Here is a 226,185-nt window from a genome sequence, read left to right as displayed (position 1 = left end):
AGAAAGCCTTGCTGCTCCCCCTCTTCCTTTTTTATTTTCTAAAGTATTTTCCAGTACAGTAGTACCTCTGGATACGAACGGGATCTGTTCCGGAGCCCCATTCACACCCTGAAGTAAACGTAAGATGTGTGTGCATGGGTTGCGTTTCGCCGCTTCCGTCATGTGTGTGACGTCATTTTGAGCGTCTGCGCATGCGGCGAAACCTGAAAGTAACGCGCTCCGTTACTTCCGGGTCGCCACGGAGCGCAACCCGAAAATATTCACCCCGAAGCTACTTCAACCCGAGGTATAACTGTATTCAATACACACAGCATACTTTTCCATCATGCAATATTTACATACTTCCCAACCCAAGACTCCCAAAAGGCATTCTAGAATTAACTTGTTTTGCTGCATATCAAATAATTTATCCACCCTATTTTTTCCTCTTTCATGTCTTCGCTCACTGTTGCTCATAATTCCGGTTACAGATAGGTAGCCGTGTTGGTCTGCCATAGTCAAAACAAAAAAAAATTCCTTCCGGTAGCACCTTAAAGACCAACTAAGTTAGTTCTTGGTATGAGCTTTCGTGTGCATGCACACTTCTTCAGATACCAAAAGCTCATACCAAGAACTAAGTTGGTCTTTAAGGTGCTACTGGAAGGAATTTTTTTTGTGTTGCTCATACAGTAGCCCTAACTTGAAATTTTGGTGTAGTATCCCCTCACCACCTGGCAAATAGAAGGGGAAGAAATGGAGGCAGTGAGAGATTTTACTTTCTTGGGCTCCATGATCACTGCAGATGGTGACAGCAGTCACGAAATTAAAAGACGCCTGTTTCTTGGGAGAAAAGCGATGACAAACCTAGACAACATCTTAAAAAGCAGAGACATCACCTTGCCAACAAAGGTCCGTATAGTTAAAGCCCTGAGTGCTCACTGGACGGACAGATCCTGAAGCTGAGGCGCCAATACTTTGGCCACCGCAGGAGAAGAGAAGACTCCCTGGAAAAGACCCTGATGTTGGGAAAGATGGAGGGCACAAGGAGAAGGGGATGACAGAGGAGGAGATGGTGGGACTGTTCTTGAAGCTACCAGGATGAGTTTGACCAAACTGCGGGAGGCAGTGGAAGACAGGAGTGCCTGGCATGCTTCCGTCCAGGGGGTCACAAAGAGTCGGACACAACTAAACGACTAAACAACAAATCTTTTTAAATGCCCCCCTGAAGCTTTCCCACTTGCCCCTTATCTGCCTGCCGCCTTGGTTCCTTATTTTGGGCTGTCGTTTGCTAGTTCTGCAAATTCTATCAGCTCATGCAGCCATTGTTCATTTCCTGCAATTCCTCTTTCTTCCCAGTTCTAGCATCAACCAGCTGCTCCTCTTCTCCCATAGAGCGAAAAGGGCTGTAGCAAAAGAGCCTAACTCCTTTGCATGCAAGTGTTCCCAAGGCTTCATCTCCAAAGGCGTCTCCCACCAAGAAGGGGCCAGGCACTGGGATCCTTTGCCCAAGTCCCTGAGAGACCAGCTGGACAAACATCACACCTGAGAGAAGTCTTAGGTCCCTGTATCTTTAATGGTTTTGAATTCTGGTGCTGGAGGAGACTCTTGAGAGTCCCATGGACTGCAAGAAGATCCAACCTCTCCATTCTTAAGGAAATCAGCCCTGAGTGCTCACTGGAAGGACAGATCCTGAAGCTGAGGCTCCAAGACTTTGGCCACCTCATGAGAAGAGAAGACTCCCTGGAAAAGACCCTGATGTTGGGAAAGATGGAGGGCACAAGGAGAAGGGGACAACAGAGGACGAGATGGTGGGACAGTGTTCTCGAAACTGCTAACATGAGTTTGACCAAACTGCGGGAGGCAGTGGAAGACAGGAGTGCCTGGCATGCTCTGGTCCAGGGGGTCACGAAGAGTTGGGCATGACTAAATGACTAAAGAACAAAAATCTTTAAGGGGGGGGGGTCAGGCCGAATTTGGGCCATGACACCTTCCCCCTTGGCCCTCTGCAGATTTATTATTAAATTTATTAGGTTTCACCTGTCAAGCTCAGGGAAGTTCACAGCATAAAAAGACAGCATTCCTGGCAGGAAATTTTGCCTGTTCGAGAGAGAGAGAGAGAGAGACAGCCTGTCTGTGATAATGGCACCAACCTCACAGGTGTCCTTCTGACCGCGCCAACCTGCAGAAACCGGCAATGCTACAGGTGCCTGTTCCACACTGGGAAGAAATCAACATTTTAATGTGACGGCTCCCATACACTTTGGAACTCCCTGCTCATTGATACCGTCCTATTTTCGGTGCCTGCCCAAACCATTCTTATTTATAGACAAGCCTGTCCGGACAGGTGGAACGTCAATGCATGTTTCAGTTTATTACATGCTTTCTCTTTCAAAATATCAAAGATTCTTTTACTGGTAATTTTATCGCTTTGTTCTCTTTGTAAACGACTTTCAGGTTTGTTTGTTTGTTTGTTTGTTTGTTTGTTTGAACAATCAAGCTGTATATATTTTATGGAATTATTAAGATAACAAATGCATAGTCCTTGCTTACTGAAATCACATTGTGTGAAGAAAGAGACCCCTCACCCTGCCTGGCGATGGAAACATGAGTGGCAGGTTTTGCTCTCCAGTCCAGATTGGCTTCTCGGAGCCGAATGTAGCAAATCACGGCATTCGAAGACAAGGCAGTAACTCCCGGGAGCTGCAGCCGCCCCAAAGCACAACCTTTTCAGGGGCTGGAATCGAAGCAACTTCACCAAACATCTTTTGCACGTTCCCTTCCAGCTCTGCGATTCTATGAAGCTAAAGCGTCTAGAACATGCAATACGGGTTTGGAAGGGAGAATTCTCCAATTCTGCAAAACCGGACTGCTGCCTTTGTTCACCCCTCATCTCAATTCCATCCACTTGTGCATCTTTTTCTATCTTGTTCCATTTATCTAGAGATGATGGGGAATGCCGATAAACTCCCTCACTGAGTCGTAGCCCCTCCTTGGACCTGGGACAGCTCAGTGGGTGGAGCATGAGACTCGAACTCAGGGCCCCACATTGGGTAAAAGATTCCTGCATTGCAGGGGGTTGGACTAGATGACCCACAGGGTCCCTTCCAACTCTACAATTCTAATATTCTAAGCAATCTCAAAAAGGCCCTTGGGGCAAGAGATGGAAAACCTGGGAAGACAGTACAGCACTCGACTGGATCCGACCCAAAGACCACGGCAGCCAGCTCTAGGCGTGCCGCCTCCTGGCTTAACAGCCGACAGGCCTCCAAAATCGCCTTGGGAACTGTCAGGGCGAGAGGCGCCCATTGCCGCATCTTGTGGCAGGGGGTTCCGCAGGTGAACGGAGCGAGGTGCGAAGCAGCAGGGCCTGGAGCCAGTGGGGTGGGGACACTGCGATGGAGCCCCCAGCAGAAAGCAGAGCACAGTTACCAAGCAAGGCCGCTGCTCCTTCCTGGGCAAACGGCGACAACGACAGAAAACACGCACACACAGGCCCCCCTCCAGCGTGGCTCACAGGGGGGTGGGCATTCGCCCTTCCTTGGAGGCCGCCAGAAAAATCTGTGGCTCGCAGAGCGGGTGGGAAAAGAACCCAAGGCTCTCGCAAGCTCCCCGACTCACCCCACAGGTTCCTGGTCAGTGTTTTAGAAAACAAAGGAACTCGACCCCCACCCCAAACCCGGAAAAAAGAAAGAAACCTTTATACAAAATATAAGAAGCCTAGTGCTCAGGTGTCAGGACTTATGAAACGGAGAGAGAGACCCACGGGGAGGAGATCCAGTTTATCTGTCGTTCAGCTGCGGGGAGCTCATCCCGTCGTCGTCCTCCTCCTTCTCGTCTTTCACCCCCTTCAGCCTCTGGCGGGCAAAGTCCTCAAAAACGATGTCGTCGTCACTAGCGGAAGAGAAAAAGTGAGAGGGAAAATGGGCCAAGAGCCGCAAAAAGATGGGACCTGGGGCTAGGAGTAGGCAGGTACCTCTGGGGCAGTTGCAGAAGCGCAGAAATGTAGAGGTGGAAGCGATACCCCCAGTGATATCACTAGGCAAGAAGTGAAAATGGGCAGAGGGGCAATTGGTTCTTCCACTGTGCTCAGAAGAGGGGAGAAGGGCAGCCCGGGAGAGGGCCTTCTCTGGGGTGGCCCCTAATATTAATTTATTTTCTCCGTTGCATTCTCTTTCATTCCGTGCTTTTGGCTTTCAACGGTTCACAAGTTGCCGGGCACTTGTTGACATTTGTACACCGGGTTAGAGACATATTTTGTAGAAATCTACGTAAACGTGCAGTAAAAACAACGATAATCATAATGAATTGCAAGCAAGTTGTGGGCAACAACAGATTTCCTCCAAAAAAAAGCTAAATCCAGAGGAAATGAGGGGAAATATGGGCGTTTTGATGACAACAATATATTGGGGGCCCTGCAGACCCCTGAGTGCAGGAGAGTCCCCATCCCATAATAACCCTCATCTGGAGGCACCCAGAGAGAGACTGGGAAATGTGATATTAAATTGTGGTCTTCCTCTCCTCCTTTCCCATTGAGAAACTTTCTTTGTTTCCTTATGAAACTTTCGGCAAACTTTTGTGCATCCCGATAAGAATTTGGCTGGGCTGTTCTATGATGTCTCCTGAATTGGGGGCGGGGGGAGATTATTTGCCCCAACCCCCAAATTTCTGTCCTACCAGAAACCTGAGCAAGTAAAGTCAAGCTGCAAGATCTAACCGATGCTTCGCCTCTGCTCAAGCAGGTGCTGCATGTTTTCGGTTTGTTTCCGAAACCTGCAAAGCCTGTTGGATCAAAGGTGAAAAATCAGGGGCGAAAGCGACAATGGCGCGTGTCCCCAGGCGCAGAGCTTCTCTCAGGCCACTTTCTGCTCAGAAGCAGCAAGCCTGGGCACTGCCCAAGGATCGTAGCGGTGGAAGGGACCTCCCCAGGTCATCTAGCCCAACCCGATTGCAGTGCAGGAATCGCCCTGCCCAAGGGAACACAGAAGCAACCGCTGAGCAAAGGCAGAGATTAGGAGAGCTCTTACTGTGTTTTTCCTGCTCCGTGGGACATGCAGAAGAGGCGATGGTTGGGAACATGCAAAGGAAGGGAGGGGGGAAAGAGAAGAAAAAAAATGCAGATTTCGTGTTACATGCAAAAGCGTTAGAAGGAAGCTGCCACAGACCTTTCCATGGAGGATGGCAAGTTAGTCGGTTAGCGAGTGGCATGCGGAGGAAGTGAGGTGACTCCCTATCGAGCTAGATGCAGATGATGGAGAGACATGCAAAGGATGCAGGATTCCTCATGTGGACGTCCGTCCCCCCCCCATTGTCCTCCCCCCACAGTGAGTCCAGCTTACTTCGTATCAAGCTCTATGAGATTTGTGTCAATCGGAGCTTCATTTTCTGGAACTGAACAAACGGAATCGGGGCAAACGGTTAGTTTTATCGAGCGCCAGAAGTCAGCCATTATTTCCTCATTATTATTATTATTAAGAATTTATATACCGCCCTATACCCGAAAGTCTCAGGGCGGTTCACATAAAAGGATCACAGTACAGTCATACCTCGAGTTACAGACGCTTCAGATTGCGGTTTTTTTGGGTTACGGACTCGCCAAAACCCCAAGTACCGGAACGGGTTACCTCTGGGTTTCGGCAGCCTCGCATGCACAGAAGTGCTAAATTGCGCTTTGCACATGCGCAGAATTGCCAAATTGCAACCCACACGTGCACAGACGCGGCGCTGCGGGTTGTGAACATTGCGGGTTGCGAATGTGCCTCCGGCACAGATCACATTCACAACCCAAGTGTCCACTGTTTGCCATATTTTCCTGTGTATAGCACCCCCTCATGTATTTTTGGGGACCACAACAAATAAATTTTTAGAGGAGAAATTACCCAGAGTTATTTTGGGGGGGGGAGAGTACCAGCCCCCATCATTCCTAACCACTGGTCCTGCTAGCTAGGAATGATGGGAGTTGTAGTCCAACAATAGATGGAGTCCCAAGCCTGTGAAACTGGCTCATTCTACCGTTTGGAAGAACTCAGTCCTTTGGTATGGCAGGACCTAAACATTGGAACTCCCTGCCAGTTGACATTGGGAAGGCTGCTCTGGGGCACAGGTCCCGTCGATGCACAAGCTCCGTTCTAACAACCGCGCTGCCGTGGAACAAGTTCGGGCTTCCAGCCTCAGGGCTGAAACTGGGTCCTTCCAAAGCGAGATGCTCCCAACTGTGGGATGTAATCCGCTGGGAGCAGTCAAGTACAACATTCCTTGTTTTCCTAGAGTGGACATGCAAGGGGATGTTGGTCCAGCCAGTCCGAACTTCCTGTTCCTCTTGGGCTTCCCCTTCCCCTGCATGTGACTAGAGGTGGGCGTGACCTTACCTGTCCAGGTAACAAAAGGACGAGTCACCCAGCACTCTCTCCCTTTTTCACTTCAATCTTCGTTGGACCAGCTTCTAGCTAGGACTGCTCTGCCAGATCTCAGCTAGCAGAAACACTGGGATTCTTCCCCCATATGGGGTAGATCCACATGTACATATTTGTAACTAAGCCTGCCTTCAGGAATCCAACTGTGAACTGATGTGAGTACACTTCTTTTATTGACTTTGAATAAGATTGTGGCATTTTTATTCGTTTGAGAGGGATTAAAGGGAAAGCCACTCCGCCCTTCAGAGAGGTGGAGTTTTGGGCTTCACGGCCCCAGCCCCCGCACGATTGAGGGGATTCCTGGCCACATCACCTCCTGGCCAGCCAATCAGCTGGCTGTGGGGGTGTGGCCTGCCTTGTTTAAAGCAGGATGCGGCCGGGGATCTCCCTCTTTGCCACCTACCAGCTGTTCCTGTTTTCCCACCCTCCCGCCCTCTAAGGTTCTCGTTCCTTGACCTTGCTATGGACTTCGGTTGGTCGGCGTTGAGGGGCCTGGTGGGAATTTTTTCCACTTGGCAAATTGGCACCAGCCACTTGGTTTTTGCCTACCTCATAGCAAATCATCACTTTCTTGGTACTGGCGGCTAATCATTGGTATAGTTCTATAGATGGAAGAGGGGAGGTAGCGCCATCACCTGCCCCACATATTGAGGGGTAGTCCATTAAAGGATTCTGGGGGGGGGGCGTGGCCCTGTCCGAAGCATAGGGAGGTGAGGGCCTAAGGCATGCCCCCTATCGGTGACCCTGGGGGAGTTCCTAGTTGATGTGCATCAGCAGGACTCCCCCTACTGGTGGTTAACCCTTCCCAGATTTAAAGTGGATGGGCTGAGGTTGGATATAGTCGGTTAGGACCAGTGCCTAAGCCAATACCTGTAACCAATAAAGTTGTGGCCTTTTTTAGCCCATTAACCTTAATAATTGTGTCATATGTCAGTATTTCCACGGGGGGTAGGGGGGTGGGAACTTGCCACGCAACTTACCAGGAATGCAAAATTCAATCTGAGACAGACTGAATTGTATAATAGCGAGAGGCCACACGAGCCTGCAACCAGCTATCTGCTGTGGGAAATGCAAGGGGGGGGGGGGGAATGCAAAACACTGCTGAGTTATAGAACTTGCTAGCGCCAGTTAGGAAGGATATTAATAAACAATCTATCCTCTCCTGCCACCCTGAACATTCCCACACCAACGAGACCCCCACCCCTTGCAGAGTGGGGTGGGGGCAGACACTCAACTCACCGTCCCGTTGCAGAGGTTCTTCCTTGGGTTTGGGGTGCATGAGGGTGAATGGCAGCTCCACAGCCACGTCGCTGGAAAGACAGACAAGAGAGTGAGCAGCCCCAAGGAGCGCCCCAAAAGAGTCCGAGTTAGTTTGCTCAGGCTCTAGTGAAGCCTTCTGCAGCCTGAAGCACCCTCCAGATGTTTGGGACCACAACTGAATGGCTGTGAGGGGCTTGAACAAGGAGGAGGGGGACTGCTTTGTGGGATTGGGGGGGGGTTGCAGTTCCAAAAGTCAATACAGTGGTACCCTGGTTCTCAAACGCCTTGGTACTCAAACAAATTGGAACCCAAACACTACAAAACCCAGAAGTTTAGTGTTCCGGTTTGCAAACCTTTTTTGGAATCCGAACGTGCTCCGTTTTGAGTGTTACGCTGAGGTCTGCCTGTTTTTGCTATTTATTTTGCGTTTTTGCGGCTTTTTTTGTTTCGTCTTTGTGAATGTGTAACCCAGTTCAGCTACTGATTGATTGATTGTGTGACTGCAGTACATGGTTGATTGCTTTCATTTTATGGATCCATGGTCTCGTTAGGTAGTAAAATCCATGTTATATTGCTGTTTCAGGGGCTGTTTTTAAAAGTCTGGAACGGATTAATCCGTTTTGCATTACTTTCTATGGGAAAGCCATAGGTTTTGGAACACTTTGGTTTTGGAACGGATTAAGTTTGAGAACCAAGGTACCACTGTAACTTGATTGTTTGGTATGGCGCCACCTGCACATTGGAATTCCCTGCCTATTGACGTTAGAAAGGCACCTTCGTGGTGCCCTTTTCAGCTTTTGTTCGGGCAACCCTACCCAGATGTCCAGAACATAGAGTTTGAATGCATTGCTATTGCTAAATTTTTGGAAGTCTTAAACTATTGCTGTCAATTTTTTCTTTTAGATGACTTTTCTCGTTGCGTTGCGTGAAGAAGTACTTTCTTTTATCCACCCTGAACCACAGAATCATAGAATTGTAGAGTTGTAAGGGGTCCCCAATGGTCATCTAGTCCAACCCCCTGCAACGCAGGAATATGCAGCTGTCCCATGCGGGGATCGAACCTGCAACCTAGGCAATATCAGCACCACGCTCTATCATCCGAGCTAAGCCTGTCCAGACACATGGACATCACAGGCTTTTTATTTCTTTTTAGCTAGAGTTGATTTTTGAAATCGCCTTCCGAATGCTTTTAAACACCGGTGTGTAACTGTGTGCGGGGTTGTAATCCACGATTTAAATGTTTTACTCTGTGCTTTTGCCTTGAAATCTTCTTACGGTCAAGGGATATATAAAAGTAGTTAATAAATAAATGGCGCCCATCATGCAACTGGTCCCGTCCAACTCTACAACTTCCATGATTCTGCGAATTCGGTTCCAATGGAGTACAAGTGTAAAGTTATTGCCCAGGACAGGAAAATAATGGGCTGGCTCTTCTCTGCCAGCAGAAGGCGGCATTGAGCTAAATCTTTCTTTCTGCATGGATCTGAGATCAAGATGCACCCAGCTGATCAGAGGGAGCTGTTTTTGGGGATGCATCTTCTTGGGACTTGAGCCCTTAACTCGCTGCAGCGTCTCAGTTTTATGCTGCCTGCTGTCATCAGTGAATCAGGGTGGCTGAGAGAGGATGCTGAGCCCCTGGAATGGGAGGAACCTCTCAAAAGCGAAATCTGCCGGAGACAGCGAGGAAAAGCAAGAGGTTTGGAGCGTTTGCACCCGGAGCACCTCTGGGTGGGAGGACAAGACGTGGAAACTCCTGGGCGTCCAATGAAGCTGAAGGCTGGAAGATTCAGGACGGATAAATGAAAGCACTTCTGCACACAGGTGATCTGCGGAACTCCCTGCCACAGGAAGCACAGTGGTGGCCGCCAACCTAGATGGCTTTAAAAGAGGACTAGACCATTTCATGGAGGGGGGGGGCTATCGATGGCTACTAACTAGGAGGGCCAGGCTCTTCTTCACAGCTGGAGGAAGCAATGCTTCTGAATACCATTTGCTGGAAACTGCAGGAGGGGAGTTTGATCCTGGGTTTGAATCTCGCTTACGGGTTTCCCTATGGAGCCTCTGGCTGGCCCCCGGGAGAGCAGGACGGGCCACAGGTGAGTCCTTTTTGTGTCCTTCTGTTCTTCATTTGGCCATCCAGAAACAGCTCCATGAATTTGCCTGTTCCCCTTTATGTATCTAGAGAGAGTTGTGCTGGATCAGACCCAGACCCCATCTTGTTGCCAATGGTGGATAACATTATTATTATTATTATTATTATTATTATTATTATTATTATTATTATGTATCTGAAGAAGTGTGCATGCACACGAAAGCTCATAGCAAGAACTAACTTAGTTGGTCTTTAAGGTGCTACTGGTAGGAATTTTTTTTTTGTTATTATTATTATTATTAGCCCGTCCATCTGGCCGGGTTGCCCCAGCCACTCTAGGTGGCTTCCAACAAATAAATCCTTCTGGCAAGGCCACAAGAGGCCTTGGTTGGGAATGGAAGGGAATTGTAAGCCAAATGCAAGAAAGGAGATTCTCACTGAACCTTAGGAATAACTTTCTGGTGGGGAGGGCTGTTCGACCACGGAATGGACTCCCTTGGAAGACAGTGGAGGGTTTTTTTTTTCCAGAGCCCTGGATGCTTTAGTTGTGATTCCTCAACTGCAAGGGGTGGACTACATGGCCGCTGGGGGTCCCTTCCAACTCTATAATTCCAAGAGTTACAGGATTGCATTACAAGCTAGCACACGGTGACGGCGCAGCTGCAGAATCTGTGGAAGTGCCTCCAGCAGAGCCATGGGGTGGGAGGTTTTTCCGACGGAGCAACCGGCTCCCCTGAGAGGTGGTGAATTCCCCTTCCGTGGAGCTTTCTAAGTGGCTCAGGTGGCCCCCTGCCATGTAGGGGCTCCCAGATTCCTCCACTGAAGGGGGCTGCACTAGAGCAGGGATCGGCAAACTAAGGCCCGGGGGCTGGATCAGGCCCAACGGCCTTCAGGATCCACCCTGCGGACTGTCTGTTCTGCAGAGTTCAGAGTTGGGACATCAGAATTGGACATTTGCTGATTATACAAAGCTTCACAGCTTGCTCTCCGCCGGGTCAAGTCTGGCCCCGTGATTCATTTTAGGACTTCCAGAGACTTCGGTTTGTTAGTTTTGATGTTTTGAATTATTCCATTAAGTTTTTCACATTGTTACTATTTCTGGCCATTGTGTTGCTTCCGATATTTCTGACTCATATTTTGCAACATGGAGGAGGAAGGAGGCTGGGCTGAGCTGGCTGAGCGCCATTTTAAGCAGCCCCTCTCCAGAACCAGCCCTTTCGCGCCGCTCAACTTCCCTCTGCCGCCCTAGTGCACCTGTGGGCCAGAGAGCAGAGCGGACGAGAAGCAGCAGAGGCAGTGGCGGTGGCAGCCCCTGGGAAGGTAAGCACAGTGCCTGGGGCTGACTACTTGCCGCTGTCGCCTCTTCTTCCAGCTCCCCACCCGCCCACCACAAGGTCTGAGGCATAGTGGACTGGCCTGCGGTTAAAAAAATTTGCCGACCCCTGGACTAGAGAGCCAGGATCTCGAGGGGTACCGGGTGGGGTGTTGAGGCTGGTCCGATGTGGGAGCTTGGAGGGGTCCAAGTGCAAAACGAAAACTTCCGATGGAGGAAGAGAAATGACGGAGATGGCAAAATAAAAAGGAGGAAAAGATGGCGAGCGGAAGATGAGAAAAGTGGGAGGGGTGTTCCCCCCAAGCATGCTGGGTTGGGGTGGGGGCCACGTTCAGCCGCAGCAGGCGGAGTCTGAGGGCGTTACCTGGAGGCAAGGTCTCCCAGCAGGCTGGTGTTACCAAAGGAGATGGAGAGAATTGGTTAGAGGTTGCAACAATCACAGCGGCACAGTCAGGGGGACTGGGATTTGCGTGCAAGCTCAACAACCCCACACCGTTCCGGAGCCTCCGGTTTGCGGAGCCTCGGCGCACAGATCTCCTGGTGCCGCCACCAAGACCGAGGGGATCACTGGGGTGGCGTGGGGCATGGCGCAAGGGGGCGGGGTTATCCAACTGGCTTGGCGGCTCATCGGCACATGGGAACATGCAGAATTGCCAGGTTGGAATTCCCTGGTCCACCACGTAGCCGTTATTTAGATGCAAGCCCCTCAAGTTCAGTGGGGCAACCCTAGGTGGCTGTCTCTAGGATTGTGGACTCCAGGGAAGAGGGCCCTGGAGCAGCGATTCAGAGCGCTCCCCAAATCCCTCTAAGTGAAAAGAAGGCATTATGGCACTTTGCAGAGCTGAGCAGCACTCACCCGCCGCGAGAGACCACCAGCTTCACTTTCACTTTGTAGGAGACAATGATGCCCAAGACCTCCTTGTTGGCGCCGTCTCTCAACCTGGAGGAGTGAGAGTGTGCAAATAAGCATGGAGCCAAAGCGATCGTTTGCAGCTTAGGGCCCTCATATTTATGGGACCGCCTCTCCTGGTATGCCCTGCAGAGGACCTTAAGGTCCATGAATAACCATAGTTTAAAGGTTCCGGGCCCTAAGGAAGTCAGACTATCCTCCCCCAGGGCCAGGGCCTTCTCAGTGATGGCTCCGACCTGGTGGAATACTCTGTCCCATGAGACTAGGGCCCTGCAGGATTTAACTTCCTTCCGCCGGGCCTGTAAGACAGAGCTATTCCGCCTGGTCTTTAATTTGAATTCAGCCTGATCTTTTATTTCCCTTCCCTTCCCTCCCCCTTCCCTTTTATGAAGATCACCCACTCTGAGACCCCACAACTATTTCTCCCCTGGCCTCCTCACTGGCCCAAGCAGGAACCAATTCAGCCAGCTAGCCCTGGTGACTATCTTAATGCTTATTAGATGGATTTCCCCCAAATTGATTTCCGAAATTTGAATTTTATTGTTATTCATGTTTTTATACTGTATTTTACGCTGCTTTTACAATTAAGTGTTTTAATTTGTTGTTAACTGCCCTGAGCCCGGTTTTCTGAACCGGGAAGGGCGGGGTATAAATAAAAATGTATTTATTTATTTTTTATTATTGCCGCGTTCGAAACCCCCGTGTGAGCTTTGTACAACGTTCCTCCGGGGCGGTCTTTTCTAACGAGGGTTTCCCAGTGCCAGATTAGCAAATAGGCAGAGCAGGCAAGCGACCCGAGGGCCCCGCAGCTTTTAGGGGCCCCATGACGATGGGTCGAAAACATATTGGATGTGATCTTGAAAGAAAATTGCAATCAAGATGTGATGGCCTAGGATTCGGACTCAGATGCTGAACCTGAGGGATCCCAGCCTGCGCAGGATTCCCCGCCTCCAGAACCAGCTGAGCCAGGGCTGGGGCTGGAGCCTGAAGGGTCCTCACCTGTGCTGGACCCTCAGGTGCAGGCATCAGCTGAGTCTGCTCTGGCTCCTGAGGTGATGGAGGACCCATTGCCTGCAGGTGCTCCACTCTCAGCCCCGTCAGAAGAAGCTGAGGTTGCCTCTGGGTCCGGTAACCCTCCAGCCTCTGCTGGGCTGCAGAGGCTCGGGGCAGATAGGCGGAGGGAACGACCGTATTTTTCGCACCATAGGATGCACCGGACAATAGGGCGCACCTTGTTTTAGAGGGGGGAGAACAAGAAAAAAATTCTCCCCCTCTCTGCCCAGCTCCCCTTCAGCAAAGCGGCAGGAGGCGCTGCGCAGAGAGGGGGAGAATTTCCCCCCTCTTGTTTTCCTGCTCTAAAACAAGGTGCCGTTCAGGCGGCTACCTTGGAAGCCTGGAGAGCGAGAGGGGTCTGTGTGCACCGACCCCTCTCACTCTCCAGGCTTCAGGTTCCTTTCGACCTACTCTTTGGGGCTGGTGGGGGAAGCCCACCACCAGCCCCAAAGAGCAGGTCAGGGAGCAGCGGAAAGGGGCTGCTGCCATAGTTGCGCGTCACCTCTCCAGCTGGGAGAGGGTCGCGGGGCTATGGCTTCTTTAGCCCCTCACACGCTCTCCCAGCTGGAGAGGTGGCGCACGGCTAAAGAGGATCCTGCCATAGCCGCGCGTCACCTCTCCAGCTGGGATAGGGTCATGGGGCTATGGCTTCTTTTGCCCCGCGCGCGCTCTCCCGGCTGGAGAGTGATGCGCGGCTATAGAGGCTCCAGCCATAGCTGCGCGTCACCTCTCCAGCCGGGAGAGGATTGCAGGGCTATGGCGTCTTCGCTCCATAGGACGCACACACATTTCCCCTTCATTTTTGAAGGGGGGAAAGTGCGTCCTATACAGTGAACAAAAGTGCGTCCTATAGAGCAGGAGGAGTTCTCGCCTCCAGGCCAGAAGAGGTGAGTGACCTGTGGACCGGGGCCGCCCTATGCCTCGGGGCAGATAAAGGCCGTCCAGCCCCAGTCCCAAGTTGTGGGAGCAACATTGTTGGTTGCTAGTTCCTGCCTGAACCCTGTCCTGCTTTCCTGCCTGAGCTCCTGACCCGCCCTGGCTCCCTGCTTGCAAGCCTGTTCCTGACTTCACCCGAATCCGTTCTGCGAGTCTCTTCGTCTAGCGGTTTTTTCGTCTTGCGAAGCAAGCCCATTGACGGATTAGCGCTATTAGTGCTATTAGCGGCTTTTAGCGGCTTAGCGGATAAGCGGCTTAGAAAAGGGGGGGAGGGGGAAAAAACCCGTAGGAACTCGCAAGACATTTTCGTCTTGCAAAGCAAGCCCAAAGGAAATTCGTTTTGCGAAGCACCTCCAAAACAGAAAACTCTTTCGTCTAGCGAGTTTTCCGCCTTGCGAGGCATTCGTCTTGCGGGGCACCACTGTACTACGGACTGCCTCCATGTTGCACCTTTGACCATGGACCGGACATGGACCTCGCCTCTCGGGTATAGCTTGGCCACTGGCCTGATCCTGCAGCCTCTCCTTCTTAACTGCTTAGCTCTGGGTGCTACACGAAAACAGAAAACATCAAACTCCACCCCCAGTTTGCTCAGCTAGCGAACCCGGCTGCCTCCTCCTTCCCCAACTGCCCGTAGGTAGGTAGGAAGGAAAAAACCTCACAGTGTGCTAGAGGCCAGGTTGGTGTCTTCGTGCTTGAGTTTCCCGTCCAGGGCGAGGCCGCGCTTCTCCCGGTTGTTGGCGAGGAACGGGGTCAACGTGTAGACTTTGCAGAAGGTGGAGCTGGGAGCCACCACGTCGCTGGAGACGGGGATAAAACCACAGATCGGTGAAAGGCAGCAAGGCGCAAAGCAAAATGTATAAAGAGATTAATATAACTAACAGTAGTTGTAAATGAATACAGACGGACAACAAGAATTGTATAAACAGGAGAATTTATTTGTTTGTGAATATACAGTCATACCTCGAGTTGAATGTGCTTCAGGTTGAGCACTTTTGGGTTGCGCTTCGCGACAACCTGGAAGTAATGGAGTGCATTACTTCTGGCTTTTGCCGCTCGCGCATGCGCAGATGCTCAAAATGACATCACACGCATGCGCGGAAGCAACGAAACCATCTTACGTTCCATTCAGGATGCGAACGGGGTTTGGAACAGATCCCGTTCGCATCCCAAGGTACCACTGTACTATGGACAAATATGGAAAATGAATAACAATATACAAAACGGATGAAAATAATGCCATAAAATTATATGTGATATAAAAAACCAGAAGAAGGAAGGAGGGAAGTCATCACTTAGGAGGAAGTATAAATGTAACACATTGTGTGTATGTGGAGTATGTAACCGGAAAACTAATAAAGATTATTTGGGGGGGGGGGAGAGAGAGAACAAGGTGCAGCGGGCTCAAACCTCGACTGCACATCGCTGCAGCTGCCTGGCAGCCATGTTTCCCAGCAGGAAGCCTGGTTGCAGTAGGAGGGAACTGCAACAAGATGTTGCAGCGTGCAGTGCTATCTCCCAAGTATTCCACTCTCTTCCCCTTCCCCTTCCTCAACCGTGAAGTATTCTGTTTGTCCCCCAAATGGCCGACCGGCATTCTGCTACCACGGTGTGTGGTTAATTCCCCACTGGGCTGTGTTTTGGGGGGGCAGGAAGGGGGTCTTACTTCAAGGCTTTTTCCTAAGGTGTTTTTTTTTTGGGGGGGTGTTCTTTGGTATTTCTGCAAATCTCAGAGTCCTGAAATCTTGTACCTGGATGTTGTTGTTTTGCCTACATTAGTCCTGAGCTGAAATTTTATCAGTTTATACTAGCGCTGCAACAAAGTGTTGCAGTGTGAAGTGCTTCCTTTCAGGTCGGTTCTGCACTCAATCCTTCTTCCCAGGGGATTCTGGGAATTGTGGCTCTGTGAGGAGAACAGATGCCCTCCAACAACTCCCTGCGCCCCTGGCCAGCTATAGCCCTCGGGATTCATTGTGGGAAGACATGACGATTTAAAACAGTACAGTTATGCTTTCAATGCATGATGCAGATTCAGTCATGTTGCACGTGAACTTTTCCCAAATTCCCAAGATGGCATTACAAGATGGTAACCCCCAACAGCCGAGCACCCAAGTCCTCACCTCAATTCATAACAAAATCAAAGCAAGCTTGGCTTCCTCACAGTCAACCCTCTGGTGACTTTTGCCTCTCAGGCTCCAGGCCAACCTTCCCCAACCTGGTGCCCTCGAGACGCTGCTAAATCACAGCCCCTATCCTTCCTGGACATGTTGGCTGGGGCGTTTTCAGACTGTAAGCCCTTTGTGGGCAGTGTCCTGCCTGCTACACGGTGCCCACGTGGATGGAGAAAGCCAAACGACAATACTCACTCTGCTTCCTCCACTGCGACGGGGCATTTGTACTGGGCTGTGTTGAAGAGGCAGATGTCTGCGTATTGGCGAACTGCAAACGAAAGGAAGGAAAGAAAGAGAGAGAGAGAGAGAGAGAGGACATTAGATCAGTGGTTTTGAATTTTATTGTGTTATTATCTTCCTTAGTGGGGTGTGCAAACCACTGTTCAGAATAATGCTTTATTATTATTATTATTATTATTATTATTATTACAGTGATACCTTTAGTTTGGAACTTAATTCGTTCCAGAGGTCCGTTCTTAACCTGAAACAGTTCTTAACTAGAGGCGTGCTTTCGCCGGCACACAATTTCCGTTCTCATCCTGGGGCAAAGTTCACAACTAGAGGTAACTCTTTCAGGTTGGCAGAGTTTGTAACCTGAAGCATTTGTAACCTGAGTCATTTGTAACTCAAGGTACCACTGTATTATTATTATTATTATTATTATTATTATTATTATTAATACCCCGCCCATCTGGCTGGGTTTCCCCAGCCACTCTGGGCGGCTTCCAACAGAATATTAAAATGCAATAGACTATTAAACATTAAAAGCTTCCCTAAACAGATAGTTTATTTCCTTGACATCTGATGGGAGGGCGTTCCACAGGGCAGGTGCCACCACCGAGAAGGCCCTCTGCCTGGTTCCCTGTAACTTCACTTCTTGCAGTGAGGGAACCGCCAGAAGGCCCTTGGAGCTGGATCTCCATGTCTGGGCTGAATGATGGGGGTGGAGACGCTCCTTCAGGTATACTGGGGCTGGAACCAAGTCACGGGGGGCAGCCCCAAAAACTCAAGCCACCTCTCCTTTGCCTGGTTGCTCCTTTGTCCCACCAACAAGTAAGTGATGCCCGAGAGGCATCCAGGCTAACCTGAGATTTTAATCTTCTTCACCGTCTTGTTGGTGTTGTTCGTCACGTGAACGTTGACGCTGATCGGCTCCCCGTGATAGTAAATCTACAGAGAACACAAGCGACAAGTCCTCAGGGAGGAGATTTTAGGAAAGGGCGCCCACAATCTGACAATTCCGGCAGATGCACCTTGCAATTCACTCTTGGAAATAATAGCCTAGGGAGTTTATTCATTTATAAACCGCCTCACAGCCAGAAGTTAATGAAGTTTGTTTTACTCATTTGTTTCATTTCATAAAATTTATATACCGTTTGATAGCAAAAAAAAGGCGTAGACAGACAGCCATCCAACCTCCTGATTAAAAACCTCTCTCATTTTATAAATTTATAAAAATTTGTATTCTGCTGTGTCATAAAAAATAGATCAAAGCAGGTTACAGCAATTAAACATAAAACCACACAATAAAAACAATTACAAAGTTATAGAAATTCATCAGTTAACCCCTGTGAAGTATGTATTCTTTTTTTAAAGAAAAATCTCTTTTTAACATTTTTTTATTTTTGCATTTTCTAAGCGAAATAAAAACATAAAATCCCCTTTGAATTCCCTACCCCTCCCCATATTGTGGATCCTAATATAATGATTTTCCCCTTTGCATCTGTTTCATAGTCCTATTCTTATAAATCCTTTATCATTCCATACATCAAATTTTTACTACAAGTTTTCTGTCAATCCTACCAATGTATGTAATTGTTTACAATAGTTTTTTTCTCCAAATAGATTGCAAACTTCCCCTATTCTTTATTTGGTGGATGACTTCTTCATTGCCTGCATAAGGCGGGTGGAACAGAAAAGTTTTCAGCGGGGATTTAAAAGCTGGCACAGAAGTCACCTGCTGGATCTCCAGTGGCACAGAGTTCCACAGGGCTAGGCCAAAGACACTAAAGGCTCACAAACTCGGGGAATGACCAAAAAGGCTGCTGCAGATGATCTCTGTGAACTAGCTGGAATATAAGGCTTCAGGCGATCTCTGCGGTGCCCTGGACCTAAGTTGTTCAGGGCTTTCTAAATGAACACTGTTCCAGAGGGCTGAAGGAGCAACACTAAAAGTCCCGTTTTGTGTACGAACTAAGCACAGCTCCGGGGCACGCAGTTCTCCATCAGCAGCGCCCCGCCTGAGAAGCGCAATTGCGGGGCCAAGGTCTGCGGGGCGAGACCGTCCCCAAGCAGGCATCGCAGTGCCGGATTTACCTATAAGCTAAACAAGATATAGCTTAGGGGGCCCCCAAAAAATTAAAGGAAAAAAACTCGATGTACTTTTCCAGAATATAAGATAAAAAAAAAAAAACCTACATACAGCAACAGTGTTTTGTGTTGTGTAGGCTCCTATGGTGTAAGTCATGAGCCCCGCTTGCTCCCTAAAATATCACTGCTTTTCTCCTTTCTATATACAGGGTGCCTACATTCTGCTATTTATCATTATTCGTAGTTTGCATCATATATTTACTCCTATTATTATTTCATGTTATAGCAAGTTTCTAGAGACTAGGTTATGAATCTTTGTAAACTGTGTTTCTAAGGGAACTTTTGTTATTGCCAAATTCCAATGTGTTTCCGTTATTAAGTTTGTTATGAATCAGAAATCATTTTAAGTTAGAACCTAATAATGATTTCACTACTCATATACTTCTTAATTGTATTTCACTATTAATACACTTCTTCTTAATTGTATTTCACTATTAATATACCGTATTTTTCGCTCTATAAGACGCACCAGACCAAAAGCGCACCTAGTTTTTGGAGGAGGAAAACAAGAAAAAAAATATTCTGGATCCCAGAAGCCAGAACAGCAAGAGGGATCTGGCTTCTGGGATAGCCTCTTGCTGTCCCGGCTTCTGGGATAGCCGCACAAAGCCTCTCGTGGGCAGCGGGATGAAGGCTTGGGTCTTCAGCTGTTTTTGGACTACAACTTTCATTATCCCTAGCTATCAGGACCAGTGATGGGATTTGTAGTCCAAAACAGCTGGATGCTCAAGTTTGGGAAACCATTCTTTGGTAGCTTAGGGCCTCATCAAACCTAAATAAGGCCCTGGGCGAGGCTGTCTCTAGGAGTCCGCCCGAAACAAGCAGGCAGCCTCCGAGTGGAGTCAGGATTTGGCCCAAACTACAAGCCAATCCCGGAAGGGAAGACAGCAAGAGCCGCCCAGCGGATTCTAGAAAACGGACACAAAATGAGGGCCTGCAAGATACCTCTTTGTCCAAGGAAGCTTCCAAGTGCAGGGGCTTGTCCGACATGAGGAACTGCCGGGTGGTCTCGGCCATCGGCTGCGGCCCCGGCCGCTCTGGCGCATACTGGACTTTGCGGATCACCAAGCGCACCGAGTTCCTGCAGGGGTGCGGGAGAGCGGACATTGAGGGGTGCTGTAGGAATTTATTTATAGGTTGGGGGGGTTGCCCCTCCAGCAGATATCATGCACATGCAGCCCACTACCAAAACCAGCACAATCACATTTGTGACTTTTGTGATTTGTCCCCAAAAAACACTTCATCATAGTTTCTTCCTATCTATTCAAAGGGCCTCTGCTGCAGAATATCAAATGTAAGAATTCACTGATCAATGTATCTGTGTGCTGTGGGTTAAATCACAAAGCCTAGGACTTGCCGATCAGAAGGTTGGCGGTTCGAATCCCCGCGATAGGGTGAGCTCCCATTGCTCTGTCCCAGCTCCTGCCAACCTAGCAGTTCGAAAGCACGTCAAAGTGCAAGTAGATAAATAGGTACCATTCCGGCAGGAAGGTAAACGGCGTTTCCGTGCGCTGCTCTGTTTCGCCAGAAGCGGCTTAGTCATGCTGGCCACATGACATGGAAGCTGTATGCCGGCTCCCTCGGCCAGTAAAGCGAGATGAGCACCACAACCCCAGAGTTGGCCACGACTGGACCTAATGGTCAGGGGTCCCTTTACCTTTGCAAAACCCGGAGAGTCGCTGCACCCACCTTTTATGGATCTTCTCCTCCAGACTCTCTGCACAGAAAGCTTTCACTTCATAGTCAACACCGCAGGCCTAGGAGGGAAGAGAAGGAAGCAGAAGCAGCGTCAAGAACGATGGCAGATAGAAGCAAGAACAGATTAAGCCAATGTATCAGTGAGATATAGTGTTGGAAGTGAACCCAAAGGACATCTAGTCCAACCCCCTCACCCCATAATGCAGAAAGAGCAACTAAAGCAACCTTGGCAGATTGCGAGGAGTCAGGCCACACAAAATAAAAGGGCAGAAGCTTCGCAAGGAAGGTGCCAGGCGAGCCTCAGTGGAGAGGGTGTTCCACAATTTGGGGGCCACCACAGAGGAAGCCCTCTCCCAGGCCGCCTTTTGCCACACTTCTGAGGGCAGCGGAGAAACCAAGAGGAGCACCTCTGCTCATCTTCACTTTGGAACTCCCTGTTTATTGATGTACAGTCATACCTCGGGTTACAGACGTTTCAGGCTGCACGTTTTCGAGTTGTGCACCGCGCAGAAGGTGGAACTACCGGAACGGGTTTCAGCACTCACACATGCGCAGAAGCGCTAAATCGCACTTTGCGCATGCGCAGAATCGCGACCTGCACATGCGTGCAGACGCAGCACTGTGGCTTGTGAATGTACCTCCCGCATGGATCACGTTCGCAAGCCGTGCGTCCACTGTACTCTTTTCGATGTCTGCTCAAAAAATTCTTTTTTACACACGCCTACCCAGATGCCTTTGAATTTTGGTGCTGGAGGAGACTCTGGAGAGTCCCATGGACTGCAAGAAGATCAAACCTATCCATTGTGAAGGAAATCAGCCCTGAGTGCTCACTGGAAGGACAGATCCTGAAGCTGAGGCTCCAATACTTTGGCCACCTCATGAGAAGAGAAGACTCCCTGGAAAAGACCCTGATGTTGGGAAAGATGGAGGGCACAAGGAGAAGGGGACGACAGAGGACGAGATGGTGGGATAGTGTTCTTGAAGCTGCCAGCATGAGTTTGACCAAACTGCGGGAGACAGTGGAAGACAGGAGTGCCTGGCGTGCTCTGGTCCATGGATTCAAGAAGAGTTGGACACGACTAAACAACTAAACAACAACAACCACCCAGATGCTGAGACTCTTGATGTGAATTTCAATCTGCTTCGGCATTTTAAATTGGTGTACTTTTTAAAAACATATGGTTTTAAATTCTTCTCGGTTTTACCGCTTCATCTTTTCGTAAACCGCTTTGAGGTTTGTTCCTACAACCAAGCGGTGTATAAGTACAGTGGTACCTCGGGTTAAGAACTTAATTCGTTCTGGAGATCTGTTCTTAACCTGAAACTGTTCTTAAGCTGAGGTACCACTTTAGCTAATGGGGCCTCCCGCTGCCGCTGTGCCGCTGGAGCACGATTTCTGTTCTCATCCTGAAGCAAAGTTCTTAACCCGAGGTACTATTTCTGGGTTAGCGGAGTCTGTAACCTGAAGTGTCTGTAACCCGAGGTACCACTGTAGTATGAAAAAAATAAATAAAAAATCCTAAACCAGTTGTAAGTTCTGCTTCCCCTTATCTTGACCTGTTGGCCTTAGGAAAAGGCCTCAAAAAGGAAAACTGCCTTGATGATCCTTGGAACCAACACACTATTATTCTAATTATCACTATTATTCTAATAATTATTATTATTCTACCTTTTGACCAAAGTTCACAGGGCAGTGTACAACATTAAAGACATACACAGCATAATAAAATCATAATAACATGCCCCCCTACATTTAATAGGTCATAGATTATTTTTAATGGCCGAAAGCCTGGGTAAAGAGGAATATTTTCACCTGGCACAGAAAGACATGTAATGATGTACAACCCTTAAGTGGACTGAAGTACATTGCATGGCATTGAAATTAATGGCCAGCGGATGGCGCTGTTGTCAACTGTGGTCTCTTAAAGGAACACACCGAAAGAAAAAAAAGCCTGCTGAGAGAGCTCCCAAAATATCGCATTAAGGCAGCTTCCCCAAACTGGTTCATTGGACTACAACTCCCATGATCCCTGTTTGTCAAGCAAGTTTGCAGATGCTGGTGGGAGCTGAAGCCCAACACACCCGGAGGGCACCAGGTTGGGGAAAGGCAGCATGAAGAAAGGAAGGGACCTGTGCCTTCCGTGAAGGAGCATTACGAGGTCTTGAAACTGCCCCAATTCACCAGGGCTGTCATCAGCACCCTTTCCCCACTCCTCTCTTTATTTCATTTCCTTTCTTTTTTTACCTTTCCTGTGTCTTCGGGTCCCGGCTGCAACGTCACGGAGCAGGGAAGGTTGGGAAGGATCTGGAACGGGGAAAATGTCCCGCGTAAGGGACAGCGTCACCAGGCTGACCAACAATGCCAAAGTCTGTGTATGTATTAACATTTCATTAAGGGTCCATCTAGGGACGCGGGTGACGCTGTGGGTTAAACCACAGAACCTAGGACTTGCTGATCAGAAGGTCGGTGGTTCAAATCCCCGCGACGGGTTGAGCTCCCATTGCTCGGTCCCTGCTCCTGCCCACCTAGCAGTTCGAAAGCACGTCAAAGTGCAAGTAGATAAATAGGTACCGCTCCGGCAGGAGGGTAAACGGCGTTTCCGTGCGCTGCTCTGGTTCACCAGAAGCGGCTTAGTCCTGCTGGTCACATGACCTGGAAGCTGTACGCCGGCTCCCTCGGCCAGTAAAGCAAGATGAGCGCTGCAACCCCAGAGTCGTCCGCGACTGGACCTAATGATTAGGGGTCCCTTTACCTTTTTAAGGGTCCATCTAGTCGAGTAGCCCGCTCTCACAGCAGCCAACCAGGTGGCTCAAAGCAAAACCCACAAGCAGGATTCGAACTCAAGAGCATAAGTAGTCAAAAGCAAGAAATGGCACAGCTCCGAAACGTGAGAAACTCTGGATCAGGGCTAAACTCCGGGGGGGGGGGTCCCTTGGCTTTCCTGCCAGCCACCTGCCACCATGCTTTTCACTGCCTCCAGTGGCAGAGAGTTCCACAGGCTAACGATGCACCACATACAGAAGGCTGCCCTTTTCACAGAATCCTAGAACTGTCTAGTTGGAAGGGGTTCCCGAGGGTCATCTAGCCCAACCCCCTTTTACCTGTCCCGCCCAGCAGAAAGTGTGGCCCTTGGGTGGCCAGAAATTTTCTCACGTGGGCAATTTCGGGGCGAGGAAGGGGAGCAACTGGATCACCTGCTGTGAAGCTGGAGCAGCTGCCCAATCGTGAGAATTTTTTGTCGGCGAGGTGCAAACGCCGCCTGGGGTGGGGCGACTGGCGAAGGAGGGCTGGGGGGAGAGGAGAGCTAAAGGTAGGGGGGAGAAAGAAGGATCCGTACCTCGAAGGTAAAAGGGTAGGCCTGCTCACCGAGCTTCTTAATCAGTCGTTCCTGGAGCCGCGTCAGAGGCTTCTTCTCCTCGGTGACCGGAGGGAAGGCCTGGATGTTGGCGACAAAGAGGTCCTTGCGGAAGGTCAGCCCCAGGACGTCCAGGTCCTCGCGGCCGTAGCGGAAGGCGCACGTGAGGGTCACGAAAACTGCAAGCGGGGCAGAGAGGAAGGCATGTGGCGCAGAGGACAATAGGGAGGGCCGGATGTGGCCCCCGTTGCCCACCTGCGCCCAGGGCTTGTGTCGGACTCGTCGTGTTTCCGCACTGATCTCCGAACCCCAAGGCGGCTTTCGAGCGACGCAGAATGAGAAATGGGGCAGCCACCAACAGCCGAGCTCATGGAGTCATCGGACATTGCCAAGAGGCAGTGTGGTGTAATAATAATAAAATAATAATAATGATGATGATGATGATGATGATGATAACGATAATGATATCTTTATTGTCACTGTCCCTTGTGGAACAATGAAATTGAAAAACTACATAAAACTACCACAAAACTACATAAAACTACATAAAACATTAAAAAACCCCTAAAAAAACTCTAAAACCCCATTTTAAAATACACTGTAATAATAATAATAATAATAATAATATTTTATTTATATCTCGCCCTTCCCAGTTCAAAAAACCGGGCTCAGAGCAGCTAACAAATTTAAAACACTTAATTGATGCAACAACAAAAAAAACAGCATAAAGCATGAATAACAACAAATTCAGAATTCAAAAATCAATTTAGGGGGGAAATCCCCCCTAAACATTAGATGATCACCAGGGCTATTTGGGCCCGTGAGGAGACCAGGGGAGAATTAGCTGTGGGATCCCAGAGCGGGGAATCTTCATAAGAAGAAGAGGGGGAGGGAAGGAAGGGGAATAAAAGATCAGGCTAAGTTCAAATTGAAAGCCAGGCGGAATAGCTCTGTCTTACAGGCCCTGCGGAAGGAAGTGAAATCCTGTAGGGCCCTGGTCTCCTGGGGCAGAGCATTCCACCGGGTCGGAGCCATCACTGAGAAGGCCCTGGCCCTGGTGTAGTACTTAGAGTGCCAGGGTTTGAATTCCCGTTTGGAATTCCACGGAGCACGCTGGGTGTGACCTTGTGCGCTGCCTCTCAGGATGCCCTACATCGCAAGGTTGTTGTGAGGATGGGAGGAGGACCATGTACACAAGAAATGAAGAAGAAAGCCTTTGCAAGTACAAGACAGCAGAGGGAAGCTTTCCGGGGGCGGCTTTGCCAGGTGTGAGCAAAGCCAGAGGCAAAAGTCAAGGTAGTGTAGTGGTTAAAGGTCTGGACTAGGACCTGGGAGAGCAGGGCTCAACTCCCAGCTTGGCCATGATGCTCACGAGGTGATCTTGGGCCAGTCACTCGGCCTAACCTACCTCACAGGGCTGTTGTGAGGAGCAGGAGAACCACGTACACCACACTGAGCTCCTTGGAGGAAAATTGGGCAATAAGTAAATAATTTAATAATAAAGCGGGCAACTGGCACAAAACTCCCCTTTGCAGAATAGGCTCCATTCCAGGTGCAGGTCAGAGTTTTCTACCCCTCCCATCGCCCACCTTTCCATCCAGACAAGCAAGGAGGCACTCTCACCATTCAAGGGCCCATTCCAGCCAGTCAAAAGCCTTTTCGGAGGGTGTGGGGCAAGGACTGTGAGGGGTGCATGGCCTGGGAAGGGGTCCTGACCTGGGGAGGTTCCCAAGAGCCAGACAGAGAGGTCTGGAGGGCCTCACCCCGCCCCAAAGCCAGAGGTACACACACACAAACACTGGAGTTACCTTTCCTTTCTTTTAAGTATTCTGGATCGACCAACACGACACCATCTGCAAAAGGAACGAGAGGCAGGTATGAGGGCAATGCAACACTGGTACTTCTACTCTGCATGGGTTAGTATAGCTTACCAGCTCTGTCCAAGGAAACATGGCAGGCGACACGTCTTGGCTCGATGCAGAAGAACAGTGGGGATATTGAGCTGGGGAACCCCCAAGGGACGAAGGCTCAGAACCCGGGATGTGGGGATGCAAAGGGCTGGGCGATATCTGGTTTCAAGTGCATACAAACAGTATATACCCAGAACAAACTTAGTTGGTCTCTAAGGTGCTACTGGACAATTTATTATTATTATTATTTTGATCATGTTTTGGGCTGGGGGTAGGGTCAGTCTGGATGATGCCTGGAGTCCCTTCCAATGTTTTGGGTCCTGTGCCCAGGGAAGGTTGGAATGTAACAGAGGATGTTGCTGTGCTGCTCAGACATGTTTATCTGCAGGACAATGGCCTTCGCTGTCCTCAACAGCATTCCCAAAGAATAAGCTGGGATGCAAGAGCTGCTACTAAGCAAGAGTGCCCTTCAGGCGAATGGCTGGACCTTTCCCCCAGCCCCCTCACCTATCTGCTGGGTAGGAGAAGCCAGAGTGTTGTGTTTGAGCTGAGCTGAAAGCTGGCTGGGAGATGGGGACACCCAGATCTGCTTGATCTGGGCTGGATCCACAGTTGAGACTAATGGAGAAGCAAGATCTCTTTGGGTGTCAATGCTGTGAGCCCCTGAGCCTTATGCTCAGGTTTAATGTAAAGGTAAAGGGACCCCTGACCATTAGGTCCAGTCGTGGCCGACTCTGGGATTGCGGTGCTCATCTCGCTTTATTGGCCGAGGGAGCCGGCGTACAGCTTCTGGGTCATGTGGCCAGCATGACTAAGCCGCTTCTGGTGAACCAAAGGAGCATGGAAACACCATTTACCTTCCCACCGGAGCGGTACCTATTTATCTACATGCACTTGGATGTGCTTTTGAACTGCTAGGTAGGCAGGAGCAGGGACCGAGCAACGGGAGCTCACCCCACTGCAGGGATTTGAACTGCTGACCTTCTGATCGGCAAGCCCTAGGCTCTGTGGTTTAACCCACAGTGCCACCCATGTCCCTATCATGCTCAAGTTTATATATGTGCAAATAAATCCAGATATCCTAAAGGTGCCAGAGTCTCTGCTGACCTTCCAAGGAACCCAGGTGAGTGCCTGGAACCTTTCGCCACGCATAGATTGGGTGGTTTGTGGCAGTCACTAAAGCTGCCCATATGCAACTGTATCAGGATTTGCCCCTGATATGGAAACCTCAAAGTTCTGAAGCACAGATGAGATGGAGAAGTTTGAGGCTTTCCCCCCTTCTAAATGCTGAAGCCAATTAATTTCTTAAATGGGGAGAATAGCTCAGTTGGTTAGAGCGTGGTGGTTCAATCCCCGTATGGGACAGCTGCTAATTCCTGGGGGTTGGACTAGATGATCCTAAGGGTCCCTTTCCAACTCTACGGTTCTGTGAAGACAGGACAGAACTGAGAGCTGCCGGGGAACATCAAATTGGCAGGATCAGCTCCCGTTGGAGCAAAGGTTGCTGCAGAGATGAGTCAGGCTTTGCAGATTTCCAGGGTGGAGAAATTAGCAGACAGGAAAAAGCCTTTGCTGCTGGTTCAATGTGCCACCAGAGGAAGGGCGGTAATTAAATAGTGGGTGGTGGCGTGGGGGGCAGAGAACAAAGCAAAACACCCGACATCCGCAACAGGAATCCTCCGGATCAGAGGTGATGGAGGCTCCATGCAGACCGCTGGCCTTAATAAATAACCGGAGGAAGCAGAAAGCACCACACACACAAAGCCGCAGAGTGAGGAACTGTTGGCACTGTTGCAGCACGTGCAACAGGGCTACGGACTTCAGTACAGGCTGTGGCACTTTGGGAGCTAATTGGTGCCAATCAGCTTTAAAACCTGGATCTGTCTGAATTGGCACGGCAGGGAAAAATGAACATTTGGGGGGTCTGCCCGTGGAATCATCTTGCCTCCTACCTAGAGGTTTATATTTGGATGATAAACAAGGCAAGCTAAAATTTCCTGCAAGGAATTCTCCACTGAGACACACAAACACAAGGATCCGATTCAGCTAAACGTGTTCCGTCAGGTTGCGTAGGAGAGGCGAGAACCCAGAACAATGGATTCAAATGAGGAGAAAGGAGATTTTGACTAAACACCAGGAGGAACTTTCTGGCAGTAAGAGCTGTTCAACAGTGAAACAGTCTCCCTCCAGAGGTTGTGGACTCCCCTTCCTTGGAGGTTTTTAAGCAGAGGTTGGAATTCTTCACCTGCGATTCCTGGACTAGATACCTTCCAATTCAACAATCTGATGATTTCTATGAGAGTGGGAGAGAGGGGGCTGGAGGGCCTCTCCACCTGCTCTGGGCTTAAGCCCAGTGATGTTTAGCTCCTCATCTCTCCCTCTATCTTTCCATCCCAAGAACTCTGTAACTAAGAAGCAGCGTGATAGATAGAGCTGTGCCTGAATACAACCAGACTGCATTTTGTGTGAATTATTTCATTCACCCCTTTGGCCAGAGGGGGTTTCTCATCTGCAGCCTAAGCATGACTCACAGCAGAAGCTGGAATGCCCCAGACCATGAGTAAGATTTGTGATCTTCCCAGAAACCGAGAGATGAGTGCCACCATCGACACGTGCTTCCTCGGATGACATGAACTGTTTTCACCCCAGCTGGTCCCAGGTCCCAGCCCCACAGGGGCAGCCTGGGAAGCCCCACTGCCTTGCTGAGCTAATAATAATAATAATAATAATAATAATAATAATAATAATAATTTATTTATACCCCACCCATCTGGCTGGGTTTCCCCAGCCACTCTGGGCAGCTTCCAACAGAATATTAAAATAGAATAATGCATCAAAAATTAAAAGCTTCCCTAAACAGGGCTGCCTTCAGATATCTTCTAAAAGTCTGGTAGTTGTTTTTCTCTTTGACATCTGCTAGGAGGGTGTTCCACAGGGCGGGCGCCACTACCAAGAAGGCCCTCTACCTGGTTCTCTGTAACCTGACTTCTCGCAGTGAGGGAACCGCCAGAAGGCCCTCGGTGCTGGACCTCAGTGTCCGGGCAGAACGATGGGGGGGGGGGAGAGACGCTTCTTCAGGTATACCGGGCTGGGGCCATTTAGGGCTTTAAAGGTCAGCACCAACACTTTGAATTGTGCTCGGAAACGTACTGGGAGCCAGTGTAGGTCTTTCAAGACCGGTGTTATATGGTCTTGACGGTCGCTCCCAGTCACCAGTCTAGCTGCCGCATTTTGGATTAGTTGCAGTTTCCAGGTCACCTTCAAAGGTAGCCCCACATAGAGCGCATTGCAGTAGTCCAAGCGGGAGATAACCAGAGCATGCACCACTCTGGCGAGACAATTCGCGGGCAGCGAGGGTCTCATCCTGCGTACCAGGTGAAGCTGGTAGACAGCTGCCCTGGACCCAGAATTGACCTGTGCCTCCATGGACAGTGGTGAGTCCAGAATGATTCCCAGGCTGTGCACCTGGTCCTTCGGGGGCACAGTCACCCCATTCAGGACCAGGGAGTCCTCCACACCCGCCCGCCCCCTGTCCCCCAAGAACAGTACTTCTGTCTTGTCAGTATTCAACCTCAATCTGTTAGCCGCCATCCATTCTCCAACCTCATCCAGGCACTCACACAGGACCTTCACCGCCTTCACTGTGATGCTGCGAAATGACATCACATATGAATGTAAAGAAGAACGGTGACTTTTTAAAGAAGCAGTGCCTGAGGTTGTTGTTGCTTTCCCCTCCTCCCAGGTACCGTATTTTTCGCCCTATAGGACGCACCGTCCCATAAGGTGCACCTAGTTTTTTTTGGGGGGGAAATAAAGGGGGGGAATTATTTTCCCCCCAGACGCAGGGCTGGGGAGGGGGAAGCCCGAGCTTCCCCTGACCCCTGACCCCAGCCCCCAGAACAGGCAACTCTCCGCAAACTGTGGGAGCTCAGCGCGCCCAGGCTTCAGCATGCAGGCAATTCTCCGCAAGCTGTGGGAGCCCAGCGCAGGGCTCCGGCACCTTGCAGAGAGCCGCACGAAGTCTGAGCGCGCTGAGCTCAGTCGCCCAGCCTTCGGCATGCAGGCAACTCTCCGCAAGCCGTGGGAGCCCAGTGCAGGGCTCCCACGCCTTGCAGAGAACTGTGCGAAGCCTGGAGAGCAAGAGGGGTCGGTGCGCACCGACCCCTCTCGCTCTCCAGGCTTCAGCAAAAGCCTGCATTCGCCCCATAGGACGCACAGACATTTCCCCTTCATTTTTGGAGGGGAAAAAGTGCGCCCTATGGGGTGAAAAATACGGTAATCTCCCATCTGAGCATTCACAGCATAGAACAATAGCATCACAGAATTGCAGAGCTGGAAGGGACCACGAGGGTCATCTGGCCGAACCCCCTGCAATGAAGGAATCCTTTTTTGCTTCGGCAAGGCAGCTGCATCGCAGGACCATCTCCTGGGGCCACGAGACAGATGTCTCAAGAGAGCAGTGTCGGAGGGCATGCCTCTCTGTGGCACTTCAGCGGGCGCTGGACCCAGCCCAGAGCTCACTTACCCACTGGATCGACGACATCTATGTGGTCGACGAAGTCCCTCTTGCCCAGGTAGACGGTGAGCTGCAGAGAGGAGACACAAAGGCACAAGGCAGCTGTCAGCTGATTCAACAGTAAGGTTTCTCACTATGTTACCAACCAATGTGTGCATGCACACACAGCCGTGCAAGCGCCATCAGCTACTTAAAATGTGAGCAGAGCAGATGGGCTGTGAGAGGCATGAAGGCAGGATCTCATCTAGTGAAAACACGAGGCGGGGCCTTTTCTGAAGTGGCCTCCCGCTCATAGAATGCTCTCCCCCGGGAGACTCACCTGGCACCTTCACTATATATTTTCAGATGCCAGGAGAAAACATTCCCCTTCAACCAGGCCTTCAGCCTTCAATAGATTAAGATTAAGATTAAGATTAAGATTAAGATCACATAGGGCCTTTTATAGTGGTGTGTGTGTGTGTGATTTTTAATATTATTTGTTTTTATGTTGTAAACTGCTTTGTGGTCTCATGATGAAAGGCGGTATATAGTGGTGGACTTGTATGGTTATAAGCGAGTTTTGGAATAACATATATGACGAATTAAAAAAATTATTTAAACTTAACATCAAAAAAAGGACTGGAGATTTTCCTTCTAGGAATATTACCAACAGAAATAGAGCAAAACACAAGAGCACTGTTTATGTATTCAATCATAATACATAATTATGATTGCAAGAATATTCGTAGCCAGAAGTTGGAAATGTGAAACAATACCAACAATAATAGACTGGCAAACACTCATGGTAGAGTATATTCACTTAGCAAAGCTGACTGGAAAAGTTAGGGGAGTCCTAAATCAAAAAGTATATAGAGAATGGATATTATTCAAGGAGTATATAAGATCACACTGTAAAAATGAAACTATCCTGGCAGAATTGAATGATACTTGTGTATAATATATAAACGGGGAAAAATATCTTAGAAGAATATGTAGGAAAAGCTATAAAATAAACTGTGCGATAAAATCAAAATATTAGAAAATGTACGATGAGAATGATTAGACGTTTTTGTTCCAGAAGACTTTATTGGCCATGATATGATAATACAACCGATATTCTTTTATTTTAATGTTAACTCTTTTTTTGCTCTTTATTTTTATTCTTGTTATTCTTTTTTTCATTTTCGTGTGAAACTCTGTTGTAACCATTTGTAATGTATTTGTATAAATCAACAAAGATGTTTATTAAAATTTCTAAAAAAAGGTGGTACAGTGGTACCTCGGGATGTGAACGGGATCCGTTCCGGAGACCCGTTCGCATCCTAAACAGAACATAAGACGCGACTGCGCGGGTCGCGTTTCACCACCTCTGCGCATTACGTCATTTGACTGTGCATGCGCGAGCGGTGAAACCCGGAAGTAACGCACTCCGTTACTTCTGGGTCGCCGCGGAACGCAACCTGAAAATACTTATCCTGAAGCGTATTTATCCCGAGGTATGACTGTATATAACTTTAATGAATAAATACATAATCTAAACAAGTAAATAATAAATAATCCCACAGTCAGAGGCAGCGAGGCTTCTCTGTGTCAGTTGCTGGAAAGGAGAATTGCTCTTGCGCTCGAATCCTGCTTTGTATGTTTCCCATAGTGGGCATCCGGTTAGCCACTGTGAGAAGAGGATTCTTGACTCAATGGGCCACTGGCCTGATCCAACAGGCTCTTACTTTCTTGTAAAACACCACACGCAGCAATTGCACATAACAGCAACCACTGCTGCCACTTCAATGGAGCACAGAAATCTGTCCCATCCCAACCACTGAGCCAGCGTCATCCCTGGCTGGCAGAAACTCTCCAGAATTTTTAGACAGCGGTTTGTAGGAGCATAGGAAGCGGCTGAGTCAGACCACAGGTCTATCTGCCTCAGTACTGCCTACACTGGCAGGCAGCAATGGGTTGCGGTCTCCACAATCCCTACCTGAAGATGCCACTGAGGGTTAAGGCTAGGCGATATCTGCTTTTCAGCTTTGTGATCTATCACCATCTAAACACTGTGACGTAACTGATATAGGATTTGCATCATCAGTTCTGTGTCCAGGGCAGCTGTCTCCCAGCTCCATCTGGTACGCAGGATGAGACCCCACCTGCCCGCAGACTGTCTCGCCAGAGTGGTGCATGCTCTAGTTATCTCCCACTTGGACTACTGCAATGCGCTCTATGGGGGGCTGAAGGTGACCTGGAAACTACAAGTAATCCAGAATGCGGCAGCTAGACTGGGGACTGGGAACGGCCTTCAAGACCACATAACACCAGTCCTGAAAGATCTACATTGGCTCCCAGTACATTTCCAAGCAAAATTCAAGGTGTTGGTGCTGACCTTGAAAGCCCTAAACAGCCTCGGTCCAGTAGACCTGAAGGAGCATCTCCACCCCCATCATTCTGCCTGGACACTGAGCTCCAGCTCCGAGGGCCTTCTTGCGGTTCCCTCATTGCAAGAAGTTACAGGGAACCAGGCAGAGGGCCTTCTCGGTGGTGGCGCCCTCCCTGTGGAACGCCCTCTGGTCAGATGTCAAGGAAATAAACAACTACCTGACTTTTAGAAGACATCTGAAGGCAGCCCTGTTTAGGGAAAGTTTTTAATGTTTGATGTTTTATTGTATTTTTAATATTTTGTTGGAAGCCGCCCAGAGTGGCTGGGGAAACCCAGCCAGATGGGCAGAGTATAAGTAATATATTATTATTATTATTATTATTATTATTATTATTATTATTATTATTACCTCGGGATGCGAACGGGATCCATTCCGGTGCCCTGTTTGCAACCTGAATGGAACGCAAGACGCGACGGCGCATCGCGTTTTGCCGCTTCCGCGCATGCGCGTGACGTCATTTTGAGCGTCTGCGCATGCGCGAGCGGCAAAACCCAGCAGTAACACGCTCCGTTACTTCTGGGTTGCTGCGGAGCGCAACTCGAACGCTCTCAACCCGAAGCACATTCAACTTGAGGTATGACTATTATTATTATTATTATTATTATTATTATTATTATTATTATTATTATTCGAGACATATTGACAGGTCAAAAATTATGAAACCGATATCACAATATGGACTTCAAACCTGTTTCTGGCGATATATTGATATATCACCCAGTCCTACTGGGGTCTGAACCTGCATGCAGAGAAACTGTTCCACTGTTTACCCAAACCTCCAGTTCTCTGCTGGAGATTCCGAGGGTCGGATGTGGGTTCTCTTATATGCCCAGCCTGCGCTCTGCCGCTGACATTTGCTGCCAAGTTACTCCCAGAGTAAGGAGGGCTTTGCTAATACAAATTGGGCAGGGGTGAGCTCTGCTCTCTCTAAACTCTTCCTTGATCAACTTCAAATCAAAACGACAAAAACAACAGCTTTGAAGAAAGGAGGGCAGACTAACAAAGGCAACCTAAGCCGAGCACTTCTTTGGCCGACAGATGGCTCCGAGAGGAGCTTAAGGGAGAATTTGGATGATCTTCCCTACTGCTGTGCCGGACCATGTCTAGTTTTCAGAGGCTCATCCATCTTACGCAGCATTTAGAAAGAAGGATTTACAAGGCTTGTGGCGGAAAACCAGGCAGGCCTTGTTCAATTCCCGCTTTATAGCCGCCGTCCGGCCCTAATCGCTCAGTTACCCGCCAGCAGCCAAAAGGGGCCTGCGTGCTCTTAGTTCCATAAAACTGTAGAGCTGGAAGGGACCCTAAGGGTCATCCATCTCAACCCCATGGGATCACAGGAATCGGCAATGGAGGGGAAAGGTTTCTTGTAAACTTGGCAAAGATCAGCCTTCCTCCAGGGCTCCAAAGCAGCTTTATCTGGGTTTTGCAAGTCTTTATGGCCACCAAGAGACTTAAGCTCCAAGCCTGGAAGGATAAACACTGTTTATTACTCAACGGTCAGAAGACTTTCAATGCCTACAGTTCAACACACTTTCTAGAAACCTCAATTTTGCTCAGAGCCAGGGGACTGGTGGTCATGAGGGGTCAGAGGGAGAAGACAGGAAGGAGGAGGTGTCGGAAGCTGAAGAGGCAACAGGGTTTAGTGAGCTGGGAGAGTCTCTGACAGAGAGCAGTCCAGAATCAGAGGCAGAAGGGGAGGCTGGAGAAGAGGGGGGCAGAGAGGCAGAAAGGAATCTGGCTGGTGAGGAAGTCAGGCTTTCCCCCACTCTTGCTGCAACCAGCTCCCATCCCTGCTGGTTTCCCAGAACCAGAAGAGGTATGAAGAGGGAGGAGCAGAGAGAGAAAGGATGGCTGAAATATACATGGAGTCGAGTGTGGATTCCATGCTCTTTATTCAGTTCATAGTAGTGAGGAATGCAAGTTCCCCCAAAGTGTCTGCTTTATATACATAATTTACACAATGGGCCCCACGTGATTGGCTAATTCTGGGATTCACCTGTAGGCCAATCAGGTTGTGGATTCCCTTCCACCTGGAGCTGCATTGGGTGGCTCCTGCGGACCAATCAGACTGCTGCATTCTGAATCCTAAAGTCCTAGGACCAATCAGACTGCTGCATTTTGGAGCCTATTCAACTCAGTACATAAGAATGGCAGAGTCCTCACTGCCTCCTGCAGGGGAGAGTTACGCAGTTCCAACTATGTGCCGCGTGTAGAAGTCTTCTTCCCCAGTGGCATCAGCTGCCAACAGAAGCATCAACCTCACCAAGGCTGGGCGATAGGCGGTTTCCAGCATCGTGATATATAGCCAGCTAAGCATTGTGATATATTGACCTATCGCAACGTCTGAAATAAGGATGGAGCTATGTAGAGGCATTCGCTGGCCAGTGGCGTAGCGAGGGGGGTGCAGGAGGGGCCGGCCGCACCGGGCGCAACATCTGGGGGTTAGGGTGCACAAATCCACAGGTTAGGGGGCGCAAATCCACGGGTTAGGGGGTGCAAATTACTTGCCTTGCCCCGGGTGCTGACAACCCATGCTACGCCACTGCCGCTGGCTGCACGGTTCCACCCACATTGTGATTTTCACCGGCGCCTGCTCTTGCAATTCTCTGCCCCGCTGCAGGACGTATGGAGAGCTGAGCCGGCTGAGCTAGCGGGGGCTGCCGGAATAGAGAGACACATTTTCTTTTTTTCTAAACGATTTTTATTGGATTTAGGTATTATCACATTACGTAACCTCGTAACCCTCTTGTTTTCTCTCTTTGGCTCGACTGAGCCCAACGACTTCCCTCCCTCCAACTGATGGTTTACAAAATTAAACTTTACATCTTTACATTTCGCTTCGTTTCCTATCCTTGTTATATCATTACCTAAAATATTATATTACTCAACCTGAATAGGTAGCAATTTCACCTTACAGATCTGCAGATAACGCTGCTAATGATGTTAATTGCTTACAGTTGTCTTTCAAATATAATATAAATGTGTTCCAGTCCTTTTGGAATGCTTGGTCTCGCTGGTTGAGGATTCTTCCTGCCAGTTCGCCAGTTCTGCAAAGTCCATCATTTTCAACTGCCACTCTTCCTTTGTTTGTAGCTCCTGTTGTTTCCATCTTTGGGCTAACAAAATTCTTGCTGCACTTGTTGCATAGAAGAATAATTTTTTATCTTGTCTCAGTATCTCTCTACCCACTAAACCCAATAAAAAAGCTGCTGGTTTTTTTAAACAAAGGTGTTTTTAAGTTTTTCTTTAACTCATTATATATCATTTTGAACTATGGTGCTGGAGGAGACTCTTGAGAGTCCCATGGACTGCAAGAAGATCAAACCTCTCCATACTGAAGGAAATCAACCCTGAGTGCTCACTGGAAGGACAGATTGTGAAGCTGAGGCTCCAGTACCTTGGCCACCTCATGAGAAGAGAAGACTCCCTGGAGAAGACCCTGATGTTGGGAAAGATGGAGGGCACAAGGAGAAGGGGACGGCAGAGGATGAGATGGTTGGATAGTGTTTTCGAGGTTACCAGCATGAGTTTGACCAAACTGCGGGAGGCAGTGGAGGACAGAGGTGCCTGGCATTCTCTGGTCCATGGGGTCACGAAGAGTCGGACACGACTAAACGACTAAACAACAACAACAAACAACATATCATTTCCCAGAATGCTTTTACCTCTTTACATGTCCACCACATATGATAAAAAGTACCTTCCTTCTCCTTACATTTCCAACATTCATTTTTTGTTCTATATATTTTGGCACATCGTGATTTTTTCATAGCAGACAAACATGCCACGAACCGCAATACATTGGCAGGTCCAAAATTATGAGGTGGGTTATCATGATATACACTTCAAACCGATTTTGGATGATATATTGATATATTGTTGTTGTTGTTGTTTAGTTGTGTCCGACTCTTCGTGACCCCATGGACCAGAGCATGCCAGGCACTCCTGTCTTCCACTGCCTCCCGCAGTTTGGTTCAACTCATGCTGGTAGCTTTGAGAACACTGTCTAACCATCTCGTACTCTGTCGTCCCCTTCTCCTTGTGCCCTCCATCTTTCCCAACATCAGGGTCTTTTCCAGGGAGTCTTCTCTTCTCGTGAGGTGGCCAAAGTATTGGAGCCTCAGCTTCAGGATCTGTCCTTCCAGTGAGCACTCAGGGCTGATTTCCTTCAGAATGGATAAGTTTGATCTTGCAGTCCATGGGACTCTCAAGAGTCTCCTCCAGCACCAGAATTCAAAAGCATCCATTCTTCGGCGACCAGCCTTCTTTATGGTCCAGCTCTCCCTTCCATACATCACTACTGGGAAAACCAGAGCTTTAACTAGACGGACCTTTGTTGGCAAGGTGATGTCTCTGCTTTTTAAGATGCTGTCTAGGTTTGTCATTGCTTTTCTCCCAAGAAGCAGGCGTCTTAATTTCATGACTGCTGTCACCATCTGCAGTGATCATGGAGCCCAAGAAAGTAAAATCTCTCACTGCTCTCACTCATTGATAGATTGCCCAGGCCTAAACCTCCCTAACATTAGGACCAGAGCTGATGCAGACCATCTTCCTGCTTAACCGGTAAGTGAAACCCTCAGTTGTGGGGGTGTCTGCTGAGCGCAGAGTGCCCATGAGACTGCCATAAGAAGCCGCCCCAGTGGAGAGGGAGGCAGTGCAGGATAGGGCCCTTCGGAAACAGGGACAGGCACTCCAGGAATCGCTGGTGCTCCTGGGGCAGAGGCAGTGAGTCATCCACTCGATTCAAATTCAAATGCAGACCTTCCCTTCTTCCCTTCCAGCCTCCAGGAAGGCCAGAGATAAGCAGTTCATGGAAGGTCAGAGAGCTCCTCTCAAACCTTTATGCGCTGCCTGAACAGGACCACATTAAAGTGGTTTAATCACAGGGGTGGCTACATCAGGCGCATCATTAAAAACAATTACGAGCCCAGCTCTCAAGTGGGAAGGGAGAGAGAAGCGGGTGTGGAAAAAGAAAACATCAGCAGGTACCCTCCACTCTCTTTTTTCAAAATATACTTTTCAAGTTTATACATTTCACTAATTTCACAATCATTTTGACATTTCAAAACTTGGCTTCCTCCCCCCTCTTTCTGCGGTCCCTTAAATTTATTTTTAATATCTTCTGCACGTCCAAACTGACTTAATTTGCTCATTTACTCGTCTTCTTTAAATATAAACTCTTATGAAACGGCAGGTTATTACAATAGTCCTGCCAATGTTCTTATCTGCTCACAGTTTATCTGTGAGTATTCAATAAACCATTTCCATTCTTTTATTAAAAAAAAGGTTTTTATCTTGAATTTCTTATCCTTCCGGTAAGTTTTGCCGTTTCTGCATATTCCATAAATTTTTGTATCTGTTCTTCCTTTGCTGGGGCTTTAGCTTCTTTCCATTTTTGGGTGAGTAACATTCTTGCCATTGTAGTAGCATATATGAATAAGTTTCTATACAGGTTAAGTAGTTGTGGCCCTGTAATTCCCAAAAGCTTCTGGGTTTTGGAGGGGGGTTAACAAAGGTTATTTTCAACATCCTTTTTGTTTCATTATATATCATTTCCCAGTAAGCTTTTACCGAATTCAAAGTGTTGGTGCTGACCTTGAAAGCCCTAAACGGCCTCTGTCCAGTATACCTGGAGGAGCGTCTCCACCCCCATCATTCTGCCCGTACACTGAGGTCCAGCTCCGAGGGCCTTCTGGCGGTTCCCTCATTGCGAGAAGCAAAGCTACAGGGAACCAGGCAGAGGGCCTTCTCGGTAGTGGCGCCCGCCCTGTGGAGCGCCCTCCCATCAGATGTCAAAGCGATAAACAACTACCTGACATTCAGAAGACATCTTAAGGCAGCCCTGTTCAGGGAAGTTTTTAACGTGTGATATTTTACTGTATTTTTGGTTTCTATGGAAGCCGCCCAGAGTGGCTGGGGAGGCCCAGCCAGATGGGCGGGGTATAAATAATAAATTATTATTATTATTAGCACAAGAACCACATATGAATACTCTTGACTCTTAAGCCCAGCTGCGGGAAGCTGTCCTAGGATGAGTCCGGCCACTGGGCTGCCCAGCCCAGGACTGGCAAGAATGGAAAGGGACCCCCAAGGATCATCCAGTCCACTGCTCTTGCAACGCAGGAACCGGAATAATAATAATAATAATAATAATAATAATAATAATAATAATAATTTTATTATTTTCACCCTGCCCATCTGGCTGGGTTTCCCCAGCAACTAAAGCATCCAAGCTCTTGTGAGATCTCATGTTTGACCTCTGGGGGACTCTTCCAACTTGACGATTCTACAATCAGCCATCTAGCAGGGCTCTCTGCATTGCGCCTGCTCCTCTTATTCCCCCAGACTCTGCCTCCATCTCCCCCTTCTCCCAACCCCCCCCCCGGGCTTCGGCATCAGCCGTACGAAGCGCGTTAGTCTTGCTTTTGCAAAGCCCCAGGAATTCCAGGCGCAGCTGATTAGCTCCCTGACCCTGCAGTTCATCCAATTAGGTTATTGAATAAGCCTCCATCTCAATCACATTTCGAGGGCTTGGGCTCGGGAGGCGGCTGCATGACTCACCGTCGCCGGCAGCCGACATCTGGGAAGAAAACAACTCCAGTTATCAAAAGAGTCGCCTGCTGACGAATCTGCCTCGGTGGCAGATAGGTCCTTGCGAAGGATACCGGGGTGGCTCAAAATCTCTTTGAAAGCTGAGCTCCAGCTGTGAATGCAGCTCAACGGCAACCTTGGAATGACCTCCGCCAGGAAGGTCTGTCTGCCCCTGGAGAGGCCTGGGTCACCGGCGGTCAGCCCAGGTGGACAGACACCTGCTTCTCTGTTCAGGAGAGGCGCCCATGAGGGAATGGAAAAGTCATCGTCTCTCAGCCGAGCCTACCTCGCAGGGTGGTTGTGAAGGTGTCATTATCATGCAAGAAGGAATCGAGTGCATACCAAAACATCATGTTTTCGGTTGGGGGTGGGTTCAGTCTGGATGATGTCTGGAGTCCCTTCCAATGTTTTGGGTCCTGTGCCCAAGGAAGGTTGGAATCTAACAGAGGATGTTGCTGTGCTGCTCAGACATGTTTATTTGTAGGTCTTCTTCTTTGGCGATCCCTTGTAGCCAAATAAGATTATCTTCCATAAACATGGTTTTAACAGTGAGTCCGTAAGTGACTGTGGAGGCCAATTCTGGACCCACACGTCCTTCCACAGTGGGGACATTGGTTTCTGCGCAGGAGTTGATCACGGTGAGGATTTGCCAAGCGTGCCTTCCTCTTAGCACGCTTCTCCCTTGCGTCCTGAGTTCAAGCGTCTCCAAAGCCCATGACACCTTTGGTAAAGGCTGTTCTCCCACTGGAGCGCTCGCAGGCCAGTATCTCCCAATTCTCAGTGTTTATACTACATTTTTAAAGATTTGCCTTGAGAGCATCTTTGAACCTCTTTTGTTGACCACTGGTATTATGCTTTCCATTTATCTGAAGAAATGTGCGTGCATATGAAAGCTTATACCCAGAACAAACTTAGTTGGTCTCTAGGGTGCTACTGGACAATTTTTTAATTTTTTTATTTATCCCATTTTAAAGTTCAGAACAGAGTAGTTGTTTTGGAAGACGATAATCAGGCATCTGCACAATATTTGCAGGACAATGGCCTTTGCTGGCCACTTCAGTGTCCTCAACAGCATTCCCAAAGAATAAGCTGGGTTGCAAGAGCTGCACTAAGCGAGAGTACCCTTTAGGCGAATTGCTTGGCCCCCTCACCTATCTGATGGGTAGGAGAAGCCAGAGTGTTGTGTTTGAGCTGAGCTGAAAGCCGGCTGGGGGATGGAGACACAGAGACCTGCTTGCTCTGGGCTGGATCCACAACGGTGGCAAATGGAGAAGCAAGATCTGTTGGGGTATCGATGCTCTGAGCCACTCCATCTTATACTCAGGTTATATACATGTGTGGAAATACAGTCATACCTCGGGTTACAGATGCTTCAGGTTGCGTTTTTTCGGTTTATGGACCTGCCGAAACCCGGAAGTACCAGAACGGGTTACTTCTGGGTTTCAGCAGTCGCGCATGCGCAGAAGCGCTAAATTGTGCTTTGCACATGAGCGCCGAATCGCAACCCGTGTGTGCGCAGGCACGGCACTGCGGGTTGTGAACGTGCCTCCCGCACGGATAATGTTCACAACCTGAGCGTCTACTGTATAACCAGATACAGTGGTACCTCGGTTTAAGAACAAACGATTCGGTTTATGGACTCTGCAAAACCGGAAGTAGTATCCAGGTTTGCGAACTTTACTTTGGTCTAAGAATGGAAGCCGAACAGTGGAAGGGCACTGGAAGTGGGAGGCCTCATTAGGGACAGTGCGCCACGGTTTAAGAACGGTTCCGGTTTAAGAACGGACTTCTGGAACGGATTAATTTCGTAAACTGAGGTACCACTGCATTCTAAAGACACCGCAGTCTCATCTGACCTTCATTCCAAGGAAAGTGAAGCCTTGGACTCCCTCTCAGACATTGTGGTGTCGTGCAACAGCTAGTTTAACACAACTGAAGTGGATCGAAGTGCTCTGACACACGGCAAAACAAATCTGCTTCAAAAAGCAAAACAGCTGGACGTTTTGTGGTTTGGAAAAGCGAGACGCCAACCAATGACTCATGGGGAGATGTGTAAACATGCCACAAGCAAATCAAGATGGAGGGCAGGAGGCGCGCTCAGAGTTGTATAAGCACCCCACAAACAAAATCGCAACAAATGTCAACACCAGATGTAACACAACATCCTGGAAAGCTTAGTGCAGGCAAATGAGGATGAAAGCTCACTAAATAGGTCATCTGGAGAGCCCATTGGAAACTGCCTTTTCCTTGCCTGAAAAGGAGTTGGGGACCCAGGCATCCTGACACCTTCCCACTGCTGTTGCACCCCTTTACCACCCCCTGAGGCTGGCTGCCCCAATTCCAGCCTGTCCCTCTTTGTTCCATGCAGACCTATTGTTTATCAAAGGGAAATGTCCACAGAGCCAAAGCTCTCTGAAACAATGTCCTCCACCCACCACCACGTCACCCTTGTGACCTCCAGAACTGAACCCGGGACCCTCTGAACACTGCTCCACCACTGAACCACGGTCCCGTCCAATACTCAGAATGCCTTTTGAGAAAGCTCTGGGTGTTTGCCTGTTTTATTCCTCTTGTTCTGAATTTGCAGAAACAGTGTTTCCTAGTTCGCAAAAGGTGTTGGGTTCAGCCCCGCTATCCACCCACCCACAGCAAGTAAGAGTCCTGCTTTGGAGAAACTCATGTCCCATGGGAAAAGGGGAGGGGGGGAATAGTATTTGAAATGCAACGAAGCAATTTTGGAGTCAGCTCAGAGGCAAGCCCCGCAGCCGAGTCAGAAAGAGTCTTCAGCGACCCAGCCGAGTCTTTCGTTTTCATTGCCCAAAATGAATAATGAAAATGTTAATAATAATAATAATAATTTCATTATACCCTGCCCATCTGGCTGCGTTTCCCCAGCCACTCTGGGCGGCTTCCAACAGAATATTAAAATATAACAGTCTATTAAACCTTAAAAGCTTCCCTAAAGAGGGCTGCCTTCAGATGTCTTCTAAAAGTCTGGTAGTTGTTTTCCTCTTTGACATCTGGTGGGAGGGTGTTCCACAGGGAGGGTGCCACCACCGAGAAGGCCCTCTGCCTGGTTCCCTGTAACTTGGCTTCTTGCAGCAAGGGAACCGCCAGAAGGCCCTCGGCGCTAGACCTCAGTGTCTGGGCAGAACGATGGGGGTGGAGACACTCCTTCAGGTATACTGGGCCAAGGCCGTTTAGGGCTTTCAAGGTCAGCACCAACACTTTGAATTGTGCTCAGAAATGTACTGGGAGCCAGTGTAGGTCTTTCAGGACTGGTGTTATGTGGTCTCAGCGGCCGCCCCCAGTCACTAGTCTGGCTGCCACATTCTGGATTAGCTGCAGTTTCTGGGTCACCTTCCAAGGTAGCCCCACGTAGAGTGCATTGCAGTAGTCCAAGCGGGAGATAACCAGAGCATGCACCACTCTGAAGAGACAGTCTGTGGGCAGGGAGGGTCTCAGCCTGAGTACCAGGTGGAGCTGATAAACAGCTGCCCTGGACACAGAATTGACCTTTGCCTCCATGGACAGCTGTGAGTCCAAAATGACTCCCAGGCTGCACACCTGGTCCTTCAGGGACGCAGTTACCCCATTCAGGACCAGGGAGTCCTCCACACCCTCCAGCCTCCTGTCCCCCCAAAACAGTACTTCTGTCTTGTCAGGATTCAACCTCAATCTGTTAGCCGCCGTCCATCCTCCAACCGCCTCCAGACACTCACGCAGTTAAAAGCCATCTCTCCCAGCCTTGCACAGTCAGGGTAATGCAAGCCCTCCAGGCCTGGGGACTGTCTCTCTGCCTTCAGCCAATCCGATTCAGCATCCTCCTTCCCCTCTTATAAGAGCACTGAGTGATGTGTATCAGGGTCAGGCTGAGGCAGCTCAGGTGAGCTCGCCTAGCAACAAGATGCTGGTATGTAAGGAGGCTTTTGTTGCCTTGGAAGAAAAGCACTTAGCCTGCTGGCAAGATGAAGGACGGCCCAAATGGTGGATGCTGGCATGCTGAACAAGCTTGCCAGTATGCTCACTATTATAATTATTTATTAAAGCCATTAGTTGCTTTTTTTTCTTGCCACAGCGATGCAAAGAGTCTTAGAATCACAGAACTGTAGAGCTACAAGGGTTCCCCAAAGGTCATCCAGACCAACCCCCTGCAATGCAGAGATCGCAGCTAAAGAACCCTTGACAGGTGGCCGCCCAACCTCTGCTTTAAAATCCCCCAAGGAAAGAGAGCCCACAACCTCCGGAGGGAGTCGAAGCCCTTGCACCCAGGGAGTTATTCCTAACGTTTAGTCGGGGTCTCCTTTTTTGACATTCATGCATTTATTAAATTTATGGACCGTCACAAGATCTCAGGGTGGTTCGCAGAATAATCAAAGCTACACATAACTCTTATTTATTGAGTCCAGACAGCGACTCAAGGAAGCTTACAGTCAAAAACAAACAACTAGAAAGATATATTTATGTGAAGGGGCAGAAGCAATTACTACAGCTTGTCTTGTCTTGTCTTGTCTTGTCTTGTCTTGTCTTGTCTTGTCTTGTCTTGTCTTGTCTTGTCTTCTATTCTATTCTATTCTATTCTATTCTATTCTATTCTATTCTATTCTATTCCATTCCATTCCATTCTATTCTGTTCTGGTTTTCCCAGTAGTGATGTATGGAAGTGAGAGCTGGACAGTAAAGAAGGCTGATCGCCGAAGAATGGATGCTTTTGAATTCTGGTGCTGGAGGAGACTCTTGAGAGTCCCATGGACTGCAAGAAGATCAAACCTCTCCATTCTGAAGGAAATCAGCCCTGAGTGCTCACTGGAAGGACAGATCCTGAAGCTGAGGCTCCAAGACTTTGGCCACCTCATGAGAAGAGAAGTCTCCCTGGAAAAGACCCTGATGTTGGGAAAGATGGAGGGCACAAGGAGAAGGGGACGACGGAGGACAAGATGGTGGGACAGTGTTCTCGAAGCTACCAGCATGAGTTTGACCAAACTGCGGGAGGCAGTGGAAGACAGGAGTGCCTGGCGTGCTCTGGTCCAGGGGGGGTCGGACATGACTAAACGACTAAACAAATACACAAGGCAGCTTGTAAGAAGGAGACACAGCAAAATATTCTTCCTGCATTGCGGGGGGTTGAACCAGACGGGCAACTCCATGATTCTCTGATTCTATGAAATATACAACAAAGATTGCACACCCCATAAGAATCCAATCCAATGCAAATAAGTCATAATAAAACTTTTATCAAATAATGGAATATTCAACAATCCATCTAGAATATGCAAAGCTTGTGTAGCCATGCCTGACACCTGCTGTGCCCTGCCTTGATGACGTGCCGCACTCATTGATGCCTTAAAGCTTTTAGCAGAAGGCTTTATTCTGAGTCTAAGTCCTGTATCCAGAGGGAGGGAGGATGCAAGTTCCCCATTCCCAGAAATAAATAATGAGAACAAAATCCCATTTCCCCCCTCCGTCTTCTTCTCCTCTCCCACTTCCCCAAACGAAAGAAACCCAAAGAACTGGCGAAGAAGTTCAGCTTACCTTCCCATTGGGACTGGCTTTCTTGAACACCCTGAAAAATAAAAGAGGGGAAGGGAAAGGTGAGCGAGAGGGAATGAGAGAGACCTTCAGCACACAGGAACTAATGTGCAAAGCATAGAATCGTAGACTTGGAAGGGACCCCGAGGGTCATCTAGTCCAACCCCCTACAATGCAGGAATCTCAACTAAAGCAGCCATGGCAGATGGCCATCCAACCTCTGCTTAAAAACCTCCAAGGAAAGAGAGTCCACCCCTTTCCACTGTCGAACAGCTCTCACCATTCATCTTGTTTAATTGGAATCTCTTTTCCTGTAACTTGAAGCCATGGGTTCGAGTCCTACCCTCCGGACCAGGAGAAAACAAACTGGTTCCCTCTTCCATGTGACAACTCTTGAGATATTAGAAGATGGCTATCCTATCTCCTCTCAGTCTATTCTTTCTCAGGGTAAACATATCAAGCTCCTTCAACCGTTCCTCATAAGGTTTGGATCCCAGTCCCTTGATAATCTTAGTTGCACTCCTCTGCACATCTTCCAGCTTGTCAACATCCTTCCTAAACTGTGGTGTCCCAAATTGGACACAGTATTCCAGGTGTGGTCTGACCAAGGCAGAATAGAATTGCTCTATGACTTCCCTTGACCTGGACGCACTATACTACTGCCCATGCAGCCCATAATAGCATTAGCCTTTCTTTTGCTGCTGCATCACATTGTTGAGTCATGTTAAGCTTGCGCACCACCAAGAACTCTATATTCTGTTCACAAATCCCAACAATCCACAGAGAATTCCCTGACTGGGTAATGTGTCTGAATTTTTACCCCATCACTTGCTTGTTTGCCCAGTTGATGGGGACTTAAGAACAGCTTTCTTCAAAGATTTAAAACTCACAGCTGACAACATATCCTGGATAATTAGATGTTTAGGAAGTTGAGGTAGTTCTCACCTCTTTTAGTATTTCAACTTTTCTAAGTTTTAAAGTATGGCTGCAAAAAAATTCCTGGTGTTATTGTTGAAACTTCATGTGAACTGCTTTGACACACACACACACACACACACACACACAGATCAAGAGTCGTATAAAGTTTCTGAAATAAATAACTGATCAACTTTCTATTAGGTCCGCTTAACATTTCTGAGCAGGCAGCCCATTTTGCCATTACAGTGGCAATTCTGAGAAAGGTTTGAATGGACTATATGTAGAGCTCATTTTTATTGGACAGAACGCCTGGTTTGAATAATTATCTCATACCTAGAGGACCGCCTCTGGTCTGCCCCATGGAGGACCTTAAGGTCCACAAATAACAGTTTGGAGGTCCCAAGCCGCAAGGTGGTTACATTGGTCTCAGCTAGGGCCAGGGCCTTTTCAGTACTGGCCCCGACTTGGTGGAATGCTCTGTCACAAGAGACCAGGGCCCTTCAGGACTTGACATCTTTCCGCAGGGCCTACAAGACAGAACTGTTCCACCTGGCCTTTGGTTTGGACTCAGTCTGACCCTTATGCTGCCCTTCCCTTATGGTTTTGGTTTATGGGCTACTACAAAAATGAGGCTGCATTTTAAACTGTATTTTAACCCGTATTTTAATTAACTGTTTTTTTCTTTTTCTTTCACGTTTTATTGTAATTTTATTGGTGTTAGCCGCCCTGAGCCTGGTTCTGGCCGGGGAGGGCGGGGTATAAATAAAAACGTATTACTAATATTATCATTATTATCATTATTATCTCAACTTTTGCAGTGTACAGTGGTATCTCGGGATGCGAACGGAACGTAAGATGCGACCGCGCATCTGCACATTTCGCCACTTCCGCGCATGCATGTGACATCATTTTGAACGTCTGCGCATGTGCGAGCGGTGAAACCCAGAAGTAACACGCTCCGTTACTTCTGGGTCGCCGCGGAGCACAACCCAAAAATACCCATCCTGAAGCATATTTATCCCAAGGTATGACTGTATTTTATCTTGTTTTTATGTATCTTGCTTTGCAGCTGTTTCGGCTACACAAATAAAGAAAAATGAATAATAGGAGGAGTCAGGCGCACAGAATCCCCTGACCTGCCGCAGCCTCTTCATTCAGCTCAATGGAGGGACCCAATCCACCCCTCGCTTTGCGAGAAGTCAATCAGGGCTGCGGCAGGCACACCGTCCCTCAGAGACCCCGGAGAGCTACAACTGGAGCAACTGATTTCTCAAGTTGCACCTTTTTAAAAACAACAACACCAGACCCCAGTTTGACTCCAATACAGATACAGACATGGTGTGATTTCTGCACTGCAGGGGGCTGGAATAGATGACCGCTGGGATCCCCTCCCAACTCTTCGATTCTTCGATTCTACGACATCCCTGACTGCAGTAATGAGAGAGTCAAACTGAGATTTCCATCGTTAAGTGACAAGCTTTGCCGAGCAGGCAAATGAACAAGCTGGTGGCAATCTAGTTTGTCCTCGTTATTGGTAAATGACAGCCGGGGATATCCCTCTGGGGTTTTCCATTCCTCCGTTGCCATCAGAAAATCTAAACATCCGGCGCAAGCCAGACGCCGCCGCTGCCACCAACCCCAAACTGACGACTCAGGACTGAGAAAAGGAAGAAGCGCCCTTCTTTGTGCAGCACACAGTCTAATAATAATAATAATAATAATAATAATAATAATAATAATAATAATAATTTATTATTTATACCCCGCCCATCTGGCTGGGTTTCCCCAGCCACTCTGGGCAGCTCCCAATCAAGTGTTAAAAGCAATACAGCATTAAATATTAAAAACTTCCCTAAACAGGGCAGCCTTCAGGATTTAAAGGATTTCACTTCTTTCCGCAGGGCCTGTAAAACAGAGCTATTCCGCCTGGCTTTCAATCTGAACTTAGCCTGATCTGTTATTCCCCTTCCTTCCCTCCCCTTCCCCTTTTTATGAAGATTCCCCGCTCTGGGATCCCACACCTAATTCTCCCCTGGTCTCCTCCACTGGCCCAAATAGGACTAATTTAGCCAGCTAGCCCTGGTGATCATCGAATGCTTATTGGATGGATTTCCCCCTCTAAATTGATTTTTGAATTCTGAATTTATTGTTATCCATGTTTTATACTGTATTTTATGCTGTTGTGTTTTTTGTTGTTGCATCAATTAAGTGTTTTAAATTTGTTGTTAGCCGCCCTGAGCCCGGTTTTCTGAACCGGGAAGGGCGAGGTGTAAATAAAACATTTATTTATTAAACTATGGAACTCCCTGCCACAGGACAGGAGGCAGCGACGGCCAGCAACATGGATGTTTTTGACAGAAGAGGAGACAAATCCATGGAGGAGGAGAGGGCTTTCAGTGGCTACTAGCCAGGAGGGCCACGCTCCGTCTCCACGGTAATAGGGAGAGGCGCTTCTAAATACCAGTTGCTGTAAATGGCAGGAGGGAAATGTTGCTCTCGCGCTAAGATCCTGTTTGTGGGCATCTGGGCGGCCACTGTGAGGATGTCAGTCTAGATTGGCCATGGGCCTGATCCAGCATTCCTCTTGGAACTGCGTTTCCTTTCGGCCCAGGTCTGCCTCTGGAACAGGGTTCAAAATTAGCCAGGCGCCAGGCACATATTTCAACTGGCTTTCGGCCACTTGCAACCGAGTGAAGATGCTCGAGCGCCAGGCTGTCGCCTTATATCCCCACCTGCGGATCCCTGGATCTTGTTTTCACACACTAGGATCCCATCTTGTAGAATTCTATCCGTTCTATTTTATCCGCACTATCGGAATGAATTTCAGGAAGCAAATTGCTTTTTGTGTGCAGCCTGAGCAGGGGCAGTGAACAAAGTTGTAGTTACCGTATTTTTTGCCCTATAGGGCACGCCGGCCTATAGGGCGCACCTAGGTTTTTTTTTGGGGGGGGGAATAAAGAAAAAAAATTATCCCCCCCCCCAGGTGCGGGACTGGGCCGAGGGAAGCCTGAGCTTCCCCCGACCCCAGCCCCCAGAACAGGGTGCTATCCGCAAGCCTGGGGAGACCAGCGGGAACTCCCGCGCACTCCCCAGGCTTGTGGATAGCTTCCTGAAGCCTGCATTCACCCCATAGGACGCGCACACATTTCCCCTTCATTTTCGGAGGGGGAAAAGTGCGTCCTATAGGGCGAAAAATACGGTAATTGTTGTAGCTTTTCTTTTTTCTTTTTATTGGTTTTCATATATTACATTACAATATAGATGTACCAAAGCCAAACCATTTCCTCCCCACCCCCATACATTTACATTTATATTTCCTCAATCCATCATGTTATTCTTTTCTCCTTCCTCCCACTTCCCTTCGCCCCCACTCGATTTCCTCCACATTAAACAATTTACAATAATCTTTGCATTCTACAATCTTCTCAAATCATCTATATATTCTTATTATCTTCCCTTACTAATTTTTCTTCCATTCAGTACTTCACATTTTAATCTAGGCATATTAGCGTTTCATTTTTTGAGCAGCATTTTGCCATATATTCATCAAAACATTTCCACTCCTTTTTTAAATTTTTGATTCGACTAATTTCTTCTTATAGCAATTAATTTTGCCAAAATTAAATATTCGGTTTACAAATCCATTCCTCCTTTGTGGGTATAGTTTGTGACTTCCACCTAGCAGAAATCACTATTCTAGCAGCTGTACTTGCATATAGAAAAATTCTTTCTTTCCCCCATGGTATCTCTTCATCTATCAATCCAAGGAGATATGTCTCTGGTTTCTTTGTTATTGATATCTTCAACATCTTCTTTAGTTCTTCGTGTACTACTATCCAAAATTTCTTAATTTCCTCACACCTCCAGCACACATGTATTGTTGTTCCTATTACTCCACCACATCTCCAACAGAGGTTGGATTTCAATTTATATATCTTTGCCAATTTAACTGTTGTAGCTTTTCTTGACTTACCCCACTCCGCTGTCCTGCTCACTGTTGCGAAGAATATTGCTTTATGAATGGTCATTAATAAAAAGAAGTGGGAATAGGCCAATATATATGTGGGCTGTTCCTGGATCAAGAGACTTTTCTTTTTAATTTTTCAAAGCTCTTAACTGGTTATCTGAACCAGCCAGATATTTAACTGAGAATCTATCACAATCAGTCCATCATTTTAAAAAATAAGACTTGCCCCATAATGGTAACTAGGTACAGTGGTACCTCGGGTTACATACACTTCAGGTTACATAAGCTTCAGGTTACAGACTCCACTAACCCAGAAATATTACCTCGGGTTAAGAACTTTGCTTCAGGATGAGAACAGAAATCGTGCTCCGGCATCACGGCAGCAGCGGGAGGCCCCATTGGCTAAAGTGGTGCTTCAGGTTAAGAACAGTTTCAGGTTAAGTACAGACCTCCAGAACGAATTAAGTACTTAACCTGAGGTACCACTGTATTCCGTTTTGCTGACCACAAGCTTGGCTTAAGAAGCCATTTGCCACCTGGCTTATGTAGCTGAGTTTCTGACACTGCCCTGGAAGTTCTGAACTATAATTCCCATCAGTTCTAGGGCACTGTGCTGACTACTCTTTAGGTCAGCAGCCCCTGGCAACTGGATGCCAGTCCAAAACATCTGGATGTAGTCCAAAACATCTGGAGGATGCCAGGATGGAAAAGAAAGCGAAGACACAGCAAGAGACTGAAGAAACTGACCACACCAGAAAATATTGATCTCCCCCCCAACCCACCATTATTCATTGATCATTTTAATCTGCAGCTTGCCTTATCCCGAAGATGCATTTTATATTTTTATTGCTATTTATTTATTTAGCACATGCATAAACAGCATTTCCGCCCGTGCCCCGCGGGGTGATTTGCAATTTAAAATAATGGCACAAACCACCTTGTTCTCTCCCTCTTGTTTACCCCCCAAGCTTCCCTTTCCTCTACCGTCCGGCCTGCGCCCAAACATTTAGAAATAACCATTTCACATTTTAAAAGAGAGCCAGTGTGGAGAAGAGCCAGTGTGGTGCAGTGGTTAAGAGCTGTAGACTCGTAATCTGGTGAACCGGGTTCGCTTCCCTGCTCCTCCACATGCAGCTGCTGGGTGACCTTGGGCCAGTCACACTTCTCTGAAGTCTCTCAGCCCCACTCACCTCACAGAGTGTTTGTTGTGGGGGAGGAAGGGAAAGGAGAATTTTAGCCGCTTTGAGACTCCGCAGGGTAGTGATAAAGAGGGATATCAAGTCCAAACCCTAAAACACGAACTTAAGTGCAACTTTTGGGGAAACGGTTTGCAAGCTGATGCAAAAGCAGGACAGCGAGGGCTTCAGGCCAACGCCTCATCCCAAGGGATCGAGAGGGTGGAGAAGCTTGCAAAATTATGCATTGTGTGAAGAAAAGCGGATAGAGAAAGGTTCCCAACCCCCAACCCCACCCCATTATGCTGGAACTCACAAGCATCTAAATGAAGCTGAATGTTGGAAGATTCGGGACGGAGAAAAGGAAGGAGTTCCTTTACGTAGTGCATAGTTAAACTGCAAGGAGCTTGGGTGGGACACGGGTGGCACTGTGGTCTAAACCACAGAGCCTAGGGAATCTGCAGCCTTCTGCTGGTTGAAAGATTGGTTTTTGTTGGAAAACACTGATGTCCTGGATCTGGAAGGGTTCGATAATGCTTTTGGTTGGCATGCATATTTGTGGTACGACAAGGTAAAAGTCCACAAATTGTTTAAAAATCATATTGTCCGAAGAGCAATATTTATGGTCTGGATAAAATATAAAGACTTATTAGAGAGTAAGACCCCGAGGTGGCTATCACCGGTGGAGGCCAAGGCTCGAAAAAGACTTAACATGGAGGCCCACTGGCCAAAATACTGGGAAATACAGTGGTGCCCCGCAAGACGAATGCCTCGCAAGACGAAAAACCCGCAAGACGAAAGGGTTTTTCGGTTTTTGCGACGCTTCGCTAGACGATTTTCCCTATGGGCTTGCTTCGCAAGACGAAAGCCCATAGGGAAATCTCGGGGACCTTTTTTTAAATGCTGGTGGTGGGGAGCAAAGCCTTTTTCCCCCCTCCGGACTTCAGAAGAGGTCCAGGAAGGCCGGCGGGGGCGAAAGCCTTTGCTCCCCACCGCCAGCATTTTAAAAGCGGTCCGGGATAGCAGGGAAGCGCTTCCCGCTATCCCGGACGGCTTTTGAAGGCAGGCAGGGGGGGCAAAGACTTTTGCCCCCCCCGCCCGCCTTGGGAAGAGGTCCTGGACCTCTTCCCAAGGCGGGCGGGGGGCAAAAGTCTTTGCCCCCCCTGCCTGCCTAACCGGGGGCTTTTAAATCGCCCCGGGACTGTCCGGGGCGATTTAAAAGCCCCCGGACGGCTTTTGAAGCCTCCCCCCGCCGCCCGGCTTCGGGGCATCGTCCCGATGCCGGGCGGCGGGGCGGGAAAGCCTCCCCCCGCCGCCCGGCTTCGGGGCATCGTCCCGATGCCGGGCGACGGGGCGAGAAAGCCTCCCCCCGCCGCCTGGCATCGGAACCATGTCCCGATGCCGGGCGGCGGGGCGGGAAAGCCTCCCCCCGCCGCCTGGCATCGGAACCATGTCCCGATGCCGGGCGGCGGGGCGGGAAAGCCTCCCCCCGCCGCCTGGCATCGGAACCATGTCCCGAAGCCGGGCGGCGGGGCGGGAAAGCCTCCCCCCGCCGCCCGGCTTCGGGGCATCGTCCCGATGCCGGGCGGCCGGGCGGGAACGCCTCCCCCCGCCGCCCGGCTTCGGGGCATCGTCCCGATGCCGGGCGACGGGGCGGGAAAGCCTCCCCCCGCCGCCCGGCTTCGGGGCATCGTCCTGATGCCGGGCGACGGGGCGGGAAAGCCTCCCCCCGCCGCCCGGCTTCGGGGCATCGTCCCGATGCCGGGCGACGGGGCGAGAAAGCCTCCCCCCGCCGCCCGGCTTCGGGGCATCGTCCCGATGCCGGGCAACGGGGCGAGAAAGCCTCCCCCCGCCGCCTGGCATCGGAACCATGTCCCGATGCCGGGCGACGGGGCGAGAAAGCCTCCCCCCGCCGCCTGGCATCGGAACCATGTCCCGATGCCGGGCGACGGGGCGAGAAAGCCTCCCCCCGCCGCCCGGCTTCGGGGCATCGTCCCGATGCCGGGCGACGGGGCGAGAAAGCCTCCCCCCGCCGCCTGGCATCGGAACCATGTCCCGATGCCGGGCGACGGGGCGAGAAAGCCTCCCCCCGCCGCCCGGCTTCGGGGCATCGTCCCGATGCCGGGCGACGGGGCGAGAAAGCCTCCCCCCGCCGCCCGGCATCGGAACGATGTCCCGAAGCCCGGCGGCGGGGCGGGAAAGCCTGGGCGCGCTTGCAACTCTCCGCAAGGAGCGCGCTGCTTGCGGAGAGGTCCGCGCCTGTCCTGGACCTTTTCTGAAGGCAGGCGGGGGGGGGGGCAAAAGTCTTTGTCCCCCCCTGCCTGCCTTCCCAGGGGCTTTTAAATCGCCCCGGACAGCGGAGAAGTCCTCCGCTGTCCCGGGCGATTTTAAAATGCCGCCCGCCAGAAGAGGTCGGGGGAAGGCGGTTTCCATAGGAACGCATTAATTGATTTTCAATGCATTCCTATGGAAAACCGTGCATCGCAAGACGAAAAACTCGCAAGACGAAGAGACTTGCGGAACGAATTAATTTCGTCTTGCGAGGCACCACTGTAATCGAAAAAACTGAAGACAATTGGAGGCTGCAGAGTTTGGAAAAACTAAGAAATAAGGTGCAAGATTGGTTACACTATGCTCAAATTCAAGAGGTCTTTAAAATAGACAAAAAGGTTGGGTTCCAGGTGGAAAAAATCGAAACTAGAGATGGAATTGTTAGAACCAAAAACTAAGACACTTTCGAGAATGTATAACCTGCTGCTTAAATGGAACACACAGGATGAGATAGTTAAATCAGCCATGATAAAATGGGCACAGGATATTGGGCATAACATTATGTTTGAAGACTGGGAAAGGTTATGGAACACCGGAATGAAATTTACAGCATGTAATGCCTTGAAGGAAAACATTATGAAAATGATATACCGGTGGTACATGACCCCAGTCAAGCTTGCTAAGATATATCACCTGTCTGACAATAAATGTTGGAAATGTAAGGAGGCTGAAGGGACATTCTTCCACCTCTGGTGGACCTGCCCAAAAGTGAAGGCCTTCTGGGAAGTGATTTACAATGAGCTAAAAAAGGTATTTAAGTATACCTTTCCTAAGAAACCAGAGGCCATTCTTCTGGGTATGGTGGACCAGAAAGTGTTAAAAAAGGACAGAACTTTCTTTATGTACGCTACCACAGCAGCAAGAATCCTTATTGCAAAGTATTGGAAGTCACAAGATTTACCCACGCTGGAGGAATGGCAGACGCAGTTGATGGACTATATGGAACTGGCCGAAATGACTGGCAGAATTCGGGACTTGGGAGAGGAAACACTGGAAGAGGACTGGAAGAAATTTAAGGACTATTTGCAAAAATACCATAAGTTGTATGAATGCTAAGAAAAATGCATGACTAAGAAAATCTAGCTTCAGTAACGTGATGATGTGAATTCAGAATTAAGGTATAAGAAAGAAAAGGCGGAATCATGAGACAAGCTTATCATGTTTATTTTAACCATATAAGAATTGGGATACAATCATGAACTTAGAAACATGATAAACTGAAAGATATAACAAGTAATGAAATAAGGTAACAAATTGCTGATGTTTTTATTGCAGGGAACGCAGGATTTGGAGGATGTGGGGAAGTCCAATTGGATTGTGAAAAATATTATGGAAAGCTGGATCTTATCTATATATTTCTTTCTTTATCTATTCTTATCTCTTCTTATTTCTATGCTCTATATCTGTGTTTGTAAGAAAAGAAACTTAATAAAATATTATATATATATATATATATAAAATAAACCACAGAGCCTAGGGCTTGCCGATCAGAAGGTTGGCGGTTCGAATCCCCGCGACGGGGTGAGCTCCCGTTGCTCGGTCCCTGCTCCTGTCAACCTAGCAGTTCAAAAGCATGTCAAAGTGCAAGTAGATAAATAGGTACCGCTCTGGCGGGAAGGTAAATGGCGTTTCCATGCGCTGCTCTGGTTTCGCCAGAAGCGGTTTAGTCATGCTGGCCACATGAACCGGAAGCTGTACGCCGGTTCCCTCGGCCAATAAAGCGAGATGAGCGCCGCAACCCCAGAGTCGGCCACGTCTGGACCTAACGGTCAGGGGTACCTTTACCTTTAAGCAAGGAGCTTACATCAGCAGAGAAGAGATGAAATTGCGAGCAACTCCTGGACCAAGAATGGCAGGTGCATTTCTAGAGAATGCTTTTATCGACTGATTTAAAACCCTTCTGCCCTGGAGGATAAGACGATTGGTGGCTCCTGGCCACGACGGCTACACTCTCCTTTCGCTTTCGGAGGCTGCAATGTTTTTGAATAACCATTGCTGAAATGGCAGGAGGGGGAGAGGGGTCTACGTTTGGATCCTTGGCTTCCCATATTATTGGGAATTTGGCTGTCCACTGTGAGAACAGGATGCTGGACTAGAAGGGACCACTGGCCTGATTCAGCTGCAGGTCTCTGCTTACGACTGTATCCAGCCTTTCAATCAATCAATCAATCAATCAATCAAAATCCACCAAGGAGACAAACACCTCCACGTGTCAAAAGTTCAAACCAATCCATTTGCAACGCACACAATTTGAAATGCACTCACAAACAAAACAGAAAAGGAGACCAACAGTAACATTATACAGTGGTCCCTTGGTTCTCAAACGCCTTGGTACTCAAACAACTTGGAACCCAAACACTGCAAACCCGGAAGTAAGTGTTCTGGTTTGCAAACTTTTTTCAGAAGCCGAATGTGCTCCGTTTTGAGTGTTACGTTTCTGATTTGAGAGCCACACTTCCGTTTTGAGTGTTACGCTGAGGTCTGTCTGTTTTTGCTATTTATTTTGCGTTTTTTGTTCTGTTTTTGCGACTGTGTGGAACCCAGTTCAGCCACCGACTGATTGTGTGACCACAATACAGTGGTACCTCGGGTTACATACGCTTCAGGTTACACACTCCGCTAACCCATAAATAGTACCTTGGATTAAGAACTTTGCTTCAGGATGAGAACAGAAATTGCGGGGCGGCAGCGGGAGGTCGCATTAGCTAAAGTGGTGCTTCAGGTTAAGAACAGTTTCAGGTTAAGAACGGACCTCCGGAACGAATTAAGTACTTAACCCGAGGTACCACTGTACATTGTTGATTGCTTTCATTTTATGGATCAATGGTCTCGTTAGACAGTAAAACCCACGTTAAATTGCTGTTTTAGGGGTTGTTTTTAAAAGTCTGGAACAGATTAATCCGATCTGCATTACTTTCTATGGGAAAGCGTGTCTTGGTTTTGGAATGCTTTGGTTTCGGAATGGACTTCCAGAACGGATTAAGTTTGAGAATCAAGGTACCACTGTATATACAATACCAAACAAATGATATTCACCCAATATAGCTCAGTTGGTACAGCATGAGACTCTTAATCTCAGGGTTGTGGGTTTGAGTCCCCAATCTGGCAAAAGATTCCTGCATTGAAAGGGGTTGGACTAGATGACCCTTGTGGTCCTTTCCAACTCTACACTTCTATGATTCTATTATTTGAAACACCACAAGAGATTCAAATCAGCTTCACCTTTCACCTTAGCCCCAGTAAAGTAGGTGGCAAGCAAGCCTCCCTGGGGAAAGCGCTCCTTAATTTGGGGGCCACCACCAAGAAGGCCATGCTCCCTCAGTTGCTACCAGTCTGAGCCTGAAGATGGAGGTGCCTGCGGTGGGTCTGCGATGGGGGTCTTGATGAACAGTCCCACTCATGTGATATTTCTTAAGCATTACCTCACAGGTGTGCATTTCCTAGTGCCTGTGCAATCCCAGAGATGAACACAGGCAAATTGCATTTCTGCTCTAAGGCAGCCTTTCCCAACCCAGTGCCCTCCAGATGTTGCCAGACTGTAACTCGCCCCCCCCCCGCCAGCACAGGTGCTGGAAGTTAAAGTCCAGCAAAGATCTGGGTGGGTGCACCATGTTGGGAAAGGCTGGCCTAGGAAAAAACACACAGTTTGTTCTTTTCTTACGGAGGACATGTTTTCTGTCCAATAAATTCTCCCTCCCCCCTCTCTCCTTCTCCCCCACTCTCCCCTTCTTTCTCTCTCTTGCACTCTAGTTCACAAAACTGGAGTGAAAATGCATTAATAAAAAGCAAAAAAGGCTTTCTTTCTTTCTTTCTTTCTTTCTTTCTTTCTTTCTTTCTTTCTTTCTTTCAAAAAGACTCTCATGGCGGAAGGGTGTTGTTTATGAAGCACTCCCCTCCCGCATTTGAAGAGCTTGTTGGATAGCTCACCCACCCAAGTGAACAAGGATTTTACCAAAACAGAAACCTACTGCTTTTTTAAAAAAAAGGAAAAGAAACCTCTTTTCTAAGTTTCCAGAAATGCACAGCACGAGAGAGGGTGAGGACCACCCTGAGCGCCAGCCAGCAGTGATGTCACAGGCACTGTCCAATAGCACCCTCACCCCCCCAATGAGGTAGTAGCTCAATGACATCGTTAGGTACTTAAGACTTTGGGTGCTTCTCCAGGTGATACTACCCTCCCCTACAAAAAAACAACAGCCCACTTCATTCCCCGGGGGACAACTGCGGGAGACAGAAAGCAAACTGCAATTGAAGCATCTCCGCGAGTAAGAAAAAGAAACCGCTGCTCTGGAAAAATGAATCTGCTGTACCGGCGCTGTGGCTCCCTTCTTGGGGAATGATTTTCTGTGACTGGGCTCTGGCTGCGGCATCCTCTGATCTCGTCCCCGCGCAATCCCTTACCGCTTCGTCAAGTCTTCTGTAACCGCGTTCCTGAAGACTCCATCCCTGCCTTTGAAGCCAAGAGGGGGCTTGTTAGCCGAATCTCCCTGCGCCCCCTTCATCTGGGCTCTCCGGCTCGCCAAGCAAGCAGCCGGCAGCAGTCACGACCGAGGGAGGGAGGGAGAGAAAGCTGTTCCTTGACTGGGTCTCAAGGGGGCCTCCACGGATCCACGGAAAGCTCTCAGCTGGAACGCCAGGGCGAGGTATTCGGGAAGAAGGCCGGGAAGCAAGCAAGCAAGCAGCCGCTTCCCAGCCTGCGGGCCTTCAAAGGTTTTTCTTGAGGAGGTGGTGCAAAGGAAATCCCGCTATTATTCGTCACAACCCAGCTGCTTCCAGAGAAACACGAAAACAAACCAGCCCAAGAAGCAGCCGGATGTTTCAAAAGCAAGAGGGCATTCCACGTCTCTGCAGCTTGAGAGGGAAGCAGGGAGGGAATCTGCCTCCCTCAGAATCAGGTCACTGGTCCATCGAGATCCATATTGTCCACCCTGACTGGCAGCCGCTCTGGGTTTCCTGCCAGCGCTATCTGGGACCTCTTGCATCTGAAACAGAGGCTTTGCCACTGAACCACAGCCCTTTCCTCTGCCAGTTCTCTGCCTCAGATGAACCCCTCCTCCTCCCGGCCTGCCATCTTCTTAGCACCTTCTGTACTGGGCTCATAGAATCACAGAATTGTAGAGTTGGAAGGGACCCCGAGGGTCATCTAGTCCAACCCCCCTGCAATACAGGAATCTCAGCCAAAGCATCCCTGACAGATGGCCATCCAAGCTTTGTCTAAACACTTCCAAGGAAGGAGAGTCCGCAATCTCTGGAGGGAGATTCCACCACTGAACAGCTCTTACTGTCAGAAAGCTCTTCCTGATGTTTATTCAGAAACTCCTTTCTTGTAACTTGAGACATCACCTTGCCAACAAAGGTCCGTATAGTTAAAGCCATGGGTTTCCCAGTAGTGATTTATGGAAGTGAGAGCTGGACCATAAAGAAGGCTGATCGCCAAAGAACGGATGCTTTTGAATTCTGGTGCTGGAGGAGACTCTTGAGAGTCCCATGGACTGCAAGAAGATCAAACCTCTCCATTCTGAAGGAAATCAGCCCTGAGTGCTCACTGGAAGGACAGATCCTGAAGCTGAGGCTCCAAGACTTTGGCCACCTCATGAGAAGAGAAGACTCCCTGGAAAAGACCCTGATGTTGGGAAAGATGGAGGGCACAGGGAGAAGGGGACGACAGAGGACGAAATGGTTGGACAGTGTTCTCGAAGCTACCAGCATGAGTTTGACCAAACTGCGGGAGGCAGTGGAAGACAGGCGTGCCTGGCATGCTCTGGTCCAGGGGGTCACAAAGAGTTGGACACAACTAAACGACTAAACAACAACAAATTATTTGCAATAAAGCATTGCTTCCCCTCCCCCCATTGACATCACACGTCCCCGGCAAATCTGTAGACACCTTGCGGGCTGTCATGTTTTAATTATGGTCCCATGAATTTTTCATTGCCGTGCTCCCTCTCTCTCTTGCGCGGCGCTCTCCTCTCCCCAAATTTGAATCAGAGCGACTTGAGTAAATCATTAGCGCGACCTCCCGAGGAAATAAAAGACGCTAATGAGCTTGGGTGCCCAGCAAGGCAAGGGGACTCTCTCTTCCCATCTGGAACCCCCCCCCCCCAACAGAGACAGCCACACACACCCCATACCTGGCCGAAAAGGGGAGATGGATGAATTGGGGGAAGAGCAGAGGCAGGGAGGGGGGGATCTCCCCCAAAACACCTGCTGAGACTCCTCCCAGGGAGGGATGTCAAAGCCTGGCAGTTGCTATGACAGCCGCAGCTGTTTCCCTACCAGGGAGCTCATTAAGGGAAGCTCTTCGCCATGCAAATTAGCATCGAGACAGAGGCATCTGAGGGCAAGGATGGGGAACAGGGGAGAGACCCAGTACCATTTTGGCAGGGGGGCCAATTTGGGGAAGGGGTGCGGATCCAGTGCGTGGCATTCTCATAGAATTGTAGAGTCGGAATGGTTATCTGGTCCAAACCCTTGCAAGGCAGGAAACTTTTGCCCAATGCGAGGATCGAACCCACGACCCTGACGGGAGCTCAGAACATCCAAACTTAAGAAAGGCCAGCTGGATCAGGCCCAGGGAGGCCCATCTTGTCCAGCGTCCTGTTCTCACAGTGGCCAACCAGGTGCCCATTACAGGGAACCCCTGCAAGCGGGATTCGAACCCAGCAACCCTCTCCCACTGTCAAACAGCTCTTACGGCCAGAAAGTTCTTCCTAGCGTTTAATCAGAATCTCCTTTCTCGCCACTAGAATCCTCCAGAACAGGAGAAAAACCAGCTTGCTCCATCTATGTGGCAACCCTTTAGATATTAGGAGGTGGCCATCATATCTCCTCTCAGTCTCCTCTTTCCCAGTTCCTTGAACTACTCCTCACAAGGCTTGGTTTCCAGATACTGGATCATCTTGCTCACCCTCCTCTGCCCACCACCTTCCAGCTTGTCAATATCCTTGTGTGGCGAGTCCCCCCCACCCCCGCCAGTGGAAATAATGACACATGACACAATTATTAAGGTTAATGGGCTAAATAAGGCCACAACTTTATTGGTTACAGGTGATGAGCGGTTTTGGCTTAGGCACTATATCCGGCTTCAACCTGTCCGCTTCAAGTCCAGGAAGGGTTAACCACCAGTAGGGGGAGTCCTGCTGATGCACATCAACTAGGAACTCCCCCAGGGTCACCGATGGGGGGCATGCCTTTGGCCCTCACCTCCCTATGCTTCGGACAGGGCCACGCCCCCCAGAATCCTTTAATGGACTACCCTTCAATATGTGGGGCAGGTGACGGCGCTACCTCCCCTCTTCCATCTACAGAACTATACCAATGCCTAACCGCCAATACCCAGAAAGTTGTGACGGTTTGCTACGAGGCAGGCGAAAACCAAGTGGCTGGTGCCAATTTGCCAAGCAGAAAAATTCCTATCAGGCCCCTCAACGGTGACCAACCAAAGTCCATAGCAAGGTCAAGCAACAAGAACCTTATAGGGTGGGAGGGTGGGAAAACAGGAACAGCTGGTAGGCGGCAAAAGAAGGAGATTCCCAGCTGCGCCTGCCTTAAATAGGGCAGGCCATGCCCCCAGAGCCAGCCGATTGGCTGGCCAGGGGGTGACACAGCCGAGAGTGGCTTTCTTAAACTGTGGTACCCAGAACTGGACACAGGACTCCAGGTGTGGTCTGACCAAGGCAGAATAGAACAGGACTATCACTTCCCTCGATTAGGACTCCAGATTTCTGTGGACGCAGCCGAGAATAGCATTAGCTTTTATTGCTGCTGCATCGCCCTGTTAAGACGGCCAATAAGCCAGGCAATACTACTGGAAACAAAGCCTTATTCTTGCGATGTGCAGGCATTGCCCCTCTGCGCTCCTCTCTCTCCCCCTCTTCTTGCAGAAACTCATCTTTTAACACGTTGTCCATTTTCCAAGAGCAGGACTTCAAAGCCTTCGCAGCCTGTGTGGCAACTGGTCTCTGCATCCTTATCTATGTACCTTAAATCCTTTCTCCACCTTCGCTAAAGCCTTCTTAATATCCACCAGCAGCTATCGTCTTAAGCAGCTCGTTACAAACCAGAAATCTATAAAAGGAGGTTGCAGATGCTTCACAGAGCCCCTTATCGCAGAACTAACAGCCAGACACTCATCCTCGCTGAAGCACCAGACTTTATAAGATAAGAGGCACCAGGGCAGAAGGGCTGGTAGTCCTTTACTTTCAATCCAACAGGTGGGGAGGGGGTCTGGCTCCCAGGTGAAGGGGGTGGGAACCCTGTTCGTGCTTTGAAGTCCTGCTAACCCTATTAAGATTTCCCGATGGAAAGTATTCCTCTGAAATCTCGGGAGGAAACGCTCCCAAATGTTTAGTTTGTCCCCGAGAGTGCTGTTTTTGCAGGAAAAAGCATGGTGATATGGCATCTGGCAGGGCATCACTTAGAATCTTGGCATTGTAGAGCTGGAAGGGACCCTAAGGGTCATCTAGTCCAACCCCCCTGCCATGTAGGAATAGCGACTAGCCAACTCCCTGCAACGCAAATTGACACAAGGCGTATCAGGACTTGGCCTGGGGGTGAGATTTCAGGGGAAAACTCTGGAGAATATGAAGTAAGTTCTCTCCCTCCTCTTTTGCAGCCAGATGTGATCAGAGACAGAATCATAGAAGTGCAGCGTCATATAAGGAGATGAAAAAGATGTTGAAATATACGTTTTTTTAAAAACCAGAAGCATTTTTACTTGGTATTATAGGTGAGGACATTAATAGACGAGATGTTAAATTGTTTTTATACGCAACAACAGCGGCAAGAGTATTGTTAGCCCAGAAATGGAAGCAAGAAGAAATTCTGACGAAAGAAGAACGGCAGACGGAATTAAGGGAGTATGCAGAATTGAACAAAATGACAGGAAGGATTTGAAACCTGCGGGACCAGAGATTCACAGAAGATTGGAAGAAATATATGAACTATTTGAAGAGCAATTGTAAGGAGGAATATATGAAACATTGCAAAGTAGAGAAAGAATAGAGATATTACTTATGAGATTTAAATGTAATAGTGAAAGTAAGAAACGTAAATTCAGTGAATAGGTTGGGAAATTTTAGATGTGGTTGATGGATGTCAAAAAAATTGTATAAGAAACAAAAGTATGTTTAATTATTGTTGAAAACGATATGTTAAAAAACTAATAAAATTTAATTTTTAAAACTAAGAAAGAAAGAAAGAACCTCAGCTAAAGAATACCCAACAGCTGGCCATCAAATCTCTTCTTAAAAACCCCCAAGGAAGGAGAGTCCAGCACCTTCCAAGAGAGTCAACAGATGCACAGAGAAATTTTGGTAGGCTTGTCTCAGAGTTTGTGTGGGGGGGCTGCAGCAGGGAGAGTCCTCCAAAAATGCAAGTGAGGGGTGAGGGACGACGAGGACGGGACGGAGGCGGCCCTGCCTGGCTACCCGGCACTGGAACAAAGTGGCTTCTTGAGGCTCGCCAGCGATGCCGTCCTCCCCTGCCAGCTCCCGTGTGACACGCCCTGCCTGGCACCTCCCATTGGCCCTGGCCAGAGGGTGTGTAAAGCCTTAGTCTCGCAGCAGCAGGAGGAGGAAGGTGGCTGCTCGGAACTCTCGGTGGCCCACCAAGGCAGCAGTGTGCCTCTGAGTGCGTGTAGAGCGCTGCACCCTCCCCCACACAGTGGAGGCTCCCCAAGGAAAAATGCACGCCCTGGGGGTTGTGGCTCTGTTTTGCACACACACCCCGACGCCCCATCCAAGGTGCTTCTACTCTGTCACAAGTTGAGCTGAGGACTTGATGAGCTGCCCTCGCCTTCTGCCGGCTTTGTGCTGGGGCGACGGCGCGTGTGCACAGAGAGAGGGCTCTAAGCGCCTCTTCTGGCATGCGCACCATAGGTTCTCCACCATTGGGCTAGACAATGTGAGGATCAGCACCTTGGAGAGGGGCCATGGTGTAGGTTTCAGGACCATGGTTAGCACCCCTACTGCTGAGGCAGAAGATGCGAGTTGTCTCAGCGATGTCCTGGGCCAAGTGGCAGATCTTTAGAGCCTACAGATTCATTGACAAGAGGCTCCACCCCCTGAATATTGCATGTGGCCCATTAAAAGGCCAACAACATCCTCTGTAGCCCTGGGCTCCATCTGGGCTCCAAGGGTTCAAGCTGATCCTTCAAGGAGTCCAGGGTCTGGTCATAAGAATCATAGAACATAAGGCCAATGGTCCATCTAGGCAATCCATCCTGTTTTCCCAGTGGCCAACCGGGTGCCCCCATGGCAAACCTTCAAGCAGGATTCAAGCACAAGAGTAACTCTCCCCTCCTGTGGCTTCCAGCAACTGTGATTCAGAAGCATGGCTGCCTCCAAAATATGCGCCGCATGCAGATGGCAAGCCAAGAACGTAAAGAATGGCTTTAAAAGAGGACTAGACAAATTCATGGAGAGGTCTATCAATGGCTACTAGCTAGGATGGCAATGTTCTTCATCGAATCATAGAGTTGGAAGAGACCACAAGGGCCATCGAGTCCAACCCCCTGCCAAGCAGGAAACACCATCAGAGCACTCCTGACATATGGTTGTCAAGCCTCTGCTTAAAGACCTCCAAAGAAGGAGACTCCACCACACTCCTTGGCAGCAAATTCCACTGTCAAACAGCTCTTACTGTCAGGAAGTTCTTCCTAATGTTTAGGTGGAATCTTCTTTCTTGTAGTTTGGATCCATTGCTCCGTGTCCGCTTCTCTGGAGCAGCAGAAAACAACCTTTCTCCCTCCTCTATGTGACATCCTTTTATATATTTGAACATGGCTATCATATCACCCCTTAACCTCCTCTTCTCCAGGCTAAACATGCCCAGCTCCCTTAGCCGTTCCTCATAAGGCATCGTTTCCAGGCCTTGGACCATTTCTTCGCTCTGCAGGAAATCAGAGGAGGGGAGAGGGCTCTTGAGCTTGTGGGCTGTCCACAACGGGCATCTGGGTAGCTGCTGTGAGAATAGGATGCTGGGCTGGAGAGGCCACTGGTCCAATCCATCAGGCTTTCCTTATGTTGTTATTTCCTTGTCCATTTTATCTTTTGCATCTGAGCCTCTGTGACTGTGCTGGTCCCGGGAGGTTACCGTGCAGCGTGGTCCGAGTCCAGTCTGAGGTCAAGGGTGTAGTATGGAGGCTGTCCGTCAAGGCTGAAGATGGGTCCAAGGCAGGGAGTCGGGTGTGGTCAGGAACTCTGGCAGAAGAGCAGGACAGGGTGTAGGCAGGATCAGGTTACTAACAATGTTGCTCCCGCAACCTGGGACTGGGGCCGACTGGCTTTTATCTGCCCCAAGGCACAGGGCGGCCCCGGTCCACAGGTGACTCACCTTCCTGGCCTGGAGGTGAGCACACCTCCTGCGGGAACTTAGTTCCCTCCACCTCTCTGCCCTGAGCCTCTGCAGCTCAGGAGAGGCTGGAGGGTCACTGGACCCAGAGGCAACCTCCTCTTCCTCTGATGGGGCTGAGAGTGGAGCACCTGCAGGCAATGGGTCCTCCATCACCTCAGGAGCCCGAGCAGACTCAGCTGGTGCCTGCACCTGAGGATCCAGCACAGGTGAGGACCCTTCGGGCTCATGCCCCAGCCCCAGCTCAGCTGGTCCTGGAGGCGGGGAATCCTGTGCAGGCTGGGATTCCTCAGGTTCAGCCTCTGAATCCGATTCCCAGGCCATCACAGTGACCTTGGTCCATCATCCTTCCGGTTCTGCTGAGCCAAAGGAGAAACATTCCGGAAGGTCTACAGACGCCATCTTGGCAGTCAAGATAACCCCAAACTAATTGGCCGTTGTTGCACAAGTTAGCTCATACGTGCTTATGCATTCACTTGCTTTGATGTATGCTAATTGGCTGGCTTTGATGCGGCGCTTCTCGGTAGGCCTTGGGATGCTGGGCTCGAGGCCCAGAGAGGGGAGAAGTTCTGGACAGCTGCCACCTATGGCCTCACCGGCCAGTTGGGAGGGGAGGGCCTGGGCAAACAGACGTACGCTGCTTTGTGCATAAATGCATGCTAGCTTGGTTGCGGACAAGCCATCTCCTTGCTGCGGTGTCCGTCCCGTGTCTGCAAAGGCTGGGAGACCCGGCAGGCTGATTTGCTGGAAGTCTACACCTTCTTTTAATAAAGCTCTGCAACTGATCATTCTAGAGTTATTGAGATTCTTCTTTGGTATTCCTGAACCCAGCCCTCCCATGAGGTGGATCTAGGATTGAGCAATGTCTGGTTTTCACCAGCTAAACATTGTGATGTACTGAGATAACACGATGCCTGAAATAAGGATGGAACTATGTAGAGGCGAATGGGTTAATTTACTGGCAACTTCTAGTATTTAGTAGTTTAAAGCTGATACATTTTACTTACATTTAACATATAATAATAATAATTTTGGCAGGGATGCAGGTGGCGCTGTGGGTTAAAGCCTCAGTGCCTAGGGCTTGCCGATCGAAAGGTCGGTGGTTCGAATCCCCGCGGCGGGGTGCGCTCCCGTCGTTCGGTTCCAGCGCCTGCCAACCTAGCAGTTCGAAAGCACCCCCAGGTGCAAGTAGATAAATAGGGACCGCTTACTAGCGGGAAGGTAAACGGCATTTCCGTGTGCTGCACTGGCTCACCAGATGCAGCTTTGTCACGCTGGCCACGTGACCCGGAAGTGTCTCTGGACAGCGCTGGCCCCTGGCCTCTTAAGTGAGATGGGCGCACAACCCCAGAGTCTGTCAAGACTGGCCCGTACAGGAAGGGTACCTTTACCTTACTAATAATAATTTATTTGTACCCCACCCATCTGGCTGGGTTTCCCCAGCCACTCTGGGCAGCTTCCAACAAAAATTAAAAATACATCAAAATATTACAACTGTTATTTTATAGTACAGAGCAACAGAGGCAGAAGAAATCATGAGAGAAGCAGTGGAGCGGTCTCCCTCGGAAGATTGTGGACTCTCCTTCCTTGGAGGTTTTTAAGCAGAGGTTGGACGGCCATCGGTCTTGGATGCTTTAACTGAAATTCCAGCATCACAGGGGGTTGGACTAGATGACCCTTGGGGTCCCTTCCAACTCTGCAATTCTATGTTGCTAAGCGATGACCGGTTTGACAGGTTTGGCAATTTTTTAAATCACAAACACATACTAATTGTGATTCGGGTTCTGTCGTGGGCCCGCTGTTGTTCAACGTCTTTATAAATGACTTGGATGAAGGAATTGAGGGGATGCTCATTAAATCTGCAGGCGACACCAAGCTGGGAGGGGTATCTAAGCTCGAAGAAGACAGAATAAGAATTCGAAATGACCTTAACAGATTGGAGAACCAGGCGCAAGCTAACCAAATGAATTTCAAGAGGGACAAGGTTAAAATTCTGCACCTGGGCAGAAAGAACCAGCTGCACAAATATAGGATGGGGGACACCTGGCAGTACATGTGAAAAGGATCTAGGGGTCTTGGTGGACCACAAGCTCAACATGAGCCAACAGTGTGATGCAGCAGCAAAAAAGTGAATGCTATTCTAGGCTGCATCCACAGAAGTATAGTGTGTCCGGGTCAAGGGAAGTAATATTTCCAGTCTATTCTGCCTTTGCCAGACCACACCTGGAATACTGTGTCCAATTCTGGGCAGCACAATTTAAGAAGGATGTTGACAAGCTGGAAAGTGTACAGAGGATGGCAACCAAGATGACTGAAGGTCTGGAAACCAAGGCTGGTGAGGGATGGTTGAAGGAGCTGGCTATGTTTAGCCTTAGAAAAAGGAGACTGAGAGGATAGCCACCTTCAAATATCTGAAGGGCTGTCCCATGGGAGAGGGAGCAAGCTTGTTTTTCTGCTGCTCCGGGGGATAGGACTCGAACCCATGGCTTCAAGTTACAAGAAAGGAGATTCCGACTAAACATTCATGATTCTATGATATATCACCATGCCAGATATTATGAAACCGTTATCATGATGTGGACTTCAGACCAATTTTGGATAATGTATCTACACATTATCTGACCCTATAGGACAACCGCTTGCTGCTTTGTGATTTTAATAATGATTCACAACTGTGACATTTTCTTGCTCAGTGACTCGTGGCTCCAGGGCGAGGCAAAGGCTGCCAACTCTCGAAGTTACAAGTCTCCAAAATCTGATGAGGTCAGCTCAAAAGCCGCAAGATTCATTCAAACATCCCCCCACGGGACCCTGCTTTCAGAAAACGCCCCACCCCAACTTCGGAAAACAGGACCTAATATTGATGTATCAGGCTGAAAACAAATCGCCAGAGAAAACCCCCTTCGAAATAAACATTGTGGGGGCAATTTGGGTCTTGCTGACAGATGCCGGCTAAGCGTGCTGCAGACACGGTTGTTTGAAACGCACCATAAACTGCGGAACAGCAAATAAGATTCTCCACGCGGCTTGTCCTGAGCTTCCGCATCTCTCGCCTGAATTTTTTTTTGGGGGGGAAGGGAACCTGTGCAAACAGACCAAAGTAGTTTATGGTCTCCTGCGGCAGGTCGAGCTTAGCTGCGGCTGAGAGCCCTGGGTTTCCCTCTGTTTGTTTGGCGCTCAGGAGGAAATTAGCAAGGCTGCTTTCCAGGCAGGCTGACAACGGAGCCTTAACTAATTAGACAAATTGAGGTGTCAAGAGAGGACAGGAAAGAAGGAGGCAGCGGCTCACCTTTGGAGCACCTGGGGAGACTTCTCTGCCCAAAGGCCTCCCGGGGGGGGGAGGGAATCGGCTGAGGCTCAGGTATGGCCGTTCTGCACATGAATCGCAACCAACCACAGGTCTGGGCCCCTGGGATGTACTTGCAGTGACAGTGTGGAGCCTGTCAGAAACTCAGATACAGTGGTACCTTGGTTTTCAAGCAGAATGCGCTCTGGGAACCCGTTCGACTCCCGGAATGGTTCGAAAACCAAAGTGCAGCTTCCGATTGGCTGCAGGAGCGTCCTGAAACACTCACTTCTGGGTTTCAATCATTTGGGAGTCGACTCGTTCGGGAGCCAAGCCGTCCGGCTTCCAAGGTACGACTGGTGAGTGCCACCCGGCATTTTTTCACCCCCCTCAGTGGTGACACCCGGGGCGATCCGCCCCCACTGCACCCCCTTCCTCCATGCCTGTGCCCAGCCTGTCCCTAGCAGGTATGCATCTCGTAGCTGTGGTAGTGGCTCATAGCATTGGCCCATGTGGCTGACACCATATCCTGGCTGGCAAGGAGCCTCTGGAGGGCTTTGGCACATACGGGGTTCCTGTGGCTTCTCTGACAGCCTGCTTTCCTTATCTGTGAGTGTTTCTCTTCCCTCCTTTCTTGCTGGGGGCTGTGATGTAAGCCTTCAGCGGATGATAATGAGCTGTCTGGACTGATGCTCCTGCAGGCCTCTCAATGTGCCCCCTCCTCCCTCCTCCTGCTGTCGTCCCTCCCACCTTATGCAAATGAGGCACATCAAGCAGAGCACCCGAACCTCTGGCAGCCGAAATCTCTTTAAAGCCAGCAAATATGATAAGGAAGTTTCAAGCATCAGATTATTGCATTACAGGGAGAGCGAGAGTGAAGCAAGCTGGGGCATGTTAATGAGCGCAGGGAGAGATGAAAGCATTCAGTGCCTGGTGGCAGAAGCTCTCCCAGCGCAAACCGCTCAGCCTGACGCGTGGAACGTGCTACATGCGTCCGCGCGCACACATGGGGGAAACCGCTGCCCAGTTCTGAAGTGCCAACGCTGCCGAACAGAGCAGGTGAACTCAGGTCGGCCGGCTTGCTTTGTATACCAGGTGAATCGGTCCCAATTCACAGCAGCTGTGCTATCTTTTTCTGCTCTGCTCATTGAGCACTTAGGTAAACTCATGGGAAAGAGTGTTTGCTCAGTGAACAGATATTGATAGCGCGAACAAACGCTCTTTTCTGCCGCAGCAAATTCTCTCCTCACCCTCCTGAGCGGAAGGCGTTCCTTTCAGTCTCCTTCCCCAACTTTCTTTATTTTGGGAACTGCCCTGAGATCTTCTGATGAAGGGCAGTATTGTTAACATTAATGGTATATAAATCTAATAAATAAAAATTAAAAAATAGAAAAACTTGGGGCGCTCTGTCTGTTTTTGTACTACAGCTCTCATCCTGCTGGGATTGGCTGAGCCCGATCAGAGTCATGGTCAGTGTTTTTAAAAAAATTATCAAGGGGACATTGTACCTGCACCGTTTTTTCGAGAAGAAAAGCACCGGTCGTAGTGCGAAACATCTGGAGGGAAACCAGGTTGGGGAGGTCCGAAATGCAGTTTGGCAAATTCATGTGAACGGACATGTGTTTCATCAGAAATGGCCTTCAGATCTTTGCTCCATTTAGCTGTCCAAGGGCCCAGGAAATTTAGTTGAGAGCCTTTCAGGGTTTATGTATAACAGAAGGCCCAAGTTAGAGTTACACATTTTTCCAAATCTGTTTGCACAAGAACGAGGCACCTGGGGGGGGGGTGTTGTCTTTAGTCATTTAGTCAAGCACAACTCTTTGTGACCCCCTGGACCAGAGCATGCCAGGCCATCCTGTCTTCCACTGCCTCCCTCAGTTTGGTCAGACTCATGTTTGTAGCTTCGAGAACACTGTCCCACCATCTGGTCCTCTGTCGTCCCCTTCTCCTTGTGCCCTCCATCTTTCCCAACATCAGGGTCTTTTCCAGGGAGTCTTCTCTTCTCATGAGGTGGCCAAAGTCTTGGAGCCTCAGCTTCAGGATCTGCCCTTCCAGTGAGCTCTCAGGGCTGATTTCCTTCAGAACAGATCATTTTGATCTTCTTGCAGTCCATGGGACTCTCAAGAGTCTCCTCCAGCACCAGAATTCAAAATTGGGGGGCTTTAGAAACCTAAAAAGAGCCTACTGGATCAGGCCATTGGCCCATCTAGTCCAGCATCCTGTTCTCACAGGGGATAACCAGATTAAAGGGAAAGGTAAAGGAACCCTGGACGGTTAAATCCAGTCAAAGGCGACTATGGGGTTGCGGCTCTCATCTTGCTTTCAGGCCAAGGGAGCTGGCGTTTGTTCACAGACAGCTTTCTGGGTCATGTGGCCAGCATTACTAAACCGCTTCTGGCGCAACGGAACACTGTGACAAAAACCAGAGCGCATGGAAACACCATTTACCTTCCTGCCACAGAGATACCTATTTATCTACTTGCACTGGTGTGCTTTCGAACTGCAAAGTTGGCAGGAGCTGACACACAGCAACAGGAGCTCACTCCGTTGTGGGGATTCGAACCACTGACCTTCCAATCAGCAAGCCCAAGAGTCTCAGTGGTTTAGACCACAGCGGCAGCCACGTCCCAAGATACCCATTATGGGAAACCCAAAAACAGGATTTGACTTCCTTGTGCATCTGCACAAACTCTGCACGGATATGTGATTATATGTTGCATATGAATTTAAGAAGCATTACACCGAGTCAGACGACGGGTCCATCTGGCTCAGGACGTTCTATATTAAGTGGGACCAATTCTTCAGCATTTCAGGCAGACAAGTGTAAATGCCCTCCCACCTGGTTTTACCGTCTCTCCTGCTTCGCAGAGAAAGAACATATTATACCAGGGCTTCCCACTGCTCCTGCTAGCTAGGGATGATGGGAGTTGTAGTCCAAAAACAGCTGGAGCCCCAACTTTGGAAAACCCTGTATAATACCAAGGACCCAGATGTCAGTTGCACAACCCATTTTTTTTCTGGGCACCGAATTGTATTCCGAATAATCGCCATCCACACTCAGGCATTGAGTATATTAAGGGAAACGCTAAATAGCCAGGCTGTGACCCAACACCACTTTTTCCCTTGGCCCACCAACTGAGGCCGGCAGTATATCAAATCCAATTCAGGGCAGATGGCCGCTTACGCAGAGAGGAAGGAAACAGCCCCACGTTCAATCCATTATTGATTAGCCATTATTCTTCCCCAGGCTTTTTATTTTATTGATTCAATAAGCCGAGAAGTTTGGCACTGCAGCAGCTTTTGGCTTCCATCTGTAGCCACTGGAAGTCAGGGATGGAAACCGGCCAAAAGAGATTAAAAAAAAAAACCTTGCGCTTTTTTTTGCTCAAATCCAGGAGTGACATTAATCGGAAGGAAGGAGGCACTTGCAAACCGCAGGATCAGAGCTCTTTCTGGCTCTTTCCCTTCCCTGACTGTGACACTTTCAGATACATAGAGTTGAAAGGGACACCGAGGGTCATCTAGTCTAACCCCCCTGCAATGCAGGAATCACAGCCATTGGCCTGATCCATGCTGCCTCTCAAGTTCGCAAGACCATCCCTTGCAGAGCAGAACCGCTTGCAGAGGGATGGAGACAATGTTTTTAAGCCCTGGGGCCACTCTGTCTCCTGAGCAATCTTCCGGGGACCACATGTCATGGGGTGAATGCGGCCAAAGTCAAAAGTGGGTGGGCCATAAATTCTACCTTTTTATAGTAGGTGTCATGGACTGGGAAGACGACTCAGAGCCCAGGGAGTGCTGGTGGGACAGTGATGAGTGGTAAGAGGGAGAAGGAGGAGAAGACTGGGAGGCAGTGGCGTCAGAGGCTGAAGAAGCAACAGGGCTTAGTGAGCGGGGAGAGTCTGGGGCAGAGGGCAATGCAGACTCAGAAATGGAGGTTGGTGAGGAGTGGGGCCAAGAGGCAGAGATGCGGCAGGCTGGTGAAGAAGCCATGATGTCTCCCTCTCTTGCAACCAGCTCCCCTCTCCCTTGATTTCCCAGAACCAGAAAAGGTATGAAAGAGGGAGGAGCAGAGAAAGAGAGAGGGGATGGCAGAGTCTCAGATTGCTTGGGAAGGATCCAGGGGAGGAGGAGACAAGAGATCTGTCAGAAGGCAGGGACCTTCAGTCCCCCAAACTGCCTCATAGGGGCAGGTTCTACCAGGAAGAGTAGCTGCGCTCACTAGGCCTGGCCTCCTGAGTTGACTTCGTTTCCTTGAATAAAGAGCCAACTTCACTGACGCCGTGTGATTTGTTGCTGACCCACTCCTGACACCAGGCAAGTGAGAGGCATTGTCAAGAGTCCACAAATTTATCCGGGGGTGAAGCTGGGTAAGAGAGGGGTGCAGCCTGAGGTCCCTCACCCCAGCGCTAGACAACAGCAGAGCAAACCTCAGGGCAGCACAGGGCTATTTCTCCCTCCCTCCCTCCTCTCTCCATCCTTCCTTAATTTTCTCCTCCACAGCCTAAAACAAAAGAGGAAAAGCAGGCAGCGATGAAAGGGAAAGCAACAGCAAAACAGATTAATTCCCTAATAGGCAGAGGAGCTATTCGGCAGAAACATTTAGCGCATACTTTCGTGGGGGGCCCAGTAATTGCCGGCACAATGCCTGCTTCCTCAAAGAGATTGAGGACATTGCAAAGAGTGGCAGCGCCACCGGTGCCATCGAGGGGCACGCTCCAGTCGCTCTGGCGGCGCCAAATTGTCTGGGAGCAGCTCTGCTTTGTAGGAGGCCTCAGAGCTTTCATGCGCAGGAAGGTGGAAGGAGGGAGGGAGGGAGGCAGATGAGGAGAGGGAAATCGAGTGTGGGAGAAATTCACCAGCAGGCTCTAACACCGAGGGCAAAAACTGAGGCCCTCTAGATGTTACGAAGCTAAGAATCATAGAATCATAGAGTTGGAAGAGACCCCAAGGGCCATGGAGTCCAACCCCCTGCCAAGCAGGAAACACCATCAGAGCACTCCTGACATATGGTTGTCAAGCCTCTGCTTAAAGACCTCCAAAGAAGGAGACTCCACCACACTCCTTGGCAGCAAATTCCACTGTCGAACAGCTCTTACTGTCAGGAAGTTCTTCCTAATGTTTAGGTGGAATCTTCTTTCTTGTAGTTTGGATCCATTGCTCCGTGTCCACATCTCTGGAGCAGCAGAAAACAACCTTTCTCCCTCCTCTATGTGACATCCTTTTATATATTTGAACATGGCTATCATATCACCCCCTTAACCTCCTCTTCTCCAGGCTAAACATGCCCAGCTCCCTTAGCCGTTCCTCATAAGGCATCGTTTCCAGGCCTTTGACCACTATTATTTCCCTTGATCTAGATGCTATACTCCTATTGATGCAGCCCAGAATTGCATTGGCTTTTTTAGCTGCCGCGTCACACTGTTGGCTCATGTCAAGTTTGTCATGTCAACCACAAACCACAAAGGACTCCTAGATCCTTTTCACATGTACTGCTCTCAAGCCAGGTGTCACCCATCTTGTATTTATGCCTCTCATTTTTTTTGCCCCAGTGCAATACTTTACATTTCTCCCTGTTAAAATTCATCTTGCTTGTAATTCTGTCAAAAAATGAGATCAGGGCCCACCTGGCCCAGCATCCTGCTCTCACAGTGGCCGGTCAGATGCCTCTGGTGCAAAACCCGCAAGCAGGATCCGGGCACAAGAGCCCTCTCTCCTCTTGCCGGTCCCTGCTTTCTCCAACTGTGGACTCAGAGCACAGCCATCATGACCAGTGCCAGATTTACGTATAAGCTAAACAAGCTATAGCTTAGGGCCCCACTCTTTTTTTGGGGGGGCAACAAAATTAAAGGGGAAAACACTGGATGTACATCTCCAAAATATAAGACAGAAAACAGATAAAATAAAACCTACATACAGCAACAGTGTTTTGTGTTGTGTAGGCTCCTGTGATGTACATCATGGGCCCCGCCTGCTAGCCTGCTCCCTAAAATATCACTGGTTTGCTCCTTTCTATATATAGGGTGCTATGGTTTTCCTAGTAGTGATGTATGGAAGTGAGAGCTGGACCATAAAGAAGGCTGATCGCCGAAGAATGGATGCTTTTGAATTCTGGTGATGGAAGAGACTCTCTTGAGAGTCCCATGGACCGCAAGAAGATCAAATCTCTCCATTCTGAAGGAAATAAGCCCTGAGTGCTCACTGGAAGGACAGATCCTGAAACTGAGGCTCCAAGACTTTGGCCACCTCATGAGAAGAGAAGACTCCCTGGAAAAGACCCTGATGTTGGGAAAGATGGAGGGCACAAGGAGAAGGGGACAACAGAGGATGAGATGGTGGGACAGTGTTCTCGAAGCTATCAGCATGAGTTTGACCAAACTGTGGGAGGCAGTGGAAGACAGGAGTGCCTGGCATGCTCTGGTCCAGGGGGTCACGAAGAGTCGGACACGACTAAACAACTAAACAACAACATATATAGGGTGCCGACATTCTGCATGGACTGGTTGCAAGGCAATCTGTGCAAATGGCTTTAAATACCCATCAGGTCCATAAATTACCATCTAGCTATATTCAACACAAAAAAACAGTGACCATTTGTTGTTGACAAAGGACAGCTGGACATATAAAGGGCCCCATTAGCTGATGAGTGCCTAATCAAACCTCAATCCGACCCTGATCATGACTTGCAGCCATCCACGTCTGTGACCATACACACACAGAAAGACACGCACACAGCATGCTGGACCAAGGTGCAGATTTAGCAGAAAAGAGGATTTGCACCAAAAAGAGGATTTCCGCCTGCTGTTAGTGACTCTGCCACAGCAGCTCAGCATTATATGGCTGGTGGCGGGAGAAGGAAGAGTCGTGGCTTGTAGGGTAAGGCAGGGCTGGGGAACCTCACACCCGGTGCAGGTCAAATGTGGCCCTTCATACCTTCATACTTGGCCCTTGCTACTTTCCCCAGGGCACACCAGCCTTGCTTCTCCCCCTACCTGAGTACATGGCCCTTCAGAGGCTGGTCGGAAGGGAATCCGGCCCCGGGCGGAACAAGTTTCCCCTCACCCCGGGGTAAAAGGTAGGTGGGGACCCAGGTGTCCAAGGGTCAGGAAGCCTTCTCCATGCCGGCTGGTCCTGTGTGCCAAACATGGCCCCTCATGCTGCACCACTCAACTCTCTCCGGGTTATCGATCCGCTAAGTGCTTCCAGCTCCTCCGAGACTCAGGGAGGATTAACTTTGGAGCAGAAACAGCAAGGAAATTCGGCAAGCAAGGCTCCCCGCAGTAGTTTTCCAACTGAGTCATGTGGGAGAGAAAGCGCTCTCTTCCAACGCCCAGGCGTCCCCTCCAAAGGGGAAAAAGCCCCCATAAATGTAGCAGGTTCAGATATGGTGCCAGGTCTCTTTCGCTCTCCCATCGCCATGGAAACGGGGGGGGGGGTTTGCATTGCAGGGGCTGCTCCTGTCGCAGGCCTTCCTGCGCAAGGTGGCGTTTCTCTTCCCTGCAGCGGAAAAGCTGCACCTGTTGAACGTCTGCCTGGCTCCCATGTCTCTTATCAAAAGCACATCAGTTTTGCCGGGCGAGCCGAGGAAGCCTCTTGTCAGGACCGCTCTGTGCAAGGATGTCTGGCCTTGAGAGGCAGCGGTGGTGCAGTGGTTAGTGTCGGGCTGGGACCCCGGAGAGCCGGGTTCAAATCCCCCCATTCAGCCACGAAGCACAGCCTAACCTGCCTCACAGGGTTGCTGTGAAAATGAAATGGGTGGTGGGACGAAAACTCTGCATTCCATCTCGAGCTCCTTTGGGGGGGGGGGGAAGATGGGATATAAATGCCTTAGCACAAATCTCAGAAGGTGCCATTTGAGCCCAGTCCAAACGTAGCCAAATCGGGGTGTGAAGGCTGCCAGCTGACTAAGAGAAAGAAACAACTTGGCGTGCTTCTGCGCTGAAATCAGTAAGCGAAGCTTTTTCACAGCATGGAGGGAAGTGCTGTCAGCTGCTCGTGCCAGCGAGCCAAGCCGCGGTTTACGGGCAGAGGAGGAGGAAAGCATGGCTATTTCCGCCCTGCCCTGCCCTCAGAGGACTGGCTCATGTGTGTGCTGAGGAACGTGTGTCAAGAGACAGGGTGGTGTAGTGGTTAGAGTGCTGCTGAACTAGAACCTGGGAGACCCAGGTTCAAATCCCCCACTCAGCCATGACGAAGCGACCCCAAAAACCAGTCCTTGCCTCTCTGCCTAACCTACCTCACAGGGTTGTAAAAGGTAAAGGTAAAGGTAAAGGGACCCTTGACCATTAGGTCCAGTCGTGACCGACTCTGGGGTTGCAGCACTCATCTCGCTTTATTGTCCAAGGGAGCCGGCGTACAGCTTCCGGGTCATGTGGCCAGCAGGACTAAGCCACTTCTGGCGAACCAGAGCAGCACATGGAAACGCCATTTACCTTCCCGCCAGAGTGGTACCTATTTATCTACTTGCACTTTCGAACTGCTAGGTTGGTAGGAGCAGGGACTGAGCAATGGGAGCTCACTCCGTCGCGGGGATTCGAACCGCCAACCTTCTGATCGGCAAGCCCAAGGCTCTGTGGTTTAACCCACAGCGCCACCCGCGTCCCACCACAGGGTTGTAATGAGGGATTAAATGAAGGCCCAGAGAACCACGCACGCCGCCTTGGAAAGAAGAAGCTGGGCTACATATGCAACGAATAAATGGAACCTGTCTCCGAAGAACAAGTATATTTCCTGTGGCTATTACGCTTGATCTTTGAAATTAATTTTCTGTGGCTCTGATAAGTCAGATCCTGTTTCTTGGGAGAGGAAGAGGAAGGCAACTCGTACTAGGGCTTGGCTGTTGTTGTTTCTGTTGCTGGTTAATTAAGGAAGTCCATTTGCAAATCTCTGGGAGTGCAAACACATTTCCCAAGCCCCAAATTCCCCAGGCATGAGAGGCTGCCCAGCTCAACAACAGAGGCCCTTCCCTGAACATGCAGCAGCTTTCAAAGTACAAAGGAACTGTTTGGTTCCCACTCTCAACGCAGACCTAAGTCCTTAACCAGTTACAGACTGAATCGATGCCATTCTGGGCTGCAGTACCAGCCCTGCTTGCAGAGAAGCAGGAATCCAACAGGCTCCCCCCACCCCAAATGAAAAACACTGGGCTGGCATTGCTTCCCCAGTTGGATTTCTGCCTGCCACGCAGCTGATTAAAAAGTGAAAGGAGCCCTCCGAGGAAGGCTAGGGTGGGGAAAACAGCTGGCAAATCTACACAGTGAGAGGTCGACTTGTTAAGAGATAGGGATCTTTTCTCTATCCATTTTCACCACGAGATGCATAATTTTATACACGTTTATCATGTTGCCTCTTCCTCACCTTTCCTCTAAACTCTGCCTTGCACACAAAGTAAACCTCCTGCACATGCTTCTGAGTCACTGCAAATCCATTGCATGCGAAAGCTGAAAATCGAGGGCCAGGCTAGGTCTGCAGCAGAACAAAAAAAAAGGTAAGCCTGCTTTTAGCTTCCCCTGATGTTAGGATACCTGATAGGCTGAGAGTGCTACTTGGACAAAGAGGTTTAGGATCGTAGACTTGAAAGGGAACCCCAGAGGTCATCTAGGCCAACCCCACGCAATGCAGGAATCTCAAAAGTTTTTCCCCATCTCTCATCATGCTGGAATTCATGAACATCCAAGGAAGATTCAGGATGGAGAAAAGAAGGTTACTTCTTCATGCAGTGCATAGTTAAACTATGGAACTCTCTGCCACAGGAGGCCACCAAGCCTAGATGGTTTTAAAAGAGGATTGGATAGTGAAGAGGGCTGTCCACAACTACCAAGAAGGGGCCCTAGAATCTACACCACGATAACAACAGCATTTAAAATTAAGCTAGCCAGCAGATCTGATAAGCAGGGGGGGGGTGTTAGAGGAGGAATAAAAGAATCTGATGCAAATTCTGCACAGCTAAAATGCAGCACAGAGAAAAGGTTCCCCGAGCAATCAGATGGTTATTGTTGCAGGAATTTATGTATAGGTTGGGGGGGTTGCCCCTCCAGCAGATCTCATGCACATGCAGCCCACTACCAAAATCAGCACAATCACTTTTGTGACTTTTGTGGTTTGTCCCCACAAAACTCTTCATCACAGTTTCTTCCTATCTATTCAAAGGGCCTCTGATGCAGAATACCAAATGTAAGAATTCACTGATCAATGTACCTGTGTACTGGCTCACTGGGAAAACTTCAGAAATTCATATAGACATGTGAGCTCATCTACTCAGCAGCCCCTCTGCCTGAGTGATAATCCCTGGCATCCTGATACCTGAGTGCCAGACAGGTAGCCATTCCAGAAATAACAAACCCAGATGAAGACAAAAGGGTGTGATGAACTTGGCTGGGAAAGAGGGAAATGTAAATATCTCTTTTGTTACACTTGATGGGTGTTTGGTGGAGGGCAAGGGGAACCATGGGGCAGGGTCCAGGATGCTCAGATTACTGCCACCAGACCTCCCCTTTCATGATGTAACTGTGATGTATTAGTGATGTAGTTTGGGCGGGGTGTAACATGGGGATGAGCAGCTAATAAAAGTTTGTGGACTCTTTTGTTCGGGGCTTCCATCTTGTTCCACCTTGTGGCAGGTGGGAGTCCTGTCACGACAGTCTTCAAGATAGACCAAGCCTACGGGCTGCTGTTTTGCTCTGGTATTCCTGGCTGGTGTCCTTGTTTTTTGTCCAAGGGAGCCCTCAGATTTCTCCGTTAACAGTATAGATATTAAAGTGCATAAGCCGGGGCTTGATGACAAGATAAAACTTTCCAGAGAGGACAGATCAACAAATAATCAGCTTCGGAATGTCTTGACATTTCACATTCAGAACATGAGGACGTCAGTTCAGAACAGGGCAGTGCTCCTCCCCTAGAGGAAGCCGAGCCAAGCTGCGCATAAACTGGAATGTGGGGCCAGCAAGAGGTCTGTTTCCACTTTAGGCACTCGGCACTGACATCCCTCTACTGCTCAAAAGAGCATTAGGCCTCTATCTGAGATAGGGTAGCCGTGTGTCCTGCCTTACAGAGGACAGGCCTCTTATCAGCTGAAGATTCAGGAAAGATAAAAGGGCACTTTTTAACACAGCGCATGGTTAAAACTGTGGAACTCTCTCCCACAGGACGCGGTGACAGCAGCCAGCTTGGATGGCTTTAAAATAAGGTTAGGAGGAGAGGGCTATTGGCTCACCAGCAAGACATGTGAAAAGGATCGAGGGGTCTTGGTGGACTACAAGCTTAAGATGAGCCAACAGTGTGAAGCAGCAGCAAAAAAGGTGAATGCTATTCTAGGCTGCGTCAACAGAAGTATAGTGCAACCGGGTCAAGGGAAGTAATGTAGAGGTAAAGGGACTCCTGACCATTAGGTCCAGTCGTGGCCCACTCTGGGGTTGTGATGCTCATCTCGCTTTACTGGCCAAGGGAGCTTCCGGGTCATGTGGCGCCGCTTCTGGCGAACCAGAGCAGTGCATGGAAACGCCATTTACCTTCCCACCGGAGCGGTACCTATTTATCTACTTGCACTATGATGTGCTTTTGAACTGCTAGGTTGGCAGGAGCAGGGATCGAGCAACGGGAGCTCACCCCTTCGCGGGGATTCGAACCGCCGACCTTCTGATCAGCAAGTCCTAGGCTCTGTGGTTTAACCCACAGCACCACCCGCGTCCCAAGGGAAGTCATAGTCCCACTCTATTCTGTCTTGGTCAGACCACAGCTGGAATACTGTGTCTAGTTTTGGGCACGGCAATTTAAGAAGGGTGTTGACAAGCTGGAACATGTGCAGAGGAAAGTGACTAAGATGATCAAGGGTTTGGGAAATAAGCCTGATGAGGAACGGTTGAAGGAGCTGGGTATGTTTAGCCTGGAAAAGAGGAGACTGAGAGGAGATATAGCCACCTTCAAATATCTAAATGGCTGTCACGTGGGAGAGGAAAAATGCTTGTTTTCTCCTGCTCTGGAGGGTAGGACTCGAACCCATGGCTTCAAGTGGTAAGAAAGGAAATTCCAACTAAACATTTGGAAAAGCTTTCTGACAGTAAGAGCTGCTCTACATTGGAAGACTTCTGAGGGAGGTAGGGACGCAGGGGGGCACTGTGGTCTAAACCACTGAGCCTCTTGGGCTTGGCGATTGGAAGGTTGGCGGTTCGAATCCCCGTGACTGGGTGAGCTCCTGTTGCTCTCTCCCAGCTCCTGCCAACTTTGCAGTTCGAAAGCAAACCAGTGCAAGTAGATAAATAGGTACCATTGCGGCAGGTAGGTGAACGGGGTTTCTGTGCACTGCTCTGGTTCGCCAGAAACAGTTTAGTCGTGCTGGCCACATGACCCAGAAGCTGTCTGCAGACAAATGCTGGCTCCCTCGGCCTGTAAAGCGAGATGAGAACCACAACCCCAGAGTCGTCTGCAACTGGACGTAACTGCCAGGGGTCCTTTACCTTTTAGCTTTATCTTGATAGGGACATGGGTGGCGCTATGGTCTAAAGCACTGAGCCTCTTGGGCTTGCAGATCGGAAGGTCGGCGGTTCGAATCCCCGCAACAGAGTGAGCTCCCGTTGCTCTGTCCCAGCTCCTGCCAACCTAGTAGTTCAAAAGCACACCAGTGCAAGTAGATAAATAGGTACGGCTGTGGCAGGAAGGTAAATGGTGTTTCCATGCGCTCTGGTACTCGTCACAGTGTTCCGTTGCACCAGAAGTGGTTTATTCCTGCTGGCCACATGACCCAGAAAGCTGTCTGTGAACAAATGCCGGTTCCCTTGGCCTGAAAGTGAGATGAGTGCTGCAACCCCAGAGCCGCCTTTGACGGGACTTAACCATCCAGGGATCCTTTACCTTTACCCTCAGGAGGTGGTGGGCTCTCCTTCCTTGGAGGTTTTCAAGCAGAGGTTGGATGGCCATCTGTCAGGGATGTTTTAGCTGAGATTCCTGTGTTGCAAGGGGGTTGGACTAGATGACCCTCAGGGTCCCTTCCAACTCTATGATTCTATTATCTCTCTTCTAAATTGGTGGGATATTCTGCTATGGCTGTGGCTTTTAGCAAAAAGACTGGTCTTGAGCTGGGGAAGCAGGTGAGTTTGCTGGACAAGGTAAAGGTAAAGGGACATCTGACCATTAGGTCCAGCCGTGGACGACTCTGGGGTTGTGGTGCTCATCTTGCTTTACTGGCCGAGGGAGCCGGCGTACAGCTTCTGGGTCATGTCGCCAGCAGGACTAAGCCGCTTCTGGTGAGTCAGAGCAGCGCACGGAAACGCCGTTTACCTTCCTGCCAGAGTGGTACCTATTTATCTACTTGCTCTTTGACGTGCTTTCGAACTGCTAGGTTAACAGAAGCTGGGACAGCAATGGGAGCTCACCCCGTTGCGGGGATTCAAACCACCGACCTTCTGATCGGCAAGTCTTAGGCTCTGTGGTTTAACCCACAGCGCCACCCGCGTCCCTTTGCTGGACAAGACACCCTCTCCAAATCAACTCGAACTGCATGACTTGACCTTGACGGTGGGATGCAACTCAATCCCAACCTGGGTTTTGCGGTGGTCTATAAGAACCCCACAGCGCTAGTGAATTTCACATCTCCCTGTAGCATCCGTAACCACAAGTCTTCCGCTGTCAATTGGAGGCAGGAAAACCAAATGCCCCCACTTTGCACAGGCATTTTCCCTTCCCTGAAATTGCTTTGGGTAATTATCTCAGGAGGGGGGGAGGGGGGCACCTTTCACACTGAGGTTCTCAGCTTTTAAAATTCTGCCCCATGCCAAAGATTCCGCACACGATCTCCGCGCACCTTTCTTCGCTGCCTACCAGGCTCGGGTCTTGTTCTCTCACACACGTTTTGAAACTACAGATGCTGTTTGCTCTCCTGCCAAAGCCCGGCTTGTTTGACACCTACCACCCTCCGAGAAAAGCTCGCTTCCATTTCATCTCCGTTAATGATACAAGGATAGAACAAGCAGCAGCTCCCTTCCCCAGGGTCTCCCTCTACCAGGAAAGCGTTTGCGTTATTAGGAGGCCTGATTTTCAACAGGAAAAAAACAGAGGTACTGGAGATTTCTTCCACTGACCCCAGCGCCTTTGAGCCAAGATGATCAAGGGCCTGGAAGCGAAACCTTGGGAGGAACGGCTGAGGGAGCCGCTTCTGAATACCAGTTCAACAGTTGCGCCTGAATTCTGCTGGTGGGTTTGTGTGTTTGTTGCATGTGTGTTTGTTGTTGTTGTTTAGTCGTTTAGTCGTGTCCGCCTCTTTGTGACCCCCTGGACCAGAGCACGCCAGGCACTCCTGTCTTCCACTGCCTCCCGCAGTTTGGTCAAACTCATGCTGGTAGCTTCCAGAACACTGTCCCTCCATCTCGTCCTCTGTCGTCCCCTTCTCCTTGTGCCCTCCATCTTCCCCAACATCAGGGTCTTTTCCAGGGAGTCTTCTCTTCTCATGAGGTGGCCAAAGTCTTGGAGCCTCAGCTTCAGGATCTGTCCTTCCAATGAGCACTCAGGGCTGATTTCCTTCAGAATGGAGAGGTTTGATCTTCTTGCAGTCCATGGGACTCTCCAGAGTCTCCTCCAGCACCATAATTCAAAAGCATAAATTCTATGGCGATCAGCCTTCTTTGTGGTCCAGCTCTCACTTCCATACATCACTACTGGGAAAACCAGAGCTTTAACTACAGTCATACCTCGGGTTGAAGTAGCTTCGGGATGAAAATTTTCAGGTTGTGCTCCGTGGCGACCTGGAAGTAACGGGGCGCATTACTTCCGGGTTTCACCGCTTGCACATGTGCAGATGCTCAAAATGACGGCAAGGTGATATCTCTGCTTTTTAAGATGCTGTCTAGGTTTGTCATTGCTTTTCTCCCAAGAAGCAGGCGTCTTTTAATTTCGCGGCTGCTGTCACCATCTGCAGTGATCATGGAGCCCAAGAAAGTAGAATCTCTCACTGCCTCCATTTCTTCCCCTTCTATTTGCCAGGAGGTGATGGGACCAGTGGCCCTGATAGCCCAACATTTCTCCAATGAGCTCAAGGCGATGCACAGTGGTTCTCCACCCCCCTCATTTAATCCCCACAACAACCCTGTGAGGTAGATTAGGGTGGGAGGCAGCAAGGTCACCCAGCGAGCTTAAAGGCTAGGTGGGAATTTGAACCCAAGACCTCCAAGTCCTAGTCCAACACTTGAACCACTAATACCTGTCTGTCTGGTTGGTATGGGTTGCTAGGGGAGGGGTAGTACCTCTGGTGGGGGACACGTCGTGCTCCTTCTGGGGTGGTTGTCTACCTTTGGTCCCCATCCTGCACTCAGCTCACCTGTGGCTCCTAGAAGATGTCAGCAGGCCACAGCATCCACATGCTGGGAAACAGCTTCCGCTCACCGGCTAAACCAGGTGAAGGCAGCCGCTGGGTCTCTAACCCTCAGGGAGTTAGGGACCTCCCCTGAATGAGAAGACAGGCTCCTGCCAGTTGATGGGACAAGACCAAGAGTGGGTCCAATGGTCAAGAAAGCTGTTTCTGCAAGTGCTATAGAGTGAGGGGCAGGTGGGGCTCATCCACCTGGAAGGGGGCCCATCTGGGAGAAGGAAAACTCTGGTCCTAGATGTCTTCTGCCTTGAGGGACATCTTCGTGAGTAGAAAGGGCTCAGGAGTAAACCCTACGCAAATCTGGAGAGGCGTCCCGAAGACGGTGGGATGGCGTATTTTATACTCCTCTTTCCAGCAACTCCAGCAGAAGTGCCAGATTTACGTATAAACTAAACAAGCTATAGCTTAGGGCCCCACTCTCTTGAAATTTAAAGGGAAAATTTAAAGGGGGGAAAACTGGATGTACATTTCCAAAATATAAGATAAAAAACAAATAAAATAAAACCTACCTACAGCAACAGTGTTTTGTGTTGCGTAGGCTCCTATGTTGTAAGTCATGGGCCCCCCTGCTAGCCTGCGCCCAAAAATATCCCTGGTTTGCTCCTTTCTATATACAGTCATACCTCGGGTTACAGACGCTTTAGGTTGCGTTTTCTCGGGTTGCGGACGCGCCGAAACCTGGAAGTACCGGAATGGGTTCCGGGTTTTGGCAGTCATGCAGAATCACTGAATCGCAACCCGCGCATACACAGATGCGGTGCTCGGGGTTACGAATGTGCCTCCCACACAGATCACGTCCACTATATAGGGTGCCTACATTCTGCATGGACTGGTTGCATGGCAACCTGTGCAAATGGCTAGAGATACCTATTAGGTCCATAAATGACCATCAAGCATATATATTCAACACATTTGTTGTTGACGAAGGACAGCTGGACATAGAAAGGGCCCCATTGCCTTCAGGAGCTGAGGGCCTCATCAAACCTCAATCCGGCCCTGTCAGGCAGCCAAGCTGGTACCAAACATATTGTTCTGCATTCCTTTGGACCACACCAAGGTCGAGAGGACCTCATATACTACATAGAGTTGCAACTCTAATTGCATTGTTATTGCCAGTTCAATGTGGTGTCATATAAATCACGAAGGGGGTGGGGAAGAATCACCTGCTTTGGTTTCAGAATGAAGGAGCGCGATTGATAGATTTCATCTCTCTCTCCCTCTCCTCCCCCACAGGCTCTTCTGCAAGTAGCCAAGAATCTCTTCACGCACCTCAGTAGGTATCCTCCATCATAGCTGCCCCAGTGGTATTGTGTGGCCTTGGGACGCGACCCCCAGCTGTAAAATGGGAATAATAAAAAATGGGGAAGCTTTGCAAGATGGTTTAATGGCGCCTTGTACTCCTGCAGCCAAGCTGGTGCCAAATGTCTCGCTCTGCTTGCTTCAGTGAGGCCGGGGGGGGGGGGGTCTTGTTGTCTGGACAGCCCAGAAAGACCTTCGTACACCCTGCCCAGGCTTGCACCTCAGGGTGCTGTTAATGCAGCAGTTTGACTTCACTCCCAGAGGTGCGCTCCATTATCCCTCGAGACAGCTGGGTGCTGTCAGGGGTTCAGGAGCAGAGGCACAGGGGAGAGAGGAAATGGAGAGCGAAGGGGAAGAATCTGAGGGCAGCGTAGGGGAGCATGACAGTGTCACGAGAGATTCCATGAGCTTCTCCAGCGAATCAGAAGATTCCCAGAGGGGGGCGCCGATGGCCAGGGCAAGGGGGGTCCCAGGGGGGATGCACCAGAAGCAAGGGGCCAGCGGGGACTCCCAAAGCAGCAGCGGGAGATCAGGACCAGCTCCCCCACCAGAGCGTAGTGGGGGGGAAGAGTCCCATGTATCAGGGCCAGCGTCTCCTCCAGCAGGGAGAGAAGATGAGTCAGGGCTGACCACGCCTCTATCGGAGAGTGAGGGAACGGAGGGGAAGTCAGGTCCAGCTAGCCTCCCCGAAGGGGGAAGCAGTGACAGGAGCAGTGTAACGGTCAGGAGAAAGGTTGACGGCTGGGACAGCAGAAAACCCGGATTGGGAACCAGGTCCTAAAGCCCGCCGGAGGCAGGGGGAAGACTCAGGGGACTCAGCGTCAGAAGAGTCTAGAAAGGGCAAGACCCCAGCGGACAGGCGGACCCAGAGGAGGAAAGAGCAAAGGAAGAGGTGGAGCAAGGCTAGAGTCTTAAACTGGTGTCTGGGGGGAGGAGATTCAGACGGAGCTTCAGCGGTCTAGAGTTTGAGCCGTAGAGCTGCGCGCCGCGGCTTTGAAATCGAAACTGAACTTCAATAAAGACTTTTGTATATAACAACGAACTGGCGTTGGTCCTTTGTGAGCTGGGACCTCGGGCAGCTCTGACGGGTGCCAAGAACAACGGGGCTCTCTGGTTTCCCCCCAGGCGACTCCCTGAGAACGGCGAGAACAGGACGCTGGAGGAGATGGTCCCATCGGGCCTGATCCCACGGGGCTCTTTGCGTTTCTTTATGTCCGGCACCGTCTGGGCTGCTGGTGGATCCCGGGCGCTGCGCTTCTGAGTCCCTCAGTCCGAGGCGAGCAGCTCTTTTCCGGAGGTGCCGCCTGCTGCAAACCACAAAAGGCCCAGGTGCCCGCTCTCCTCCGCAGGCAGAGCGTGCATTGCGGGGCGCCCTGCCAAGGGAAACCAACTTCCTAGAACGCCAGGAACGGAGCCAGGGGAACTGGCAAGAGTTGGGACCAGCCGGGATGTAAACAGAAGGAAATGAGCGCCACAATATGATCCAGCTGCTCAGCTGCAGGCAAAAGGGTGTTTTGTGTGGAAGCAAAGCACTCAGAGACATTCTTGGAAAAGCATGAAGGTAGCTAAGCTGCGGGTGGGCTTGTTTTCCTGTCTCTTCCACCAACCTAAAAGACCATAAAATGAGCCCAGCTGGGTCAGGTCAAAGAGGGACCATCTCTCTTCATCACGATCTTTCAGACAAGTCTAAACTTAATTCTCTCCTCTTAGGCAAAGATCACAGGAGGACCTGGCTGGTAGCCAAATTCTGTGCCCAAATTTGTAGGCACAGGTCATTCTCTAGAATAAAATAGCTTACTAGGGAAATGCTGAAGTCACCCTTTGAGGAGCCTCAGGGTCAATTTTTTATGGTAGCCCAAATCTCAGTTGTACGGGTGTATGTATATATTTCAATTTTAACTCATGAGCTATTGCTGCAATCTGCTCCGATTGTATATTTTATGAATGCTGTTTTTATTGTGTTATGTGAGCTGGTCTCTGACCATAATCAATTATCTGTCTATCTATCTTCATCACCATCTCCATGACAGGGACTCTGGGCAGCTTACAGATAAAATAAGAGCAGCTAAAAACATGGGGGAGAAACCGCAATCACTTAAAAAGACACCCCACAAAATAGCTATTTAAAATACAGAGGACCCCCCAAAATAGCACCAGCCCTTTCATTAAAAGAAGGGGGTTCCCCAAAGCCAGTTGGGAGAAGGAAGGTCTTCACCTGCCCGAGAAAGGGCGACGGGGAGGGAGCCAGTCTCGCTTCTCCAGGAAGGGAGTCCCAAAGTCTGGGAGCTGCCGCCCAGAAGACCCTCTCCCCGTATCCCCATCAAGCAGGCCTGTGAGGCTGGCAGGACCAAGAGAAGGGCCTTTGCTGCAGATCTACGCCAGCGTCCCACTCTCACAGTGTCCAGCAGACGCCTCTGGGAAGTCTGCAAGCCGCACATGAGGCCAACAGCTGCTGTTCGCTCTGAAGAAATCTCTGGCAGTAAGAGCTGTTTGATAACGGAATGGATTATTACCAGAGGAGTCAACAGGATCAGGCTCATCTAGTCCAGTATCCGGGTCCCACAAGGGCCAGGCAGATGCTGCAATGGGAAACCTGCAAGCAGGATGCGAGCCCAAGAGCAACTCTCCCCACCTGCGGTTTCCAGCAACGAGGATTCAGAAGCATCACTGCCTCCAACTGAGGAGGGCAAACTCCGGCCCTCCAGATGTTCGGGACTACAATTCCCATCATCCCTAGCTAACAGGAACAGTGGTCAGGGATGATGGGAATTGTAGTCCCAAACATCTGGAGAGCTGAGTTTGCCTATGCCTGCCATGACTGCTTCCTGGGGCATAGAGTTCCAGAGTTCAGCTAAGTCAGGGGTCAGCAAACTTACCGCCCCCTGGGCCGCTGTCTTCAGCGCCAATTGCATAGCGGGCCGGAGGGCGGGGGAGCGCGTGCCCATAAGCATGCACACACACTATTTCCAGCGCACTTCTGGGTCAGAGGAGCACTGGAAATAGCTTGTGCGCATGTGCATGGGCCTCCTCCGACCCGGATGTGCACTGGAAATAAAGCTTGTGCATGCGCAAATAATGCTTGCGCATGCACACAAGCTATTTCTGGTGCTCCTTCGACCTGGAAGTGGGCAGCCGCACAGCGCAGAGCCGGTAAGAGCGGGTGGCGGCAGCGGGTGTCGCCGTGGGCCAGATAAACGAGTCCCTCGGGCCTTATCCAGCCCGCGGGCCTTAGTTTGGGGACCCCTGAGCTAAGTGCTGCGTGAATAAGTGTTTTCTTTTATCTGTTCCTAATCTCCCAACGTTCAGCTTCGTGGCACATCTCATTCTGGCGTGATGTGGGGTGAGGAATCTTTGCTCTATCCAATTTCTCCATGCCATGCAGAATTTTATAAATTTGCAAAGCCGCAGTGTGAAATGTACCAGTCGTCTCAGTGCATGTAGTGATGGTGAGAATGCGTCTTCACTTTGATCGCCACATTCTGCCTCTCTCTGCTCTCCTCGGCCCCAGTGGTGCTATCGACTCCGCCCCCCCCCACCGCCCCGCAAGCAGAAGAGGCACCATGGAGGGGGGTGTTATGCAACCCAGGACCCTCCAAACGTCCATGGCACCAATGTGATGACTTCAACTGGGCAAAAGTGCAGCATTCCGCATGCAGAAAACTCAAGGGAGCAGGAAGTCAGGGCAAAATAAGCAGGTACCTGTATTTGTAGGTTGCCGCCATGTCACGACTGCGAAGCAAGGCAGAAGACAGAAAGACAGAGTGGTTGGTCAAAGCCGCAGCAGCTAAACAAGACTTTCTGGAGGCTCAGCCTAGACCTCCTGGCTAGTGGCCCTCGATAGGCCTCTCCTCCTCCATGAATCTGTCCAATCCTCTTTTAAAGCCATCAAGGTTGGTGGCCTTCCCTGCCTCAGGCGGCAGGGAGTTCCACTGCTTAACTTCATCTGTTACGTTTGCTATAGGCCAGGAGCAGATGCCAAGGCACATTGGACACCTGCCTTGCAACAGACCATTCCTACCCAATGGAAGACAGCCGCACAACCTGTTCACATAGCGATTGATCTTGCAAAGACGCCCCAACTATTCAGTTGCCTCTCCTGTGTTCACACGGTCAAGAGGTGCATCTGGAGTAAACATCCCGAAAGGGCCTCTAACCTTTTGCTCCCCTAGAAAGATGATCTGGTGATCTTTGCAAGTTGGCCTTCGCAGACCTGATGCCCTACAGATGTTCTGGAGAACTCCAGAGCACATGCGACAGCCTTTCAGATATTTGCAGAGGGCCATCCTATTTCCTTTCGGTCTCCCAAGCTAAACATAACCAACTCCCTCAAAGGTTCCTCATCAGGCTTGGTTTCCAGAGCCTTCATCATCCTGGTCACCCTCCTCTGAACACCTTCCAGGTTATCAATATCCTGGAAAAGAAGACAGCTGTGACAGCAGAGGGGGACGTCAGAAGCCCATCTCCTGGAAGCCACAAAATCCTGGCGCTGGGGGCAACTTTTCTAAGTCACAGCACAGGAGCACCAGGGACATAGCATGGGGGGTGCTGGGGGGCCGTGGCCCCACGCACACAATTGAAGGGGGCGTAAACCACACAGGCAACCCCAGCAAGGCCCATCCGGTGCGCCTTTCAGCTGCCAAGGGCTGTGTTGGCTGGCTGGGCTCCCCACTGCGTTGGCTGGCAAGAGGCTCAGTGCGGCCCCAGTGAGGGTGGGGTCGCTCCGGCAACATCATTGGTGAGGGCTGGGCTGGTGCAGACCCGCCCCGCCCCCATTCTCAGAGTACATGCAACCCCTCACCCTGTCCAGTGTTCACACGAGCCCCGGGCACCGGCAAATGATGCTACACCACTGAGGAGCAGCACTGAAAACCGATTAGAAGTGGATGGAATCAGGGCCGTCTTAAGCATATCCGGCACCATGGTGCAAAGCTCACTCCAGAGCCCACCCCACCCCCATTTCCCAGAGTTTTTTAGGGCGTTGCCGGCAGGGCTGGAGGAGGCAGGCAGTGGCTGGAGGACAGTTTCTCCGGCGGGGAAGAGGTGGAGGCTGAACGTGGCGCCTCCCGGCTCAGCTGGCCACTTTGTGCCGCAGTGGCCACGGCAAACGGAGGCGCAGTGCTGCTTTGGCGTGGCAGGGCGGGCGAGGGCGGAAAGCTGATGTAATAAGTGTTGGAAGTGTAAAGATAAAGAAGGCACTTTTTATCATATGTGGTGGGAATGTAAGAAAGTGAAAGACTTCTGGGGAAAAATATATAATGAACTGAAGAAGATTTTAAAATATACATTTATAAAGAAACCAGAGGTCTTTCTGTTAGGGATATTAGGAAACGAGATAAAAAGAAAAGATTGTAAATTCTTTCAATATGCAGTAACAGCAGCAAGAGTGTTACTGGCGCAGAAATGGAAACAACAGGAAATACCGACTGTGGAAGAATGGAGAATGAAGCTGTTGGACTATGCGGAGCTAGACAAACTGACAGGAAAGATCAGATACTTAAGAGACCAAAAGTTCATCGAGGACTGGGGGGAATTTGTGGAATATCTGGAACATATAAGTGAGGGACAGATAACGCTAATGGGGTTTAAAGAAGCACTGTGAAAGATTAAGAAATATTGCCTAAAGGGAATAAAAAGAAAGGTATAAATAATGTCAATATAAAATTAAGAAATGCGTAATTTAAATAACAACTATGGATGATTTACAGAAAAGCTGGAGGAAGTCCTGAAAAGGAATAAGTTGTGAAAATTGATGTGAAACTAATATGTTTTTTGTTTTCTTTTTTGATGTAAATTAATAAAAAATCATTTTTTTAAAAAAAGAAAGCTGATGCTGGGGGGGGGGGGCGCCGTGTCCAGCTTCCGCCTCTTCCCTGGCGCCTTCCAGAACTTTGAGCCCCGGCGCCTCGTGCCACTACCCTCTATGGGTAAGAGGGCCCTGGATGGAATCAGCTGCTTCAAAGGAAGGGTTGCAGATTTGCAAAGGAGAGCAAGTCTAGGGCACCGTGACTAGGAAGAGGTGGAGATTTCTCTCTCTCTCTCTCTCTCTCTCTCTCTCTCTCTCTCTCTCTCTGTGTGTGTGTGTGTGTGTGTTTGTGTGTGTGTTAAACAGAAATTGGTTCTTGCAAAAAAGCAGGCAGAAAATAAATGAGAGGGGTAAGATGGCAGGTGCGTGAGAGAGCGTCTTCTCTGCTTTCCCCTACGAAAGACAGGAGACAACCCAATACCTCGAAGATCAGCATGTCAGAAGCACAAAATCCTTTGCAAGCCTTTTACAAGCGACTGGATGTCGCCCCGTCCGCCTGGCACCAGTAAATGCAGACAGGATGGCACAGGGCACTGGGAAAAGGAGAGGGGGTGGAAGAGCAGCTCAGGGAAGGCAGGGGGAGGAGGGGTGGAATCACTGAACTGTAGAGCTGGAAGGGACCCAAAGGGTCATCTAGTCCAACGCCCTGGGATGAGGGGGAGTATTTGGCTTGCAAAGCGCAGGGTGGGTGGCCAGGAAGGAAAGTCAGTGCAGTGCGCAGACAGCTGTGGAAAAGGCAAATTCCACACTAGGGAACTGAAAACGGAACTGCCATTATCATCATGTTGTAAATCTATGGTGAGACCCCACATAGAATTCGGTGCACAGTTCTGGCCACCTCATCTCAAGAAGGATGTTGGGAGGAGTCGGAAAAAGCTTCAGAAAAGGGCATCCAGAAAGATCAAGGAGATGGAGCAACAGAACCCGCTCTGCTATGAGGAAAACTTGCAGCATTTGGGACTTCTGAGTTTAGAGAAACGGAGAGGAAAGGGCAACATGATACAGTCAAACCTCGGATCCCGAACGCCTCCATGTTGGAATGTTTCAGCTCCCGAATGATGAAAACCTGGAAGTAAATGCTCTGGTTTTTGAACGTTTTCCAGAAGCCGAACATCCGACATGGCTTCCGTTTGAGTGCAGGAAGCTCCTGCAGCCAATCGGAAGCCGCGCCTCGGTTGTCGAACGTTTCGGAAGCCGAAACGGATTAAGTTTGAGAACTGAGGTTTGACTGTAGAGTGGTACTTCCGGATACAAACGGGATCCATTATGGAGCCCCGTCCGCAACCTGAAGCGAATGCAATTTGCTTCTGCGTATGTGCGGGTCGCAATTCACCACTTCTGCACATGCGCGTGGCGTCTTTTTGACCATCTGCGCATGCACGAGCGGCGAAACCCGGAAGTAACACACTCCATTACTTACGGGTCGCCACAGAGTGCAACCCGAAAACGCTTAACCTGAAGCAACTTCAACCCGAGGTATGACTGTAGCTGCAAACAGGCTCTAAAGAGGCAACACAAAAAGAAAAATATAATCCCCACGCACCGAGGCATGTTTTCCCCATGGAGTGCGCCAAATGCATGTTTATGTCACAGAGCCACGCTCGCAGGTATCGTTCAGCTCTCAGAAGGCCTGTTGCGATTCCTCTTGGGCTCACCTCAGGCGTGCAGCGCAGTCAAGAAAAAGGAGCTGCAAAAGAAGACCCCCCCCCAGCCCCCGCTTCCAATGTCCTTGACCTGAGCGCCAAAATACCCCAACCCAACTTTGGACAGACCCTTCGTGCCCCCCCCCCCCCCGAAGCTTGCCAGGCCCTGATCGTTGGCCTAATGAAACAAGTGACAGATGAACATCGATCTGCCATCAGATCAATCCCAGGGAGCTTCCCAGAGAGAAGAACAGCTCGTTTCAGGGCTGCGAAGAAAGCACCGACGGCTCCCTGCCGATACACTCCGCTAATAATAATAATATTTATTTATTTATTTATTTATTTATTTATTTATTTATACCCCGTCCATCTGGCTGAGCTTCCCCAGCCACTATGGGCGGCTCCCAATCGAGTGTTAAAAACAATAGAGTATTAAATATTTTAAAATTCCCTAAACCAGGCTGCCTTCAGATGTCTTTTAAAAATAAGGTAGCTGCTTATTTCCTTGCCATCTGATGGGAGGGCGTTCCACAGGGAGGGAGCCACCACCGAGAAGGCCCTCTGCCTGGTTCCCTGTAACTTGGCTTCTCGCAGGGAGGGAACCGCCAGAAGGCCCTCGGAGCTGGACCTCTGTGTCCGGGCAGAACGATGGGGGTGGAGACGCTCATTCAGATACACTGGACCGAGAGCGTTTAAGGCTTGAAAGGTCAGCACCAATACTTGCCACAGAATGAAGCGCACACGAATGCGGGCAGGGGGAGGGGTTGCGGAGAGGCAGAAGGCCTGTGGGAAAATGGCCAGCAGAGCCTGAGCCCAAGAGCAGATCCCCCCTCCTTCTGTTTCCAGGAACTGGGTTTTCAGAAGCCTTGCTGCCTCCGATTGGGGAGGGAAGAGCAGAGCCACTCTGACTGGTAACCACCAATAGCCTTTCCTCCACCATGAATGTGTCCCAGCTTCTTTTAAAGCCATCCATGTTGGTGGCCACCACTGCATCCTGTGGCAGGGAGTTCCATAGTCTGCGCAGCATGAAGAAGCCCTTCCTTTTCTCTCTCTTTTTTTAAAAAAAATTTTTAGTGTTCTATTGGAATTTGCTTTACAACATAACATTAAACCCCCCACCCCACCACAACACACAACCCACCCTCATTAAACGCGAACACAACATACAGTGAGCATACATACAGTGAGCGGTCAGGGACCCCTGACCATTAGGTTCAGTTGCGGATGACTCTGGGGTTGCGGCGCTCATCTCACTTTACTGGCCGAGGGGGCCGGCGTACAGCTTCCGGGTCATGTGGCCAGCATGATGAACCAGAGCAGCGCACGGAAACGCCATTTACCTTCCCGTCATTTATTTAATTCCCGCTATTTATTTACTTGCACTTTGACATGCTTTCGAACTGCTAGGTTGGCAGGAGCAGGGACCGAGCAATGGGAGCTCACCCCATCGCGGGGATTCGAATCACCAACCTTCTGATCGGCAAGCCCAAGAGGCTCAGTGGTTTAACCCACAGCGCCACCCGCGTCCCTTAGACGTCCACAAATTCAAGCGTTGTGCCACGCGTAATTTTATAAACTTCTAGCACGTGGCCTCTTGCTGGTCTTTCCACTAAACTAAACAAGGCCCAAAGGCTGCGACCATTCTTCATATGGTAGTCGCTCCCATCCCCTTAACTTTGCACACGTGAGAGAAAGCAGGGGGGGGGGAGGTGCTGGGACAAGTGAGAAGGTGGCTGTGCAGGGATTGACGGAGCGAGGAGCTTAATCTGCTTTATTTGTAATCCACTTTGAAGTAAACCAGCATTAATAAATTCCCTGGGAACAAACAGCCCTGTTTGGCCAACGCTATTTTCATCCGTTTCAGGATTGGCCGGGGGGGATGCTGGTGTTGAGGCGAAAAAACAAAGCAATAACTCAGGCTTTGCCCCCCCCCCCCGATTTCCCAAGTCCGTGTTTTTAGGTTAGCGCCTTTCAAGCTTCCTTCTAACTCCACATTTGCTGGGAATCACATGTATCATAATTATTATAATTATTATATTTATTTATAGCCTGCCGTTTTTAGACAAACTAAAACAAACAGATAAAATACAAAATAGCTAAAGGCGTATAAAAGGTTGTCATTAAAAGAAAACTGAACTCTAAGATAACTAAAACAAAATACAAAACCACACCTATTAAAATGCAGGTAATAGCAATAAGGCAAAGAGCTTTGCACCATTTAAAGCCCCTTGCATTTTTTATTTTTTATTTTAAGAAAAAAGCTGTCAATTCCCAAATGCCTGTCAGAATGAAACAGCCTGCACAGAGAGGAGGGAGCCAGTCTGGCTTCTCTAGGCAGGGAGTTCCAAAGTGGTCTGGGAGGAGCCACCACGGAGAAGGCCCTGCTCCGTGTCTCCACCAAGCAGGCCTGGAAGGATGGTGGGATTGAGATAAGGGCCTCCCCCAGGGACCCCGGATCCTGGGCAGGTTCAGATGAGGGAATACGGTCCTTCAGATAGCCTGAGCCTAAGCCATTTAGGGCCATTTAGGGTTGTCCTCTGGTCTTGAATTCCTGCTTGCTGATTTCCCATAAGCATCTGGTTGGCCCCCGAGAGAACAGGATGCTGGATTTGGGGGGCCAGTGGCCTGATCCAGCAGGGTCTTCTGACGTTTATTTCTAAAGGGAAACCTGATTGACATTGAGCATCTCCCCAAAAGCCCCAACACACAGCACCACATTCTGGCTGCAGGTAGTTCTGGGGTTCAGTTCTCCACAGTTAGCCATCACTTTACATATCTTTTAAAGGAGACCTCATGAAAATCCAGAAGAATTTTAATTTATTCAATTTGTTAAAGCTCTGGTTTTCCCAGTAGTGATGTATGGAAGTGAGAGCTGGACCATCAAGAAGGCTGATCGCCGAAGAATTGATGCTTTTGAATTCTGGTGCTGGAGGAGACTCTTGAGAGTCCCATGGACTGCAAGAAGATCAAAAGTATCCATTCTGAAGGAAATTAGCCCTGAGTGCTCACTGGAAGGACAGATCCTGAAGCTGAGGCTCCAAGACTTTGGCCAGCTCATGAGAAGAGAAGACTCCCTGGAAAAGACCCTGATGTTGGGAAAGATGGAGGGCACAAGGAGAAGGGGACGACAGAGGACGAGATGGTGGGACAGTGTTCTCGAAGCTACAAACATGAATCTGACCAAACTGCGGGAGGCAAGGGAAGGCAGAAGTGCCTGGCGTGCTCTGGTCCAGGGGTTCACGAAGAGTCGGGCACAACGAAACATCTAAACAACAATGCTCCCCTTGGCTGGACAACTGCACTGCTTTCAGAGACGTGTAAAATCTTTTTACAAAAGTTCTGGCTGGTTTGTGCTACTGTATCATTATTTCAGGAAGCGCAAATTGGTTCACCTTTAAATGTGAACAGGGTCGAATTTCTTCTCCATCTCGAGTTGGGGAAGGCCGAACATACACTACATTATCTGCATTTACGCCTTTCTTATTTAGCGCCCCCCAATACTTACCCATCCTCATTTTATTTTATGATTACATCCACTGCAGCGCCATTTTACAGACGAAATGCGCTCATCATAGGCAATATAATTTTTAAGAGCCTTGTTTTTCGACAGTTTGCAAGTCTAATGCTGTCAGCCAGGAAGGAACTTGCTGAGCTAGAGAACCCAGGTTTGCATAGATCCCACACTGATGCACTTTCTCTTATTTGCATGATTATTTGTATTTATTTGCAAAGTTGGGCTCTGGCGGATTGAGGGGACTAGACCATTAGTGTGTCCAACTGCCAAGGCAGTTTCTGCATGAGATAAAGAGGGAAGACGGGGGCAGATGGGGCTCGTCCGCCTGGGAAGGGAGGCTAAGAAGGAAAACTCTGATCCTAAACCTCCGCTGCCTTGCGGGACATCGTCAGGAGAAGAAAAGGCTAAGGATTAAACCCTACACAAATGCGGAGTGGGATCCCTAAGGCGGTGGGATGGCACCTTGTCTGCCTCCTTCTGGCAGCTCCTGCGGCCAGGCCGGTGCCAAACGTCTTGCTCTGCTTTCCTTTGGACCCCATCTTTGAGGACGAGGGGGGGTCTTGTTGCCTGGGTAGCCCAGGACCTCCCAGGCTTGCACCCCAGATATGTCACTTCGTTGCTGCTAAAGCAGCAGTCTGACTTCAGCCTTGGAGGCACACTCCATTGTCTCACAAGACAGACAGATGTCGAGGGTGACATGTGATGCCCTCTTTCTTTGCATGATTGCTTTCCTAATAATAATAATAATAATAATAATAATAATAATAATAATATAATAATAATAATAATAATAATAATAATAATAATAATAATAATAAATTTTATTTATACCCTGCCCTCCCCAGCCAGAGTTGGGCTCAGGGTGGCTAATGCCAGTAAAATTACAGTACAAACATAATGGGGGGGGGGACACCAATTTAAAATACAGGTTAAAATGCAATTTTAAATGCAGCCTCATTTTAAAAGTAGCCCATAGATCAAGACCATAAGGGGAGGGAAACATAAGGGTCAGAGTGAGTCCAAGCCAAAGGCCAGGCGGAACAGCTCTGTCTTGCAGGCCCTGCAGAAAGATGTCAAGTCCTGCAGGGCCCTGGTCTCTTGTGACAGAGCGTTCCACCAAGTCGGGGCCAGTACTGAGCAGGCCCTGGCCCTAGTTGAGACCAATCTAACCACCTTGTGACTTGGGACCTCCAAAATGTCATTTGTGGACCTTAAGGTCCTCCGCGGGGCAGACCAGGAGAGGCAGTCCCGTAGGTACGAGGGTCCTAGGCCGCCTTGTGTTGCCTTGTGTTGTCTCTATAAAAGGATTGCCTGGACCCTGAGATCATGCCGCAATGAGCTTTTCAGCGGTCCAACCCTGAGGGAAGTCTGGAAGGTGGTGAAGCGAGAACAGGACCCCCTGACTGCTCAGTTATGGGATGCTTCTCCCAAGGAGACCCGCCGGGCACGAACCTTGTAGTGTTTCTTTGACTCCAGCCCAAGACTGTACTTTTAAATGTATTTTTAATAATACTGTTGGGAGGGTATTCAGCCATGTTTCACTCAGAGCAAACACCTTGAAATTAATGAACCTGGCTAAGCTGGGTCAATTAATTTCAACAGGTCTACTCTGAGTAGGGCTTTATGATCTATCACCAGCTAAACATCGTGATACAGCGAGATATCACAATGTCTGAAATAAGGATAGTGCCACGTAGAGACATTGAGTGGCTTCATGGCGATTTTTGCATAGAACACACAAACACATCATGTTTCTCAATATATTGCCAGGTCAAAAATTATGAAACCAATATTATGATATGGACTTGAAACCAGTTTTGGACAATATATTGATATATCAACCAGTCTTAACACACATCCTGATTCACGATATATTGCCAGGTCAAAATTTATGAAACTGCTATCATGATATAGACTGGTTTTGGACAATATATATTGATATATCGACCAGCCCTGACTCTAAGTAAAACTTAGTTGACTATCCTCCCCCCACCCCCACCCGAAGGGTCTGGCGTTATTATTGTGTTCTTATTTTCTGAACTTTCAATTCGGGATTTTTTAAAGACGGAAGCGGGGCACAAATTCAACACATCAAACTGAATTTACGGTGAGTTTCTGCTCCCTCTCTGGTTTGGGCGGAAAAAGGCCAGCCAGCAACTTGGTTTAATTCCTGGTGCTGCATTCGGCTTAGGGAATCCTAAAGCATGAAGGCTACAAAAACAAAGAGCAGTTGAGGATGCTTGAAGAGGAGATTTCCCCCCAACAAAGACCATAACAAAGCTGGCCTCTGCAGCCCATCCCCACCAGCCCTTTCTTATTAGAATTCGGAAAAGTTCTCCACCAGGGAAGACCAGACAAGTCTTGACTCTCCTGGGAAGGAAGCTAAAGCTAAAGCAGCTGCGCTCATAAGCAGCCTTCTGCCACCTCGAAAGCCTTGCGCCATCTCACAGAGACTCCATCTGTTTCCTCTGGACTGCCTTTCACCTCCTTAATCCACTTATTGCTGGAAACGTAATTAGAAGGATCGCTGCAGACCGGGCTCTCAACGCAGGAAGATGGCAGGTCCCAGGAAAAGGTTGGGGAGGCTTCACCGTCACCAGGGGGGGAAAGAGCAACAAGGAACGAGCCCTGTAGCTGGATCAGACCAAAGGCCCATCCAGCATCCATCCTCTCGCAGTGGGAAACCAGGGGTCGGTGGGAAACCTGCCAGCAGGATCGGGGCACAACAGCAATCTTCCCTCCTGTGATTCTAGCCCTCTCCTCCGTGAATTTCTCTCGCTCTCTTTGAAAGCCACCTAGAATCCTAGAGATTAGGGCTGCTTTGGAGCTGATATCCTGGGATATCAGGAATATCCCAGACAAAGCCGGAATACGGCAGCCTGAAGCAGTGTCCGGTCAGGAAGCGCTTAAATGTCCAAGAAAATCCAGACGTGATGGCAACCCATGTCGGACGTGTAGATTTTGGCAAATTTCCTTAAAAATAGCCCCCAAAAAACAACCCTCAACAACTTTACAAAAAAACGCTGAACAACCTTTGTGTGCAGATTTTCACTTTCTGAAATATGGCAACCCTAACAGAGCTGGAAGGGACCCTGGCGGTCATCTAGTCCAACCCCCTGCAATGCAGGAACATGCAGCTGTCCCGTATGGGGATCAAACCTGCAACTTTCGTGCTACCAGGACCCGTTCTAACCAATTGAGCTACCCAGGACCACAGCCTCCAGCCGGAGCGAGTTCCATAGATTAACTATGCGCTGTATGAAGAACTACTTTCATTTATCTGTCCTGAATCTTCCAACCGCCCCCATGAGTTCTAGTGTTATGAGAAAGGGAGAAGCACTACAATGCTGAGGTCCAGCGCCGAGGGTCTTCTGGTGGTTCCCTCACGGCAAGAAGCGAAATTACAGGGAATCAGGCAGAGGGCCTTCTTGGTGGTGGCACCCACCCTGTGGAATGCCCTCCCATCAGATGTCAAGGAGATAAAGAACTATACAACTTTTAGAAGACATCTGAAGGCAGCCCTGTACAGGGAAGTTTTTTATGTTTTCTGCTTTATTTTATTTTTATGTGTGTTGGAAGCTGCCCAGAGTGGCTGGGGAAACCCAGCCAGATGGGTGGTGTATAAATATTATTATTATTATTATTATTATTATTATTATCTGATAATCACTCGTAGCCGAGTAAGATTGTCTTCCATAAACAGGGGTTTAACAGTGATTCTGTAAGTGACTGTGGAGGCCAGTTCTGGATCCACATGTCCTTCCACAGTGGGGACATTGGTTTCTGGGCAGGAGTTGATCACGGTGTGGATTTGCCAAGCGTGCCTTCCTCTTAGCAGTTTCTCCCTTGTGTCCTGAGTTCGAGTGTCTTCAAAGCCCATGACACCTTTGGTAAAGGCCGTTCTCCAATTGGAGCGCTCACAGGCCAGTGTTTCCCAGTTGTTGGTGTTTATATTACATTTTTAAAAATTTGCCTTGACACAGTCTTTAAACCTCTTTTGTTGACCACCAGCATTACGCTTTCCATTTTTAAGTTTGGAATAGAGTAGTTGCTTTGGAAGACGACAATCAGGCATCTGCACAACATGACCAGTCCAACGAAGTTGATGTTGGAGAATCATTGCTTCAACACTGGTGATCTTTGCTTCTTCCAGGTCACTGGCATTAGTTCGCCTGTCTTCTCAAGTGATGTGTAAAATCACTATCATTATTAATATTATTGCATGTTACAGACACCCACTTGCGTCTTTCTGCTTGGCCAAATCCTGCTGTTGCTCAGAAGGCCGGTTTGCTGCCTTACCTGCCTCCAGCTGCCAGAAAGGCAAAGTTAACAGCTGGAAAGCCATTGCACACACACACAGAGAAATACCGGTATTCCCACACCAAACCCAGGTGACACTTCCTTGAACAAGTGGTTGCTCTCTCTGCATCTGCGAGGCGGCATTTTTTGCCCACAAATCAAATGGCCCATGCATCATTTATCGCCCTTGTGGTGTGCGCTTGCAGAAATGTGGGTTTTTGTCTAGTCCTGGAATTTTGGCTCCCGGTTTGACGGCAAAAGAGCAGCGCACGCAGGCAGCCGGCGTTCAGACAAAAGGAGCCTTTTGATCTCTCGGCTCTCCTTTATTTATAATGCTATTAAAGCCTCTTCCCTGGCTTTAAGCCACAAATAATGGTGTCTCTGTGGATGAGCCGCACTCGCGCTTGGATTCTAGTAATGCTATCTCAGAAGATTATGAACAGCGGTTCAGGCACAGAGAAACAGCCAAGACGAGGATCGAGGGGACGGTGGCATTGGCTTGCTCCAAAAACAAAAGCCAGGATCCTCGGGTACCAGCCAGAGCGGGCACCCTGGCCATTTGACTTTCCCCCAACTGCCAAGAACTGCTGCAGTCACCCACTGCAAGGGAGCTTATTGGACAGCAGTGGGGTTTTTTTGGGGGGGTCAGTTTGGATAGTGCCCTCTGTCCTTTCCAACGCTTGGGGTCCTGTGCCCAGGCAGAGGTTTGGAATCTAAGAGGAGGCTGATGAAATGGTCAGGCAGGTTTATTAGTAAGACCAGGGGTCAGCAACCTTTTTCAGCACGGGGCCGGTCCACCGTCCCTCAGACCTTGTGGTGGGCCGGACTATTTTTTTTTTGCCCCACAAATAACCCAGAGATGCATTTTAAATAAAAGGACAAATCTACTCATGTAAAAACACCAGGCAGACCCCACAAATAACCCAGAGATGCATTTTCAATAAAAGACTTTAAACGTTCTTGGTCCTGTATACCTGAAGGAGCATCTCCACCCCCATCGTTCAGCCCGGACACGGAGGTCCAGCTCTGAGGGCCTTCTGGCAGTTCCCTCACTGCGAGAAGTGAGGCTACAGGGAACCAGACAGGGCCTTCTTGGTGGTGGTACCCGCCCTGTGGAACGCCCTCCCATCAGATGTCAAAGAGATAAACAACTACCTGACATTTAGAAGACATCTGAAGGCAGCCCTGTTTAGGGAAGTTTTTAATATGTAACGCTGTTTTTAACACTTGATTGGGAGCCGCCCAGAGTGGCTGGGGAAACTCAGCCAGATGGGTGGGGTATAAATAAATTATTATTATTATTATTATTATTATTATTATTATTATTATTATTAATTACCCACTGAGCTATCCCAGCTGTTGCGCTCAGATCCTGCACTTCTGGGCTTCCCACTGGCATCTGGTCGGCCGCCATGAGAGCAGGAGAATGGGTGGGCCACTGGCCTGATACAGCAACTAGCCCTTCTTCTGCTCTTAGGGATCCAGGTGATCCTTCCAGTTTCACAAACCACGGTTTACAGGGCCAGGAGCACTTTTCCTCCCCAGACCATGTTGTGGTTCAGGGTGACGCTCCAGGTTTGCAATACGTCTGAACTGGGAACTGTCTTGAGACAAGACAGTGTGTTTGTTTCAACGTGTGACAGGATGGGAGGAAGGGTGAGAGATGAGAAAAGCCCTTAATTGACGTTGGAGTGAGACTGAGTTGAGAAAGAAGACTAAGAGCACATATTGATATAGGAATGTATTAGAGAAAATGTAAAGAAGTATACAACAATAAGAGTACATTCATTTGTAAAAAAGGAATAGACAGTGGGATAGACAGGAAGTCTAGTGTGTTGGTAAGTATATGATTTGGGGGGAGGGGAATTGCTTTTTGTTTTTTGGATATAATTTTTGTATACATGTTGGAAATTATATTATAGTAAGTCCTGTAATGTAATATGACAACGTTTACCAGTGTAATATAAGAGTGTTAAGAAATAAATAAAATGCAAATTTTTAAAAAGCCCTTAAAAAACACACCAAAACAAAAACAAAAACCCGCAGTTTACAGATCCTAGAAGAACCGTACAACCTGGGCCATTATTTGCAATCAACAGCTTCTTCTGAAGTATCCCAGTGCCTCTCAAACATAAATGGAGCTCCTTGGGGAAGAGCTATTCAATGTATACATTGCAAAATCAATATTCCAGCCGAATATGAGCTCTGCCAGCTGACTGCATAGAGAGTCACTTGGGAGCTGCAAAGGCTGGTCAAGTATCCTGGTGAAAAGAAAGATGCCTTCTCCTCTCGCACGTCCGGGAAATCTGGAAAACAGGCTCCCCGATTTTGCTTGGCTTAGGATCACTGGATGTAGAGCTGGAAGGGTCCCCCAAAGGCCATTTAGTCCAACCCCCACCAATGCGGGAATCGTGACTTATTATTATTATTATTAATATTCATTTCATTTCTCTAACGCTTTATATTTTAAGGGGGGGTGGGATCTCAAAGTGGTATATAACACATTCAAACATCAAACAATCCAGAGTAAAACAAAGTCACTGGAAAATATTCCAGATCCGTCTCTAAGGGACATTTTGCTTTCCACATATGAATTGCCTACCATAGATTCCGGTGTATAAGACGACTTTTTAACCCCGGAAAAGAGATTTAAAAGTCGAGGGTCGTCTTATACGCCGGGTACGGCTTTCTCCCGGCGCGGAGCTGCCAATTTGGGGGGTCGTCTAATACGCCGGAATCTACGGTACTTCCCCATGGCAGGACTCTAGGAAGGCAGATGGGTATAGTGGTTAGAGTGTCGGACCAGGACCTGGGAGATCAGGGTTCAAATCTTCTGCTTGCTTGCTTAAGAAAGCTGCGGAGGCCAGCCAGGTAGACCTGTCAGTCACCAACCTGCCGCCCAGAGCTCTCCGTGTGGCTGCAATTGGACCCACACCGGTCGCAAAACGCACCTGGCGCCTGGTAAATTTCGAACACTGAATGTGAGAAAAGGATGCTGGACTAGATGGGCCACTGGCCTGATCCAACATCTGCGCTTCTCAAAACACTCATTTAATGGTTATAGAAGATATGTTCAAAAAAAACAAAATAGTTTTGACTCCGTGCTAGCATTCGAGTGACAAAGGAAGTAAACGGAGGTGGATAACAATTAAGGATTTATTATGTTTTCAGAATGTATTGGAAAATTTATATAGAAAGATTTCTTGTTTTGCGTACATTCAATTGTAAGATAAAACATATGCAAAGGGACTTGACAGGAAGTCAAAACTGAAGAAAAGATTTTGTAAGATAAAAGGGGGGAAATATTTATTTTCAATATTATCATTATCTATTTCTGTGTGTGTGTGTGTGCACAAGTGTGGGTTTCGTATGGAATGTTTGGGAGGAAATAAGACAGTAAATAACAAACAAAATATTGATGTATGTAATTTTCATTTCTCAATTACACTGTGTGGTACGCATGGTGGTAATGTTTTTTGTAACATAAAATCATTCAATAAAAACTACCGTATTTTTCGCTCTATAAGACGCACCAGACCACAAGACGCACCTAGTTTTTGGAGGAGGAAAACAAGGGGGGGGGGGAGAATACGAATCTCAGAAGCCAGAACAGCAAGAGGGATCGCTGCGCAGTGAAAGCAACAATCCCTCTTGCTGTTCTGGCTTCTGGGATAGCTGCGCAGCCGGCATTCGGTCTATTTCCCCTTACTTTTTAGGAGGGGAAAAGTGAGTCTTATAGAGCAAAAAATACGGTATTTTAAAAAACAAACAAACACTCATTTAACTGGACTTAACATCATGAAAAAGCAGGGCCCCTGAGCCTTTCCCATCCTGGCCGGTTTCATCACCCGCTACAAACAGCTGGTTCCCCTTCCTGACATCCACCAAGCCATTAAGAGTGTTGCAATTAGTTGTATAACAGGCAGCGATGGTGGTTTAGAAGCACAGTTCAGAGGAGCAGGATGTGATCCTCCGCCCGCCCGGAGCCGGCTTTTAATAAATCAGAGAGCGCTTCCCGCTCAACCTCTCGCAAATGGCCTGGGAACGAGCGCAATTGCTAAGAAGCCCTGGCCGGCTGTGTAAACAGTTTGATCAAAACTTCCGAAGGACTCATCCAAGGCCCGGAACGCGCTCCTCAAGATCGCAGGCCTCCTCTTCAAAGGACAATGTGGGGACGCACACGTGCCTTTGTCAACCACATCAAGGTGCGTGTGTGTTTGTTACAATCAAGCAGTGAATAAATTTCATTACACCAAATATACGGACATAGCTGAGAGGGCGAAGCACCTGGCTATTGGCAAGAAGATGAAACCTCTCCATTCTGAAGGAAATCAGCCCTGAGTGCTCACTGGAAGGACAGATCCTGAAGCTGAGGCTCTAAGACTTTGGCCACCTCATGAGAAGAGAAGACTCCCTGGAACAGACCCTGATGTTGGGAAAGATGGAGGGCACAAGGAGAAGGGGACGACAGAGGACGAGATGGTTGGACAGTGTCCTTGAAGCTACCAACATGAGTTTGACCAAACTGCGGGAGGCAGTGGAAGACAGGAGGGCCTGGCGTGCTCTGGTCCAGGGGGTCACGAAGAGTTGGACATGACTAAATGACTAAACAACAACATTGGCCACTTTGAGGCACAGGTGGTGCTGTGGGTTAAACCACAGAGCCTAGGACTTGCTGATTTGAACGTTGGCGGTTCGAATCCCCGCAACGGGGTGAGCTCCCTTTGCTCAGTCCCAGCTCCTGCCAACCTAGCAGTTCGAAAGCACGTCCAAGTGCAAGTAGATAAATAGGTACCGCTCTGGTGGGAAGGTAAAACGGCATTCTGTTTTGGAGCCTATCTTAAACACCTGAGTTTCTAACACTGGTTCCAAGGCCCTGATAGAGATTCCAGGAAGGAGGGCTAAATTTGGGCCCCTGGACCCCAGCTTCCCAGCCCCTGGAATATCTCATAATAATAATAATAATTCATTATTTATACCCCACCCATCTGGCTGAGTTTCCCCAGCCACTCTGGGCAGCTCCCAATCGAGTGTTTAAAACAATACAGCATTAAATATTAAAAACGTCCCTAAACAGGGCTGCCTTCAGATGTCTTTTAAAAATAGGAACTAAATACCCACTTTTAAAAATTTAAGTTAGAATTTCTAGAATGATGTAAAACATGTGAGTTGGGGAATCAAAGCAGAACATTTTTTTTTTTTAAGCCACAGTAAGAGCCTTCGAAGATGGTGGACTTTCATTTGCTAGAGGGTTTTACGCAGAGGCTGGGTGGTGACGGATCCAGCGTGCTGGAGCCGTCAGCTCCCTGAGACGGCAGCCGGGGGCTGGACTAGATGACCTGATGGGGTCCCTTCCCAACCCTTAAAATTCTAAGGAATTGTAAGGTGCCAGTTTAAAACAGCGCACAGCTTGTTCTCCAGGCCTGAACATAAAACAAAAGGCTGGGAGGCGTCAAGGCCCTGCAAAACCAAATCTCTCCCTGCACGAGTGGCACAGATGCAGGATGAATTATGCAGAGGCTAGGAAAATATATGTGAGCGAACCACTTTGCTTGGCGCAGCGTTTGGGTCCCCTGGCGCAAAACCTCAGCTTTACGATTCGGCTGGTGCCTTGCAAAGGCAGGCAGGCAGGGCAGATAACATTTTTTGCATTTCTAGATCCGTCCTGGCAACGCAAGGCAGGACGTGATGAGTAGAGGGTGCTAAGGAGGGACATGAGACCCCGGGAGCAAAAGGCCCCGTCCTGATTTATGCTGTGTGCACAGGGGCAGGTCTGCAAAGCAGCCAAGGCTCCCTTGGAGACGAACGAAGCGGGCCGAGTTTTGCACAATCTGAGCGACGAGAAACGCCAGGAATCTCGGCAGATAAGGAAGCAAGGAGTTTCTGACACCGAGAACACAACACAGGCTGCATAAATTCAGGAAGAAAGGCTGATGTCGCCCAAGAGCAGGACACTCTAACCTAGCAAATCCTTGGAGCTGTCAACATCCCGATCGGAACGTTTTTCTGCTCAGAAACGTCTCGGATAAATAGCAACCCTCGAGGCTCAGAAGAAGATTTTTAATGTCAAAGTGCCTTTTCTCCAGGGTCCAAGAGCTAGAAAGAAAGAAAGGATGGGGGAGGGGAGAGCCAAGGGCAATGTCAGCCAGGAAACCTAAATATTCAGCAGATTCACTCGGGTTTTTTGGGAGGGGGAGAAGCAGATGGTGTCGCAGAGAAAACGAGAAGCAGCAAAACAGGGTGATGGCTGCCAGTTCTTGGATCAGGCAGGATCCAAAATGCTGGGAGCTTTTGAGTGACTTGAAGCTCTTCACGACGCAGCATAAAGAGTGACAAAAACATATTATTATTATTATTATTATTATTATTTTGGGGGGCTGATGCTATTTTCAGGTCTTATTCAGTCACATACAATGGTACCTTGGTTCTCAAACTTAATCCGTTCCGGGAATCCGTTCCAAAACCAAAGCGTTCCAAAACCAAGGCGTGCTTTCCCATAAAAAGTAATGCAAAACAGATTAATCCGTTCCTGACTTTTAAAAGCAACCCCTAAAACAGCAATTTAACATGGATTTTACTATCTAATGAGAGCACTGATCCATTAAATGAAAGTAATAATCAATATACTGTACTATAAAATAAATAAGACAGTATTGTAGATGATAAAAATTAAAATTAAATGACAGTCATTGTTTGGATGGGGGGAGGGGCTTTTATCCATTTCCTCAGTCAATCAGGAAATCAGTCAGTTGCTGAACTGGGTTCCACACAGCCACAAAAACAAATTAACCGAAAAAGCCACAAAAACAAAAGCACAAAATAAATAGCAAAAACAAAAGCGCCAAACTTAATCCGTTCCGGAAGTCCGTTTGACTTCTGAAATGTTCGAAAACCAAGGCACAGCTTCTGATTGGTGCAGGCGTCCTGGAAACAATACCCGACAGCCACATCTGACATTCAGCTTCCGGAAAACGTTCGAAAACCTGAACACACACTTCCGGATTTTTGCCGTTTGAGAACCAAGGCGTCTGAGAACCAAGGTACAACTGTACTGGAATTGAAGTCCATTTGGCACTCTTGCATAGCAAACCCGCTCCCCTGAAAGCTCGAATTCCTTGCAGTAAGTAAAGCGATGGGAAACAGCACTTTACAGTGTGCAATAACAATGGTTTGGTGCAACAGTGTGTAACCTCCCTGCAAACATATGAGAATGAACGCTCAGTAAATAGCAGACATCGTCTGACCTCCTGCAAGCTTGGTGAAAACAGATCAGGATAAATGCTCAAAAAATTGTCATGGTGTTTTTTAAAAAATAGTCTCGCTAGGGAAGTTTTAAAACTGAATTTTCTTTTTTAAAAAAACCCCTTTAACCAAGGAAACAGGAACTTTTTCAGCAAAACCTCCATAGAAATGAATGGGAGACGCACAAGAACATGATTTCTTCACAAAATTTATATACAGCTTGATCGTTAAAACAAACCAACCTCAAAGCGGTTTACAACCCTAATTTCTCAGGTTTACGAAAAGAGTAAAACAATGCAACTGTTAGTAAAAACAACCAAAACATTCAAAAAGTGAATTCCAAAAATGCCATTAAAATTGGAAATCATTTTTATAAACAGTGTATTAGGTTAAGTTTAGGTTAACTACAATAACAATCATGTAAAGTTTAGGTTTTCCGTTTGTTTGTTTGTTTGTTTGTTTACATGGGTGTTTATTTTTTAATTATTGTTTGCACTTCCTATTTTACCTTGTGCACTTACAATTCCATACTTACTTTTCAATAAAAAAAAATTAAAAATTCAAAACTTAAAAGCAGCAATAAGCTAAAAACACATCAGCATTCCAGATATCTGAGTAGCCAAGTCTAAACAAAAATGACCCCACGTCCTTGCACCTTCTCCCATTATTTTCAGTGCGTGGAAGAACTTCCCACTCAACATTTTAAAGCACAAACTATTAGGATGGCCCACTGTTAGTGGATATTAGTGACACGATAGCAGATCTCTCACAGAGGTCGGCCTTTCTTGAAATGTTAGCGCTGTGTTGTTTTCCTCGCCCCGTATTTCTCGCCTGGCACTGAGAACCAAAAAGGCCCTGCAGAAATGTTTGGAGCCTCTGGTTTAGTCTTACAAACAAGCAGCAAAGAGCATATTGCTTTTTCCAGAAAGCTGCCTCTTCCTTCTCGGAAACAAGCAGAACTCCCAGCAAAGCCAATTCCCCCAGGCATTCTGAATTTGCAAGGATCCGGCCGAAGGGAAGCTTTTGAAAAGTTCACCCCGGTCCCAAACAGCAGGGTCATCTCTGCAACGCTCGGAGCTGCCTTCCTCTTCACATTCCCTGGACGGCAGCCAGGACGGCTGCACTGGACCAGGGGTCAGCAAGGTTGACCTCGCCTGGGCCGGTTCACTCCAGCAGAGATCTCTCCGTGGGCTGTATTGCACGCACGCCCGTGATTTCTGGCATCTGCATCTGCGCAGAAGTGGTTTTTAATAATAATAATAATAATAATAATAATAATAATAATAATAATAATAATATTTTTATTAGAAATTTAAACAAATCATATTGTTGTTGTTGTTTAGTCGTTTAGTCGTGTCTGACTCTTCGTGACCCCATGGACCAGAGCACGCCAGGCAGACGCGATTTCCGGCATCTGCGCAGACGTGATTTCCGGTGCCGCGGAAGCGAGTCCCCGTGCTGTGCTGCACCGATTTAGCACAGCATGCAAGGACTCACCAAGCAGGCGGCCCAGTTCGGGGGCGGCTCGGGGGCTGGTTAAAAAAAACCCTGTGGGCCGCTTGTGGCCCACGGGCCTTAGGTTGCCAACCCCTGCACTGGACAAACATCAAACGCTAAGGGGGAGCTGTTATGTACTGAACTATCTACAGTTTCCCCTGTTGTGGGTGAACATATCAGTTGACACAGTGATTCTCCAAACAGCTCTTGTTTATTCACAGGTCAGAACAGAACTGAATTGAAGGGTTCAGTCAGCCTGCTTATATAGAGCTCCAGTACAACGTAACTGTAACAACTTTCTGTAACTATCCAATCACCGAACGTCACTTTCGATCCCTTATTTGCATATGTGGACCTGAACTATCTACAGTATCCCCCTGCTGGCCCAGGGTGAGAACTTCAGTACATAACAGGAGCAGAGCCGACATTTGGCTCAAAGCAGTTGCTTAGGCTCCACATAGGAGCTCCCCTTCACCGTCCCAACAAATGCACTTCTATTCTGGCTGCCTTGTCAAGGGGCCCCGCTGGAAAACAGCCAGGGGCCATCAAACCCTAAGGTGGCCAGTCAGGTATCTCGATGGCTTGCTTGCCTTTGGGTTTCCCAGCCCCCTGCCCTCGATATTTACGTTATGAATGGTCTGTGCCATCATTTTTTAAAAACAACAACACACACCTGGAATAAGCCACTAGATGTGTGGACTTCCCCTGGATTGGGGGACTTTTCTTCTTTAAGTTCTCAAAGTTCTTAACCGAGGTTGTCACCTGAACTAGCCAGATGCTCAACCGTGAATCAATCACAGCCAGTCAATCCTTTGAAAAATAAGACTTTAGAACTGTCTTGCCCCAAAATGGCAATTAGGCATTCTGTTTTGGTGACTGTAACCCTGGTTTAAGGAGGACTATAACCCTGGTTTGAGGGGGACCGTAACCCCAATCTAAGGAGGACTGTTTTTTGTCGTTTAGTCACTGTAACCCTGGCTTAAAGGTAAAGGGACCCCTGACCATTAGGTCCAGTCGTGGCCGACTCTGGGGTTGCGGTGCTCATCTCGCTTTACTGGCCGAGGGAGCCGGCGTACAGCTTCCGGGTCATGTGGCCAGCATGACTAAGCCGCTTCTGGCGAACCAGAGCAGCGCACGGAAACACCGTTTACCTTCACGCCGGAGCGGTACCTATTTATCTACTTGCACTTTGTGCTTTTGAACTGCTAGGTTGGCAGGAGCAAGGACCGAGCAGCGGGAGCTCACCCCATCACGGGGATTCGAACCGCCAACCTTCTGATTGGCAAGCCCAAGAGGCTCAGTGGTTTAAACCACAGCGCCACCCATGTCCCAAGCAACCCTGGCTTAGGGTGGACTGTAACCCTGGTTTATTTGGTGCCTAGCTCCTATATCTGAGTTTCTAACACTGCTCGCCTGAAGTAACAAAGATGACACATCTCAAACCTGCCTCAAGCTGGCTTACTCAGAGGCTTTGAAAACAAGACAAAAAATGCCTTGCTATATGGGGAAAAACAAAGAACGTGTAAAATTTTGCATATCAGCAATGAGATGTTCCTACACACACACACAGGTAGTGTGCGGCTCAGAGTTAGTTAACTGAGGAAGTGCATTGGGGGAAATCAATTCGCTCCGCTCTCCTCCCTGAAGAAGAGAGCTTTCGACATTTCTGAACTTTCCAAGCGAAGCTGAACATCATGTTTTGTTCCCAGCATGCAAGTGGTTTATGGGAAGCAGGCAGCAATCTCTCCCCCCACTCTCTGTGCGGAAACAAAACCTTTACCTCTGAAGACCTATCCAAATTTTGACGCAAATGCTGAGAAGCTTCGAAGTGAACATGGCACAGTCGGCCTGCAAATATACTGCGCAGCTCCAGGGAGGGAGCGTCCAGCTCAGCGCCTGCCTTGCATGCAGAAGCTACCGGGTTCAATTCTCGGTGTCTCCAGGCAGGGCTGGCAAAAGCTCTGTAACCCTGGAGAGCCGCTGCCAGTCAGAGTAGACAAAATGGAGTCGGCAAAAAGCAGCTCCTTCTGTTCTTGTATATTTTTAAGCAGCAGTTGTGGTGCAAGACAGCTGGAGGGCACCAGGTTGGGGAAGACTGGAGGGCAGGAAATCTAGATAGCTATGTCTAAAAAAAATTTAAAAAAATGAATCCCTGTTCGGTCGTGGTCACAAAAACAGTTAACGAGGTAAGCAATGCAGAAGGAACCATTTTGGAGAAAAAGGGAACAGGCACATAGAATCAGGTTTTATTTAATTATTGTTAACATTTATCTACATATCGCCATCAGGGCACAGGGCTCCGTGCACAATTAAAACAATAAATTCTGCCACTGCCTTTCCATCGGTCTGGATTATTATTCGGTTTCAGCACTTCATGTCTTGTGCTACTTATAGTGGTACCTCGGGTTACAGACGCTTCAGGTTACAGACTCTGCTAACCCCAGAAATAGTACCTCAGGTTAAGAACTTTGCTTCAAGATGAGAACAGAAATCATGGTCTGGAGGCCCCATTAGCTAAAGTGGTACCTCAGGTTAAGAACAGTTTCAGGTTAAGAACGGACCTCCAGAACGAACTAAGTACATAACTCGAGGTACCACTGTATATTCCCAGTAGTGATGTACGTAAGTCAGAGCTGGACCATAAAGAAGGCCGATCGCCGAAGAATGGATGCTTTTGAATTCTGGTGCTGGAGGAGACTCTTGAGAGTCCCATGGACTGCAAGTAGATCAAGCCGATCCATTCTGAAGGAAATCAGCCCTGAGTGCTCACTGGAAGGACGGATCCTGAAGCTGAGGCTCCAAGACTTTGGCCACCTCATGAGAACAGAAGACTCCCTGGAAAAGACCCTGATGTTGGGAAAGATGGAGGGCACAAGGAGAAGGGGACGGCAGAGGACGAGATGGTTGGATAGTGTTTTCGAGGTTACCAGCATGAGTTTGACCAAACTGCGGGAGGCAGTGGAAGACAGGAGTGCCTGGTGTGCTCTGGTCCAGGGGGTCACGAAGAGTCGGACACGACTAAACGACTAAACAACAACAACAACCACTGTATCAACTTTAGTAACCGGTTTTTTTATCTGTTTCTCCCATGTGTACAGCTGAAACAGATGATTCCAGCCGCTGTCGCATGTAACCTGCATGCTGTGTTATACACGCAATGAAAATGTTTGGGTGGGGAGCGGGATAAATCCTGCCCCAAAGGGCATTCAATCTGCAACAACAAATATGAACGATGTGATTTTTTAAAAAGCCATAGTTTAAAATGCAATTTTCACAAGCCATTACCTTCAGGTACGCTAAAACAGCTGCGCCTTATTTTGTGACCTCATCTTAACGTATCGGGAGAGGTCCCTAAGTTGTGTACCCAAGACAACGCAAGTGAGGTATTCACGCCTCTCGACCATCCTTTCATGCCACTCATTCTTAGAGCTGAAAAGGCAACACTATTCATGCCAGCAACGTTACATGCTAAAAGTGGCCTTGCATAATTCTTTTAAGTCCCTGCAGATAGGAAGCTATTGTGTCAGGACGAAGGCAGATCAGAACCATTCCCTCCACCAACAAACTCACAAGGTATGTGCAGGATTTTTCCTGGGCAAGCAGGAGCGTCTAACGTGAAGTGGTCCAGCCCTGTGACCGCACCACTTGAATCTCCAGATAGTGTGGTTCATTTTTTGCCTCCACATTCCATCTTTCCAAAGACCTTGGCAGACAAAGGAGTTCTCCCCCTCCTCATTTAATTCTCACGACGGCCCTGTGAGGTAGGTTAGGCTGAGGCAGTGACGTGCTCTGGTTATCTCCCACCTGGACTACTGCAATGCACTCTATGTGGGGCTACCTTTGAAGGTGACTTGGAAACTGCAATTAATCCAGAATGCAGCAGCTAGACTGGTGACTGGGAGCGGCCGCCGAGACCACATAACACCTGAAAGACCTTCATTGGCTCCCATCATTCTGCCCGGACATGGAGGTCCAGCTCCAAGGGCCTTCTGGTGGTTCCCTCCCTGCAAGAAGTGAGGTTACAGGGAACAAGGAAGAGGGCCTTCTCGGTGGTGGCGCCCACCCTGTGGAATGTCCTCCCATCAGATTTCAAAGAAATAAACAACTATCTGACTTTTAGAAGACATCTGAAGGCAGCCCTGTTTAGGGAAGTTTTTAATGTTTGATGTTTTATTGTGCTTTTAATTCTGTTGAGAGCTGGCCAGAGTGGCCTTCTGGCAGTTCCCTCACTGTAAAGCTTACAGGGAAGCAGGCAGAGGGCCTTCTCGGTGGTGGCACCCTCCCAATGTCAAAAAAAAACCAAACTAACTGACTTTCAGAAGGCATCTGAAGGCAGCCCTGTATAGGGAAGCTTTTTAATGTTCTATTACAAGCACCCCCAAACTTGGCCCTCCAGATGTTTTGGGACTACAACTCCCATCATCCCTAGCCAACAGGACCAGTGGTCAGGGATCATGGCAGTTGTAGTCCCAAAACATCTGGAGGGGCCAAGTTTGCCTATGCCTGGTGTATTATGTTTTAATGTGTGTTGGAAGCTGCCTAGAGTGGCTGGGGCAACGCAGCCACATGGGCAGAGTATAAATAATAAAATTATGATAGTGATGATGATCACTGGTGGTGGGGGGAGAGGTCACAAATGAACTCTGAGCCACAGGTGTCATTGTTCTGGCCCCCGAGTTGGAGCCACAAAAGCTTATTCCGCCGATGCCTCTCTGCCTCTCACCTGCCTTGCCATGGTAGTTCACCACTGCCAGCCGCTCTGGTTAGGCTCAGGAACTAACGAGCTCGTTAGGCACGCGTCTGGGATGCTCCATAGCTAAGGATCACTCTATTTAGTCGCCGATAATTGAGTGGTGTTTGTTTGATCTCCGCTTCGAAGATTTATGGGGTTTCTTATTTCTTTCCATGTGGCAAGAGCAGAATATTAAAGCGATTTCATCGATTTCCTTTGAACACACTGAATGGAGAAGGATATCCAACCCGCTCAACATTTCAGCGCAATGCTTGGGCACGTTGCGGCAGCTGGCATTGCTGGATGTGCAAAGGGTAAAAAGGAGGAGGAATGGGCACGCGAAGGCGGTAGCTCAGGGGCAGGAGGTCTCGGGTTCAAATCCTGACCCGGCAGCCTCTTCTTCTGTTCTTAGGCCCAGCTCCACCATGGTGACCCTCCTTTCCTTGCAGCAACCCGCACTCAACAGTGCTTGAGAAAAGACTCAACATGGTGGCCCCTTTCGAGGAGGAGAGAGAGAGAGCTTTTCCACAAGTGTGAGCTTACAACAGAATAGTGTTTGGCCTGAACATCATAAGGAAATAATAATATAATAACTGGCCAACGAGATACCCATTAGAGTACAGTGGTGTGCTCTGGATGCGAACGGGATCCGTTCCAGAGCTCCGTTCGCATCCTGATAAAATGTAAGACGCAACGGTGCATCTGCAAGTCGTGTTTTGCCGCTTCTGCGCATGCGCGTGACGTCATTTTGAGCGTCTGCGCATGCGCAAGTGGTAAAACCCCAAAGTAAAGCGCTCCATTACTTCTGGGTCGCTGCGGGACGCAAGCTGAAAATGCACAACCTGAAGCACATTTAACCTGAGGTACGACTGCATCTAAGTGGCTCTCGGCCCACTATCCCTGCGGGAGTGTCTCCACACCCATCGTCCAGCCCAGACACGGAGGTCCAGCTCCGAGGGTCTTCTGGTGGTTCCCTCATTGCGAGAAGCGAGGTTGCTGGGAACCAGGCAGAGGGCCTTCTTGGTGGTGGCGCCTGCCCTGTGGAACGCCCTCCCATCAGATGTCAAAGAGACAAACAACTATCTGACAGTTAGAAGACATCTGAAGGCAGCCCTGTTCAGGGAAGTTTTTAGTGTGTGACATTTTAATGTATTTTTAAATCTTTGTTGGAAGCCGCCCAGAGTGGCTGGGGAAACCCAGGCAGATTGGCAGGGTACAAATAATAAATTATTATTATTATATTATTATTATATTATTATATTATTATTATTATCCAAGTTGTTGGCCATGGCTGCTTCCTACAGAAGCGAGTTCCACAGTTTAACTGTGCGCCGCGTGAAGGATAGTCTTCAGAGCACTGCCACCGAGTTCAGATCCTGCCTGCAATCTCCCCAATGTGGATCGCCACTGCGAGAACTAGATCCCAGCCTAGGTGGGCTCAATCCAGCAGCCAGCTCTTTCTTAACTTCTTCTGGTCCTCAGGGTTCGCCACGCTGCTCCGGGAAATACTGTATAGGGAACACACAGCCTGCGTGGCAGCAGAATGCGCAGCCAGCGCGACCTCCCTCGGCCCCCCTCATGTTTGGGAAACGCTGCTAGGGAGCTGGAAAACAAACATGGCTCGGTGGCGGAGAGATCAAGGCGAGAGTGTTTACAAAGGCCGTAAGTAATGAGGAAGAAGAGCACTGGGCGGGCACAGCAGAGCACCATGCGTGTTGACGGCTGCGCGGCAAAGGGATGTTGGCAACGCCTAGGAGAGGCTCTTGGACGTTCCAGTTGCAAAGCCAACACTCGGGGGGTTTAATTTTGGAGATGCTTAATTTTTGCTGTTGCTGGTATTCTATTTTTTGAATTGTTATTGCCAAGCCTGATTGCAAGTTAGGTGGAAGTGGTTCAGTTTTACTGCACACTTACTGAGATGTTTTTATTTACTGATGATGACTAGGGCTGGGCGATATCTGGTTTTCAACATTGCGATATATCACCAGCTAAACGTTGCGGTATTTCAGACATTGTGATGTATCGGTATAAAGATGGAGCTACGCAGACGCATTGCCTGGCTGCACAGTTTTTCCTATATTATGATTTTTGCACAGCACACACATCACGATTCATGATACATTGCCAGGACAGAAATTATGAAACCGACATCGCGATATGGACTTTAAACAGGTTTTGCATGACATATCGCCCAGCCCTACTGATGACTACTTTTCTTATATTTTTGCAATTATGTAAATCTTTTTTTTCCATTGTGAGCGGACTTGAGCCTGGTTTACCTATGGAAAGACAGCATACAAATAAATGGCAATGAAAGTGGAAGTTCCCTAAACTGGTTTTCACAAGGGCTAGTTTCAGATTCACCAGTTCATCACAAATCCCAGGCTCCTGGCTTGGAGCAGGATTTAGGATTTGTGATAATAAGCTCAGACACTACAAGAGGCAAATGTAAAGGCCTCTGATCTGCTGAAGGTTTTAGAATCAGGAGGAGCTAGACAGGAGGAAGATCGCTGGAGACGACATTGTATGTTGATGGAACCTTCCTCTGTCTATGAATTCTGGCAGGTGAATCACACAACTGATATGGAGCATCTCTCTCTCTCTCTCTCTCTCTCACACACACACACACACACACACACACACAATGCAATTCAGCACAATCTGGTCCAACTGCAAAAGCGACTCCCAATCAATCAATATCTGGACGCAGTTTGTGTACCCCAGCATCAATCCTGGGTTGCAACACTGGCACGACAGGCTACACCAAGCACCCCGATGGTGGAAGACACAGGACAGGCGAAAGCGAAAGCGCAATGGAATTTTGCTACCATCAGTTAAGAGCAGTGGTGCCCAAACTAATGCCCGTGGGCCAGATAAGGTCCGAGGGACTCGTTTATCCGGCCCACGGAGACCCCCGCCGCCTGCTGCCGCTGCCTGCTCTTACCGGCGCTGCACTGCACAGCTGCCCACTTCCAGGTCGGAGGAGCACCGAAAATAGCTCGTGCGCATGCACAAGCATTATTTGCACATGCGCAAGCATTATTTCCAGTGCACATCTGGGTCAGAGGAGGCCTGTGCACATGCACACAAGCTATTTCCGGTGCTCCTTCGACCCGGAAGTGCGCTGGAAAAAGCGTGTGTGCACGCGTATGGGCACATGCTCCCCCGCCCTCTGGCTCGCCACGCAATCAGTGCTGGAGACACCGGCCCGGGCACGGTAAGTTTGCTGACCCCTGGTTAAGAGCATCAGAAGAGCCTGTCAGATCAGGCCCATCAAGTCCAGCATCCTGTTTTCCCAGGAGCCGAGGGCGGAACTTCCTCCCAGAGACACTTTGCCTCTCCCAAACATCGACATCCTCCTCTCGAAAATTGAAAACGCCCTCGTTTATTCCAGTGGGGTAGGAGAGCTGAAAAGAATGCTTTGGTTTCAGATAGTAGCTGAGTAGGAGACTCTTAAAAGCCCCAGACACAAATGTTCATGGCCCTCTAGCAGCTGACCAGAAGTGAAGTCTTTAGCGTTAACTCTGGAAGAGAGGCGTGGAAAATGTTTCTGGCTGTATATCCAAAACAATTTATTTTGACACTAACTATACTATACTGCACTGAAATGTTTAAATGGTTCTTTGATTGTCCTTGAATCTTCCCGCTACACTTGCCATCCTCCCCTGCCACACCCTTGGAGGGCCACGGCTCTAACCACTACGCCACACTGCCTCTCGTATATCCAAGGCAGGGTGGGGGGAGAGAAAGGGGAGCGGCTGGGGCATCATCTTGCCTTTAGTGTTTATATTTTGAATTGGGTTTGGTATTTCAATGTTCACGTGAAGGCGTCCAGAGAATCTGGTCAGCCATCGACCAAGTGCCATGAAGATTAAAAACAATACCGTATTGGCCCAAATATAAGCCGCACCTGAATATAAGTCGCACCTTTAAAATTTGGGGGGGGGGGGAGAGAGAAAGACAATACCCAAATACAGTGGTACCTCAGGTTAAGTACTTAATTCGTTCTTGAGGTCCGTTCTTAACCTGAAACTGTTCTTAACCTGAAGACCCACTTTAGCTAATGGGGCCTGCTGCTGCCGCCGCGCCGCCGGAGCACGATTTCTGTTCTCATCCTGAAGCAAAGTTCTTAACCTGAAGCACTATTTCTGGGTTAGCGGAGTCTGTAACCTGAAGCGTATGTAACCTGAAGCGTATGTAACCCGAGGTACCACTGCATAAGCCGCTCCCTTAAAATTCTGCAAGCACTCACACCCGCTCCATTTTACCGTATGTCTGTTTCAGCAGCAATATCATAAAAGAGCCAATTTTTGTAAGTTAAGCTGCACTTTAACTTTTCACGGTCGGAATTTGAGAGGCAGGGCAGTGAGGCATATATTTGGGCCAATACGCTAATTATCCATTTCCTCTCTTCCAAAGAAGAAAAACTGGAACCAATAAGGCAGGCATCCCCAAACTCGGCCCTCCAGATGTTTGGGGACTGCAAAACCCATCATCCCTGGCCACTGGTCCTGTTCGCTAGGGATGATGGGAGTTGTAGTCCTAAAACATCTGGGGGGGGCGAGTTTGGGGGTGCCAAATGAGCTGTCCCTGGAAACTGAGGATGCAGTCTCATGCACCAGGCTAGGAAGCAGCCGAGTCAGACTGGTCCCATTATTGTCTACACTGACCGGCAGCACTGTCTCTCCAGGGTTTCAGACAGAGAGTGTTTGAAAGAAAAAAAGGAAAGGAAAGCCATTCAGTTCATGTCCTTCTCTACTTGTTGTGAACTAGGCAGGAATTACTTCGGAGCAGACATGGTGATCACTGCACTGTAAATCCATACACAAATCCATTTTTCTTTACAAATCCCGAATACGCCGTGAACTTGGCCACCGTTTTATTTGGGAAAAGGAGGCCCACACTGAACCTGTCAGCAAAGGCAACCATAATTTTAAGCGGCTCTCCTCCCTGCCACAGCCCCGGTGCCGAACAACGCACAATCTGTCACCTGCTCAGGCATTTCGCAAGGAAGGGGTGCAGCACACCAGAGGCACTTGAGAATGTGCTCGAGAAATGGCTGCATTTCTACACACACGCCAGAAAGAGCCTTGCTAAACGCAAAAACCTCCGCCTGGTCCAGCACTCAGGCCCCAAACGCAGGCAGGCAGCCAGCGTGCGTCTGATAAGCTGACAAGCGGCAACTCCACACTCAACGTTGCATCTCATAGAATTGGGTGTGGGATCCCCAAAGGCCATCTAGTCCAACCCCCTGCAATGCAGCTGAAGAATCCCTGGGAGATGGATATCCAACCTCGGCTTAAAAACTTCCATCACCTCCCGAGGGAGACCGTTCCGCTGTCAAACAGCTCTTCGCATCAGAAAGTTCTTCCTGATGTTTAGTCGCAATCTCCTTTCTTGTAACTTGAAGTCATGGGTTCAAGTCCTGCCCTCCGGAGCAGCAGAAAAACAAGCTTGTTCCCTCTTCCATGTGACAGCCCGTGAGATATTTGGCTCTCCTATCTCCTCTCGGTCTCCTCTTTTCCTAAGCATACCCAGCTCCTTCAACCGTTCCTCATCAGGCTTGGTGTCCAGACCCTAGGTCATCTTGGTTGCCCTCCTCTGCCCACCTTCCTTCTTAAACTGAGGTCCCCAGAACTGGTCATGGGACTCCAGGTGGGGCCGACCAAGGCAGAATAGAGTAGAACTACTACTTGCCTTGACCTCCCCTGCCCCCAACTCTCAGCGGTATACTATCCCTGAACATGGAGGTTCTGTTTTACCATCATGGCCAAGTTCCGCAAAAATAAAAACGTAAATGATTCAGAGGGATATAAAAGCCATCAGCCTTCAACCTGCCTGAGTCTGTTGGGCCAATGCAGCCCCAATTAGTTACAACATCGTTTCATCCCTTGCTGGGAACTAACTGGCAGCCAACAAGACATGGAAGACTTCTGGGCGAGACCTTAATATCACCAGCAGGTCGTGCGCAATTTTTATTATTTATTTTTTAATTATTAGCTTTTCTACAGAAAATCTGGAGGAGACTCTTGAGAGTCCCATGGGCTGCAAGAAGACCAAACCTCTCCATTCTGAAGGAAATCAGCCCTGAGTGCTCACTGGAAGGACAGATCCTGAAGCTGAGGCTCCAAGACTTTGGCCACCTCATGAGAAGAGAAGACTCCCTGGAAAAGACCCTGATACTGGGAGAGATGGAGGGCACAAGGAGAAGGGGATGACAGAGGACGAGATGGTGGGACAGTGTTCTCGAAGGTGCCAGCATGAGTTTGACCAAACTGCGGGAGGCAGTGGAAGACAGGAGTGCCTGGCGTGCTCTGGTCCAGGGGGTCACGAAGAGGCGGACATGACTTAACGACTAAATAATAACAACAGAAATTCTGAATCCCGGTTAAAGGAATAAAGGCTGGCATATCTGTGCCAATGATGTTGTGCGGCTGCTGTGAAAAACACATGAGCAGCATTGATCCTGCCACAGAATCCTGACCTCATGGCAGACAAGCCACAGCTCAACCATAGAGCAAGCCAAAGGGGGCAGGTGTGATCTCTAGGTAGGGCTGAGGATGCTCAGGAGAGTCATTGCTGCCAGTCAGTGCTGGCAATACTAAGCTAGGCAGGATAGGGATCTGACTCAACAGAAGGCAGCTACTTCCTATGTTCAGAATACCAGCCTGGACGCCCCTTCCAACCTTCTTTTCTGGCTCTCTGGAGAATTTGCATAAAAGCAGGAATCCCCCACCTCTTTGGTGCTAGTCATGCGAGGCTGCAAAGCAGAGACACACTCACTCAGGAAGAACCTACACCAAAACCAGCGCGATTTACTTTGCGACGCACCTGCAGAGCTGTTCCTAACTTCCAGGTACCCTTTTACACCATTCCCGAGCTGTCTCCCAACGCCCCCCGCCCGCTTTTCAAACCGGCGCCACCCGCGCCACCTCTTCACACGTTACGTTTTGCGCGCGTGTATCGAGTGCGAACGCAGCCAAACACGTGCCGCGCACACTGCATCAACGTGACCGGAGCCGTCGTGCAGCCTCCGGGTGGGAAGACAACGCGGCTTGCTGCTGCTGCTGGATCCACGTCGCCCATACCGGGGCGCAAACGCTCGTCAGAACGCGCCCGACGCGCGTCCCAAGCGCAGTCCCGCTCCGGACCCGCATCTCCCTCCAGGCGCGGCCCCGTGAAACCCCCACCCAGGAAAGACCCCCAGCCACCCAGCCAACCTCCCTCCCCGCGGAGCGCGGCGCACTCACCGGGTGCCTTTGTCGCCCATGGCCTCCGCTGGCGTCTCTGCTGCCGGGCGCGGAGAAAGCGAGGGACCGGGGCGCGCTCCTTGGTCGTCCGGCGGCGGGCGATGGGGCTCGGCTTCTCCCGGCCTGCGCAGCCCCGGCAGGGCAGGGACGGAGCTCCGCCCGGCGGCGGCGGATGCTGCGCGTCGGGAGCCACCAGCTGCAGCCAGAGCGCAGCGCAGCCACGGAGCGAGGGGAGAGGAAGCGGCGCCCGCCTCGCAGCAGGAGTCCGCGCGGGGGCGGAGAGGGAGCTGCCCGCTTAGAGACGCCCTGACATGCCTCCCCCGCGCCGCCGCCGCCGCCGCCTTCTTCCGGGCCGGGATTGGAGCGCCGCCGCCGCCGCGTAGGGACCGGCCGCTGGCGAGCCGGAGGAGGAGGAGGAGGCGCCGCTAAGCAGCAGCCCAGGCGCGCGCCCCGGATTCCCCTCCTCCGCGCGCGCGCGCGTCACGAGCGGCAGACCGCCGAGCCGGCAAGCAAAAAAGAAAAAAACCCCAATCCCAAGGATGGCTCGCCTCCGCCCTGATCTCGACACGCGGCGCGCCTTCGGGACGCGTTCACACGATACCCCGGCGCGGAAAGGAGCGCGCGCGGGGTCAGGGCGCGTGGAGCGAGGCTGGCGGAAAAGCTGGCAGGCTGGAAGGAAGATGGGGCGGGGGGGGGGGAGATGCGTAGGATTGTGGAGCTGGGAGGGACCCGAGAGGAGGGTTGCCAACTTGGTACTGGCAAAATCAAGGACTGGGAGGGGCGATATTTTTTTCCCTTTGGTGCTGAAGTGACTTCAAAGCAATCCATTACAGTCTATTGCAGCCTGAACCTCTGGAATTTGTCACACACATGCCGGCACACACACACAGCAATGTGTGAATCTGTCTGTGCTTGGCAACCCAGAGTTTAAATACATGGCCTTTTGCACAGCCTCTCCAACACATGTATTTGGAGAGGACCCCTAACCTGGGGGGGAGAGGGGACCTGAAATAACGGAGAAAACTCTATCAATACAGGACGTGGCATTTGACATTTGAAAGATGGGACAATCCTGTATTGTCTGAAATCCACACACCTGGGCAGGAACTCCACTGAAACCAAGCAATGGGGATGTGATGGAAGACCCTGAACGAACACAGGGCAGGCCAGACGCCAGCCCTTTCACAAGCACAAAGGCCCACCCCAAAGTGCGTAACTCAAGCCAGTGAGCCCAGCTGCAAATAACATGTTGTGGGGGTTTGAGAGAGTGCATGTGAATATGCAGGGTGGGAACAAAGAATGCAGCCGTACCTCCGCTCTGGAAACTCCCTGCCCATTGATATTAAGGCAGGTCCCTTCACCGTATTGTTTTTGGCACCTGCTAAGAATATTTTCTGTTCAGGCTACCTTACCCAGGCATGGAATGTTGACATGTATTTTATTTTTTAAGCTGCCAGTTTTGATGATTAAGCAGTATCTAAACCCAATTAAATAGAATGAATAGGAAACTGCGGTATGAGATCATTGGCCCATTCAGCTCAGCAATGCCTGCACTGACTGGTTCTCCCATGCAGGATTTGAACCCAAAACCTTCTGCATGCAAAGCAGATGCAAATATTGGAATTACACATTCGGAATTCTAAACCCTCCCGGAAGCTGCTGGTTTGGGGCAGGCAATATGGTTACTATTTAGCAATATATTAGGGGGTGGGGGAGCTTTTTCATCCCCCCAAGGGTTGCGTTCCTTAATGGGCGGCCTTGTGGGGGCCTGAGGTGGGCGGGGCCAGAGCTAAAAGAGGGTGGAGCAAGAGATCTGACTCCTTGTCTTTGCACAGCAGGCTACATTCCAGCCAAATGATGTATTGCATTTGTTTGCAAAAAAATATGTTCATTAGGCAAAACTGCATACAGAAACCTGTATATTAAGAGAAAAAACACACGTTTGGGTTATTCTTTTTTTTAATTGCAAACTGATCCAGAAATGTGAACTATGGAAAAATGAGAAATGGGGAGAAAACTGGAATTGACCAGTTCAAGCTGGCAGGAAATGCAGTGTTTGGATGCTTGAGTCAGAGGCTTTGCCCATCTAACCCAGCCTTGCACGCTCTGGCTGGCAGCAGCCCCAAAGCCTTGGGCAAGCGCTCTTTCCTTGCCCTACTGCCCAAGATCCATTTTTTATTTAGAGATGATGGGACTTGACATGGGGCCTTCTGCACTCAAAGCATGTGTTCTGCGTAGACATGGGCCTAGGATCTTGTGGTCTCTCATGGAGAGAATCAGGCCAAGACTGCCTTTCTTGATGGAGGCAGCTCTCCCAGGCCTGCAGCAGAGACGCCATGCGCTTTGAACAAAGATGCCAGGACCTTGTACCAGCTTCTAGTTGCAGCTCTGTTGACCAGCCTAGTTCTGTTCCATGTCAATTCTGCATGTGCTCAATCTTTATTCTCTCCCATTTCCTGTGGATTTTACACACACACACACAAAAAGAGCTACATGCTTTCTCAGCACCCCTCCTTTAAAAAGCATCCCCTTTAAAGAGTCTCCGACTCTCACAGGCTTCTCTCCCCTGTCTTGTGGCAGGGAGTTCCAAAGGCATCAGTTTCTTCAAGGAGTGTTTTCCCCAAGCATTGGAGCCTGGGATTGTCCCAGGTGGCCCGAGAAATGAATCAATTCCAGATGCCACCAGGCACACAAGGGGGAAAGGGCTGCTTAATCACAGAATTGCAGGGTAGGAAGGGACCACTAAAGGTCATCGAGGCCAACCTCTGCATCTGACTGGCTGGAACAGCTGCCCATAGTGGAAAGGAAGACTCACAAGGCAGGTGTGGCTATTCTCAGACGCTTACACCTGCTTTTGGCTTGCTGGCTCCGATCTTGAACTGTAGCCTGTTTCCAAAAGTGGCTGTTCGGATGCAAAGCAGGAGGTTGGTCATCTTCTTCACCTCCTTGTCCTCAGCACCTACAATTCAGAGGTAGACTGCCTCTGGAGAAGGATGCTCATTTGCTTGTTTTATTGCTAACCATATTTATTTCCTGCCCGGCAACAAAGTTCTCTGGGCAGCTTGCAATAAATACAGTGGTACCTTGGTTCTCAAACGCCTTGGAACTCAAACAACTTGGAAACCAAACACTGCAAACCCATAAGTGTTCTGGTTTGCGAACATTTTTCAGAAGCCAAATGTGCTCCCATTTTAGTGTTACGCTTCTGATTTGAGTGTTATGATGAGGTCTGTCTGTTTTTAGTATTTATTTTGCGTTTTTGTTTTTGCAGTTTTTTTGTTTTGTTTCTGTGACTGTGTGGAACCAGTTCAGCAACTGATTGATTGATTGTGTGACTGCAGTACACTGTTGATTGCTTTCATTTTATGGATCAATGGTCTCTAGATAGTAAAATCCACTTTAAATTGCTGTTTTAGGGGTTGTTTTTAAAAGTCTGGAATTGATTAATCCATTTTGCATTATTTTCTATGGGGAAGCACACCTTGGTTTTGGAACGCTTTGGTTTTGGAATGGACTTCCAGAACAGGTTAAGTTTGAGAACCAAGGTACCACTGTATAGCTATTATTTCCAGCAATGATTAGGTTCCACCAATTGCTCTCAAATTTGTCCAGCTCTCTTGCAAAGCTGTCTCAGCTACCAAAAGTCTGCAGGCAAAAGAGACCCTCCGTGATGGCTGGAGTCTCTTCTCTCGGACCTGAAGGCGCTGTCTGCCAAGCTCACCTTTTCCTTTCCTGTCCTGGCTGGTTGGAGACAGAAATCTGTGCTCACTTGCACATGGGGAGCCAGCCCACAGACTTGTGACGTCCCTGGACATTCTCTTGAGCCCATAGACCAGCAGCAACAGACACAGGTAGCCTCAGAGGGAGACAGGAGCCTGATATTGTCCTCATCTCCACGTGGCCACAGGGCGAGAGCTCAGCTCCAGAGGACCACCTTCCTGCCTCGGTCCACACTCCCAATGTAGGCTCCAGAGGGGCTCCAGGCCACAGCGTTCACAGGTGAGCTGCAGGCACAAGGAAGGAAAACAGAGAGGCACCATGATGACAGATCACACCCACTCCTTACACCATATTAAGAGGGTGCTACATTATTAGGGACGTGGGTGGCGCTGTGGGTTAAACCACAGAGCCTAGGGCTTGCCGATCAGAAGGTCAGCGGTTTGAATCCCCGCGACGGGGTGGGATCCCGTTGCTCAGTCCCAGCTCCTGCCAACCTAGCAGTTCCAAAGCACGTCAAAGTGCAAGTAGATAAATAGGTACCACTCCGGCAGGAAGGTAAACGGCGTTTCTGTGCACTGCTCTGGTTCGCCAGAAGCGGCTTAGTCATGCTGGCCACATGACCCGGAAGCTGTACGCTGGCTCCCTTGGCCAATAAAGCGAGATGAGCGCCGCAACCCCAGAGTCGGCCATGACTGGACCTAATGGTCAGGAGTCCCTTTACCTTTACAATTGTTATCATTATATTATTATTATTATTATTATTATTATTATTATTAACATTATAAACCACCCTATACCACAAATGTCCACAAATTCTGGGCAAAAAAAAGGTAAATGACCCCTGGACGGTTAAGTCCAGTCAAAGGTAACTACAGGGTTGTGGCGCTCATCTCGCTTTCAGGCCAAGGGAGCCGGTGTTTGTCCACAGACAGCTTTCCAGGTCATGTGGCCAGTAGGACTAGACTGATTCTGGCGCAATGGAACACCGTGACGGAAACCAGAGTGCACAGAAATGCCGTTTACCTTCCTGCTGGAGCGTTACCTACTTATCTACTAGCACTGGTGTGCTTTCAAACTGCTAAGTTGGCAGGAGCTGGGACAGAGCAATGGGAGCTCACCCCGTTTTGGGGATTCGAACCGCCGACCTTCCGATCAGCAAGCCCAAGTCGCTCAGTGGTTTAGACCACAGCGCCTGGGGGTCTCAGGGCTGTTCGCAGAATAAAATCAAGATCTAAAACCACAAAATACATAGTAAAAATAAAAACAACAACCCAATAGCCCCCCACCCAAAAACCCCAGCATATTTTAACAGGGCACAGGATGTCAATAAGATCAACCAAAAGCCTAGTTAAAAAGGAACATTTTTGCCTGGCGCCTGAAGGTGTATAATGAAGGCGCCAGGCGAACTTCCCTGGGGAGAGCATTCCACAGACAGGGAGCCGCTGCCTTAACAATTTGGGACCGGGTTACCTCTGAGATCGCCTCCCACCGCATGTGGCGACTCAACCACTTCAACCGGCGGAACGTGCACTGCTACAGGCGCTGCAAAACACCCGTTCCACCATGTGGCTGTGGAACTCCCTGCCTCTTGATGTCAGGCAGGCGCATTCGCTGTACTTATTACAGTGCCCACTAATAACATTCTTGTTTAGACAAACCTACCTGGATGTTTAGAAAGTCGACGCGTGCTTTAATTTTTTTAGCCGATGGTTATTTTCATTTGTGAAAGTTCTGCATTATCTCGCTGTTCGTTTTTCTTATTGATAACTTTATTGCTTTTGCTTTGAGGTTGTTTTTATAGTTAAGCTGTCTAGGGTGGCTAAGTGGGGCCAGGCTGCAGCTGTGTGCAGTGCCAGGACAGGAAAGAGATTTCCTAGAGACAGTGGCCTTCGATGCCCACCGAAGGGGCCTCGTGCACTGAAGGCAGGCTGGCTGAAATTGCACGTCAAATCATGCAAGTCGCATCATCCAAGCAAAGCAGAGACCTTCAAAGCTCTTTAAGCACCAGGTAACCCCAACAGATAGCTCAATTGGTTAGAGCATGGTACTGATAATACCAAGGTTGCAGGTTTGATCCCCGTATGGGACAGCTGAATATTCCTGCATTGCAGGGGGTAGAACTAGATGATCCCTTCCAACTTTGTGATTCTGTGACCTTTTAAGCTCTTTGCCTTGCTTGGATAATTTGACTTGCATAAGTTCCACCAGCCTGCCTTCAAGACCACACACAGTTAAAGTTGTTGTTGTTGTTGTTGTTGTTGTTGTTGTTGTTGTTGTTGTTATAATTAATTAATTATACAACAAGAAAAAACACACACACACAAAAACACAAATACCAAATTGCACACAAATTACAAAAATAACCATAGACACATAATTTTCTTGGCAAACAATAAAACATCTATTGGTCTCAACACCAAAGACCCAACTTCCCGTCTGTTCCATATTTCAAATTCATATTACTTATTGCCAATACACATTTTTTTCATAATTAAACTTATTCTCAATAAATCTAATTTCTTCTATCTACCTAGCAACTTTTACTGAAGTTCCTCGAATGCTGCAACAGAATTTAAACTACTATATTTATTTTTCAGATATTCTTTGAAAACCTCCCATTTAGAAACAAATTCCTGTTTTGATTTATTCTTTATTTTTTCTGATAAACCATCTAATTCGGCATATTCTGTCAGCTTTTGGATCCAATCTTGTATAGAGGGGATTTCATTACTCTTCCATTTTGCTGCGATCAAAACTCTTGCTGCCGCCGTCGCATATAAAAAGATACCCTTCCTCTTTTGTGGAATATCCAAATCTGTTATTCCCAGGAGGTAGGCCTCTGGTTTTTTATTGAAAGAGATCTTTAGCATTTTTTGCAGTTCTGCATGTATACTCTCCCAGAATACCTGTATTTCCCTACATATCCACCACATATGGTAGAATGTTCCTGAGTCTCCACATCTCCAACAATTACTTGACACATTTTTATACATTTTTGAAAGTTTCCATGGTGTTAGATACCATCGATGTTGCATTTTTTGAAAGTTCTCTCTAATCGTGTAACAGTTTGTGAATTTCCAATTGATCTTCCATAAATTTTGGGCCATTGGTTCCATTGGGCCATGGTTATTGAATGGCCAAAATCCTGGGACCACCTCACCATTGCCACTGTTACCTCCTCCTCCTTGACTGTCCAGTCAAGGAGGAGTCGGTAAATTTTGGAAAGAGTTTAAATGCACATAAGTGGAGACTGTAGTGTACTTTCAGTAGACGACACAGTTCTGTACTCTTGTTAAAGCTAAGTGTGTTGGGGGGATGATAGCCTGAGAGAAAAGGGAGAGGCTCTTTTTAAAAAAAAAAAATCCAGATTTTGGTGTACTCCAACCCCTAGAAGGTTCTCACCTGTGTACTCCAGGCAGGCTGGTCTCTAGCTTCCCCGTCTCCATGTTCCACAGGTACAGAGCGCCATCTGCGGAGCCAACCAGGGCATAGCTTTTATCGGGGCTGGAGAAAGAGGGAAGGAAAGCCTGTCAATCAGTGGGATGAAGGAGAAGAGGGATGCCTGGTTCCAGGGCCAGATTTAGGTTTGATGAGGCCCTCAGCTCCTGAAGGTCATGGGGCCCTTTCTATGTCCAGCTGTCCTTTGTCATTAACAAATTGTCACTGTTTTTTGTCTTGAATATATGCTATATGGTATTAGATACCCTAATGGGTATCTAAAGCCATTTGCACATGTTGCCATGCAGCCAGTCCATGCAGAATGTTAAAGTAAAGGTAAAGGGTCCAGTTGTGACCGACTCTGGGGTTGGGGCGCTCATCTCGCTTTACTGGCCGAGGGAGCCGGCGTACAGCTTCCGGGTCATGTGGCCAGCAGGACTAAGCCGCTTCTGGTGAACCAGAGCAGCGCACGGAAACGCCATTTACCTTCCCGCTGGAGCAGTACCTATTTATTTACTTGCACTTTGACGTGCTTTCAAACTGCTAGGTTGGCAGGAGCTGGGACCAAGCAACAGGAGCTCACTCCGTCGCAGGGATTCGAACCACCGACCTTCTGGTCAGCAAGTCCTAGGCTCTGTGGTTTAACCCACAGTGCCACCCGTGTCCCTTTATATATAGAAAGGAGCAAACCAGTGATATTTTAGGGAGCAGGCTAGCAGGCGGGGCCCATGACTTGCATCATAGGAGCCTACACAACGCAAAACACTGTTGCTGTATGTAGGTTTTATTTTATTTGTTTTTTATCTTATATTTTGGAAATTAACATCCAGGTGTTTTTTTCCTTTAAATTTTTTGGGGGCCCCCAAGAGAGTGGGGCCCTAAGCTATAGCTTGTTTGGCTTACACGTAAATCCAGCACTGGTTGTAGTGAAAATCATCTGAAAGTTACCAGGCTGGCTGGGGAAAGCTGGATGATCTCCTTACCTGTTTACTCCAAAGCGCCAGAGACTCACCTGAATACTGCTTTGGTCCCATCGGAACCGCACTTGAATCCCTCAGCCCTATGGAAACAAAAAGGTGGTTGTGAACCCTTGACAACTCCGTGCAAACAGAACCTCATCCAGGTTCACATGTTTCAACGACTTACATACTGGTCAGATTTTCCTGTGATACCCGATAACCAAAGGATCTTAAAAATCCATCCCTGTTAGGAACAGAAATGAGAAACCTGCCTGTGGGTTTGGTTGGGAAACAGGCCGAGCTCTTTCCTCAAACCAAGGAGAAGCCAGAAATTCTTTTCCAGCTTCAACTGCAATCTGAGCTAAAGAATATTTTGGGTGCTTCTAGCCTCTTCTTTGAAGGTAGCAGGCAATTACGCTGATAGCTGAGCCCTGGTTGGAAAATATCTTGCCAGCAACTTTAATTCTCAACCTGAGAGGTCCATGTTCAGTTTTGAGTTGGGGTGAAATGAACGACGCGTTGTTTTGGCAGAGGAAGGAGCTGAACTCGCATCTGCAGATACAGAGATGGGGAGGGGGTTGCAAGGAAGGGGAGTGGGTGCGAAGATAAACTCTCCTCCAAGCCTGATGGTTCTCTGAAAAGGGTCTCCCTTCTTTCATGAGCACAATCAGGGTCATGCAGGGCTGGAACTTCCTGGTACCCTCATGTTGTGCAGTTCTGCCATTAAATTTGGAGAGGACTCTCGTTTTTGAGCCAGTTCCTGTGGTCATACTCAAATCTGATGATGCTATTATCTGTGTCTCACATCCTGCCAAGCAGCTGGTCTGAAGGAGTCACAAAAGGTCCTTCTCAGTGGTGGCGCCCACTCTGTGGTACGCCCTCCCATCAGATGTCAAAGAAAGAAACAACTATCTGACGTTTAGAAGACATCTGAAGGCAGCCCTGTTTAGGGAAGCTTTTAATGACTGATGTTTTAATGTATTTTTAATCTTTTGTTAGAAGCCACCTAGAATGGCTGGACGGCATATAAATAATATGTTGTTGTTGTTGTTGTTATTGTTGTTATTGTTATTATTATTATTATTATTATTATTATTATTATTTTATCCGTGGCACTTATCTGCATGCAAGATTCCCCCCTGTGCAAGCAAGCCATGTTGTGAATGCACACCTGAAACCTACATGATCCTGAAAGTCTTACGGAAGGCCTGATCCTGCACAGATTCAGCTCTGGCATCCCAACACTGGTAAATGTATGGATGCATACACATTCCACCTCAAAACAGGCCTATGTAGGTGGGTCACAATGTTCCCATTTTACAGATGGGAACTGAGGCTGGAATCAAGGTGATGGGCAGCTGGCAAAGTTGAGCCTAATGGGCTCTGTACTGGAAGAGGTAAATATCACCCGTGTCGAAGCAATGATTCTTCAACATCAACTTCATTGGACTGGTCATGTTGTGCAGATGCCTGATGATCGTCTCCCAAAGCAACTACTCTATTCTGAACTTGAAAATGGAAAGCGTAATGCTGGTGGTCAACAAAAGAGGTTTAAAGACTGTCTCAAGGCAAATCTAAAAAAATGTATTATAAACACCAACAATTGGGAACACTGGCCTGCGAGCGCTCCAGTTGGAGAACAGCCTTTACCAAAGGTGTCATGCGCTTTGAAGACACTCAAACTCAGAACTCAGGACGTGCTAAGAGGAAGGCACGCTTGGCAAATCCACACCGTGATCAACTCCCGCCCGGAAACCAATGTCCCCACTGTGGAAGGACGTGTGGATCCAGAATTGGCCTCCACAGTCACTTACGGACTCATTGTTAAAACCGTGTTTATGGAAGACAATCTTACTCGGTTATGAGGGATCGCCAAAGAGAGAGAGCCCACCCATGTCCAAGCCTGACCTCCTGTGGATTTGGCTGAGTGCTGCCCAGGTGCCCGCCCCCCGCCCCCTGGCTCCTCACCTGAAGACCTGCCGGATGTTGTGCATTCGAAGGTCGATGACTTTGAGGGCGTTGTCCCTGGAGCAGCTCAGCAGGTGCATCTGATCGGGACTGATGCTCAAGGAGGTCACCTTGCCTTCCACAGGGATCACTTGTGTGCAGCGGGGATCTCTGGAGGAAGAAGATGGCAGGGTGCATTGTGCAGTTACCATGTCATCATTGAACATCTTGCTGAAATATGAGAGCCCCATCTGGAGTGGCATTCTGCTGGTTTCTGGAGGTGTCCCTATTGGTGCAAGTACTCTGGACCAAAGACTATTGTTTAAATTGCTGTATTGTTTTTCATAGGGTTGTTTTATTGCATATTTTAAATTACAGATGCTTATATTTTAATGTTTTCATGGAATTTCTCCTATTAGTGCGTATTTTAATTGCAGATTTGCAGAACAGTTTTTTAATAAACCGCTTAAACACCTATTTTGGCATTAAGTGGTATCTAAATGAATGAATTAATTCAGGAATGATGCATAATAATGATTTAAAAACAATAACAACACCAGGCAGTTTATTTAACACTGAGGATTACATACTACAAACTTATTAATAGCCAGACAGCTGCAAGCAATTAGTGAACTTGATTTGCATGTAATTAACATAATTTGCATATGGGTAGGCAGCCATGTTGGTCTGCTGTAGTCAAAACAAAATAAAAAACATTTCTTCCAGTGGCACCTTAGAGACCAACTAAGTTTGTTATTGGTATGAGCTTTCGTATGCATACACACATCTTCAGATGATTTGCATAGTAATTCTGGGCATCCTAAAGCTGGTAGACATGAGGAATGTGCTTTCTTCCCATGACATTCCAGCGCTCTGGGTTTTGCGCTGAGACATGTTGGAGGATTTTTGTGGCACCATTCAGGGAACAAAAACTACCACAGAGATCTCCACATCTTCAAAAGTAGAGAGTCCATAGCTTGGCTTTTGGAAAACAGGGGATCTGCAGTTCTCAGCTAATTGGAAGTCACTGAATTAGAGTCTCCAAGAAGGATATCCCTTTGCGGCAGTGGAAGAGTCAGGGCTGGTAGCTGGGCAGATGAAATGCAGGCCCAGCTCCCTGAGGCAGTGAGAGATTTTACTTTCTTGGTTTCTATGATCACTGCAGATGGTGACAGCAGTCACAAAACTAAGAGACGCCTGCTTCTTGGGAGAAAAGCAATGACAAACCTAGACAGCATCTTAAAAAGCAGAGACATCACCTTGCCAACAAAGGTCCGTATAGTTAAAGCTCTGGTTTTCCCAGTAGTGATGTATGGAAGTGAGAGCTGGACCAAAAAGAAGGCTGATTGCCAAAGAATGGATGCTTTTGAATTCTGGTGCTGGAGGAGACTCTTGAGAGTCCCATGGACTGCAAGAAGATCAAACCTCTCCATTCTGAAGGAAATCAGCCCTGAGTGCTCACTGGAAGGACAGATCCAGAAGCTGAGGCTCCAATACTTTGGCCACCTCATGAGAGGAGAAGACTCCCTGGAAAAGACCCTGATGTTGGGAAAGATGGAGGGTGCAAGGAGAAGGGGACGACAGAGGACGAGATGGTGGGACAGTGTTCTCGAAGCTACCAGCATGAGTTTGACCAAATTGTGGGAGGCAGTGGAAGACAGGAGTACCTGGCATGCTCTGGTCCAGGGGGTCACGAAGAGTCGGACACGACTAAACGACTAAACAACAACAACAACAAACTTAACCCAATACACTGTTTATAAAATGAATTCCAATTTTAATGGCATTTGGAATTCACTTTTTGAATGTTTTGATTGTTTTTACTAACAGTTGCATTGTTTTACTCTTTTTGTTAACCTGACAAATTTGGGTTGTAAACCGCTTTGAGGTTTGTTTGTTTTTACGATCAAGCTGTATATAAATTTTGTATAGAAATCATGTTCTTGTGCATCTCCCATTCATTTCTATGGAGCTTTTGCTGAAAAAGTTCCTGTATCCTTGGTTAAAAGGTTTTTTAAACGACTAAACAACAAAAGCATCTCCCTGGCTCAAAGGCCTCACACACAGACCTTTTCTTTTCAGGTAAAGATCTCTCTCCTCTGTGAGAATGGCACTCTGAGCTCATAGGGATGCAGGCAAAACAGCAGGACATTCATTAGCATCCCGACTTTCCTGATTCACAGAACAAGAACTCAGTAACAAAGGAGAGGCGGTTGGGGGGGTCACACACAGTACAGGCCCGTCAAAGGACAGCAGCTATAAATAGGGAAGGTGAGGCACGGAAATAGCAGCAGCAGTAACAGCAACCTGTTGCTTGTCTGTTAAGAGGCTGGTGGGGAAGGGAAGAGATTTTGTGGCCCTCAGAGACTTGTAGAGTTGGAAGGGTCCCCAGCGGTCATCTAGTCCAACCCCCTGCAGTACAGGGACTCCAAGTTAGGGGGAATTGCTTAGGGAGGTTTGTTGAGGGGTCAGGTTTTAGTTTCAGAGGTCTTAAGCAGTGATTTACGAGAGGAAAATGGAGAAAGGAGCGTCTTCAGCTCTAAGGCTCATTTCAAGGCAAGTTTTTTGCTCTATAATCAACCCTCAGTACTTGTTTTTATCCCTCTCTTCTGTTGTACAGTCATACCTCGGGTTAAAGTTGCTTCAGGCTGAGCGTTTTCGGGTTCTGCTCCGCGGCGACCCAGAAGTAACGGAACGCGTAACGTCCGGGTTTTGCTGCTCGCACATGCGCAGACGCTCAAAATGATGTAACGCGCATGCGCAGAAGTGGCGAATCGCGACCCGCGAATGCGCAAACACGGGTTGCGTTCGCTTCAGGATGCGAACGGGGCACCGGAACGGATCCCATTCGCATCCAGAGGTACCAGTGTACTTTTAAACTTTTTTTAATGCTTCCTCTAGTGCTGCGTCTTGTTGTTTTAATACTGTTTTATCTCGTTATTTTTACCTCTCTAACTCCCCCATATTGTGAGGCTGCAAGAAGCTGGGCTGGGCTGGGTTGAGCCTCTTGCCAGGCACTGCCAAACGAAAGGTCGTGTCAAACTTTATTAGAGACAAGCTATAAATTAAGGAAGAGAAACACCCTAATCGTCAGAGTTGCCAGCGAGCCCAAGTGGCAGCTACAGTGAACCCCCAAAGTGTTTTTTTTCCTGCTGGATGACCCTGACTCTGGCCCTGTAAATTCAAGGCCAATGTATTTGGAGATAATTGACTTCAGCAAACTGTCGATAACCAACTATATTTACTATGCTACGTACTAGAAAGATCTGTAAAGATCTGGGAATCATGCCAGTCCCGTCAATCAGTTCCCCAGAAAGAGACAGAGTAAAATCACTCATTATTTTCTTCAAAAGGAAGAGAGAAAGAGGGACCTGAACAGGTTAATCTTAGATGAGGTTATTCCTCCGCCTCCCACTGTGCTGGTCAACTCAGCTTAAAGAGCTCCACATGATCCTGAGAATATAAACAACTCAATAAGCCTGACCCAAGAACCAGGGGTTTTAATTTTGCTGTTACCCATGGAAATATTTTTATATCTTATTATGAGTTAGGTGGGGATTATTTCACTTTTGGTTTTATTTATTGCTGATGACTACTTTGCTTATAGTTTTTTGTAATTATGCCCATGTATCCATGTTGTAAGCTGTCTCAAGCATAGTTTTAAAGGAAGCAGACAAATAAATGATGATGGTAAAAAACAATAATAGCACCAAACCACTCTTTGACCCAGCCGAGAACAAAGACAGCACCAGTAATAAATGAGAGGCAGGGCAGGGATAGAGGGTGGCACTGTAGTCTAAACCACTGAGCCTCTTGGACTTGCCAATCAGAAGATCGGCCGTTCAAATCCCCACGACGGGATGAGATCCCGTTGCTCGGTCGGCTAATTGGTGTCAAAGAAGGATAGAACTTTCTTTATGAATGCTACAACAGCAGCAAGAATACTCATTGCAAAGTACTGGAAGACACAGGATCTACCCACTCTGCAAGAATGGCAGATGAAGGTGGTGGACTATATGGGACTGGCAGAAATGACCGGCAGAATCCGAGACCAGGGAGAAGAGTCGGCGGAAGAAGACTGGAAGAAATTCAAAGACTATTTACAGAAATATTGTAAAATTAATGAATGCTAGAACGATGTCGGATAGAAATTAAGCGGTTTCCAGCTGTCATGTTTCAAGAGATGGAAAAAAGGTTTAGAAGCAGGTTAAAATTTATTGATAAGGATTTGCTGAACTAACAATCTGAATTAGAATACAAAAAAGGGAGGTATGAGGAGGTCTGGGAAATAAGTTAATGGAAAATAAGTTATGAAAACTTTGTGTGTTTTAAATTATTTTTATTTTTGTATTTTTGTTAATTTTGCCTTTTTTCTTTTTGATTTTTACTGTATTAATATTGAAAACCTTAATAAATATCTTATATATAAAAAAAGAGATCCCGTTGCTCGGTCCCTGCTCATGCCAACCTAGCAGTTCGAAAGGATGTCAAAGTGCAAGTAGATAAGGTAAGGTAAACGGCGTTTCTGTGCACTCTGGTTTCCGTCACACTGTTCTGTTGTGCCAGAAGCGGTTTAGTCCTGCTGGCCACATGACTTGGAAAGCTGTCTGTGGACAAACGCCAGCTCCCTCAGCCTGAAAGCGAGATGAGCGCCGCAACCCCATAGTCGCCTTTGACTGGACTTAACCGTACAGAGATCCTTTACCTCTACGAGACTTGGCACGTTGAAGACTAACAATCGTATCATAGAATAAGCTCCCAATACGTACATTGGCTCCCAATATGTTTCCGAGCACAATTCAAAGTGTTGGTGCTGACCTTTAAAGCCCTAAATGGCCGCGGCCCAGTATACCTGAAGGAGCGTTTCCACCCCCATCATTCTGCCCAGACACTGAGGTCCAGCTCCGAGGGCCTTCTGGCAGTTCCCTCCCTGTGAGAAGTGAGGCTACAGGGAACCAGGCAGAGGGCCTTCTCGGTGGTGGCACCTGCCCTGAGGAACACCCTCCCATCAGATGTCAAGGAAATAAACAACTACCTGACTTTTAGAAGACATCTGAAGGCAGCCCTGTTTAGGGAAGCTTTTAATGTTTGATGGATTACTGTATGTTAATATTTTGTTGAAAGCCGCCCAGAGTGGCCAGGGAAGTCCAGCCAGATGGGCAGGGTATAAATAATAAATTTATTATTATTATTATTATTATTATTATTATTATTACTACTACTACTACTACTACTACTACTAGTGTATGGGAGCATCAGATGCATCATAAACAGGGAATCTTGAAAATAAATAGAGCTCTGATGCTGGATGAGAATGAAGACCCATCTAGGCCTGCATCCATTTCTTACCGGGCTGACCAGATGCAATGAGAAATATGGGGAAAATGAGAGAGGTTCTCAGTCCCCTTCTGAGCAGATGGGGAAAGCCCAGCAGCCCTCATTCCGACAAGCTGGAAGAAAGAGCATGAGGATAGAGCCTAGATCTTCATTGGGAAGACGCTGGACGAGATGCAGAAACCAGCAGTACCAAATAACTGCGGTTCTGCATTTCAAAGAAATCAGTCTTTCATTGTGACACTCTGGAACTCCCTGCCTATTGACATGACCGTTCTCTTTTTGGCCCTTGCTTAAAACACTTTTGGTTGGACAAAGCCTAGCCAGACATGTAGAATGCTTGCTTTTAGTTTACTGCTTATTTTATCATTTCAGTTGCTTTTACCAAACATTCATTGTTTTATTCTCTTTGTGCAGGTTTTACCAAGTAAAATAACGTAATGGGGAAAATATTGGTGCCACAACTGAAAAGGCCCCGCCAAACGACAAGGTGCAGCCCTGGTTGCATCGTCATCTGGCTGCTTGGTGGGCTCACCTGCTGTCCCAGAAACGGATGGTCTTGTCATGATGTCCGCTGATGATGAAGGTGTCGCAACACACAATATCGTTGCAATAGGAGAAGACGTCAATGGTTCTGTAGCCTGCCAGAAAAGCCATAGACAGTCGCATCAGGGAAAGGAGATGGATTGAGGCTCTGTTGGTGGGTGATTCCTCAGACCAGATGGCTGAGAGGTCGGCTGCTCTAGATGGGGTTACGCTGCCCCTGAAGGAGCAGGTTCGTAGCTTGGGGGTCCCCCTGGATCCTTTGCTGCCACTTAAGGCTCAGGTCGTCTCAGTGGCCCAGAGTGCCTTCCATCAGCTTTGGCTAGTGGCCCAGATACGCCCCTATCAGGACAGGGATAGGCTAACTACTGTTGTCTAAGCTCTGGTAACCTCAAGGTTAGATTACTACATTATACCAAGACAGTTCGGAAACTTCAGCTGGTGCAGAACTCAGAGGCCAGGCAAGACAGTTTGAGCATATTGCACCAATCCTGGTCCAACTGCACTGGCTACCGATTAGTTTCCAGGCCCAATTCCAAGTGCTGGTTTTGACCTATAAAGCCTTAAATGGCTCAGGACCGCAATACCTCAAGGACCGCCTCTTCCCATATGAACCTACCCAGACCCTGAGATCACCTTCTGAGGCCCTCCTTCGTGTGCCTCCTCCTCGAGAGGTCCGGAGGGTGACAACACGAGAACGGGGCCTTCTCTGCAGTGGCTCCATCTGTGGAATTCTCTTCCAAGGGAAGTTCACCTGGCACCTTCACTATTACACCTTTAAGCACCAGGCAAAAACATTCCTTTTCAACCAGGCCTTTGCCTGACTTGATCTACAAAAAAATGCTGCCTCCTTGGGAGTTTTTTTTATTGGGTTGTTGATTTTGATTTTATGTATTTGATGTTTTATGTGAACCGCCCTGACACCTTCGAGTATAGGGCGGTATAGAAATTTAATTAATAATAATAATAATAATAATAATAATGCTGGATCAGGGCCCTCCATCCCCACAGGAAGAGCTGGCCGTCACTTACACGCCCCTTTGGTCAAGTCCCACTCCTTCACTGTCCTGTCCCGGCTGCCCGTCACAGCTTGGTGCCGGGTGGCTCTGAACCTGGCCGCCGTCACTTTGTCCGTGTGCCCCGTCAGAACCTCCTATGCAAGAGAAGAGTTTGGGGCGTCAATAGATGAGTTGCGTTTTAGTGCTATTGGGCACGAAGAATGGAAGCTCTGAGAACATAAGGAGCTAAGAGGACCCTGCTGGATCAGGCCAATGGTGACCTAGTCCAGTGCCCTGTTTTCACAGTGGCCAACCAGAGGCCCATTACGGAAGGACCCCCTCTTTCCATATGAACCCACCCAGACCCTGAGATCACCTTCTGAGGCCCCCCTTCGTGTGCCTCCTCCCTGAGAAGTCTGGAGGGTGGCAACACGAGAACAGGGCGCCTTCTCTGCAGTTCCTTTTCAACCAGGCATTTGATTGACCTGACTGACATTATAAAATGTGGTTCTTCTTTTAAAGGGGGGGGGTTGTTACTAGGTTGCTGTTTTTATTTTGATTGTATATATATTGTGGCTTCATATTCTGATTTTGTTCTGTGAACCGCCCTGAGACCTCTGGGTATAGGGCGGTATATAAATTTGATTAATAAATAAATAACACAAACAGAATTTGTGCATATCCCTCCTGGCTAGTGGCCATCGACAGCCCTCTCCTCCTCCATGAATTTGTTTAATCCTCTTTTCAAGCCATTCATGTTGGTGGCCATCACTGCCTCCTGTGGCAGGGAGTTCCATAGTTTAACCATGCACTGTGTTAAGTACTGTACTGTCTTTTATCTCCAACATTCAGCTTCACTGGGTGCCCATGAGTTCTAGCGTTATGAGGAAGGGAGGAAAATTTTTCTCTATCTTTTTTCTCAAGGCCAGGCACAATTTTGTAAACTTTTATCATGTCACATATTAGGGCTGGCGTTCCCTCCTGCCCTTGCTGCTTTCCCCATGAAAAACCGATCTCTGCAGCTGAATTGGAGCAAATGGCAATTCAGCTTTTCCATGGACTGCCATTTGCTCCGATTCCACAATAAAGAGTGGGTTCAGATTCCTTCCTGGGCCCTGAAACCTGGCTTAATAGTTTCCCATCGCACAAATGCACCCCTCCACCGCAAGCAAAAGGAACCCAGCTGATCTCACCTTGAAACGGCAGTCGTCAACCTTCCACAGCTGAGCAGCATTGTTGTATGTAGCAGCCAAGACGTGAAATCCCTGCCGGGGAGAGAAAGAGAGAGAGGTTGGAGAGGAATCAGACCAGCCACCTCTGCTCTGCCCTGGCTGTGGGAGTTGGCTCGGCACTGGGAATGTTTCAAGATCTGTAAGACGGGCAAGCGGGGCTGAACCGAAACGACTCACAAAAAATGTTCCCCCTAGTAGTCCAGGATTAAAAGCAGGAATGGACAGAATTGCACCAGCCTCATTAATGTATTTTTTTAAAACAAGTCTGCTTCAGTCACTACTTTTACTTTGAAGAGATATTGAACACAGTAAAATAGAAAAATAAGCTGCTGGCTGAACCCGCTCTGCAGAAGTGTGTGGGGGTCTCTGTATATATTCAGCAGCCCCCCACTAACATGGTAGCTGCCAGTGAGCGGCAACCATTTTGAATTCCCCAAAATTCAGAAAGCACCTTGGAACAGGGACTTTGGGGGGAAACAAAATGGCAATCGCCACTGTTTTTGATTTTGATTTTGCAAGCCAGGGCTGAACTGATATTACCCTTGCTGGTACCTTTCCTGGGAAAACCAGAGGCTCACTATGTCAGGTTCCTACTGGAAGACCGGACAAAAACTAGACAGGGGTCTGCAACCCGCGGCTCCGGAGCCGCATGTGGCTCTTTTACACCTTTGCCGCGGCTCCGGGGCGGATACTAGCGAGGGGAGGAGGCGCATTGTGCGCCCCGACACTCCCCACTGTGGCGGGCGCTGTACTGGCTGTGATGTTGCATGGGGGCGGTGCGTGCGTTAGTCACGCACCGTCCCGACATCACCTTCCCGCCCGCCCGCTACATTGTATGTTTGTTGCATGTGTGCTTGTTGTTGTTGTTGTTGTTTAGTCGTTTAGTTGTGTCCGCCTCTTCGTGACCCCCTGGACCAGACCACGCCAGGCACTCCTGTCTTCCACTGCCTCCCACAGTTTGGTCAGACTCATGCTGGTAGCTTCGAGAACACTGTCCCACCATCTCGTCCTCTGTCGTCCCCTTCTCCTTGTGCCCTCCATCTTTCCCAACATCAGGGTCTTTTCCAGGGAGTCTTCTCTTCTCATAATAATATAATAATAAAATTTTATTTATATCCCGCCCTCCCCAGCCGAAGCTGGGCTCAGAGCGGCTAACTGATTTTATACTGAAATGATTTTATAATGTATTATTTTACCGCCCGCTACATTGAAAGGGGGCATGTACGCTGGTCACTGTTTTGAAGGGGAGTGAAGAACACACACACACAAAAAGGAAACTTGTTAATTTAATGTTTATTTCTATGAGGAGGAGTAATTCTGAGGGGTCAAACAAAGAAATAATAAAAAAGTGACAAAAAAGTTATTTTTATAATGACGAGTTTTGCGGCTCCCAGTTTTTTCCCCTTCGGAAACGGGTCCAAGTGGCTCTTTTGGTCTTAAAGGTTGCAGATCCCTGCACTAGAACATTAGCAGTGGCGAAGTTTTTATCAGTGGTTGCAAGAACCAATGATCCCCATCTTTTAAGTCTGAACAGAATGCTTGTTTAACCTGGAGGTAGGGTGTCTGAATTGTGCATTGCTTTGTAACGATTTTTGGGGTCTCTGGATCGATTGATTGATTTTGATTTTGTTCTGCAAACCTCCCTGAGACCTCCGGGTATATAAATTCAAATAATAACAATAACAACAACAACAACAATATCAATTTGCAATGGATTCTGTAAGTTAAACTGGGTAATGAGGCCCTTCTGCATGTCTGTCCCCCTGAAGCTCTTGCCATTCCACGAAAATTGAGATTTCCCCACGTTCTAGGAGTACGAGGGAAGCCGACATCTCTCCATCTGCTTAGTCCACCCTTCCTGCTCTCATGTCGGACCGCATTGCAGGGGGTTGGACTAGATGACCCTTGAGGTCCCCCTCAAACTCTATGATTCTAAGAGGAGAACTCATTGTGGGGAGCAGAGCCCCCTTCTGGAGGGGGGGCTTCCTTCTGTACTTCTCCCTGCTTCTTTTCCAACAGCCTAGCCCAGTGGGGTCCAAACTTTTTTCAAAGAGGGCCAGATTTGATGAAGTGAAGGGTCGTGAGGGCCAACCAAAGGGCCGACCAAAGATGTTAACCTTTTTGTAGGATTTTACCCCAGGAAATAAACTGTAAACTGCTGCAGGGGCCGGATTAAACTGGCCACCGGCTGGATTCGGCCCCCGAAACAGGCTTTGGACATGCCTGGCCTAGCATTTTTTTGACTTTTGGGACGGCCATTCATCCCACTAATGAGCTTGGAAAAGCTCATTCTGCAGTCCCTTCCGCCAGGCGGCTGCAGCTGGCCAGTGGGGAGCCCCACATCCTCCCTGCCTTTGGTTCTTATCTTAGGAGGGCCAGAAATCTCTTTTGGTGGGGTGGGAATGATGATTGCAAAGGACCGCGTTGGCATGGCAACAGCCTCCGCAGGAAGCCCCCTGCTGCCCCCTGGTGGACGTGGGCAGGAAACACCCCTTTCCAAAGAGCCCCCACTGGAAACTGTCTCACACCAGGAGTTCAGCCCTTCCATAATATTTGGGCACTGCACGCTCTGAATATCAGGGGTAATAATAATAATAATAATAATAATAATAATAATAATAATACTTTATTATTTATACCCTGCCCATCTGGCTGTGTTTCCCCAGCCACTCTGGGCGGCTTCCAACAAAACACTAAATACAATGACCTATTAAACATTAAAAGTTTCCCTAAAGAGGGCTGCCTTCAGATGTCTTCTAAAAGTCAGATAGTTTATTTCCTTGACATCTGATGGGAAGGCATTCCACAAGGAGGGTGCCACCACCGAGAAGGCCCTCTGCCTGGTTCCCTGTAACGTGGCTTCTCGCAGGGAGGGAACCGCCAGAAGGCCCTTGGAGCTGGACCTCAGTGTCCAAGCAGAACAATGGGGGCGGAGACGCTCCTTCAGGTATACTGGATTGAGGCCGTTTAGGCATTTAAGGTCAGCACACTATGGCAGAGAGAGGGTCTTTTCCTTCTTCTGTTACCTGATCTGTCAAAATGACAATGCTAACAGAGTGTGGCTCGATCCTGGCTTAATAGTTTCCCTATTAATAATAATAGATTATTAATAATAATAGATCAGCAATGTCCAACCGGTCGACCACAATCGACAGGTAGATCAACAGCGTTCTCCAGGTCGATCACGGGAGTAAAAAAAGAGATTGCCCTGTTGCTCCTCAGCAACTCTGGGCTCCCCCTGAACAGAAGCTCACCAACTGTGGGCTCCCCCCACCCTAATAAAGCTGGACAGCTATGGGCAAAGACAATGAGTAGATCACTGCCAGTTTTATTATACTGGGGGTAGATCGCAGTCTCTATAGAGTTGCATGTGCCTGGGCTAGATAAACCACTTGGCTTGTTCAGTACAGTGGTACCTCAAGTTACATACGCTTCAGGTTACAGACGCTTCAGGTTACTGACTCTGCTAACCCAGAAATAGTACCTTGGGTTAAGAAGTTTGCTTTAGGATGAGAACAGAAATCGCGCGGCGGCAGTGGGAGGCCCCATTAGCTAAAGTGGTGCTTCAGGTTAAGAACAGTTTCAGGTTAAGAATGGACCTCCGGAACGGCTAGTGGAGCGCTGCGCTAATCCCGAAGCTTGGGGCATGCGGAGCTCAGCATGCCCCAAACTTCTGGCTGCCAGAAGGTCTCCGTTAGCCGTGGGAGAGCCGCGCGGCTTTCCCACGGCTAGCGGAGCGGTGCGCTAATCCCGAAGCTTGGGGCTTGCGGAGCTCAGTGCACCCCAAGCTTCTGGGTGCCGGCAAGGTCTCCGCTAGCCTTGGGAGAGCTGGGTCACCCACGGCTAGCGGATAGCTTCCTGAAGCCTGGAGAGCGAGAGGGGTCGGTGCGCACCGACTCCCCTCGCTCTCCAGGCTTCAGCGAAAGCCTGCATTCACCCCATAGGACGCACACACATTTCCCCTTCATTTTTGGAGGGGAAAAAGTGTGTCCTATAGGGCGAAAAATACGGTAAGTACTTAACCAGAGGTACCACTGTAAAAGGCAAGGAGGGAAGGGCCTTTGCAAATGGAGCGCAACTTCCAGGCAAGCCCAAACCACGGTGCCTCCTCCAAGCAACCAGCGGCGTTTGCCCTGCTGCGATTCACACTCACCGATGGGTCAAACTCGACGCTGGTGATTCCTCCGTTAGCCCCTTCCAGTGTCTTCATCTTCTCCATTCGGCCTGCAGGAAGGCAAAACAGAACAGGCAAGGTAACCTAGAGCAGCAACAATTAGAACCGACACTTCCCTGAATATGGAAAAAAGCACCAGGAAACTCTGCAAGAAGCAGACAGTGCACTTTCCAAAGAGAGAGAGATTCCCCCACCCTGGATCTGAGATCTTTTCTCCTTGTTCCACGACTCTGCCTTGTGAAAATCTTATCTCACCTGCAGAACTGAAGCTCAGCTAAGCAAAATCTCTCACACACCTGATAAGATCCAATGTGGCTTCTACTTCCGTGCATCAGCAAGACTTTCTGTTTGTTTGTTTGTTTCCTTTCGTTTCGTTTAAGGAATGAACGAGCCTCAAGAAAAGACTGGTGCGGAAACAAAGCTTAGAGTTGAGGCCAGAAATCTCTTATAAACGCAGAGGGAGCAACTCACTTGCGTGATCTCAAGAGATTTGAGCCGGGCAGTTGCCAGCCCGAGCAGACAGCTGGCAGAGCTCTCTAATACTTTTATACATTAAAAAATAAAATAGTGTGCAATAGGTAAAATGGTAAAGGACCCTTGAATGGTTAAGTCAAAGGTGACTATGGGGTTGTGGCGCTCATCTCGCTTTCAGGCCGAGGGAGCCAGTGTTTGTCCGCAGACAGCTTTCTGAGTCATGTGGCCAGCAAGACTAAACCGCAATAGGACACTGTGATGAGAGTCAGAGTGCACAGAAATGCCGTTTACCTTCCCGCCAGAGTGGTACCTATTTATCTACTTGCACTGGTGTGCTTTCAAACTGCTAGGTTGGCAGGAGCTGGGAAAGAGCAACAGGAGTTCACCCCGTCGCGGGGATTCAAATTGCCAACCTTCCGATCGGCAAATCTAAGAGGCTCAGTGGTTTAGACCACAGCGCCACCCATGTCCCTATCATGGTAAAGGTAAAAGGTAAAGGAACCCTGGATGGTTAAGTCCAGTCAAAGGCGACGATGGGGTTGTGGTGCCCATCTCGCTTTTGGACCAAGGGAGCCAGTGTTTGTCCGCAGGCAGTTTTCTGGGTCATGCGGCCAGCAACTGCTTCTGGTGCAATGTGACACTGTGACAGAAATCAGAGCACATGGATATGCTGTTTACCTTCCCGCTGCAGCGGTACCTATTTATCTACTTGCACAGGTGTGCTTTCAAACTGCTAGGTTGGCAGGAGCTGGGACAGAGCAATGGGAGCTCACTCTGTCACGGTGATTCGAACCACCGACCTTCTGATCTGCAAGCCCAAGAGACTCAGTGGTTTATACCACAGTGCCACCCGCTATGTGCAGTTGTCAACTAATTCCGCTCTGCGCATCCACTCACCTCCTGCCACATTCCAGAGCCTGATCAGCTTGTCGGCCCCGCCAGTGGCCAGTACGGATGAATTGGGACTGAACCTGGCAGCATTGATTTCTGAGGCGTGGCCTTCCTGGAGAAAGGGGAAAAGGACAAAGCAATTGGTCCCTTACCTTTCCCACCCTGATCTGGCAACAGTGATCCACAAGACTGTCACCTCCAGACTTGACTACTGTAATTCACTCTATGCGGGGCTGCCCTTGAAACTGTCCCAGAAACTCCAGCGGGTGCAGAATGCCGCGGCGAGACTCCTCACGGGGTCCCTGCCATGGGAGCATATTCACCCAGTGCTTTACCAGCTGCACTGGCTCCCAGTGGAGTATCGGGTCAGGTTTAAGGTGCTGCTTTTGACCTTTAAAGCCCTTTGTGGCTTAGGGCCCTCATATTTATGGGACCGCCTCTCCTGTTATGCCCTGCAGAGGACCTTAAGGTCCATGAATAATCATAGTTTAGAGGTCCTGGGCCCTAAGGAAGTCAGACTATCCTCCACCAAGGCCAGGGCCTTCTCAGTGATGGCTCCGACCTGGTGGAATGCTCTGTCCCAGGAGACCAGGGTCCTGCAGGATTTCACTTCCTTCTGCAGGGCCTGTAAGACAGAGCTATTCCGCCTGGCTTTCAATTTGAACTTCGCCTGATCTTTTATTCCCCTTCCTTCCTTCCTTCCTTCCCTCCCTCCCCCTCCCCTTTTTATGAAGATTACCAGTTGTGGGATCCCACAGCTAATTCTCCCCTGGTCTCCTCGCTGGCCCAAATAGGACTAATTTAGCCAGTTAGCCCTGGTGATCATCGAATGTTTATTGGATGGATTTCCCCCCTAAATTGATTTTTGAATTCTGAATTTATTATTCACATTTTATACTGTATTTTATGCTGTTTTTGGTTGCATCAATTAAGTGTTTTAAATTTGTTGTTAGCCGCCCTGTGCCCGGTTTTCTGAACTGGGAAGGGAAGGGGTATAAATAAATTATTATTATTATTATTATTATTATTATTATTATTATTATTATTATTATTATTGAGACCAGGCAGGGGTGCCATGGAAGTCCAACAAGTTTCTCTTCTGTAGTATATATGGGAATTCTGCTGGTGGGGCAGTTGCAACCCAAACTCATCCTCCAGTCGCGTTCCCTTTCTGTCAGCGTGTGCAAGGAAAACAACTGGGGTCCAGATGCACAAATTATCAAGAAGAATTATTAAGAAGAGCCCTGCAGCTGGATCCGGCCAATGGCCCTTCTAGTCCAGCATCCTGTTCTCAGGGTAGCCACCCAGATGCCCCCACAGGAAGCCTACAAGCAGGATTCGAACACAAGAGCCCTCTCCCCAACCGCGATTCCCAGCAACTCACATTTCGGGTTAATTTCTATATTAGGTTAAATGTGGATTAGCTACAGTAACAATCTTGTAATGTTTATAAGTTCTGCTTTTGTTTTGTATATGAGTGTCCTTCCTTCCTTCCTTCCTTCCTTCCTTCCTTCCTTCCTTCCTTCCTTCCTTCCTTCCTTCCTTTCTCCTTTTCCTTTTTCTCTCACCCCCCCTTCCCAAGTCTTATTTTACCCTGTGCACTTACAATTATATACACGTTACTTGTTTTTAGTCATCTAGCAGGCTCTTCTTATGTGGCACCCAGTGTCAGCATCGCCCTTGAGCCAGTGTACCAACTAGACTCATGCACTACAGCCCCGACTGGGCTAGGCGAGCTTGAGCTGAGAGCACCGGATTCACTGTCTCAATAATGCAGTCGTTGCGCAGCAGCGTTTTGCAGAGTCTTGCAGAGTATAAACCACTCGGAGAGCAGCTCTGTAAAGTATCTTCTTTTATTCTATAACTACAGCTATAATACAAACTATATACAGAGCTAAATATTCTGAGCATACATCAATGCTACTCTGAGTGCCTGCAGCTGCTCTTAGCAGCAATCTTATCTCTAAATACTATCTCTTGCACTCACTCTCCGACAAACTGACTTACTCTGTCTCTCACACAGAGACTCACTCACTTGACTAATTAAGTAGAGAGCAGTACATTGCTCCTCCTCTCTGTAGAGTCAGCAGAGACCTCAGGAGATGATCAGGAGATTCTTGGGTATGGGAGGGGTGAAATCTCCTCACCCAGGTGAGGTGGCACCTGGTGCTTGGGGATTTCAGATTTACCTGTTCGTCGCTCACTCTTGACGGAAGGCAGGCAGCCACACAGGAGGGAATGTAATAGTACCGTTCCTCCGAGGGGTTGCTGAAGGAGCTCCCGCGTTTCATCCTGAAACTAACAGGTGAAAGTTTTGCACCGTCTTGGATACAGACATTATCACCTAGCATTTCTTGCTCTCCCCCTCCTTCCAAATTCCTAATAATAATAATAATAATATACTATTTATACCCCACCCATCTGGCTGGGTTTCCCAAGCCACTCTGGGCGGCTTCTAACAAAAGATTAAAATACAATAATACATCAAATATTAAAAACTTCCCTAAACAGGGAACTTCCCTAAACCATAGCAATTTTGAACTTGCTGTGACGTCAAATTAAATATCACAGGTTTTTCTGTCTTCAGACAGTCAAATGCTACACAGCTAAGCTGCTTAGAAGGACGTCCAAATTAAGTAAACTGGTTCGCCTGCAAACAAGCACTGGAGACCTCATCCAAGCCACAGTTTCCAGTTCCACTTTGGATACAACCATGGTCTGCAGGAACCCTATTTGCTCTGAATGAGACCTCAGGGAAAACCACAAGGAACTGAGAACCAGGAAATGGATCAACTTCAAACGTGGAAGAAGGCTGCCTGGACAGGGGATACAAGTTGAAGGTTGTGCATTTGAAAGTTTGTGAAAATGCACGAAGCTAGTGACAAATCTTTCACAGGGGTGGGGAGTAAAATGCCAGTTTTGACTTTCAGGTATGTAAACTTTTAAGTCTATAGTTCTGGAAGTGGGAAGGAGGGAGGGAAGGTGGACATTGCTACAGAAACTCTTGGCTACAATGAATTTGGTAGCCCTCTATGTAATCAGTGCCGGATTTACGTATAAACTAAACAAGCTATAGCTTAGGGCCCCACTCTCCTGGGGGCCCCCAAAAAAATTAAAGGGGAAAAAACTGGATGTACATTTCCAAAATATAAGATTAAAAACAAATAAAATAAAACCTACATACAGCAACAGTGTTTCGTTTTGTTTTGTTTGTGTTCTGTTGTGTTGTGTAGGCTCCTATGATGTAAGTCATGGGCCCCGCCTGCTAGCCTGCTCCTAAAATATCACTGGTTTGCTCCTTTCTATATACAGTGGTACCTCGGGTTACATACGCTTCAGGTTACAGACTCCGTTAACCCAGAAATAGTACCTCGGGTTAAGAACTTTGCTTCAGGATGAGAAAAGAAATTGTGCTCCAGCGGAGCAGCGGCAGCAGCAGGAGGCCCCATTAGCTAAAGTGGTGCTTCTTGTTAAGAACAGTTTCAGGTTAAGAACAGACCTCCGGAACGAATTAAGCTCTTAACCCGAGGTACCACTGTATAGGGTGCCTACATTCTGCATGGACTGGTTGTATGGCAAGATGTGCAAATGACTTTAGATACCTATTATGTCCATAAATTACCATATAGCCTATATTCAACACATATATTCAATTTTCCATCCCTGTAGAGAAGAGATCTGTGCAACACTGAAGTTTGCTACCTTACCCACAGTTGGTCCAGATAAAAAGCTAGTATCATCAAAATGATTCAGGATCTTATCTTGATTCTTTGGGGGCAATTCAGACACACGCTCCAGACCCAAGTAACCCTGAATGCATAGAAATGGAGCAACCAACTTACTCAAACAAACCCTTGAAAACACCCACGTATCTGGTGAGGGTCATGGAAGTGGCAGAAGCAGATCTAAAACAAGAAGTCAAGAGGAAAAAAGTAATGAACACAGGAATTACACTGGGGAACCAAAAAAAATATCATTTTCTGTTGCATGAGATTTTTCAACTGTTCTTATATGTTCTTTCAATGCTGATTTCAAATCTGAAATCGATTTTTGTGTACATGCTATAGTTATCTTGTAATTTTCGACTTTTGCCGATATGTCATATTTACACTGGGGATAAGTGGACACTGACACGTTGATCTACCCTAACCACATGGTAATTATTGTTTTGCAAACTTAAGTTTTCTTTATTTTTATAGTTTTGTAACCTAAATATTTGTATTTTTCAGATTGGAACATGGCTTCTTCAAGTAGACAAAAGTGTGTGAACAAGGTAGAACTACTTTTTCCTTCCAGGAAAGTGGTTTGGGTTTCGTTTCTCGTTCCTCATGTGTGCGAAATTCATTTTCAGCATTCTAAACAGCTCCTTTCTTGCCAGAGCAAGTTGTGCCATAGCTGAACTGCAGAACCACAGAGTGGACCCGGGAGGAATCTGCTGTTCCCTAGTTCCGTAAGAGATCGTAAAATACATTTCTTTAAAAACCAGAAGCATTTCTCCTGGGTAAAGTAGAGGAAGAAATTCCAAAAAGGGACCAAAAATTGTTTCTGTATGCAGCTACGGCAGCAAGGACTCTTTTAGCCCCAAAATGGAAGCAACCAACGATGGAGGAGTGGCAGGTGAAGATGATGGAATATGCACAACTAGCGAAGCTGCCCAGGAAAATCCAAAACTAACGTTGATCAAGCTTTCCAAAAAGACTGGGGTGAATTTATACAATGCTTGAAGAACAACTGCAATTAGCAACACGAGCAGAATTGCCTTAAGAAGACTTGCAATGTCTATGATTCCTACCTTTTTATGTTTATTTAAAATTGCAATAATTGAAATGGATGAAAGGTAAATAGGAAGGGATACAAATGCAATGATACTGAACGGAATTATGGTAACCACAAGGCGGAGGCGAGGGGTCGACCAGCTCATATGAGCAAAAAGTAATGTGCAAAATAAGGATGCATTTACGAATTATAAAATGGAAATTCAATAAAATATTATTTTTAAAAAGAGTTCGCAATTTTCCTGTGCCACAAACATGCACAGACAAGCCCCTCAAATGATGGCTCTTCCTGTAGCCCATGGGTAGGCCCAATTGCCTTCTAAATCCGGCCTGCGGACAGTTTGGGAATCAGCATGTTTTTACATGAGTAGAATGTGTCTTTTTATTTAAAATGCATCTCTGGGTTATTTGTGGGGCATAGGAATTCGTTCATATATTTCCCCCCCCCCAAAAAAATATACTAAATATACTATATATGGTCTGAGGGACAGTGGACTGGCCCCCTGCTGAAAAAGTTTGTTGACCCCTAATGTAGCCCCTGCCTAAGCCCCTCTCAAATTTTCAGCCTGTGAGGATGAGATTCTAAGGGGAAATTCTGCACAGGATTTCACTCTCTCCAGAGCAAAGCCAAAGGCAGCCTTTGCATCCATCCCTCAAACGCAGGAGGCTCTTAAGATGGATTTTTATGAGTGATTTTTATCAGCATGTTTTTTTAAACTGCCACATTTTCTATGTGCTGCGTTCTTCTTGTTGCTGCAAGACTTTGATGGGAGGAAAGGATGCAAAAATCCAACCAATTTAAAAGGAAGCTAATGCGATAAAAGCAATACAAAAACTCTGAGCTCCACAATTCATGCCTCACCGAAAGGGCCGTTTCCACATCTTTTCGCCAGGCTCCTCCTGGGCGTCCCTGGGGAGCATCTTTTGCTCATCAGCCTTCCCTTCTTCTGGCTCTCTGGCGAAGAGAAGAAGTGCAGAAAATTAGGGAGCACAAGAGCAAGAGCGACAATATTTTAATGAATTTATTGCATTTACAGATCACCTCGAGGAACACGGTTCTCCCTATTTAATTCCCCCAACAGCAACAACAACCCTGTAAGGTAGGTTAGGCTGAGAGGGAGTGAGAGGCCACCCGGTGGCAGAGTGGGGATTTGAACCTGGGTCTCTCAGATCCTAGTCCATTATTATTATTATTATTAAAAGTTAAAAAAATGTGTCGGTGCATTCAGGAAGTGTATCAGCTGGTGGATAACCAAGTTCCAAATCTGGAAATATAATAATATTTGCATTGCGCGTGTGTGTGTGTGTGTGTGTGTGTATATATATACACACACACACACACACACACATACACACACACACACACACACACACACCGTACTTTTCTGTGTATTTTTCTTTAAAAATTATGTTAAGAAAAGGGGGGTCATCTTATACATGGGGCAATTTTCCCCCATTTTCTTCATTTAGAGTCCCCAAAAATAGGGGGCGTCTTATACATGGAGGCGTGTTATACACAGAAAAATACTGTATGTATGTGTGTGTGTACACACACACACACATATATATATATATATGATAGCTTGCAAATAAATATCTATGTATTGGAATAATAATTTCACTTATAGATAAAGGTAAAGGGACCCCTGACCATTAGGTCCAGTCGTGGCCGACTCTGGGGTTGCGGCGCTCATCTTGCTTTACTGGCCAAGGGAGCCGGCGTACAGCTTCCGGGTCATGTAGCCAGCAGGACTAAGCCGCTTCTGGCGAACCAGAGCAGTGCACGGAAACGCCATTTACCTTCCCGCCGGAGGGGTACCTATTTATCTGCTTGCACTTTTACGTGCTTTCAAACTGCTAGGTGGGCAGGAGCAGGGACCGAGCAACGGGAGCTCACCCGGTCACGGGGATTCGAACCGCCGACCTTCCAATCAGCAAGCCCAAGAGGCTCAGTGGTTTAGAACACAGCACCTCCCGCGTCCCTAATTTCACTTATATACTTTCATAAGAGACAATTTTTAAAGTTCCAGATCTGCACACATAGTCTGGGAGGTACAGATCAAGCCAGAGGGAATTCCCCAAGCCTTCCTAATGACAGGAAAAGGTCTCTTCGTCCCAGAGGCCACCTGGAGGGACATCGACAAACCGGCTGTCTTCGGAGACAGCAAACTGCCACTTAGCAGCCTTGGAGCATTTTAGGTCTTGGCGGAAAGGTGTTGCGCTCAGCATGAGGAGCATGGGGCCAAGATTGCACATTTCAGCAGCAGTCTTGCTCTCTCCCTCCCCCCTGGGTATTTAATTAGCCAGCAGCCCTGGGGACACAACGATCAACGTACCAATTAACTCAGGCTCTTTGCAGCTCCCTCTGCATCATCACCAGGTTTATATACAAACATTTCGGTGGCCAGCCCAACAATTTGTTTCAGCTCAACCAAGAGGAGAGGGGGACAGGGAAGATGAGGCTAGATAGATTACATAGATGGACAGATAGATAGATGATATATAGATGATATAGAGAGAGATATAGATAAATATTCTGCCTTTCAACCAGGCAGAGGGCCTTCTCGGTAGTGGCGCCCGCCCTGTGGTATGCCCTCCCATCAGATGTCAAAGAAATAAACTTTTTAGAAGACATCTGGAGCAGCCACCCCGGAAGAATGGCAGATGAAAGTGATAGACTATATGGAACTGGCGGGAATGACTGGCAGAATCCGGGACCAGGGAGAAGAGTTGGTGGAAGAAGACTGGAAGAAATTCAAAGACTATTTGCAGAAACATTGTAAAATTAATGAATGTTAAAATGATGTCGGATTGAAATGAAGCGGTCTTAGCAACAAGGTTAAAAAGAACATGTAAAAATGGATTGATAACGGATGAAAATATAAAGCTATAATATGTTAAGATATAGAATTAAGATAAAAACAAAGAGGGAAAGGATTTGCTGAATTAACCATGCGAACTGGAATACAAAAAAGGGAGGTGTGAGGAGGTCAGGGAAACAAGTAAATGAAATATAAGATATGAAAAGATTAGATTGTTTTCTATTTATTTTTTCTGTATTTTGCATTTTTTCTATGTATTTTTTACTTTTTTATTTTTCTTTTTTCTTCTGTAACTTCTTTCTCTTTGTAAAACTTTAATAAATATCTTTTTTTAAAAAAAATAGAAGACATCTGAAGCAGCCCTGTTTAGGGAAGTTTTTAATGTTTGATGTTTTATCTTCTTCTTATTATTGTTGTTGTTGTTGTTGTTGTTGTTGTTGTTAATATTCTGTTTGGAGTCACTCAAAGTGGCTGGTGAAACCCAGCCAGATGGGCAGGGTAAAATAATAAAATAATTTTATTATTATTATATTATATTATTATTATTATTATTATTATTATTATTATTATTATTATTATTATTATCATCATCATCATCATCATTATTATCATTATTATTATCATCCTTATTCTTATTATCCGAAGATCTTTGAGGACCCACAAGCATGACTTACCCCTTAATGCCAACCGGGGTCCTCGCTGCCTTCTTCAGCTCCTTGGCCAGCCGGTCTTGCTTTGCCCTGCAAGGAGAGGAAGGGGATCAGGGGGTGTGCAAGAGATGCTTCTTCCATACGTCCTGCTTGCTAGATTTTCCTGGTCCTTTTGGGAGACAGGGCTGTGCTTCTGTCAAGGATGGGGTGAGGTCACGGGTTATGTACTGAGCTTGGATCCTAGAACAATAGGCAGGTAGGATCCCAGAAGGCAGAAACCTGCCTATTGTTCTAGGATCCATGCTTTGGTTTCCAAACGTTTTGGAAGTCAAACGGACTTCTGGAACAGATTCCGTTCAACTTCCAAGGTATAACTGTATCCTAAAGATGCCGTCATCTTTATTCCAAGGAAACCAAACTTGGGGCAAGTTAAACCCTAGAGTTTCTCACTGATCAAAGACAGCATTTCAAAACCCTGATGAAATTCGGGACGTGTATCTTTTGGTGCTGACAGAGTCAGCATCTGACACCTCCCCAATCTTATCCCATTTGCGACACAAAGACTGTTCCTGCAAACAGCCAGAAGGGGGTTGCTTTTACTTTCGCAAGATTGTATGTATTGCCCTGGGCTGTACTCGAGGGACGATTCCAACAGATTCTACACAAAAAATGCTTATGTCCCTGTGGAGATGGCAGTGACGAATCGGTGGCGCATGCCCTTCTGGCTTGCACTCTTTATAAAGACTTATCACCCCTATTTTATTGTCCATTCCGGTTCGCCCAGCCACTGTCACAGTGTCCTTTCTCTTGGCAGATCAAGATGAGCAGGTGACAGCAAAGGTGGCAAGGTTTTTAGCTGGGGCAATCAGAATAAGATCCACTATTTGACTACGGATTCAAAACCCTAAAATGTGTTTTATGTACCGTATTTTTTGCTCTATAAAACTCGCTTTTTCCCTCCTCAAAAGGGGAAATGTGTGTGCGTCTTATGGAGCGAATGCAGGCTGCGCAGCTATGCCAGAAGCCAGAACAGCAAGAGGGATTGCTGCTTTCACTGCACAGCGATCCCTCTTGCTGTTCTGGCTTCTGAGATTCAGAATATTTTTTTCTTGTTTACCTCCTCCAAAAACTAGGTGCGTCTTGTGGTCTGGTGCGTCTTATAGAGCGAAAAATACAGTACTTGCCTTTTTCTTTCTATTCTTTGAATATTGTATTCTCGTTTTATTGCTATGGCTGATGGCTGACGCAAATAAAGATTCATTCATTCAGCCAGCAGGGGGCACTTCAGCCCACACTTCCCCTATTCCAGACTCTCCGGATCTGAACCGCTGCTGCCCCCCACGCCCTGACCGCCCTCCCTGTTTCGCGTGGGGGGGTCGCCCACCTCTCAAGGGCTTTGTTCCTGTGCTCGGCGGCCTCCGCTTTCTTCTGCATGAAGCACCTGAGCAGCTCCAGGCCTCTCTCGGCCGCCCGGCGGAACTCCCCGTCCTGCTGCAGGTAGCGCTGGTGCAGAGAATCGTAGTCTTCCTTCATGGCGACGGTCCTGCGGCTCAGCTCCTCCACCTGCTCCCGCAGCAGGCGATGCTCGGCCTCCAGCTCAGAGACGTGCCCACTCAGACCGGCCAGCCTGGGGCAGACCAAAGCAAAGGTTGAAGGAAGGCAGGGCGTCAGAAGAACCAGCTGGACGAGGCCCTTCCAGCCCAGCATCCGGTTCTCCTAGGGGCCAACCAGGGGCCCATTATGGGAAACCCGCAAGCAGGATTCGAACACAGGAGCAACTCTCCCCTCCTGTGATTTCAAGGAAGCACTGTTGCCATCACATGTGGAGGCAGGGAGGGGGTTTTTTTGAGCTGGAATTTGGGGGAACTGAGTCTCCTTACCTTTTCTTTTTTTTAAGAATATTTATTGAAGTTTTCAATAATAGTACAATAAAAATCAAAAAGAAAAAAGAAAATAACAGAAATACAAAAATGAAAATAATTAAAAAAAAAACACGCAAAATTTCCGTTACTTATTTCCATTAACTTATTTCCCAGACCTCCTCATACCTCCCTTTTTTGTATTCCAATTCAAATTGTTAGTTCAGCAAATCCTTATCAATAAATTATTAACCCAATTCTAAACCTTTTTTTCCCCATATTCTCTTAAGACATTACAGCTGGAAACCACTTAATTTCTATCCAACATCATTCTAACATTCATTAATTTGCAATGTTTCTGTAAATAGTCTTTAAATTTCTTCCAATCTTCTTCCGCCGACTCTTCTCCCTGGTCTGAGTCTCCTTACCTTTTCAAAATTAAATCATTACAGTGGTATCTCTGGATACAAACGGGATCCGTTCCGGAGCCCCGTTCGTGTCCTGAAGTGAACGCAACCCATGTCTGCGGGTCGCGATTCGCCGCTTCTGCGCATGCGCGTGACGTCATTTTGACAGTATGCTCATGCGCAAGCGGTGAAACCCGGAAGTAACATGTTCCGTTACTTCTGGGTCGCCGTGGAGCGTAGCCCAAAAATGCTCAACCTGAAGCAACTTCAACCCGAGGTATGACTATATTGTGTTTTGTCTGGGTGGGCTGGAATGGATATATTTACCCAATGACTGAGCCAAAAATCCACCTGTATCTGTAATCAATAAAGTTGTGGCCATTTCTCATCCTGATCATTGTCTACTTGAGTTTATGCATCACATCTTACATTTAGCCACTGCCTGGGGGGGTGGGGAGTGGCAATGCACCGGGGCCCACAATAAACCAACAAACAAATAAACAAAATTTGTGGGGAGCTCCCCCACCTCACCCACCCCCAATTATTTATTTTATTTGGCAACACTGGTTTGCACTTCAAGACCCCCAAGCCAGTCTCAGGAGAACAAAAGCACAAGGACACAGAATTTAGTTTAATGTTAATGCCCAAAATTTAGGCCACAACTTGATTGGTTACAGAATGTGAGGGGTATTGGCCTAGGCATTGGCATCAAGAGACGATATCTGACTCCTGCTCGCCTTGCAGGAAGTCTGGAAGGGTAAACTACTGGTTGGGGGAGCCCAGCTGATGCGGATCGACTCGAAGATCTCCTGGGTTCCCGCTGGGATTGTGGTATGGCCCTAGCCCCTCCCTGGGCTTCGGAAGAGATCCACACTCCCAGATTCCTTTAACACAGCGGTTCTCAACCTGTGGGTCCCCAGATGTTGTTGGACTACAACTCCCATCATCCCAGGCCACTGGTCATGCTGGCTAGGAATGATGGGAGTTGTAGTCCAAGAACATCTGGGGACCCACAGGTTGAGAAACACTGCTTTAACAGAATACCCTCACACATAGAGGGGCAGGTGATGGCTCCACCTTACCTCCCCGCCACACCGCTATTCCAGTGCCTAACCATTAAACCTTACAAAGTTGTGACGATTGCTATGAGGTAATAATAATAATAATAATTTTATTTATATCCCACCCTCCCCAGCCAAAACCGGGCTCAGAGCGGCTAACAACAGTAAAAATAGCACAGTTTACATAAAATCACACTCAGTTAATTGAAATACATTCTAAAGTAGGCGAAAACCAAGTGGCTGGTGCCGATTTACCAAGTGGGAAAATGTCCTCCCAGGCCCCTCAGTGGTGACCAACCGAAGTCCATAGCAAGGCCAGCGACCCTACCTAAAAGAGGGTGGAGGGCGGGAGATCCGCGGCGCGAGGCTGAAAGAGGAGCTTCCCGAGTCAAGCCACGGTTTAAATTGGCCCTGGCCACGCCCCCCACAGCATCCTAATTGGCCGTCTGGCAAATGGCGTGGCCGGGACACCCTCAGCGGGATGCTACCCCGCCCCACGCTGAGGCAGGGGTGGGACATGGTAGCCAGAGCGCAACCCGCTCCCACTCGGAAGCGGAACTGATAAATCGCGGTCGTCCCCCAGCCTTGCATACCTGGCTCCCAAAGGATTACGTTGGATGCGAACGGGATCAGTTCCGGAGCCCTGTTCACACCCTAAAGCGAACGCAACCCGCTTCTGCGCATGTGCGTGACGTCCTTTTGAGCTTCTGCGCATGCGGCGAAACCCAGAAGTAATGCGCTCTGTTACTTCTGGGTTGCCACGGAGCGCAACCCGAAAATGCTCAACCTGAAGCAACATACGCTTCAGGTTACATATGCTTCAGGTTACAGACTCCACTAACCCAGAAATAGTGCTTCAGGTTAAGAACTTTGCTTCAGGATGAGAACAGAAATCGGGCTCCGGCAGCGCAGCAGCAGCAGGAGGCTCCATTAGCTAAAGTAGTCCTTCAGGTTAAGAACAGTTTCAGGTTAAGAACGGACCTCCAGAACAAATTAAGTACATAACCCGAGGTACCACTGTATTATGTCTGTCCTGGACCTGAAGGGTAGAACTTCTCCGACCATTGCCCCCACCAAAAAAAAAGAAAGAAAGAATCGAAAAGAGGCGTTGCGCCATAGAAGCAGCCGGACGGAGGAACGTTACCTGCCCCTCTGTTCCTCCAGTTCGGCATCTTTCGCTTGGAGCTGCAAGTTCCATTCATAGATGCTGTAGGCAAGCTGGAAAAGAACAGAGAGGGGTCCCCTGGTCAGCTGGTCTGCAGGCTTCTCCTTCAATGAAAGACTGGATCATGCCTTGGGAGGGGAGACATCCTGGATAAGGTGACGGCATCAGGGCAAACAAGAAGCTGGAATGGGCGATGGCAGGGCCGGATTTAGGGTTGATGAGGCCCTAAGTCAGGCATCCCCCAACTCAGCCCTCCAGATGTTTCGGGACTACAATTCCCATCATCCCTGACCACTGGTCCTGTTAGCTAGGGATGATGGGAGTTGTAGTCCCAAAACATCTGGGGGGGCCGAGTTTGGGGGTGCCTGCCCTCAGCTCCTGAAGGTAATGGGGCCCTTTCTATGTCCAGCTGTCCTTTGTCAACAACAAATTGTCGGTTTTTTGTGTTGAATATACGCTAGATGGTAATTCATGGATCTAATAGGTATCTAAAGTCATTTGCACATAACAAAATATGTATTTTATCAAAGTAACTGTTACAGCCAGTCCATGCAGAATGTAGGCACCCAATATATAGAAAGGAGCAAACCAGGGATATTTTAGGGAGCAGGCTAGCATGCGGGGCCCATTACAGTGGTGCCTCGCAAGACGAATGCCTCGCAAGACGGAAAACTCGCTAGACGAAAGGGTTTTCCGTTTTTTGAGCTGCTTTGCAAGACGAATTTCCCTATGGGCTTGCTTCGCAAGACGAAAACGTCTTGCAAGTTTGTTTCTTTTCTCTTAACACCATTAATACAGTTGCGACTTGACTTTGGGGAGCAACTCATAGAACGCAGTGTACATAGTAGCCTTTTTTGAGGTTTTTAAAGACTTTGGTGATTTTTGAAGCTTTTCCAAAACTTCTTTTGCAGCCATTTGGTAAGTTAAGCTTTTAAAACTTTTTTTGGGGGGGTTGGATTTTGGGTTGGGGTGTTTGGAATTCAAGGACTTGGTGTTGGGGAGGGGTTTGCAGGAATCTGGAAGCTTGTCTGTATTTTTCTGCATTTTTATGATTTTCTGTGACCATTGGGCCACTCTACTGGTTTTTTAAAAAAATTATGGATTTGAATTTCTGTGTGCTGGGTGGCTGGGGGAACAGTTGGGGAGGGGTTTGCAAGAATCTGGAAGCTTGTGGGTTTTTTCTGCATTTTTATGATTTTCTGTGACCATTGGGCCACTCTGCTGTTTTTTTAAAAAAATTCTGGATTTGAATTTCTGTGTGCTGGGTGGCTGGGGGAACAGTTGGGGAGGGGTTTGCAAGAATCTGGAAGCTTGTGTTTTTTCCCCTGCATTTTTATGATTTTCTGTGACCATTGGGCCACTCTGCTGTTTTTTTAAAAAAATTCTGGGTTTGAATTTTGAAATGCTCTTTACAGTATGTGTGACTTTAAAGAGCACTTAATAAACTCTTGATGTACCAAATTTGGCTTTGTTTGGACTTTTTTTGACCATAGGAACGCATTAATTGATTTTCAATGCATTCCTATGGGATTTCATGCTTCGCAAGACGAAAAATTCGCTAGACGGAAAAATTCGCGGAACGAATTAATTTCGTCTTGCGAGGCACCACTGTACTTGCATCATAGGAGCCTACACAACACAAAACCCTGTTGCTGTATGTAGGCTTTAGTTTATTTGTTTTTTATCTTATATTTTGGAAATGAATGTCCAGGTTTTTTCCCTTTAAATTTTTTGGGGCTCCCAAGGGAGTGGGGCCCTAAGGTATAGATCAAGGGTCAGCAAACTTTTTCAGCAGGGGGCCTTGTGGGGGGCCGGACTATACTTTTTTTGAGGGGGGGGTAAATGAATGAATTCCTATGCCCCACAAATAACCCAGAGATGCATTTTAAATAAAAGCACACATTCCACTCATGTAAAAACACACTGATTCCCGGACTGTCTGCAGGCTGGATTGAGAAGGCGGTTGGGCTGGATCCGGCCCCTGGGCCTTAGTTTGCCTACCCATGCTATAGATTGTTTAGCTTATATGTAAATTCGGCACTGGGTGATGGACCAATGAATAATTCTGCTTACCCCTTCTGTCCCATTACCCTGACCTCTCCTGTTCCTTGGATGTGGGAGAGGTGTCTCTCCCAAATTCCCAGGCCCAATCCTGTGTCAGCTTACCTCCCCATTGATGCTTTCCAGCTCCGCCAAATGTCTCTCATGAATCCCCTTCAGGGTCTCTGTTGTTTCTGCAGAGCCCAAGACTGCACCCAAGAAGCAGTCAGTGGTCTCCTGGACGGGTCTGCAAAAACACAAGCAAATTCAGATGAGAGAATCAGAGTAGCCACTGGTCATCAATAGCCCTCTGTGAATTTGTCCAATCCTCTTTAAAAGCCATCCAGGTTGGTTGCCATCACTGCCTCCTGTGGCAGGGAGTTCCACAGTTGAACCACGCACCGCATGAAGAAGCCCGCAAGCAGGGCTGGAAGCAACAAACCCTCCCCATCAGATTCCCTGGCAACTGGTACCCAGAGGCACTTTGCCTTAAAAAATAGAGGCTTTGTTCAGACAGCAAGGCTCCCAGATCCGCGCTCCATGAATTAATCTGTGCAACCAACAGTCTGTGTGAACCCCACAGTTCTGGCAGTCATGGAAATTAATATTGGGCATGGAAAATCAACTTCTGGAGAATGCCTTTTTGTTTCTAATTCAAAGCTGCTAACCAGTGAATTCCGTGCATCCGCTATGTGCTGTTTGAAGACAGGCTTCCCTTTGTCTGTGCAAAATCTGTTGCCAATCAATTTAATTGATTCAGTTCCAGCGTCACACACACACACACACACACACACACATACACACACACACACTGGGTGCGGCTGTCTGGGTGGGAGAAAACCGCCCCCTTCGACCCCAGATGAACCAAAAACCTCAGACACCCAGATTTCCTTTGAAAAAGGGAAAGTTTCTAGCAGTGGTAAGACCTGAGGAAAATATACAAACACTATACTTCTTCCTTGTGTGAGAAACCTGCATGTTCCCTCTTTCTGGTTGGACACTGTGAGGCAAGGATGCTGGACTAGATGGGCCACTGGCTTGATCCAGAAAACTATAATAATAATAATAATAATAATAATAATAATAATAATAATAATAATAATAATAAATAATTTATTTATAGCCCGCCCATCTGGCTGGGTTTCTCCAGCCACTCTGGGAGGCTCCCAACCAAATATTAAATACACAATACAGCATTAAATATTAAAAACTTCCCTAAACAGATGTCTTCTAAAAGTCAGGTAGCTGTTTATTTCCTTGACATCTGGTGGGAAGGTGTTCCACAGGCCACCACCAAGAAGGCCCTCTGCCTGGTTCCCTGTAACTTCACTTCTCTCAGGAAGGGAACCGCCAGAAGGCCCTCGGAGCTGGACCTCCGTGTCCGGGCAGAACGATGGGGGTGGAGACGCTTCTTCAGGCATACAGGACTGTTCTTCTGTTCTTATATATTCTATTCTTTGCACTGCCCCAAGAAATAAAAGCCTCACAGACACACGGGCCCCTGCAGGCTGCAATGGGGGCATGAGGTTAAGAGATCAGAAACTATTATTGAACCTAAGTGAGGTGGTTCTTTTAGTGCTATGTGAATTGAGAGAGTGAAAAAACGCTTATCACTAGGGCTGGGTGATCTATTGATGTATCATCCAAAACCGGTTTGAAGTGATATCAGTTTCATAGTTTTTTACCTGACAATATATCGTGAATCATGATGTGTGTTTGGGCTAGGCGATACATTGTAGAAAATGCGCACCGACCCCTCTCGCTCTCCAGGCTTCAGCGAAAGCCTGCATTCACTCCACAGGATGCACACACATTCCCCCTTCATTTTTGGAGGGGGGAAAGTGCGTCCTATAGAGCGAAAAATAGTCCTATAGAGCGAAAAATATGGTACTTAATTCCTGAGTCCAGGTCACAGGCTCACACTATTCATACACAAATGTGCCCTTAAGACAGGATTTGTGAGCACAGAGACAAATATTGGGGGGGGGGGGACTTTCCCATTTCCATCCAAACCGCAGAGGAATATCTGAGGTCACTGAAAGAGTAAAAATGGGACTGTTTTCCTGTACTGTTTCAGACATGTGGTTTATATATTTATACATGTGTTTGCTGGGTACATTTATGAACATTTATTTTATATCTTAGACCTTACAATTCTCATAACACTGGGAATATATCAAGATACTGAAAACCAGATATCGCCCAGCCCTACTTAGCACTCGGACTGGGTGCATGAGAAGGAAATTCAGATGTGCTACTACTAATCTGCAGCCAGCAGAATTTGAACGCACACCCTCCCAAGGCAACCCTGGTACTGCCAAGGTCCCTGACTCAGCACAGATTCTGCCCAGGAGGGAGGCAGAGCTGAATTAGCCTTGCAAGACTTGTGCAAATGGGGAAAAGCGCCCATTGTAAACGTGCAAGGCACAGCTGCTGCTATTCTGAGTTATTTTGGTCCTGTGCGGTGCCAAGACAAGTTGCCTGTGTGCTTACTTCCACAACCGAGTAAAATTCCTGCACAGTCATCATGAGGGGGAAGAGAGAAGGGGCCTCTGAGCCTGCCAACCATCGCCCAGCGCGGGTGTCACAGGAAGCAAGAAAAAGAAAAATAAGAAAAACAGAGCAGAACAGCAACAGGAAACTCCAGACTCCTACCCACTAAAGCCAGGACTGCCCAGTGGCTAAACTACATATTGACACAAAGACAGGGAGAGAACTGAGGTTTTGATACCTGGGGGGGAATCCTCGCAAGTTATCCAGAGATTTTGCTTGCAGCTTTGCAGTGAGGTTTTCCAGGTTGGATTTTTCCAAGAGCTTGTTATCTACAAGAAAATAAAGAAGATGGATGCTATGAAAGGGAAGACCAGAGAATAAGATTCCTGGAGAATTTACGGCAACACATCTCCCACTGGCAGAGATGCAGGACGGAAGACTTTCCCATCGTATTTTTTCTGCCAAAGATATTCTACTTTTAGAAATGCATTGTTTCCCAGTGCTTGGTTTACGTATAAGCTAAACAAGCTATCGCTTAGGGCCCCACTCTCTTGGGGCCCCAAAAAATTTTAAGGAAAAAAAACCTGGATGTACATTTCCAAAATATAAGATAAAAAACAAATAAAATCAAACCTACATACAGCAACAGTATTTTATGTTGTGTAGGTTCCTATGATGTAAGTAATGGGCCCCCGCCTGCCATATAAAGGGCCCCATTACCTTCAGCAGTTTAGGGCCTCGTCAAACCTAAATCCAGCTGTTAAGTTGTGGGTGAACATATCAGACGACACAGCGATTCTTCAAACAGCTCTTGTTTATTCACAGGCCGGGACAGAACTGAACTGAAGGGTTCAGTCAGCCTGCTTATATAGAGCTCCAGTACAATGTACCATATTTTTTGCTCCATAGGGCGCACCGGACCATAGGGCGCACCTAGTTTTTTTTGGGGGGGGGGAGAAATAAAAATTTAGCCCCAAAGAGCCCCAAAGAGCAAAGAAGCCAAGACAGCGAGCGGGAACTCCTGCCGCACTCAGAAGGCTTGCGGATAGCTGCCTGAAGCCTGCATTCGCTCCATAGGACGCACACACATTTCCCCTTCATTTTTGGAGGGGGGAAAGTGCATCCTATAGAGCAAAAAATACGGTAACTGTAACAATTTTCTAAAACTATCCAATCATTGAACATCACTTTCAATCCCTTATTTGCATAACTATCGACAGTATCCCCCTGCTGGCCCAGGGTGAGAACTTCAGTACATAACACCGGCCCTGATTGTTTCATAAATTAACAGGTTGCTTGGTGAATAGAACACAATGCAGGTCAAACAGAGCAGTCAAATCTAAATCAAATTGATGATTAACTTTTTCCAGGTGCCTATTGCTAGGAAGCAAATATAATTGTGTGCTCAGCTCTTCAGGCATTGCAAAATTGGTGCGTTAACAGTTTTCAATCCTCTTTTTTTCCCCCTTTTGAAATCTAACGTAGGAAAATGCTTAAAGTAGCTGCAAGAATTATAATTTTTAAAAGCCAAGTAAAATTCTGAATTTGTTCAAACCTAACACTGAAACCCCACCAAAGCTGCAATCCTATATCCATTTACCAGCACGGAAGCCGATTTAACTCAATGGAACTTACTCCTGAGGAGACATTTTTTGCAAGTGAACTTGATTGAGCGCCCCCACCCCCACCCGCAATCTAATATTTTAGAGTTTCCAAATGGGAAACTTTTTCCACCACTGTATTTCAAATCAATACAAAATTATCAAAACATGACTCTTCTTTACTAAAGTCTCATTAACACACTAAATCAGATCTATGCTGATTTAGGACAATAGAAAATTCATATATAGATAGATCTGACTTCATGCCAGCTCAGCCTTTAACAGCCATGGTTGGTCTTAAGTTCTTAGTATCATAGAATTATAGGTACCGTATGTACCTCCCAAGGGTCATCTTGTCCAACCCTCTGCAATGCAGGTTCTTATTTCATACAACGCAAAATGACTTACTTTGTAGGCCCAGAGCAAGAGGCTGTTTATTGTTGAACAGGCTAACACAACAACAACAGGAGATGTAAGGAGCCAAAACAATGAGCTATGGATGGAATCAAAGCTACAACCCATAATAGCTGGATACAGTATTTCACTTTCCAATTGTTCATTGCTATAATTGCCACGACACATGTGCCCTTTTTTGCAATAAGAACTTTTTATTCTCCCAGACTTAACAATGGCCATATTCGCCTGGTGCTTTAAAAAATTCTTCCCCCAACTTCTTCCCCCTTGCTAGTAAAGCTGGTTTTATGCTGCTGCGATTATTCTGCATTCTACATGGCCCTCTCTCCCGCTGTTGTTTTGTGTAGCTTATAACTGGTTTTATTGTCAGAAACCTTGGCCTGCGTTTTGTAATTTCATAAGCCGTAAAAAGAGCCCAGAGGACAAGGAGGTACACGAAGTCACTCACTGAATAAAAAAACCTCTCCCCAATCTAGCAGAGGGCTGAGCGGATCCTGCCGATTCATTTGGACCGGTTGCCATGGTTACGAAGCCGCACAGAGCACTGGATGCTTGCACGCAGGACGAACGGGGCAAACCGCCTTGCAGCAAAAAATACGACAAGTGACTTTAGCTACATCTGGACTAGTGCAAGTTTTAGAGGTGGGGGAAGAATGAGCAGAGGTTGCACAGCCGCCTGTCAGGGATCCTTTACCTGTGATTCCTGCATTGCAAGGGGTTGGGCTAGAGGACCTTTGGGAACCCCTCCCCACGCTACAGTTCTAGGATTCTAATAACGTTCTTTTGCTGCAGTGCAGAGTCATCTTATTGCGGCATGATTCTGCATTGGGTAGAAATATGCACAGGTGCAGTTTTGGAAGGGATAAAACAGCTACTTGAGATGGTGTTTGGATGACGCTCAGGCCTACCCGCATGCATGCTCCAGCGCTAGGAGGGAACCGGCCACAGCTTGGGCTCGTGTGCAAACTCCGGGTCTCAGGCAGCCTTGTTGCTGTTTAGTCGTTTAGTTGTGCCTGTCTCTTCGTGACCCCCCTGGGCCAGGCACTCCTGTCTTCCACTGCCTCCCGCAGTCTGGTCAAACCAGTGGCGTAACGTGGGTTGTGAGCACCCGGGGCAAGGCAAGTAATTTGTGCCCCCTAACCCGTGGATTTGCGCCCCCTAACCCTAACCCTCAGATGTTGCGCCTGGTGCGGCCAGCCCCCCCTGTACCCCCCACGCTACGCCACTGGGTCAAACTCAGGCTGGTAGCTTCGAGAACACTGTCCCACCATCTCGTCCTCTGTCGTCCCCTTCTCCTTGTGCCCTCCATCTTTCCCAACATCAGGGTCTTTTCCAGGGAGTCTTCTCTTCTCATGAGGTGGCCAAAGTATCGGAGCCTCAGCTTCAGGATCTGTCCTTCCAGTGAGCCCTCAGGGCTGATTTCCTTCAGAATGGAGAGGCTTGATCTTCTTGCAGTCCATGGGACTCTCAAAAGTCTCCTCCAGCACCATAATTCAAAAGCATCCATTCTTCGGAGATCAGCCTTCTTTATGATCCAGCTCTCACTTCCATACTTCACTACTGGGAAAACCATAGCTTTAACTAGACGGACCTTTGTTGGCAAGGTGATGTCTCTACTTTTTAAGATGCTCAGGCAGCCTAGCTGGATATAAAAAGGGTCCGTTCGAAAGTTGCTCGCAGTGGCCATCCTCACACGCTTTTCACTGCTCAGTAGGGTGGTTCTGTGGGTTAAACCACAGAGCCTAGGACTTGCTAATCAGAAGGTCGGTGGTTCGAATCCCCATGACAGGGTGAGCTCCCATTGCTCGGTCCCTGCTCCTGCCAACCTAGCAGTTCGAAAGCACTTCAAAGTGCAAGTAGATAAATAGGTCTGGCGGGAAGGTAAACGGCGTTTCCGTGTGCTGCTCTGGTTTGCCAGAAGCGGCTTAGTCCTGCTGGCCACATGACACAGAAGCTGTACGCCGGATCCCTTGGCCAATAAAGCGAGATGAGCGACACAACCCCAGAGTTGGCCACGACTGGACCTAATGGTCAGGGGTCCCTTTACCCAAGGCAAAGAGGCAGCTGGAGAGAGGATGCTGAGATCCAGCACCAAATCTGGGCCAGACACCAAAACCTTCTGGGTGGCCACAGCCTGGGGCAAGCGCGGAAGAAAAAACTCTTTGGTTATGAGATGCAGCGCAGGACAGTGGTTAGAGCAGGTTCTCCAAGGGTGTGGCAGGAGAGAACGGCAAGTCCAGTGGTAAAATTGAAGGGCAATCTCTAGTGTCAAAATACTTAAAGTACATCTGTAAGAGGCTTCTTTTTAATTATACTTTGGGACTGATTCCTGTTCTTATGTAGATGCCTTGTTTTATACTTCCTGGGTGCCCCATGATTGTATTTTAAAGTCATCATGTTCTAGGTTATAAAATTCAGTCGTTCCTTTTTGTTTTCCGGTGCATTTCTTATCCGCAAAAAATTCGGCGTGAGGCGAGCAAATTTTTATTCTGAAAGTATGGCCCAGAGAAAAATGTTTGAGAACCAAAGGGTTAGAGTGTCACACTGGGATCTGGGAGACGTGGGGGCACCGGGGGTGGAGAACAGGCGGGGGCATGGCTGGCGCATATCCCGTAGGTGTGGCACGCTGCCCGCGGGGGCATGGTGGCCGGTGCAGGGTGGCGCGCATTGCGCATCCGGGGAGACAGCCGCAATAGCAACCCCCCGGAATGGTACCTGGAGCAGCCCGCTCCCCCCGCCCCCTTCCTCCGCCAGTGCCTGGGAGAGCAGAGTTCGAATCCCCACACAGCCATGGAGCCCAGTGGGTGACCTTGGGCTATGCACCGTCTCTCAACACACCTAGTCTCCCTCACAGGGTTGTTGTGAGGCTCAAAGACCGGGCAGGGAAGTTTTCACACCATCTTGAGCTCCTTAGAGGAATGGTAAGGGAAAGATGTATCAATAACAGCAATGTTGGTCATACACAGTACATTTCCGAGCAGAATTCAAAGTGCTGGTGCTGGGCTTTAAAGCCCTAAACGGCCTCAGTCCAGTATACCTGAAGGAGTGTCTCCACCCCCATCGTTCTGCCCGGACACTGAGGTCCAGCTCTGAGGGCCTTCTGGCGGTTCCCTCATTGCGAGAAGCAAAGCTACAGGGAACCAGGCAGAGGGCCTTCTTGGTGGTGGCTCCCTCCCTGTGGAACGCCCTCCCACCAGATGTCAAAGAGATAAACAACTACCTGACATTCAGAAGACATCTGAAGGCAGCCCTGTTTAGGGAAGCTTTTAATGTTTGACATTTTGATGTATTTTTAATCCTTGTTGGAAGCCACGCAGAGTGGCTGGGGAAACCCAGCCAGATGGGTGGGGTACAAATAAATTATTATTATTATTATTATTATTATTATTATTATTATTATTATTACTATTATTACACAGAGCACACCAACCGGAATCAATGGACGGAAGCAGTAGTTTAAATCGGGATGCAGAAGCTGCTGCTCGACTCCAACTCACATCAATCCCCAAATACCTGTGAGACCAGCTCTTTCCCTACAGGTCTCGGCTGTTAAGGAGGCAGTGGCGGCCCCCAACTTGAAAGGCTTTTAAAGAGGGTGGGACAAGTTGACAGGCTATCGAAGTCTACTAGGTTATACTGAGAGGCACTGACAGAGCTTCACGTCCACAAGTGAGGATTTGAACCCGTGTCTCCTGGGTCCTAGTCCGACATTCTAACCACTAGACCACCCTGGCTCCTATCCATACTGGGTCAGGAGCAAGTCTTGCTGAGCTCAATGGGACTTTCTGAACTCTCAGGTGCATGCATACAAGATTGCAGCCTCCTTGCAGAATCTTTGCAATGTCTTTACGAAAACAGAAACCGAGCAGTGCTAGCTTTTGAAACTGCATCGGTTCCTCCAAAGAACGGTGGCTGTTCCTTCTTCCCAGGAGGCTGACTTACGTTGCATTACATTGTTTTCCCACTGCTCTTTCAAACGTTGCAAGATTCTGCAGAAAAGAGGATGCTAAAACGATTTCCCCTTCCTCACTTTGGTGCGTGTGGTCTCACCCCAAAATGGAACCTGCACGTCCGTTTGTCTGCGGTTCGCCAGAATTTGCCATGCCTCCCTGTGGCCATCTGCCTTGGTGGCGCCGCAGCACATTGAGAGGGGCTGGTGATGCCGGTATCTGGCTGCCAGAGTCCCGGGGTTCTGAGTTCGAATTCTTGGCAATGAAGATCATAGGGTGACCACGGGTCAATCACTCTCTCTTACAGGGTGCTTGTGAAACCCCCATACCTCTGGAGCACTGAGCTCCTCAGAAAAAGGATGAGGAACATATTGGCATCTGTCTGCCTTGAGAGGCAATGGAGTGTGCCTGTAGGGGTGAAGTCAGACTGCTGTGACCTCTCAGGACAGGGGTCAGCAATGTCCGGCCCATGGGCCGGATGCGGCCCACGAAGACAGTTTTACCAGCCCATGAGCCACCCACAAACAGAGCCACTCGCTTGGCAAGTCTCCCGCGCACTGCGCTAAAGCAGTGCAGCACGGCGCCAGGACTTGCCGAGTGGCGCCGGAAATGGCGTCTGCACATGCACAGATACCAGAAATGGCGTCTGCGCATGTCCAGAAGCCGAAAACCGCTTCTGCGCAGACACAATTAACAGCATCGCGCTGCGCCAGTCTGGGTCACGGACGATCTATGTGGGAGTGATCCAGCCCATAGCCAGTAAACCTTGCGGACGCATGTCCCAGGAGATCCTGGGCTGCCTAGATGACAAGACCCCCCCCCCTTTCAGCCTCGCTGGTGTGGTCCCAAGAGCAAGACGTTTGGCACCAGCTTGGCTGCAGGAGTTGCTGGAAGGAGGCAGACAAGGAGCCTTGGAGTCTTAGGGACTCCAATATACAGTAATAATAATAATAATAATAATAATAATAATAATAATAATAATAATAATACATTTTATATATATCCCGCCCTCCCCAGCCGAAGCCGGGCTCAGGGCGGCTAACAACACTAAAACAGTGCAACATTATAAAAACATTATAAAAATTAATTAAAATCAAAATTGATGGCAACCATAAACTAAAGTTTTGTAAAGATTGCCGAAGGAGGGAGTCAGGCTGCGCCCTGGCCAAAGGCCTGGTGGAACAGCTCTGTCTTGCAGGCCCTGCGGAAAGATGTCAAGTCCTGCAGGGCCCTGGTCTCTTGTGACAGAGCGTTCCACCAGATCGAAGCCACAGCCGAAAAAGCCCTGGCTCTAGTTGAGGCCAGCCTAACCTCTCTGTGGCCTGGGACCTTCAGGATGTTTTTATTTGCAGACCGTAGGTTCCTCTGTGGGGCATACCAGGAGAGGCGGTCCCGTAGGTACGAGGGTCCTAGGCCGTATAGGGCTTTGAAGGTTAAAACCAGCACCTTAAACCTGATCCTGTACTCCACCGGGAGCCAGTGCAGCTGGTATAGCACCGGATGAATGTGATCTCGCAGCGAAGACCCCGTAAGGAGTCTCGCTGCGGCATTAATCTGGGTTTGTGTAGGGTTTACCTCTTAGCCTTTTCTTCTCCCACTAGGCAGCAGAGGTTTAGGATCAGAGTTTTCCTTCTCCTAGACAGGCTCCCATCCCATCTGCCCCTCACTTCCCTCTACAGCATGTGCAGAAGCCGCTTTCTTGACCGTTGGACCCACTCTTGGTCTTGTCTGCCAGAGCCTGTCTTCGCAGGGAGGGGAGATCCCTCACTTCCTCCATTACAGGGGATTAGATGACTGTTGGGGTCCCTGCCAACAGCTCTATGATTCTATGGTCACCAGCACAGATTTGAGGCCTCCTTTCTGGGCTGACTGTCCAAGACCAAAACGAAAGCAATGGATCCAAACTACAAGAAAGAAGATTCCACCTAAACATTAGGAAGAACTTCCTGACGGTTGTTTGACAGTGGAATTTGCTGCCAAGGAGTGTGGTGGAGTCTCCTTCTTTGGAGGTCTTTAAGCAGAGGCTTGACAACCATATGTCAGGAGTGCTCTGATGGTGTTTCCTGCTTGGCAGGGGTTGGACTCGATGGCCCTTGTGGTCTCTTCCAACTCTATGATTCTATGATTCCATGAAAGCAGAGCTATTAGGAAAAGCAATTCTTGGCTCAAGCCCGCTCAGAGGAAGAGAGGCGTTCCCCCAACATATCCAAGAGTTGTTTGCCGTTGTTCTGCCTTTTCAAAAAATGTCCCTTTACACAGATGATGATGATGATGATTAGGAATGTTCCCTTCATTGGTCTACTAATCTGCAAACAGTACAAATTAGCAATGCTTTTAACAGGCAGGAAAACAAAGACGATCTCATTGCCCTTTTCGTAAGCAGGGGGAGGGGGCATAATTTTGACAGCGCCACGTTTCCTGCCTTAGTTTAATTGCAACCATCAATATTTTAAATGATGCTGGATAGCCCAGGAATTGGAGAGAAATCATGCTAAGCCTATGAAAAGAGAGAGCAAGATGCCTTTCAGGGAGGACTGAGCTCTTCAGCTTGTAGAAGATGAGAGGAGCAGACCATTCCCAGGGAGCGAATTTTGCAAAACATTGCTTCAGGCAGGGGCAGGTCTCGCAGTGCTACTTTTATCAAGGATCTTTGCACATGGGCAGGATCACATGGGTGGAGGAGAGGATCCTTCCAGCTAGCAGGACATTTGTGGTCACAAAGCAGCGAGGCCAAACAAATGCCAACTGCTCACTTCTCCTTTCTCTAGCGATGTCGAAACCAGGGGATAAAACGGTTTTAAATCACACGGGGAAATGAATTAATGGGTCATTCCCCTTTGACAATTCTTCTTTGTTAGCCAGGGTCTCTATTTACCATGGCGAATGTTATTTCTTAATCACAAAAGAGAGAAAGTGAAGATTGAATCAGTGCACTAATTGAAGAAGTGATAATGTAATTGATGGGGTTTTCCACTCGCGTCATCTTTATATAGATGTAGATAAAACAGAGAGACCTTTGAACATGTGGATTACCGAGAATCAAGGCCTGGATAGAAACCAAGAGATCTTAATCACAGGCTTCCTGCAGTTTTTGCTTTGCTAATTAGCAAACATGTAGGGCTGAGAAACAGTGATCTGGTGGGAATATTCAGCAGCCCATTCCTCAACAAAAACTCCTTGACTTGCATGAATGAATTAAGTGGATGCTTGTCAAATTTGCAGATGACACAAAAACTGGGAGCGGTGACAGCATCAGGGTCCAAGATGCTCTTAACAGGTTGAAGAGATGGAACCAAACCAACAAAATGAATTTCAATGGGGACAAATGTCAGGTTCTGCAGTTTGGCAGGAAGAACCAGATTCACAAATAAACAATGGGGGACACCTGGCTTGCCATTGGTACATGTGAAAAGGATCAAGGGGTCTTAGTAGACTACAAGCTTAACTCAAGCCAACAGTGTGATGCAGCAGCAAAAGAAGAAATGCTATTCTAGGCTGAATCAACAAAAGTGAAGTGTCCAGAACAAGGGATGTAATAGTACCATTCTATTCTGCCGCTGTAGGTTAAGCCACAGAGCCTAGGACTTGCCGATCAGAAGGTCAGCGGTTCGAATCCCCGCGACGGGGTGAGCTCCCGTTGCTCAGTCCCTGCTCCTGCCAACCTAGCAGTTCGAAAGCACGCCAGTGCAAGTAGATAAATAGCTACCGCTCCAGCGGGAAGGTAAACAACGTTTCCGTGCGCTGCTCTGGTTCGCCAGAAGCAGCTTAGTCATGCTGGCGATATAACCCAGAAGCTGTACGCCGGCTCCCTCGGCCAGTAAAGCGAGATGAGCGCCGCAACCCCAGAGTCGGCCACGACTGGACCTAATGGTCAGGGGTCCCTTTACCTTAACCTAGTCTGCCTTGGGACGCGGGTGGCGCTGTGGGTAAAAGCCTCAGCGCCTAGGACTTGCCGATCACATGGTTGGCAGTTCGAATCCCCGCGGCGGGGTGCGCTCCCATCGCTCGGTCCCAGCGCCTGCCAACCTAGCAGTTCGAAAGCACCTCCGGGTGCAAGTAGATAAATAGGGACCGCTTACCAGCGGGAAGGTAAACGGCGTTTCCGTGTGCGGCTCTGGCTCGCCAGAGCAGCGATGTCACGCTGGCCACGTGACCCGGAAGTGTCTCCGGACAGCGCTGGCCCCTGGCCTCTTAAGTGAGATGGGCGCACAACCCCAGAGTCTGTCAAGACTGGCCCGTACGGGCAGGGGTGCCTTTACCTTTACCTTTATTCTGCCTTGGTCAGACCCCACCTGGAATACCGTGTCCAATTCTGGGCACCACAATTTAAGAAGGATGTTGACAATCTGGAAGGTGTGCAGAGGAGGGCGACCAAGAATGATCAAGGGTCTAGAAACCAAGCCTCATGAGGAATGGTTGAGGGAGTTGGACATGTTTAGCCTGGAAAAAAGGAGACTGAGAGGAGATAAAGGGCTGTCACATGGAAGATGGCGCCATCATGTTCTCTCCTGCTCTGGATGGTAGGAGTCAAATTAGTGGAATCATATGGCATGAAAGGAGATTCTGACTAAACATTCAGAAGAGCTGTTCACAGTGGAGCAGACCTGCAACACGAAAGAATCTTTCTCAGGTGCTGATGACTTGCTCTTACAAACTCTTCCCATCTATAAAGTGCCAACAAGCTAGTCCTCAGGGCTCTGCAATCATCCCCCCCCCCGCCCCCAATAGAGGAACCAAATAGAGTCACACCAGGATGAATCAGGAGCGCAAACTTAGCTACTCCTACAGAGCCAGCTGCAAACAACACCCTTTAGCCATGCTTTAGCCTTAGCCAAGAGACCATCCTCGCTGAACTGTACAAATCCTCATTTCTCTGGCAATGATTTATACCTTGTGGAATGTTCCTACATTTTAAAAAAAATAAAATCCCTGCAGACAGAAAGCTAGCATGCAAGCAGAGGTGCCAACTTGAATAACATATTGGGGGTGGGGCAGGTAAGCCCTGCCCCGCATAACCAATCACATATTAGGTTAGGTTAGACTGAGTCTGAGGGTGGGTTGGGGCAATGGACCAGCCTCTAGGGCAGCCATATGATTTCTGCAAAGTAGCTGTGTGTGTGTGTGTGTGTGTGTGTGTGTGTGTGTGTGTGCCATGACTCTGCACAAACTCCGGCCACAACAAGGCACCACTTTAAAACCAAAATGCCTGTTTGGTTCTGGGAAATGTTCTGGGTTTTGTTTTGCTTTTTTCCAAACTATATTGATTTTTTTACTTACAAAAACAGCTACCAAGCATACAGTATTGTCTTCCAGGACCAATACACACGCACAGGTGTTAAGTCTTGCACGCATGCAGCCATCCACATGTTCCCGAAACGAACTTGGAAAATCTTTCTACATCAAGCTGGCATCCAGAGGGTATCCACTTCAATCTAAAGCATCAAGGTAATTTCTCCCTAGTGGCAGCTGTGACTGAGATGGACGGCAAATTACTGTGCTGCTATTTAAAAAAGGGATACTGTGCTTCTTGTTAATAAAGGATATGACTCAAGATACGATGGAGTCAAACCCGACTCCTTCTTTCCCCCTCCAATGGGGAATTAAACATTCGAGTGCCATAAATCATGGTCAGTGTCAATCCAGGTGTCAATCTGGAGGGAAAGGGGAGATGGCGGGGTCCAAAAATGGGACGAGGATTCAGGAGTTTCATCCTCTGCAATATGAGGATGGGGGGGGTGGCGCTTTTGGATCTTGCTCAAAATAAAAACTAAAACATATTCCCTGTTACAAGAGATGGGGAAGCGGGGAAGAGAAGCACGCAGAAGACAGCAAGTATAGAAATGTTTTCTTTTAATGCCACCCTCTCTCCTTTTCCTTATTCATCCCGCCCTCAGTTTGTGGCATTGTCTTCCCGTATGGGTGCAATAAAAACGTTGGCTTGTTAAGAAGAACGCAACAAATGTTTACCGTTCTGGGTGGTGGTTGTTGCTCACGGAAAGCAGAACAAAACACACGCTCACCCCCCCCCAAAAAAAACCCCTGCAAGCAGTAAAATAACTCTGCATTATTAAAGTTTTGGGGGGAGCAAATGTCCATCTGTGCAATCGGCGCTGCCTCCTCTCCCTGCTGCCTTTTCTCGGGCTTGAATCAAGGCTGCACTCTGCACATGCTCTCGTGCCTCCCGGGGCTCGATCCCTAAGCAAGGGAGCTGGCTGAGAAGCTGCGGAGATCCGCGGCGCAAACCTGCGCGCCCACCCCGGGACCCCCGGCTCCCTCCGCAGCCGCCCGACGCGGGCTCCCCGGGAGCGCTTTCCGCAGGGGGGGTCGCGGGCAAGACTGCCTCTGGGCATGTGCAGAAGGCCCCGCCGGCCCTGTCCTCCCTCCGGCTGCGCCCCGCCGACTCACAGGCCTCCACCAGGTCGAGGAAGCGCGCCTTCTGCGCCCGATCCCGCTGCTGCAGCTGCCGGACGATGTGGCGCTTCCAGCAGCGGCGACACAGCCGGCCACCGCCGCCGCTCTCGGCCATGGCGCCCCGATGCAGCCCCGGGGGCCCGGATGACAAAGGGCGACGCGCGGCCAAAGGGGGAGGGAACTCCCAGTGACGTCGACGCCCAGGGGTGGGGCCAGAGCGGGGGAATCCCCCTGGAGTCGCCGCCCCAAGGAAGAGCAGGCGAGGCTTAGAGCGCAGGAACTGGAGGACATCCAGTGCCGGATTTAGGTATAAACTAAACAAGCTCTAGCTTAGGGCCCCACTCTCTTGCAGGCCCCCCAAAAAAAATTAAAGGAAGAAAAACTGGATGTACATTTCCAAAATATAAGATAAACAACTTCTTAATTGTATGAACAATTGTTGTTGTTTAGTCATGCCCGACTCTTCGTGACCCCCTGGACCACAGCACGCCAGGCACTCCTGTCTTCCACTGCCTCCCGCAGTTTGGTCAAACTCATGTTCATAGCTTCGAGAACACTGTCCAACCAGTATCAACAATTACTTTGATAAAATACGTATTTTGTTACGTGCAAATGGCTTTAGAGACCTGTTAGGTCCATAAATGACCATATAGCATGTGTTCAACACAAAAAAACAGCAACAATTTGTTGTTGACAAAGGACAGCTGGACATATAAACAATGGCCTAGCGTGGGTTGTCAGCACCCGGGGCAAGGCAAGTAATTTGCGTCCCCTAACCCGTGGATTTGCGCCCCCTAACCCTAACCCCCAGATGTTGCGCCCGGTGCGACCGGCCCACCCTGCACCCCCACGCTACGCCACTGCATATAAAGCATAGATGTCAACTTTCTCTTTTTTAAAAGGGAAATTCCCTTATTCTGAATAGGATTCCTCGCAAGAAAAGGGGAAAGTTGACAGCTATGATATAAAGGGCCCCATTGCCTTCAGTGGCTTAGGGCCTCATCAAACCTAAATCTGGCCCTGAAGACATCGCATAAAGCAAAATGCGGAAAGCATCCAGAGGGAGACCGTTCCCCTGTCGAACAGCTCTGTCAGAAAGCTTTCTCTGTATGTTTAGTCAGAATCTCCTTGCAACTTGAAGCCATTGGTTCAAGTCCTACAAGACTCAGCTAGATTGGTAAAAGAAAAAGCATTTTATAGGTGTTGTATATGTGATATATAACACTGTGGCACCAGATGGGGTCCCGCCTTTCCCTACCGGATTTCACTGTATGAGTTTGCAATGCGTTTAACTGAATCGCTTCTTTGAGGTGTCTACATCCAGCCCTACCCTCTCCAGCAGGAGAAAACAAGCTTGTTCTCTCTTCCATGTGACAGTCTTTGAGATATTTGAAGATGGCTATCCTGTCAGTCCCCTTCTTTCGAGGCTAAACATACCCAGCTCCTTCAGCTGTTCCTCATAAGGCTTGGTTTCCAACATTTTCCTCATGATGAGGAGAGTTGACCTGCTGATTTTCTTTTTGCCACATGGCTGAGATACACACAAGATTCCTGCAAGGGGGTAGGGAGAGAAGAGAAGGCAGCCCAGCTTATCTCCCACTCCTGCCTTAGAATCCTAGAACTGTAGAGTTTGAAGGGACTCCAGTGGTCATCCAGTCCAACCCCCCTGCAAAGCAGGAATCAATTTAGTTGTCTCATAAGCCCTCCAGGGAGAGATTGTGTCATTTCTTTATGTTCTGTACTGCATTCAGCATGTCAGTGACAGTAAGTGATGTGGCATTTTTGATGGAAATTGGGGGCTCGTTACATACAGCCATGCCTCCATGTTTCCTTCTCTGAAAATTTCTCTTGGATGGTCAATATAAGGCAATTGTGACACCTGGTGGCTGGATAGATGAATGCACTTGGAATATTTCCCCATGCTAGTAATGTACTATTTTAAAACCAGGAGATTGAAACATTGGACCAGATCCATTGTTCGTGCCTTTTCTTCAGAGGTAAGGAAAACACTGGATGGCTTTAAAGCAGTGGCCAAACTTGGCCCTCCAGCTGTTTTGGGAATACAACTCCCACCATCCCTAGCTAACAGGACCAGTGGTCAGGGATGATGAGAATTGTAGTCCCAAAACAGCTGGAAGGCCAAGTTTGGCCATCACTGCTTTAAAGGATTGCATATTTTTTTCCTGTGGCATTAAGGGTCAGTGGCTTAGAACCTGCTTCTTTAGATGTTTGTGGAAGTAAATCAGGCATCTTTAACCAGATTCAGAAAGGGGGGGATATTTTGAAACAAATCCCTTGAACAGAAGAATGCAACATGTTGTTTTCTCCAAGTCACTGTGGCAGCTCATGCCTGACATACAGTGGTTCCTCGGGTTAAGAACATAATTCGTTCTGGAGGTCTGTTCTTAACCTGAAACTGTTCTTAACCTGAATACCACTTTAGCTACTGGGGCCTCCCGCTGCCACCGCGCCCCGGAGCACAATTTCTGTTCTCATCCTGAAGTGTTGCAGGGACCCCACCCCCAATCATTCCGTTTGTACAAACACGGCACACTCACACAAATCAGCCATACATCATCAGATCTGTACTGTTCCACTTTTATTTTACACCATGAAGGAAGGACAATCAAAGGGGGGGGGGGCGACTTGACACAAGGCAGCCAAAATCCCCCAACACATCCACAGCGAGCCCTACCCAGTTGGCATGCCAACCTTGATGGTCCTAGGCAGAAGATCATTACACTCACAAAGGACCTGCATATGGAAGTGGATTCAGTATGGACTGAAACAAAGGACAGTGACCAGCCCTTCCCTCTGGGGGCAGGAAATAGTGAACTCCTCTTTGTGCTCAGGAATGTAATCATGGGGAGGGGGAAAGGAGGAACCGGACAGGTGACAAGACACTCAGGTTACCACCACAACTCCTCCCTGAACCCCTGCTCTTTGTGATGTGTCAATGATGTAGTTGTGATGTAGTCTTAGGGGTGTAGCATGGGGGTGTAGTAGCTAATAAAAGTTGGGGTCTTCTTTTGTTCGGGGCTTCCATCTTGTTCCACCTTGTGGCAGGTGGGAGTCCTGTCACAACAGTCTTCAATAAAGACCAAGCCTACTAGCTGCTGTTTTGCTCTGGTATTCCTGGCTGGTGTCCTTGTTTTTTGTCCAAGGGAGCCCTCAGATTTCTCCGTTAACAGAAGCAAAGTTCTTAACCCGAGGTACAATTTCTGGGTTAGAAGAGTCTGTAACTTGAAGTGTCTGTAACCCGAGGTACCACTGTATACACATGCAGAACAGACCACATAAATGGCACAAAATGTGCAATGTTCAAGAGAGAGCTCATTTTATTTGAAGTGTGGGAAGGCAAAAAACAGAAAGATTCAACAACAAGATTCAAGCAGGCCAAACAACACTGAGGAAATTGATGAGACACAATAAATCTCTCTTGGGAGCACCTGTTATTTTCTTCTGTCTAACAGCACAGTCTAGTTTCAGTTGTTATGTCCGACTCTCGGCTTTTCAGTGACATGCTACATTCTGACCCGAGGCTTGCTTGTGATCCCTAAAAGATAAGAAATGAGGGTTACTATATCCCATTTGGCTCACAAAATGTCTCAGCTGGGACAGTGATGAGGTGAATTTGTAGGGCATTTTCCAGAGAAGGTGGGTGGAGAATTTCTGCCACTTTTACAGAACTCTCACAAAGGTTGTAAAAAGTTTGGGATGTGAGGGTACTCGCTATTAGACAGGTTGGCTGAATCATCACTGTCTCCCCTCCCCCACCCTATATAACTTGCTGCACTCAGCAGCTGGCTGCTATTGAGTTAAAAATCTCTTTTAAGGATGGTGCAAGAATGTTACTATGTGATGACTTAGTGCTGCTCCCTGCAACATTGTACAGGAAACAAAGGTGTTTGTTTCCTATTTGAAAGAGCAGTTGACTGCTGCTGAGTTCAGAGGCTTTCCCTTGTTAAACAGGCATCGTCCCATCCAGTGGCGTAGCGTGGGGGGTGCAGGGGGGCCGGCCGCACCGGGCGCAACATCTGGGGGTTAGGGTTAGGGGGCGCAAATCCACGGGTTGGGGGCGCAAATCCACGGGTTAGGGGGTGCAAATTACTTGCCTTGCCCCGGGTGCTGACAACCCACGCTACGCCACTGGTCCCATCAGTGTGTGTGTGTGTGTGTGTGTGTGTGTGAGAGAGAGAGAGAGAGAGAGAGAGAGAGACTTACAGCAGGGCAGTCCAACTTTTCATACCAAGTGGGCTGCAAGATGCCTTTGACATAGATCCCATGGGTTGCACAAGGCCAAAATTTGAGCCCTTCCCCAGCCCTCATGCTGCCTCCCCAAAAATGGCCTTTGGGGCAAGGCTCTGGCAGGGTCCTAGAACCCTCCCTCTTCTTCCCAAATCTGGGAAAGAGCCAGTGTGGTGTAGTGGTTAAGAGCGGTAGAACCGGGTTCACGTCCCCGCTCCTCCACATGCAGCTGCTGGGTGACCTTATGCTAGTCACACTCAGTGGCGTAGCGTGGGTTGTCAGCACCCGGGGCAAGGCAAGTAATTTGCGCCCCCTAACCCGTGGATTTTAGCACTCGAGGCTCTTCCACTAGATTAGCGTGGCTCCCCCAGATGTTGCGCCCGGTGCGGCCGGCCCCCCTGCACCCCCCACGCTACGCCACTGGTCACACTTGAAGTCTCTCAGCCCCACTTACCTCACAGAGTGTTTGTTGTGGAAGAGGAAGGGAAAGGAGAATTTTAGCTGCTTTGAGACTCCTTCGGGTAGTGATAAAGCGGGGATATCAAATTCAAACTCTTCTTAGTAGGCTTTGGGAAGGTGAATGGAGGACTCTAGGATCCTGTCAGAGGCGCACACCTCCTTCCCAAAGCCCAGCACCTTGCTTACCCAGTTTTGGGAAGGCAGCACAAGGGCTGTTGGGGTTGTGTGTCAAATGTTGCCAAGGGCTGCCAAAAATCCTTGGCCACATCTTGGAGTGCCCTGACTTATAGGATGGTGTTGAAGAAACTGGACAGTTTAAAAAGAACTAAAGATCTAGCACAGTGTTTCCCAACCTTGGGCCTCCAGCTGTTTTTGAACTACAATTCCCATCATCCCTGACCACTGGTCTTGCTAGCTAGGGATGATGGGAGTTGTAGTCCAAAAACAGCTGGAGGCCCAAGGTTGGGAAACACTGATCTAGCACATAGGTGGTTTGGAATGTGAGCAAGCCAGTCTGCAGGTGGAATTAAGCCAAACTTGTCCTTCCTTGCTCTTCAGTGTTTTGAATGTTTGTGCATTACACTAGGAGAAATGATTTGGCCAGAGGGTATCCATGCCAGACTTAAGCTGTTGGAAAGTTGTTTAAGTTAGGGATAGCTAGGTGTTTAACCTGATTTGTTTTGCTTTGTCCCTTTTTTGCTCCTTTTGGGTTTGCTTGTGTGCTAAAATTGCTTCTCTGTTTTCAAGGGTGTCCAGTTAAAATTCAGAAAGAAATTCAGACCACCATGAGTACATAGATGGTCTCTGTGCTTAATTTGGGGGGGGGGAGTATTAAAAACTGAACAATGAAGAATTCTGAGTGCATTGGTTCCACTTTGGTAAGTTAATTCTCAGCTCCAAAATCCAGGAAGAAATCTGGATGAGAGAAATTTTGCAAGCATCCCTAATGGTAGGCTAAAATTATCTTTCTGTAGCTTGGGTCTAAAGAGAGCAACATTAAAGGCCATATATCTCATTGTGATGATAGTGAAACAATGATGTTAACTATTTTTCAATCATGAAGCATAAATCTGCAAGATGAGGTACAGGAAGCCCAGTGAAGCCACACTTTATGGTACCTAGATCAGGACTTTGTTTTATTCCAAAGATCAAAGTCTGGCAAAGGTAAGTGGAACGGATATAGAATGTTTGAAAGAGAACAGATTTGACCTTAAGATCTATGTTTTGCAGGACAATGTTCTAAAAGAAATATTTGAAATCTTGGTGGATCATTGACATTCACAGACTTCCTCCTCTGTGGTCAGTAATAAGAATCTGGATTTGTAAGTCTTTTGCAGCTCCCAGAAAAGAGCTTTCAGTAACTTACTGTATCTCCTGATCCTATTCTTTTCCAGATTACTCTAGCAAACCTATTGATGAAAACCACAGAGAAGTTAGTAGCCCTTCAATATAGTTCCAGCGTCGCAGCAAAACAATTAACAGCTGTCTTGAGATATAACAACACTGTCACAATCAGCCTTATCATGAAGGAAACATTTACTTACCAAGCCCCCAATTGCATTCTCTTAAGTGTGGCAACAAAACCCAGAGCAAGGAACAGCAACGCAGCCAGGATGCCGGTCACAACGACGAGACTGGTAGCCACTGCAGGCAAAAATGAGAAAGAACAAAGTATTTCATATGTTCAGACCTGCAAGCAGTCACGACTTCCAGCTTTTGTCATGTCCTGAAATAATCTGCAGAGCTGGGGGATCCATAGCTGAACCACAGGCAAGAATGTCCTTTAGTAACTGGATCTAGGAAAGCCCCTTGAAAGCGAAGAGGCCAAAGTACCAAACCCAATGGATACTTACTCACATTACTCGGAGGCGGCCCACTGTCAATGCTCCCACCGAACCCTCTGCCGGAGCAGAAGGGAGGGGCCCATCCATAGGAACAATGGCAGTTTCTCTTGCTGTTGCACACCTGGAAAACATAAAGGGTGTCAAGCAGCAACTGGCACATATAACCTACTTGGCTAATATTGTATTCAAACAAGAACTTCCACAAGGATGGCAAGTGCAGGTTTGCCACTGGCAAAGCCAGCAGATGTAAAAAAAAAAAACAAACACAAGGGGATGTTCTTGTCAATGTGTGTTTTTTTGGCAAATGCTTCATAGGAAGTTGCTACGGGCTCCCCCTTGGTGTCCTGGGTTCCAGAATGCAACAACCCCTCTTCCAACAACAACTCTGACTGCAACAGTACTGAAAACAACTCTTTTGTTACCCTCATCACAACACAATAGGCGTTAAAATGATAGGTAGATAGATAGATAGATAGATATAGATAGATGATATATAGATAATAGATGATAGATGATAGATAGATAGATGATAGATATCTTTATTGTCATTGTCCCATGTAGAACAATGAAATTGAAAAACTAAATAAAACTACATAAAAACTACATAAAACATTCAAAAACATTCAAAATATGCCCCACAAATAACCCAGAGATGCATTTCAAATAAAAGCACACATTCTACTCATGTAAAAACACACTGATTCCCGGACCATCCGTGGGCTGGACTGAGAGGGCAATTGGGCCAGATCTGGCCCCTGGGCCTTCGTTTGCCTACCCATGCTCTAACCACTGGTCAGATGCCTTTCCCCACCATCACTCTAGCCACCTCCCTAAGCACTTCACAACAAGGAGCCCATGTTCTGCATCACACCCAAGGGTGATCATGTCAAACACTGAAGTTATTGCCTCTTTCCACAGATCAATTGTGGGTTCAACATTAACCTGAACAGGTCTCAAGGGATGGCATATTTTCTTCCTTTTTTTTTACTACTTACCCCTCTGTTGCTACATTTTGAAAAATCACAGTCATAATTCAAAACGGCCCGGTCAACACAAGATCTGTTCATGCATATCTGGAAAGGGATGTATGAAATGTTAATTTTATATAGTGCACTGGTAGCCGAACAGCTTGGATTCTGACAGTTTGAAAGCCAAGACTCCTGGTGAATACTCCTAGGCTGTGCACAAGCAGACCTTCAAACAGGAGGTGTGGGTTCTCCTGCTGGAGAGAGAGCTGTGCTTCCCCCACTCTTTCCTTCATTAATGACACACATAAGGGCTCCAGATCCAGCATCGCCTTGTTTCAGGTGACCTATCCACTTGTGTGGTTATTTTTTTAAAAGCTCCTTGCATGGCCAACTGCTTGAACATTTGTTCTGTGCTTTATTTTTTATTATTGCTTTTAGACTGGCCATTTTCATATTTTGATAACTGCTCTGAGAAGCAGAGAGGAAGCTGCCTGATTGACCTAAGGACCAGCTAGTCAGCAATGTGTATCATCCTGCCCTAAAAAAGGAGAAAGTGGTCTGATGACTAAAATGAGTGGTAGCCAATCAGCACAGAAGAACAGGTTTCCCCTGACCTAAGTCTGGCAGAGAAGAATGTATACATGCCTAAAATGTGGGGACTTGCACTTCCATAGTGGGCTCACTGCTCAAATTGTGCATGCCGCTCTGTACGCACTCTTAACTAGACGGAGAGTGCTGTGGCCAAAGGCCAACCAAATAACTTGCCAGATCAGTCAATTAATAAATAAATAAAAATCAGGAAACCATATTCAGAGAAGACTGTACTCCCTAGCAAAGCAAATTGCCACCCCACCCCAAGTTAGAATTTGAGAAATCAGAGCCAAGCAAGGGATCCAGCCAAAGCTACCTTGTCAGTTCCACAGGTTGTTCCATCTCTCACTGCTCCAAGATCATAAACATGCTGGCCAATATGATGTTCAAAACCCCAGCAGAACGTACCCTCCACTGGAGTCTGAACTACACTTTGTCCTGTTAACATTTTGGGAATTTCATTAACGTGAGTGCACTGGAGCCTTCCACAAAGAACATCTCTGAAAGAAAAGCGAGGAAGGAAAAATGTTTGGGCAGATCCATACCAGACATTTAAAGCACAATGGATGCACATTTAAAGTATGTGACTTCCCCAAAAGAATTAGGGGAACCTTTGTTTCCCCTTCACAGAGCTACAGTTCCCAGGACCCTTAATGACAGTTTGCAGAATTCTTTGGGGGAAGTCATGTGTTTTATTATTATTATTTTTGCCTCGTTTCCCTTTTCTTTAAACTTCTTTTCATTCATTTTCTATAACCAAACCACAAAAAAACAAAAACAAACAACACACACCAAAGAAAAAAGACAACATCAATCAAAACAAAACACATGAACAAACCAGAAGACAAACATTAATTAACAACAAATAACGATTGACTTCCCTCCATCTCGGTTTTGGGTTATGTAAATATTAAATCCATTCTGCAGTTTTTCATTTTATATCGTCTACACATCGCAAGGGTTATATTAAACCTACTGTGATTTTTATAACTCTAGAATTTATTTCCATATATGTTATGAATTTGGTCCAATCGTCAATATACTTTGTACCTTTTTGCTGTCTGATGTTCTGCGTCATTTTTGCCAAATCCATATATTCAAATAATTTAATTTGCCAATCTTTAACGGTCGGGATATTTGGGGTTTTCCAATTTTGTGCTAACAGAATCCTGGCAGCTACAGTTGCGTATTGAAACATTATATGATCTTCTTTCTTAATCTCATCTCCGATCATTCCCAGAAGGAAGGCTTCGGGCTTTTTAACGAAAGTGTATTTAAGTATTTTTTTCAGTTCATTGTATATGGATTCCCAATTTTTTTTAACTTCTTCATATTTCCACCACATGTGGTAGAAACTTCCTTCTTTGGTTTTACACTTCCAACACCTTTTATCACCAGTCTTATACATTTTTTGCAATTTCACAGGGGTGATGTACCAACAGTACATCATCTTTTCCATATTTTCTCTAAGGGTAGTACAGGCGGTAAATTTCATTCCTTTAGTCCACAACCTCGTCCATTTGTCAAAATCCAAATTATATCCAATGTCTATTGCCCATTTTACCATAACCTCCTTGACCACTTCGTCCTTGGTGTCCCAATCTAATAGCTGATTATACATTTTAGATAGCAGTTTCATTTTACTTTCTATTATCTCTACCTGGAACATGTGTTTTAAATGTGCATTGTGCTGGAGAAGAATAAAAAATAAAGGTAGAAAAGAAGAATTCCTGGATGCTAAGATTCAAGTTTGAGGCAAATACTTTTGGTGAGAGAACCCCAACAGAGATTCAAAATCACAAAATATGCAGCAAAGTAAACTGTGGAAATATAGGCTGTTAGAGCCAGACCTTTAAAAAATGCCCTTCCGAGTTCATTCCGAAGCTTCCCACTCCTAGCATACAAAAAGACCACACATTTGGTAAGTTAAAAATGATTTACAAACTCTTCCAAGGTCAGGTTCATGTGCTTTTCCACGAAGAAGTCAGGAAAGTTGCACAGGCAGTAAAACCTGGCATAGTTACTTGGTGAAAGTTCCTAAATTATTGGTATGGGAACTCAACAGTGACTTGTGAGAGTCATGAGGTCTGACCCCCTCTCACACTGAGCTTCTCAGGTAGATTGGCAGAAAACAATATGTCTGATTACCTAGTTCCTGCCAAGGTAAGCTAAGCCTGGCAGGACAGTTTACTCTATGGTCTTAACCCCTTCATGAATTAATTCAACATAAGCATGTTGGTTATGTGAGGCTTGTTATCCCACACATTGGATGTGTTTTAAAAGTATACCTCCTCCATTCTCAGTGTCAGATGCTCTGGCCACCCAGGAATCCAGATGAGGTACAGTTTACAAAAAGGAGCAGATAACAGCTCACTGAAGAGGCAAAAGGCTGTGAGGGGAAAATACACATGCTTAAGGGCTCATCCACACTTAACTTTTCTCCACTTTTCTAGGCACAGGACAGGACTTTCCAGGTCTGTGTCTGAACACTTTTTTGACCCAGTGTTTCCCCTGTGAAAACCCACTCTTTATCACTGACTTGGTGCAAATGGTAATCTGTGGAAAACTTGAATTGCTGTTTGTTCCAATTCAGCATTAAAGAGCAGGTTTTCTTGGGGAAATTGGCAGGACAATAAAAAGTGCCCAGACATGAGCCAGGAAAGTGCAGAGGGAAAGGTAAGCATGGATGAGCCCCAAAATAACGGGAGAGGGACATACCAAAGGGGCCATTTTCATAGTTCCACTGCTTTCAGAAACCTGGCAGTAGGGCTGCAAGAGGGCATTCTCCATGGCAGCCGCTGTGCTGTAACATTCCCTCTCCACACAGGTGCATCTGGCACCTTCATTATACAGTTTTTGCCATGTGCTGACAATGAGCATCTTCACCATGGCCTTTGACACTTGGGAGATACAGACACACACACAATTGGGCCCATCCTATTGTGACTGCAATTTGTCTTGAACTGTTTTTAATGTTATGGAAAATGGACTGAGTAATCTAAGAAAATAAGATACCTGCCCACAGGTATAACCTACTCTTCATAACATTTCCTGTATTTTAGTCCATCCTTGCCACAGTTGCCAGCCTGGTCGCCTCGCATATTCACTTTCTTGAAACAACTCAGTGGGGCCTGTTTTGCACCTGCAGAGATGGGAAGGAGTGAAAAAATGAGGACTGGCAAGAACTAAATTAAGGCATATAAAAGAGGCTATCTAAGTGTTTAATGTTAAGATCTTGCCACAAATGTTACTTGGAGCAGAAGTGTATACGTTTAACAGTTTTGAGGCTCCAGAATCTGTCCAAACAAAATTTCTGAGAACTGTTCTCAGCCTTCCAAAATGTGTGTCCAACAAACCTTCACAATTAGAGACTAGACAAATTTCTATTGAGTCTCAGATCTGGATACTGTATATAAGTTAAATTTCTGGTTAAAACTGTTATTCATGCCTGAAGGCCTGGCCCCCCGACCCTTACCAACCCTTACTGATACATTTCAGTAACAGTAAATGAGAAAGTACTAAACCAAATGCCATTCTTGCTCCTTCAAATCAACCTCTTAGCCCACCACTACTTTCAGCCACCCATATTAACCAACAACAAAGTTGCATTAATCATTACGTGGCCTGCAATTTCTCAATGGAGGCTTTTAAAAGAATGTTTCTGTTCCACCCACCCTCAAATGACTGGAGAATTTCAACTCTCTCCTCATCATGCCAACAAACAGCATGGATAAATTGGGGAGAACCCTAGAGTCTGACATCCACTAAGGAAAGGCTAAAGAGAAAAATTACTCAGGACACACAACGTGGCAGAAGATTCCCGAAGCCCTCTTCCCAGATGGCACTCATGTGTTAAGGAATAAAGCAGATTTTTCCTTTTCTTCCCGAAGCAAAGGTTAATCTTGCCTTGGCCAAAAAGAGATGTGCAGTGTTTGTGGAGGTCAAGGCAATTCCCCATAAAACAGCTGTTACTGTTGCTACATGGCGTCCCATCTTGTTTATGGACGTCTGGCGGGCAAACAGGAGAGCTCCCATTGCAGTACTCCGGAAGGTCACACTCGGAAACAGCTTCTCTGCACACTGTTCCCTCTTCTAACAACTGTTAGAAACAACAATTGAAGCTTCTCATTCTGACTCTTCAACAGAGGCGTGTCATGTTTTCCCTTCAGAAACTGAAATTACTTGTGGAGCTAAATTACACAAATTAAAGTCCCAATGTTGGTTGCATTGGCACTGACAAAGCAACTCAGGCAGGGGTGGGGGTGGGGGAATAAAATTCTTTCCTTATCTGCCATTTCTCTGCTATAACACTGGCTTCCCCAAGCAGCTCCCTCAGTGAGGTTTAAAACTCATGCATGTCATTGGAAATGCATTGAAAATATATGTGCCTGCAGTGTGCATGGGTGGACAACTTACAGAGGAATTTAAAGTATAGGAAATTGCAGGTGGGAAGAATGTCAAATGCTTCCTTCCCTGTCATAAATGTCATTTTCTATCTGCCTTGGTGAGTCTGAGCGCAAAGCACCATGTAAATGAACCCTCAGGTCTCATTTTTAGTCCTTTTCTTGAGCTCAGTGAAGCTCCTGCAATGCCTCAAATAGGCAAAACTGGACTCCCAAGATTTCCTCTTTCACCGTAGAATAAAAACCTACTCCCATGTCCCCTGGTGCTGAAGCACGGGGTTCTGTCAATAATGTACAGCTTCTGGTGGTTTGGCTGCTGTCACAAGCCCATTCTGCAATCTGCTGGAAGCCCAAGTATCAAGGGGAATTATGCTGTGTGCAAAATTGTGTGGGAAACCCAGCCAAAGACCATCTTATTAAATCAGACAAAGCTGAAGTGAATTCTTGCTGTAGCTATAAATTGCTCTTGGAGCTCATGGGGCACAGTGGATAGTGACATGGGAATTCAAGGCCTAACAGCCATTCATTCACTAGGTGGTCTGGGGCAATTCACCATTGCTTTCTACTCTTCAGGATCATAGTGTGGCCAAATAAGATGACAGCTAGGAAGTACTCTATGTATTCAAAGTACAGACTAAATGTGGGGGCCAGGGGTTTGGGAGTTTTCTCAGACAAATGGGGGGCAATGACAGGGGAGCCAAGTCCTCTCGTAAAATCTGTGGGTCAGGGGACCAAGTTGAGGAAAGGCAAAATTCTCCATCCTGGTATGGGGCACCTCACAGTGGCCACAGGTGAGAGCCACCATTTTCTTTCCCCCTCCCCTAATACCTGAGAATGACACTATATGGAGAAGCTGTTGCTAGACTGCTTGCTTGCTCATGAGTAGCCTAACCATTCATCAGCAGGATGGCTGGATGTTGACTATGGACAGTCCCCAGATTTGCAAATCTGTCCCGGGACAAATTCCGTCCCTGGAATGTCCCCAGATTTGCAAATCTGTCCCCAGGAAATGTGGCAGTGGCAGCCTCAGCAGCCCGGAGCCAGCCTGGTAGCGCAGTTGGCTCTGGCTGGCTTCAGGAGATGCTTACTGCCACCGCTACTGCCAAAGGGGAACCGGGGACTTCCAGTGGTACAGATCTCCTCCCCCCTTCCCCCTTTGTTTTGACTGATCGGGGGAGGCTTGGGAGTTGCGGGCAGGTGGCGCACCATTGCCCAGAAAGGGCACAAGGTGCGCAGTTTCTCTGCCGGGCAAGGTGCAAAGCCCTTCTTTCATACCCTGTGAAACATAAACGCGCAGAGTTTTTTTAAAAAACTGGGCAATGGCGCGCCGCCCGCCTGTAACACTTGAGCCTCCCCCAATCTCCTGCCCCCTTCTCCCTTTGTTTTGACTGATTGGGGAGGGGGCTCAGGAGTCGCGGGTGGGCGGCCGTTGCCCAGGGCTTTACACCTTTATACAATATGCATGTGTGCTTGGGCCCAGGGTCTTTTGCCTCACCATCCCCACTACTGACTCCCTGTTGCTACTCAGCTTCAAAAGAAAAAGGAGGGAAAAAAGGCGTCCCCGGATTCATTTTTTAAAAAATCTGGCAATCATAGACCATGGGTGTGGGTGGAAAGAGATTGCAAGACTCTAGCCTCCTGACGATTGATGGCTTATATGCTTCAGAAAGAGTACAGTGGTACCTGGGGTACTTAATTCGTCTCAGAGGTCCTTTCTTAACCTGAAACTGTTCTTAACCTGAAGCACCACTTTAGCTAATGGGGCCTCCTGCTACCTCCTCGCCGCTGGAGCACGATTTCTGTTCTCATCCTGAAGCAAAGTTCTTAACCTGAAGCACTATTTCTGGGTTAGCAGAGTCTGTAACCTGAAGCGTATGTAACCTGAGGTACCACTGTAATGGAAAAGGAAGACCTAAGAAGGTAGAGGCTGGCTCTTGGGGGGGGGATATACTAACTGGTGGTAAGTGGCAGACTGCTTTATCTATCCTCTCCCCTCTTCTCAATCAGGGCTTTTCTGGTCTGGTGGGAGTACAGAGCATGGAGTGCAGCCAGCTCCTGAACAGGAACTGGGGTACAGCACAAGATGTTGGCATAGCATTCCTCTGACAAGGCTGGCTGGGGGTGGGATGTGTGGGCATAAACACCTTCATCCCAAAGCCATAAGAACAATGCTATATGATGATGTAGCATTACTCTGACAGGGTAAAAAAATTTAGTGCTCCACTTTGGGCAGAAATATCTATTGGGCTGGCCATGGGTGGGTGCGGGAGGGGAGTTCAGGGCATCCCTAGTTATTACATTTATTTGAAATATGCTGTTTTAATATTACCTTACATCTCTCGCAGCAAAGTCCATAAAGACATTCAATGCCTGGTGATAATTTACAGTCCTTTTGGCAACAGCCATTCCTTTGGCATTCCTGCAAAAGAAGGAATTATCTCTCAATGCTGTACTTTAAATGCAGTCTCTTAGACTAACTATGCCATTGGGTGTATTCATTTATTACATTTGCCAAGCTGCCTTGACCACCAGATGTCCTCCATCCTCAGTCTAAACTTAAACTGCAGATTCCTTTTGAGGCAAGGGCTTGTCTCTTTTTTTGCTTATATGAGGTCAAGAAACTGGGGGATTGCGGCCAAAAGCAATTTTATCTGAGTTCCCAGCAGGCGTACCATATTTTAATCAAGAGATTGTAAAATGTTTGGTCACCGTTGCACTTGTAAGGAAAAGGGAAACGTTTTAAGGAATACAGACATTCCATATCTTAGCATTATAACATTAATCTACAACTTACACTGGGCCCTTGGAATTCTGGAAAGCTGTTATCCATTAATGAACTGATGATCCCTGATTCACCCTCTTCCTATAAAAAATGAAAGAGTTGTGGCATGGCTCATAGTATCCACTTTCAAATATCAGAGCAATACATATTGGTTCCCGAATGCTTCATGGTATAGAAACAAGACCCTGCAGATACCTTTCTTGATCTAAACATTGAATGAAGGAGTAGGCAGGGCAATTAAGCAACTTTAGGAAGGTCACAAAACCAGGAAGGATTACAGATACTTAAAAGGATCAGCCATAAACTAGAGGGCTGACATATCACAAGCGACATCACAAAATTCAAAAAAGGCTATACTGAAGAATCTGTAAGAGCTAACAGATGAAGTGGGAGAAATAGTGGGGAGAGCAGCCTGTGACTAAATGAGTCAGAGGTGCAACAAATGTATCATTGAGTTTACATTTCTTTTATTTATTAAATTAGTATACCACCCTTCATCCATAGATCTCAGGGCAGTTCAAAACATAAAAATACAATATAAAAAACACAAAATATGTATATAATATAAAAGCAAAAATTAAACACACACACACTAACCAATACCTCCCTCTCCACCCCTCTCCCACAAACACATTTAAAAGGGGCATAAGATGTTAATCAGCCCAAGGCCTGGTTAAAGAGGAACATTTTTGCGTGGCACCTAAAGGTGTATAATGAAGAGACCAGATGAACCTCCTTGGGGAGAGCATTCCCAAGTGGGGAGCCACTGCAGAAAAGGCCTGTTCTCATGTTGCTACCCTCCAGACCTCTCTCGGAGGCGGCACATGAAGAAGGGACTCAGAGGATTAATAATAATAATAATAATAATAATAATAATAATAATAAGTCATTATTTATACCCTGCCCATCTGACTGGGTCTCCCCAGCCACTCTGGGCGGCTTCCAACAGAACACTAAAATACAATAACCTATTAAACATTAAAAACTTCCCTAAACAGGGCTGCTTTCAGATGGCTTCTAAAAGTTTGGTAGTTGTTGTTCTCTTTGACATCTGGTGGGAGGGCGTTCCACAGGGCGGGTGCCACTACTGAGAAGGCCCTCTGCCTGGTTCCCTGTAGCTTTGCTTCTTGCATGGAGGGAACCGCCAGAAGGCCCTCGGCGCTGGACCTCAGCGTCCGGGCAGAACGATGGGGGTGGAGACGCTCCTTCAGGTATACTGGACCAAGACTGAGGATGATCTCAGGGTTCGAGTCTGTTCATATGGGGAGAGGTAGTCCTTGGGGTATTGCAGTCCGTAGCTGTTTAAAGCTTTATAGGTCAAAACCAGCACTTTGAATTGGGGCTGGAAACTAACTGGCACCCAGAGAGCAGTTGGGGCAGGACTAAATACATTGTGGAGTACTGGGATATCCAAGCTCCCATACTGATGACACCCCAGCACAGCTGGAATGGCTCTCTTAACCAGGCTTGCCTGATCGCAACAGAGTCCCAACATCAACGTTGTCAAGTTGTTTTAACATTTTTTTCAAAAAGCCATTTACATTACATGAGTTAACATAGTAGCAAACATTCAATGTATCATTATGTGTGACAAGAAATGAGATAATTTAAATAATATTTTACCAAAAACTTACAGACATAACTTTAGACCGTGAGTCATCAGCAAACAAATATTGGTTCTCTGATCTTTGCATCCACTGTCTAAAAAACTAAAAGGGAGTTACAAAACACTTTACTTCATTTACTCTTTTACACTGCTGTCTGGCTTCTACCACTGAATCAATTTAAATAAATCTAAATATTGCAAAACCTCTGAAACATGTATTGGCTGACTAAACCACTTTCTTTTAAATATATTAACGTAACCTTTACAAGATACAGAAACTATCATTCATTGTAAAGCCATTACTACAATTTTCATTAACTGCGTGAAGCAACTTCTGAGGCAAGTGCAATGCTTTTAATCTTCCAAGCAAAGTCATTAAAGGCAAGGCTAATATATTTAAAATAAAGTGATTTTTTTCCAGTCAATGCATGTCTCCTCTCCTGTGAAGATGTTGGCTGCTGATGTCAGTCCAGCTCTGTATCTGTTATGTTAACATTGGCAGAGTCACAAAGCAGCCCCAAAGTTCCTTCATAGCTTCCAGGGGTCTGTCCTGTAGAACTTCCTGGCAATGGCTTAGTCACTCAACATGGTGACTGCTTTCTTACTGCTAAGTGAATTTTCATGCGTGAGGCTTTCATGACGAACAAATCCCATTATGAAACTTTGTAGACTGCTAGCATGGTCCGCAGAGCAGCTGATCTTTATGTGGAAACATGTTAATAAAGCAGAGCACTTCAATATCCAGCTGGGACAAAACATCTTTTTGTTATCGCATGCTTCAAAAAGCAGCCAAACTTCCTTTCATACAAGGTAAAACTTAATGGCCTACCTATGTGGTGTTTAGCCAGCTGGCATTCCTCATCACACAACCAAAGACACTACTACTACTACTGGGAGACCCAAAGACATGTAGCAAAATTTGATGTAGGAAACAGTGTAATTCTACTAATATTTTATCCACTCACCTGAGACTGTATTTTGGCCCCTGAAAGTTTTGTAATTGGCTGCAGAAATATATTCAGGATCCCTGCTTCTTCTAGTTCCTGATAAAAGAAGAAAAAATATACTGAATGCTAAAGCGTAGCAGCTCTTTCATGGTTGTTGCCTTGAGAGATTTGCAAAACAGAACTTTGTGGGATGATGGGTGTCCTCTGCACCTGTGCTTTTCAAACCTTCTGCCTCTCAGGGACAGAGTGCCACTGCAATGAGCTTCTCTTTAAAGTCACCTTAAGTTGCATATGAATATACAACCCCACACTCAAGAATCCTGTAAATTATAGCTGTGTAGGGGGTAAACTACTGGGACGCGGGTGGCACTGTGGGTTAAACCACAGAGCCTAAGACTTGCTGATCAGAAGGTCGGTGTTTCGAATCCCCACGACGGAGTGAGCTCCCGTTGCTCGGTCCCAGCTCCTGCCGACCTAGCAGTTCGAAAGCACGTCAAAGTGCAAGTAGATAAATAGGTACCGCTTCAGAGAGAAGGTAAACGGTGTTTCCGTGCGCTGCTCTGGTTCACTAGAAGCGGCTTAGTCATGCTGGCCACATGACCCGGAAGCTGCACGCCGGCTCCCTCGGCCAGTAAAGCGAGATGAGTGCCGCAACCCCAGAGTTGGCCACGACTGGACCTAATGGTCAGGGGTCCCTTTACCTTTACCTAGGGGATAAACTACAGATCCCAGGATTCTTGTGAAGGGTGCTTTAAAGGTATGGTGTGTACAGAGTCTTAATGTATGTACTTAATAACACACACCAACTTACTTAATACCTCTTGTAGGAATATGTTTCGCAAGGGCAACTGGAACCTGTGCTCAGCTACTTCTTGCTATCTCCCTAATTATGATTCACAACATTCCTTGCCCTATCAGCCAAAGAAAGTGGGTGTAATCCAGTAATTGTTTTTCAGGGGGAAATGTCTTGACTCAATAAAACTGAAAATTGAGGCCCCTTTCTCAGTGATGTGGGAGCCATTTTTCTATGCAGCTGTGAAGTGTGGGTGGAGTATTCAAAGCCATTTTCTTGGCTCTTTCATACCTAACTGGCATGTTTTCATATAATAAATATACCCATTCTAAGAGAAAGACCTACACTATTAGACCTGCCCATACCATTGCAGGAGAAAGGGCTGTTATGTTTTTATAGTTATTTCTGTGTTTTGTGTTTTTAATGGATCTTTTAATACTATCTTAATTCTGTTAGTGTCCAATTACATTTTAATGACTGCCTTTTCTATGTTTTTCACTTGTTCTATTTTATCTCTGTCACAGACTGGGGAAAAGGTGGGATATAAATAAATAAATAAAATAATAATAATAATACTCCCTACCCGGAAGAGATTACACCATAGAAAAACAATTCTCACCCTACTCTTGTTCTCTCTGTGTAAGAAAAGGCTCTCAGACTAGCAGTTTTAGCAAAGTAATTTGGTCCTGAAAAGTAAATGATCTAGGCTGCATTCCTATGTGCATTTCCTTGGGGAATAAGTCGCATTTAACGTAACAGGACTTATATCTGAGTAGACAGTATAAGGCTATGCTTGTCTAAATAAGCTCTGTTAACTTATTTAAGTATGAAACAACAGTAGCATTGATTTGCTAAGAATACAGAACAGAAGATTTCGGAGCAGACTGAAAATTTAGAATCGGTCATTGTCCTCCAGAGCAATTCCACAGCTCGGAAAATATATACATCCACACTTTATTAATTCTTCTGTGCACATCTTTCAGAACAGTCTTAATGCCTAACCTCATTGTGGCCGCAGTCACACTCTTCGTCATCCTCAATGACACCATTTCCACACTTCTTTTTGATAATTACGTTGCTAGGTATGTCAATGAGACATTCTTTTCCTGGTTTTCTTATTGCATCATAATATACCCTCCTGCTGCAGTTACTCAGCCTTGAGCATGTTCTGTAACAGAGGAGAAATTATTATCCAGTATGATGAAATGATTTATTAAATATATTTACTATACTAATTTGTATCTTGCCTTTCAGGGTACAAATTCTTCTATGGTGCTGTACAACAATAGATAGAAACAAAAATAGTTAAATTATTTCAAATCCTCAAAATATTGGAACACACTAGGAGACAATGTATAAAACCACTTATTCCTTAATTCAGGAAGGCTAAGGAAGCCAGGAATAACTGCACCATGCTGCTACTCAATGAGGAATACACTGTAAGCCCCACTCACCTGCCATCTCATACCGGGTTCCTTTGTTCTAATGGCTCATTGCCCCTCACAGGAGGCTACTTTGACTTAATTAGCTGTTAACATACCCTGATTCCAGATGATTTGGAAGTATTTAGTACACATCTCAATACACAAGGTCTAGCTATCACTTCACACAGGAGACTAGCTTAGCTTTTGACACCCCAAGCCTTAATTACCATATTTTTCGCTCTATAAGACGCACCAGACCACAAGACGTACCCAGTTTTTGGAGGAGGAAAACAAGAAAAAAATATTCTGAATCTCAGAAGCCAGAACAGCAAGGGGGATTGCTGCACAGTGAAAGCAGGAATCCCTCTTGCTGTTCTGGCTTCTGGGATAGCTGCGCAGCCTGCATTCTCTCCATAAGACGCACACACATTTCCCCTTACTTTTTAGGAGGGGAAAAGTGAGTCTTATAGAGAAAAAAATACGGTAAATTCTGTCATCTACTGGACCCAGGAATTTAGGGTGTCTAGAACCCACAAACTCATAACAATACTTTGTAAAAAAACATAGTTTTTTTATTTCATCTATCTGATAATTAAAGAGAATTCTTATCTTGCTTATCTTCTCCAAAGAAAATCCACAAAGGAGCTTAATGTGTGTGTACTGTAGAAGGTTCTTCAAGTGGGACATCTACCAAGAAACTGTTCAGTTCTCCACAAAATTATTGAGAATGACGTACTCTAGCATAGCTCCCATTTATTTCAAGAGGGATTACAAAATAACTTTCAGGTGGAACTGCCTACTAGTTACCTGAAGCACATAATTAGCAGCTTCGTCATCATGCTTGTTGATGAAAAGGGCAATTAAGATCAGGGTTGCAGTGGGGGAATGAAAGTCGAGCTCACAGCACTAATGGGATGCTTAATGTAATCTGTAGTTTGGCTCTAAGAAGGACAGCCGAGCAGAATGTCTTTAGTGGCAAGAGATGAACTGAGCAAAAATGTAACGTGACCAGCTTTTCTTTTCAAACCCAGACAAAAACACTAGAAAGAAAGAAAGAAATCAATTAAGGACTACTCACGGATTGCCGGTTGCTGCCATTATACACCTGCCAGGCTTGGTGCAATTACAGTCACAGCCCCGAGCTTTGTTTAAGGGTGTGTCATCATGGCCAAAGCCAAGAGAATGACCCAACACATGCGCAATTGTTTCAGCATCAACTTTAGGATTTCTGTATGTCTGAGATACAATAAGGAAAAGGGACTGAGGTAATCAGAATATCAAACACTTTCCATAAATACATACTTCATTTACATCCTTTGAGTATATTTCAACTGCTTTTAAAATATGTAAATTGGGTTCTACCCTACAACTATATTTTTTGGAAGATGATTTCAGCATTTGTGCTATTGAATGGAAGTCGTTTTTCTCCCCCCCCCCCATGTTATGCCTTAATACATTTTGAGACCTGGATTTGTTTTGTCCTTGCCACTTTCCTCTTTTTCAGACTCTGCCCCCAGTCCCAAGCTGAGTAGTTCACATGGAGGCCTGAAGAAGAGCAGTTGCTTCCTCCACTCCCTCAGCGGGATCAGCCATGAGACAAAAGACCAAAAGCTCCTGCTGACCTGCCTGTCCCATTTCCACCCCACTTCCTAGACCAACAACCACACAATTTTGTCCTCCTTCCCATCAGCACCCCCTCAAGTTTGACAGAGGAGACACAAATTCAGTCATCCACCACCTGCTGTGAGCCTTTCCAAACTACACAGCAGTCCCCAATGATGCCAGCCGTAATACCAGCACAGGCCTAACTCCAAACCTGGGCTGCTCCCTTTCCAAACAATCCATGCCCGAGGTCTGATGCCAGACATGGTCCCATCCTCCCAGACAATCACTCTTTTCCCTCCCCATCACTATCACTCCGATGGAGCTTGTTGGGGCCTTTCCCATGGCACCGCAGCCTCATCACTTGATTAGAAGCCCCTGTGCTTGACCATGCAGGCCACCTCCATTTTCCTAACTATGGCACTGGGCCAGGTTAGATCCAGCTGCTAATGATGGATGGACATTGAAGGCTTTTGGAGTCTCCTTCTTTGGAGGTCTTTAAGCAGAGGCTTGACAACCATATGTCAGGAGTGCTCTGATGGTGTTTCCTGCTTGGCAGGGGTTGGACTCGATGGCCCTTGTGGTCTCTTCCAACTCTATGATTCTATGATTCTATGGCTGTAACCAAGTGCCTACTCAGCATAGGTCCAGTAAAGATGTTTTCAATGGGGTTGCACTCACCCGGAAGGATCAGGTGCACTGCTTGGGGGTAATTAATTTTTGCCACTGCATGTACAACTGGTCACATTGCCTTATACTAGCTTCAGCTGGTGGCCCAGCTGAAGCTCTATCTGGATGGGAATAAACTCGCTTCAATGATCTAGGCCCAGCTAACCTCATGGCTGGATTACTGCCATGTGTTGTAGCCATAATGGCTCCGCTCTGCTTCCACAGTCAGAGGCAGTATGCTTCTGAATAACAGTTCTGCTACTGCACTCAGGTCCACTGGCCTGATCCAGCTGCCTATTCTTATATTGTTATGAGACATTTGTGTAAAGCAACTAATAAGTTAATTAAATAATAGTATTATATTTGTACAAGGGTGAATGGTGATAGAACTATCACTCTTGCCTCAATCTACAGTCCACATTTGAGCCAAATCTCCTTTCCTTGGCAGCTGGGTTATTTACATCTTTTTTTAAAAAAAAACTGCAGCAAATTTCCTTAGGTCACAGGTAGCTTGGCCCAAATGGAATGCAATGGAATGGCAAGGAAGGTCTGGAGAACTAGTGGCTGAACCCCTATTTATCTTCCTCCCTCTGGCAGCCTACTAATTTTAGGAATATATTACAAAGGCAAAAATAAAGATACTGATAATCACCTACATGAATAGCAGACACTGAAACTAGAGTGTAAAGACAAAACCGGTTCCCCCAAGAAAGTCCAGCAGGAAAACCTTTAGCCCTATAACATAACAGAAGATATTACTGTACATGTTATAGTTATAAAACACTGCAAAAGTTACAGAGTGGCTATCTTGCCCAAGTTTATGAGCAGAACATTTTAATCTTCCTTTAATCTACAGATTTAATGTAAGCTTCCTCCCTGTGTATATTTTGTAAGAAGCTGGAGTATGAATGAACAATAATAATCATGAATAAATATGCTAAGACCAAAGACCAGGGAAGGGTCCTTGCTAGGGTTCCTACTATAAACTGATACGGGTACAAATGAATTCATTACTTGTGTATTTGCCACTCTGGGCTTCTTTACGATAATGATGATGATGATGATGATGGTGATGATGGTGATGATGAGATAATGTAATAATATTCTGGCCTTTTCATATTGTTGAAAAATAAGGCAGGCAATTTCAAGAAAGAAACTGTAGAGTCTTACGTAATTATTCCTGAATGATCAAAATGCACATTTGGCTGAAGCTCAGAGATGGCATATTGGTAAAATGCAGCTAAAGTCACGCCAAGATTCTCAGTATCAATTGTTATGTAGTCTCTTTCTGTCCACAACTCCAATCCTACCAAATAAAGGTGAAGACCTAATGGCAAGTATATCTGAAAACAGAAAACACCAAATCGGGCAGTTATAACGCATAGTATTGTTGCCAAAGTGCCTCCATTTTGGCCCACCACCTCCAGTTTTCCCTTTCATAGTTGTTATGGTGTCAAGAGCCAACAGCAATGTTGCCTGGCGGTCAGGAACAGTGCCCATCCCACACGGCTATGATTAATCAAAGAAACCTAGAATTGTGGAGTTGAAAGGGACCTGTTGAGAAAGAACAACTCCTACTCAAGTTACAAGAAAGGAGATTCCGACTAAACATCAGGAAGAACTTTCTGAGAGTAAGAGTAGCTTGACAGTGGAACGGACTCCCTCAGGAGGTGGTGGACTCTTCTTCATTGGAGATTTTTAAGCAGAGGTTGGATCTCCATCTGCCAGTGCATGCCCAGCTACACTCAGTTTTCTCTTGCCTCTGTATAATGAAACTGAAGAGGACATTATCACTTCCTCCCAAGGTTCCCAGGACTTCCACTTTGTCCAGCAGTTCCTTCTTGTTGGTGAGGACCAGGTCCATGAGAGATTATCCCCTTGTTGCTTCTTCCACCTTCTGGGAAAGGAATTTGTCAGCAAGGCAATGGAGGAATTTGTTGGACCTTACGTTCTTGGCAGAGTCTGAATTCCAACAGATATTGGGGTACTTGAAGTCTCCCATGACTACTATCTCTCTCCTTTTTGAATATTTGGTAATCTGCTCTAGGAAGGCATCGTCTAAGTTTTAGCCTGGCTTGAGTTCTACAGCAGACACCCACAGTAACACCACTACGTATTTCCCTCTCCTACAGTTTTTACCTATGCACTCTCAATCTTTCTTCCATGCTCACAGCCAGGGGGGCAGAGGGGGGCAGCTGACCCCCTAGATAAAGTAAAACAATAAAAATATTCAACTAACTGACCAATCACATTGGTTCTGCCGCCCCCCAACAAAAATCCTGGCTACACCTATGCTCCCAGTCCTTCTTCTGCTGGTTGCCCTACTAAGGCCTGAGTACAGCTGGTCCAATTTTTGCATGCAATATGCTGCCAAGCATACTTACCATACTTCTTCATTTGTTTCAACAGATTAGGGACAGGTAACAATCCCTGTCATGTACTGAATTGAATAGGATCCAAATGTAGCAGTCTGATTGGTCCTAAAACAATAGGATTCAGAATGCAGCAGTCTGATTGGTCCTAGAACAATAGGATCCAGAATGCAGCAGTCTGACTGGTCCACAGGAGCCACCCAATCCAGCTCCAGGTGGAAGTGAATCCGCAACCTGATTGGCCTACAGGAGAATCATGTGGGGCTCACTGTGTAAATAATGTATATAAAGCAGACATTCTGGGGGTACTTTCATTCCTCCTCACCACTATGAGCTGAATAAAGAGCATGAAATCCACTCTCGACTCAGAGTATATTTCCATCCCCCTTATCTCTTTGTCTCTCTCCCCTCACTTTTTCTCCCTTGTCTTCCAACATATTCTCTCTCTTTGTCTCATCCACCCCCACTCTTTCAAAGATAGCTTTCCCAATTTATATTTCTAACAATGGTTCAGAGATTGATGCTTTGTAGTATTTTCCCCTTGTCTTCAAATTCCCTTTTGGGGTTAAGTTCTGTAGTCTTGTGTCTTTTTTTTCCTCTTTTTCTTTGTTAAACCCTTCTCTTCCAAAAAACCTGATAGTGGTACTCTAAATCACCCTAATCCTTCAATAATTTGAATGCTGATGCTGTTCTGTTTTTATAATGCTGTTGCTTTTTAAGTGTTTGTTTGCAGTATATTTTATGCTATTTTACTGCTATAAATTCTTTATTGTATTATGTTCTATTACATTATTTGTTATGGTCTTATTTGTAAGCTACCTTAACGGTCCTTCACGACTGAAAATTCATGGTATGAAATAAAATGAAAAATAATAAATAGTAAGTACCTTAGCATCACAGGGAAGGCTGTCACTGCAAGTGCCTCCCACTTGCACAAATGGAAGGACAAAACATTATGCTTAGAATACTGGGGCACAATAATTCAAATAGGTCATTTTTGACTGAATCACTCAAGAAAACGAAATCACAAACAAAGGGATTAGAGACTCCCTGGTCAGTTATCATTCCATTTCACATCTTTCTCTTGGAGAAAACAATGTAGTTAAAAGAGGTTAGCTTCAGTTTAAGGCGCACCTGAATTTTCTAGTCTTCTGGAAGTGTACCTGTTTGTTATTTAGACTGGATATGGCCTGAGGCTACACTTACTATATGCAAAGAAAAACATTATTTAAAAATACTACAAAATAAGAAAAAATTCTAGGGCACCACTAAATTGATTTAAAAAAACACAAGAATGTTTGCAGGGTCAGGATGCGATCAAAGCTAAACCAAAATCTTGGATATCTGAATTGTTTTCTATTGGGGCAGCAATCAGTTCTCCATGCAATTCACAGAAAAGGTCTTATAAAATATACTCACGCTGTGAACATCAGAGATCATACGAAGCATTATCAACACTAACTGAGTTTCATTGCGATGATTGAGAATAAACTAAGAGATAGAGAAAATGAAAGACAAAATGTTTAACTATGACTTGGGTTCTTCAGATGCATTCAAATTCCCTCCTCATCATTAATACTCCTTTGGATAATTTTCATTAAAATATTGTATGTTGAGAGTTTCATAAACCTAAGATTCTAAATGAATACAAATAATCCATACTATTAGAAACTACAATATAAAATATAAAAAAAGGTGTGGGATATATGCATCTTTCAACAACTATTGAAATTAGTAGTGTAATTTCCCCCCTCAATAAACTATCCTGATTAATCCATTTAGCTAGCCAAGGATAACTATACACATCCTAATAACTAAAACTCTCAATATGTTTTAACTGGAAGTCTGTAGTCCTGAAAACAAACTTGAAAGAGATCTGAAATATTTATGTTGATTGGGGTGGGTGTACGTGTCAGTGTATGTATATGAACACCATAACACACACGTAACTAGCTGTAAAGTAACAAACATGGTATGTAATAAAACTGTAATTTTAATCGGCATATCAAAAAGCACAGTTCCTGATGGCAACATATCATATCTTCTATGTGTACTGGTATCGTACAGTCCAAGGATTGTCAAGTCCAAAGATTACAATGCAGTTCCTGTTGGTACTGCCATTTCATGCTGATATCTTCCTTCTGCATTGTCCTACGTCTTAAGAGTGTAACAAGCAAAACTACCTTCTGCATCGTCCTATGTCTGAAAGTGTGACAAGCAGAACTGATCGGTAACAAAAGGCAGCTAATAGTAGAATAGTTCTCAGGCTACACCCTTGTTTCGCCCATCGGGCTTCTTCAGCGACAAAGTTTCCAGGAAATTCCTCAGTGGGGTTTTTTCAGCTGAAAGTAGAAAGTGGTCCTCAGGAACGCAGAGGTTGCCAGTCAAAGACGCTCAATGTCAATAACCATTAAAACTATGCTTATATAGAAGCAAGCCCTAAAACCCACTGAACTGAACTGTGCTTTTTGATACAAAAAAATCCTTCCAGTAGCACCTTAAAGACCAACTAAGTTAGTTCTTGGTGTGAGCTTTCGTGTGCATGCACACTTCTTCAGATACACTGAAACAGAAGTCACCAGACCCTCCTATATAGTGAGAAGGTGGGGAGGGGTATTACTCAGAAGGGTGGTGGGAATGGGTGATTGGCAAATAGCTGTGATGAGCCTGTTGACGACTCTTAACGACTGCAATAGGTCTTACAGGAAAAAGCAAGGGGTGAGAAGGTGAAAAATGGCTTTGTCATGTATAATGAGATAAGAATCCAGTGTCTTTGTTCAATCTCCCAGGACATTCTATACAAGATCTCAAAGTAGTTGTTTTACTACAAAGGAATTTCAGAAATAGACTGGAAAGAGAAGCTGCTGATTTGCAACTTATTACCAAACTTAAAACCATGGAGAGACCTGGTCTGAACAAAGACATTGGATTCTTATCTCATTATACATGACAAAGCCATTTTTCACCTTTTCACCCCTTGCTTTTTCCTGTAAGACCTATTGCAGTCGTTAAGAGGCTCATCACAGCTATCTGCCAATCACCCATTCCCACCACCCTTCTGAGTAATACCCCTCCCCACCTTCTCACTATATAGAAGGGTCTGGTGACTTCTGTTTCAGTGTATCTGAAGAAGTGTGCATGCACACGAAAGCTCATACCAAGAACTAACTTAGTTGGTCTTTAAGGTGCTACTGGAAGGATTTTGTTTTGTTTTGACTATGGCAGACCAACACAGCTACCTATCTGTAACTGTACTTTTTCATATGATTAAAATTACAGTTTTATTACATATCATGTTTATGTTACTTTACAGCTAGTTACGTGTGTCTTGTGGTCTTCAAAAGATGGTTCACGTAATGAGGCAATAGTAGTGTTTGTTGACTTAGTGTATGTATATGTACATGTGTATTACTATACATATGTTACTTGTAAGCCACTGGCATGAGTTATATCTTGAAAGGCAGGATATAAACAGTGGCAATAAGCCTACCATATATTTTAAGGTGGAAATGTCTGCTTGATAGGCATTTGAACACCTCTTAATATATAACAAAATTTTGCATTAGTAGGTTTTTGTCTATGTTTAGATACAATTGGACAACATTTTGACTCAAGACAGTGGACATCAAACCTTTAAAAAGTGCATTGATATTTTGGTCTCAGAATTCTTGAGCAACACCAAAAATGAGGCTGCTAGTAAATAAATATGGCAACATTTACTATGGCAACATTTACCGTGCTTTTGTCAACAACAGCATAATATTCTAGATATCTGATAGGCGGGTCATATTCAAGATCATCTAACTGGAAAAAAAAATACATATAACAAAGTTTCATTGCAGAAATGTACCATGAATATTCCTTTAGAAGAAGCCTAAACAGGCCTATCACCTAAAATTAACCTTACAATAAACTACTATACCCATTATTCAGCTAGAAGCTCTTACCCCAATAATTCTATTTCATCCATCCTTTACCCTAGTTAAATTTATTGGTTTAGTTATTTATAACCCGATAAGAGAAGTTATCTGGGTGGATTACATAGCACCAAACTTAAGAATCACCCTTACAATAAAAGTACAATCTTATGCAACAAAAAAATTGCAACAATAGATTGAAATGAATAATATTATTATTTTAATTTATTACATAGCCTTAACTCAAAGTTCCCAGGGCAGGTTACAACAATAGAAAATGCAGTATTAAAAAGTTTAAACATTTAAACTGTTGTTTTAAACTGTTTTTAACTTTGTATGTTAAGTGTTAGAGATCTTCCTCTTTCAAAACGTTTCTTCTGCAGATACAATAACCAAATGTGCCCCTAACTTACACTATCGTCTCCCTTCTTCTCCTTTCTCATATTCAGGGGCATCAACTATACAGGGTGGAAGGGGCTTCGTCCCCCTTAATATTTGTGGGTAGGGGGCCAAGCCCCCCAATACTGAGGGGCCCCAAACAGATCAGCCTCCCACCTGCAAACACACCCTCCGAGCTCCCCACCCCCACTTGCCAATGGGCAAGCGCTTGTGTGCCGGCAGGGGCGAGGCACAGAGGGCCATCTTCACTCTCTGTGCTCTCCAGCCCTTGCCGCTGGCAGGGCGCAATGGGGATCTCTGCAGGGGGCGCCTGGTTTGCATCTCCCCAGATTGTGCGCTCAGGGCAACGGCCCCCCTGGCACCTCCCACCCAGCGCATGATGTTGTGAATATGATGCCATGTGACGCCGGGCCCCCTCAATGTGGGGGGCAAGTCGATGCCCCTGCTCACACTCCACATCCTTCCCGGTCAAGACTACCATCCCTACTCTCTTTCAAAGAGCAACATATTCAACAACAGGGGATGTCAATAATATCTATTTCCCACCAAGCAGCCATGTGGAATGGCAGAAACTATCAAAATTGATGGTGGGAACCGCGCTTTTCCATTTCCCTTCTACCCACCCCAACAGTCAGGAACATACCTTTCTACATCCCCAAACAGGGAAGAAGGATCTTAGGCTTAGAATATTTAAGCCACATTTGGTACATAAAATCAATTTAATGTATGGATTCAGCAAAACCAAAAACTACTTACTCCTGTGGCAGAAGGAATTGGGCCATCACTGTCAACTATTCTTATTTCTCCAGCTTCACTTCCTAAATATGTTCCACCTTCAATTATTCCTCTGCACGGTTCAAGGTCCTCTGGAGTCTTTCGATAAATAAGGTGTTGAAATGTGGAAGAATTCTCAATAGGTTCAATTTCATAGCATAAAGTCCCAATTTGCACATGTCCCCTGGGGGTTTGGGACGGAAACCCAAAAGACAGACTTAGGGTCAACAAATCAGCAAATGCATTAAGCCAGGGAAAGGCAATCATATTTATCTGGCTGGCCCAATCAAATTTTAGCTTAGGTGAGTTCCCACTCAGTATAGAACAGTAGGTTTTGCTGCATGGGTTGCATTGTCTAATATATTTATCATGGCTTGTATATTATCTTTGAGAAATATTACCCTAATAAAGCCCTTTGGTGTTCATTGATGTACTGCCCTATAACATAGTTTAATCTGTTTGCCAAAAATTTATAATCCACATTTAAGATGGAGAACAGCCTGTGGCATTCAACTTTATGTATACTGCTATGAGGTTTCATTCCATGTACTTGGAAGATTCATAATTTGGATCATTTCAGCATATAGTTCCTTAAGAATTGATGTTATTTTGGTACCGGTACTTAGAATTGAAAGTATAATATATTTAGAATTGAAGGCATAACAAATATGTCTTGGGTCCCAAAAACTGCCTTCTTCCCACAGTGCCTTATCATTGCGTTTGCATATACAAGAAATGAAAACTAAATTAAACTTAGACAGTTGTTTTACCCAACTCTTATGGAGGGAAATCTGCATAAAATCTACTCTGAGAATAGCTGTAGAGGCACAATTATTCACAACTTAAGGCTCATGGTATATATATCTCTTTCAGTTCTACCCCAACATCTTTATTACCAAAGCCCAAAGCAGGTAGAGAGGAAGGCCTGAGAGTCTAAGGCGTCTTCCACATATCCACCGTAATAGCAGTCATCCTGCAAGGACCAAACACACAACCTTAGGAAAAAATCAAATGAAGCTTGACAAAATGATTGAACCATGCTCAGCTCAGGGTTAATAACTTTGACATCCTGCACAAATCCAGGTGATTCATCATAAAACCCACACATTATTATTTCTGAATCACTTCTCATGAGGCATCTTGAAGCGATTTACAGTATGATATCTATAAAACAGTTCCATATATAAAAATAGTTAAAAACAATTACATATTTAAAAATATAAAAGGAGCAAAATGCAGAACAGTTTGAATAAGATATTGGGTTTCAACCAGAAGTATTGATACTCCAGACACTGAAAATAAATCTACCTGAGTTCTACACAAACTTTCAGAATTTACCGTAAAAAAATTCCACTTCCACATGCCCATTTAAAAAAAAAATTGGGCACATGTCTCCTAATGCCTTAAACTATTGGGGTGCATATGAATAAAATTTACCTGAATATATGGATAATCTGCAATCCGGTCTCCCTTCACGTTATATGTATAAATAGGCATATTTGCAGTTATAAAAGATCTGAAAGTTTTAAAATAAATTAAATGGCAGAATTATAGTTTGCTAGTTGAAATCTCTGAGGCATGGTAAAGTATTACAATGGATTAAGATAGCTACTCCTCTGAAAGTTACTTTGTTCAACGATGGGCTCAAACTTTCATTTCTATTTTCACATCTTATTCTTATATTATATCTTAATAAGGAAAAAAAAGAGAGTAGTTTTCCACATCTACAGGGAATGCCTCTTGGGACAGAAGTCGCACATTCAACAATTTATCAACGCATGCAGTCACTTACCTCTGTTTAAGATGAACAACTCTGTCATTTTCTTCCATTTTAATAATATAAGATATATCTGTCTAAAGTTAGATAAGGAGGGGGGAAATGCAGAACAGTTAATTAATTCTCATTACCATCCTCTCTGAGAACTTACTCTTAATTTATCATGTGTTCAAGCTTGGAGAGGGTGGAGCTTACGAGAAAAGCTGAATCTAACAGTTATGTACTTATTTATATAAATCAGTTGGTTGTAAACTTGATTAGACCTATTCATGTCTATCGGTGTTCTGACTATACCTCTATGTACCATGTTCTGGGAGCAAATGATGTCAAAACTAGCAATAAATTTTGATAGGGAAATCAGACACCGATTATCTTTTGTTGTTACTTTTTAAAAATTAGTGTTCGTACAGAGAAGAAAAGAATTCATTTTAGTTTCTAATCCAGAAGGTCCCCTTTCCTTTCTCCAAACTTGTTTCAGCAAGATTATGCTATTGTGATTTAAAGAAGAACTTAAAGGCTTGGAAACAGCCGAGGCACAGTTTCCCAAACTCTCCAATAAGATTTTTTGAAAAGGAGGTGAAGTCATGTCAGACTAGAGACTGCGTCAGGGAGATAGGTATAGTAAATGTTAACTCACAGTCATCCAGCAATTAAAAGAGAAAAATAATATTCTACCAGCAATGAACTCCATCAGTGTATATGCATGTATGCTGGTGGTCAACAAAAGAGGTTTAAAGACTGTTTCAAGGCAAATCTTTAAAAATATAGTATAAACACCAACAATTGGGAAACACTTGCCTGCAAGAGCTCTAGTTGGAGAACAGCCTTTACCAAAGGTGTCATGGGCTTTGAAGACACTCAAACTCAGGAAGCAAGGGAGAAACATGCTAAGAGGAAGGCACATTTGGCAAATTCACACCGTGATCAACTCCTGCTAGGGAACCAATGTCCTCGCTGTGGAAGGACATGTGGATCCGGAATTGGCCTCCACATTTTTATGTATGCCACAACAGCAGCAAGAATACTTATCGCAAAGTACTGGAAGACACAAGAATTACCCACCGTGGAAGAATGGCAGATGAAGGTTATAGACTATATGGGACTGGCAGAAATGACTGGCAGAATCCGTGACCAGGGAAAAGAGACGGCGGAAGAAGATTGGAAGAAATTTAAGGATTATCTTAAGAAACATTGCAAGATTATTGAATGTTAGAACGATGTTGACTTAGAAATTAAGGGGTTTCTAGCTGTAATGATTATGTAATTAAGAAAAGAAAGATTAAAAATTAAATCAGAAATTAGGGGAAGGATTTGCTGAATTGGCTTGATTAGAGATTGGAATACAGAGAGGGGAGGTATGAGGAGGTCGGGAAAGTAAGGTATACGACCATAAGGGATTGAAATTATACCTGTTATTTGTTTTGTATGTATGTTTATCTTATTGTTATTTCTGTTTTCTTTTTGTTTCTTTTTTTTTTGGTTGTTTTTATGTTATATAATTTTTTGAAAACTTCAATAAATATTCTTAAAAAAACAACAACAGAATTGGCCTCCACAGTCACTTACTGACTCATTGTTAAAACCGTGTTTATGGAAGACAAACTTACTCGGCTATAAGTGATCGCCAAAGAAGAAAGAAGATATGTGTATGTGTGAGTATAAGTATAGTACATATCACACACACACCAAACTCTAGTACAGAGCTTTCCAAACTATGTGTCGCAACACTGTGGTGTGTGCATTGTGTAAACACTCCCCGTGTTCCTCCTGGAGCTGGAAAGGGTTTAGTTTAACCTCCAGTTTGCTAATAAAACAGAATTATTGAGACCCCCAGGTATAGGGCGGTATTTAAATTCAATAAATACTAATAATAATGACTGTCACGATATGATGCATGTCTAAAAGTGTGTCACCAACATGAAAAGTTTTGAAAGCTCTGCTCTAGTAAGTACTAGATCAATGACTGCACTTTAAGAAATTAAGTTTTAAGAAATAGCTGGAGCAACTCAAATGGTATTCAAAAGGAAAATTACTTTGCTACCCCTTGATTCCAGCCGCTTTGGCACTATTACTTCAGAGTAAATGTATCTTTGTGTTGGTTGTACAAAACCTATAAAGAAACAGAACAGTGAAATCAACATTTGCAATCCATGGAATATCTTCTTACCCATTCTGATGCTTTACAGCCAAATTTAGTTGTAAATTTAGTTTTAATTTTTATTTAAAAGGTTTTAATGCCACCTTTCAGTAAAGGGCAGCATACAACAGCATAATAAAATAAAATGAGAGATAGCAATTAAAGCAACAACATGAAAATCAACAAGTGAATAGATAAAAGTGAGCAGCAAAAAAAAATCTATTAAAAACAGCCTGTGAAATTCAGCAGAACAGATAAACCTATAGCCATCTTATGCTAGATTGTTTATTTTGTTAAAGCCAAGGCAAATAAAACTGCCTAGGCATGGCACCAGAATGACACCAGAGAGAGCGTGCCTAAAGTCTCATTCAAAGGCTTAGGTCGTTAATCACCGTCGGACGAGAGCCTAGATGGGTTCCGAAGACTGGCCGGAGGAGTAGCCATTACAGCTCGGTCGTACGGGGGCTCCGACACGGTGTGGGCGATGCGCCCTGGGTGTCATTCTTGGGAGTGTGTGACAAAATTCTCCCTGGGCGGATGGCCACCATGCTGATCGCCCCTGTGGGTGGAACGCCACCGCACAAATAGGGACGCCTGGCACCCATAGGTACGGGGCGCGCCACGGGGCCTCAGCTGCCCTACAGCTGGGGGGGGCCGGCAGCGGGCAGGACGCACAGTGCCCAAAGGGACAGGCCATTCCTATGGGCACCACGCCATGTCCCTATCGGCACCATGCCACGTCCCTATGCCCCTATGAGTGGTTTGCCCCACCCCTATGGGTGCACCGCCCCAGGTGCCCAAGAGGCTTCCTCCGCCGCTGAGTAAGAGCTCTTTAAGAACTGGCCAAATATCTGTTTTGGAGTTTCCAGGAAATCTTGAAAGGAAGTCCCATGTGCGAACAAATTGCAATAGCTTAATCGTCTACATGGTTGTACTGCTTCAATCCTTTTGTTCCAGCAGTCGAACTGCACAAAGGACTGCAGGGCCAGCCAGCCAAAGGTCTTCCTCAAAGGAAGGTCTCCATCTTCTGCTACTACGTTCTGTTGCCGCAAGCCTACTTTGTTCACGCCTCTTTGCCTCTAGGTGTCAGGAGTGCGTGCAGGAGCCAGGCCCTGTGACTGGTAAGGCTTCGCAGGACCGGGGCTTTCCTAAGTTTGTTCTGAAGAGGCAAGGCATGGCCACACAGGTGAGGCCACTTGGTAACTCACAGCACCTGGTGGCAAGAGCCGGGAAGGGATATAAGGTCAGCATTTCCCTTTGGCTCTTTGCCACAGCAACACACTTCCTGCCTTGCTGAGTTTGGCTTCTTAACTCCTTGCTTCCTGATCCTCGGACCTTTGGCTTCTTGATTCCTTGCTTCTGGATCCTCAAATCCTTGGCTTCTTGACTCCTTACTTCCTGATCCTCGGACCTTTGGCTTCTTGACTCCCGGCTCTCTGACCCTCAGACCCTTGGCTTCTGGACTCATGGCTTCCGGACTCCCATTCCTGCTCCGACCCCGCTGTCTTGCCCCCGGTCCTGACGTCCTCAGCCGGGACTTCAACCGCCCATAAACCAGATCGTGACACTAGGCTGGCAGCTGGAGGGCCGGTTAGCACACATTTGGCCCAAGGCCTTCCAGTTGCCAAAGGAAATGCCACCGGCAGCTGAAACTTGCATTTTGAGAGCACCTGAGCATTTGTTGGTTGCTCAGCTGCAAAGAATCGAGTGCGTCGCTGAGGTGCAAAGGGAAAGCCCAATGGCGGAAGGGAGAGGAATGAAGGAAATGAAGTGTCCTAGTATTTTTATTATTATTATTATTATTATTATTATTATTATTAATAATAATAATAATAAATTATTAATTATTATTACTGGATTTTTCCGTGTTTAAGACGCCCCGTTGCATAAGATGCCCCCTATTTTTGGGGACTCCAAATTAAGAAAACACTCCTCAGCACTACCTATGTATAAGATGAGCCCCAATTTTAAACCTAATTTTTTGGTAAAAAACAACCCTAGTCATATACACAGAAAAATACGGTAATAATACTTTATTATTTATACCTCGCCCATCCGGCTGGGTTTCCCCAGTCACTCTGGGCGGCTTCCAACAAAAGTTTTAAAATATATTTACAATTACCATATTTTCTCATGTATAACACACACACACACCCTATTTTGGGGGACTCCAAATTGAGAAAATGGGGAAAAACTGTATCCGTGTATAAGACGACCCACAATTCTGAACATAATTTTTAAATAAAAAAAAACCTAGTCTTATACACGGAAAAGTAGGGTATAGCCTTGACTGCCCCCCATCCCAGCAGCAGCCCATTCATAAGAACATAAGAGGAGCCTGCAGGATCAGGCCAATTTCATTTCGTTTCATTTAAATTTTCTACATCACGTACTATACGCAAGGTGGTTTACAAGCTGAGGGAACAAGAAAATACCCAGCAAAAGACCACACATCTTATAGCAATCAGATCCAATACCAAAAAAGTCATAATAAAAACCTAACTTTGAGATTATATCAAATAAAGCAACATTCAACAATCCATTGGGATATAAGAGTGCAGAATAAAACCAACTCTCAAAATATCCGCTCTTAACAATCCACTCTTAACAATTACCGTAAATGATTACTAAACTATAATTCACTCTTAACAATTACAACAAACGATGACCAAACTATAATCCACCGTCTAGTCCACGATCCTGTTCTCACAGTGGCCAAGCCGGGGCCTCAGTGGGAAACCCGCAAGCAGGACTCGAACGCAAGACCTGTTTCCTCTCCTGCGGTTTCCTGCAAGTGGGATTCAGAAGCATTGCTGCCTTCAACCCGGGAAGCACAACTCAGCCGTTGCGGCTAGCAGCCATCCATAGCTGTCTCCCCCTCCGCAAATTGGCTTTCGGAAGCCATGCAAGTTGGTGGCTCTCACTGCCTCCTGTGGCAGGGAGTTCCACAGCTGAACTGCGCAAATCAGGAGTTTATTTCCTCTGCCTCTTCCAACATTCGGCTTCTTCCCACCTCCACAGGGGAGCAGGTGGGGAACCTGGTGCCTGCCAGATGTTGTTGGCCAAGGATGACAGGACCTGGGGCCACATCTGGAGGGCCACACAGAGGTTCCTCATCCCTGCTTTATAGGAGGCATCCTTTATACTGAGGGTATGGGATTTTATTCTATTTTTAAGAAAAACACACCAGGTCCAAGGAGGAGGAGGAGGAGGAGCATCTCTAGCACCACCTCAGAGCAAAATATCCCCAGCCTCTGTGGGGAAAGCCAAGTCAAGGCCTTGAGCAGCTTCTCCTCAGCCATTTCCCACCAAAACATTCCCCTCCTCCCTCCTCAAGTGGTCCAACTGTCATTTGGTTTCAGCATCCCAAGCTCTCCGCTGCCACTCAGCCCGGAGGCCCGCCCCCTCAAAGCCCCCATTGCACCGTTCGAAACTCAAACTGCCTCCTCAGACTCAAGAGCTCCAATAGCAAGCGGGCTCAGTTTCGAGTCCCTCCCTCCCAGCTCTTGGGTTGGCTCGTTGAACACTCGGATCCTGCCCCCTCAGAATCAATGTCAACGAAGGCACCAATCCGCTCCGGTCCTACCAAATGCCACTCCGCCCAACAACGCAGAGTGTGCCAAATAAAACCTTAGCAACAGCTGCAGCTGCTCCAAGCCCCACCCCTTTAGAGCTCAAGCTGTCTCCAAACTCCGCCCCTTTCCAGGTACTTCCTGGTGTGTCCTTTTTAATGAAGGGCCGTCATATTTCAAAAAGTGAAAACCAACAACTTGTTGAATATCCAGACATATGGCAACCCAATTTAATGTTCAGTGTTTTACTGATATATATATATGCTTTCTTGGGAGAAAAGCAATGACGAACCTAGACAGCGTCTTAAAAAGCAGAGACATCACCTTGCCAACAAAGGTCCGTATAGTTAAAGTCATGGTTTTCCCAGTAGTGATTTATGGAAGTGAGAGCTGGACCATAAAGAAGGCTGATCGCCAAAGAATTGATGCTTTTGAATTCTGGTGCTGGAGGAGACTCTTGAGAGTCCCATGGACTGCAAGAAGATCAGACCTCTCCATTCTGAAGGAAATCAGCCCTGAGTGCTCCCTGGAAGGACAATTCCTCAAGCTGAGGCTCCAAGACTTTGGCCACCTCATGAGAAGAGAAGACTCCCTGGAAAAGACCCTGATGTTGGGAAAGATGGAGGGCGCAAGGAGAAGGGGACGAGAGAGGACGAGATGGTGGGACAGTGTTCTTGAAGCTACCAGCATGAGTTTGACCAAACTGTGGGAGGCAGTGGAAGACAGGAGTGCCTGGCGTGCTCTGGTCCAGGGGGTCACGAAGAGTCGGACATCACTAAACAACAACAAAATATATGCTGTAAGCCACCCAGAGTGGCTGGGGTGAGGTATAACCATAAACCAGCCAGTTGGGTGAGATATAATAAAATAATAATAATACCACCACCACCACTGTGATCTGCTTCATGGTGTGTGTTATAAGAAAAAAACCCTACTCCTTTCCCTTGGGCACCCAAGGGCCCATATAGACAGTGACAGAGCTTCATGCTCCGGCACTGGAGGGCGGAGAGCAAGCTGGTGGGTATTATGGGGGCATGGCACACTGCCCACAGAGGCATGGCTCACGTCTTGGGGGCGTGGTGCTCTGCCAGCAGGGCGGGGCTCCCAGCGTGGGTGGGGGGAATAGCCGCAATGGCACCCTACTGGGAACGGTGCGCTCCCCCCACACTCCTTTTCCTCCGCCAGTGCGTATAGAGTAAGGTTATCAGATTTTTTTTCAAATGATCCGGGAACACTTTCTCTCTCTCTCTCTCTTTTTTTTTTTTTGGGAAAGAGAAAAAAAAAGTTATTAAAAATAAATAAATAAGAAGTAATATCTTCTCTTCTGTGGTCTCCTCTGTCGCGTGGCCTTCCTCTGGGCCCCAGCCTGCTCTCTTGGGGCGCTAGCCGCCGTGGAGTAGGCTCGGGTCAGGCCTGGGATCGGCCATGTGTCCTTGCCCTCCCGGTGCTCTCCTACCTCTCCTCCTCAGCGGTGATGCGGCAAGGTCAGGGCTCCCCTCTTTTTTCTCCTTCCTCTTTCTCTCTCTTCCTTCTCCTTCTCCTCTCCTCCTTCTCCCTGCATCGGCTCCAGGGTTTTCCTGGCCCCGGAGTCAGCCGGGTGGCCAGGCGCTCTTGCTCCTGGCTCGATTTAGGTGTGGGGGGGTCAGCAGTTCCCCCAATTGACATGCTGGGTGTCCCCGGTTCCCCATTCGGCAGTGGCAGCGGCAGTCTCCGCAGCCCGGAGCCAGCCTGGTAGCACAGTTGGCTCTGGCTGGTTTCAGGAGCTGCTCACTGCCGTGGCGCCCACCATTTTGCCTCACCAGAAGTCCCCATACGATGTGTCTTGTGCCATTGAACCAATCACGCTTCATTCCCTACTAATAAATCTACAACAATTAAAATATAAATCAGGGGACATCAAATGAAATCCGGGGACATTCCGGGGACGGATTTTTGTCCGGGGACAGATTTGTAAATCCGGGGACTGTCCCCAGGAAACGGGGATGTCTGGTAACCATAGTATAGAGTCCTTATGTAGGTTCTCTAGTGGTAGGAGAAAATACCAGAGGCCAACCAGAGAATATTGAGAAGCAAAGCAGCTAGTAAGCCTGATCTTTATTGATCTGTTGCAACAGGGTCCTCACTCACCACACGCAGGAGGGAGGAGAGAACCCTGAACATTGTTATGCAAGCCCTTATATAGACTTTTGAAATTGCCTCCCCTGTAGCTCACAACATCATACATACAGCACAGAAAGAGGTGGTCCCCAGCAGAAATTTGAGTCTATTGCTTCTTTGCTGTCTGCCAGGATACCTGATAATGCCTTATTTGACTGCTTTTTCTGGGTAGCTTGGCCATTCCTTTGAGTTGGTAAATACTTAGTTCCTGAATCTCTTACACATATCGATAGTGTGCTCACTTGCCAGACTGTATTTACAGGGAGGTCTAAGCTCCTACAGTCCAAAGATAATTGGAAAGCTTTTCCCATTTCCTTCCTCCTTGTAGAGGAATACTTGAGGTAAATTTAGGAGAGTCAAATTGGCTTCAGGATTGTTCTCTTTCAGACACGTTGTTTATATACTTCTGTACAGGTGTTTGCCTGTACATTTATGAACACTTTTTAATATATATATAAGGCCTTAGAATTCATATAACTGCGTGCGAAATCTTTTTGATCAAAATAAAACTGTAAAAAAAAAAAGTGAAAGTTAATTTCCTAAATATGTCAGTGGTTTTCTGGAAAGCTTAAATACTGAAGCACCAATATAACGGCCACCACCAAGGAGGCTGTGTCTGTCATGCAACCCATCCTCTCTGCAGTGGCTTTTGTCCCGTCCTGGAAATGTCGCAGGCTGGGAGGAAGGCAAGTGGGCATGAGAAAGGAATACAGGAAGGTAAGTCATGAGAGGGTGGAAATTGGGTCACTAGTATCACCTGCATGCCCATTTTACTTTTAAAAGGGATTCCTCCACACCTTTCTACTATGCTTGTGGCAGTTCTGTGGTTGAGCATGCAAGATTGATGCCACTGTATTTATTTATTATTTTATTTTGTTTATCGGCTTTCCTAGATTGTTCTCTGGATCTATGAGCCTCTCTTTTAGAAGAGATTTTGCTAGAAGCTGCAAATCACTGACTTCATTCTCAGATGGCCATAAGGCCCAAGTGATTTGCTTCCGCTGAGCTTCCATGCAATTATGATCTTATTATTCATAGCATTATTTATATCTTGCTGCAATAACCAACTCTCCACTCTGCATCATTTTCTTTTGAAAGGTATGGACCATATGATGTTAAACAGGCAAGCTATTGCTTACTTAGGAAAAAAATAAAATTACTATTCCCACTAATAATAATAATTCTTTTCAGGGATTGTGACTGAAATGACTCAAATTTGCATTTTGTGGTTATGTTGAATTTTAATTTTAACCCTGTTGCATTGTTTTTGCTTCCTCCCTCCCTTCTTCTTTCTTTCTCTCTTGCTTCTGTGCTATTGAAATGCATGTCCTTTCTTAAATAATTAAAAGTTTTTTAAAAGTAGAAAATACACAGTGTACATTAAAAGCAAAACTGCAAGGATAAACAGATTTGTTTATCAGGACAAACAAATCAGATGGTAGATAAGTTCCAAACACTGTTATAGCAGCCTGCTGTTTAATTCCTCACAGACAACTTTATGGCCAGTGTTCCCAATCTGAATTGTCATTGAGAGTAAAAGGATCAGTTAGTCACTGATAACTTATGTCTGGGGCGTTGATGCGTCATTCCCTAGCACTGCCTGCAGTGCCTGAACAGATTCCATCTTCAGCCCATGAAGGAAAAAAATGTGACGATAAGAAACGTCTTCACAGCGCTTTTCACTTCCTTATTCCTGAGGGTATGAATGAGAGGACTGACCAAAGGGGTTGAAATAGCAAAAACCGCATTGCTCATGACATGGACATCAAAGGGGATATTGGCTTTGTAGGAGAGGTACGCCATAGCAATGGAGGCATAGTAAATACTAACCATAATCAGGTGGGAGGAGCAGGCTGAAAAAGCCTTACTGCGTCCTTCTTTGGAGTTGAGGCGCATGACAGAGATAATTATGTGAGTGTAGGAAATGGAGAGAAGTAAAACGGGACGCGGGTGGCACTGTGGGTTAAACCACTGGCTAGGGCTTGCTGATTGGAAGGTCAGCAGTGGGTGAGCTCCCGTTGTTCGGTCCCAGCTCCTGCCAACCTAGCAGTTCGAAAGCACACCAGTGCAAGTAGATAAATAGGTACCGCTCCGGCGGGAAGGTAAAAGGCGTTTCCGTGTGCTTCACATGATCCGGGAAAACTGTCTGTGGAAGCAGACAAACGCCGGCTCCCTCGGCCTGTGAAGCGAGATGAGCGCCGCAATCCCAGAGTTCTTCGCGACTGGACTTAATTGTCAGGGGGCCCTTTACCTTTACCTAAAAGGGAGACAATCATAGCAATAGTAAATTCTAAAAAATTCTGAAATTAAGTGTAGGAATTTGGACAAGCTGCTTGGACAACAGCCAAGTGGTCACAAAAGCAATGATAAACTTTGGGCGTTCCACTAAAGTCCAGCTAGGATCGGGACCAACAACGCAGAGAACCAGGCACTGTGGAATGCGATGGCTTCGTAGTGGTCATACGACATGACAGCTCAGAGGAACGTTTCAGTCACCACTAGCCCATGGAAGCAATAAATCTGCAGGAAACACCCCTGGGCATAGATATGCTTAGAACTGACCAAAAACATTTCCAACATTTTGGGAATAGTTGTGGTGGTGAGCAGAATGTCTAAGAAGAGAGATTAGTTAGGGAGAAATACATGGGCTTGTGGAGTTTTGCATCTGTGACCACTGCCAGGATGATGGAGAAGGTACTGGCAAGGATTAAGAGGTAAAATACCAAGAAGAAGAAGAAGAAAAAAGAGAGGGGTCTGATGGTCTTGAAAATTAGGAAAACCAACAATGAAGAAGTACTGAACCAAACTACCAGTAAAGATGCAGTTCTCTATTGTTTGAATGCACAAGGTGTCTAGAAAAGAAATCATAGAGGTATACAGTGGTACCTCTGGTTAAGAACTTAATTCATTCTGGAGGTCTGTTCTTAACCTGAAACTGTTCTTAATCTGAAGCACCACTTTAGCTAATGGGGCCTCCTGCTGCTGCCGCGCCGCCGGAGCACGATTTCTGTTCTCATCCTGAAGCAAAATTCTTAACCTGAAGCACTATTTCTGGGTTAGCGGAGTCTGTAACCTGAAGCATATGTAACCTGAAGCGTATGTAACCTGAGGTACCACTGTAATGTCAGCTGCATCACTAAAGAACATAGGGCTGTATTTAATAATAATAATAAATTTTATTAATTTCTGTGGGTCTCTGCTGAGTCGGACTACCTTTGTATACAACCTTTCGGATTGAGGTTTCTTAAAGTCTTATTATAAAATGTTGACAACTATATTTACTTATTTATAGGCGTATTCATAAAGCATCTTCATGATCTAATGACACTTGCATCTCACACCAGGTCCTTAGTGTTAAGTCCTGGGTCACCTCCCCCTGGTTGGTTCTAGGGCCTCACAACTCAGATTTCCCCACATCACTGTGGTTAATGTTCAACACAACGGATGACTTCTTCTCAGCATCAGCCAGTTCCTCTAGTCTAGAGTCTCAACCTTTGTAACTAGGGGAGACAAGTCAGTATTCAGGCCTAGCGTCCATCACAAACCCATCGCTAGATAATGATCCATTCACCCAGAACTGTGAGCCTCCTGCCTACCCAAATCATCCAGTCTGCACCCTTCCAGGAAAATGTGTGTGTGAAAGATACAGGAATAAAATAATGTTTCTCAAAATATATATTCTGTACCATGAAAAATAAATTAAAAAACATTATTTAAAAACAACAACAACAAGAAGAAGAAGATAAGGTGCATGAAGAACTTATAGATGCTAAGCAATTATGGCAGATGCTGTCAACTTCTACCAACATGTTGCATCTTACAGTAATTGCATTTTCATGCTGGCAGAGAAATGTTACTCATGCAAACACAACTGGAATAGTGATGGCAGGATCTAAAACAGGGGTCAGCAAACTTTTTCAGCAGGGGGCCAGTCCACTGTCCCTCAGACCTTGTGTGGGGCCGGACTATATTTTTTTTGGGGTGGTGGTGAACGAATTCCTATGCCCCACAAATAACCCAGAGATGCATTTTAAATACGTTTGGCCCTCAGCTGGAACTTCCATTCTGGCTTTATCACACTTTCCCCCATTTATCCGTGGTGCTGCTACTGTGTACTGAACCTGCCTGCTGTTTGCATATGTTTGCAGAGATGTTTTGATTCATTTTCAGGCCCGCGGAGCTATACAGCCAACAGAGGCAGCCTGTGTATATCGTGCCGCTACTGGCTTTCCTTGTTTCATAGCTGTTTTTTATTTCTCTCTCTCTTTTTTTATGTGGTGATTTTCTCTCTCTTTTATGGCCTCAGCTACTTCCCGAGCCCCACTGCCTGTTCTTTATTCTCTGAATCTTATTTTTCTATCTTTCGCCTTTAACCTCTTTTCTATTCTTTCTTTTTTTTAAATTTTTTATTTATTTTAATATAAAAAAGATTCACATTAAACATCAAGCATATACATTTAAAAAGTGAAAAAAGAAAAAGGAAAAAAAGAAAAAAAAAACACAATCAAAAGAAAAAAGAAAAAAAAGAGGAAAGAAAGAAAAGAAAACAATAGAAGACAAACTTCCGTTCAGCTCGGTCTAGGAATTACATAACCACTATATGATCTTTACAGTAGAACTTACATTGGTATTTTACATCGGAGGTATTAATTGTCATCTGCTGTTATGTTACCAATACCCGTATTACTCTCAACATAAATTAAAAATTTCTTCCATTCATCTTTAAGTTTCGTTGTACTGTTTTGCCTTATCTTCTGTGTTAATCTCGCTAATTCTATATATTGAAATAGTTTCACTTGCCACTCTCCAATCGTGGGGCTATCAGGGGATTTCCAATTTTGTGCAATTAAGATCCTCGCAGCGGCTGTCGCGTACTGGAAAAAGGTTTGATCTGGTTTTTTTATTTCCTCACCAATCATACCCAGAAGAAACAACTCGGGTGTTTTGGGGAAGTTGTACTTTAAGATTTTTTTCAATTCGTCATATATCTTACTCCAAAATTCCTTCACTACCTCACAGGTCCACCATAAGTGAAAAAAGGTCCCAATCTTGTCTTTGCATCTCCAGCAGTTACTATCGGCAGTTTTATACATCTTTCCTAACTTTGCTGGGGTCAGGTACCAGCGGTACATCATTTTCTCTAGATTTTCCCGTAGAGTTGCACACGCTGTGAATTTCATACCCTTCCTCCAAAGTGTCTGCCATTTATTATAATCTATATTATGTCCAAGATCTTTATCCCACTTTACCATCACCCCTTTCACCACATCCTCTCTAGTGTCCCATTCCAGTAGTTGTTTGTATAATTTGGAAAGGTGTTTTTCATTACTCTCTAGGATTTCCACCTGGAATCTTGATTTTTTATCCCTCATCCCCAATTTCTTATGCTCAGTCCACAGTGCATTTATCTGATGGAAGTGAAACCATTCTTTTATCTTATCCTTCACTTCGTCATATGTCTTCACCTTCCAACCTTCTTCTGTCTTAATTAAAAGGTCCTCATAGGTCCACCTTTCCCCCGTCATGTTTAACTTTTTAATTTTAATAATATCCACAGGGGATAGCCACCAAGGGGTCCCTTCTTCCAACAGTTTTTTATATCTATTCCACACCTCCAATAGTGCCCCTCTAATTATATGACTAGCAAAACCTATGTGAACCTTGCCTTTCTCCTGCCACAAATAGGCGTGCCACCCAAACCTAATGTCAAAACCCTCCAAATCCAATAAATCAGTATTTTTAAGGGTGGCCCATTCTTTTACCCAACTTAAACAAGCTGCCTCATAATATAACCTTATATTCGGTACCGCAAAACCGCCTCTCTCTCTTGCGTCTGTCAAGTATTTAAATTTTATCCTGGCTCTCTTCCCCTGCCAAATAAACTCAGACAAAGTTTTTTGCCAGTTCCCGAAACGGGTGGTACCTCTAATTATTGGGATATTTTGGAACAAGAACAGTAACCTTGGAAGAATACACATTTTGATCGCCGCCATCCTCCCTGTCCACGAAAGCTTCAGCCTGTGCCAGGTGTCCATATCTTTTTTAATATCCTGCCAAATCTTGTCATAATTATCTTCAACCAAATTTATATTTTTCGGGGAAAGCCAAATTCCCAAATATTTCACCTTATTCACAATTTTTATTCCAGTCTTTTGTTCTAATTGGGCTTTATCCTCATTGGTCAAATTCTTTGTTAAAATTTTTGTTTTCTTCCTATTCAATCTAAATCCTGACAATCTGCCGAATTCCTCCAATAATTCTATTACCTTACATGTGCTGTCCATTGGTTCTTCCAGGGATATGACTAAGTCGTCGGCATATGCCTTTAATTTGAATTCTTTCTCTCCAATTTTTATCCCCTTCACTCCCACTGCATCTCTTATCCTATTTGCGATAACTTCTAAAACCATTATAAATAACAGGGGAGATAGGGGACAGCCCTGCCTTGTACCTTTCCCAATCTTAAATGGTTTAGACAAGTTGTTATTTATGATCAGCATAGCCTGTTGTTCCGAATATATTGCTTTAATACCTTTCAAATAGGGGCCTTCTAAACCTGCCTTTTCCAAACATCTTGATAAGAATTCCCAGGAAACATTATCGGATGCCTTTTCGGCATCTATAAAAATTAGTGCTGCTGGAATGTCTATCCTTGTGTCTAAATATTCGATGATATTTAATATATGGCGAACATTATCTTTCTGATATCGGTTCGGGAGGAATCCCGCTTGATCTTTATGTATGTATTTCGTCAGTAACTTCTTAAGTCTGCTTGCCATGATATCGGCAAAGATCTTATAATCGTTATTGAGCAGAGAGATTGGCCTATAATTTTTTATGTCTGTTTTCTCAATTTCTGATTTTGGAACCAAGGTTATGTATGCCTCCTTCCAGGAGCCGGGAACTCTCCCTCCCTGGAGGATATTATTAATTAGATCTCTAAGCACCGGAGCAAGTAGTTCCCCTAATATTTTATAGTATTTTGAGGACAGACCATCCGGCCCGGGGGCCTTTCCGTTTTTCATCCTATTTATAGCCTCACTGACTTCATTTACTGTAATCTCTTGGTTTAATTCTATTCTGTCTTCTTCCGCTATACAATTTCCTCTATCCTGCTCCAGGTAACTTTCAATTTCTGATCTGTCTTCCAATCCTCTCTCATACAACTTTTCAAAAAACTGAACGAACCTTTTTTCTATTTCATCTGGGTCTTCTATGATGTTATCTTCCGTTATTATTTTGCTTATCACATTTTGCTTCTTTCTTTTTCTCAACTGCCACGCGAGTAATTTTCCCATTTTGTTTGCCGATTCAAAATACCTCTGCTTCATATATTTAATTCTCCAGTCTAATTCTTGATTTAATATAGCTGAATATTGGGCCTGTAACATTTTAGAGGCACGAATAGCCTCATCATCTGCTGGGTTTATAGTCAATTTCCTCTCATAGTTTCTCAATTGTGTGAGGATTTCTTCTTTCCTTTGCTCTTTTAGTTTCCTCCTGTACTTGTTTTGTTGGATTAAGATACCCCTCATAACCGCCTTACTGGCGTCCCATGCTATATCTATGGTAGGTTCCCCCCTTAAATTCAAATCAAAATAGTCTTTCAAACTGCCTTTAACCTTTTCTCTCACCTCGTCAATATCCAGTAAGTTTTCATTCAGCCTCCACCTATATTGTCCCTTACACCCACTTTTAATTTCCATGGTTAACGCACAGTGGTCTGAAAGTGTCCTGGGTAGGATTTCGCATCTCTTTACTCTTAAGACAAGATTTCTTGTCATCCAGATCTGGTCAATTCTACCCCAACTCTGATGGGGTTCTGAGTAATGAGTGAATTGTTTGGAGGTAGGATTTTGGTTCCTCCAGACGTCAATTAGGTCTAAATTTTCCTCTAAATCGTTAAAGGCTTTCGGCAATTTCCCTCTATTTAAGTTCCCTCTCTTTTCACTCCTGTCCAGCTCCGGTACTGGGACACCATTCATGTCCCCGAGCAGGATTAAGTTATTCGAATCTAGTTCTAATAGAATTCCTTCTAGCTTCTCAAAAAACTCTGCTCTGTTTTTATTCGGGGCGTAGACCGTCACCACATTAATTTCCCCCCCCCGGAAATTTAGTTGAATCCCTAAAATTCTTCCTTCTTCATCTTTACAGATTTGCACGGGATCCCACTTCTCTTTTACATATATCGCTAGTCCTTTTTTTTTATTTACTTCCGAGTTGATAAACTCTACTCCCAATTTTTTATTCACCAGGATATGTTTATGTTTCTTTGCAATATGAGTTTCCTGGAAGCAAATTACATCATAGTTTTTGTTTTTCAACACTCTCTCAATTTTATTCCTTTTAGCTTTCTCATTCAGCCCATTCACATTCCAGGATAAAATGTTTAATGTATGTGTTATTGTTTTCCTTTATCTGCTACGGTTTCTCTGAATCACGAACTAGAATCTGCTGCCTCTGTTACCTGAGAGCTCCCCCTCCTCTGCCGTCCCCGCTCCCACCACGGCTTCACCATCCTCCTCATCTGTTTCCTCCGTCTTCTCCTCTTCCTCCTGTCCTTCCTCCTCTCTTCCCCCTTCCGCCTCCTCCTCCTCCTCCTTTCTGCTCCTAGGCCTATTCTCTGGCTTTCCTAAATCTTTCTCATACCTTCTCAGGAATTTCTCAGCCTCCTGTATATCCGTCAATCTAAATTTTTTATCCTTATAATAGAAAGCAATCCCCTCCGGGAACTCCCATCTAAATTGTACCCCATTTCTCTTCAGAGCGGCCACCACCTGTTTATATCCCTCTCTTTTACGTAATAACCTAACCGGTATTTCTTTGTATATAATGATGGGCCTTCCATCAATTCTAAGTCTATTATGGTAGCTCTTCCTTAAGATTAGGTTTTTCATTTCCACTGAGTTGAGAATCACTAAGCAGTCTCCCAAGAATTTGTTAGTTCTAAAATTTTTAGGTCTTGACATTCTGAAGACATTCTCTATGGAAAGAGCCATCTCTTCCTCTCTTATATCTAACCATTTAGAAAGTTCTCTAATCATTTTTCCTCTAATGTCTTCATTTCGCTCCTCTGCTACTCCCCTGAATTTCAGATGTAGCTGCTTTTGTCGCATGTCTGCCATTGCTAAGTTGTCCCAAATCCTATCTTGCGAGCTGTTTAGTTCTCTCAACTCTTCTTTCATCTTCGTTGTCTCTTTCTTCTGGTCCCTCATCTCTTTCTGTAACTTTTTATTGGATTCCTCAATTATTCTGGATTTAACCGAGAGATCTTGAATTTTGGCTGAGAGCTCTCCAACTGCTCCTTCTATCTTTTTGTCAATTCTCTCTTGCACCTCTCCTAACTTATTTTCCATACATAGTATATTCTGTTTAAATTCCTCCTTTATTCTCGCCCATAAGTTGTCTAAATCCTTAATTTCTTCCTGTCGGGACCACTTCCTCTCCCCCGGGGTCCCCCCTCCCTTCCTCCCATCCTTTCCATCTTTCCCCGCCATTCCCAATTCCTCCTCACCAGAATTCCCCCCTCCCACCCCTGCTTCCTCCCCCCCCTAACTCCCCTCCTTAAGTTCCAACGGGTATCAACAATTTGTGCTGGTCCCAGGGGGGATGAGGTATTATTACCGTAGGCCAAGATCAACAGGGAGCCGGGCAGGTCAGCAGGAACGGAGGTAGGGCAGAAGCAGGAGTCCAGGTGGGGAAGCAGGAACACTGGTAAGGCAGAAGCAGGAATCCAGGCGGGGAAGCAGGAACACTGGTAAGGCAGAAGCAGGAATCCAGGCGGGGAAGCAGGAACACTGGTAAGGCAGAAGCAGGAATCCAGGCGGGGAAGCAGGAACACTGGTAAGGCAGAAGCAGGAATCCAGGCGAGGAATAGGCACACTGAGAGTGCCAAACAAGGACTGGGTAAAGCAGATACTTCACAACGACGTTGCTCCCGCAACCTGAGACCGGGCTGCCTGACCTTTATCTTCTTCTAAGGCCGGGGGCGGTCCCGGCCCCCAGAAGCCCCGCCTCTCTTGGCCTTAAGGCGAGCACTCCTCCTGGGAGACACCAGTTCCCTTCGCCTCTCTGCCCTAAGCCTCTGCAGATCAGGAGAGGCCGAAGGGTTACTGGGTCCTGGAGGAGGCTCACCTGTAGCCACTGAGTCTTCCAGCACCTCTGGGGCCTGAATGATTTCACCTGGTGCCTGCTCTTGAGTTTCCTCAGCAACTAGGCCTTGCCCCAGTTCAGCCGGCCCTGGAGGCGGGGACTCCTGTGCCGGCTGGGGTTCCTCCGGATCGCTCTCAGACTCGGAATCCCAGGCCATCACACCATCCCCCCTCCCAGGCCCCCCCCTCACTTGAGGGCCCGGACCCGGCTTGCTGGGGTACGCTGCATGAAACTCCCGGATGCAGGCAGGTGCGTGGACGTTGACCGCTGGTTCCCAGGAGCGGTCCTCTGGCCCATACCCCTTCCAGTCAATGAGATACTGCAGCCTTCCCCTGCGGTATCGGGAGTCCAGAATGCGTTCCACCTCGTACTCTGGCTCTCCCTGCACCAAAACTGGCTGCGGTCGGGGACGGTCTGGGTGGAACTCGTCGGGTGGGGCCACCGGACTCAGAAGGGACCTGTGGAATACCGGGTGAACCTTCAGGTTTGCTGGCAACTGGAGACGGAATGCCACAGGCGAGACCTGGTCCACAATAGGGAACGGGCCGGTGAACCGGGCGTCCAGCTTCCGCGAAGGTCGAGAAGGGTGGAGGTGGCGAGTGGAAAGCCATACCAAGTCACCAACGTGAAGTTCCGGCCCCACCTGGCGGTGGCGGTCGGCCTGGACCTTGTACGCCTCCTTGGCCTGGCGCAGCTGCTCCATCAACAGCTGTTGCTGGGACTGGAGCTCCTGAAGCCACTCTGTCACCGCAGGGACCGCAGATGCCGGCAGCACATCCGGAAACAACCGTGGGTGAAGGCCATAACTGGCTTGGAACGGGGTCTGCTGGGTGGACGCATTCACCGCGTTGTTATAAGCGAACTCCGCCAATGCTAGGTGGTCGACCCAGTCGTCCTGCTGGTAGCTGCAGTAACACCGGAGGTACTGTTCCAGTACCGCGTTCGCCCGTTCTGTCTGGCCATCAGTCTGTGGGTGGTAAGCAGATGAGAGACAGACCTCTGTTCCGAGGGCCTGGTGCAAAGCACGCCAAAACCGGGACGTGAACTGAACGCCGCGGTCGGATACTACACGCTCAGGTAGGCCATGCAGGCGGAAGACATGCTGAAGGTACAGCTGCGCGGTTTCCTTAGCTGAGGGTATGGATGGGCAGGGGGCACAGTGCACCATCTTCGTGAAGTGGTCGGAGAAAACTAGAAGGCAGGTGCAGCCACGAGACGGGGGTAACTCCACTACAAAGTCTAGAGAAACTGTGTGCCAAGGACGTGGTGGAACCGGCAACGGCTGAAGAAGGCCGGGGGGTCGCCCGGTAGGCCCCTTGGCCCGCCTGCAGACGTCACAACCAGCGACGTAGCGAGCCACGTCAGCCTTCAAGCGGGGCCACCAAAACTCACGGCTTACCAGATGGGTGGTCCGATACCGCCCAAAGTGCCCCGCCGCTGGAGCGTCATGGGACATCTGGAGAACCTCAGCCCGCAGCGGCCCTGGTGGGATGTACAGGCGCCCGTGGTGCAGCAGAAGACCCTGATGCGAAACCAGCCCTGGATACTGAGGGCATGATCCTTCGGCCAGTTCCCGGAGTCGTTCCTGGGCCCAAGCGTCGACCCGTTGCTGTTCCCGCACCCGAGCCTGCAGTGGCTCAACCTCCTGGGTGGCCAGGAATGCAGCTGGTGGTAGGATCGTGGTGGGTGCTGCTTGCTGAACCGTGTCTGCGTTGTCTTCAGGTTTCCGGGACAGGGCATCCGCCTTCTGGTTTTGGGAGCTAGGGATGTAGCGGATCCGGAACTGGAACCGGGAAAAGAACAACGCCCACCGGATCTGCCTTTGGTTCAGCTTGCGGGTGGTCTGGAGGTATTCCAGGTTCCGGTGGTCGGTTCTCACCTCCACCGGGTGTCTTGCTCCTTCAAGATGGTGGCGCCAAACCTCAAAGGCCACCTTGATGGCCAGCAGTTCCCGCTCCCACACGGTATAGTTACGCTCCGCTGGAAGGAGCTGGCGGGAATAGAAGGCGCAGGGTAAGAGTGGCGCTTCCGGTTCGTGCTGCTGAGACAAGACGGCACCGAGAGCCGTACTGGAGGCGTCAGTCTCTACCACAAAGGGTCGAGAAGGATCCGGATGCTGCAAGATTGGCGCTCTCTGGAAACAGGCCTTCAACCCTTGAAATGCCTCCTCCGCCTCCTTGTCCCAGGAAAACGGCGTCTTGGGGCGCAGAAGCCGGGTCAACGGGGTGGTGCGGTGAGCATAATCCGCAATGAAGGTCCGGTAATAGTTGGCGAACCCCAGGAAACGCTGTAGGTCCTTGCGGTTCCGAGGTGCCGCCCATTCTCGAACCGCTGCCACCTTCCCAGGATCCATCTGCACCCCACCTGGTGAGAGTCGATGACCCAGGAAGTCCACTGACTGCTGATGGAACTCGCACTTGCTGAGCTTTGCATACAGACGATGCTCGCGCAAGCGCTGCAGCACGGTCCGGACATGGCCCTCGTGGCACGCCGGGTCACGAGAGTAAACCAGAATGTCATCCAAGTACACCACCACGTACTTGTCTAGCAAGTCCTGAAATACGTGGTTGATGTACCGTTGAAACACAGCAGGCGCGTTGCACAAACCAAAGGGCATAACCAGGTATTCAAACTGTCCGTACCGGGTCCCGAATGCTGTCTTCCACTCATCCCCGGCGCGGATCCGAATCAAATTGTAGGCTCCCCGGAGGTCTAGCTTGGTGAACACCTGCGCCCCTTGCACCCGCTCCAGTAACTCCGAAATAAGGGGCAAGGGGTACCGGTCCGGGATGGTAATCTTGTTCAGGGCCCGGTAATCATGGCAAAGGCGGAGCTCCCCACATTTCTTTTTAACAAAGAGCACTGGCGCAGCAGTGGGCGAGGTAGAAGGTCTAATGAACCCTCGCTCCAGGTTCTTGCGCAAGAAGTCCTGCAAAGCCTCGCGCTCTGTTAACGAGTATAAGCGACTCACCGGTAGAGGCGCTCCGGGCTGGAGGTCTATGCCGCAGTCAAAGGACCGATGCGGCGGCAGCTGGTCTGCCCCCCG

General features: G+C 47.4%; 3 protein-coding genes across 11 annotated transcripts; all 3 read right to left on the bottom strand.

The window, feature by feature from the left end:
* Positions 1 to 2,433: 2,433 nt before the first annotated feature.
* ARRB1 (arrestin beta 1) lies at positions 2,434 to 120,567 on the bottom strand. Of its 3 annotated transcripts, none has more exons than XM_081909974.1 (16): positions 120,189 to 120,567; positions 44,529 to 44,559; positions 30,004 to 30,064; positions 25,377 to 25,421; positions 23,551 to 23,747; positions 22,458 to 22,517; positions 20,204 to 20,271; positions 19,460 to 19,595; positions 17,230 to 17,314; positions 16,340 to 16,412; positions 14,636 to 14,773; positions 11,931 to 12,014; positions 11,439 to 11,462; positions 7,629 to 7,699; positions 5,316 to 5,367; positions 2,434 to 3,870 (listed from the first exon to the last, which is right to left on the bottom strand). In XM_081909974.1, exons 1-16 carry the CDS (start codon positions 120,206 to 120,208, stop codon positions 3,759 to 3,761), a joined length of 1,257 nt encoding a protein of 418 aa, XP_081766100.1. In that variant the 5' UTR covers positions 120,209 to 120,567; the 3' UTR covers positions 2,434 to 3,758. The 3 variants fall into 3 exon arrangements, with proteins under 3 accessions (XP_081766100.1, XP_081766098.1, XP_081766099.1); XM_081909972.1 differs by lacking the exon at positions 120,189 to 120,567 and adding an exon at positions 57,318 to 57,614; XM_081909973.1 differs by lacking the exons at positions 11,439 to 11,462; positions 120,189 to 120,567 and adding an exon at positions 57,318 to 57,611.
* A 2,617-nt stretch (positions 120,568 to 123,184) lies between these two features.
* Positions 123,185 to 173,704, bottom strand: ATG16L2 (autophagy related 16 like 2). The gene is made up of 18 exons (XM_081909859.1): positions 173,541 to 173,704; positions 161,409 to 161,499; positions 158,804 to 158,924; positions 156,617 to 156,690; positions 153,530 to 153,772; positions 152,170 to 152,235; positions 149,536 to 149,628; positions 147,741 to 147,803; positions 146,088 to 146,196; positions 143,905 to 144,010; positions 142,513 to 142,583; positions 138,321 to 138,392; positions 137,162 to 137,282; positions 136,122 to 136,227; positions 130,274 to 130,423; positions 128,359 to 128,406; positions 127,311 to 127,412; positions 123,185 to 124,192 (listed from the first exon to the last, which is right to left on the bottom strand). Exons 1-18 carry the CDS (start codon positions 173,659 to 173,661, stop codon positions 124,105 to 124,107), a joined length of 1,845 nt encoding a protein of 614 aa, XP_081765985.1. The 5' UTR covers positions 173,662 to 173,704; the 3' UTR covers positions 123,185 to 124,104.
* Positions 173,705 to 176,859: 3,155 nt separating this feature from the next.
* LOC309369081 (disintegrin and metalloproteinase domain-containing protein 21-like) lies at positions 176,860 to 211,839 on the bottom strand. Of its 7 annotated transcripts, none has more exons than XM_081909704.1 (24): positions 211,711 to 211,839; positions 207,155 to 207,231; positions 205,137 to 205,198; positions 204,782 to 204,860; positions 204,241 to 204,317; positions 203,327 to 203,528; positions 201,990 to 202,058; positions 199,674 to 199,745; positions 197,053 to 197,225; positions 196,539 to 196,617; positions 194,690 to 194,847; positions 193,190 to 193,355; positions 191,413 to 191,490; positions 190,476 to 190,550; positions 188,854 to 188,922; positions 188,389 to 188,478; positions 185,563 to 185,755; positions 184,693 to 184,798; positions 181,973 to 182,156; positions 181,093 to 181,170; positions 180,107 to 180,218; positions 179,798 to 179,897; positions 179,620 to 179,662; positions 176,860 to 177,102 (listed from the first exon to the last, which is right to left on the bottom strand). In XM_081909704.1, exons 1-24 carry the CDS (start codon positions 211,814 to 211,816, stop codon positions 177,013 to 177,015), a joined length of 2,538 nt encoding a protein of 845 aa, XP_081765830.1. In that variant the 5' UTR covers positions 211,817 to 211,839; the 3' UTR covers positions 176,860 to 177,012. The 7 variants fall into 7 exon arrangements, 6 of the variants coding, with proteins under 6 accessions (XP_081765830.1, XP_081765831.1, XP_081765829.1 ...); XM_081909705.1 differs by having other exon boundaries at positions 211,714 to 211,839; XM_081909703.1 differs by lacking the exon at positions 211,711 to 211,839 and adding an exon at positions 210,446 to 210,724.
* Positions 211,840 to 226,185: the final 14,346 nt, after the last annotated feature.

This window comes from Podarcis melisellensis (genome assembly GCF_964234715.1).
Source record: "Podarcis melisellensis genome assembly, chromosome: 4".
In the NCBI taxonomy this organism is placed as follows: domain Eukaryota; kingdom Metazoa; phylum Chordata; class Lepidosauria; order Squamata; family Lacertidae; genus Podarcis; species Podarcis melisellensis.
The sequence above is the reverse complement of the archived record's forward strand: the minus strand, read 5'-3'. Positions and strand labels throughout refer to the sequence as shown.

Bases quoted from the DNA above. Each gene is read 5' to 3' on its own strand.
- ARRB1 (XM_081909972.1), bottom strand. From the start codon at position 57,418: ATGAAGGGGGCGCAGGGAGATTCGGCTAACAAGCCCCCTCTTGGCTTC. The intron at 30,065-44,528 runs GTAAGCTGAACT...TCCTCTCTGCAG, and splicing joins AAGCCAGTCCCAATGGGAAG to CTCACCGTCTACCTGGGCAA. The intron at 17,315-19,459 runs GTATCTTGCAGG...TGTTCTCTGTAG, and splicing joins AAGCTTCCTTGGACAAAGAG to ATTTACTATCACGGGGAGCC.
- ATG16L2 (XM_081909859.1), bottom strand. From the start codon at position 173,661: ATGGCCGAGAGCGGCGGCGGTGGCCGGCTGTGTCGCCGCTGCTGGAAG. The intron at 152,236-153,529 runs GTGGGCGACCCC...CTCTCCTTGCAG, and splicing joins AGGAACAAAGCCCTTGAGAG to GGCAAAGCAAGACCGGCTGG. The intron at 142,584-143,904 runs GTGAGTGGATGC...GCCTTCCTGCAG, and splicing joins GCTCTGGAATGTGGCAGGAG to GCCGAATGGAGAAGATGAAG.
- LOC309369081 (XM_081909703.1), bottom strand. From the start codon at position 210,575: ATGTTTTGGTGGGAAATGGCTGAGGAGAAGCTGCTCAAGGCCTTGACT. The intron at 193,356-194,689 runs GTGAGTAGTCCT...CCTCTGTTACAG, and splicing joins ATGGCAGCAACCGGCAATCC to AACATGCTCAAGGCTGAGTA. The intron at 179,663-179,797 runs GTAAGTAAATGT...TTTCATCAATAG, and splicing joins AGAATGCAATTGGGGGCTTG to GTTTGCTAGAGTAATCTGGA.